Here is a 288,358-nt window from a genome sequence, read left to right as displayed (position 1 = left end):
AGAGAGTCAACCCTATACAGTGACTTTTGTTTTAATCTCAATTGTCTTTAGTATTTTCTCCCTAAAGGCATACAATTCTGCTAAACCAGATGGATCTCTGGAAAATTAAAATTTTAGTTAAAATATAGTATTTCTATACATTACAGATGCTGTCAATGACTGCTTAAACATATTCATTATGATGCACTTTTTTTAATTGCTGCCTTTTCCTATGTTGTGCATTTTTCTTCAAGTATATAGTTTTATCATGTTTGCCAAATTGCCTAATAAACAAGATGTTGGCTTTGGCTGGATTTGTTCATCATTTTATAGCATGATGTGCGCATAATTCACAACATCAAATAACAGTAGGAACAAATGTCTGATGACTGATAATAACATGTGGGACCATAATTACGCATTGACTGCTTGGTAGCATAAAATATTCCTCCTATTCCATGCTCCACCCCATTTTTTTTTTTAGTCCAATTATATTACACGAGATGGCTTTAAACTTTCAATCTTCCTTCCTCTTTCTCCTGAGTGTTGGCATTAAAGATACGCACAACAATGTCTGGCTCTTTCCTACGCCCTTTATATGAGCTTAGAATTTAAGTTAATCTTACTACCTCTGTGTTGGTCATTAATTTCTTCTCTTGTTTGCATCATCTTGTTTATCTTATTTTCTCACTTTCCTACAGGCTTACAATAGAAATTCATAGTAAGAACTGGCATTTTTCAAAGGCTTTGCCCATGAGGAACCGTGCCATTTTCTTTATGGAGCCTGTCCATCCACTTCCCTCAATCCCCTAAGGTAGCTGCTTACTGTTAGTGTCATTCCTATGTAAGATGAGAACATTGATGCTGACTGAAATTTAGCTGCATATTCAAGGTCCTGTAGCCAAGGTATTTAGATGGTTGTTCAGCAAATTCTCTCTTCCCTCCCCATTGTACAAAGTAGACTTCTCTGACTTCTTGGTATTGAACTTGGCCAGAGGATCTACTGATTTTACAGAATGTTAATGTCTATCATGAGCGGCGATCTTATATATGCTCCACCAATTTGGTTTGTTTCTTACATTTTGGTGATCTGTCATGAGAAGAACATATTAAAGTGGATACAAACCCTCCAGCCTGAACCACAGGACAAAAATCCATGGGGTTAAGCCTTGAAGTCGCTGATCCCTGGATGTAGGTTAAACTATAGCTTAGAATCTGGAGCCTAGCCAATACAACCTGTGAACCATAACCATGATCATATTTGGCACTAAATTTGAGGGTATGTTATTGCTATGGATTGAATGTTTGTGCTCCTCCAGACCCCAAATCTATGTGCTGATGTCTTAATCCTCAATGTGATGGTGAGGATGCCTTTGAGAGGTAGTTAGGCCATCAACAATGGACCCTATCAATGGTGTCAGTGCATTTACACGTAGAGATGCAAGAGATTCTTGTCCACACCTCCTCTTTCTGTATACAGCCAAAGAGCATCCACCTGCTAACCTAGAAAGCCCCCTACAGGAGCATAATTGGCCTGTACTTTGAAACTGTGCTTCCTAGCCTTCAGTATTACAAGCAATAAATTTCTGTGCTTTAAACTGCCCAGTCACCGATATCTTATTGTAGCATCCCAAGCTGACCAAAGCATTTTAGTGCATCCTTATTGTGAATATTATTACAATATATAGATAGAATACTGTAGAGATAGAATTCAAACTCATGTCTATTGGGAGTCAGGATAGGAATATTTAATTTTTGTTTTATTTTGTTTTGGTTTTCAAGAAAGAATTTCTCTATGTAGCCCTGGCTTTCCTGAATCTCACTCTGTAAACCACCAGGCTGGCCTCAAATTCAGAGATCTACCTGCTTCTGCCTCCCAAGCACTGGAATTAAAGGCATGTACCACCACAGCCAGCTAGAGATGTTTAATTTTTTTTTAATTTGTTGTTGTTGTTGTTTGAGACAGGTTTTCTTTGTGTAACTGTCCTGGCTGTCCTGGAACTCGCTTTGTAAACCAGGCTGGCCTAGAATCCAGAGGTCAGCCTGCCTCTATTGCCCAAGTGCTGGGATTAAAGGCATGTACAACCACTGCCCAGCAAGTGTTTAATTCTTAATGCCACCTGACTATGAAATGATGGGAAATGGAATAGCTCCAAAGTCTGAAGATGGTACTCTAACTTGCTTCAAAGGCCAAGAGAAGGAAAACCACCAAACAGTATGGAAGGAAGGCTGGCACTCAAGCTCATGTGGAGAAAGGGGGTCATCTACATGACCAGAGGCAGTGGTCTTCTCCACCTCCCCCATGGCTCTCTCACCCCCCTCCCCCACCCCCTCTTCCTCCTGCTCAGCCAAGCACACTTCTCCATCAGCAAGGAGAAGGTAGAGAACCTATGCATGGGGTGGTCCTAAGAAAATATTCTCCATGCTAGAGTAGCTGCTCTACATGTACTTTCCTCGCCTTTAACTCGAAAGACTGGAACACCCCTCTGCAGGCATTTCCACTGCTTAGGAGTCTATGCTTAAATAAATGCAAGTGGGTTCCTTTTGATGGCAGCATCATTTTCTGATGGAAGAGGGAGTCAGAAATTCACAATAGCGGATTTCATTAAAGAACATTCTTGGTGCTTTTTATGGAAAAAGTTATTAACATCTGTCTTTTGGCAAAATTCCAAGGCAAGCAATTAACTCATACCTGTTCCTGCTCCTCCCATGATTTCCAATGTCATTCTTCTTGCTTTCTTCCTTGAAACAATATGAGGTTACTATGAAAGCCTAATTCAATTCCAAAAGTCAGTGAGCCATGGGCTCCCTTTTCTTAGCACCAGAGCTTTCAGAGTTTAATTAGCCAATCATTATAAAGCAATTCTATGAAAGGAAATACAATATTTGTAACATTGGCATCAACTGATACTATAATACTTAAAGTCCACAAGTTCCTTAAAGAACGTAGAGTTGTCGCTCTTCATACAGATTCATACAGATGGTGTTTTGGAGTCTCTCTCTAAGCAGCTCTTATTGCTCACTCTCAATTTCTGGTTCATTTGATAAAAGTACCACTTTAGAGCAAGGATGAGTGTGGTCAGTTTTATTTTGTTCAGATTTTTTAAACTATGCAGATAGATTTATTAGACTATTTTAATCACAGACTCCTTCAGGTTGAAAGTGTTTCTATAATTCATTTTATTAGACAAGATTCTTCAGAAAAGCAGAGATGAGGCTTGGGGAGGGAGAGGCAGGAGTTGGTGCTGGAATCTTCCACCCAAAATTTCTTCACTTCACTTTTTTGCAATATTTAGCTGCAAAAGGATAAAGAGTCCATATTACTGAAATAACATCATATATAACATATATTCAGTTACAGGAGGGGTTGAGATATCACAAAATAACTACTGATCACACCGGTTTTGCCTAGCACATAGCTCCTCTGGTTAGGGGAGCATTGGAAAAGGCAGGTCCCCAGAGATCCAGAAGCCACAAAAATATGAAATGACAACTGTTTCTCCACTGGCACAGAGGCTGCACCTGAATCTACCGCTGTTTCAGTCAGTAACTGTGTCTTAGGCAGTGGCCCACAGGGACTTCTACCTCCTGCTGGGTCCAGCTCCTGCCACTGCCACCAAGTGTAGTTTTTAACTAAATTTCTATCATTCTACTTACCAATAAAGACTGGAGAGTCAGAGGCTGTGGTGAAAACTTGCTAGCTCAGAGAGGCTGAGAAGCAACCAGCTGACCTTTTTCTTCTCTTCACTGGCATCTCAGAAAGAGTGTCTTTTCCATCATTTCAAACCAAAAAGGATTGCCACACTCCAAGTCCCTCCCTACTGCTTCCTGGGTGTCTCTCTTTCTCTTTCCCAGACTTCCTCTGACTCTCGTGATTACTAGCTCTACCTCCTGACCCAAAGCGGATGTTATTTAATTAATGCGCATGCAAACTTGGGGTTCACAGTATGAGCATGTATCCCATAACAGGGAATAATAGGGAGTGAATGCCCAAAGCCAGCTGGTCTGTCTGCACAGTATTTCTGCTCAATCTCCAGATTATTGGTCCTAGGCAAAATGATCCAGGCTTAGCTGTAGATATGGAGAACAGGCCATAAGAAAAGAGAAAACAGAAGGAGCAAATCCCCATCCCTAATTTCCCTAAATACACATTCGTCTGTTAACTTCTTTGCTTGGGTTAAGAATTTCTTGAGCTTGTGTTGCAGCTCAAATGCTCAAGGTTCGGGATTCCACCCTCTGAGCAGAAAAGGGAGCGAAGGGGATGGGAAAGCAAGAAAGAGCGGGAGAGGAAAGGAAAATGAAGCCTGCTGGGTATGGTAGCACATGCCTGTGATCCCAACTCGGTGGAGGGCAGTGGCGTGGGGTTGTGGCTTTGAGATCAGCCTAGACTACACAGAGAAATCTTTTCAAAACAGAAATGGATTTCTTGGTGTAAGTTGGTGTCCAGGACAGGATGCTTATGTTCCTTTAAAAAGCACATACTTTGTTTCTACCCTGGGCAAGGCAATGGCATTAAGAGGTGGGATCTTTGGGAATAAGGCTAAGAGAGCTCCACCCTTGTGGGTGGGATTAGGTCCCCAAGGGAACTGCTCTGCCCCTTCCATCATGTGAGGACCCAGCCAACAGGATCTGCTGGCAGACTGGTAAAATTATAGTCTCCATTTTTACCTCAAAATTCTGACTCAGTAGGTATGACTGGAGTCTGTCATTTCCACAAGTCCTTTGCTGCCTTCAGAACTAGACTCCACTCAGGAAAGAGATTCTGTGGTTTGATCTGTGCTTCGGCCCTTAGCTTCTTTTTAAGATGGAGACGAGCTGGTTTGCTTTTCCATGAAAGCCCCAAACCCACATTTCCCCCCTCTGTTAACCTTCCCTGCTTCAACTTTCAAATGTCATAAGAACATTCGTTCAGAAATGTCCTTCCATAGGCTCAAAAACGTCAGAAAACCTGTCAGAACCAAGTGTTTATTAACCCTAGTGAACGTTCATAATTGTCTCTTCCTTTGCATTCACTGGGAAGCTAGAACTTAGCTTCCTCTTCACCTTGCCAGCATCCTAATCCTTTATTGGCCATTATTCTCCCCTCCCAACACAGTACTACCCTATGAGCCTTCCTTAGAAGCAACTCTAGTTCTAGAAAACATGGATGCCGTTTTCATCAAAGTTAATTCAAACATGTTATTCCTCTGAGACTTTAAAAGCCTTTCCTAGTTTTCACAGATACACATCTCACCAAGTGTCCTAGAGGCAAGCAAGCTACCAAACTTCTGTTCAACCACACGAGTGGGAAATGCACTTCCTGTTTTATGTGTCCACAAACATTGCTCAATTTGTCAATTATTTGTTTATTTTGACTTAAGCTTTTTATTTGCTTGCTTATGGTTTTTGTGGGTCATCTTGGGGTATACTGTCTTGTTTGATACTGTTCCTGTATGTACTTTCTTATACCTCAGATGTAAATTCCTTATGATGATGCTGTCTTCTTTGCAGATTTAACGAGTATTTTAACATATACTTTGTTAGTATTCAGGCATCTGTACTGGCCTGCCTTTGGAGTTCTGACAGGATATGCCTTCAGCTGCAGCCACTAAGAGCACCACCTGTGCACAACATCCACTATGTTCCCTTTTCAAAGGACCCTGCCCACCTCCCATCCTTCTTTCTCTCTTTTTTCTTCCCCTCTCTCTGTCTGTTTTCCTCTCCCGGCTTCTCTCCCTCTCTCCTGCTGCCCCCCCCTCCTCTTTCCCATTGTTCCTGTCCCCAGAGGCTGGTCTCCCCCCCCACCCCACCCCCCGCCCTTTCCCTTTTTTTCCCATCCTTGTCCTCTAATAAAAACCCCTCCACTTGAACGCTGTCACATAGCATCTTTCTCTTTTTGTGCCACTTTTTAAATTGCAACATACTTACTATGAAACCCCAACTTGTTTCATCCACGTGAAGGAGGTCCTACTGCCATTGGATCCTTGAAATTGACTTTAAAAAAAAAAAAAAAAAGCTAATTTATCTGAAGTCACAAAACAGGTCCCCCAACAAGGTCACACAACTATTAATAGGCCATCCTGCTGTAGCCAGGGTTAAGATCCAGGCAGTTTCACCCCAGAGAACTGGCTCAAGGGCACTACCATATTGTGTGTCTTAGGGGTTCTATCACTATGATGAAACATCCAAACCAAAAGTAATTTGGGGGTGTATTTCACTTATGCTTCCACATAAGAGTTCATCATCAAAAGCAATTAGAGCAGACACTCAGACAGGGCAGGAACCTGGAGGCAACCATTGATACAGAGGATGCTGACTGGCGTTGTTCTCATAGTTTTCTCAGCCTGCTTTCTTAGAGAACCCAGGACCATGTGCCCAAAGGTGGCCCCACCCATGGTGGGCTGGGTTCTCCCTTATCACTAATCGAGGAAAGGCCTTACAGCCTTGCATTCAGCCATAGGCCATGTAGGTGCAGATGACTACAGTTTGTATCAAGTTGACATAAAATTGACCAGTGCATTGTGGTACCTTATGTTCAGGAAAATAACAGACACTCACCAAGTGCTTGTTGAATAAGTGTACTTTAGCATACAGGCTAACCGTGCTGGTATTTCTGCACCATGCATGCATTCTTGGTATGCCAAAGGGAAAATTTAAGAAGACACAAGAAACAGCTGGGTAAACACAACAGCAAAACCATCCAAATGGAGAGCTCGCTATTAGGTCCTAGAATGCACAAGTCTTCATGTACCTGGCTAGCCAAAGAGGCCTCCGATGATAAATGAGAGAGAGAGAGAGAGAGAGAGAGAGAGAGAGAGAGAGAGAGAGAGAGAGAGAGGAATCCAAACCAGAGAGAGAGAGAATGGAAACCAAACCAGCGGGCAGTTTTCCACGTCATTATAGCAGTATTTTGTAACAATTTCTTTGGCAACTGACAGCAGGCATTTAAATCAGCTATTTCCTCCCCAGAATTCCTCTCCAAAGAATAATAATGGCCTCTACAAGGCTGAAGGAAATGTAGCCCCGATTTGGATACAATCTTATCTGGGAAATTGCCATGGTATTCGTCACAGCTGTCATCGAGCTGAGCCCATTATAGGTGTGCTGAGTGTAGAGCCATGGGGTTGTGAGCTATGACGCTGCCACTCCACTTTCTTCCCGGGCTTAAGCAGGAGGACCAAAACCATTCATCCAGGCAGGGACAGAGCATTGGAGCTAGATCAGCTGAAGAGACTCACTCGTTTTTTTCATGCCACCTAAAGAAGCCACCTGCAGCGCCACCATGGAGGGCAGGACACCAGTAAGCCCAGATACCTAGGTCTTTAATTGAGGTTCAGGCAGAGACCTCATGCAAGGGGACAGAGCGAGAGGATGTGGCTCAAGGGTGGCGTGCCTGCCTGGTGTGCAGGGAACTCTGAGTTCCACTCCAGCTCTGAAAGAAAAACAGAAAAGGAGAGAGGGGACTGAGCGAGTCAATGTGATAGTGTTGCTTCAGCTGAATCGCGACTTGCTCTCTTCTCTGTAGATGTGTGGAGAACGCTAACTCTGGAACTCTAACCTCATCATGACAAGATCTCTCAGAAACTGGAGCCCCAACACCTAAAGTGACTAACCAGAGCCCCATGTCTCACAAGCAACAGGACTTGGAACCCCTTCTAAAATGTGACTCCACAAGGGAATGTTCCAGAAAATCCAGTGTAATATTCCCTGCAGGCCTCACATTTGTTTTTTTTTTTTTTAAACCCACTTTCCTACTCAAAACAAAACAATAAATAAATAAAAATAAAAGTCTTCTGCCAGTATGTGAAAGAGGAGAATTTACTCAGAAATTCCACCGTCCTGGAAATGTATTTACTATACGGCGTGACTGGGTTATTCCTTGAAAATTGATGACTCGCCTTGATTCCTAACAAAGCACAAAGCTTTCTAAGCTAGAAACCCTAGGAGGGGTTATAACTTCCTTACCCCACACAATCAGCAAGCCCTTAGAGGTCGTTGCAGCCTCCTTCTTGTAGCACCAGAAGACACTCCCTATACTTCTGCAGACTAAGAATTGCTGGCGTGTTCTGGAGTTTTGTTTTCGTTTTGTTGGGCATGAAGTAGCCGGGGAAGAGTGGGAGGGGTGTCATTGAGGCACCAGCATGGCATGGCCAACAGCATACGTTTTTATCAATGATTTTTCCTTTGCCCATTTGCTTATCCTGGTCTCCCCATCTCTTGCACATTCTCAGCTTGCAAGAGGGAGCCACGCCTCTGCTCCCACTACTATTGCCTGGATTGGAGCAAATACCCAAATCCTCATGGACTGCACAAGTGATTGCCCACACTTTATTTTAACCCTTCCCATGTTCTTGCTTGAGCCTGTTTCTCTTCCTCTGCTAGCAGCATACCTTCTAACTTCTGAAAGCCAGCTCTAAGACTAACAGTAACAAAAATAAAAATAAGGGTTTGTTCTAGTCCTCGAGATGGCTCTGCTGGTTAAGGCCCTGGCTGAAGCCTAGTCACCTAATTTCCATCTCCAGAACCTACATAAAGGCATAAGGAGAGCACCAACACACCACACAGCTTTTCTCTGCTCTTGTCTTTGTCACCTGGGCTCAAACTAGAGTTCCCTGGGAAGGAGGAACCTCAGCGGAAGAATTCTCTCCATCTGATTGGCCTGTGGGCTAGCCTATGGGGCATTTCCTTGATTGCTAGTTGACATAGGAGGGCCCAGTTCACTGTGCATGGTGTCATCGCTAAACAAGTATGTCTGGGGTAAAGAAGAAAGGTAGCGGAGGAAGCCAGAGAAAAGAAGCCAGCAAGTAACATCCTCCATGTCTCTGGTTCACTGATGCTTGCTTTGTGTTTCTGCCTCCCCTCCCCTCCCCTCCTTCCCTTCCCTTCCCTTCCCTTGATGATACAAAGTAACCTGTAAGCCAGAATAAAACTCTTACCTCCTCCCTGAAATTGACATGATGCTTATCAAAGTAACTAAAACCGAACTAGAACATCTTCTGACCTCCATGAGTACTCTGTGTGTGTGTGTGTGTGTCCTCTCTCCTCTTTCTTCTCTCTCTCTTTCTCTCTCTCTCTCTGTCCTCTCTCCTCTTTCCTCTCTCTCTCTTTCTCTCTCTGTCCTCTCTCCTCTTTCCCCTCTCTCTCTCTCTCTGTCCTCTCTCCTCTTTCCTCTCTCTCTCTTTCTCTCTCTCTGTCCTCTCTCCTCTTTCCTCTCTCTTTCTCTCTCTCTGTCCTCTCCTCTTTCCTCTCTCTCTCTCTCTCTCTCTCTCTCTCTCTCTCTCTGTGTGTGTCCTCTCTCCTCTTTCTTCTCTCTCTTTCTCTCTCTCTGTCCTCTCTCCTCTTTCCTCTCTCTCTCTTTCTCTCTCTGTCTCTCTCTGTCCTCTCTCCTCTTTCCCCCCTCTCTCTCTCTCTCTCTGTCCTCTCTCCTCTTTCCCCTCTCTCTCTTTCTCTCTCTCTCTGTCCTCTCTCCTCTTTCCCCTCTCTCTCTTTCGCTCTCTCTCTGTCCTCTCTCCTCTTTCTTCTCTCTCTCTCTCTTTCTCTCTCTCTCTCTGTCCTCTCTCCTCTTCCCCCCCCCTCTCTCTGTGTCCTCTCTCCTCTTTCCTCTCTCTTTCTCTGTCTCTCTGTCCTCTCCTTTCCTCTCTCTCTCTCTCTCTGTGTCCTCTCTCCTCTTTCTTCTCTCTCTTTCTCTCTCTCTGTCCTCTCTACTCTTTCCCCCCCCTCTCTGTCCTCTCTCCTCTTTCCTCTCTCTCTCTTTCTCTCTCTGTCTCTCTCTGTCCTCTCTCCTCTTTCCCCTCTCTCTCTTTCTCTCTCTCTGTCCTCTCTCCTCTTTCCCCTCTCTTTCTTTCTCTCTCTGTGTCCTCTCTCCTCTTTCCTCTCTCTTTCTCTGTCTCTCTGTCCTCTCCTCTTTCCCCTCTCTTTCTTTCTCTCTCTGTGTCCTCTCTCCTCTTTCCTCTCTCTTTCTCTGTCTCTCTGTCCTCTCCTCTTTCCTCTCTCTCTCTTTCTCTCTCTGTCTCTCTCTCTGTCCTCTCTCCTCTTTCCTCTCCCCCCCTCTCTGCTAGACATATACAGGGGCTGGTCCTGCAGACACAAAGCTGCAGGATCTCCATGACATAACAGGATATCCAAGAGGAGTCCCAGTGAGGTCCCAGCATTGACAGTATAGCAACAACCAGAGGCCGCCCACAGACCAAAGACTCATTGCAATGAATACTTCCAAGTAAAGATGTATGGAGTAAAAGGTATACTTATACTGTGAGACTCGCCACACTACAGCTCCCACAACGAGACTCTTTTCTTTTTAACTTTATTTTATCTCGGAGGGAGGTTGCAAGGGCAGAGGGCAGATACGAAGGGACAAGGAGATGAATGGGAGCAGAATGCATGATGTGAAATCCACCAAGAATAAAAAAAGTTAAATTAGAAAAAAATTATTATTGATAAGTTACAATTATACAAACATGTGGAATTTAAAATTAGTATTATTAATATAGTAAGAAAAAAACTGTATGCTGCGTTTAATTCTCACATTGCTCAGCAAACATAGTTCTTTAGATTTATTTTACGTATATGAATGCATTGTTTGAATATACCTATTTACTATTTGTGTGTCTGGTTCTCACATTGACTCTCTAGAACTGTTGGGAATAGAACCCAGTTCCTCTGCAACAGCAGCAAATACTCTTACCTGCTAAACCATCTCACCAGCCAGCAAACATAGTTCTTATTTCACTTTTTAAGATTAAAAAAATCTTATTTTGTTTTTATAACCAGTTGTATCATTGCTCTTTAAAAATCAAGCTATTGTTGCCTGTATATATTATTATTGTAGTCACTTATATAACTGTATATCACAATTGAGATTATTTTTATTGTGTATATAATTCTATTCATGTACACTATAAAAACTTCTCAAAATTCATTGAAAATCCCATTTAATTACTAAATTTTATTTAAAGGTCTACATTAAAGAGAACATGACACATTGTTGAAAACCCTTGCATCTCAATTGAGATGTGTGGACACACAGATGCATAAATAAACATAGAGTAATTTAAAGTTTTTCTTTTTAATTTTAAGCTTAATGTGATTAAGTTGGTTAAAGAATAGTAGGTCGTCTCGTAATCATATTCTACTGTTCAAACTGAACTGAAATATACCTTTTGTGATTTAAAAAAAAAAAAGTTTGCAGAGTTGATTAGAGGGCAAAGAAGTCTCTATTACAAGAGCTTTTTCTGCCATCTAGTGGAAAAACGAAATCTAAGGAGATGCATAATTTACATTTTAAAATTCTATTGTGTTTAGGAAAAGCTTGTTTGAAACATCAAGAAAGCATGCTGCTGTCTCCCAGATTTGCTCTGTACATAGACCAGATGTGGATAAACGCAACCATCTCTGAATTGCAAAAGGGAATGACTTCAAGAAAATTACGCAGGTTGCTTCTGGCTTTCTCTAAAATTCCACCTAAGTTCCTGACTCCACAAGTGTGTGCACATGCATGGACATATTGTGCATATATACATATATAAAATAAATCAAGTAATAAATGATTAAAGTGAAAATAAAAGCTCCTCCCAGAAGCCACAGATTATCACACACACACACACAATGCCAAGAAAGGGATACCCCTCTTCAAGTTGTTGGTCATGGGGAGTTGAAGAAATACCCTATTGCTGAAGATATCAACCACTTTCTCAAAAGACATGCAGAAATCAAGTTGTTACTAATACAGAATCCGCCTCCCTAATAGTTAACTCTCATGAATCAAACTTGATAAGAAAGCCACCAGGGGAGAAAAATCATCAACAATCCTTCCCAGCTATAAATCCTATAGACTACAATAATGGCCAAATCAGCAGGATATGTCTAACAGCACATCTGTGACACTATCCTAGGCATTAACCAAGAGCTGTGTGGTTGGACTTAAGTACTTCCCAGTCAGATTTGTAGTGCCCTATCAATAGGATATACTTATGCCTGGTACTATAAACCTAACCAAAGAACTTGTGGCCGGAAAGGAAAAAGACCCTAGAGAAAAATCCATTACCATCATTTCACTGAATTGTTAAGTATCTAACTGCTTCTAAATATTTATCCTCGGGGCTAGAGAGATTGCTTGTTGGTTAATTTTTTGCTCTACTGGGGAACCAAAGTTTAAATTCCAGCACCCATGTCAGGCAGCTTACCTTTAACTCCAACTCAAAGTGATCTGACGCCTTCTTCTGATCTCTGTGGCCACACCTGTACACATGGCATGCCCTCACATGCACATGTACACATAAACAAAAATAAAATTTAAAAAAATAGATGCTTTTCACGTATGTTTGGTACCTGGAGTGATTCGCACTGGTCTTTAGCCTCCTTGTTAACTGACTGTGTACCAGCTGTTTTACCCCTGATCCATTTTCTTTATTGTATACATATCTCTGTAATATGAGACCCTTCGTACCTATTATTGCTACCCAAAATTAATAAACACAAGGTTGCATGGCAAAGAAATAGATGCTTTTCTCTTATACCTACAAATAAGTGAAGCTTTTGCTTATTAAAGAAACTCTGTTTTGCAGCAGACAGAGATCTACAGCTGGTCAAAGCACAGCAAGCAGGTGATGCTGAAGTGACTTTTCTCAAATAGGGACATCTATTATATAACGCCTACACACAAGGGTCACACTGAGGAAGAGCCAGGGACCAGGAGGGCTCCTGAAAAATAGTCTTCTGGTCGTGCAGGGGTGTTGCACCCACAAACTATCAACAATATGGCTACCTTCACAAAACCTGAACAAGACCGCCAGTCAAACTCTCAACAAGAATGGCGCCTTACCCCTAGTTGAAAAGTGATAGGTAGTTGATGGCAGCAGAGGGGGAGTCAGTGTTCCTAAGGCATGAGCCCTCTGATCAGTTGCCTTCACCCTAGTGGTCAGCGTTATACCTATGTGCATGTGCCAACATTAATTGGAGTATGTATATATAACAAAATGTATTTGCCAGGTATGGTGTCACACACTTTTAATCCAAGCACATGGAAGACAAATGCAGGTGGACCTTTGTGAATTCCCAACAAGCCTGGTCTACATATAGAGTTCCAAGCCATTTGGGGATACACAGTAAGACTCTGTCTCAGGAAGATACATAAACATAAATGATATATAACAATAATTATAGAAAAAGAGAATGTGTACAAAAGGACTTTGGGAGCACATTCCCCATGGAGTGATACTCCCTTAACCTAGAGACAGGAGAGAAGTCCAAATCCTTACTCCAAATGACTTGACAGATTTAGATGACCCCTCCTGGAGGGCATCATCCTACATGTGGAGTGGGGGATGGGTGGGAGGAAAGGGTGGTTGGGGTGCATGTGAGGGTGGGAGAGAGGGGAAAAGGAAGGGAGGGAGGGAAGAAGGGAGGGACATTGAATTATGGCAAAAAAAAAAAACCTGCTGAATTTAAACCATTCTATATATTTTAAGAATGTCTTAACTTCAAAATGGGAATCAGGAAATGTGTTGCATTGGAGGAGAGGTATGCCTTTGTTCCCATAGGAAATGAAAAGCTATGGATTCATACAAAATTAATAAAGATCATATTTGATCTATGTAATTAAGATATGTAGTTTAATCATCATCTATAACAGTCAAACTTGTAATCATGTTAAGTATGTTTTCAAGGTAAAACATATATTTTAGATAGATAGTTGGTCTTCAATCATTTCAGAGATATACAGAATGTGGCATTTAAAATGTTTTAATAATATAAGGCTTTTCATGACAGTGAGATCTATCTGCTCCTCACAGCACCAGGTAACTTCAGAGATTATAGGCATAAAAGAACCTTCATATAGAGTTTATTTTCAATGTGGCAAAGCTAGCCACTGGACAAGAAACTGCCTTTGCCCTGACTGTTGACAGCTTGCTGTCCAAATTAGACAAGCAGAGCACAAACTTTGCCAAGACAAGGTAGGACAGTAATTCAAAATTCCTGCTTCACAGGAAAGTTTGTCAGATATTCTAGGTCTATAAGCCAAAGATGGATGCCCCAATGTTGCAGAGGAACCTTGGGTGACTGTCTAGGCAGCCAGCTGTCTCTGTCATTTCTATAGTTTCAGAAGTTGCTTGCTCTGCACTTCCTGTTTACTCAGGTAATATTTCATCCTTCTCGGGTCTCTGACTATAACTATAGATAGTTTTTAAAAACGCACATAAAAAAGATTTTGAATTTATAAGGTTAAGAGACATAAAAACTTAAAGTTATTTACCTAAGAAAATGTTTTAAGGTCTAAAAAGATATTTTGAGGTTGACAATACAAGTTATGATAGAAAGTGGTTTAGGTATAAACTTTGGGTGCACCACGATAGATAGATGACAGAGTACTTTCTCTAAATTTGCCAAATACAAGTAGACTGAACATTACAAATGTAATTAATAACTAATAATTGTTTTATGTATATATATATATCTGTGTTAGAATTTAAACTTTACTTTTTATCTAGACAAAAAGGGGAAAATATTTCAAGATATTTGATTGCATTGTGTGAAGACGTGTTGCTGTTTTACCTCATCTGCCTAAGGCACCTTCTGATTGGTTCAATAAAGATATGAATGGCCAATAGTTACTCAGGAGAGAATAGGTAGTACTTCTGGGAAGAAACAGGAACTCTGGGAAAAATCTGAGAGGTGGGGGATTTGCTAGCAAGATGCAGAGGAAGTCAGACATATGTTGCTGAGGAGAGGTAATGAATTATGAGGCAGAACATAGATTAATATTAATGGATTAATTTAAATTTTAAGAGCTAGTTAGTAACAAGCCTAAGCTAAGGCCAAGCTTTCATAATTAACAAAAAGTCTCTGTGACTTTATTTGGGAGTAAGTGGTCCAAAGAAAGACCTGTTATGGGGGTGGGGGACTTGGAAGATAGCTCAAAGGAACATTTGCTGCTCTTGAAGAGCTGGGATTCAGTTCCTTGCACCACATAGCAGTTCATAATCGCCCATAACTCCAGTTCCAAGTGAACTGGATGCCCTCTTCTGGTGTCTAAAGGCACTTCATGCATGTGATTCACAAACATACATGTAGGCAAAACACTTATACATATTTAAAAAATGATAGTAAGTCTGAAATTATATCACAACAAAAGGTTAAAGTTTGCATTGGAGATTGGCTGCTCATGCAAAGCTGTGAGATATTCTCATCTTAGGGTATTTTATAGTATCTGAAGGCTGTTTGCTGTTATTGTCTGCATCCTCCTCTCTCTACAGAACAGAAGGCTCAGAGTCATTTCACAAACATCACCCATCCACATCCACATCAAAGCAGCCATTCTGTCCAATCTCTTCTAGCCACAGTTCTGAGTTTTGGTCTCCCTTTTCATCTCCATGTCTTTTGTCTCTATCCATATTTTCCCCTGGAGGATCATTGTAGCCTCCATGTTGTTCTCTCTGACTCTACTTTTACCCTTTGGTCTGTCCTTCCCACGGCTGCGAAGAATCCTCCTGTTTCTCACAAGTCTGATTGCATCAGTGATCATAGCCTCTGCTCAACATACAGAGTTCATGCCACTAAGTTGGCATTCAAGATCCTCCTCATTTTGTTCTTCATCAGTGTTTAAAAATTAAATTTTAGCACTTGGAAGGCCAGCCTGGTCTATGTAGTTAATTGCAGGGCAGCAAGATCTACATAGTGAGAGCCTGTTAAAAATGTTGATGATGGTGAAAGTATAGGATCTTGTCCTTGTGAGATGGATTAGCATGTAAAGGTGCTTTCTATTCAATCCTGACAACCTAAGCATCATCCATGGGACTCATATGGTGGAAGGACTCCCACAAATTGTCCTCTGACCTCTACGTGTAATCTGACCATGTAAACACACAACACACACACACACACACACACACACACAGAGAGAGAGAGAGAGAGAGAGAGAGAGAGAGAGAGAGAGAGAGATAATATAAACATAAATTAGAGGCTCTATCTTTTAGGTTATATCCAGTATGCAGAGGTTAGAGGTCAGTGTTAAATACTTTCCTTTATGTATTTCTATCTTTTTTTTTTTTTTTTTTTTTTTTTTTTTTTTTTTAGAGTGGGTCTCTTACTCAACATGAAGCTCACCAACTCAGCTAGACCAGGTTCTAGCTATGGCCAGTTGTCTGGCTTGGGAACCCCAAGAATCCCTTAACTCAGACCCATCAGCTCCAGGATTACAGACTGAAGCTGTCAGGCTCAGCTTTCTAATGTTAGTGTTTTGATGTCAAACTCTGGTCCTCATATTTTGCACAGCAAATGCTTTGCCCCCTGAGCCATCTCCCCACCCCCTACATTGAACACATTTCTAGTCTGTGGTGGGATGAGGACAATACATTCTTCTACTTGGACACACATGTTGGGCATACATTTTTAAACACATAGAATCAGAGCTCAGTAACAATTATTTCTAATACAGAAAGCATAGAAAAATGAGTTTTAGATGGCTGTCTTGGATTATATGCTAGGATCCAACAAACTTTCTAATTTGAATTATCAGTCTTTATCAGTCTACCCTAATCACTTTTTACACTGTGTGTTTCTATGATGCTGAAAATACCAAAATTAAAAAAAAAAAAAAAAGCTGTGTATTGAGGGCCTTGAGAATAGCCATATTCTCCATATTTCTGCGTGGCCAATCTTTCCTTTTTTTTCTATTCTCCCTCCTCCGACGGCATGGCTCTCCTTTCACCAGCTCCTTTTGAGTAGGGAGTCCCTGTTATTCATTTGTATACTCAATAATTAGCATACCATCTGCTTATGGCAGGTGTAAATAAGTATTCGTTGACTCACCTTGAGAAACAATTACAAAGGATCAAAAAAAAGTATTAGATATTATGCCCATGCTTAAGGAGTGTACACAGCATTTAAGGAAGTAATTATATAATACTCCTCTAATGTTTTACACTTAATAGACATTGGAAATACTTTTGTTGAATTAATGAAATTAAAGCCGATTTCTATTTCCAGGAAAAAAAAGTTAAATGTTTATAAAGAAACACAAATAATCTCCTACCCCCTTGGGATGTATAATCAAGTATGAAGCAATAAAAATACTTGGAAATTCTAAAGATTAATCACAGAGCTGTGTTTTCTGCCAAATTCTACACTCATGGAGCTGTTTTCTGCCAAAGGTCTTAGACATACTCCAGTAAAGTGAGGTGGTAAAAAGCTTCCCAAAGGCAGAGAGTCTTTTCAGTGAAGTCTAAGATTTCCCCTCCTTGGATACTGAACACTAACCAGCCACATTTTCATAAGCGAAGAAAACGGAGACTCTTGCATCAGAGGGAAGGCTTGTCATCACCAGAGACAAAGCATGTCATCACAGCCCAGCCAACAGCATGAGCTCCTTGGCTACCTTTTTCTCTTCATCTTCTAGTCTGACAGAAGTGAGCTATAACTTCTAGTCCAACAGAAGTGAGTCTCTACCTAGGGAAACCCCAATTTTCTAAGGGAGGCTATGCTGGGTAGTTTTATGCCAACTTGACAAAAGCTAAGGTCAGACAATGTGTTTGTTTCAGAGAAGACTAGAAGCACAGTGTCAATAACAGCAGCGGGAATATTCCATGTGGACATATTGAACCGTGCATGTGATATTACTGAATATTATTACATATGATGGGTGCAACAGTTTTGAGGATCAAGAGGAAAAATTCCCTTGATTCAAGATTCAAGAGACAGGGCTGATTTTTCAGAAGCCAGTGTTCACATTGATCCACATAAGATTGGAGTGGTGTCATGTAGCCTAGACTGATCTTGAAGTCACCCTGTAGCCAAAGATAACCCTGAACTTCTGATCCTCCTGCCTCCACCTTCCAAATGTTGGGATTACAAATGTACTGCACCATGTCCAGCTCAAAGTTTTCTTTTAGTCTATGAAAGCTATATACACTCACATTTGCTTTATTACTGCTTACATATGTGCTTCGGTTCTAGAAATAAAATAGCTATTTCTCTGAGTGACAAAGTTATAAAAATCATCCCTGATCTGGTGATGGGGGACTTGATAATTTAACCACTCTATTAAATTAGATGCATTAGGATAATATTGGAAAAGACCACTCCAGTTGATTTCCTGGAAGTATTACAGTAATAGCACTTGGTCCCAACCTACCTTATTTCCTGCACAGGGCATTTATCTAGAATCTACTTACCTGGCTAGCTTGTGGAGGATGAGCAGCAGTGTAAGAGCTGCAAGAAGTTGGCTAGCCAAAGAGAGACATGAATTGCATCTTTAGAGGAAAGATAAGACAAGATATGGTGCTCTATCTGGTTTGTATTGTTCATAGACCATGAGCCCGGCTAACGTGAAGAATTGATCTTAGACCAGATGGCTTTAGGAGAGTGCTAGGTCCAGCAGTCCAGTGATAGAAGTGAAGTAAAAGCACCCTCCATGCACCAGCCTGCCTCTCCTATCAGCCTGTGCTGCCTAGCTGGTTGAGCTCAGTTCAGAGGAATCAATCACTAGGAGGTACCTTTTCCCTAGTGAGGAGAAATGTTTGATGAGAAACATCTTAGTATAAACTGCTGGGTGTGGTCTGCATCTGTAAAACAAGGACGCATGGCAAAACAACAGAGTTCAGGAAAGTGTGGTGATATATTACTTATGATTTAATATAAAGATTGCCTGAAGTATCAGAAAGCAAAGCCAGTCACCCTAGTTAGCTCTAGAAGCTAGGCAGTGGTGGCACACACCTTTCAAGCCAGAACTCGGGAGACAGAAAGTTGAAGGCCATGCTGGCCTACAAGAGTGAAGTGTAACAGAGCTCACTCCTTCGATCCCAGCACTTGGGATCACACACCTTTAATCCCAGTGCTAGGGAGGTGGAAACAGGAGGACATGGCTCGGCGGAGAAAGGAATATACGGAGGAGGAGACAGAATTCAGAGCTTTTGTCTCTGAGGATTCTTGAAGATAAGATTGCTATTTCAGCTTGGTAGAGGTAAGATCCAGTGGCTGGCTGCTTTGCTTATCTGACCCTCAGCTTGAACCCCAATATGTCTCTGGGTCTTTTTGTTTTTGTTTGTTTATTTGTTTGTTTTGTTTTGAGACAGGGTTTCTCTGTATAGCAATGTAGCCTGTCCCTGGTCAGTGACAGGTGATGGTCATAAGATCACCTGAAGTCATGGTAGTGGCTGATGTCTGTGTCCATGGCATCTTTGCCTTAGAGCTCCTATTGCAAGAAATCTGGTGTAAATGCACCTCAGTCCCAAGTTATCTGGGAGACTCCTAAGCACTTTTGTGTGTGTGCCCGTAGCTCCTTCCTACCTCTTCTTGCTTTCTGAACTTTGTCTTAGTTGGCAAAACTCCTCCTGTTTCTATTAGGTAAGGCAGAGAAGATGCTTATCCAAGAGTTTAAATGAAACCTTACAGAGCTCTCTCTCCATGGCTGCCCTCCTCCCGCACAACACTCTATACCTAGACTGCCAAGGAAGCTTTCATTTAGCAGCTGTTTGCTTCTCTTTTACATGATGGTTCCCCGTGTTCAACAAGAACAAAGATCACTGATATTCCCGCTGGGTCCATCGGCGGCAACTGAGAACAATGGGTTCTTTTTATGTGGAAAAGAGACTTAAAATTTATTCATAATCGTTATTTTTTCTCTCAACACATCCTCATCCCCACGGGTCCCTTTCTCTAATTAGCTATGCAAGCCTCGACACTAAAATCTAGCTACATATTAATCTCCCATTTTTATTAGTATGGTGTCTCAATCCTCACTGTACAAACACAGCATATGCTTATATTTACATACCTTTTGTTTGTTTCTGAAAAAGATCCTTTAAAATTGGGGCTCCTGGAAACAGGTCTGACAGCACAAGGGGAATGTACACTGGATATGCTATTAAATCACTAGGGCAGTCCTGAAATTGAGGTGCTGCAACAGTTCTATTCACACAAAACCTACAATTTCCTATTCATTTAGTTCCTACAATGTTAGGGGTGGCACGCTATGGGTTTAACATCCACTCATTATCTCCATTTAATTGTCTTAACACCGTCATCCTAGAGATTTGGAAGGAATACCCAGAATCCAGTTTCTGTGACCCTAAAACCAGACCTGTCTCAATGAGACCATCCTTGTGGCTTACAGATGTGTAGAAGGGGCATCAAAGATGGCAGCATGGGAACGCTACACTTCAAATGTAGGAACAAGTCCATAACGGATTTATGTGCAATCCTCTTCTCATTCTTCTGATGGCAAAGTGTGACTTGGTACCGTTTTGCTCTCGTGTTCGTGTGCACTTGCCTGTGTACTTACTTATTTGGAGGCAGAAGACGCTATTCCGTGTCTTCCTCTGTTGTACCTCTTGAGATGTGGTCTCTCACTGAACCTGGGAATTGCTCTTAAGGTTAGACTAGCTGGTCAGCAAGCTCCCAACCCCAGTTCTGCCCATCTCTACCCTTTAGTAACAGGGTTACAGGTGTGTATTACCAACCTGCTTTTTCTCAAGTGCCAGGGATCTGAGTTGTGACTCTCTCTGCCTTTCAAAATGTGCTACAATCGCATCAAAAATGAGTTAGTTACTTTTGTTTCTCCTGGAGATAAAGCAGATCTTTTGATTAACAAATACAGTTTGGAATTAAAGAAATCTGAAATTGTGTCCCACTCCAGAGTAGTCACGTAGCTGTTTCTTGCTGAGTGGTATGATACTCAAGAGGGTGCTATTTTAAACTAGTTTGACTGGGTATTTACGTTAAGTCAGGTTAATTTAAATATTAGATCTTACTGGATTTCTTAGTGCGATGGAATATTAAGGTGTCACTTGTTTATGCATTTCTTTAACTCTGTAAGGCTGTGTTACTGTGCCTGTCTAAAACATCTGGTGGCCCTAATAAAAAGCTGAATTGCCCATAGCGAGGCAGGAGCAAGGATAGGCAGGGCTGGCAGGCAGAGAGGATAAATAGAACTGAGGAAGAATATTCTGAGGGCATCAAGATTTACTAGACTCAACAGTGGTTGCATGAACTTTATTCAGGGAGAAGTCACTTACACAAGAAGCAGGGGACTGCTGCAAGTTCCCTCTCCAAGGATCCACCCAGGCTGTCCTCTGTGACCCGGCCACAAGAAGCCAGAGAGAGCCACCTGTCCCAACCTCAGACCTAAAGCCCATTCCGTCAGGTCCACACCTGTGACCACGCTCAAGCGGGCATGCTCAGTGCTACAGGTGCAGGCAGGGTGGATCTCACTACAATTCCCCTTTTAGTCTAAAGAAAAAGATTTAGGCTTGATACAAAACTAGATGCAAAGATAGCAAGTATCAAGTATGCTCTAGGAGAAGGAAATGTAAGAACATACGCACTTGTATATTCACTGCAGAAAAACAGCAAGAGAATAAGGAAAGGAGGGCATCACCCAGCCACCCAGCTACACAGCAATCCATGGAGTAAGAATAAGACTTAGAGAAAGAACAGGAAAAGCCCAGAGGCAAAAGGTAGTCGGGATAATTTAAGGAAAGTTGGCAAGAAACAAGTTAATCAGGGCAAGGCATTGGTGGCGAATGCCTTTAATCCCAGCACTCGAGAGGCAGAGGCAGGCGGGTCTCTGAGTTCGAGGCCAGCCTGTTCCAGAGCTAGTTCCAGGACAGGCTCCAAAGCAAGGCTGGGTATTCATAAGTAATATAAGACTCTATGTGTGATTTGTGTGCTGGATAGTAGCTCCCCAAAAAGAGAAAAAAAAATAAAACCAGCAAAAACATCAGCAACACCCCCAATGTATTATGTTCAGCAAATTAAAGTGTAAACTACAACTCTGACAATAAAAAGGCCATTTTCTGACAGGAGAGTAGGAGGCAGGCCTCTAGAATATCTAACAGGTGAAAGTTTTCAAGTATTACTCTTTGGAAGTTATAGTTATTATAAAATCCCCTGTAACGACTGATGGAACCCTGCACTGCACATATTGATTTACTGGTACAGGTGATAACCTGAACGCTTTCAACACCTGCATCCCAGACTTCCATTCACAAGATACCTCAATATTCCACTCTGTTCTAATGGACACTGTTTTTAACAGACTGAGGCTGCCATCTGAGGCTGTGACTTTTGAAAATTAATACTTGAAATACTTGGTGTATATATTAGCTTAACACTGACTTTCTGTTTTTGTTTAGTTGTTATCAGAGGTCAATTCATCACCTACATTTATGGCAAACAAATGTTTTAGGCTGTCCTCCCTTGTACTTTTCCTTTTCTCCCTCTTTTGGGGGTCAAGCAGTCCGGGTGATGGAAATTCCCAACACCTCTTTCCTTTTTAAGACTTGAGAAAGGGCCTTGCTAAACTGCTCAGGCAGGTGGAATTGGCCATTGTCTGGTTTCTGTCTCCCAAATGGTGGGTATACTTGCACCACTAGGTGCGGCTTGCATCTTTATTATCCTAATTAAAAGGCAGTAGTTTGATTTTCTGAGATGCTACAGAAATCTGAGGCCATCATCATCCACAGCAGGCTGATTAAGGGAGGCCTTAGAGGCAAGTTTGTCTCTGTGACCATCTTCTTCCAGATCGTTAACTACATTGATGGGCACCGGATCCCCAGTCTCTCCCATAATTTTTTCAACCATATGGTGGATGAATGCAGTTTTAGATGCCCAGTTTATCTATTCAGTCTGACATGTATTTACTGAGAAATGAGAGCCACATTAATGAACAAAATCAAGAAAAACCCCGGCCCTTGTGTGACTTTTCAGATAGAAGTGGACAGCAATTAACAACCACTAATCTCTGATGGGAGATGTCATTCTGTAAATATGTTTCTCATACTGGCTAATGAATAAAGTACTGTTGGCCAATAGGAAAGCAAGAGAGGAAGGACTAGGAGACAAGGAAGAAAGAGGAAGAAGGAGGAGTCAACATGGAGAGGCTGGGGAGACCAGACCCAGGCCCCATTCCCGGGTAAGATGAAAGCACGTGGAAATATTAGATTAACAGAAATGGGTTAATACTTAAGACAGAGCTAGCCGATAAGAAACTAGTACCTGGCCAACAGCATTATATCCAATACAGAGTCTCGATGTGTTAATTGGGGCTGGTCAAGACCAGCAGCGGGAGGAAAAACCTACTCGTTACAAAACTCTACTTGGAAATGGCCATAAATGCTGCATAGTAAAACCAGACATAGCGAGGGGTCTCGGGAGGGCTGGCAAGGATGAAGCTTAATACATATGCTAAGATCTTTGCTTAAAGTAAATTCAAAGGGAATTTGATTTTCCATTTGGTTTCCTACGTTTAGAAACCCAGTCATGTTAGTGCATTTCCCCTGTAACACTCTGTATGTTCCATGTATTTTCTAATGTCACTTAGGCCTATGTTGCTATCACAACATCCTGTCCAGTCCCCTTATTTAACCCATCCTTCCATTGTGGAGCATGCATGTGCTCCAGAGTGCTAAAAGGAAGAGGCTGAATGGATATCTGCACACCATGTTCACAGCACCACTCACAACAGCCCCAGTGGCCTGTGAACAAACAGGAAAACACAGCACAGTCATTACAATGGATGCTGAGACTTAATGAACAGATGTTATGTGATTCAACTTATACAGATGGCTAGAATAACGTTCATGGACAGAGTGCAGAAAATGCATTGGCTGAGTTAGTGAAAGGGATGGGGAATCACTAACTAGCATGTTTCGGTCTGAGAAGATGGATGACAAAGCTCTAAAGATGGCGAGGGTTACAAAGCAATGGCAGGTTCTTCAGGTCACTAAGCTGCTCAGTTTAAATCACCAAAAATCATAAATTTTACATTATCTTTCACAACAATAAAGAATGGTCAAGATGACCAAGGAATCAAGTCTTTAAGTAAATGTTTAAAACATATTTGATTCAATTATTGGGAAATGTTCACATATATTTGAAAAACAAATAACTTTAACACGGATAACATTTACAATAATTTCCACATAAAGATTATCATGTATGAGATATAGGGGAAAAAAAGAAAAGAAAAAAAAAAAGCACAGTATTAAATTTATTTGGATTGTCTATTTAGTTTTGAAACCAAACCAGTAATATGATTATCTCCTCTATCAGGAAAAAATTCCACTCCTACCCAAAGCTTAATTTTAAACACCACTGAACTCATAGAAGCATATATTGTATCAAAAGGACAAGCCAATACCAAAATCATTTTATTTTTGTCACTGACAACATGCATGATACTGCCATTATCATCACTGGTTTCTTAAATATTACTTATGAGCTCATTAAAAATATATGTTTACATTTGGAAATGTAACACAAAGTTCTCTATAAACATGAGACACAATATATTTTCTAAAAACACAATCCTTTGTCAATATATTTCCCTACTTTGTTTCACACATAAATAATCTACAAAATCATAAATAAAACTATCAACTCTATGTCCTAGAAGTAAATACAAATTGTGGAGTCTGAGAAAACTTTTTGATATGCAGTATCTGCATATCAGCAATCAGATTCTTACAAGTACTTACTATCTCCCAACTTGGGAGAGTTGCCTGTAACAGACCTTTCAATTTACTTAATAAAGATGCAATGCTTTTAAAAAGTCAAAATAGCTACAACTCCAGATTTTGTCCGTTGAAGTCCGGTCTTGCTATGTTGCCCTTGCAGCCCAAGGTAGCCTGCAATTAATTCCTCTGCCCCAGTCTTCTGATTGCAGGGAAGAGTTGAGATTAGGGCAGTAGAGAGGCTAGCTACTTAATTACTAAATCTTTTAAAAACCACTTCCGATTGTCTGAACTATAAAAAAGGCTACAGAAGAATGAATGTTTGTAATCATATAAATGTCAGAACTAAAGTTAAAAGTTAAGAAACAAAAAATTCAGATTAAATCCTCATTAAGTTTGTTAAAATTATTCCACTGGGATTCTCTAACAGGAACAGAACCAATGTCTTTATAATTTTTTAAAATTTATTTTTGAACCATCATTTTCATGAGTTTAAGCTTTAAAATAATGACACAAATTTTTTCTGCAAAGTCATACTTAAAATTACTAGTACACATTTCAATAGTTTTTTTTTTAACAAGTGGCAAACCCTACTTCTTCAGAAAATATTATGGATCAATGGGTTGAAATACACACCTATGTACTGATTAAATAGCCAGTCAAGATTAATTAGTATGAATTTCTATTATTTTTATGCACGTTTGCTGTTTTTATTTTATACATTATTTTGTATGCCTTTACTTGGTATAAAATTTGGGAAGAAAAGCATTCTCAAATACTCTAGCTAGATTTAAATAGTTCACTATGAATAAGGCTAAGCCAAGCCCTGGCATTTTACCTTTAAAATCTAAGTTTTTAAAAGTTCTAAATTTTAGTCAGTACAAAAATTGATCTTTATACTTTTAACTGCCAAAAAACCTGCTTAAAAAACTAAATATTCTATTAAGGAGATGATTAGAAGATATGCTTTTTGACCTTTTTTTTTTTTTCTTAAAAAAAAAAAAAATGTGAAACACACACACAAAAGGCAAAACTCACAAATGGCAGTTGAAATCCCATCAACTTCCAGCCCAATGGAACATAGTCAGCTATTATGCATAAACAATTCAAAATTAAGGCTTATAATGGAAATGTCAACAAGTCATAACTACCATTCATCACCTCTGATGTGTTCCACTAACCAGGCACAGCAGCTGTGTACATCTGACAGATACTGTTTAGAAAATTACAGCTAGTAGAGCTATAAATAAGGAATACATAAATAAGAGCCCAGCAATGCCATGGAATTGGGGCCATTAACAACGGAGATGGCTGTGATGTAAACATGCCCGCTAGTTCTGCCTTAACCCACTTCCCACTGACTTATACAGACATGGTTTTATAATTCTTTTTAAAAGGAAACATTTTCTATGCAGCAAGCAGTAATATCACTGTACATCTTGACTACACTGCAATCTTCAAATTTTCTTGCAGAGCTTGATATATCAGCTCAGCGCTTCACTGGAAGTCAGCTTGTATTTTCAGCAGCCTAGAACAAGAGAACAAGACGTGTTTTCAGAAGCCATGGTGAAGACACACCTTGGAGGTAAATCTGTCAGTTCTAGCCTATACTGAACAAACAGCTAGCTGTTCCCTAACATAGCCGAATTACTTTTACTGAAAAAAATACAGTGATTTTTATTTTTATTTTGTTGTATTATCAAGATTATCCTTTGCATTCACTGCTGGATTACAAACAGAAAGTCATCTTAAATAATAAAGAACATGTAAAAATGTACTACTTCAAGAGTTAACACATAATCTTGTTTTCCAAGGTCTTCATTAGTTTGTTTTATTATAGTGAAAAAACAGAAATAAAAATGAGAAAACTTATTAAGCTACAAAGTAGGCAGAGCACCAGCAATAGAAGAACAGTGAACATGTTTTTAACCTCTCTCTCTACTTCATTTTTTTGGTTAAAGGTGTTACTTGTGATAATATTTATGTTAAAAAATCATTTTATTGTAATGAACTCAGAAAAAAAAAAAAAAAAGACATCACACTTGTACTCCCAGTTCCAAGTTAGAATGTCCCTTCATTTAGGGTTTTACACATTCACACACACACGGGTGGGGGGAAAGGCACGACAGAGTTAAAACTAGAAAAACATTGCTTCTTATCTTTCAGGACTCACGACCCTTTCCCTGCATTTTGTCCTTCCTCACCACCTTTTCCTGGTCTCCTCTCTGAAGTATAAAATCATCCTTACAGTCATTACACATGTTTTACAAGTAGGTTCCGCATATGAGAGAGAATAGTCAGTTTCTTTCTAGAAGTGGGTAATTTCACCTCCCAGATGTGTCTGATCATTCACCAAAAAAAAAAAAAAAAAAAAAAAAAAAAAAAACCGATCTGATATGTATTTCTGGAACAACTTGAAAGGATAAGCACTTGCCAGTAACCCAGCACTTGGGAGGCTAAGCCAGGAACAACTTAAACTGAAGGTCAAACTTGAGCGCCATGGGGAACAAACCTTGTTTCTATCACCCAGGAACAAAGCCGGACAAAGACTTTATATAATTTCTTAATGCCAATATGAAAATCACGAGCTTTGCTTTTTGAGACAGGGTTTCTCTGTGTAGTCCTGGCTGTCCTGGAACTAAACTCTGTAGACCAGAATAGACTTGAACTCATAGAGATCCACCTGCCTCTGCCTCACATGCTGAGATTAAAGTGGTATACCACTGCCCAGACCTGAAAATGATGAATTTGATCTTAGCAAAATACATGATGTACTTCTATTTCTACTTACTAATTAAAATTTCTTTTCTAAATATTTCAAGAAAATATGGTAAAATGTTGGGATATTATAAATAATGCAATAATAAATATAAAAGGCCTAACCTTTTTCCTAACAGTCAAAAGAACTGGCCTTGTTCTCCTTAGAATAGCCAGTACACAAATATATAGTCTGAGTTAACGTTTCTCTTCTCAGGACTTCCCACACAAAAGAGTTAGAGCAGAGTTTAAAATGTTTTTTGCCAGGTGTGGTGGCACTCTGGAGGCAGGGGCAGGACGATCTCCATGAGTTTGGGGTCATCTATGGATACATAATGAGACTGTCTCAAAAAAGAAAACAGTTAAAAAGCTGGCTTACATATTCTTTGTCAGACAGTGCATATTATAACTCTGGGTCAACTACTTAACTACCAGTAGCTGGGCTACTTACTATACGCTTCGGTTTCCTGGGCAGCATGTTACTAACCATAGTAGTAGTAGTACCTGTCACTGTATGACCGGAGGAGTAATGCCAGTATAGCCTGAGCCTATGATCTACTCTGGACAAGGAAAGGTGTTTTTCTGCGTAACTCTGTCACACTGCAGCCTCCACGATGAGATTTTCCCTTTCCTTCCTTTTTCCTCTTGCATTTTATTTTGTTTTATTTTGGGGGGACAGTTGCAAGAGCAGGGGGTGGATGGGAGAGGATGGGAGATGGGGATCAAGACATATGAGGTGAGAATTAAGAAAAAAATTAAGAAAAAACTAATATGCAAATCTAACCTTCAGCGCTTCAGTCCCCTTTCGAAGCTCCTTAATAACGGATGACAAAGCCTCTGGATTGATTCCTTGTTCACAAAGCCGAACACAAATAGACAGTGTTTCCATATCTAAACCGGTATTCAAAATCCTTGAAATCTCAAGCAGAACTGAAAAAGATAGAGACACATTAAAAAGCCTGTAACACCAAAAAAAAAAAAAAAAAAAAAAAAAAAAAAAAAAAAAACAACCCACACAGCTCTTCTTTCCTTCTTGATGGACTAAACAGGTTTTCTTTAGGCAGAGTTATGTATATACATACGCATGCAATAGCAATTAGTAAAAAGAGAGACCACAGACTTGAAGAACAGAGAGCAGTATAGAAGGGTATGAAGGAAAGAAATTATAATCTCAGAAGTTAAAAAAATAAGAGTTAAAGAATTTGTAGAAAAGCACTTTAACGTAATAGTTGTCACTTGAAAATGAATTCATTCACACTTTAAATATTTTGTATTCCTTTTCCATACCAACCAGTTCCCCCTTCCCTCCTTTTAACACCCCGCCCCCATCCATCTACACCTCAGAAAGGGTAAGGAGTCAATAAGTCCTGGCACACTCAGCTCAGGCAGGACACCCACCACCCACCCCCGCAGCAATCAAGGCTGAGCAAGGCATCCCACCATATGGAATGGGCTTCAAACCCCAGCTCATGCATTAGGGATAGATCCTGGTTCCACTGCCAGGGGGCCCACTAAACAGACCAGGTTACAAAACTGTCACCCATAAGCAGAGGGCCCAGTTCAGTACCACACAGGCTCTCCAGCTGCCAGTTTAGAGTCTGTGAGCTCCCACTGTCTCTGTGGGTTTCCCTGTCATGACCGTGATCCCCACCCCCCTGAATCCTTCCTCCCGCTCTTTGACTGGATTCTTGTAGCTAAGCCTGGTGCTTGGATATGGGTCTCTGTATCTGGGAAATGCAAATCAAAATGACTCTAAGATACCATTTTACACCTATCAGAACAGCTAAGATAAAAAAATGTTGGAGAGGATGTGGAGTAAGGGGAATACTCTTCCACTGCTGGCGGGAATGCAAACTTACACACTTTGGAAATCAGTATGGCTGTTTCTCAGAAAATTACTCAAGACCCAGCACTAGCACTCTTGGGCATACACCCAAAAGGAGGCTCAATCATACCACAAGGATACTTTCTCAACTATGCTCACAGCAGCATTATTCATAATAACCAGAACTTGGAAACAACCTAGATGCCCCTCAACAGAAGAATGGATAAAGAAAATATGGCACATTTACATAATAGAATATTAATCAGCTGTGAAAAACAATGATATCATGAAATGTATGGAACTAGAAAAAAATTTCATCCCAGTGAGGTAACCAGACCCAAAAAGACAAGCATGGTATTTACTCCCTCATAAGTGGATAGAAATCCATAGCTCCAGAGAAGCTAGGTAACAACGAGAAACCTAAGGGGGATACATGGACCAACCGGTGAAGGGGAAATAAATGCAATCTTCTGGTTAAACTAGAGGGTGGGGTGGGGGATGCGAACATGAGAGAATGGGATTGTTGACTCGGGGAAGGGATGGAATGGGAGAACAATGAAAGATATCTCAACAGAGGGAGCCAATACTGGGCTAGGGAGAAACCAGGAGCCAGGAATCCATAAGGATGACCCCAGCTAAGACCCCTAGGAGAGAAGATGGTGCTTAACTGGCCTTTTCCTGTAATCAGATTGATGACTACCCTGTCACCACAGAACCTTCATCAAGTAAGTGATAGAAGCAGGTGTAGAGACCCACATTAAAAAAAAAAAGTTATATATATTCATATTCTTTTCTCAGATAGTATATCCTGATTAGTCCTCCCTTTACTCCTTCCATTTCCTGTCCCATCTGGACCCTACTTCCCTTCCATCCTCATTAAAAAACAAAAAAGATTCCAAGGGATAATATAATATGGTAAAACAAAAACTAACACATCAGAGTTGGACAAAATAAACAGAAGGAAAAGAGCCCAAGAAAAGGCACAAGAACCAGAGACCCACTCATTTACAAACTAAGGAATCCCATTAAAAAACAAAACAAAACAAAACAAACCCTACTAAACTGGAAGCCATGGTATACACACACAGAGGACCAGGTGCAGACCCGTGCAGGCCCTGTGCATGCTGCTTCAGTCTTGAGTTCATAGTTTTGCTCATGGTGATTTTGAGGGTCTTGTTTTCTTGGTGTCTTCAATCCCCTCTGGCTCTTCACACCCTTTCTGCCCCTTTCTCAGCAGCGTTCCCTGAGCTGGGAGGGGAGGATCTGCAGACATCCCACTTAGGGATGAATAATGTCTGGCTGTGGATGTCTCTATTTGCTCCCATCTCCTGCAAGAAGCAGCTGCTCTGACAATGGCTCAGCAGAGCACTGCTTTATTAAGGAATCAACACTTCAGGATTCAGAGTCCAGCATGTGCTTCTCAGTTGATTTTACACTTACTGATTGACTGACTAATGCATGTGTATGTACTTGTGGGTTCCCATAGGTCACAGTGCACAAGTAGAGTAGTCTGAGGGACAACTTACAGAATTGCTTCTCTACCTCCTCCATGTAGGCCCTGCACATCAGTCAGCTCATCAGTCTTGCTGGCATGGGACCCTTACCTAGTAAACCATCTTGATTTTCCATCCAAGTGTCTCAGTTTTAAAAACTTAGAAATAGTTGCATAACATGCCTTTTCGTGGAAATGCCAAGTTCTTAACCTCCAAACTGTTTTCAGAATTAAGTTGCTCTTACACTTCCACCATTGATAGAATATTGTGGTAACTGCAATATATCTGTATATACTAAATTGTATTTCAAGACAAATTCTAAAAGAACTACTCAGCAACATAGCCATTTATAGCTTTAGACCCTTTCACAATAATTTGACAGAGTAATTGCATCTGTTAACTTTATTAATAAAGGCTGGTGCACTTTACTTTCACTTGTAAACTTTTCTATTTTATGTGCATCAGTGTTGTGCATATAGGTATGTAATAGCATCACATCCTTAACTTCATTTTCTATAGCACAGTATTTTGTGGTAGCTCATTAAAGTATCCCTTTGACGTTCAAAACAGCAGCATTAAGAACCTAGGTCACTTTGCTCTTCCAGGAATCATTCCTAATGGGGGATGTCCTTCTGTACGCTGTGAATATGTTTCTTTGTATTTTTGGCCAATGGAAAGACAGGATATAGCCGAGCAAGAAGTATAGGTAGGGCTACCAGAGTAGGAGAAGGCTGGGAAGAGGAACACTGAGTCGCCAGGGAGATGCCTTGTAGCTGCCGAAGGGGTAATTACACCGCAGTATTACAGGTAAGTCACAGCCTTGTGGCAATACATAGTTTAATAGAAATGGGTTAATAATTAAGAGACAGTTAGCCAATAAGAAGCTCGAGCCATAGTACAAACAGAAGCCTCTGTGTGTTTATTTGTGACCAAACGGTTACGGTACTGTTAAGTACAGAAACCTCCGTCCACACTTTGCCTTACAAGACATACAAGCAATAGTTCCACTGACTTTGTTAAATGGTGGTGGTTTCCCACAATATGCTTAGAATTCAAGTCAAGTGATAACATATCACCCGTTGTATACTTTTCCCTTGCATTATGCTTAGGATAGTATTTCCTATGCAGAGTGAATTTATCATTACTAAGCATAATGCAAGGAAAAGTAAAATCTGTTACAGCAAGATAAAACAAAGACTGATCCCACTAAAACAAATTGCAGGAGCACTGAACAGATTCTGAAAAGACAGTACTTGAGAAAGACTTGCCTGAGGCAGTAACAACCTTAGACGGAAGTGTGACAGGAACTCCAGGCAGGAGGAAGCAAAGCAGTAGAAAGTACACCTGTGCAATGGCTCCTAGATTGGCAGGAACTTCGTCAACTCACTGATGATAACAGCCAGTGTCAGGCAGTTATGAGGGGGCAAATGAGAAGAAAATAGAGGAGCCATGAAAATCTACTAAGACCCTACTAAAGAACTCAAGTTTGAGACACTATTGATAGATATAAAATAGGAATCTGTATCTGACAGTTTTTAAATATGGGTTTGTTTTGTGAACAAGTCATGTATGACATGGAATTTGTCTATATTGCTGTACTTTTGGTAATACTAGTAAATGAGATGGCCTGAAAAGAAATAGTTAAGTTGTCAAATATCAAATTAGTGATGAATTTTAAGGCCGTTGTGATGAGTAGGAGGCAGGAGAGACACAAGAAAATCAGAGTGACCCCAGATATCCTTCTCAAATGCACAAGGGGAAGGATGGCATTATTGTCACTGACTAGTCTGATGGCTCTCAACACCTTTGCTTAGAAAGATTTTGGAAGCTTACTACCTGATACATAAAGTTGCTAGGATACTAAAGCCTCTGGAAAGAAAAATTATCAGAATGCAATCATGAGTAGTAAAATAAAAATTTGAGGAGTTACACTGAAAGGGGGAAGTAGTTGAAAAGTCTGGCTATTTTAAAAAATTTATTCAACTTTGTTTTATGGTGTGAATGTATCAGATCCCCTGGAACTAGAGTTACAGACAGTTGTGAGCTGCCATGTGGGTGCTGGGAATTGAACCAGGGGTCCTCTGAAAGAACAATCAGTGCTCTCAACTGCTGAGCCATCTCTCCAGTCCCAGGTCTGGCTATTTTAAGAAGAAACGTTGGAAGTGTATATTGAGTGTAACATGGATGTGAGCAGAGTATCTTATCTCACAGCTCTTACAGTTCGTCAGGGTTGGGTTCCTTGCAGAGTGTGTAGAAAATTACAAAGCCTATTTGCTTTTTCCCTTGTGTAATCTAGCTTTAACAAAGTTTACTCCCACTACTCCGACAAACCACAGACATCAAAAGCTTAAATCACTGTTAGGTAACACAGAAAGGAGGGAGAAGATGAGAAACACACAAGATCTTGAAGAAAAGCTACTATTGAGGGATGAAACAGGATTCAAAAAGCTTGAAAACTTCATGTTGACTCTCATGCACGGATTTAAATGCAATAAAATATCAAATGTCACACATACTCTCCCTCCATTAAAAGGAAAAACACCTCTGGTCTTCACTTTTACATGTTCTTACTGTCTGTAATTTTTATTTTACATCAAATTCTCTCAGAAAAGACGGTGATGATGTCAGCAGTGCAAAAGCAGTCCCACCAAAGAGTCTTCCTTCGAAGGAAACTGGATGGACAGACGGCCACATCTTCAGATATTATTCAAAATGCACACTGGTGCAAGGGGTATGCACTAGAGACCCAGCACTCCAAGAACACTCCAGAGGCAGAAAGAGAAGTTGATGTCACTCCGGAATACAAAACAAGACTCTGTACAAGACTGTCTCAAAACAACACACCCTCAAACCCACAGTCGCCCAAGGCAAGAAGATAATGTTATTCAGATAATCCTTGGGTACATAAGTTCACTTTATAAAACAGTAAGCCTTGAAACACACAGGATGAAAAACCTGGCTGGATATGGTATTTCTAACCGAATTTTCAGAAAAAGAGCAATGGAACATATACCACTAGGTGGAAAAAATAAATGTAAGCAGTGACCAGAGCAAGACATTCCAAGAATTAGAAGGGGCAAGATAAGATGGCAGGCATTTGGTGAATGAAACACAATGCATGCAGTAAGTAGGGTTGGAAACCATTAAGGCCACTGCCAATAGGGACATGCAGTACCGCATGTACATGGAAACGAGTAAAATGAAGAGAAAGATACAATGCAAATGGGATGCCAGCTAATGCAAAAGAACAAACAAACAAAGCAAGCCTGAACACTTTTGATACACACTTCACCTGGTTGTCCAATTTTAAATGCCCACAACAGCCCTCGCAGCCGTAGTTATATTTTATACACAAGACAGCTACGGCTTGCACATCTAAGTGCTGGGTCCAGGAGGCTGCAGAACCGCAGCCGAGAGGGGGCAACTCCGAGGCACTTATTTCCGAACACGTGCGCACACACCCACATCAACGGCCTCCCGTGTCACCGGGTCTAAGACAGGACAGGGAGATGATGACGGGAAGATCCGCTCATTTGGTGGCGGTGGCGAATAGCTCCTTACTGAAACGCCCGGGCCCGGGGCTGAGCGGTGACTGAAGATCCACGATTGCTCCCGCCTGCTGGGGACTTGGGCCGCCAGCTTCTCGGGCGCCACCGGCACGCGCCCGGGACAGGGGCGGGTCGCGAGGGCCCGGGCTGGGTGTGCGCAACGGGCCGCCGCGGGGCCGGAACGCCGCGCGCGCGCCAAACTACGCCTCCGCGGAGGGCCAGCGCTCCCGGGGAAGGACCGCCAGCCTCGGGATCGCGGCGGGTCCCCTTGCCCGGGCGCCTGAAGGACGGCGCTGGGGTCGACGCCGGGGCCGCCGGGCCCTCCACGACGCCTCCGTGTCTGGGGCTCGGCGCCGGGGAGCGCAGGCCGGGTAAGGCGAGCGCGTCGCGCACTCACCGTCCATGGTCTCCCTCACCGCGTTCAGGTTGGCCGAGGCCGCCGCGCCCGCACCGCCGCCGCCAGCCATGGAGCAGAGAAAGCCGGCGCCCGTGGGAGAGGGCCTGACCCGGAAACGGAGCGCCCGCCCCGCAGGCCCGCCGCGCTCTGCACGGCCAAGCCCCGCCCACGAAGGGCCAGCCCCGCCCACGCCGGCCAAGCCCCGCCTCCGGCCCGCAGGCCCGCCGCGCGGCCGCGCTCTCCACGGCCAGGCCCCGCCCACGCCGGCCCCGCCCCGCCCCCTGGCGCAGGGCGCCGACGCAGGGCGGCGTTGATTTGAATTTGGAGCCTCGTTCGCTAGCGCGGAACTCAGGGCGAGGAGTTAGCGTTCGAATTCGCTCCACGGCCTCGACGCCATTGGCCGGTTCGCGGACGGCGGTGAGACGCCATTGGCCGGCCGCCTCGCCCCGCCCCGCGCCCTGGTTGGCCGGAGACGGCGCGGAGGGAGTTAAAGAGTCGGCGCCTGTGGTGGGCTCTGCAGGACATGCTCGAACCCCCTCGTCCCCCGCGGGTGTAGGCAAGTCCTGCGTGGCCCCGGCCCTGGACCCCTCCGCCGAGCTGGGCACCCCTCTGCTTCCCCGGCGCCCTGCTTTGCCTGCGCGCTCGCCCCGACGCGAAGAAGGGGAGCAGGGAGACGGGGCACCTGGAAACTGAATGGTGGCTGGAAGTGACGTCTCTGCTCTTCGCGAGGGAGCCGGCTCGACTTCGATCTTCCAAAAGTAAATCCTTTTTCCTCTCATCCCCCGCCTGGCTGTAACCCTTCTTTGGAAGGAATGCATTGTGCTTTTTTGTGCCCTGGAGGGGTGGACGTCTTCGGGAAAACTAGTTAAACCCCCACCTGGACCCTGTCAATCAGCCCGCCCTAGTGAGGGCTAACAACGTTCCTGGAGCAGTAACTGTAGTTCTTTATAGAATTGTTGGAGCATCCGAAGGATGTTCTTGCTATTTAGCCTTGGGATCGTGAATACAGAAAACTACAGAGAGAATTCGTTTGGTTGGAAAGGTACTTGTGCTTAGTATGATTTCCTTGCTTCTCATCCGGCCAGAACTTATAGCTGAGTGGTGTGTATTTAACTTCCTCTGAGAAGTGAGAGCACCGTTTCAGCTTCCAAGGTTAGTTTCAGGATCATCTGAGGAAAACGTACAGGATGCTCTCTTGTAAGCTATAAAATAATCCCCAAAGAATCAGGTTTGGAATTAACTCCTTGTGAAATGTTAGATGTATCCTGTCAGGATTATTGTGTATGGTACTTAATAGTTTTAATATATGTACTTCTGATTTCTTTTTTAGTTTGCTTCCTGGGCTATGGGAGATGTGAGAGAATTAAAAATGCAAATAACACCGGAAACTCCAGGAAAGATCCCCGTTTTAAATCCCTTTGAAAGTCCTAGTGATTATTCAAATCTCCATAAACAAACCCTTGCCAGTCCTTCTGTCTTTAAATCCACAAAACTACCAGTAAGTTTTTCTTGCCTAATGTTTACAAGTGATTTTAAATGGAAGTGATTGCAAATGATTTTGAATGTAAATATCTTCCAGAAGAAGCCGGGTCACCTAGTTTTCTAATAGTTCTTCCAGCAAACATAATAGGAATGCCCTTATGCATTGGAATAACAGTGGACTAGTTAGGATCACTTGGTGCAAACTCTCTAGGAACCTCCACGCCAACACAGAAGCAACTAACGTTTCCCCAGGAACTGGACAGGCTTTGCAAGTCACCTGGTCTTGTTTGCACTACTCATATGTACCTCACATCAAAAGAAGCAGCCAAGAACAATGCAGGGACAAATATGGCCATGGTCTAATATGGAATTACAGACGCTGAAATTTGAATTTCATGTTATTTTTCTGTCTGTCATGCAATATCGAAACCTCTATTTTCTTTCTCCCGGACATTTGAAAACACCGAGCCCTATTAAAGCTCAGAGGTTGTTATAAAAGGGAGCTGACTCCTGTGCTATTGGAATAAATTCGACAAAGTGAACACTTTCAAAATAGAGAAATATGTGTGATGATTAACATTTATCAGAAGGTCCAGAAGGAAGTGTGCTCCTTAGGAATTTAGAGAAGGCTCCATGACTTTAGCTGTTTTTACTGTTAACTTGCTAAACTGGGGACGGTCTTTTGATTGGTTAACCACACTGACCTAGATAACCTGTACAGTTAGGTGTGCTGGCATGTCAGCTCGACACAAGCTTGGGTCTCAGAGAGACTCGGTTGAGAAAATGCCTCCATAAGATTGGGCAGCAGCCAAAACCTGTTGGGTGTTTTTAAAATTAGTAATTGATGTGGGAGGGTCCAGTCCATTGTGGGTGGTTCCATCCCTGGGCTTGTAGGCTAGGATTCTCTAAGAAAACAGGCTGAGCAAGCCAGTAAGCAGCAACCCTCAGGTCCTCTGCATGAGCTCCTGCCTCCAGGTTTCTGCCCTGCTTGAGTTCCTGTCCTGACTCCTTTGATGGTGAACAGTGATGTGGGAGTGTGAGCCGAAAAAATGCTTTCCTCCGCAGTTTTCTTTTGGTTGTAGTGTTTCATCATAGCAACAGTAAACATAACCAAGATACCAGGTGACTGTTTCTGCTGCATTTCATATCAGCATGGACAGTGAGAAGGTGTGGGGGACCATATACAATTTATGTGGTGTCATATTGGCCTCTGATTCATGATAAAATTTAGCCATCTTTTAGTGTTAATCAAAAGTAAGTAATGGAGGCTGAGAGGATAGCTCCGTTGATAGCATGCTTGCCATTTGCCATGCAAGCACAAGGGCATGAATTAGATGCCTAGATCAAAATGCTACTTGTGGTGAACATTTATAGTCCTACTCTAGGGGAGGCAGATATAGGCAGATCTTTGGCACTTACTGCCTAGCCAGCCTAGATTATTTGATATGCCAAGGCCAATGACAGACCCTGTCTCAAAACATGAGGCGTAATGTCCCAAATTGATCTCTAGCCCGCTTGTACGTGTATGTACTCAAACACATATTTTGTACCAACACAAACGTGGATGTGTATGTACACACAATAGTACAATAATGATTTCAATGCAATTTCTTGTTTGTTTTTTGTTATTTTGGTTTTCCAAGACAGGACTGGCTGTTCTGGAACTAGCTCTGTAGATAAGGCTGGCCTTGAACTCACAGAGTTCTTCCTCTTCCTCCTAAGTGCTGGAATTAAAGGCATGTACCACCACTTCCCAATATGAATTAAATTTTAATTAAACTTCAAAGCCAGAAAATATAGCATACTCTCCCAGTATGGGTACCATTGTTTATCTTTTTTTTTTTTTTTTTTAAGATTTATTTAATGTGCATTGGTATGTTGCCTGCATGTATGTCTAAGTATGCCAGATGACCTGGAACTGGAGTGACAGACAGTTGTGAGCTGTCATGTGGATGCTGGGAATTTAACCTTGGTTTTCTGGAAGAGCAGCCAGTGCTCTTAACTACTGAGCCATCTCTCCAGCTCTGGGTGCCATTCTTAAATAGTTTGAGGGTCAGTTATTTCATAAACTGCTGGAGCTTCTTCTGTAGCTAAGACTTTAATTCATTCATAGTGACAATAGATAATTAAAGTTTTTGTTTATTCATGATCATGGTTTCTCCCTCATGAGTGCTAACTGTGATATTTCTATACCTTTGTTACTCTGACTTTCAGAGTATTATGTCATTTTTTAAAATTACTCAGGTTTTGATATTTTCAGATTGACCTAGTGCGATTTGGTTACCATTTGCCATTTAATTTAGAGTGATTAAACTCAGATTTGAAAATACTTTTGTTATAGCCATCTACAGTTTTGAAGGTAACATTGGGTAGCATTTTGATGGAGTATTTTAAATATGTGTGTTTGCTTTCATTTATTAGACTCCAGGGGAATTTAGGTGGTCTATCGATCAGCTGGCTATAATGAATCCTGTAGAAATAGACCCAGAGGAGATTCATCGTCAGACCTCCTATTTAAGTCATTCTCGGTAAGTCTGCCTTTCATGTACTTAAGTGTAGTAACATACTGTTATGTAAAGAGAAATAAGAGCTTCTAATTAGCTACATATGTATATGTAACTTACCTATATATGTAAATGTGCCAAGAAAGAAAAAAATTAATGTGGATGTTTTTTCTGAGGGAGTTTAAAGAATTTTTGTCTAGAAAGATACCTTGACTTACAATCCCAGTCTATATCGGAATCCTTTTTGTGTACCACCAGCATGTGAGCGCGCGCACACAAAGACACACCACTGCTCTAAATACTTCTGTCTTCTAACACTTGATTAGATGGAAAAGCCCTTGAACATTTGTACATTTCTCTATAGTTGTGGCTTCTGATGTATTTGTTGTTGTCTCAGGATAACAAAAGACTCTGTTCAGTTGCTGCCTATCTGGGGAAGTCTAGAATCCCCTAACAAGCTAAGAGCTGATGAAATAGCATTTATTGGCAACAGAGAGCTTTCTAGGCATCATTGAGTTTTAACACAGTTCATTGAGGAATCTCAATTGTTTTTAAAAATTATTCTTTATTTACTACAGTGTCTGTGCGTGTGGGTGCACACATGCCATGGTGTGCGTGGGGAGGTCAGAGGGCAGCTTCTGGGAGTTGATTTCTCATTCCACCTTGGAGCCCAGAGCTAGATTTCAGGTGGTGAAGGTTGCCCTGACAAGGGCTTTAACTCATGGAGCCATCTTGTGGGCCTGTGCATTCTATTTCCTTTGAGTCTTCATGTCCCGGGCATAGTGTGCACTTCTCATGTCTAGTTTCCAAACACTGGTGTTTGTGCTGTTCAGTGATGCTCAGTGTGGCAACATGCTATTGACACCTCTGTTAGTGGACCAGAGCTGGGTTTTTAATTAACACATTGCTAGGCAGTATTGCTCATAGTTTAAAGAGCCTTTGTTTTATAGTCTGATTTTTTTCTTTGTCTTTGTCTTTCTCTTCTTTTATTACATAGAATATCCTGATTATGTTTTTCCCTGCCTCTACCCCTCCCAGCTCCCCACTTTTTGCTCCCCCCCCCCCCGATCCCATCCCCGTTCTCTTCTCCTTTAAAGCAGGCCTCTAAGGGTTAATAAAAAAACATACTAATGTGAAACATAACCTAACACACAGGGATTGAACAAAACAGCAGGGAGAGAGCACAAGCAGAGGCACAAGAGTCAGAGACCCACTCATTCCCATGCTCAGGAACCCATTAAAATCCACCGAGCTGGAGCAGTCAAGGAAGTGCAGACCCGCGCAGGCCCTGTGCACGCTGCTTCAGTCCCGCATACAAGCTTTGCTCGTTTTCTGGAGTTCTCCATCCACTCTGGTTCTTAGACTCTTGCTGCTGCCTCCTCTTCTGCAGGGTTCCCTGGCCCTAAGGGGAGGGAGTTGATGGAGACATCCCATTTAGGGCTGAGTGTTCCAAGATCTTTCACTCTGCATAATGTCTGGCTCTGGGTCTCTGTGTATTTGTTCCCATTTCCTTTAGGAGGAAGCTTCTCTGATGATGGCTAAGCGAGGCTTATAGTCTGCTGTGCTTAATATTAGAAAATAATCAAATGCATGGCTTGTCCAGTGTTTAATTTTCTATCATAAGATAGCTGTATTGTTAGTCAAAGGAATGGGATCTATTCCGCTTTGACTTGAGAATTCATTCACAGAGATGCACATGTTGAGATGTTCTTCCAAATGTTTCTACTCCCTTTTTTCTCTGCTTGCTATTCTAATGACCATTTACTCATAATTAATTCCCACCTGAATTCTTGTACAAAGGGAATAGCCTGAAGACAAGGCATATAGGATTTTAAGTTTTAATTCTGTAGAGAAGCTTAAAAAAAAAAAAATCAAGACTCACTTTCCCCCCATAAATACTATGTACTTCACTTTTTTGCTTTATCTCTTCAATATATTGAATTCCAGACAACTATGATATCATCAGAAAAACGCTACTTCCCGAGCTCTGCAATGCACTGAATATTAATTATTCCCACCCTAGAGAGCTAACTGAACAATTAGACCACAGTTGCAATACATTTTACAAAAAATAAGGGGTGTGTTATCTGGTTGAATCTAGAAAGAATTTTGGCGAATTTCAGTAGACAGATAAATTATATGAGGGAAAAATGGGGGTGTATTCTAATGTTAGCTTACTGATGTAATTCATTGAATGTTTATAAGGCTTCTCCTGAAGAAAGTGAAAACACTCATCTGAGTATGTTGACTCATTCTTAGGAAAGCAGTGGCCTCTGCTACTGCTTAACTAACCAGTGCCATCTCAGGCTGTCCTTCATTGTGCTATAGCACACACAGGAACATTGGAATAAACAAACACATCCGGTCAGAGCACTGGCCACCTGTGTACATCACTGGTGTGTAGTACTGTGCTAGTCAAGGTCCTCTGCCCTATCTGTCACCTGTTTTCCATTCCAGCATTTAACTGATTCCAGCAATCAGCTGAGTATTTCAGCTCAAGCTCCTCAGTGAAAGAGCTGGAGGTTTTTGGAATGGGATGAAGCCAGATTGGAACTTCCTGTAAACTAAAATTAATGGATGTACAGCCATTTTGACATGGCTGTGATATGGCCATGATAGTAACGGTCACTGAGTTGTTACACTCAAAATGACGATCATCCAAGCCAGGACTCGTGGATGACTGTCATTGTTTATTTTCTTCTAATTCCCTTACTTGAAAATTTCGTTTAACTTAAATTTCTGAAATTCATAAACCCTCATACTAGCTTCCCTTTTTTCTTTCCTTTAATGCAGGAACAGATATGTACATGAACAGTTACTGAGAAAAATAATATGAAATTGTATTGTCTTTTAAAATTTATTTGCCAATTTTTGGATGGATTGCAATAATTCTTTCCTGGAATGATATAAAGAAGTGGTCTTACAAGGCCAGTTGCCATATCCTTGGCAAGTGTTGCCTTGTGCTTGGGACCCGACATTTTGTATTAAATTTTATAGCAGAGAAACTTGTGTTGTAATTCTGTATTGTAGTAGAACAAAGAAAGCATTTATTTGGGCAAATTTTTATATTGCTACTATGTTTCAGAATTATTTTTACTTGTCTATTCAAAACAGTACATTGTTTAGTTCCTTTCAGAATAAAAGTATATTCTAAAATAACTACTATAATGAAATTGCTATAACTGAAAAAAGAGAATTTGGACAATTGCTAGTTTTCTTTCAAATGAAATACTTTACTTCTATTGCTTAAAACACTTTATTTGAATTATGTTGTTGGTAGTAACTTGATATATTAACATAATCCTTTTAAAAGCAAGTTTTATTCCATTAAACTTTGAGTGAAAGGAAAGTGAGCCTAATAGCTAATGGTGAATTTCAGAATACTGCCGTTAACTAATTGGTGCCAGTTTTTCCTTGAAAATGAGTTTAATATTTATCAGTTTTCAATGAAGAGAAATTACTTCCTTGAAAGGTTATTATTTTTAATGTTCAATAAGCTGAAGTAATGGCCTGGTTATATTTCTCCTTTATCTCTGTATAGAACAGATAAAGATGTGGAAGACAAAAGACAAAAGGCCATTGAAGAGGTAACTTAATACTGTTACAATCATTAAGCCAGCCAACAGTGAATTGTGCATGTGTGCCCTCTCCTTGAGGAAGACTTGAAATCTGTCACTGTCAAAGTGCTCCCCTCTAGTCCTCATCGCTCTCCTCCAGTCCTTAGTGCTCCCTCTTGGTCCTTAGTGCTCCCCTCCAGTTCTAGTGCTCCCCTACAGTCCTCATTGCTCTCCTCCAGTCCTCAGTGCTCCCTCCTGGTCCTCAGTGCTCCCCTCCATTCCTAGTGCTCCCCTCCATTCCTAGTGCTCCCCTCCATTCCTAGTGCTCCCCTCCATTCCTAGTGCTCCCTCCTGGTCTTTAGTGCTCCCCTCCATTCCTAGTGCTCCCCTCCATTCCTAGTGCTCCCCTCCATTCCTAGTGCTCCCCTCCATTCCTAGTGCTCCCTCCTGGTCCTTAGTGCTCCCCTTCATGCAGTGCTCCCCTCCATTCCTTAGTGCTCCCTCCTGGTCCTCAGTACTCCCTCCTGGTCCTTAGTGCTCCCCTCTATTCTTAGTGCTCCCCTCTATTCTTAGTGCTCCCTTCTGGTCCTTAGTGCTCCCCTCCCCACCTGTTTCCACACCATTCTGAGTTCTTTTCAGGACCCTGAGTTTTCCACCCATCGCTGTGTCTCTCTTAGGCTTGGTGCTTCTCTTCCTAGACTGATCTGGTTTTGACCAGTACAGTCCTCTGATCATCATGTCATCCTCTGCCCAGCACAGTTTGTCTCCTTGTGCTTTCAGAATACTGAGTAGCCCAAACTCCTGATTCAACTTGGAGTTTCTATAAAGGAAGCTGAGTGGTTTAATCCTGCACCTTCACAATGACTTTGTCTTTTGTTGTAATATTTAAGCATTTTTAACATTTACTTACTTCCAAGTTCAAAGGTTAGGTCTTTGGTTTCTTTGTTTTTAGTAAAAACAATGAAGCCACATTTTTGCCTGATTTTTTTTTTTTTTTTTTTTTTTTTCCTCAATTAAATACTCTTCCTAGCGTATTAGGATTACCGAGTTCTTTGCTGAGAAAGTTCTTTGCTGTGTGTGGTAGGGACATGCTTTGAGCTCTCCTTTCTTCCCTCTCGTTTCTGCTACCCATCTCTATTCCTTAGCTATTTAAATGTGTTAGTCACCTAGCTTCATTCTCATTGATTTTATACCTTGTTTTTGTTATTTTTTTCTTCTTTCTTAGATTTGTAAAAGTAATCACCTGTACAGAGAGTTTTGTATTTTAGTAAGAATACATAAACACGTCTTGTTGATAGATTTTAAGTTCTCTCTTTACATCGCAGTGTTGTGGTCTGTTCATGTGTTTTATGTACTTGTAGTGGGCCAGTAAGCAGAGGCTTTGTGGATTTCAGTCTGAGTTGGTTTTGCCATATTGCCTTGCTGAGAGTCTGAACCATTTATGCTCCTTGTTTATCATGATGCTTTTTCCTCTCCACAACACTGATTATTCTCAAACTTTACAATGTCTGATGTCATATCTGGGCTCCAGTTCATGTTGACTGTTACTGTTTAAATGTGTGTGATATTTCATAAGCCTACGGGTCCTTTACACTTCTTCTGCAACTCTCCTATAGCATTATATCTTTCCCATTCCTTTTCATTTCACATATTTTCCGTTCAGACTCATCCCTGCTTTAGTTAATGGAATTAACTTCATCCCATCTGTAGCACAATAAAAAGAAAATGATTTACCCTGAAAATAAAGAGGAGGGAAAAGTACTGCATTAGGAGCAAAAGACATAGGTATAGACAGACAGACAGATAGAAGATGGATAGCTAGACGACAGACTTTTACTGTGTTCTATCTGTAGCAGAGTAAAAAGAAAATGTTTTACCCTGAAATAAAGGGAAGGGAAAAGTACTGAGTTAGAATCAAAAGACATAGTTATAGATAGACAGATAGAAGATGGATAGGTAGATAGAGAGATAGATGACAGATGATGGATGGATGGATGGTTAAATGTAGTTGTCTTTTGTTCATTTGGGTAGGATGGATAGTGGCATAGAGGTACATGTGTAACAACTGGCACTCTCTTTGCATACCTCGGATGGTTTCTGTGATTGCTGCTACCCATAATATAAACACTCTAACTGTACTCAACTTCCAGTACTAATACACTATCCCTGAATGGGAAAAGTGTAGTTGTACACACATGTGAGACAAATTCCACCACATATATATACAAAGTGTAATTAACTTCAGGAACATAGATACTGACAAATGTTAAGTATCGCGGTAAATAAGGATCAGGATAAACAAATAGGCCGAATAGATGTTTATTCAGGGAGAAATAACTTACAACCTAGACAGATGAACACCAGGAAATTCAACCCGATCCTCTCCTGTCCGAGTCACGCCAGAAAAAGCGCCTTTCCTGGCCCCCTCCGACCTCCTTTCATAGGTCATTTCTGCCCATGGCTCCACCCCCCAATGGGTGTGGTCAGTGCTATAGAAGGACTATTTCACTACAATTTTCCTTTTAGTCTAAAGAAAAGATTTAGGCTTAATATAAAACTATATACAAAACAGTGAATAACAAGTGTGCTCTAAGAAAAGGAAAATCAAGAACAAAATGACCTACATATCTAGTCCTAGGGTGAGGGCATAATGGAGTTTACAATAGAGTTGTCCTAAGCTGGAAAACGTAAGTCTAGTACCTAATATATCTAACTAGGAAGAGAGAATAATAATTGTGATAGTTTAATCTTTAACCTCATCAAGACCTGAGAAGGAAATTAACAATACTAGAGTAGACAGGAAATGCGGATGGACAACTTCCAAAAGGTGCAGCAAGGACAGAAACAGCAAGCCACCTGAACAGTCACCCTAGGTCTCACAGCAACGTTGGTACACCCAGATTTGGCTAAGGCCAAGAGAACTTGACAGACCACAACAACAGCAGGGAGGTAGAATGGCTGTCTTACCCTGACTTGGCAAGGTCAACAACGTTTTGAATGATTCAGTATAATTTATTTAATTGTAAATTTATACAATTTTATATTTAGTATTGACTTTAACAGAGGGTATCTAAATTCTTGAATATTTGGTAATCAGATCTTGAAAGTCACTACAGGCTAAAGTCTATCACACCATTTTCTTACATGTGTACCTTTATCTCCATTTAATCCTTTCTTCCTAATTTTACATTTGTCACCAACCCCAACACAACTTGGTAGAGAAATGAAAAGTAATTTACCTATGAGTCATACCCTTAGCTTCAAATTTAAATGGTTGATTTAAAATATTAAGATGTCTCCATATGTGTACTTTATATTTTTTCCCTTTAACTTTAGTCAGTTATGTTGAATATGAACATTTAAAAATAAACGTAAGTTAGTACATATGACCCACTTGATGACCGTTTGAAAATAACGAAGGTACTCTTCCATTTGTGGAGTTTATGCGTAATTGTGCAACTTGAATTTTCCCAGTTTTTCACTAAAGATGTCATCGTACCCTCTCCCTGGACTGAGCATGATGGGAAGCAGCCTCTAGAGCTTCATCCCAGTAAATGTGAGTACTCAACATGCCAAAACCAGGGTGTAAGTAAACGTGAGTATTTGGCACGCATCTCTAAGAGCCGTGGCTGCAGACCACTGTAGAGAAGTGTCCGTGTACTGGTTTCTGTGAAGAGCCTCTTAAAATTCAGTTTCCACGTGACAAGATTAACTCCTGGTTGAGTAAAGATCAAACCTTAATTGAAATGTGATTGGGGTTTCTTTGGTTGTTACTGAGATTGTAAAAGTTGTGAAGCCTGGATTAAAACGAGGTACCTCAGATCATCCTGTATATCATCAGCCACTACAAACTAACGTGCCAGGGAGGTCTGGGTACTGTTAACTAGAGGAGTAGTCTTGGCTATTTGGTCTTTTTTTATTCTGGTTTTCTATTGGGAAAATGAAAGGATTAAGCTAGAGAATTATCTTCACAACTTTGAAATTCTGTGTTCATGCTGACATTTTGATAAGTACTAGTCTCTCCCCCACCCCCCATCTTTTAAATCTTAGGTTTTTGCAGATGAGGAAACATCTGTGTAATCTTATTTTTTATTATTTCTATTCTGAGAAACTTTTTTTGCTAAAAATGAGGCAGTGTCAGGAAAACGAAAAAAAAGCATAGTCTTTATAAAGACGACCCAGATGGTTGTAGCATAGTGCAGTGGTTAGCAGGGCTGCACTGTGTAAAATGATGCTGTGTGACAAGCCCTGGGGAGTGTCAGTCCTGAACGTATACAAGAAGTTATATAAAAGGATACTGTTCCCAAGAATCTTTTTTAAAAGTTCTATTCATATTTATGCTTGTGTATAGAGGTGTATGTGTGTGTGCACATTTGTATTTTCAAAGATGTTTTCATGACGGTCACCCTTGGGAAACCTTCCAAAGAGAGTAGATTTATTTCATGTCTATAATAATAAAGAGGTTTCCTTTGTAGCAGATTTGCTTATAACTCATTATAGAAGAGGATTTATTTCCTTCCTTTCTTCTTTTTTTCCTTCCTTCCTTCCTTTCCTTTCTTTTGCTTCTTTCCATCCTCCTCCTCCTCTCCTTTTTCTTTTGAGTGAGGTCTGGTGTCCAAGGCCTGATCTTTTGATCTTCCTGCCCCTACCGTCTGAATGCTGGGTTTACTGTGGTTACTGGTAATAGGCCAGCATACCTAGGGGATGCCATGCTGGGTACTAAACCCAGCTATACATGTTAGGTCCACACAAGGGATGCCATGCTGGGGTCCAGCCCAGGGCCCTCCGTGCTAGGTAAGCATAAGTGTTATTTTTGGCCCCCTTCTGGAGCTTTCAGTGTTAGTTGATTGACGTTTTTGCTTTGGGCCTGTAGCAGCACAGGTAGTCAGTCAGTGAATGGTGCAGGGAACCTGTTTTAACCATGAGCATGTATGGAAGAGAGGAAACAGGGGACTTTGGTCCCAGGTAACCCTTTCAGGGCTATACCTATTGGCTGATAAGTCCTTCAGTGAGGCCCACACCTTAAAATGTATCCTTTTCTAAGTAGCACTAAGCTAAGGATAAGGCCTTTAACACGGGCCACTGCGAGACATTCTAGATCCAAATGATGGCCTCCAGTGTCTGTCAAGCGTGCATTATGTGTGACAAGGCTATTCTGTGTCACCTCCTTGAGGAGTGGCGGTCTGGATGAATGGGAGGACACTGTCGGAATGCTTGGCTAAGGGCAGAGTTTGGAGGTTTTAGGAGGTGGAGCTTGAGAGGAAGTAGGTCACTAGAGCAAGTGCCTGGGAGTATTTTGTGCCCCCCCCCACCCCCGTTTCTGCTGTCCTGCTGTGAAGACATGTGCTCTAGCATAAACCTTCCCTTTAGTAAGTCGATTCACTCCACTGTTTGAGCGCCACAGTGAGAACAGCACTGAAACAGGTGGCAACATTGCTAGAACAAGGGACAAAAATTGTGAGGGTTTGTAAGCCACTAAGGTATTCGGACTTCATTCTGAACCCGCTGTGGTTTTATAGCAGAAGAGCATTAGAGTCCAAAATTGCACTCGCTTCACATTCTGACAGTATAACAGGAGACCTTCTTTGGCCCACACTAATACACCTGGTCTCATTTAGTGTTGGTCTACTCAGTAATTTCTCACTCGAGCTGGTGATTGTTAAGTTATAAAATGGAAGATTTAAAAACCTGAACCGTCTTTTCCGACAGGGTCACTCTTTGTAGCGCTGGCTGTCCTAGAACTCTCTGTAGACCTCTTGATCCTTGAATTCACAGAGACCCTCTTGCCTCTGCCGCCGAAGTTCTAGGATTAAAGGTGTGCACTAGCATTCCCTGCAACTGTATTGTTGACTCTTGATAAAAACTGAGAATCGTCTTATTTATCACCTTATTTGGTCAAAACAATCTAACTTTTTAATTGAATTTATCTAAACCCATTTTGGGAACATTAAATGACAGAATGTGTTTGAGATATTTTGGCCTTACTTGCTCATTCAACAGTATATATACATATCAATATCACATTGTATACCAAGACCACTTGCAGTCATTTGTCACTAAAAACTGCTAATCACATTATCATTTAGTTTTATAGTCTTTTAGTTTTATTCTAACTTTTCCTCATTAGATAATCCAACAGAAACACAGCAAAATTTTAAATGCAGATGTTTATCCTTAAAATGGGAAAGCCTCTGGTGTGAAGAGTTTTACTCTGAATGATGTGATCCTGAATTAAATACATACAAAATGACAATTTTCTGTGTAAAATGTTTTGCAGGCCTTAATAGCAACAGTGACTCTCCGAAACTGCTGCTTCCCTCTGAGAAATGCAATGGTGGGTGTGAGCAGGGTCTGGAAAAGACTTGTTGCATAGTAAGCTACTTTGATTCCAGCATAGTCCACCACACAGTATCGCTTTACTTTCAGATCAGACACTGTTTGCTTTGTGAATGAGCCGTATGCCAGGAAAACTGACTTTGACAGACGGATGCTTTAGAAACAGCAACCATGTGTTGCTTTCCTTTTTGAAGCGTGAGATTTGAGAATTGATTTCAAGCCTGGGAAAAGTTTAAAGAAAACACAAGTGGTTTGCTGGTCTGGGAAACCCCCTAGTGCCTGCTGGTACCCTGTCCGCTTCCGAGTACCGGTCTCAGAGGCAGGAGCTAACTTCTACCATTGGCAGATTTGCGTCAGGAAGGTGGCAAGGGATGTACTAGAGTGCAGCAGCAGATTGACTGTCCTGGAGCATGCTGGGAGGTGGTGGTTGGCTGGCACATGCTGAACTGAACGTCACATGCCTTCACTGATGTGTGCATCCGTGTATCTGTTTGCTTATTTCCAGCTGCTTGTCAAACTCTGCTGTCTCTTCCTGTGGATTTTAATTTGGAAGCCGTGTTGGGTAAATACTGTGACCCCTGTCTTTATTAACACAAACCGAGGCTCTTGGGTTGTTTGGCTGTTTGTAAATGGCAGTGCAGCCATGCCTTTCCTTAAGCAGGAAACTGCCCTACATGGTTCTGTTTCTTGAACACGGTTGGAGTTAGTGTTTTTGTCATAGTGAATGTCACTGTGGACGTGAAAGATGAACTGCATTTTACTACTAATGACCAGTCAGGTGTGGGGGGGCACATTCCTAGCAGTCGGGTTGAGATAGAAGGACTACCACAAGTTCAAGTCCAGCCTGGGTCTGTAGTAAGCACTGACGCACAACACCAGTAACAGCAAATAAACATGCCAAACATAAAGAATAATAAACATCACACATATATGTATTGAAAAAATTCCAACATGTTTCATGACAATTAGGTGATACAAGTGTAGTTCTTGCAGTGATCAGTTTTCTCTGTTAACTGTTAAATGCAGGAGACTATTTTAGAACTGATGATGCTTCGGACCAATCTCCTGGGAACCTCAGTTCCTCATCTCTAAGAAGGAAGCTCTTTTTGGATGTGAATGGGAGTATCTCTGACTCCTTGCCTTCAGCTTCTCCCGGAAGCCCTCCTAGCAGTGCTGGAGACTCTCTTGAGGTGTTTTATCCAATAGATTTGTCTCCATATAGCCTGTGAGCCCTGTGTAGACTGCATGTACCGTAAAAAGTGTGCTAGCAAGTGGCTGGTTAGTGTGTTGTAGATATGCTTGAATGTAGATACTCCATCACACCCAGGAATATCACCCTTGGGTGTTTGTTAGCATTTTTGCAGTTTGTAGATAAGATTTCAGTGAGACTTCAGTTTTGTATTTAAGGTAGACAGGGTGAGCAAATTGATCATTGTCTCAAGGAAACAAAGCAAGGGTTACTTACTGAATTACATAAAGATTAGCGTAACAACTGAGTTAGCATTGATGGAGTAAATAAAATACTTTATTGCTATTTTCACAGACAGCTACTTGGTATGGAATATAATGAATGACTTGTTTAAACCCAATTCATTATTTTTTTTTTTTATTAACTTAACACCTTCCAATGTTTAGACATTTTCTTTTTCAAGATTTTTATAGCAGTCTTAGTTGCCTTTGTTTCAAGATTTCTTTCATGGGTTGGTTCTTGTGAATTCCTAGTTTGTAAGTATGTTGTGAATGAGACAAAGAACATGCAATATAACTGTGACAAAGAGAAATTAACTATATTTACTGATTACTAACATTTTTATTTTCTAATTTATTATTATTTTTAATCACAGGGACAGTTTTCTTCAAGCCCCATTCAAAACAGTGCAAGAAAATACAGTTTGGGGAGCATAACTAGCCCTCCGGCTATTTCCTTACCCACTTTCTCACCAATTGCACTTCAAGTAGGAAAGACACCACTGTCAGGTATGTCTCACAATAACATACACAGAATTTGTAGTGTCCACATTTATTGCTAAGAAAAGGCTCTTTTAGCAGTTAGTAGTGAATACTTTGGTATTAATTTGTAGAAACTATGGAAAGGATTCGAAGGGCTAGGAGTTGCGGTCTTGATGGAGGTTTGAAAAGCCTCTCCTTTTCCTGGGCTGCCAATCAGGATGCAGGTCTGCTGTGCCCAGCACCACGCATGCCACAGAGTGACCCTCCGAAACTCTAAGCAAGCCCCCAGTTAAATGTTTTCTACGAGAGTTGTAGTAGTCGTAGTAGTCGTGGTGTTTCTTCATAGAAATAAAACAAAGACCCCATTTCAAAACAAAACAAACAAACAAAAAACAAAAGAGGAGGCTAGAGGAACACGGAGTTTGCTGTGATGTGAGATTGTGTCTCCCGGAAATGTCAGAAGCTGCATCCATGACATGTCACCATCATGGCTGCCTAAACAGTTTTGACCTGAACAAGGATAACACCAGTAGACATGCTAACGTGGTAAGCCCTGGAAGAAAATGTATAAAAGTAACATGGTTATTGAGCAGGTGGTATGTAGGAACACACATGAATGTAACACAAAGAAATAGTAGCCATGAATTTGAAAGCAGTAGTACAGGGGGCTAGAGAGGAATGTGTGCAAGAAGGCATGGGAAGGGAGAAACTGTGTAATTATAATACCCCAACATTGTACAACGAAAGAAGGAAACTAATGTAAACACCCCAAACATTTAACAACGAAAGAAGAAAACTTAGGTAAAATATAATAGGATGTCAGGTTCCTCCCATAGAATCACTTTTTGCTCTATAGTCTGCATCCTTATCAAATAAAATTGCCATATTTGGGAAAGAAAGGGTGGTGGTATAGTTCAGAGTAGAGTATATGTATATGCTATGTATTGCCTACATTCAGTTCCTTGCACTACGAAAAAGGCTGGAGAGATAATTTATCCTCAAAGTCAAAGTCTAAATTTCTCAGGAAATTTTTCTAATCTAGTTTAGTTTGGGTTTTTTTTTGTTTTTGTTTTGTTTTTTTTGTTTTGTTTTGTTTTGTTTTTTTGAGACTCTGTAGTTTTGTTGTCTACCATCTATCCTGGAACTCTCTCTGTAGACCAGGCTGGCCTTAAACTCACAGAGATCCTCATGCTTCTCCTCTTCCTCTTGAATGCTAGGATTAAAGGCGTGCGCCACCACTGCCAGGATTAGTTATTTTCATAAGCGTATTTATTTCACTCTACCAAAAAAATAAGTTCTAGAGATAAATTGATTCTTACATGCCTTTTTACTTATAGTAATAGATTTTGACAATCAGGTATTCAAATCCTGTAATATATACTTGGTTAAGGTTTTTAAAATAAGTATGTTCAGAAATGTATATACTCTTAGAAAAAACATTTAACAGTATTTTTGGGAAAAACTATGGAAATTTAAAAACTTTGCTTTGCTTTTCTATATAGGGATATAGATGTGTTGATAACAAATTTGTACATTTTTGTCCATGGATCTTTATTTTTCACAAAGCATTTATTTCACAGGTCATTGAAATTATTTTGTTGCTTCAAAACCATGCTTTTGAACCATTGCATACATGCATCATTCTATTTGTCTTATTTTTGTTTTGTTTTTCTTGGTCCTGGTTTCACCCTTAGGTTAATTTCCCAGAAGTAAAAATTCATCAAATGTGGCAGCTGTTTTGAAGGCTCATTCCCTACATTGTACTGGGGATTGAACACAGGTCTTACGCATGCTAAGCAAGGGCTCTACCACTGCTCTGTGTCCCCTGCCCATATTTTTAAGGCTCTCGATGTAATTTACTTACTTTCTTCATAAAAGGTTATATCAATTGAATTTTTCATTATAAACAATGTTAAACTAAAGCATTTATCATTTTGATTATTGTTAGGCTCCTTACTATTATAAATACCATTTTCCAGTTTTTGTTTGCCCTTTAGTATTGTGGCAAGTCTGTTAAATAAAACCAACACATTTACCAAGTACAGTTGTTAAATTGTAGCTTCTAAAAGCCAGCTTGTTAGGGATCTTCATTGTGTATGAACAAGTTTGGTATAATGCAGTAAACTTATGAAGAAATAATTCACAAGAAATAAAGTATTTTAAATAGAATTTGGAGAGAGCCGTAGAAACAGTTTTGGAGGTTGAGTCTGTTGAGGTACATACTGCCTTTCATTTTAGTATATACACAGCTGTTACAGGAATCCTTATTTTTTTAAATGACTTCTGTTTTTGTGTTTTTATGACGTGATTTTTTTCCCCTTCACTCTTTCAGAACAGAGGAAGTTTACATTTCATTCTCCTGAAGCTTCATATGGAGCAAATTCTATGGGGATCACTAATCCAAGCATCAGGAGTCCATACATAGATGGCTGCTCACCAATTAGAAACTGGTCTCCGGGGAGACTGAGAGGTGGTCCTCAGTACTTGTCCTCACTGATTCGGATCCCTTTTACTCTTGAGACCCAAGATGAAGATGAAGAAGACAACATTCCCTCCACAGATGTCTCTCTACCAGGCACAAATGCAGCAGTAGCCCTTCAGCAGCTGGACTGTGAGACTTCGGCATGTGCCAAGCCTGTAGTCACTGCCATGTCTGTTACACAGAGTCAGTCTAGTGCCTCGGAGAAAGAGCTAGCGCTGCTGGAGGATGCTGAAAGCAAGAGGGAAAATGACACCGTGGATATGTTCGATCCTATAGACACAGTGGATGAAAGCACCTGGATAAAGGAGCCAGTGCATATTGGCAATTCACCCATGGCTGATTTTGTGAATGGGATTGCCTTCAGCATCGAAAACTCTCATATGTGCATGTCGCCTCTTGCAGAAAGCAGTATTCTGCCCTGTGAAAGCAGTACTATCCAGGTAAGGCTTTTTAATATTTTAATGTCTCTGACTCTGGGTGGTACAGCGTGAGAAAGGTAATAGGTTAACTGTGAGGTGTTTGCCTTGTTAGAACGATAAAAGGCTAAATGTGAGGGCTGTAGCATTTGATATTTTAAAGTTACCAAGGCTGCTAAGCGTGATAGCGCACACCATTAAGCCTAGTGCTTGGGAGGCAGAGACAGGCAGATTGTTGTAATTTCAAGGCCAGCCTGTTCTACAAAGCCAGTTCCAGGCCAGCTAGGACTCTGTAGCTGCTTTAAAAAAAAAAAAAAAAAAAAAAAAAAAAAATCAACATTACCAAAAGAAACCTGGAGGATTGGTGACATATTTCATATTCCCTATTAACTGTTGGCTGCTGGGAATAGTAGTAATGAGCAGAGAAGAAATGAGCCTGGTGTTTCTGAAGACTCTGTTCAGACCCTCTCTCAGGAGATGCCTGACTCCTGGGAATCTGCTATCAGAAGAATGCAGCTTCCAGCATAGTACTTATAATACTTGTTTTCTAAAAATTGAATGGTTTTGTTTTTCCTTAATGTGAATTCAGGGAGGAAGAACAGTTAGAGCACTTCATGTGTAACTTTATACACATGAAGCAGTAAACACTTTTGCATGTAATTGTACATTTCCAGTTTTCTAAGAAAGCTGAAGTTTATAAAGCAAGTAAAGGACAGAACCAGTATTGCCACCAGCAGCTCTGCATTATGGCATCTTCATACATGTTTGCTGATTTTTATGACTGTAGTACCTCTCCTGGCTTCTGCATTCTTAGTTTTAGAAAATATTACAGTCTCTTTTAGCTTACATATTTTAATTTGGTATCCTAAGCACACTAGTCAAGTTTGACTCTAAAGGTATTGTTAACTTTTTTTCCGCTCATTTTCATTTTTCCTGTAGCAAGCTTTTTATAGAGGAATTTCAAAACGTGTTTTGTTGAAGTGTATATTAGTCATGTAGAACTACCTGTTGGAAGGTTATGTTGTCCTGTAACTGTAGTCAAGAACTCATCACCTAATTTCTGCATGGGTATTGTACTTCCTTCCTTTCCAAGACTGTCATACTTTCCCTCCTTACATTGAGCTAAAATGTAGGTCTCCTTTATCCTTTCGATTGTCTTTTAGTTTGATACGTTTGTATACATTGTATCAAGTGTTCAGATACAACAGTGCTTTCTCCAAGCCTTTTGACTTAGGTCATTGGCTTTGTCCGTGGTGAATGGCTGTCATCCCAGCTCACTTTGTCCTCACCTTGTGAATTTCCTTACCACACCTGTTTTCTGTGTTCTTTTCTGGATTACTTCTCATTTTTCCTGGAACACATTTTCTGGTGGCTAAGGAAGAATGTGTTTTTTCAAGAAGTGTGTTCCTGGTGATGTGATGGCTATTTTAGCTTAGACATAATTACCCTTTAGAACTGAAAGGTATTACTTTGACTATTTTCAGTTATTGGTGAAACTTTTAATGCACAATCTTCTACAAACATTGCCGCTTACCCTTCTTTCTAAGTGGGATCTTTTCCTGGTACACAAGGGTACTCCAATTCCAATGGCTGTGAATTGTCATATGGGTGCAAGGCCATTAATTCTCTTACTATAAGATAGGACAGGTTCTCTGTGCACATTGCTCTCTCCTGTACTATTGGGTTACTTTTGCCTTCATACAGTTGTATTAGAACCAAGTCATGAGCCAGTTATTTGGCAGTTATATCAGAATGAAGAGTAATTGGCAGACTCTTTTAGCAACCTGATATTTACATTTCTTATCGAGTATCTATTGAATGGTAACAGAAAAGTTAAAGGACTAGGCCAGTGCTGTGTGTGTGTGTGTGTGTATGTGCGGTATGAGTATGTGTGTTGTTTGTGTGTGTGGTGTGTGTCTTTGTATGTGTTTTGTGTGTGTGGTATGTGTGTGTGTGTCTATATATGTGTGTACTGTGTGTGTGTATGTGGTGTATGTGTGTCTTTATGTGTATGCTGTGTGTCTGTGTGTGTGTGTGGTGTATGTGTGTGCTGTGTGTGTGTGGTGTATGTGTGTGCTGTGTGTATGTGTGTGTGTGGTGTGTCTGTGTGTGCTGTGTGTGTGGTGTATGTGTGTACTGTGTGTATGTGTGTGTGGTGTATGTGTGTACTGTGTGTGTGTGTGTGGTGTATGTATGTGCTGTGTGTGTGTTGTGTATGGGGGTGTTGGTACTCAGCATTATTGTAAATAAATGGCTCTTGTGAAGTTAAAAAACTTTAACTGGAGCCTCTGATCTTCATCTCATTACTATATGACACTGAGTTGACCTTTCTGAACCTTCACTTCCTTACTTGTACAGAGATGTTGAAAGGACAAAATAAAAATGGCATTACAGTGCCACAGAGGACCAAGCATTTTCATTCAGTAATTGCTTGTTACAGCACATACCTGTGGTCCAAAATTTACATTTAAAAAAAAACGTTTGCTTCAAAATCCATGCTATTTGAGCATCATAGTATCTTTTTGGGTTTTTTTGAGACAGGGTTTCTCTGTATTGTTTTGGAGCCTGTTCTGGAACCCACTCGAACTCACAGAGATCCTCACGCCTCTGCCTCCCGAGTGCTGGGACTAAAGGAGTGTGCCACCAACGCCCTGTTGAATCATAATATCTTGAACTGACCCTCACTAGGATGTCAAAAAACCTTTTTGACTAATGTTCCCACAGTCTATACTATTTCCTATTCACACAGCAGCCATTGCAGTTATCAAGCTGCCCACTAAGTTAACATGTTACTTGTATTCAAAGAGTTTTTAAAAAACTTAATATTGACTAAAAGCAGTAACATAATTTTAGCCATTTGTATATGTAAAAAGCCAGAGAATTCTTAAAAGTGCAAAAAATACAGTAAAGTTTTTGACACCACATTGCATAACTTTTGTAAACATATGTATAGATTAATTGGGCATAGTGGTACATGCCTGTAATCCCAGCACTTGAGTCTGAGACACAGTTGTGAATTTGAAGCAACACTGGGTTAGCCAGTGTTAGAAAACCAAGTAGAACTTTTACTGTGCCTAATTTGTAAGCTAAATCTTACCACAGGTATGTGTAGGTAGGACAAAATAGTAGACATAGGGTTTGGTATCACAAGTAGTTTGAGGCAATACCTGGAATGTCTTGGAAGATATCCTCCATGATAAGAGGGGTTTATCTACCATCTTAAAAGTGTACAAGTCATTTACTCTTTTGGGGCAAGCCAGTATGTTTTATAACAACTTTTTACATATGTACCATAATGAACTGGGTATGAGCATTATGCAGGCTTTATTTTGTATTATTTTTGAATACTCCAAATAGCATTTAGAAACTATACAAGCAAGCAATTTTGAGATAAGGAAACTGATTTTTGTTTTTATTTTCATTTTGGACATGATCCCAGAAGAGCAGAAAAGCACTTGGTGACTTGTCTACTGATGCTAGAGGAATTACAGTTCCTTCCCATGTAATGTATTTTATAAAGTATTACAGTGAGAAGCAATTTTGTGTAGAGCTTTTATGATTATGTATTGAATTTATTCATTATGATTATTCTGTTGTTCAGATGTAGTGAATTATACTATATGCTCTCTTAGCCTTTACATTTCTTACAATATTTCGTGTAAATTAGAAAAATGAAAGAGTTTGCAGTGTTTTTTATTCCTCCCAGATGGACAGTGGCTACAACACACAGACGTGTGGAAGCAATATCACTGATATTGCTGGGACAGAAAGCTACTGCAAAGAAAATGTCACACAGTCCTTTGAAGTGGAAATGAAAGCTCAAGTTTGTAATATAAAGGTATGGAGCAAACAAGTTGATAAGAATATAGACTGTCATCTTTTTGACTTTTTCAACCTGTCTTTCCACCGTTCTCTATAGCTTGTCTTGCTTATGCCCCCGTCTTGTCCTGTTATTAAGTAGATGTTTTAAAAGCAGACACTCAAGAGTTCCTCACGCTCCCATGGGAGAGAATGGTTGGAGAAGGAGAACCAGCTCTTCTCTAACCATGGAAAGTTATGTCCAAAATGGAAACAGCAAAGGCAGAAACTTTTGCCTCTAAAATTGGTTTTTCTGTCTTTGAAAAATTTCAAAGCTAAAGTTCAGAGCTAAATATAAAAATAATTACTATTAGAGAGGAAAATAGTATTACTGATTACATATCAGGTTCAAAGCACTTAAAAGATTTCGTGTATAAGTAAGTAGTCATATAAAATAACGGTCTCAGTATTAGCACTGTTGTTTATCATGCACTTGGAAAGTATTAATCCTCTCCTATTCTTTCCTGAAGGATTTCTTAAAATTTATTAGCCATCAAAGGTTTTCATTATTCTAAGGAAAATAAATGTATTTCTAGTATGTCAAGAATTTGTACTAATATAGCATACTGATAAAAGCATTTTATGAACCTTGATATGATGGTTACAACTACACATTCATATTTGAAACCCATCATCTTAGGAACTAGACAGGACAGTCTCTTACTAGTTTATTATTATACCTATAAGCATTAACTGCAACAAAACCTGTTGCCAAGTTCATTAAGAAATCAACCATATTTTCCCTTATTACATGTAATATCAAAACAAGTCTCTTCTAGTATTAGTATCTTTAACAAAGCTGATTCTGATAATCCAGCTCATTTCTTTTATTCCTCAAAACCTAAGCTAAAAGGCTTCTTTTAAACAATATTAAAATACTAACTTCTGGGCTAAGTCTATTGCTCAGTACAACACTTGATTACTAGCATACCCAATATCCTGGTTCAGTCCCAGCACTACTAAAAAAGGAAAAATGAACACAAGAAACAGAACATCCCAAACAAAAATTCTTATCTTTACTAGCCCTTCTGAACCAGGAAATCAACATTTAGATTTTAAAAAATAGTTCACATCATTGTTGCACTTTTGAATGTCCTAAACTGAAAACAAGGTATTTTCTTCTTTCTCACAGCACGACCACACAGTGCAGAGGTGCTGGGTGAAAACTGCAAAGGCATCTCAGTGCAGCAGCCCATAGTCTCAAGACTGAAGACCAGCATAGCACTCAGTAGCCCCTGGGGTTTACACACGATCTACCACGATGGTGCCTAGCTCCCTCTGTAATGTGAAGTCAGTCCGCAAAGGAAATCACTGACAGGAACAGAAGCTCCACGTTATTAAATTACAACCTTATTTTTTTAACCAATAAATATTTTTGTATTTTCTTTGAGTGGTTTGTTTAACAAAAACTTAGGACCAGCTGATGGTTTTCTCCTACAGTATCATTGAACCACTTGTTAAGACTTGGAATGATAGTTCTGAATTTAGCAAATCTTAGAATTTGATAAAAATGTTAAAAGTGAATGCACTGTTTGCTTTCACATGAAAACTGTGTGAAAGAAATTTTCAACTATAAAACTTAATGAAGAGGTAAAGGAAATGAAATGGACTCTCTAAGATTTATTTCTGTGGGGAAATGACTTAGTTTTTAATACTCTAGTGAGTGTAAACACTAGCACTGTCCTGTACACTGCCATCTGTGAGGGTGAGTATGTGATGCCACAGTAGTATATGTACCACCATTCCTAGGGTGTCCCTTAGGGCTCAGTCTTGGCTAGGGAGAAGAACAGAACACCGGAGAATCAGAATTATCAGGAACACTGGAATTAATTCCTTTTGGGCTTATAACCATGAAGAAACAAAAGCTAAATAAGAATACATTTTTAAAAATCTGTATTAGAAAAAGATATGCATTTGGAAATATCAAAAGACTATTTTTATATTTGCTTATTTCATAAAAACTGATGCATTCAAAATGATTATTAGACCTAGAAAATAAATGTGTAATTATGTCATTTTCATCCTTGTATGCTTGCTTACACACACACGATTGTGTCTGCCTATCCCAACAATAGCCAATGTTGTGAAGTTGACTGGCCAATTTAATGTTTTATCTGAAGACTAGCTATTATCTATAGTTCTGAGTCTTAAGATTATCGCCTCCCTGGCTACCTTCCAGTTTTTAAAATAACCATTAACTAAAATAATTCGTTTCAATGCTTGATCTGAGTTTCATGTTAAATGGGAGTCTTGAAGGGGCTCCTTCCGTTTGAGACAGTTTCACAACGTAGTCTAGGCTGGCCCTGAACTTTCAGTCTTACTTTAGTCTCTAGACTGTGAGGATTAAAGGTGTGTGCTGTTTGGGTTTTATCTGCAATCCATTCATCCTCAGTATCCTGGGGGAACTAGTTCCAGGACCTTCCATGGATTTAAAAAAAAAAAAAGATGCTACTGTCCCTCATTAAATGACATAATCTTTGCATGTAAGGTATGCACATCTTTTTATATACTTAAGATCCTCTCAAATACAATGAAAATAGTTGTATTATCTTGAGAATACTGACCAATAAGAAAATGTCTAACAGTATTAAAGCACAGATGCGTTTTCTCCACGAGTACTTTGATCTTTTATCTGGAGATGCGAAGCCTGGGCACTGGGAGGCCGACCAGGTTCTCTGTTACCTACTTAGCTTCGTAACTAGCACCAGAGAAAACACTTTAAAGCTTCAAAGAAGAGGCCTTGGGAGTTTTTCTTTTAAATCAAATTTGTTCAACTGAGATAAAAGCTTGTACTTACTAAAATCACATTTAGAATGGTAGCAGACAATGGGGGCTGCTCTATAGGTAAACTGCTTGCTGTACACACTTGAAAACCTAAGCTACATGAGTGCTAAGCATGGCAGCATATGGCTGTGACCCCAGATTTGGGGTGGAAACTGGATGATAGCCAGCATAGCTCAAGGTGACAAGCTCCCAAAGTTCAGTGAAAGACCCCGTGGAGAAACAACTGAGAAGACATCCAATGTCCAACTCTGGTCTTAACCAGTGCCCATAGCAAGAACACGCATTGTGCACAAACACAGAGGTAACTGGCTTTCTATTACCAAGTCGACTCCATTTTCCTCTACTGTAGGCAAACTATGGCAAATAGTTTTTAATGTTTTAAACTTTGTTCTTGCATGTACTCAGGTTTGTATGAGTGCTGGAGGCCAGGAGGACCCCCTGGGACTGGAGTTACAGATGGCCAAGAACCACCATGTGGGCACTGAAATCAAACCCAGGTCGTCAGGAAAAGCCGCCAGTGCTTGCTCTTAACTGTCAAGCCATCTTTCCAGAGCCTGGCAGTCTTTGTCTTGTGTTTTGCAGTAGTCTGATCAAATCCAAGGCCTTGTACATACTAGACAATCATTATACCACTGAACTACATACCAAATTCAAAGCAAAAGAACCTGAGTGACTGGTGGGTAATGCTCAAAAGTAATATATATTTATATAATATCTCTTATATGTAGAATGGAAGCTTGTTTCTTTGGAAAATTGCTTTTTTTTTTTTTTTTTTTTTTCCCAAGAGCATAACCATGCCTGTTTACATATTGTTTGGCTGCTTATAAACTACAATTACAGCAGAGCTGTGCTGTAGTTCAGCAAACAGTCTGAAATGCTGTGTCCTTTTACAACCAAGGCTTGCTGTGTTTTGCTCTATCAGTCACTGATCCATTTTATTTGGACCAAATGCTATTTAAGGCTGTCTGCTTTCTGTGCAACCTAGTTCTGCCTGAACATATGTTTTCCGCTGTAATAGGAAATTGGAAAAATCAACAATACTGAACGTCCACATGTTCATAAAGCCTATAGTTGTAAGCCACATCATATGTATACATGGGGACTTGTCAGCCTGTGTTTACCATACAGAAGTAGTTTTCTTGACTGGAAACTGACTAAACAAAGTGAAATGTTAAATTTTCCCCAATGTAATCATTCATCTGGAATTTGCAAGGTAAGTAAGTCAATCTGGTACCACCAAATAAGACTTCATCTGTTCCTTTTAATGTCTTTAATATATGCCCTCCTCCTCTCTTGTATAATTAGATATAACTAAAATTAAAAAGTTATCTGTTTTTTTGTAAGAAAGCAGACATTCCCATTTTTACTCTTCCTGAGCTATAAAATACCATGTTTGGGAGAAACTATGAACAAACATTAAGGATAATGATAATGATGACTAAATTTAGTGCCTGTTAGTAACAAAACTCACAATGTTCCCAATCAGGTCAAGACACCTGAGTTCTTTTTTTTTTTTTTTTTTGCCATAATCCAGAAACATTCACAAGTGTCTGAGGACCACTAGTCAAGCACAGGAGGCTTTCTAAAATGTATGTGAAGTGTTGTAAGTAGACAAATGAGTGATAAAACGACCAAATGACAAACACTCATAGCTTAAGACTTAGAAAGGTAGCTTCTTTGCTTGTAAAAGGTTAATTTTCCTCAGAAATTGACACGTTTTTCCTGTTAAAGTACTTATATAAAAATTAACCTGCTCTTCAATGAGCAGATGAGTACTCCATTTAAATGATCATCACAGATCCCTGAAGTTGCTATTCTGTTACCATTTGAGTGATGGATATTCAAATGAATTTTTCTGTATAATTTTTGTTGTTGCAGAAGCACGGTAAAAGATAGATTCTGGCAGCAACTCAATAAAAATGCACATTTCTTAAAATTATTGAAATGTACTTAAAAGTAACTATCATGCACATGAGCTTGTAAGAATGCTTTCAATTTTGTTGTTGTGCTCAAAGGTAATCAGTCTTTGAAGTCCTCTGTTGCGTGTAGCTACTTGTCAAGTTTCCTCTTCTTCCCCCCTGGCCCATTGAGATCCATGTCTGAAACATCAGGAGGAATATTTATTCCTGGTATCTAAAACAGGACAGATGGGAAAAAGAAAGTGATTAGAAGCATCAGGGAAGAAATTTTTACCTCACCCTTCCCTCTACCACTACCACTTTTAAACAGATTTTCCATGAGGGGCTGCAGACAGAAGGTTGTACCATACACAGTTATTCACACAAACTAACTGTAGTTCTGCAGAATTAAGCCAGTGGTCTCTTTGAGAAGCTTTGCAGAGGGGACAGATGTACAACTGCAATCTCAGCAAATCCAAGGCTAGCCTTGTCTACATAGCAAGGAAACTGAGAAGCTTCATTCAACCTGGGCGGTGTGTCTGTAATGTAACAAGTCTTCCTTGTGTCCAATGTACCCCAGTGGACTTATGTTGCAGCAGACAGCAAGCATCAAAAGCCAAAAAAAGGTTAAAAACCAGGATCTTAGGTGAACTACCTACAGTTAACTTATGTACTATAAAACTAGAGTAAAGAATAAGCAAGAGAACTGAATGGTCTGGCATTAAGGATCTCTAGAATTTCTGATGCCTGAAATCCAATGCCGATACCTGGATACCTAAGATCTTAACAACTAGATGTTAGTTTTCCCACACCATTAAATTAAGCTTTGTCTTTCTTACCTGTGGTTCCACAAGGGCCATGCGGATTTTCTGATGTTGAAGGTTTGATGAATCTAATGTTATTTTCACTTTGACCTTATCAAACACATGGAACACCGTACCTTCTATTCTCAGTGAAGGTATCTTAAAAAAACAAAAACAAACAAACAAACAAAAAAAAAAACAACAAAAAAAGCCAAAAACATTTATCAACATTATTTCACTTCTAGCTTACCTTCCATAGTAATTTAAAAGTTTAAATTTTAACTACTCCCCAGTTAAGGAGGGTATGGAGTTGGGAGGGAGATGTGATGAGTGATGGAGGTAGTTGTAGGGAAGAAGTGAGGGAGTAGATATGATCAAGATATATTTTACTCATATATGAAATCTTCAAAGAACAAAATAGCCCAATATTAGTAAGTATCTAGGTATTGAATTAAAAAACCCACATTAACCTAATAGTCTCAAATATAATTTATTGATATACACACTACATCACTAAAGTAGTCATGACATACATCATCCATCTTAGTGAATTAGCTGTTTGTAGTGAAGGAACACAGCACAACATTTAAATATTCTTGCAAGAAAAGTTTAGGTGATAGATATGGATTTTTCTGGCATGTATTTTAAGACATAAATATGCTGTAGAATAATCCTCTGTGTACTGTGTAAATTATGCTGCAATTGGTTTAATAAAGAATCTGGCTGGCCAATAGCTGGACGGGATAAGGTTAGATGGAAAAACCAGACTAAGGACACTGGGAAGAAGGGTAGAATTGGAGGAGTCACAAGCCAGATGCAGAAGCAACAGGACCGTAGAAAGTGAGGTAACAAACCATGAGCCACGTGGTAGAACTTAGATTAGAAATATGGGTTAATTTGTGAGAGCTAGTTAGCCTAAGCTATCAGCTAAGCATTTAAAATTAATAGAAATATCAGAGTTGTTATTTGGGAGCGGCTGCCTAGACACAGAGAAACTCCACCTACATAAATACAGAAAAGTTTTAACGATTTATAGCTATGGTTTGCCAATTGTCAGAGAAAACATGCCTCTCTTCCCCAAGAAAATAAGTGTCAGCAATACTATACCTCATCGTCATAAGTAAGCTGTGGCTTTGGTTTATCCTTTTCTTCAAAAAAAACTGTGCCTTCTAAGCCATACTTTGGAATTAATACCACAATTGCATTCTTTCTTACAAAGAGAATATAGGCTTCTTCACTTACTATTCCTTTGCTTTTGAAAAACAGCTGTAAAATGCATACAATCTTGTTAGAAGTATTATTTTGAAACTTACAAAAATAATTTAGAAAAATAACAAATGAACAAAATTTCCCACTCCTGGCACTACAAATAAAAGGCAAATACCTGGGTATGAAAAGCTACTGATGCACGCTGAGCATACTGAGCCATTTTATGGCGGAAATTGAGGTTTTTACATATATCTGAAAGCTTGTGTTTATCTGTCAACTCCGGATAAGTACTATCAGCCCCAATAGCCACAGCCAACAACCGATGAACAATTATGTCTGCATATCTACATTTAGAAAGGAAATAAGAACAATGGCAAGTTAGTTTTAAATTTTTAAATTAAAAGTTACCATTTTCTGTCGCCTTTACTTCTGTACAGAAAAAGCAATACCTTCTGATGGGAGAGGTGAAATGTGTATATATTGGGGAGGCTAAGCCATAGTGATGGAAGTCATTATCCATTCCAGAACAGAAATAGACAGCTTGCATCATACAGCGAGTGGCCAATATTCTTAAAAGAGTGTTCAGATACGGGAAATCAGGGCATTCAGCCCGGTCCAAAGAGTCAGCCAAAGATTTGGCTGTATCGGTCTTAATTTCCAAATTCTGTCAATAAAAGAAAGAGAAGCACCAAATGAAACATTTCAAAATGAGTAGTATTGTCCTTCCTCCCTCTCTCTTTCTCCTTCTCCCCCTAGATGGTCTGGAACCCTCAGAGAATGGCCTGCCTCTACCTCCCAACACTGGGATTAAAGGCATGCATTAGCATGCCCAGCCAGAATTGGTATCTTGTCTTTAAAATATAAATAGAACAAATAAACATAGAATTTGTGTTCAGACAGTAAGAGTTCATACATTTTATCTGTTAGCTAGCAGCACTAAAAATAACTTTAAATAATGGTAGTTTTGTAGAGTACTAAAGCTTAAAAATTCTTCAAAGCATCTGAAAGCCCTGAAGTATCAAGAATACTGAAGTTCTCAGGGAGAGGAGGACAGTGGTGGCAATAGTGACATTTCTTTGTCACAGTCCAGTTTATGCTTGCTGATCTTTGAGGAGGTAAAGGAAATAAAGAAGACATGGGCAATTTTCTGTATGTCTTACTATTCTGCAGATGCTTTCCTTCCATTGAAAGTAGACATAAAGGCCAGTAGCAAGCTCATCTATTAAAGTTCAGTACGAATAATGTTCTGGTGCATCAAACTCACTGCTGAATTCTACCTTAGCAAGACATATCCCCCAATATTCAGTAATCCGTGGGGATGGGAGGCTAGAGCAGCTCTGATGAATAAAGACAGTGTAAGTGAACTATAAACCCAGAAACTCATACCATACTATTTGCATAGTGCCATTCTTTACATGCTTGCAACAGGAAAGGGGCCTATACATAATTCAGGGAAAAACAAAGTAAGCTAGAATCATGCCAACCCTAATGAAAATAAAGTCTAGTAGCCAGACAAAGGGGTATAAAGATGGAGAAATGTACCCCTTTCCATATGTCATAAATAGCCTTTTCGTATAGATACAGAGAGAGCTGAATTGGAGTGAATTTGTAAAAACATTTGTAAAATCTCTAAAAGCTATGCATTTCATAGAAGCCATGTGCCTTAGAGTTTCTATAACTATGCTAAAATACCATGACCAAAAACAAGTTGGGGAAGAAAGGATTTATTTCATCTTACAATTCCACATCACAGTCTTATCCAGGGATATCAAGTCAGGAGCCCACGATAGGAACCCGGAGGTAGGAACTTAAGTAGAAGCCATGGAAAGGCACTGCTTCCTGGCTGCTACCCATGGCTTGCTCACCCCGTTTCCTTATACCTGCCTAGTCGTGGCACCATTTACAACAGGCTGAGAACAATCATTAACCAAGAAAACATCCCAAAGGCTTGCCAACAGATCTTACGGAGGCATTTTCTCAGCTGCAGTTCCTTCCTCTCAGGTGACTCTGGCTTGTGTCAAGTTGACAAAAAGCTAGCCAGTACACCATGTATAAGAGAGAGCAATGGAAGGACATACTACGCCCAGGACACTGCAAAGAACAGTTATTTGACATTAGGACTGGGTGTTCCTTATCAGACAAAGGATTTTAGTATGTAGTTTGTGTCAATGGATATGTAGGAAGAGCTATGTTCATATTCCAAATCACATTTTTTGTAATATAAAAAAGAACTACTGGTATATTTTATATCAACTAAACTTTTATAAAAACATGCATATTAATTTTTCAGTGCAATGGACAGATTACTATATGTGACTTTTCAATTTTTACTACTTTACCTTGGACTTGGCTGCCTTAACAAGAATTTCATAGTTGGAGGGAGGTGGAGCTGGATGTTTCCGAAGCAGAGCATGTTCAGAAAATTCTTCATGAATTTTTTTTGCAACAGAAATATTTGCAAGTAACATAAATTCTTCTACCATGGAATTTGTTTCTCTGCCAGTTGGAAAAGCATTAAGTAAGGAAAGAAGCTGAGACAGCCGTCACACATTTATTCACAAGCTAACTTTTCTAGGTCATGGAAATACTTCCCATGTAAAAACATTCACATGTAGTACATAGAACCTTATGTCTCTTTAGTTTCTCAGCTGCTATATTAGCACTCTATTACCTGCGTTTCTCCTGGGTAAATCTAGTATACTAGAGTCATTTTAAATTGTACTCAAGGAAAAAAAGGAAACATCTCTAACTTTAACATAAACACAAACAGAGCTAGGAAAACAAACTTTACTGAAAGAATTAAAAGCTAGGTCACACGGTATTATTTAAACTTCCTACATTTTTTACCAATAAATCACAAATATATTTCAACAGCTGATGTGGGTGCTTACCCCAGGTAAGGCTTTCTGCTGTAAACACAGGAGCACACACAACTGATTTCTAGCTGACAGATGTGCAACACTAGTCTGTTCATAGAAGTTGTTTGATTACCATTGTCAAAACATGAGTTCACAGGTAGACTTGTCCATTCCTAAAACAATCTGACACACCTTTGATTCGCCATAGTACTTCCTTCTAAGTTCTAAGCTGGTTTAGTAAGTGATCTGCATGCTGTATCTACTATTTCTTTCTCTGGAATCACTGTATTAATTTTCAATCATGTTTCAGTTATTAAAATGATCTATTTCTTTAAAACATTTCTAAATGTAGTTTCAAAAACTGTACTTTTTAAAAAAAGATTCTTTAATTTTCAATTATGTGCATGTCTGTGTGCGTGTGTGTATGTGTTTGTGTATATACACAAGATTGTAGGTCTGTGGAGGTCAGAGACTTTGACTCCCCCTGGAGTTGGAGTTACAAGTGGAAGTGAGCAATCAGATGTGGGTGTTGGGAAGTGACATTGGACCCTCCCAAAAGGCAGCAGCCTCTTCACATGCAAACCCTGTGGCTCCGCTCATCTCTGTCTGCTGTATGAAGTCCTTAACAAGTCTATCACTCCTATTCTGTAACTATTACTACTCAAGCCTACATCAAATCAGAGAAAATCTGACATTTTCTACTACCTTATTCCAATTTTATATAAGAAAAGTTAAAAAGATGACATTTACTTTTGCAAATCATTAATAAGCCAAGAAATCTCATGGCTATCCTAATTATAACAATTATTTTGGGTATAAAAGCTCTGGTGATTAGTATATACATACGATATTACATTTAAAATTAATATTTAGTATAAATTTTTAAAAGGTCACATGCCTCAGCTCCTTGGTCTGAAGATCTATTGGATCGTGAGTTTCACTGTCCATGTGGAAGCGAACTTCAGGAGAAGACAGAGTCAAAGCCCTGAGGAAAAATGAGAGAAATCAGTCAGATGATCCAAGGACAGAGAAAACATTCTACAAGTAATCCCCTTAAAACAGGAGATGAAAATATCAAATACGTGAGCATTTTCCTTGATAGGCTTTATGACTGTTACTAAATCTGATGTTCTATTTCATACAAAGCCTAACTTCTTACATTTTTATTAAGCTACATAAGTTTGCAACTACTTTTTATAAGTGGCTAAAAATACAAGCAGACTGGTATTTGATTTTCCATGAAAACAATATACTGCGATGGGTAATGATGGTGAGGACAAGACCAACACCTTTTTTTTACATAAATATCTTAATCACCAAGGCTACACAAGGTTATATCCAGAAATCTCAAGTATTTTCAGATGTTATGTTACTTTCATCAGGTTCCAAATCAAGCTGAAAGTTTGTTTCTTGTCTCCTTCAGTTTTTGAGACATGGCTGTACTTTTAAGCTTTGATAGACTGAGACTAGCTTTTTAGACCAGGCTGGCCTAAGGCATAAGTTATATATAGATCCGTCTGCCTCTACCTCCCACATGCCACTACGCATGGTCTGAAGTAATTTTAATGATATTGGACAATCTTGGACAAGTTAAAACAAAGTAATGTTAACCTTATATTATACTTAAGTGACAAAGTTGAGCAGCAGCTTTACTAAGGCTTAATAATTCTGTTTTCATGTACATACCTAATCTATAAAGTTTTCAATTTCATATTTAATTATTCAAATACAGTAGTCACTGGCCACTCCTGGCTGCTGAGCATAATTATCTGTGGGTGTGAGGCACTCAGGGACATAAATTAGGCACTCTGTACAAACAGAACAGATGCAGCATTTGCATCACAAGCAAAAGCATTTTTCGTTTAACTGCTTGTGGCATTCTTCAAGATGTAGTGAGTACCCAGGGACCAACCTCTAAAAGGCTTTTGTACTTTGTTTACACTTATACCAGTCTTTCAAAACTGAAGCAATTTTTAACTGCTTTCTCTCTACCAAGTTTGAGCTGACATTCCTTCTCTTATACCTGTCATGGTTAGGCAAATGCCATGATATAATGTAATAATACAGTCTACCAGCTAACTAATCACCATTCTAACAAAATACTCTAAAGAAGCCAAATGGTATCTCAGTGCCATGATTGACAGTAATCATAATCATAAACTAAGGCATGTGTTAGTAGTTTTAAAGAACGTACCCCTTTTCAATCCTTCCTTTCTTTAGAATTTTAGCTAGTTTATTTAGTCCACGGAGACTAGTGGTAATTTCATCGTTCATGGATGCTGAGTCAATTCTCATCTGTGCTTCAGCATATGTAAGAGAAGCCTAAGAGAGAAACTTTAGGTTAACACAATTTCCATAGTCTGTACGAGCGTATTTACTATTTGAACCACACTGAGTATGTGTGTATCCAGACATGCACGTATGGTAGGTGGTCAGAGACACGGGTCTCTCTTGTTCCCTAACTGTTAACCAGGATAGTGAGTCTCATGTCTCTGCCCCCTACACTGGGATTACAGACACATACATCACAACGTCCAGCTCTCTGTAACTACTGGGAGCTCTACCTTGGGTCTTTAGGATTGCACAGTAAGCATTTTCCACACAGCCACCTTCCCACCTCTAAACTGTATTATTTTTAACCTCATATTCTATGCTTTCAGGAAGGCTAAAATAAAAAACAAAAGAGATCTAAAGATTCTTAACTTTACACTATGATTTCTAGTTTAACTCAGACATTCATTATATAACATAAGCAAATTTCCATTAAAATAAAGGAAAACGGTAGTTTCCTTAATACTTTCATTTTAGTGTAATTTCAGGTAATACTTGACTAAATCACAGAGCAGGTTCTGGCTACTCTGTGAAATCCTTTGCAATGGTCATTACTCCCCTCCCTACTCACTAGCAAATAAGAGTTTAGATGTACATTATATGACACTAACTAAACAACAAAACGGACCCAAGATGGGGACCGGGGGGGGGGGGAGATAAGTGACGTTTAAAGCAATCTCTAATTAACAGATAATCCAAATATGGAAACAGTTGCTTCTACTTCTATCTCGATCGAAAACTAGTACCTTTTCAGATTAAAAGATAAAAGCCTAAAATTTACAAACAGTGTAAGGGAGTAAGAAAATAAAGGTTAAGTTTCTGGGAGCACCTGTATCTACTAAGGGCTGGTTAATTAATTTTTAATTTCAACCCATAAGATTTTGTTAAAACAAACTAGTCTCAGAGAATTATTGTCTCAATGCACTCTTAAACTGTGACTCTCTGAGATGATCCCATATCACTATTTGCTTGTTAACAGTTCTTTCTCCTACTCATCAGAATAGTGACACATAGGTTCTAAGTTCCTAAATATAGGACATTTGCAACATAAAGTAATTTCTGAATAATATCAATAATTAAGCAAATTTTAAGTTCTGAAACTAACTATGGACCACTACAACACTGAACCTAACTTATTCAAGTGTCTAAGAAATTGTTAAAAGCATCAAAACTTTGAAATGTCAGATATGAATCATAACACTAACCTTTGAATTAATTACACTTTTGGTAAATCTTGTTTTTAAGATTTCAGCATTATGATTCATTTCCCAAATACAGGAAAACGCCAACCTTCAGGGAAAAAAAGATGGTATTTGTTTATGGGTACCAATTAGTATAGCTAACAAGACACTTATTAAAAACAAATGCAGAAGTACCTGTCCACATTGGATCGTAAGGAGCATAAGTTAGAGCTAAGCAACTCTGGAACCATGTCAATCCTCTGAAAAAGATGACAGACAGCAGATCTTAGATTACTCAGTCACATTCACACATCTTAATTTGCATCCACAGCAGCATCAGTGAGCAGGAAAGGGCAGTGAGCTCCTGGCCTTTAGACTAGAGAATGAAGAACATGATCAAGTCTGTAGGAAAGGATACAACTACTGAAGAAGGCAGTAAGGGTGGCATCCCTGCCAATGGACTGAGGTTCAGCCCTCTATCTGAAGCACCTACCTGTCCTCAATATAAAGTTCCTGGTCTTTGTAAGTTGGTATCTAATAACTTACAAGCCCTTACCAACAGAGTTTTTCCCACTGCTAAACCAAACTACCCAGTTCTTTAAATATACTTTAAAATGAGAGGAAAAATAAACTTTTAAGAAAAAGCTTTATGGTATACTTTGAGCATAAATCTATAACAGATCAACCTTCTTCCTCTTCCCACCTTAGCAATGGTCCAAATAAGTTTATGGAAACCATACTTAAAGGACTTTTAGTTTTATGTGTACAAGTTTTGCTTACATTTCTGTGCAGCATGTGCATGCCTGGTGCCTAAAGAGGCCAGAAAAGGACACTGGATCCTCTGGCAGTGGAGCTGTAGACTGCTCTAAGACATCATGTGGTCCAATCCCAGGTGCTCTGGAAGCACAGCCAGTACCTTTAACTTCTGAGCCATCTCCTCAGCCCACCACTGCTCCCAAAATCATAAAGAATGATGCTATATAATGTATATCAACTAACGCAAGTATTATTTGGATCACTGGATAGCAAAACAAACAAAATTAAAATCTCTGTTTTGTGTATGGTGTACGTACATGTTCTTGTATGTAGAAGTCAGACTCACTAAGCTTGGACTGCACTGATTTGGCTATGCTGGCTGGTTAATGGTCTTCAGGGATTTGCTTGTTTGCACCCACCAGGGTTAGGTTACAGATTCTATTTGGCTCATGGGAGCTAAACTCAGGCCATCATGCTTGTGTGGCAGATACTTTACCAACTGAGCCATTGCCCCAGGCCACAAAATGTAGTATTTTCTATGATTTAGGACACCTTCACCCATGCGTTTCTTTCAACTAAATATATCACATACTTAATCCAAACTATGATTGCTCATGAAACCAAAAGTTCCTGGCTCAGTCTTCAAAAAGATGAGGCAGGATAATCAAGAGGTTGAGGCTCATTCTGACCTATACATCAAGACCCTGTGCCCATCAAAACAAAACACAATGCAAAAGTGCTATAATCTGTAGAAGCTTTTACATCTAACACATTTACCTTTTCACAAAGATAAACAGTTGTTCCTCTTCTGGCTGATTCTTGATCCAATGCATTTCCTGGCCTGATAAAATGACTAACATCAGCAATGTGAACACCAACCTTAAAAAATATTAAAAATCAAAGGATGATTTGCATTATTAATAGCACAGACTTAGAACTTAGATGAGAAAAAAATGTAGCGAAACTGAAAATAAGACAGTCACAGTTCATAATTCAACCTCTGATACATTCCCATTAGTTTTTGTAGCTATAATTTTATATTCTGTCCAAATAAAAAACAGAAACAAACCAACAAACAATGGACCCTGGAACTGAACCACATTTAGCTAAGAATATTGAGACAATATAGATACCTCCCAATTTCCATTACTGAGTTCTCTACAATGCAGGGCATCGTCTATATCAGTACATCCAGGAGGGTCTACACTGCAAACACACAGACGTCTCAGGTCTTCACGGTTTTTCATGTCCTAGAAAATACCACGTTACAAAGGAAAAAACAGTAACTTAAGTAACACAACAGAAACATAGGAAATAAGTAACCCCACAAAAATAAGTTAGCTTTTCCTGTTAAGGAGAAAAGGCATATGCCATCTATCAGTGAAAAAAGCAAATGCTTTGTGTTAACACCTAGTTGTCAGAACCTGGTCCAAGGACGAAGTTGACCTGCTCTTGGATTATGCATGCATGCATCTCTCCCAGGTACTGTGGATAGGAGTGACTTTACTTTTGCTTATTCATTACAACTGGCTATTGTCACTTGCTTATACGCCTCCATGGGAAAATGTGTTTTTACCATGTTCAGTTTGTCCTTGTGACTGTACACCTTACTCATGTGACTCTACTCAACCCTCATAGTATAAACTGATGCTTTGAATAAAGTTGCCTGTTGCATTGGAGTTTAGTCTGCTTCATTTTTAGGCTCCGTTCTCCCAGAGCCACCACCTTAGAGCTGTAAACACCTACCAATGTTGCAACTAACTAAACATGAAGAAGCAGGAGCCATGGCTTCTACATACTTAAAAACACATACAGAAATTAAATTAATTACATCCTCATCTGGTGGCTCAGTTCTGTAATCTAGATACTCAGAAACCTGAGGAGAAGAAATGAAATTTTCAAGGTCTACTTGGATTACAGAGTAAGATCCAGGCCAGCCTGGGCAACATAGTAAGACCCAACTGAAAAGAAAAACCAAAATGTAAACAAGGATCAAGGATTTAGTTCAGTGGTAGAGTGCTTGACTAATGTGCAAAACACCCTCACCCTATGTTTAATCACCAATACTAACAACAAAGAAACAAAAACTCCCTAGGAGAACAGATAAATAAAGTCATTATGAATTCTTCTCAACTTACGTTCTCAGTAATGCTCCATGGCATCTTTGGCAGGAAGCTAAGAACAGCCTGGGAAAATGGCTGATGAGGAACATCATGCTCAAGCAACAAAACTTCTGTTTCTGTCTCTTTTTCTCCAACATCACCTAAATTTTTAACGAAGTGTCCCTGAAATCAAAAGGTATTATTAGAAAGGTACACTCTGCAACTAATTCATATTTTATCACATTAAATCTTCCAGCATTTTATGCATCATCTCAGCATTTCTAAATCTTTCTCTAACGACATATTAAAAACAATCCTATGGCTAGGCAGTGGTAATGAACACCTTTAATTAATCCCAGCACTTGGAATGGAAAGAGGCAGATGGATCTCTAATTTTGAGGTCATCCTGGTCTATACAGTTAGTTCTCAGAAGAGCCAGGGCTACACAGAGAAACCCCATCTTAAAACAAACACACATAGACACACAGGCTCTCTCTCTCTCTCTCTGTCTCTCTCTCTCACACACACACCACCCTTTGGGCCTGGAGTGATGGCTCAGAAGTTAAGAAACACTGTTACCCTTGCAGAAGAAGACCCAGGTTCAACTGCCAGCACCCATATGATGACTTATAAATACCAGTAACTGCAGTTCAGTAGATCTGACAGGCCCTGGTAGCCTCCCTGCACACCAGGCATATACTGTGGTACACAGACATACAAGCAGGCAAAATGCCGGTATAGAGAAAAGCAAACAAGAAAGCAAAAAAGCCTGTAGTGATTTAACATGAAAATGACAAGATTTTAACTGCCTTTAATAGCCTGGTTCTCAGACCACACCACTGTTCAGTTCCTGTTAACCTTCAATGTAAAATGTAGTTTAAAAGCAATACTTTCAAAATTTGATTAAAGTTTATTCAGAACACAAATACTTTGTCTATAAAGTTTATCAATTAAGGCTATTTGAGTAAAAGTAGCTACATGAATTACATGAATTAGACATTAGATATCAGAATTCATCTCTGCTACTTATTAGGCAACCATGAAATATATATTACATTGTCTCTAAAAATCAACAGTATTTGTCACAAATTTTAATACACAAAAGTAAAATTAACATTTTAATCTTACATTTGGATATCTTGAATTTCTAGGCCAACCATCTATAGCGACAATAATTCTCCGTCCTTCTAATGTAGAAGCCTGTCTGGTTTCTATACGAATTCGTGGAATTCTCTTATCAGCCGGTGTAAATAGATGTCTTCTTGACTAGAGAAAATTTAAAAAAAAAAAATTTACTTACAGTCCTGGGGATCGTAGTCGTCCTAGCACACACTCCACCAAGTATTGTACCATTGAGTTACTTACACCTCTAACCCAGGGAAAATGACTATATATATACACACACATACACACACACACACACAATCTGGGGAAAAGGCCAAAGGGAGAGTTTGGAGTTCTAGTCAGTGATTTTCATTTTTCAATAACGGTAACAAACGCTTCACTCACCTCCTTAATACCAGATTTGGAAAGCATGCCACAATATGGCCTCCAATTCCTTTTTATTATTCCTACAACTCTACCTGTAGGCCTTAACATTTTTTCACTTACAGCAGTTTTAAGCTGAAATATAAAAACAAAATCTTAAGTTAGTTTTCTTCTAAATGAAATAACTGTTCATCCAAATCAGAATATGCACATGGACACTAATATATTCTGGTAGCATATAATGACATGAAATTCAGAACCTTTATGTCTCAAAGTTCTAGACATGAGCATACCAACTGAGCAATGCTCATTATTCCATAATAAAGCACTCCATGGTTAAGTCAAGAAGACATCTGAATAAATGTCTCAGAATTCAGGAAATCAATGAGGATTTCCTGACAAAACACATGTAAGTCTAGGAATTATGTGACTTAGTACCATTTTAGACTAATTAATTAGATGTAAGTAGCTACTAATTAGCTACTATGTAGTTATTATGATAAAAATGCCATGTTGGATCTAATCCATTACAAAATAAATGCATTTTTGACAGTTCTACCTTATCCTAAATTAAAAGTCAAATAAAGAATGTAAACCACTAGAAATAGAGCCTATAAACTACATTTCTAACAATCCCAAAGGACTGGATTCTGCAAGCATATTATGGAAAGATTTCAGGAAATTAAATGTAAGTAATAAAATGAGGAACTACACATTCTACATTTGATATAAGTGTGTTATTCTTATAAAATGGGTAAATTGGTCATTTCTGGGAGACATTTTAATAATGCATAACTCATTCTCCCTAGTAAATGTATTAACAGAAATAGAATAATTAAGCTTGTCCAAATGCAAAGATCCAGAAGCATATTTTCTACGAAAATTTTAACATTACAAAAAAATTTCTATTTACTTAAACTTTATTAATTCATACTTCATACTCAAACAATTCTATATACTTAAACCCATTTGAGTAAAATGTTATTAAAAGAAGATGAGCCTGTATACTTAGAACAGAAATAAACCATATGCATAACTTGTATGAAAATTAAAGTACAGGAATTGAAACTTGAGAGATGGCTCAGTAGTTAAGAGTACTGGCTACTCTTGAAGAGGACCTGGGTATAACTCCCAATATCCACATGGCACCTTAAACTGTTACTAATCCAGGCTCCAGGGAACCTGACATCCTTTCCTGGCTTCTGCAGGCAATGCACACACATACTGCAGAGACATCCATGCAGGCAAAATACCCACACACATCAAATAAAAATGAATAACCCTTTACAAGAATTCTGAACTGCGATTTCATCTAGTACGCATGAAAACAGCAGCATGTTAAACAGTACAATACAGACGAAAAGGCAAACTTGTGTTCTCTCACACCATCAGTTCTCTCTCCTCGTCTCTCTCCACATCATCTTCATTTTGACCTTCATCATGTAAAACCACGGAGGATGGTGCCACCCACTGACTCTTAGGCAGAAGCTCCACAGCCACAATGTCTTCATGAATAGCTCTGTTTAGATGTTTAAGGCCTTGTATGAGTATCTGTGCAAACCAAAAAAAAAAAAAAGGCAGGTGTTATAAATAAAAAGTTATCTAACAGAAGGCAATATTCTGTCTAACTAGCGTATATAATGTCTAATTCTTTTAATGATTTCCTATTTTAAAATACTTAACACCAGTCAGGATTATTGGATAAAAGTGCACATTACACAAACGATCTGAATTTGGTCCCCAGAACCCATGGTGGAAGGAGACAAGTGACTTCTGAAATGTACTCCCAACTCACAAATCCACATCACAGATGCACAATCGTCATCATTTTAAAAATTAAATAAAAAAGTACTATTCTTCAATATATACTCTTAATTTTTAAACTTCAAGAAGGAAAAAAAAAGCTTCCAGAAATAGGGCTTTTGATTATGACTCCACCATAAACAATGGCAATTAAATAGTTGGGAAAATTAAACAGTGAAATTTCAAGATCTTAGCTGCTAAAAATGAAACACAACTGCTTTCACAGATGGAGGTTGAAGACTAAGTGAAATCCAGCTAGTCAGAAGTTAAATAAATTTATGAACAGCCAAACACTCTAATTCATCACTGCTGAGCAGTGGTGGCCCACACCTTTAATCTCAGCACTCAGGAGGCAGAAGCAAGTGGGAGCTCTGTGAGTTCTAGGCCAGCCTGGTCAATAGAGTGAATTCAAGGACAGCACTGCTATACACAGAAACTCTGTCTCAAAAAAGAAAACCCAAGCTTAAAAAGAAAGGTCCTTTATTGTACTAGTTTTTATTATTCTCCTACCAACTAGAAAGAGAAGGTAAGGTAGAGAAATGGCTCCATCATAAGGTCTTCTTGGAAGCATGCAGATCTGAGAAACCTTACAGACCACAGAAAAAACCTGGGCATGGTAGCCTGTCATCCAGCTCTAAGCAGGCAGAGACAGAGCATCTCTGGAGCTTAGTGGCCAGTCCATCCAGCCTAACTCCAGAGCTCTAGGTCAAAAGAAAGTCTACCTACAAGGAAACAGGCCACACTTCTAAGGATATTATCTATTGCTGTTAGTATCGGTGTTAGTATTCACGCTTCTGTACAGGCCTGTCCTAGAGGTTCTGACAGGATATACGTCCTCAGCTGCAGCCACTAAAGAGCATCACCTGTGCACATTCGCTACCTTCCTTTTAAAAGGGCCCTGCCCACCTCCTTTCTCTCCCTCCCTCCCTCTTTCTCTTCTACCACTCTCATCCTCAGGGACCAATCTCTGCCCCAGTTTCTGCCCCTTCTTCTAATAAGCCTATGTGAGTCATGTTGTATGGTATGACTTCTCTTGGAGGCATTTTAAAATTATAACAGCTGTCCTATGGTCTCCATATTCATAGATAAAGTCATACACACATTAATTAAAAATGAGAAATGAGGCAAATTTAAATTCTTATACAAAAGTTTTAATGAGCACGAAGTATTTCAGTATATAAATAATTTATACATGGGCCAGCAAGATGGTTCAGCAGAAATTTGAGGCTTGCCACTAAGCCTAGTATTTTGAATTCATTATGTGGGACCCAACCCTTGCAAGAAGAGAACTAACTCCTGCCCAAGCTGTTTTCTAACCTCCACGCATATGCACACCCTTATGCATGCACACATACCTACACAAAATAAAATTCTTAAAAATTATTTTTTAAGCCAGCCCTTGGTGGTGCACACCTTAGTCCCAGCACTCGGGAGGCATAGGCAGGCGGATCTCTATGAGTTCAAGGACAGCCCTGTCTATTCCAGGACAGGCTCCAAAGCAATACAGAACCTGTCTTGAAAAACAAAACAAAACAAAAATTTAAAAGGCAAATTTACCCCTGTCTTAGTTAAGATTTCCACTGCTGTGACTGGAGAGCAAAGGGATTATTTGGCTTCCACTTCAGCATTGCTTTTCCTCACTGAAGGAAGTTGGGACAGGAATTCAAACAGGGTGGGAGCCTGGAGACAGGAGCTGATACAGAGAGCATGGAGGATGCTGCTTACTGGCTTCATTCCTATGGCTTGCTCAACCCACCTTTTTACAGAAGCCAGGACCAGCACCACCCACTATGGGCTGGACCCTCCTTCACTGATCATTACTTGAAGAAATGCCTTATAGCTGGATCTCATCAAGACATTTTCTCAACTGAAGCTCCTTCCTCTCTGATGACTCCAGTTTGTGTCAACACAGAAACCAGCCAGGAGACATACTTACCTCTTTTTCTTCTTCTTTGTCTCCATGAATCCACACTGTGGCTTCTAAATAATTTTCCCTGCTGGCTCTAAATGTTCCTTGAAGGTATGAACCAGATTTTATGCCTTGCTGAAGCTTACTTAACGGAAGGTGCTCTGAAAATATGATTTTTCCACTTTCTATTTCATTCTATGAAATAAGTAAAATGTCTGATTATTTAATGTATTGTTTTCAAAAGAGTATCACAAGTTAAAAATCTACTGTATAAAATATACAACTGAATGTAAACTAATAAGAGTAGTATATTTCCCCAGACCCCTGCTATCTGAAACAACTTGCTATAATGAGAGTATCTTTTTAATGATGCTGAATATGGTGACCAGTAAAGACAAATTCTCTCAAATAGTTGACATGCATAAAATATAGCTGAGAAAATAGATTTTAAATTACGTTTAAGTACCTACATGTAACCAGTAATTAGTTATTAGATAGAGTACACCAAAAAAAAAAAAAAAAAAAAATGTATCCCAAAAATCCAGTACAGCTTGCTGCTTTTAGACTTCTTTTAGTTTTATAATGTACTTAGTAGTTTCATAATGAACTTAAAGACAAGTAGAATGGGAGAAAAACTGTTAAAGAAACAGAATGGGTCTATGTATCTTGTCCTACTAGATACAGCTTCTTCAGTAAAACAGCTATCGTTGGTATCAGATAATAAACACTGAGCCAACTGGGTTTTTTTGATAGTGGAAGATTAAGCACTTGTGAATTCAATGTAAATTTCAATGGCTACTAACCATAGAAATTCATTAAGACTTTTGGGTCTTCTTAAAACATTTCATTTTTTTTTTTTTTTTTTTTTTGGTACCGTCTTAAGATAAAATTTTTAATAAATTACAATAGCTACCATTTCCATTTATCATAGCTATGTGCCAAGCAACAAGAGTCACATGAATACTTCCAATTATACTGCATTCAACTTTAATAATGGTATAATTATTGCTATTTACCTTACATAGAAAGTCAATTTATTTAGCAATGTCATCTCAATAAGCCAATCCCAATTGTCTTGTTTACAACCTAACAGTTCATCTTCTAGCCTATTGGCATGTTCTAATTTTTAAAGCCTAAATATCCAAGATGGCTATTTTTATATTTACTTTTTTTCAAAACCAGAACATACTGAAACATACCGTTTCATCAGACAAACAAGCAAGACGATCTATAAGTTCAGGGTTAGCAGTTAGGCTCTTTACATATTCTTCACCTGAAAAATCAGTTAATGTTTTATATTTCATTTTATCTAGGCACAAGAGAACATGATCCTTTTTTTATAGTATATCTGCCATTTTTTATACATGAAACAAAAACTAATCTGCTGATGTGATCAGAACTAAAAAGAAGCAATAGGTCCAGCATACATGAATTTTTACAATGTCAGCTGCAAATAGCAAGGAAAAATTAACAGCCATTATTTACAACTGCTTATTAGCTCACTGAGAAACTTAAAAATGTAAAAAGAATGTAGGGCAGTATTGGTACCCGTCTTTAATCCCAGCATTCAAGAGGCAGGGGTAGGATGATCTCTGTGAGTTCAAGGCCAGCCTGATGTACAGAGTGAGTTCCAGGAACCCTGTCCTGATAAAACAAAATTAAACAAATATAGTAAAAGTAAATCTTTAAATTAAAATAAGATGCAAAAAAGAAAGATGGCTCAGCAATTAAAATACTCCTGCTGCTCTTACAGCTGGTTTCAGTTTCAAGCACTATCAGAGTGGCTCATCACCATCCCTAACTGCAATTCCAGGGTTTTCAACACGGGCTTCTAACTTCCGGTCAATGCATGCATGTGATGCACATACATGCATGCATGCATACATGAAGGCAAAAGATTCACACAAATGAAAAACTGGAAAACATACATTTCAAATGTAAAAAGACCATATGAAATTATAGAGGACAATAATACTGTGAGTCTTGTGCACATCTGGCTTGATACTAATTTTTATACACTGTTGCAAACATGCATAAATGTGTCTACACTCAGACCTACATGTGAAAGCTGGTATTCCTTCTTCTACAGCTTTTTCTTTGTTTTTCTTGTCATTTGTTATAAGGATAACTTGCAGCTGATTTTCTGCTGACAGTTTCTTCAGATGCTCATTGTACCATTTTGCTGCTACTCGAATGGCTCTATCATTTCTGTCATTAGCATTTTCTCCCTGTTCTTGTTCTATGTAGGTTTCTCTAAATGTAAAAAAACAGGGGGAGGGGGCATGAAATAAAAGTTAACCAAAAGAAACAAAGATGTGTAAAAACTTCAGAGACATGTTTGACAGACACTAAAGCGAAGTCGGTGGTACATATACTTAACTTGAATTTATATAGTCAAGACAATTCTGTTAAGCTCCTTTAAAGTTTTCAAGACAACTTTCTTGAGAAGAAATTTATGTTATTAATGGGAAAATACAAAGGCTCAAATAGTGTCACTTCATAAAAAGAAAATGTTAGAGCAGAATTTAGACGTCAAACTGGGATGTTATAACCGTTTACTGGGTGAAAGGAATTAACAGAACTTTGGGGACCAGATACTAAAACTTTACCCAACAGATCATGGATGAACAGCCAACTGCTAAGCTCTACAGTGTGACTCTGACACTATATGGTCATATGACTGAATGGTCAATTAATACATGATCCAGGTAGGTCATCCATGGCAAACACTAAAGACTTATGTAGACACCACAAGGCCACAACTCTCAAATGTGGAAGTACACTTATATACTTCTTTAAGTCAGTTCTTCAAAGCCATATTCCCTACTTCCTAATGCTTCCAGGGTGTCCAACCTTTTGACACTGCAACATAAATCTGTGCATCTACACGTGTTGGGCCACATTCTTAACTACTTTGTACACAGGGTTCCTCTGGTTACAGATTTGATAAACCTAAGTTTATCAATAAAACACATTGTCATACAACTTAAATTTGGTTTTAACTGACAGCAAAATCTACATGACATCTGCATAGTATCCTAAAAGTCTTCCAGTTAGTCCCTGTACTGCTAAGTAAGTCCTACTTAAAGCACTTGAAATAAAAACCCTGCTAAGCACACATTAGGAATGTGATGAACATATTCCGTGCAATCTTGGGTCTCCTGGTACAAGGAAACAAGAGTTATCTGTTTCTGGAGTTTAAGGAGGTGCAATGAATGAGCAGTCCACAGGCACTTTTAGTGTGTGTGTGTATGCGCGTATCTCTAGGTAATACTTGGTTTGAAGAAAGGGGTATACCTGACAAAGTATGGAAACATTTTGGGTTATTAAACTTGTGACTATTAGGGGAATGCTATTTGTACACACAAGGCATAGGTCAAAGATGCAGTCACACACACACACACACACACACACACACACACAAAAAAAAAAAAAAAACTACACAGTTCAGTGGGGGTGTTGGTTGCACACACCTTTAGTCCCAGCTCTCGGGAGGCAGAGGCACACACATCTCTGTGAGCTCAAGGCCAGCCTGGTCTACAGAGAGTTCCAGGACAGACTCCAAAGCTATAGAAAAAAACCTGTCTCAAAAAATAAAATAAACAAACAAAAACTAATCAGTTCAAAATGTCAATAATATAGCCACTGTAAATTATTTATGATTGTAGGGGGAAAGGGCCAGCCAAAGAAACACACTTTGGCCCTGCAACCAGAACCAGAGAAATGCAACCTGACCCTGAGCAGAGCCAAAGAAACATACTTTTGCCCTGAAATCAGAGCCAGTGAAAGAAAATACACTTTGGCCCTAAAATTAGAGCCAAAAGGTTAAAAAAGACCAGTAAAAGAAACACACATTGGCCCTGAAACCAGAGCTGAATCTGACCCCCGAACCTGAGCAGAAAACCAACCAATCCCTGAGCTTGAGATCTAAGCAATCTGAGCTCAGGGGATGAATCTTACAAATCCCCACCCTGGAAAACTCTGCCCCTAAGAAGCCCCATATAAACCCGTGCATATTCAGCTTGTGGCTGTCCTGCTGTCTGGCTGACAGCAGCCACTCTCCTGAATTCTTCCCTCCCAATATATTTCTTGAACAAGGTTTGGGTGAGACCTTCCTTTACTGGCAGAGCAGAAGAGAGAAGTAACTAATTTTCTCCAGAGCAGAGGGGAGCTGGGCTTTAACACTTCCCCTCAATCAGTGGAGTTGTTACTTTACACTCGAGCAAAACTGTAACAACTTCCCTGGGGAAACCCTCCCCTGTTAGAACAGAGCTGTTACACTGGGGAAGCCTTTTCCTGGAGAAGGGCTATAAGGGGCTATGCTTACTGTGTGACCTGTTGTATTCCTTGGCTATCGAGTATACCTTTCCATCCTAGCTGTAACACTTAGTATTCTGTGGCTTCTGAGTGCCAGAATCCCTGTCCATCTGAGCCACCACAATGCTTACAATGATAATATGAAATCCTATATGTTCTGAGAGCACACATTTAGTTCAAAGGTCAGGAGCCTAAATTATAATAAAGAACTGTTTTTACAAATTCAATTTCAATAAATCAGCTGCAAGATGTTAAACTTTAAAGCTCATTAATCATAAATTCATATTTTAAAATTCTTTTTCACAAACTCACGCAATTTTAACTCTACGTATGTTATTCACATACTATGGTATGGCAGGAGTCTAAATGATTCTCATCTCCAAAGACTCTATCACTCAACTCAACAGTATATTCTGACATAAAAGTACCATTACAGCCAGTAGATCCCGACTTAAGGATCTAACACAGTGACCTTTCGTGGGCTCCACTTAGCAATGCCTTTCACACAGCTAAGTAACAACCGAACAGCCCGCGAGACCACAGACTGTCTTTGAGCAATGCCTCCCTGGCACTTCCCTTTAAACTTCGGTAACGGTGGGGTCTTACTTACTTATGGTGCTCATTTGTGAATGTGTAGAAATGCTTCTCCTGGTTATTCGTCACATCCCTAATGCGCTTATAAATGGGGGCGCTCCGGTTTCTCACTTCCTGCAGGACTGTCTGCAGCACAATTACATTCCTGATAGCCGGGTCCTCCAGAACGTCGATCTTAAAAACAAAAGCAAAGAGTTAAATTTCCCCCACGTTCACTCAGAAACTGCTCCCCTCACGCCTAAAATCCTGTCACAGTTTTTAAGGCACCAACTCTCCCTTAGGCCGAAGTGTTACTTCGCCGCAGGGGGTTAAAAAAAAAAAGTGACAGCTGTCACTCGGCGCTATGGGCTTGAGAAGAACACCGGTACGCGGACCACAAGAGTTTGCAGCACCAAAGCAGCTAAATCAGCAAATACGCCGGCCCGCACAGTTTTTGTTGGTAGGCACTTACAAGCTGCCTGGGGGTCGCAATCTGGAGGCGACAGAAGCCCAGGTCCCCGGCTTCCAGGCACTTACAATCTAAAGTAGAAGAGACACCAGGAGTTAGAAAATCTAAAACCTGAAACTACCACTCCAAGGACCGAAAACTGGAAGCAAACAAAGCGGCGCCAGGTAAGGAGGACCTGGGCGGCGTGGGTAACTGGAAGCGAGGGTGGCCCGGGCACCGGCGTCTCCGTCCCCAGGCCCGCCTCTCCCCGCCCCCGCCGGCCACGCCCCGCCGGCCACGCCCCCTCGGCGCCACGCGGCCCGCGGGCCCACGAACCTGGTGCAGCAGCACGTTGGTGTCCGGCAGAAGGTAGTGCGGGCGCGGGCAGAGGCTGCTCGCCTGATCGCGGGGCTGCGACTCCAGGGCCGGGCCCGCGTGCGCCCCGTCGCAGGCGGCGCAGGCCGGAGCGCCGCAGCCGATGTCATCCCGCAGGTAGTGCTCGCGCACGATCTTCACCACGCCGCCCGCGCGGGTCTTCTTTAAGAACGTTTTCGACTTGAGCATCTTGTCTCCCCCGCGTAGAGTCCCGGCCCGCCCCGGGCGGAGTCCCGAACGCTACACAACTCCGGCGGGAAACAAGGCGACGTCGGGAACCGAGGGGCCTCACCGAGCTGCCCGCTCGCATTTCCTCCTCTTCCCGCCGCGCTCGGTATTAGGCGCGTCTCGCGAGAAGTCAATCATCCGGCCTGGCCGGTCACGTTGGCACCCTGGTTGTCGAGAGGATTGGGCGAGAGTAGATCGTCCCTGCCCTCCGGTGGGCGGGGCTATCGCTAGGACTCCAACTCCCAGGCGGCATCGCTTCGGGCTGGCTTCCGGGGGACGGAGCGCCTGGGCACCGGCGCACCCCAGCTCCTTCCGACTCCTTCAGCGCCAGGGAGGGTGGTTGTCTTGGTGACCGCTCCCTAACGGTCTGGTGGCCCCGAGGTAACTTGTTGATCAAGGGTTTGCAACCTGAGCTGCCAACTGAAGACGCCTTCCGTTCCTCCAGGTGTCCGAGGTGAGGCTGGATTTTAGCCTTGTGTGCGGAGTTCCTGACGCCTGAGAGGTAGCTTCCAGGAGTCCGTTTCCCTTTCTTTGACGCCTGCTGCAAAGATGCGACAATGCATCAAGTTTAGAATTTATAAATCTTAGCCAAACAGGGAGAAGCCAGCCTCTGGCCCTTTGTAACCCACGCAACGATGTGCCTTTGATTGATTTCGCCTTTCTTCACCCGGTTCCCTTTAAAAGGGAAAGAGGCGGGTCGTTGTGTAGTTCTTCCTCACAGACCCTTTAAAAAAAACCGAAATATCCAAGCCTGTGCATTTTCGTCTCTTAACCTCTTTAGTTTTTTGAGATATTTTAAAATGGTTTTTGTTTTGTTTTGTTTTTGTTTCAGTGTGCACCCATTTTCATAATTTTCAGGGATACCTTGCCAGTAAAATAAACTTGACATGTAAGCTCTTCTATACCCTCTTCCTTCGTACAAACCTTTTCCCATATGTACACAGATCCTTCCAGATTTAACTACTTCTGTGCAATCTTAACACTTAACAGAAGTCGTTCTCTCCTTGAGTGTGGAGTACTTGGTACTAATGGGCTTTATCCTTTCTCTTCATTTTCTTATTTCGTTCAAGTAATGTTCTTGCTCTTCTGGCATGGCGGAGCTTGCCTGTAATCCCAGGAGGAGGCAGAGGCAGGCGGATCTCTGCGTTCGAAGCCAGCTAGTCTACAAAGCGTGTTTCAGGACAGCCAGGGCTACACAGAAAAACCCTGTCTTGGAAAACAAAAGCAAAACAAACAAAATCTTTGCCCATATATATGTGTATGTGTGCATGCGTGTGTGTACATATATATGTATATATACATACATATATAATATTTAAATACATATATGTGTATGTGTATATATGTATATAATATTTAAATGGTCAAAGGGCTGAGTTCATGATGGGATTTAGTGGATCTACCTTTGATTTGAGCAGTAATTCCCAGCAGTGATCTAGCTTCTATTTGGCGTCTTCCAGTACCTAATGGTCTAAGCAGTCTTTAGTATCTCATTAATGTACTATATGCTTTGTAGTAAGTTTTCAGTATATTTAAGATTATTTCCTTTACTCTGCAGAACATTGACCCAGAACAATAGAATGTCTCGAAAAATTCCAAAGGAGTCAAAAAAAGTAAACATCTCTAGTTCTCTGGAATCTGAAGATATTAGTTTGGAAACAACCATTCATACAGATGATGTTTCCTCCTCAGAAGAACGAGAGGGTAAAGTCAAAATTACCAGGCAGTTAATTGAAAGAAAAGAAATACTTCATAATATTCAGTTACTGAAAATCGAGCTATCCCAAAAAAATATGATGATCGACAATTTGAAAATGGATTATCTTACAAAGGTAAGAAAACATGCAAACTTTGTTATTTTACCTGTCTTGTTGTATGTAAACTGATGATAAATGAGACATTGGTATATAGGCCAGGTGTGGTGGCACCTGCTTTTGATCCCAGCACTCTGGATGCAGAAGCAGGTGGATCTCTGTAAGTTCTAGGCTAGCCTGGTTTACATAATGAAGTCCGGAACAGCCAGGGCCATGTAAAGAGACCCTGTCTCAAACAACAAAAAACATATATTTAATCAGAACTTAAATGATTAAAAGACATTGCTTTTTCCAGTACTACCTTTCTACACTTTGCATATTAACAATCGGGTGTTTTAAATCTGAGTATGGATGAGTTACTTTTGTAGGCTTAATTTTTAAAGTTTAGCATTAATATAATATGTATTCTCATAGGAGTCATTTGTATCCAAGTTTTGTGCTTCACCAAATGTGATGTGACTGATTAGTTTGATAAGAAGAATCAAGATCATAATTGTGAACCTGAATTGTCCTCTCTAGAAATCTGATTTCCTTGTTACCTTCCTCCACCGTTCCTATGTGTGTGAGTGGCTGTGTCATGGAAGTCACACATAGCTGACCACTGTCTTTAGCAAGTGTGTCTCGGAGATAAGGATGGCGTCGTTATTGTATTTCTGCCTGTGTGGTTATTTAGTCCCAGCGTAGTTCATGGAACACCTGGCAGAGATTAAACTAACCCCAAGAAATAATGAGGGATTACAAGGCACATTTATTTAGTGTTACTACTTCTGTTCCCAAGAAAAATATTTCTTCCTGGCAGTGAACTGTCTCACTTATTCTTGGCCTTTCCTGCATGGGCCTCTGTCCAGCAGTATGCTTTGTTTCACTTGTACTTTCTCTTGGTTAACTTGTTCTATTTTAGATCTGTGCTAAGATAAAAAAGTTTCTTTTGGGCCAGTAAGATGATTTGGTGGGTAAGCCATGCAAACCTGGGGACCTGAGCACCATCGCTGCTCTGCATAGTTAGAAGAGAAAACTAACTCCTGAAAGTTGCCCTGACATATAACTGAATAGTGAAAGGGAAGGGCTGGAGAGATGGATAAGCGGTTAACAGCATTTACTCCCCTTACAGATGACCTGAGTTCCAGGGAATCCAATGCTGTTTTCTGGCCAGTGATAGAATGAGACACGAACATGGTACACACACACACACACACACACACACACACACACACACACACACACAGAGGCAAAACATTCAAACACATACAAATTAAGTAAATCATAAAAGATTGATTTGAATTTTTATTATTTATTTATTTATTTTCAAGGTGCTAGGAATCAAACCCAGAGCTTTCAGCTTGCTGCATAAGTGTCCTGCCCACCAGGAAACTAGAGCAATTTCTTAATGGTGCCTCTCAAGAAAAAAAGGAGAAAATGAGGTTAAATTCATCTTAAACAAGAAACAAGAAGGGAAAGGAAGGAATGAATAGCTAAGCAGGAGCAAGTGTGTAGGGGCTTACAGAAAGCATAGCATATTACAGAACTGTAAGATTTCTTTGGGCTAGAGCCATACCTTTTTCAGTTAGTCACAAAGGAAGTTGTTGGCAAAGGTCTCTTTAAGTGTACTCTGCTCTCTGCTACAGGTTAGAAGTTTTTACAAAGACAGTTGACTGGTGAACATTTGTTAGCACATTTTAACAATAAGCTAAAGAGAGATGTGGAGGTTTGTAACATGTCAGGAAAGAAAATTGATGGGGAAACCTATAATGGTCCAGGCAAGCATGCCATGAGAGACTTGTTTTCTTTTTAAAAAATCAGACTACAGAGTTTAACAGTTACTCATTTTGCTTTGGGTGTTTCCTCATATTAACTGATGACTTAGCAGTATGAGCAGAGTGCTTACATGAGTGCTCCTCCGGTCTGAGGAGCTTTACATGTGGATTAGGGGGAAAGCTTCTCGATGATAGCCTGACACAAATGTTTATAAGACAGTAGTTTCAACCCCGAATCTTTGAGGACTCTCCTTGTTTCTTCTAATTGTTTGCTGTTGTGTTAACTGAAAGCTGAGTGTGTAAACTGTATTCTCTCTGGTCAGATTGAAGAGCTGGAGGAAAAACTTAATGATGCCCTTCACCAGAAGCAGCTGCTCACTTTGAGATTAGACAATCAGTTGACTATTCAACAGAAAGATGCCAAGTAAGACTTGCTTTTCACATTTGTCACCTAAGAGTAATTTTACTCTTGTTTGTGCATGTTGTTATAGGCTATAATAGAGAAATTTTAAGTTAGAAATTCTTACTATCCTCACATCAAGACCACCAAAGGACAGGCTGTTTTATAACAGTATACAAATGCACACTTAAAATTCAACATTTATTCACCAAATACTGGCTCTGTAAGCAACCCATGAATTACATAAGGAGCTTTCTGAATTAACCACAACTTGGTATGTAGATAAGTGTTTTCTTCATTCAGGGTACAAAACATTCTGCATTGCCACAGTTATTCGATTTTGCAGGCTTAGTATACAGTTACTACGCCTGTGCATTTTCTCCAGGTACAATACCTAACAGGTGTGAACTGAGCCTGGTATAGCGGCACACACCTCTAACCCCAGCACTTGGGAGGGGGTAGGAGGATGATCAAGAGTTCAAGGTCTCTGGACAAGGTAGTGCTCGCCTTTAATCCACGCACTTGGGAGGCAGAGGCAGGCTGGCCTCTGTGAGTTGGAGATCCAGAGCTGCACAAGGACACCATGTCTTGAAAAACAAACAAACAAAAATAAATAAATAAAAAGGGAGTTCAAAGCCATCCTCTGTAGTGAGATGAAGGCCAACCCTGGCTAATTGAGACCTTATCTCAAATGAACAGGGAAAGAAACAAAAATAAGAATTCATTGTTTACTCTCAAATGTACCTATACCAATCATACCTATGTAATTTAATTTAAAGTGATATAAACTATGATGACATGTTAGTAGAGAAATATGCATTGCTTCTATAAAAAAGAAATAAATTCATCGGAAACACTCAGTAAAAGTGAATGACAAGGGTTGGAAAAATGGTTCAGTAGTTAAGAACTCTTCCAGAAGTTCAGAGTTCAAGTCCCAGCAACTACAGATTAGATTGTGGCAGCTCCCAATCTAATGCCCTCAGAATTCTGGTCTGCAGGCATACATGCAAAGTACCTGTATACATAAAACATAAAGGCATGGTAGCTCATCCTTTAATCTCAGTACTTGAGAGGCAAAGGCAGGCAGATCTCTGTGAGCCAAGTCTGGTGTGAATTCCTGCCAACCACAGCTATATAGCAAGACATGTGTGAAAATAAACAACCAATCAAATAAATAAATAACAAGTCAATAGAGACTAGCAAGATAGGCTTAAAAACAAAGCAAAAACTTCACTTCAATGTGAGTATCTTCTCAGATTCCTGTCAGGGTCTTTTAAGGTCTCCTCTCTAGGCTAGGGAAATTGCTCAGAGGTAAAATGTTTGCTGGAAGACCTGTGTTTGAATTCTCAGTAAAAGCCGAGAATGGTGGTCTGTCAAGAACCCCAGTACAGCAAGGGTGGAGGCAAGCAGATATCAGGAACTCACTGGCCAGCCAGTCTAGCCATGGTGACCTCTAGGTTCAGTGCATGCTCCTGTTTTTTAAAAAGTAAGGTAAAGAAGCAGCAGAGAAAGACATTCTGACATCAGCTTCTGGCCTCCACACCGCCAGGATGGGGCAGTGGTTGGCTTCAAGGGTTGAGTGATTACCTTATAGGGTTCAGTGTTACTGTATTGAAGAGATATGTCTTGCAGTACCAGGATCAAAGAGAATGAAAAGTCCAAACTGACAATACAAGGGTTTAAGACTTTAGCAGATTAAATGCATAATTTGGTGATTTGGATTTTTGGTTACTACTTAAATTCTCTCGGTATAGGAAATATCAAGAACTAATGAAACAGGAAATGGAAACCATTTTATTGAGACAAAAACAACTGGAAGAGACAAATCATCAGCTGAGAGAGAAGGCTGGAGACGTTCGTCGGAACCTTCGTGACTTGGAGCTGACGGAAGAACAGTATGTGAAGCTAAAGTCCTTCTCTGAAGACCAGCTTTCTATTCCCGAATATGTATCTGTAAGTGTGGTGCATCGTCGGTACAAAACTCCAAAGCTGGGGGTGGCGGTACATGCTGTAATCTCAATCCTCAGGACATGGAGACAGGTGGTCAGCTCCTACAGCTGTAGAGTGAGTTGGAGGCCATCTTGTACTATAGGAGTTCCTGTCTCAAAAGCAAAAAGAATACATGCAAAGAAAAAAAAAAACACATAAAACTCCATCCGTTCTCAGACTGAAATTTACACACACACACACACACACACACACACACACACACACACACACTCACTCACTCAAGCTTTAAGTTAGCATACAAAGTCGTGAGCCCCATTTTGATGCACATGTGGCATTATGCATGTTTTCAGTTGTCCTCTCCCTCAGTCTTCCCCTGTGCCCCTGTCCTCCGTGTAGCTGGTAGCTGTCCTCCCCGTGACTAACCCCCTCTACTACTGTCCTTTTACATGTCCTAGTACCCTCTCTATTTCCTCATGACTCCCTTCCTGGGTTTATAGATACACACACTTAACTTTAAATTGGGTTCTACATAGGCGGGAAAACGTAGTAGCGTTTGCCTTCTGAATCTGGCTGGATAAAGAAAGAGGCAGGAGAAGCTTGCATGAAGGATGAGCAAGCTTAGACAAAGGAAAGGAATAAGTGGAGGACTGTTACGGGGAAGAGAAGTAAGAGGTTAGACCAGAAAATAGGGTTCTCAATTATAAAGAAGTTCAAAAACAAAGTTAAGTAAGTTTATTTACTCATTCACTTTTGAGACAGTCTGAATGACTCCCTCCACCTTCCCAGCATGGGATAATAATGGTTTACCGCCATACCCAGCTTTGTTACATGGGTTCTGCATGTTTAGCTCAAGCCCTCCTGCTTCTGGGAGACATTTGACCAACTGCTCTCTCCCCAGCCCCTCACATCCTACCAATCCATGCTCTGCCTTTTTCTCTGCACCTTTCAAGTATCCATTTATTTCCTTTATGGATTTCCAAACCCTTCCTCTCTTTGGGATAGTCTTGCTTGTCTTACTCTGACTGTCCTCCTCTGGGTCATCCAGAGGCAAATTCAGACCTATCTTGCCGCAAAGGTATTGCTTTTGAAACACCCAATTGATAGTATGTTTTGATCTTCTTGATAAATGGAGAGTAGCTTTAAGACCATAGCCCATGAAATGAGTTATTTTATGGTGGTTCTAATATTCTCTAAAGGAAAAATTATGAGGCTGAACCAGATTAGTATTGTCTGGAATTAATTAGGAACAGTGGGAGACAATGAAGCTTTCATGATCATTGAGGGGTAGCAATGGGGCAGTATCTTGGTGATAGAATAGTTCCAAATCTAGTGTTCCTAAACAAACTTATACTTAGGCTGAATCTTTGGTATGAGTCTCAAGTCAGTTTGGTGTCAGCACCTCTTCTAGCCTACAGAGTATTGTTTGTATGGGCATATCCATTAATATTTGCAGTATTTGACATTAACCCTGAAGGAAATGATTTAAGCACAAGAAGGGTTGGGTATGATGTGCTATAACGGTGCTTGTCTGAAGTCCCAGCTTCTTAGAAGGCTGAGGCAGGAGGGTCTCCTGAACCTAAGATGGCTAGCCTGAGCGATGAAGCAGGACTTTATCTAAAACCATAAATAAATATAAACATAAAATTAGATATAATCTATTTCCTTTAAAAGTCACAGTATCATCATCAGAGAGAATGTGAGAGTGAGAATTGAATTGAACAAAACAATTGTTAATGTTAGTAGGGAATTGTAAGGTGTTTGGTTTTTCTGCCTGCCGCCTGATCTTGTCCCGCCGCCGTGCCCACCCCAAATAACACACCAAGACTCTGTATTTAATATTATGCTGTTGGCCAGTTACTAGTTTCTTATCGGCTAGCTCTGTCTTAATTATTAACCCATTTCTATGTATTTCCACGTGGTCTTACCGATAGCGGAGGAATGGCGGTTCTGTTCTCTCCAGGCTCTCCATCCTGGCTCCTCCTTACTCCTTCCTCTTTCCTCCTTGTCTCCTAGTCCCTCCTATCTCCCTTTCCTATTGGCCAACAGTGCTTCATTCATTAACCAGTATGAGAAACATATACAGAATGACATCTCCCATCAGGGAATCCTTTTCATTTTGGGAATTCTCTAAAATTGAGAATAGTGACAAGGCCAGGGCCAAGGGTCCCCAAAGCACACAAAATGTTTTTTACTTGGCTGTTTGGCCAAGTTGGTGAGGATTTTTTTAAGGGATCTGCCACCCAGCTCCCAAGTAAATCACACATGGAGGCTTCTTCTCAGTTACAAATGCCCAGCCTTAGTTTGGCTTGTTTGTAGTCAACCTTTCTTACCGTATTTTAACCCTCTACCTTTTCCCTATGGCCCCTGACATCCTTCTCTACTTGTTCTCTTACCCTCTTCTTCTCTCTCCTCTCTCTTCCTGTTTATTTTCTCAGCCTGCCAGCCCCGCCTACCCTCGCTCCTGCCTCGCTATTGGCCATTCAGCTCTTTATTAGGACCACTAGGTGTTTTAGACAGGCACTGTAACACAGCTTCACAGAATTAAACAAATGCAGCATAAACAAAAGTCACACACCTGAAAATAATATTCTACCGTACACTGACAACTGTTGCTCTTTTTTGTGTTAGGTACGATTTTACCTTAAGACCTTTCTGTTTTCTCGTTTACAAAATAGCTGATACTGTGTCTGTCTGTCCGTTGTAAAGATTAACTGAGGGTATGTAAAGCATGTGAAATGCTTAGCACAGTGCTCATTGCGTCCATGAGAACATGCAGCTCTCCCTGCTGTCTGCTGGAGTGGGGGTTGTTCTTGGGTCTCAGAGGATTAAGCTTTCTGTGGAGATTTTGACTTAAGTGGGTCGTTAGAGTTTTTCTGGCCAACACATACTGTCTAAAACAAACACTGTAAGTGCTGCCATTGAAGCTTCGTCCGCAGTACATATTCAGTATATACGTTTTTGCTTTGTGGTTTTAGTATGGTTTCACACTTTTGATTGATGTAGATTGTACTGCCTTAAGGACCAACCTTCACCCTCAGCCTGTTACAGGGTATTTTTGCAGTACAGTCATCTGCTAAGGACTTTAGATTATATGCCTGTGTAATAAATAATCCCTAATTGCTCTCTCCTGGCTCACTGAGGGCTTCTTGGGTTCTAGAACCATAGGTTGGAGTACTTGGGTTATGACAAGAAAATGAAGAGTGGAAAGAGAGGTCTAAACTGCAGCAGGGAAAGCCACATTGTAGAATGTTGCCAAGAGCCTGGAATGAGAGCAAAGAATAAAATGTATTTCTTCATCAAACTGATAATCAGTTGACAGAGCACTGTATAAAGCAGATAAAAATCCCTGCCCTTACAGAGCATAATTATCTTAGTGTAGAAGTTAACAGACAGCAACTTAAAGTACAGTATGAGGAATGTCTTCCAAGTGCTTCAGAGAGAGCAAGCAGGAATGGAGAATAAGGAATTCAGTTAACTTTGTAGTTTATTTTGTTATTTAAATTCAAGTTGATTTATTATTGAGTCATCTGTGGAAAATACATTCCAAGTCTACTAGTGGATAGTATGAATTCTTGGCAGCATATTATGTTCTTGTATATGAATGTATATAGTGAATTTGATGTATGATATTGGCAACAGAGCTAACAAAAACAATTATAGCAATATACCTTGATAAAATTACTTGACAGATTTCCAAAATTTTCCAGCTAATGTTTTTACCACAATTGAATGAGAGTAAGAAAATGGCAGAAAGTGCCTGCTGCACTGCCAAGTGGCATTGGAATTGCCTGATTGCTGTTTGAATTCCGGATGCTAACTTTGCTTTCTATTTTTTTTAAGATTCGGCTCTATGAGCTAGTACATCCTTTAAGAAAGGAAATCTGTGAACTGCAAGTGAAAAGGAATGAACTGTCTGAAGAACTAAGCACCAATAAAGGCCAACTGAAGCAGCTGACAGAGGTTGGTTTGATTTCTGTTACTCTTGGAAAAACATTGTAACTTTTCCAGGAGCCACTTGCCCGGGTTTGTGGTGAGGAGCGTGGAAGTGATAACAGACGAGCTTTGGAGGCTGACTGCCTCTGCTGCAGCTCTTAGTGAGCCGTGAGCAGTAAGCAGGAGCTGACACCATAAATATGCTTTAACCTGTAACCCACAGTATAGTATTGTCGTCATCAAAAGCTTCTGAGATCATAAAGCCAGCATATCTGAATGCTTCAGTGCAATAAAGACTCACCGAAGTTTATCGGTTCTCTAGCTTTAATACATAAAATGGTGGCGAGGTATGGATGCCGTTAGTAGAAAGAAAAAGAACGTTAGATTTGTTTGTTTGTTTTGTTTTATTAGAGACCCATTCGTTCTGCTTTGGCAGGACAGTTCCCATTATTGCTGACACCCCATGCAGTTTTAGAAGCATCTTGGGCTATCATGATGTTGAGGAGCGTGGTGGCATTCAGGCAGGTGTGATGCTGGAGGAGTTGCTGAGAGTCCTACATATTGCAGGCAATAGGAAGTCTGACTGAGACACTAGGCAGTATTCTGAGCATAGGAAACCTCAAAGCCCACCCCCATAATGACACCGTCCTCTAACAAAGCCATACTCCTCCCAACAAAGCCATATCTCCTAACAGTGCTACTCTCTATGAAGTTATGGGTGACAGTTACATTCAAACTACCACATGTGTCAGTTTGGCAACCAAAATTATCCATCACAATATCCTATTAGCTCGAATTTGGACTATGTGATTTTTAAGCAGAGTTGAAACTTAATATAAAAATCAAGTGAGATTATCAACAAGTACGGACTGGAGAAAATATTCTTTAAGGGAAGTTGTTAAGATTTGGCTTACTGGAGAGTCAGAGATGGTAGATTCCTGGGATTGAATTAATAATGAAAATCGTTGTCTTTAGTACATAGTCACCAACTCCTAGTTTAAAAAAAATACTAAATGAACCAGTCAGTTTTTCTGATTATTTTTCTTCTTGAAATGTTTTCATTTTGGTGCTTTGGTGGCATTTCATATTCTTCTCTTCAGTATGAGGGGAATATACACAGAGTTATGCAATGAAGACACAAACTTGCCCATCAAACACAAATGGAATAGCAAAGACTTTATTTTTCTGATGGGAGATGTCATTCTGTATATGTTTCTCATACTGGTTAATGAATAAAGCACTGTTGGCTAATAGGAAAGGGAGATGGGGACTAGGAGACAAGGAGGAAATAGGAAGTGGTAAGAAGGAGCCAAGATGGAGAGTTGGGAGAAAGCAGTATGCCAGCCGGCTCCCGGGTAAGAGAAATACATAGATCAGCAGAAATGGGTTAATAATTAAGGCAGAGCTAACCGATAAGAAACAAGTAACCGGGCCAACAGCATTTTATCAAATACAGAGTCTCTGTGCATTATTTGGGGCTGGCGGGGACAAGACCAGGCGGCAGGCAGAAAAACCCTACTCTCCCGTTACAATTTTTCTAGAGATGAATCATTTAAAATTTCTTTGCCACTGCAAAAGTAAATATTCCTTTTTACTTTTTTGAGACAAAGTATAGTCTTAAGTAATTCAGGAAAGAAACAAGCTTTTGCTCATCCACTGCGGGGGCTGAGCCTCCTGTAGTGAAAAAGACTAACAAAAGAAGAGCCACGACACGCTTGTTTAACATCAGTTTAGTGGGACACAGGCACCTTCAGAGTGAAGGCCCATAGAAAACTACATTTGCATGGACAGTCAAGAGTCAGTAATAGATGACTAGGGCTGTGATTTAATCTCAGTGACCTCGGCAGGGGAGGTGGGGGACTGTTATGAGTAGATCCCCCCCCACCCCCCCCCCCGCCGGTCTGCCTGGTCCCAGAGCCAGGCCAGTCCCAAATAATACACAGACACTGTATTTGATATTATGCTGTTGGCCAGTTACTAGCATTTCTTATTGACTGTCTCTTTCTTAATGATTAACCCATTAAAAAGAATTGGCTGTGATCATTAACCACTTATAGCCAACCCCATTTAAATGAAAACAAACATTTATAGACAATATTTGGGAATTTGGGCATCGTTCTTTCCAAACTGCTTCCTGCTGGTAGGAGGCACTGTCATGGGGATCCTAAGAATACAAAGACATCCTGACTACAGTGGTCTGAAAGGCTGCCTTGTCCCAGGGACGCTGTTTCAGGCAGTCTTGCTTGATCAAACCATGTTAGTCTGCAAGGAATCCACAGCTTTTCATTTTCTGTGGAAACAAAAATAGAAATCCTTTTCCCCAGTAACCTGTCCTTAGATGTAAATTTTGAAGTCAAAGCATTTTTAAAAAATATAAATTGAATTAATCTAGCAGTATTTCTTTTAAGAATTGTTGTTATTTCCTCAGCAGTCAGACAATACAAAAACAATATAATACCATACAGTATCGAGATTCTCTCTATGCTTTTCATCTTTATGTGGTTTTTTTATTACTGTATTTCTTTAACTCTTATTTTTCCATTTTTTGAGACAGGGCTTCTCTGTATAACTTTTATCTGTCCTGGAATTAACTCTGTATACCAGGTTTACATTGCAATCACAGAGCTCTGTTTGCCTCTATCTCCTGAGTGCTGGAATTAAAGGCATGTGCCACCACAAGCAGCTACTCTCTGTCTTTTTAAAACCATTTTTATTCTTTTTCTCTCCCAAGCCTACGTATATTTTAAAACACACTGTAAACCTTTAGCAGTTTTTCTTAATGTGAATCTGTCTTTACTGTAAATCTATCTTTTTGTGGCCCTGAGTCTTTTATCTAGTAAACAACAACATTGCTAAAATGAAAGTCACAACTGTATTAGTCACGCTCTATCCAAGATGGCAGCGGGTACCTTTCCCACCAGAACAGAGAGCTCACTGCCTTGGTCTATGCTGCCATCCAGCAGCATGTTGCCGGCTTGGAGATGTGGTCACTGCCATTGCTAGTTCTGGTACACACCATTCAGTTGTTAGCAGAGTTCTTTAAAAGTCTTGTGGGTTTTTTTTTTTTTTTTTGCCACTTATGCTGAGTCACGAAACCTCCCTCTTACTACTTCCGGAATCCTCCTCGTCTCTAGTCTCGCTTATCTTGCTTTCCCATTGGCCAACAGTTCTTTATTCATTAACCAATACAAGAAACATATTTACAGAATGATGTCTGCCATCAGGGGACACCTGGCCAGGCCTGTAGGTTCAGATTCTCAGCTGCTCTATAGCTAACCCTGACTTGGGCATCCTCCAAGGAGGAGAGGAAAAAGTCAGAGTGACTTCCTAGGTCCTGTGGCCTGCTCCTAGACTGATGATGCAAGGCAGAGCATAGCTCTTATTGCTTATCTACTGTTCTTGAAAGGTGTTTTTCAGCTTCAAAAAGTTTACATACCTACATATCATACTCCAAGTTGCCATGTTTTGTTTTTTGATCTTGGTTTTTTTTTGTAGCAAACGGGCTCAGTGATGCTAGGCTTTTCTGTTTTCCTGAAATGGCAAGTGTGAGTTAAAGGTAGCACTGCTTTGTTTATAGTGAGATACATTACTCTGCTAAGTCTTGGCACAAGACTGGCTGGTAACTGCTGCAGCCGTAAGAAATTGACTGTGGTGTTGGTAAGATGCAATCCAGACTATTCATATTACATTATTTGAATGATCTCTTCATGCAATAATTTAGTAAATATTTCAGAATACTCATACTTAACGTTGGCTGTTCTAAGGGGAATGATGTGGACCTTATAAATGACTGATTTGAAAGTTCAATAATACATGAACTTTGAGAAGTGTAATGACTACATGACCTAAAAATTTTAAAATATGTCAATGGTGAAGTTAAGTTTCAGAACTTAAGTACATGTGTAATCTCAAAATTAACGGAACGATGAGAGTAGGGCTAACTTGAGAGGGCTAACAAATTGCCTGCCTTACTATAGAGACACCAGGAAGTGTTAAGAATAAAGCAGGTCTTATCTGAGCTTACGTAAAGTATGAGAAATAGGATTAGTAAATAGTGTAAGCCTCTGGGGAATGCCACAAGTTTTTTAAATGATTATATTATGAGATTCACTTAAGCAATATGTGTGTATAAAAAATACAGAATTCAATGTATAAATTTTTCAAAAAGCCAGTGATAAGGTTCCAAATTTTTTACTAAATGTTGACACTTTAAAAAATTGTAGTAAAGATGCATTTCACATTGACCGGGCCATGCTAACCATTTTGAAGTGTTCAAGCATACCTCCAGAATTTTTCCATTCTATAAAACTGAAGCTCCAAACTCCTTAAACAGACACATCTTCCTTCTCTCTCCCTGCCCCTAAGATCCACTTTGCTTCTGTGGTTTTGATTACCTTAGATACAGAATATGAATGGAATTATGCAGTGTTAATATTTATTTCACTTAGCATACAGTTTCATCCATGTTTTAATATATTTTCCTTTTAGAAGATCCTTAATATTATGTTCATGCTCCACATTTTTTTATTCTTCTACGTCTTGATAATATTTGATAGATGTTTGAGGATTTGCTATCTTAATTTCTGGGGGAATTGCTTTTCTCCTTAGCACTTGAAGGATAAGACCAAATTTTTTATGAAAGAAAAGGCTCTCAATGAAAATACAAACATTCTCTAGAGATACCTGTTGTCTAGTGTCATTTAATATTTCATTGTTTAATTTATTATACTGATGAGGAAGAACAATTTACAGTTTCAAGCTTGCTCCTGACAATGTTTGTCTGAACACGGACCACCAAACTAATGAGGGAAGTTGAGGAACTATTTCAGATTGTGACTTCTAAGTTCTCCTATTTTATGTAAGATTTCAGTTCACTTGTCCAAATTAGCATGTGCCACAAGCCCTAGGTAGATTTTCCATTGCTACACTAAATACTTGATGTGTCAAACTATGAAGAAAAATGGGTTATTTTGGCCCACTGTTTCTGGCGGTTTCAGTCCATGATTAGTTGGCCCTGTTTAGGGCCTGGTTTAAGATTACACACTGTGGTTGGGAGTGCATAACAGAGTGAAATGGAGGAAACAGAGTCAGGTCCCACTATGCCTCCTGGAGTCCTCCCATGAGAAAGAATCTTAAAGGTTTCTGTCACCTCCCGGTAGAGCCAAGATTGGACCAGACTGTGCATTGTTCTTTGATGTTCCTGTTAACATTATTTTAAAAAAATAGATTAGAGATTACAATTATGTAAGAACAGGGTGAGGAGACTATGTCTTAAGTGCCTTTTGGGCAGCACTGATGTTTCTATTTTAAGAGACTGGCCTCACTGTGCCCAAACTTTGTTCATTTGGTAGCAGTACACATTGTAGTTCTGATGCCCTGACCTTTGTGGCCTATAGAGAGTCATCCCATACAAGTATTGATCAGGAGATCAATGAACGAAAATACTAGAAACAAAACTTAAAGCACATGATCAGAACTTGAAGAAAATATGAATTTTTAGACTATTACTGGTTGGTTTAGTAGTTTGGACTCCTTACCATTAGTCAGTCTGAATCCCCAAGGAAGAGGCGAAGTTGAGAGCATAGAAACAAAAGTCAGGTCGGTGGGAAGCCCAGCACAGCAAAGACACAGAGGGCTAGTGTTCAGGCATCCTTTCCAGCCTCAGCTGCAGACACTAAGAGCACCACCTATGCATATTCAGTATGATCCCTTTTAACAGGGCCCTGCCCACCTCCGGCCTCACCCCACCCCGCCCCTCCTCTCTCCTCCTCTCTCTTCCTTTTTCATTTTCCCTCTCTTCCCTTCCCTCTCTCCCCCCCCCCTTTTGTTTTCTCTCCTGCTGCTCCTACTTTGGAGGCTGGTCTTGCCCCTTCCCTTTCCCCCTTTTATGATCCCTTTTCAGAAAAAAACAAACAAACAAACAAACAAACAAAAAAAAAAACCACCTCTACTTGAACCCTGTTGCATAGTGTCTTTCCCACTTTTCTTAAATTACAAGGAAGACTGGGGGTACAAATACATATAAAAATTAGGGGAATTGAAAAAATACCAAGAAAGTTATTGACTTGAAAGAGAATGCATTTGATATAAATACAAGTTCAAATAGAAAAACGTTCTTTCAGCAACTGGTAAATACAGGGAAATATGGAAGCAAAGGCAGCAGCTGAAAACCAGAGAGAGCTCAACAACAGCTTGGGAGTGACTGACTAAGAGAAACTCAGACATCTGTTTTCTATGTCTCTGAATTTTGAGACTGGTAATTAAGGAATTAAACTTCTATTGTTGTTTTAAAACTGTTCAACTTGCCAGATCCAAAATTTCAGAGTGTGTGTTTTAACCACATGGTGGCAGTATACACCCACCTATAATTAAAAAAACAAAACAAAAAAAAATGACGTTAGGTTATTTGGAAAATCTTGGTTTTGAACAGCACTGTACTAACTTGCCTTTATTTGTATTTCTTATTTCCAGTCATCTGACTACAGTATCAAATGCTATTTTCCTAGTAAAGTTCAGTAATTCTATAGCTATGAGAAATATGAAAAACAAAAACCTTTCTTCTATAATCTATGCTCTTCAAGTCAAAGATCATTCAATTATTAACATTAATTTCATAACCATGCCTACCAAAACATTGAGAGATATTAAATTCACATAACTGCAGTTAATTTAACCATGCCTATCTTAGATAATCAGTTCATTCATGGCAGATAAAAAGTGAAAAAAGTTCCAGACACTTAATAAACTTCTTGACCTTTAGAAAAGAAACAACTTCCTAAAATGCCAATTTTAGTGGACTTCAGGATTTTCTTATGTATTGGGTTGGAATGTGCAGATACTACAGGGCAAACTGTGATTCCCTTTTTAGTTTAACTCCAGGATTCCTAAATGTAGTAGAATTCTAGCCTACTTTGAGCTGTGCTGCATTTATAAACTTGTCTGTGGTACTTAATGCATAAGGTCTTATAGATATGTTTGTTATAAACTTCCTTTGTGTGTGTACATGTACGGCATATGAACACATGCATGTGTGGCACTCAGAGACTAGAAGGGGATGTTGGGAGTCCTGCTCTATCACTCCATGGATCATGCTTTTCAGCCATAGTCCTTGACTGAACCTAGAACTAGACTGGCAGCCAGCAAGTCCCAGCGATCCTGCTTCTGCCTTTCACACACTGGGTTTAAAGGTATACTCACTGTCAGCTCTTTACTCAGTTGTCTGGGGTTTCGAACTCAAGTCCTCAGTGCTTGCACAGAAAACTCTTTTGTTCAGCGAGCCATATACAGTGCAGCTGGGTGTGTGTAGCTGTTTTGCTATTGTAGAGTAAATCCGACATACTTCTTCATTCCAAAGGAAGCAAGTGAACTGTACTAGGTAAGGCCTTAAGGAGCCTACACTTACTAATGCTTCAAGTTCATGAGATGATGAAACACATTTCATGAGAGCTTTGTAACTAGGAAGTTAAAGTATGTTTTGTTAAACATAGCTTCCCTGTTTAGAACCTTGGTTACATTTCTTGAGAAAAACCCTGCAAGATTACCCAGAGGTTAATCTTCAGTATCTATAGATGATTAAGAAAGCTAATTGAATTTGTATGAAAATGAGGTGTTTCATTAATGACACATACTTGTTGTATTGTGTTTTAGGGATTATAAACTGTTCTCTCAGATTCTTTTTATTCTGTTTGGAAGACAAGGTTGGAGTCGCACTTTACAGTTATCACTAAACCTCATTTCTTACTTATGCATTTAAAATCTATTGGGTTTTTCCCCAAAACCTATTGAAATTTTACATACAGTGCAATAACTTAACAGTTAAAGGTGCCTACATGGGGAAACATCCATGGGAAAGCTAGCACAATGTCAGCTTGAAGTTTGTCGTCAGATTAGAAGCACACTGTTTCATACATGCTATTCGAGGAAACAGGCTTTTAAAGATTAGCATGCCTTTTTCTTTTCCTTACATTTGTTCCTGCTTTACGACTTAAGTAAAACCTCTTTCAGTAGTTACAGAATAATTAATTGAACTCAGCTATCTTTATGCAAATTAACTGTAAGCCCATCTGAGTAATCAGCTTTAGAACCTCGTCAGTGGTAAACCTTCACTTACTTTTGTAACATTTTCCTGGTAACTTTTATTCAAGCTCTGCGTCTGCTCATTTACAGGTGCTACTTTCTTTCACAAGGAAATACTGTGTTTCTTGGCCCAGAATCTGAAAGAATATTTTTAATCACTAAAAGGATATTATTACATTTTTATGGTATGTGTGCATGTATGTACAAGTGTGCATACGTGGGTAGGTCAAAGGACAACTTATAGGAGGAAATTCTCTCCTATCACCTTTTAGGTCCCAGGGATGGAACTCAGGTGTTCAGGCTTGGCAGCAAGCTGCCTCACCCCCTGAGCCATCTCATTGGCCCTTTTTGATTGTTTTCAGTTTTATAACTTAATCTATTGAGCAGTTCAGTTATTATTAGATGTGTATGTTCAATGTTGTGGATGAATAATTTGTATTATCACTATGAGATCAGTGTCCAGACTGAGGCAGGAGTATGGTGAATAACATGATGTAGACAGAACTTTTGTACATAGTGGATAGTCTGAGAGCTGCTGTAACACAGGAAGGCTTGGGAGGCTTAGTTTGCTTCTGTGAGAACTGGTGTAGATATGACAGATAAATAATTGAGGCCTGGAAGAGCTGCTTCTGTCAGTTTGATAGAGCTGCTGTAAAGAAAACCAACCTCCCCAACCAGAGAAAATGTTACTTTAGATGCTGATGGAAAGTTTGCAAGCCTACTGTGTAGACTTGATCAGATAGGAAACAAGTATACATTAGGTACAAGTTTTATAGTTCCTATCTTTATTGTAAATTAGTAAAACAAAGTCAAATGGTGAAGAAAATTAAACTAACTTGACAGTTAAATACATGTTTTGCTTCAGAAAATTTTTTAAAAGAAAGCAGTGAAAACAATAATATTTTATGTCAGATTTCTAAAAGCATATTTACCAGAGGAAAATCTATGGCCTTAAAAAAAAAATCTCTTTATTACTGCTCAGAAAGACAAAAGTAAAGATATGCATTCCTCAACTGGATAAAGCAGAAGAGCAAGGCATGGTGGGACATGCCTACAAGCCAGCACTTTAGAAGCTTAAGCCAGAGACGCCTAGTGTTTGAGGCCAGCTTAGGCTCTCCAGCAAGACAGTCACAAAAGAAGGCTAAAACCAACAAATGACTAGAAATAAAGGTGTGTGTGTGTGTGTGTGTGTGTGTGTGTGTGTGTGTGTGTGTGTAGGCAGGCATGCATGTGTGTGCCACATGTATGTAGGTACCTGCGACGGTCAGACGAGCCATCAGATCATATGGCAGGCACAGTGAGGGCGCTGGGAACCAGACCAGGGTCCTCTGCAACAGCAGTAAGTGCTCTGAAAGGCTGGGCCCTCTCTCCAGCCTGAATTCTACCATTATAGCAAAATAATTAAAGGATGTTTTTTGGCTCAGGACCTCCAAGACCAAGTTCTCAGCACAAGGAGATGTGTTTGCCCCAGAGAGACAAAGAAGACGGAGACAGGAGACAGAGAATGAGAGAGAAGGGAACGGGAACGGGGTGCCGTGGGGGTTCAGGGGAATCTGTCTCTAAAGGGACACAGGACTAACCTCTGGCTAGAGAGGGGCCATATGATGCTTTATAAAGGTAAAAGGGAAAGCCTGTGATAGACTGAGCTGTCTAATTTTAATCGGGCATGTTAGTTAGGGGAGCCAAAGGGGGCTTTTGATTTCTGGGCTTGACTACTCTGATAGCTGGATGTGGTAGTAACCCTCAGGAGGAGGCGGCTGAGTAAGAGACTAGGCCTTGGTGACTACTTTTAGGAATGTGATCTAACTGCTTTTTGTCAAGACAGAGGCATTGGGGAATATTAGTTTCAGGTGGCTTTTGTTTATGGTGCATTTGTTTAACTCTGTGAGGCTGTGGTTCTTTTTCTAGAACGCCTGATGACAAAGAGCTAAAGAGCAAATACTGAGGCAGGAGCAAGAATAGGCGGGAGCGACAGGCAGAGAGGATCATAAATAGGAGAACCAAGGAAGAGGAGGATGCTAGGGGCCAGCCACCCAGACGGCCACTGAGTAAGGGTGAAAGATGAAAGCCCCCGGGAAAAGATAGATGGGATAATTTAGATTACGAAAAGCTGCCAAGAAACAAGCTAAGCTAAGGCCAGGCATCCTAGCTAAGGATAAGTCTCTGAGTGTGATTTATTTGGGAGCTGGGTGGTGGGCACCTCAAGAAACCGAAATAGTAAAAGGTCACACAACAAAATGATGCCCTGTGTTGGGGCCAATTTGTTGTTTTTCTTTTAATTGTTGCTTCCTTTTAAGCTCCAGCCAGCCATCCTATTGAGCACTTGTACCTCCACACCAGCAGTGGCAAGAGCTGAAGTCTGAGGGAATTCTGTTTCCTCAGGCACCGACTCTTTTAAAGCTGCTAAGGAAACTTAAGTCTCTGTCCCACTGAAGAACTCAAGATTCAAAGGTTGAGGTAGAATCCCGCTTCCCACAGAGGCTGAATAGCAAGCAGTTCACCTCTTTCCACCTCCCAGGAAGTCCTCATGCTCATTCTTGCCCCTCCTCATCAACCACCTCCACCTGGCTCCTCCCTTCAACTTCCTGTCAGCTAGTTGCAGACCCAGCCTCCTGAACTCAGGTGAATTTTATTTAATCAAACACATCTTTGCATCATTAAACAAAAGTACATACATAAGAGCATAAACAAAAGTAACACACCTTAAAATAATATTCTATAACACAGGGGTGGGGGAGAAGCCATGTTTGCCATACTCAAGCTGGGTAGAGTCCCTTCAATAACAATTGTCTATACGATTAGTTAAAGTATATTCCACACACGGAGCATACTGTATTATCAGTTTGAAGGAGAATAGCTATGTGAACATATTAGTATCTGTAGCAACTGATGGTAGTGTTTGGCTTTTGTACATGATGGGTTCGGGACTTCTTTTTGAATGCAATATTTTCCCCATGTGCATCTCTAGCAAGGAAGGCAATGGACTCAAGGAAGTAAGTGGAAAATCTGGTAGGACAGTGGCTCAGCTGTTCTCCCACTAGCTGTGCAAGCAAGGAAACCAGAATCCTTATCCTCAGAACCTGGGTAAGTGCCAAGTGGACATAGCAGCTTCTGAAGCATGAGACAGGTAGCCTCAGAAAGCTCAGAATCCATTTGTCCAGCAGTTGTGGTCTTAGGAGATCCCACCTCTATTGCGGTAAATAAGGATCAGGATAAACAAATAGGCCGAATAGATGTTTATTCAGGGAGAAATAACTTACAACCTAGACAGATGAACACCAGGAAATTCAACCCGATCCTCTCCTGTCCGAGTCACGCCAGCAAGAGAGCGCCTTCCTGGCCCCCTCCGACCTCCTTCCTCAGGTCACCTCCGCCCATCTCTCCACCCCCCAATGGGCGTGGTCAGTGCTACAGAAGGACTACCTCACTACACACCTCAAAAGATTAAAATGAAAGATCAGTCAAGAGAGATTCCCAACATCAGCCTGCCCCCTTCTTACCAGTGCACATGCACCCACACACATTCAGACATGCATACCCACATGCATTCTTACACACTGACACATGCAAAGAAGAAGGAACACCATGAAATCACATTGTTAAGCATGGCAGTACCAGATCTTAGACAGCTTCTAAAAATATTGTTCAATGATTAATATATTAAGCAAGAGTAGGTATTCCAGTTTTTTTCTTGGTCATGGGAGATTCAGAGGAAAGAAATCTAATATAGAACTAAGTGTGGGTAACTTAGTTGATGGGTGTGAAAATAAGTACTCTAGGATTTCAAAGAAACGATAGATGTCGTTAGGGGAATGTGGAATGTGGTAGACCAACCAAAAATTCAGTGTAAACCCTAAAACTTACATAGCTAGCCAAGTGTAAACAGATAAATGTCAGTGGAACAAAATTTGTCCTTATATTTTATATGACAGAGCAAAAATTGAATGCATGTAAGTTAAAAATATTAGAAGAATTACTTGAATAGCCTGAGCTTTTTAACTTACAGTCAACATACTTTTAGGAATTCTGAGAAATTGTTTCCGTTTATAACCTGAGTTTAGCATTTCTTTCTTTTTTAAATATAAGAAGGAAATTCAAAAAGCTTTCCAGTTCTTGTGACTGTTACCATTTGGAATTAAATCTGCTAAGTGTTTAGAATTTATGTTCACTATTGCTTGAACAGTACTGTAGTTGTTAGACTTTAGACATCACTGGGTTTTAACTTCAATGCATTTACAAAGAAGACATTCACAGTTAAAATATTTTTATAGCTTTATTTGCTTTGTGATTCTGTGTTTCCACATAAGCTTTTAGAAATAGTACCCTGAAAAGAGGGTCACAGAAGTACTAGAATGCTAGTGGGACCCACATTACCAAACAAGGCAAAGCCTTTAAGCATCCTCATCTTATGCTGTTATTAACAAGCTTTACATGACTGTGAATGTGAGAGCTACAGAGATCTTGTTGACCTGAAACCTGAGGCATGTATTTTAGGGGATCAGAGATGGCTTATCTTTAGCACACTTCAGAATATTGGTGTCCCAGTGTATGCCAGCCCATAGAGCAGTCAATCCCTGGAGCTCTCCCCTGCCACTACCTCCTGCAGCCATGTATATTCAAGCAATTAAATTCAGTGTGTCTGCCTCACTCAACAACCACAGCTGGCTCCTCACCCGTGTACTGAATGTGCCAATATAGGACATTTCTCTCATCTAGGAAGTTTTATTGGGTAGCATATTTGTAGGGGTCAGAGTAAACTTTTTAGCAAGCCATTGGGACCCAAAGGCTTTAAACAGAAGGACCAAAGATTCCACATATAAAGCTTGCAATGTAAAGCATGAACTTGAAGGCTATTTTTAATGCAGACAGTAAAATGTAATGCCATTGAAATGTAAAAAATAAATTAATTTAAAAAACCAAAAAATATAATGCCAGTGCCGTTTTAAAATGCTGCTAAAATGACAACCAGACAAATATGGATAAGGACATAAAGCGCTTCTCAAGAAGTAAACTCCACATGTCCAGATGCTGAAACTTAAAAGCTGTCATAAGCTTTCTGTTGCTGTGACAAAACACTGGCCAAAAACAACTTAGGGAGGAAAGGCATTGTTTGGCTTACACTTGCTCCAGAGCTCAGGGTAGAAACTGAAGTAGGGATCACAGAGGAGTGTACTTACTGGCTTACTCCCCAAGAGTTGCTCAGTTTGCTTTCTTCGTTTTTGTTTGTTTGTTTGTTTTGTTTTTTCTTGAGACAGGCTTTCTCTGTGGCTTTGGTGCCTGTCCTGGAACTCACTCTGTAGAGCAGGCTGGTCTGAAACTCACAGAGATCCACCTGCCTCAGCCTCCCAAGTGCTAGGATTAAAGGCATGTGCCATGACCAACCAGCAAACTCAGTTTCCTGTCTTATACAGCTTGGGGCCATCTGCCCAGGGGTAGCACTGCCCACAGTGGGCTTAGTCCTCCTACACTGAGCAACCATGAAGAAAATACCACGCAGGGGTCCCTAAAGGCAAGTCTGATGGGGGCAGTTTCTCAGCTGAGCCTGCACCTCTTCCCATGACAGCAGCTTTTGCCGAGCTTACAAAAATTGACTATCACACTAACATTTTGATAAATGTAGTTAAAATCACAATGAGAACTGAGACAAAAGACAAAATGTCCACTAATTAATATGAATATAACTAAAAACATAAACCTATTTATTGTGGGTGAGAATGTGAACTGATGCAGGCTATCGCACAGGTAGTCAGCAACACCGATCGAAATGCAAAACAAGCATCCTTCAACAAAGGGTTGCCTCTGCCATGTGTGCCATGAAGCTCTGGTTTGTACCATTATGGGTTTACAAGGTGTACTGAGGCACTATTTCTACAATGTGCAGGAGGAAGAGGCCAAACAAAGCAAAAGCCATCGATACAGTAGCAAGGAAATGGTTTCATAACCTGTGGTACAGGCTACACCATGAAACATTATGCAGTCTCAAACATGAATAAACCAGACAGCATTAGCATTTCCATTTGTGGGGCTAAATGTTTAAAAAACAAACAAACAAACAAACCTGAAACCTGCCTGTTCTATTTTATTATTGTTGTTGTTGTGGTGGTGGTGGTGGTTGTGGTTGTGGTTAAGGGAGGAAATAACCACTTTTGCCTTTGTGAGTTTGAAGGCATGTGTGTGTGTGAGTATCAACACAGAGAGACAACTGTTCACTGTCCTAAGAATGGAGTTCAGAGGAAAGAAGGAGGAAGACCTTATTTCCTTACCTTAAATTCCATGTACATGATAACTCTCATGCATGTGTATATTTATTTATGTACACTGTTAGTGTGTGTTTAAAGATAGTAAATGGAATGTTGAATATATAATTATGACAGTTTATGAGTAAAACAGAAATTACTCCATGTGCCGATGATAAGTCATCTGCCATTGCACCCTATATTTTCATTTGCTTCAAAAAGTTCCAAACAAAATAAAGCAAAAAACATGGTGTCTACTACCATTGATGGAGCAACTTAATTCTTTGATTTTTTTCCTACCTGTGACTTGTTAATACTTGTAGTGCTAATCTCACTGACTCAAAGGCACAGAAGGACTGAAAAGTCATACTGTTGTTGCATTGATATACTCACATTCTTTGATCAATACATGCTATTATATTAAACGTGGTCTCAAATGTGAAGATGAGATTTGAGCTGGGTGTGGTGGTGCATGCCTGTAATTCTAGCGCTCAGGAGGCCAAAGCCAAAGGACAGCAAACTCAAGGCTAACCAGGGTTACATATTTAGACCTTGTCTCAAGGAGGAAAAGAAATTACCTTTGGATCAGTATCTATTGAAAAGCCAATATTCCAGGTTTGTTTCAACTGTATGCAACCTGGTTATAAAGTTTGTCACTCAAGATATCAACATAATCCTTTTGCCATGCAGATCCTGCCATACCTGTGAATCAGAACTTACCCAGTAATGAATGATCTGTTGGTCTGTTCCTATACTTTTTTTTTTCAGGGCTAGTTAAGTGAGGAGAAGTTGACCTAGAGCAGGTCTGAACTCTTATCATAATCTAGTGTCCATATCTGATGAAAGTGTCATCCTTTCATCTGGGTTCTTTTTTCCTCTTTAAAAAAAGAAAAAGTCTTCAACTTTGAACTAATAATCCATTTCTTAAAGAGCTTGACAAGGACAAAGAGGAGACTCTGGCAGCAGAACAGTCCCTTGGTCGAAGGATCTCTAGAGCAGTCAAAGCACAGTTAGACTCCTTGGACGTCTCATGAATTGTTTGCATTAAAGTGAATTCTCACTTGCCTCAAACAGTTAAAATGTATTTTGTCACTCACTAAATGTCTTTCTGGTGTAAACTGCTTCTGATTGGAATCATTGACCTCAAGGCAATTTAGGTGGCATCATCTTCCCAGCCTCCTTAGTTGCTCTGTCTTGCTACAGCCAGGAGAGTGTTGCTTTGTTAACCATTTATTTTGACACATAAGTTGCAACTTGTCTTTCAGTCTGCGTGATGGGAGACTGCAAATTTGCCCAGATGCTTAGAAATTTGTTATATCCAGGCTAATTGCTACTTGGTTGCACAGCTGCTGTTTAAAATGTGCCTGTTGTATTTCAACATTGAGTACTTTTTACTCCTCATAGAAACATTAGACTTGATGTCACTTTACCAAATGATTTGCTTTTACTTAGGTTTGCTTTTGAAACAGGGTCTATCTACATAGTATAGCCTGCCCTGGAATTCAACCCTGCCCCAGCTTCTGTTGGGCTGGGATCTCAGTTGTGTACCACCACAGTAAACTGTCAAACGATTTCTTAAACATGTTCAAGAAATAAGTGTAGTGATTGTTTTAGGGGAGAGATTTCAAAATTAACTTTGATTTATGTACATATGAGTTTTGAAGCCCGAAACCTATAGTTAAAGTTGACCTTGAGCAGTAAATAGCTTGAGCCAAGGAGTGGTGGCTCACAACTTTAATCCTAGCACTTTGGAGGCAGAGATGGCCAGATCTCGTGAGTTCTGGGCCAGCCTAGTCTACTGAGCGAGTTCTAGGGCAACTTCCAACGCTACGGAGAAACTCTGCATTGAAGAAAAAAAGCAAAAAACAAAACAAAGTACTTGGATGACCTCTTTTCTAGCTCTGTGACACACGTCCCCACATATAAATGTAAACACACATACACACAACTCCAATTCTACATATTTAGAAAAAGTGTCTTTCTGAAGGTGACTTTCTTCAATTCACATAATGACTTATGATTGCATTGATCTTCCTGAAATGTGATTTAATTATTCCTTGCCAATTCATGAAATTCCATTGTGTGTATGTATGTATCACATTTTCTCTATCTGTTGATAGACATCTAAACTGCTTCCATTTCCTGACTGTTGTAAATAGAGAAGCAATGAGCATGAATGTACAAGTGTCCCTCTGATGTGTCGTCATGCCCTTATCTTGAAAATGAGACTTTAGTAGATTATCTAGTGTATTTTTCGTCTCTGAAATACTGCGTGTCTAAAACACCTGGTGTTTGGAATCAAGTGAAATGGAGGGTGGGGATGAATCATATTATAATGAAAACTCTAGTAGTTGATAACTTAGAAAACACTGTAGGACAAGACTTTTCTTAGTTTCTTGGGGCAAATAAACAGTAGGGAAATATATAAAGAAAGAGGTATTTCTTCATGACCCCCCTACATGTATCTCCCTGTCTGTCCCTTATACATGTAATTTCTGTCCCATTAATATTTTCCCTACTGAAGCTCTTTTTATAGCATATGATACATAAAGAATTAAAATTACACAACCCAATTTTTTTCTGAAGCAAACCTCACCCATTTAAGAACTGATAAGTAAATAGAAATTTCCTTCATACACACACATACTCACACACACACACACACCCATAATATGTTGCATACAATATTGCTTAAGAGGTGATGTTTAATCCTTAATTTTGGTTGGGAAACTAATATCAGGCACATTAATTTTGAAGTAAATTTGTCTGTTTGAGCTACCTGTTTTAAGTGCTAAGACTGTAGAGTCTTATGTTTTATAATCATTTTACTCTTCAAGTATTTCTAGTGTAGGGACTAGGGCTACTGGGTACACAGAGATAAGACAGGTCTCTAAGGAGCTTGGAGTCATGTGCGGGTATAGGGAAGGGGAGGGTCATAGATAAGACTAAAAAACATGCAGTTATAATTACAGATACACTATTTTCTACATGGAATTAGCAAACAACCTAAGTGAAAAAAATACTTAACATTAACCCTAGCAGTCGGAAATGAGTTTTCCTCCAGCTGTATAAAGCTGTCGAGAAGTGAAAGTTTTGGTGCCTCAGATTGCATTTCCTTTCCCTATGCAATGTTTTTTTTCCTCAGTTCAAAAGAGACATTGATACTTAGCTATTGATTCACTTACTGTTATCTAGAAATTTCCAGTTTGGAAGGGGTGGTAAATGCAAAGTTTGAGTCTGCTTCTTTATGTATGAAAGGATTTACATTTTTCTGCATCTCCTGTCCTGTCTTGCTTCTTCTTGTCCATAAACATTACTTACAAACCTTCTGTGTAAAAGCCATGGTAGTAGGTGCTAGGATTATGAGAAACTTTCTCAATCTTTTGCTTATCTTGTGGGAGGCAAGGAATGGTGGCCAATAACACATACATTCCACTTTCTAACAGTGAAAGAGCATAAAGTAGACATCTTCACTTGAGTTGGGCTCAGTGTCTTCCCACAGGAGACTGGGAAGAAAGCCGTGGGTAATACAAAGTAGTCTACTGCATTTTTTCCTTTATACACAAAATTCTCCAGCCATAAAGTTTGGTTCCCTTTTGAGGCAATGTACTATTTTCCATTTTCCACTGCTATACCTTAATCTTTAATTTAATGTGGAAATGAGTTCTAACTGTATAACCCAGGCTGATCTGAAACGTGAAGTCCAGCTGGGCTTACAATCATACCAACATACAGCTCCTTCCTGTAGTTCTAAGAGTATGCAGCGCAGACCCCTACCATTCATTACACAGGTTACAACTTTAAGGGGAGACTTTTTGAAACTTTTTTATTGGAAAAAATATATACATTATATTGTTCATGTTTTCCTCCTCCCCAATTCCTCCCAGATCCTCTCCAATTCCCTACCCACCCAACTTTGTTCTCTCTCTCCCTAAAAAAAAAAAATCAACAAAAAGCACACACATACACAAAAAACCCACAAAACTGACCTTAAAGTAAACAAACAAAAGGTGTGTGTGTGTGTGTGTGTGTGTGTGTGTGTGTGTGTGTGTGTGTGTGCGCGCGCGCGCGCGCCCAAGCAGGCAAAATGAGATAAAAAGTCTTCAAAAATACCATTGAGTTCATTTTTGTTGGTCAGCTACTCCTAAGTGTGGAGCCTGCCCTGAAGTGTGGTTAGTAGATCTACTGAAACTTCACTGGAATAAAACTGTTACTTCCTTTCCCAGGGGGTAGTAACTGCTGGTAGCTGCTTCTTGAGGGGTGAGAGCCCATGTGCTTCCCCCTTTCACTGCTGGGACTCCACCTGGCTTGAACCTGTCAACTGGCTGCCACAGTCTCTGTGATGTCATATGTGCAAACGTCATGTTGTGTGGGAAGATACTATTTCGTTAAAGTCATCTGTCACCTCTGGTTCTTACAAATCTTTCTGTCTCCTCTTCTACATAGATCGAAGGAAAGAGTTTAGCTTGAAAAGTCTTAAAAGAAATTCTTGATATAAAGTATGTGATTCTACACTGAGCTGCCTTGGTCCAGCCTCTGCCTGGGCTCAGGTCCTGAGATGGGGAAGGGGCATCAGCACAAAGAAATTACTTGTCCATGTCCGACCACCAAATGAGTTTCCCACAAGTGGCCAGCCCCAAATAGCTCCAGCTGTCTTTATTTATATATCAAAAACAAGCATGTTTTTCCATACAAGCTTTTCCCATCATCCAACTTTAACCTCCAGCAAAAACAAATATGTCAAATATGTTTTTCTCCCAACTTTTACATCAAAACATCTTTAAACCAAAAACAACACTTAAATCATTCTGTTACCTTGTCCAAATATGGAGCCAGGTACACCCTTTCTTTACAAAACTAAAAGGTGATTGACATAGGCACACCTTTTCAAGAAAAGGGTCCTATTCAAAACATACTTACAGACATAGGGGTGACCTGCCTCCAATCCTGACAACACAGAGGACAGCTCCTGGTGTCTGAAGTGACAGCTAGAATCCTCAGATCAGAAACCTGAGAAGCATCAGCTCCCAAAAAAGTTTATGGAAAATATTTGAGAAAAAAATAATAGTCATATCTGTCTCATGTATGATTGACAAAATGACACTAAAACGCCGTGAGAACCATCAGTCACTGTGAGAGAGAAGCATGTATGCAGGCTGTGCGGTCACAGAAATTCTGCACCGTCCCCTAAGTCCTTGCCAAGTGAGACAGACCCCGTGGGCTTTTACCCCATCTGGGCACCCGTTGGACAGTCACTCATATACTGGTCCAAAACTAGGCCACACGACTCCCAACACTGAACTTCTGGCTATTTCTGCTATGGCATTTATACTGAAAAAAAGTTGTGTGTGTATACACACGTGTGCAGACTGTTCTCTTTGTGACATCACATATTTGAGGCACATTCAGACGTGACTGTCCAGACACTTATGCTTTTATCTCCCTTCCCACTGTTTAGTTTTAGTTCTTTTTCAGCGTTATGGATGAAACCTGGAGAGCGTTGTAGGTGCTAGGCGCGTGCTGTTTTCCTGGGCTGCGTCCCCATCTCAAGGTCTCTGGATTTTTACACTGTACACATCTACCTTGAGTGTAGCATCTGTGTCTTTCTTTGCATGTGTACTTTATCTGAACACTCACCCAAAGCTCCCAGTGTGTGATTCTAATGGAAACAAAATTCACAGTACATCTGATTTCATCAGTCCTGAGATGTGTGTTCTTGTTCTGCTCTGCCCTATCCATCTCCAACCTCTCTCATGTTGATGGCTTTCAATTTCAATTTTCTTTTCATCAAGCTCCCTGAGGCGGGCACCTCAGTTCTGTTTGTCTAGCTGAGCCTCACTGGGGGGCACTCCACGGGCAGCAGTAGGCACTTCAGAGTCTTTGTTATTAGCCTCCCATGCAGCACCTTTGTGTGTTGCTGCTGCTCCTCCTTCTCCTTTTCCTAGTCTGTCTTTCCGTGGAAGCTGTTTTACCCTTCTTCCCTGTCTACACATCTTCAACTTTCCATCTCTCATTTTAATCAGATCACTGCTGCCTCATCTCACAGTGAAAATGGAAAGCCTCAGATGAGACTTCCTACAGTTCTCTGTCAGGAAGCCTATAAACTCACACCTGTACCCGTTCTGATTTGTTTGTTTTGCTGGTTTTATTGGGAGGGGGCCCATGAGGAGTAGAAAATGCATACCTTTAGGAACTGTCCAGGAAGTCAGGGTTACTATTGCTGTGATGAAAACAGGGTGACCGAAGTTTGGGAGGCAGAGGGTTAATTTTGCTTATGATTCCACATCACTGTTCATCATTGAAGGAAATTAGGGCAGTAACTCACACAGGGTAGGAACCTAGAGGCAGGAGTTGATGCAGAGGCCTTGGAAGGGTGCTACTTACTGGTTTGCTCGGCCTGCTTTTTTATAGAGCCCAGGACAAGCAGCCCAGGGTTGACCTCACCTACAATGTGCTAGGCCCTCCCTCATCAGTCACACTAATAAAAAAAAAAAAAAAATATCCTACAGGCCTGTCTACAACTCAATCTTGTGGAGCCATTTTCTCAAGTGAGGGTTCCTCCTCTCATAGGACTCCAATTTGGGTCAAGTTGACATAAAAACTAGCCAGGAGAGCAACCAAGTGTGTAATAAAACATGAAACATTAGGGTAAGGGTAGACTGTGGCTATAGTAAATGTTTGTAATACACTATAAAAAGAAAAAGACCACCTTGTTGTATATAAAATTGCACAACATGGCTCACTTGATAGAGTACTGGCCTTGTGTGCAGGAGGCCCTGCGTTCAATTCCTAGCACCACATAAACTGGGCATCTTGCTAAATGCCGTTTAATCCAAGTACTCGGAAAGTGGATTCAGGAGTTAGGTTCGTCCTTGCTAAATAGTGAGTTGAAGCGATATACATGAGACCCTATCTTAAAATAATGACAATAATAGTGGGGCATATCTTTAATCCCAGCAGTAGGGAAGCAGAGGCAAGTCTGGTCTATATAGCATATTCCAGGCCAAGCAGAACTATATAATGAGACCCCTGCCTCATTATATACAAAACAAAAATCACAAAGCAAGGATGTAATAGGCACTCAGACATCTTTGTTTCAGTCCCCACTTCTCAGCCTTCTGCTCCTTACAGATTTTGCTGCTTTGTCCTGAGGAGCTCTACACTGACTGCTTCATCCCCCTAAAGTGGTCTTTCCGTCTTCTGACTCACACAGCTGCTGACCCTTTGCTTCTTTGATATTCCTTTAGGTTCCTTGGATGTGTTCTCTTTTGCCCATCCTTGAAATGTTTGTGTTTATACTCTGGATCATGTCACAGTCTTTGTGTAGTTAGTAAACTACCGATCTGTCTGTGAACCTTCAGGACATCAAAGCCAAGAGGAAGTAGTATAAGCATATTAATTTATAGTTAATGAACATTCATTACAGGTTGTGAATTTTGTAAGCATTTTGTATGTATTGTTTGATATAATCATTACCAGAATCCCATGAGGTAAACACTGATGGATGTTTAGACAAATGTCATATTTCAAGTGACTCACTTCTAGAAACTAAATTCTGAAACTTACATTCCTAGGTCACAGAATTGTACCCTCTCCCAGGACAGTCATATGATGAATAGTGTTTTGGAGGATGAAGCATTCTTTGGCAGAACGGAATCTTCTTTTAGGATATAGGTATTAAATGATGTACAGGATGATCCCTGGGAAGTATCAGCGAATCCTCAGCTAAATCCTATAATGAGCTCAGTAGCATTCCATTCTCACAAAGAACCTCAGTGTAGGAGGCTGCAACGTTCAACCAAAGCAGAGCACTGTTCTTGGGGTTCCCACAATTATGTCTTTCAAACAGCTCCTGATAGGAGCTTGTAGCCTACTCTTTCAGGCTTGCATTTTATGTTTTCAAGAGGAAATGAATCGTGTTAATCATCTTTGTACGTTCAGTATCTAAGCCCAAAACAGTCCATAGAAATAATCTAATAGTTTTGGATTTAATTTATAATTAATCTTGCTAATTCAAGATGGCCTGCCTTTGAGTAACTATTACAAATAATTTGAACATGTTTTGGTTTAGTTATAAGGTCATTTCGTAGATGAGCAGAAAAATTCAGTACAGAATTTGGGCTACTATGTTCACTTTGAAATGTGTAATTCTTCCTTTGATTTATAGACATATGAGCAAGATCGAAAGAACAACTCTGAACTTCAAATCCGATGTCAGCGTTTGGCCTTGGAATTGGCAGACACCAAACAGTTGATTCAGCAAGGTGATTACCGTCAAGAGAACTACGACAAAGTCAAGAGGTGAGGGGGCCCTGGAGAGTTCCACTTTTCCTGTTTACCGCAGTCATCTGAATTTGTATCACCCACAGTTATTTATCCATTTCCTTGGTCGTTATGTAAAAGTGTGCAGCTTGGTGGGCATCAGCTGGGGTTTTATATTGGTGTTCTTTAGTGGATGTAGAAGTTGCTATCACCCTTCAAGAAGGAAGAGAAAATAGGACCCCTGTAAAATGCCTTGTGTGAATATTTGCTTAGTGTTGTTTGGTGAATTTCATGTAATGTCAATTTAAGTGTTTTAAATTTTCTCAAGTGATTTTTGTTTTGTTTTGTTTTGTTTTTTTAGCTATTCCTTTTCCAACAAAGGTTTTCACTCTTTAGAAACATCACTTTGTAGGAATATGTAACTGGGGAAAATCTTCCTTTATCTGGAAGGGACTTCTCTATTGTTCTGTATTTAAGGAGCTTCCCTGATGTGTCCCTTGGTAAATCTCACTTAAACCTGAGTGTTGTCAGATAAGATTAACCAAAGGATACCAGGTGGCTTTGGTGCATACCTTTCATCCCAGCAGTCAGAAGACAGAGGCAGGCACATCTGAGTTCAAGGCCAGCCTGGTCTACAGAGTTGAGTTCACAGATAGCCAGGACTAAACAGAGAAACCATCTCAAAAAAACAAAACAAAAAAAACAAAAAAAAAAAAAAAAAAAAAAAAAAAAAAAAAAAAAAAAAAAACAGCAAAAGATTAACCCAAGGACTACTGCCAACATTTTAGAATATATAAGTACTGTATCTGTGCAGATAGGGTGTATTTATCTTACTTGTTCATTTGTTATATCTGCTACAGCTAGAAAGCTTCAAGTCCAGTAGGCAGTCAATGATAGAATATTGTAAGTGAATTTTCAAGCATTTAGCACATATATTGGTATTTTTATTCCCACCTTGGTATGTAATAATACTTATCCTATTTCCTAATATAGTATTTGTTTGATCTTGAAATCTATGAGAGCTATACTCAATGAATTCCTGAAGAAAGCTGACTTTTGAAAGAAACATTTAATTTTTATTAAGTTTTCATTAGTATACATTAACAATACATTATAATGGGTTTCATCATCATTTTCATACATATACATCACATTTTGATCATATTCACCTTACCGCACCTGTTGTCCCCCACCCACTCCCACTGAAAAATCCAAGAAGCATTTAAAATGAAGTCATTTTGAGATGGTAAGATGATACTTACAATTGATACTTTTATGTCATATTTTCCTCTCTAAATCTACAGAAATGGTAAATAAAATGAGGAAAAATATAATCATCAGAATAGTTCAGAGCTTTCTGACATATTTTTCAGTAAATGAAACAAGAGTTTATAATTATAAAGGCTGCTTGATAAAATCATGGGTGCTTATTATAGTCTCTCTTTTTTTATAATGAAAAACTAGGAAGAAAAATATAACCTTTATTAAAAAGTATAAGCACTTCCATATGTTAAAAATAGGCCAATAAAATGGGGGATGGGAATTCCACCTGAATCTTTGGTTCAAATAAGTTTAAAAAAATAAAAAATAGTACCATTTCAACTAGTAAATGTGTATGTCAGGATGGCTGCTGGGTAGCCTTATTAATCATATTTAATCTGAATCATCAATGAATCTGCAGCCTCGGGTCAAATATATCAGAGAATAGGCTATAGCTCTCATCTGTGTGGCATATTGGAAAGCAACAGCTGTCCAGTGCTAGAGTCTGTGGAGTGAGTCCCAAGGCCCTTCTAACTAGGGAGGAGAGTTAGGAGCAACAGCATTTCTCTGCTCAGTTTTAAGCATACCGATTTGGTCCAGTTCTTAGTTTCACCTTTCTGGGAGAGGGCTAGTCTGAAGGAAAAATTTACCATATCTAGCTTAATCATAAACAGCATGTGAATGAAATAGTGGTGCCTTGAATGCCTGCCTATGTGCTGCTGTGTAATATGAGTTAGAAATTAGGATGTATGTTTGCCTGAGGCTGTATTTAAGTTCTTCAGTTTAAAAGCTTTGAGTTCAAAGTAAGATTGAAGACCTGTAAGATGGCTCATGCTTGTAATCACTGCATGGAGAATTGCTATGAGTTCTTGGCTAGTGTGAGCTAAGAGAGACCATGTCTGAAACAACAATAGCTACAACAAAAAACTAAAAGATAGTGTGTGTGTGAATTCTAAGGTGTCTTACATTTGTTTATGCTCTGGAACATTTGTTTAATGATGCAAATTGCTGACAGGAAGTTGTAGGGCGGAGCCAGGTGGTTTATAAGGAGGGGTGAGGAAGCAGGAGGACTTCCTGGGAAGAGGTGAGAGGCTTGCTATTCAGCCTCTCTAGGAAGCGGGATCCTCCCTCAACCTTTGAATCTTGAGTGCTTAAGCAGGACAGAGATTTAAATGTTTCCTTAGTAGCACTGAAAGAGTCGGTGCCTGAAGGAACCGACTTCTCTCAGACTTGGGCTCTAACCACCGCTGGTAGCAGCAGGGTTGCAATTGCTGAATAGAATAGCCCGATAGGATAGCCATAGCTTGACAGGTAGCAACAATTAGAGAAAAACAAGGAAGAAATTGTACCTTACAAAGAATTGTGTCTTTTACTACTTAGCATACTTCATGCATTTATCTAACACTAACACTGTGTTGCTTATCTGAACAAGGTCTTGAACCTTCTGAATTTGAAAAGTAGATACACAAAGGCCCCACTGTTCTGGTCAGCCTCTTGCCACTCAACCCCTTTCAACTGTGAAAGAGGTTTCCATATTTACATGTGGATTTGATTTTATTTTCCTAGTGAGCGTGACGCTCTTGAACAGGAAGTACTCGAGGTTAGAAGAAAACATGAAATACTTGAAGCTTCTCACACAGCACAGGCTAAAGAAAGAAGTGAATTATCAAAAGAGGTAAGCTCCCCAGTCGACTCACTCATGTTTATTATATGTTAACACACGAATAGCCCAGGATGAAGTCCTGGGAGAAATCATATTTTTCTCCTTATGTAGCTACCAGGACGCAAGAGAGACTTAGCGGGCAATTTTGCATTAACAAGGTTGCGTATCAAGGAGAATTTTTATGTAACACACACACAGGGAAAGTCGGTGTTGAGAAGTGACCCCTCCCTCTGGACGTCTCTGAATTTCCATAGGTAACCACCTTGCAGCAGACAGTCACCCTCCTGCAGAAGGATAAAGAGTACCTCAACCGCCAAAACATGGAGCTCAGTGTCCGCTGTGCCCACGAACAGGATCGCCTGGAGAGGCTGCAGGTGCAACTGGAGGAGACCAAAAAGGCCAGAGAAGAGATGTATGAAAAATACGTGTCATCCAGGCAAGACTCCCTGCTCCGTGTACTAGATGTAAATGAGCACGCTGTGTGAGGGTGGGAGCTGGGTTCAGGTCTACATGTCCCTTTCATGTCATCTCCTTTCTAGCATTTCTTTTCTAGTTGATCTTTTAGTGATAGTGTGGCTTTCCAGGAACCACAGTGGCCTATTTTTCTTCTTTTAGTTAAAAAAATTTAATTAGCATGTACTTATTATAAAAATTGAGGGCTATCATAGTATTATGTGTGCATCATGTACTGTGTTCATATTCACCAGTTCCCATTACTCTCTTGTCTCTCCTCCAGATACTTTTGCCTTCACCCATTGTATACTGGGTTGTTCCCCTTGTGCAATAAGTGCCTTTACCTGTTGAGTCACATTGACAGCCCATAACTTATTTTCTAACAATATTCTTAATATCCTATTGCTGGTGGAAGGAAAGCCCTAGGTTTCGTTCTCAGAATGTCAAAGAAAAAAGTTCATGACCCTGTAGCTAAGATTACTTAGTAGTTTTTGAAAGTTTGAAAGTATCTATAGAAATAACCATTTTAAAGGAAATCTAAGTATACTTGGAATTTCTCTGACAAATATGAGAGTCTCAATTACGTACTAATCATGTGGTTTTCAAATCACAGGCCTTGGACTCAGACTGCAGGCATCTCAAGTCTACCTTCTGCCTTCTGATAAATATGCATAAGCTCTAGAGTTGCTTTATACTAAGAGCCCTCATAATTGTTGGGCTATTAATATTTATCAGCATGCCAAAAACTAAAAAAAGTTAAAATTTGGTGTTGGAGAGATGACCCAGCAGTTAAGAGCATTGTTGGGGAATAATTTTAACTAGGTAAAGATGTGTTTCATTTGTTTATGTTGCAGAATATTACTTTTAACTGTATAAATGTGTGTGACATTTTGTTTATGCCACAATTATTTAATGATGCAAAGGTGTGCTACATTTGTTTATATTGCATTTGTTTAATTGTGTAAAGATGTGTTGCATCTGTTTATACTGCATTCGTTTAATTGTGTAAACATGTGCTTCATTTGTTTCACCGTGCTTGCCCGAGGCACCTGATTGGTCCAGTAAAGAGCTGAACAGCCAGCAGTTAGTCAGAGAAAGGATAGGCGGAGCTGGCAGGCTGAGAGAATAAATAGAAGAAGTTTAGGCTCAAAAAGATCCAGAAAAGAAGAGAATAAGGGAGATGCCTAGGGCCAGAAGCCGGGCATCCACCAGCCAGACAGGAGGAGCAGTGAAAGTGAGTTGCAGGAAAAAGGAAAAAGCCCCAAAGCCAAAGGTAAAGAGAAACAGGTTAAGAGTTAGCCAGAAATGAGCTAAGATGAGGCTGAGCATTCATAACATAATGAGCCTCTGTGTCATGATTTGGGAGCTGGTTGGTGGTTCAAAGAGAAAAAGCCTGCTATAGAGCACTGGCTGCTCTCCCAGAGAACCTGTGTTCAGTTCCCAGTACCCTCATTGTGGCTCACACATGAGGTGTCACCATCTGTAAGTCCCTCCAGGAATCTGACACCAGTCTCTGGCCTTCGTGAGTACAAATGCACATGGTGTGCATATATGCAGCAAAACATCCATGCACATGAGCATAAAGGACAAACTTTAAGTTAAAACTTTGCCTTTAATGGTTCAACATTTCTGACTTCTCCCGGCCTGTTTATTGGTTTGTGCTGTGCTTGCTACTAATGACCTATGTAATACTTTGACTTTATCTTTAAAAAATTTTATGTGTGGCTGTTTGCTGAGCTGAGAAAGGAAATGTTTTATAAAGTCAGAACAATCTTGGTATTACATTTTTATTCTTTATGTCTCAACATGCAACATCGTGTACATCAGTCTTCAGGCTTCAGCATTGAAAAGGATGTTGAAGATGAGGGCCCTACCTGAGACTAATATCTGTCATAGTAATTGAGAAAGCCCATGGGACAGTAGTGATATGTTAGTGGGCTGCTACTTTAGAATGGTGTCTTAGGAATTCTTAAACATCTAAAATGGCTAAGTTTCCTAAACATATTATGAAAGCATACTTTATACAAGATATTAAAATCTTACCTGGAAAATGTCTTTTTTTTTTTTTTCATGAAAGAAAACCATGACTATTCTTTTGTTTTTGCAGAGACCATTATAAAACAGAATATGAAAATAAACTACATGATGAACTGGAACAAATCAAATTGAAAACTAATCTGGAAATTGATCAGCTTCGAAGTGCCTCTAGGGAAATGTATGAACGGGAAAACAGGTAATAAACAAAGTGAGCAAGTTATAATATGTTTTTCTTTGATTGGATATTATAAAAATTTCACTGAAATCAAATGCTATTTCTAAGACGTCTTTTTAATAGTTGTAAGTCTAAATGAGAATGTTAATTTTTAAATCTTTGATAGCTAATTAAAACAGTATATTCTTTAGGTCCTTTTTCTTGTATAAAAACATGTCATATTAGACAACATTGAAGGATATTTTGATTTACACATTTGCTTTTGGTTTTTTGAGACAGGGTTTCTCTGTATTGCTTTGGAGCCTGTCCCTGGAACCAGCTCTGTAGACCAGGCTGGCCTCAAACTCACAAAGATCCACCTGCCTCTGCCTCCCGAGTGCTGGGATTAAAGGCATGCTACCAACACCCGGCTATACAGTTACTTTTGAATGGTTGTATGATAGGTTTCTCGAGTAATTGTTGGCATTACAAAAGTAACTGGGAAGAGAGGAGGGAAGGAGGTGTGGTCAGGATGTAAAATAAATTAATGATAGTTAAAAAGAAGATTAAATAGCTGCTACTTATTTCAGTGGAAGTTGTTTTCATCATGTGTTAACTCCTGCCTTCCATCCTCTCCTCCCTCTTTGTTTGGTCCTTTCATCCTCATGCATCCAAGGCACACATTTTACGAACCAAAGTATCATCCCTTGGAAATGTTTAGGAGGTGGTCTCAACAAGACCTGGTGGGTTAAGGGATAAGAAGCTCAGAATACAAATTATAGTTGTTAAAATAGTATAACAACATAAGGCTTTAATAGAAGCACATGATGAATTTAGTTCCGTGGGAAGTATCTGGGATTTACAAATAGAGCAGTGAATTCAAGATCCTTATTAAGAAAAAAAGTCTGCATATGAGAACTGTGGCAGAGTTGTGACTCAGTTCTTTTCTGTTAATGCACTTTGTAGGCTTTTGTTCACCTAACCTTAAAATTTGTGGCATCATTTTATAGTACAGTGCATGTTTATGCCTAAATAATCCACATTACTGCATGTACTTTGCTATGTGTAATTAATTATTGTAACAGTTTCCTGATTTTTCAGGTGTCCACCTTAAAAAAAAAAAAAAAAAAAAAAAAAAAACAAGAACAAAGAGAATTGTTTAAAATACATCCTGTCATAGCATAAGTTTAGATGTGTTGACTCCCTCTCTGAAGTCATATAGGTAGGATGGCAAAGGTGTGTAGGAAAATAGGCAGCAGCCATTTCTGGGCTTCCCACATCAATGAAGGCAATCAGGACAATCCCCCACACTGCCAACCATGTAGACAGCATCTCCTGGAGACTCTTGCCAAGGGACTAGGCTTTGTCGAGTTGACAAAACTAACCCTCATAACACCTAACCAGAAAATTGATGGGAACCAAAAAATTGATGGGATTGGACCTAGATGCTCCATTCAACCCCAGGACTTCAGTTTGATCCATAGATAGTAACACTATGATAGACAGTTGCCACCAGATGGCGCCACACTGCAGCCCAATCCTATGCCAGCAGAGGAACACTTCATAGCCCTTGTACAAGCTTGCTTGTATTTTTCACTTCACAGTCATCTGCCCCTGTATTTATGTGACTGAATCTTTCACTATTGGCAAAACTGAAATGTGGTTATAGCATCTTTCCCCTTTGGTTCTTCACAAGATAAAATAAATAGTAAGTTTTTTTGAAATATTACAACTTTGAATGGGTAAAAAATGGTTTTAATATTCCATGTAAACAAAATTCAGAAAATGTTTACATACTTATCTTGTTTTGAATCTATGTGAGTTACCCTTTGAAGTTAGATACATAATGTTGTCCTGTATATTTTATCAGTATGCTATTAACATTATGACTTGAAATGTATGTATCAAGTATACTTGTGTATTTATAGTTACCTTACCTTTCTCTAATAAACACTTTTAGAAGCTAAGAGTAGAAAAATACTTAGACGGGGGTGGAAAGAGGGAATTGAGGTTGGTGTTGAGAATTATTATATTAATAACTTAGTGGGTCTATGAAAGTTTAAGGTCTGGTCTCTCTTAAGTGTTTAGAAATCAGACATTTTATTCAAAGCGAAGTGCTTAACCTGCAGCACCAGTACTCAAGAGGTTGAGGCAGGAGCATCACAGTTTCCAGGCCAGCCAGAGCTTCTGTATCCAAGCCCTTTCTTTAAAAGGAAAACACAGTATTTCATAAACAAGAGTAGAGATTTTAACAAAGAGACTAAGCTTAAACCCTGTCCCTAACACTTACAACACTTGCTAGCAGGGTGAGGAAGTCACTTCCATATCCCTGAGTTTAGTTTCCACTTATATAAAATGAGCTAATAGTAATGCTTCTGAAAGTGGCCCATGAGGTCTGAATTAGATAGAGCATGGGAAAAGTAAGTTATTATATGCCATTTGTCTTTGTAATAAAATCATTTTACTTATATGATGACAATCTGAATAGAATGTTTATTACATAAAGACTGGTTGATAGCATGGAATTACTACCTTCAAGTCCACCATGTAAAATGTAGAGGGTCTACACATGGCTGACTTACTGGTTCCCTTAGCAGTTCTGAGAGGTAGTAAAGGGGGAATAACGTGACATGACTGAATTTGTCCAGAACACAGAACTACCTTTAATGTAGGATGCTCTCTCTCATAAGCACAGAAGAGAACTGTTGTGGTACGGGGTATGAATTTGTTAGAAGCCTTTATTAGGCTCTTCCTGCTGCACAGAGTCTAGAAGTTCAACAGCTTCAGTTGTTTGAAAGGGAGTGCAGAGTGTTGCACAAAGGAGATTGAAAAATGCTTTTAAGTGTAGCCATTAGTGCTGTGTTGCTTTGGTAATTTTATTTCCTTCCCCGTCAGTGCTATCTTGATCACAATGTACTGTCTCCCAAAAGTACTCAAGAAGCCTTGTGATGAATGGGAAATTTCCGTAGAATATTCGTGATATTAAACAACTTTGAATCTTGAAATTGGATTTACTTATAGGGGTCAGTTGAATCGATTTAATCCATCCCAGTAGATGAACTTGAAGCTAGCTTACAGACAGAGAGGTTCCATTCCACACATTTTCAAAATGAGGGTCCTCACTAATGCTGTAGTTAATAAACCTCTTTGGTTGTATCTTACCAGATAATCTGCCAATTTTAAATTCCTTAGGAAAATATTTAAATCGTCGTCCTTGCTTTCTTATTTTTTGGATTTTTCGCTAGACTTTTCTGAAGGTAGGTGGTTTTACAGGTAACTTGGTATCTTGTGAAGTAGCTGTAGATGGCCTTTGTCACAGCTCTCTTGTTATTACCCTGTAATTCTCTGGATACTTCCTCTGGGTAGATCTTTGCATCATTAATACTTACATACTTTGGGTGTGTAGGCTGTCCCACATATGCTGCAAGTGAATTCCCATTGTGCAAGAGTTTACATATACATGTTTTGTACATGGTTCCGTTTGGGTTGGGGGTATTGTCTGGGGAAAAGCAGGATGAGGCCAGGTTGTTAAAATAAAGCCTGCACAGAGTTTTCTAACTGATCAGGCCTGAGCCTAGAGAATACTACAGGAGTTACTCAGCTGATCATACACCCTGTTTATTCAGTTTCATTTTGATATAACTGCTGCTTCTTTTTAAACCTCAGCATCTTTATGTATTATAACTGAGTATTTTGTTTGGCAAATGTCTCGTGCATATGGACTTCTCTTGTATGTGTGTTTAATTTGATGTGGATTGGATAGTTATCTACTTTGAGTTCATATTCACAGCCAGAAATGAAACATGCCCATGTTGAGTCCTGACTCACCTAGCCTATTTTAACTACTATAAGAGAATACTGGAGACTAGATCATTTGTAATGAACAGGAACCTATAATCTCATTGCTCTGGAAGCTAGGAAGTTCAATGTCAAGGTGCTAGCATTTGGCAAGGGCCTGTTTCCTCCGTGCTCACTTGGCAGAAGGCCAGAGCACATGTGAGAGGACAAGAGACAGGCAGACTTACCTGCTGTGACAGCGTCAGTTCCGCTCAGAGAGGCTTCCCCTCAGACTGCTCATCTCTCGCTCCTACTGTTCAGTAGTAATTAAATCTGAACATTACTTTTGGGAAGAACTAGTTATAGTAGAAGAATAGGAGATTATAGCATTTTTAGTCAACAGTGGTCTCAAAACTTTTCTCCTAAAATACTTAGTTTTTCTTAAGAAAACTGATTAAGCCAGGCAGTGGTGGTGCACACCTTTAATCCCCGCATTCTGGAAGCAGAGGCAGGAGGATTCTGAATTTGAGGTGGGCCTGGCCTACAAAGTGAGTTCCCAGATAGCCAGAACTGTTACACAGAGAAGCTCTGTCTCTAAAACAAAAACAGAAAAAGCAATTTTATTAAATAAGAATTCCTGCTAGGTACAAAATTCCTCCAATACCAAACAAAACTCAAGAAGCTGAGGCAGGATTGTAAGTTATAGGCCAATCCTAGCCTAAAGACTTCCAATTTTCCTAACATTTTTTTGTACCATATTCAGATATAAATTTAGATCCAGCCTGTTGATAGTGAGAATTTTACCTTCTAAGAATGAGACAATATATTCCATTCAGTTTGTTTGCACATTTTGTGTTGTGTTCTTTAAGCTTCAGTTGTGAAAAACTTTTGGATATACTTGCAGTATTAAATTGTTTACTATACAAATGACATTGCTGTTTTTCTTTTGTTTTAGTTACCCCCTATGAAACACAAACATGAGACTCAGTGCCCATGTGGAGTTTATTGGTAGAGGGGAGAGAAAGGAGGAGTAGCTGGTGGCCAACCGAAAGCAGGAGAGAGAGGGAGAAAAGGAGCGAAAGAGGGGAAGAGAAAGCCAGAGAGAGAGAGGGAGAAAGGGAAGGGCAAGAGAGGGGCACGCTTGGCCCACTTGCTTCAAAAGGGAACTTGGGCAAGCATAACTGAGCCCCCTACACAGCCAGGTAACACGTGACTTAGTGTTGACATGGCCATGAGCATCCCGCCCATCCTCAGGGGGCGGGGTCAACAGGCTGCTGGTTTCCAGCATTCCCACCTCTTATTATTATTAAAAAGGTGGGGGTTGGGCGTGGCAGGTTAGTGAATAAGGATGTTCTCAAGACTGCTTCCTGCTGACTTGGGGGCCTTGATCCTCTTTGGGGGAATGAGAAAGCTGGGGTGCTGCCACGTCCTGGGAGCTGGCTGTTTATCGAAATCCTGACAGGATGGAACTCTGGCATCTTTTTGAGACCTGGCAGAGCAGAGGACAAGCTTAAATTTAGAAAACAAGTTTTCTTCTTCTTAGGTCCTGGTACTTGAGGGAAGAATTACAAGATGGGGAGGGGTTCCCTAGGTGAGGGAAGGGAGTCCTGGGACCAGGGAAAGGTTGAGTAAAGTTGGAGTGAATCTGACCTGTGTAAGTGGGTCCAATTCGGTTCCCTGGAACTTACAAGAATCCTTTGAGTTTGTGAAAACATAAATATTAAGCACATTAGCAGCATACTCATATTAGAAACGATTTGGCTGAAATAATAACATTTATACAACTGACAGATCTTTAGCACAATAAAAAGCACCTTAATTTTGAACTTATAGTTACAGTTATGTGCTCTGTCAGAATTGGATTAGTAGCTCATTAAAACGTTATTGATTAATGTTAAGACGATAAACAGTAGCAACCTCAAAATACCGTGTTTCTGAAATCTGCTTATTAACAGTTGGAGCCTTGGCTGCTGCTTTAAGCTGACAAAACTACCAGTCATCAAAAGTATCAGAGTTCTTGAGAAGAATAAAATTTTACCTGAATGATTAGAGAGTAACAGGGACTTACTAGCTGGTTTACAACAATTGCAGTACATGTCTAATATGCCTATTTTGTTATATTAGACCCTTATAGTGTATAGATAAATCATTAGGAACTTAAATTTTGGTGTATTTTGATATTTTTGTTTTGGGCTTTTTTGTTTTCTGGCTTTTTGTTTGTCTTTTTCCTCCAAGACAGGATTGCTCTTTATAACAGTTATGGCTACCTGGAACTCTTTGTAGACAAGGCTGGCTTTGAACTCAGAGATTCCCCTGCCTCTGCTTCCCAAGTGCTGGGATTAAAGGCATGCACCACCACCACCCAGAAAACTTAAACATAAACCAGAAGTTGCTTGGATAAAACATAAAAAATAAGTCATAATACTCAATGAAAATCTCCTAAAAATTATGTTAGATTCTCTGTACTAATTATTACAGTGTCCTCTTTTGCTATGAAAAAGTAATCCAAGATAAATATATTATGCACTGTAGTAGTTACTGTAGTAGAAGTTCTGGGATGCCTACTGTCTTATATATTTTTTTTCCCTTTCTCCATCCCTTTAAATGTACCTTACAACACAAACATGAAGCAGAGGAAATTTTATCTATCTACCTAGGACAGAAGTAGGTAGGCAACAATGTGAAAGAATCATAAAGAACGCTTTGGTAGTGAAAAGTATATAAAAGTGGTTTTTTATACAATTTTTTTTTGAGGATAATTAATCTTCAGTCTTATCTGTGGCTCTCTACTGATTCAACCAACTGCAGATCAAAAATACCTTGAAACGGGTTGTGCTTGTAGTATAGGTGTAGAGTCTTTTCCTTGACATAATTTCTAAAGTGTACAGTACAACCTTCATGTTGTTACATTGTATTGGGCCTTCTGAATACTAGAAAATATACAAGGAGCACCTGTTGTAAGTCATGTGCAAAATGTATGCCATTTTATATTCAAGGTTTTACATTTAGCATTCTTGGGTTTGGGTATCCTCAGGCTGGGTTTGGTGGAGTGTAGCCAGTAGAGGGTGTTCAGGAACCAAACTCCTGGAGATCAGCCAGTTGGGCTGCTCCTGGCATATTTCAGTGTTACTTATTTTATTACATTCAGTTTGGATTTTTAAAATCTCAACCCCATTGGTTTATACATGCCATAGGTAGCCTCTGTTAGTTTTTCAAGTTTCTCTTTTGAGGAACATTTGAATTCCTGCTATTTGTCCTATAATTATATTTATTACATCTTCAAATGTATTTACCATTTAGAAATGGATTATTTATTAATTTTGTGGAAGTTACTGTTTCATCTGTATCAGGGATGCAGTGCAGCTGGTATTTTGTCAAACCAGTCTAATTTTAAAAGAGCACGTACATTGTGGACGATAGAAACAAATACATATGTTCACAGTCCTTTTAAGGATAATTCTGACATGTTTGCACAGTGGTATAGGCATATGATACAAGTCTCATATTGCTGGAGTATCGAGATGCCTGTGAAAGAAGAACCCTGAAAAAGGCAGTATGGTATGATTCAGGGCCTAGGAGGTGATGGACAATAAATAGATTGACACTCAGGCTCCACAGTGTACCTTATGATGTCACCTTGAATTGAGTCTTTGTATTTCAGTCTTGAAATATGTTTGTAAGATGGAATTGATACAACCTATGATTGGTAGAGTTATTGTGACAAGTTACTGTTTTAGTTACTTCTTCATTATGGCCAAATACCTGACAAGAAGCAATTTAAGGGAAGATGCATTTTGGCTTACAGTTCAAAGGGATCATTTTTGTCATGGTCAGGCAACATAGCAGGAGGCAGAAGACATACACTGTAGTTACTTTTCAATGACTGTGATAAGATACCATGACCAAGGCAACTGATAGATGAAAGAACTTTCTTGGGGTTTAGTTTCTGAGGATTAGAGTCCATGGCCACCATGGCAAGGAGCAAAGCAGCAGGCATGGTACTGGAGTATAGAAGCTGAGAAGTTATATCTTGATCTGCAAGTAGGAGGCAGAGACAATTAACTGGGAGTATGTGAAGCTTCTAAAACCTCAAAACCCGCCCCCAGTGACATACCCCTTCCAATAAGGTCACACCTCAGAAGACCAAGTATTCACATATATGAGCCCATGGTGGCCGTTCTAATTCAAAGCACCACAGCATGGCAGCAAGAGCAGAGGCCTGCTGATCACGAGTATCTGCATTCAGGAAGCAGAATGAATAGGAAGTAGGGCCAGCCATAAAACCTCTAGACCGACCCTCATAGCTACCTCTTCTTGTGGCCTTGGGATTTTGCTTAGGCCTTATCAAATGTTCCAGACTGTCTATGGCAAACTTTACTATTATTCTCTAGTAAGACCTCTTTTTATTTGATTCTCTGTGACTTGGCTGTATTTCTAATACTCATTGTGACTAGAAAGGAAGTGTATAGTTAGGGACTAAGGCTTCTCCGTCTACCAACCAAGCATTTGTATTTAATGTGACCTATTTGGAATTTCACCATTTAATCACATTTGAAAATAATGAGGCCATTTTTAGAAAGGAAAATTGGAACTAATTTGTGATTTACTGGCTAAAATTTGTAGGGCATTTTAGAATGAAAATATATAAATGTTCAACATACTCAGAATCGTGTTCTCTAAAATTTATTTTTCATGTTTTATAATAGAATAGTTTAATAATAGAATAGTCTTTAAGGTCATTGCAATCATGATGGCATCAAAAATAATTTTGTAGTAGCTACATAGAAAATAACATGCAAAAATGGTTTCTTGACAAGAATGACATTCACTATTTTTACAACTATTTTATTTGTGGCTCATAAACTTTGGCTGATGAATCAACTCTGTAGTGATTAGCATGTTTTAATTTTGAAGTTGTTAGTCAGTCACTGTGTAGAAAGGCTTCACTGAGTATGGTCGTAGATGGATTCAACGCATCTGAATTTTCCTTGCTTACTACTGATACCTATTAACAATAAAGAAACCAAATTCTAGTATCCAGCCCTGCTCTTTATGAGAAAGTCTGTGATGTGATATGAGAAGCACAGGCTTCAGAGTAAATATTAACTGGATGTAAACTTTGATCCTTTTCAGACTGTGTCCCAAGGCCATTTATACAATCTCTCTATACTTCAGTGTACTGAAGATGCATCATAGGGGTTTGTAGATGTTATGTGAGCAAATCATTTGTGTTCTGCCCTCTGTTTTTCTCTATATTATAACTCTATTTAAGGAGATAGAACGGTTTTTCACATTAAGTGACAATCTGGAAGAAGCTTAGTTGGTATTTTTCTTGACCCCAGGTTTCACCTGTATTAAGACACAAAGAGAATTGAATGTAAGAAGCTCATGCCTGGCTGTGTCATCTCCTAAGTACTCACTGTTGTTTCCTTCTTACACTGGAGTAATCTCTGCAGCTATCACTAAGGGGAACCTTTTAACCGTTTTGATACCTGCTGTCATAAGTGGGTGGCTTATGTAAGCTTGCGGGCTCATACTTGAGCCATACTTGAATGTATTCTATCATCTTAGCAGCTTTACTCCATCCAGCCATCCTAATGGAGACACCCTGACTAATGACAAGCTAAAATTCTGCCACAGAAAATGCCCTTTTTGTCTAAGGCCATAACCACCTTTGACTAATTCTTCCCATCTCTTCTGATCTCAGAAGCAGGGCAGGGGCAGACCGTGTTAGTACTTGGGTGGGAGCAGTCCATGCTGTCCCCAAAATACTGTTCTCCAGTAGCAATCTCTAGTCTACTGTATACATAACTTGCACTTAATTGATGTGACATTCTTTTGGCCCTCTGTCCTTTCTCCCTTGTCCTCCTAATTCATCCGCCTCTCTGTGTTAACTTGCTTTCTTGCACAACTAAGATCCTAGGGCCCAATATGTCCGCTGTTCCTTTGCCAGTATCTCAGACATCGTTCTCACTTTGATTCTTGTGACTTCTGCTCGTATATCTTTTTCATAAAGTGTTATTAACCACCCCCAACCTCAGTATTTTTTTTTATAGCGGTTACAACTACCTTATTGGATTATAGTAAGGATAAAATGAGATAGTATATACACACTGTTTAGCCTGCCCTTGCAGCCCATAAGGGAAAAAACCTATGAAGAAAGTATTCAAACTGTGGGGACAGTTATGTTTCCAACTGGCATTCTCCACAAATAATTAAAAGTAATGAAATTATATTTAACCCAGCTCTGTTTAGAAATTGTTTGCACCTGTATTGCTGCCTACTGTCAGAATACTTGCCCAACCAGGCAGCTTCATGCAATGTACACTTGGCATCACTAGCCTCTAGAAAGTACTTAAAATCTATGCATTGTAAGCAAATTCACGAATCTTTAAAAGACAGACACTTAAGCATTTAAAGTAACTGAGATGCATGTTTGGATTTTAGGAATCTCCGAGAAGCCCGGGATAATGCTCTCGCTGAAAAGAACCGAGCAGTGACAGCCGAAAAGGATGCTCTAGAAAAGCATGAGCAGCTTTTTGAGAGGTAAGAAGGGGATGGAAACACTACAGTTCTTAGTGCTTGTTCCTATTGTGTTTTCCTCTTAGTAAAATTTGCTTTAAAGCCAGCCATAGTCTTTTTAGGCAGGCATTGATGGCACATGCCTTTAATCCCAGCACTTGGGAGGCAGAGGCAGGCGGATCTCTCTGAGTTCGAGGCCAACCTGGTCTACAGGCTCCAAAGCAATACAGAGAAACCCTGTTTTGAAAAACAAAAACAAACCAAAAAAAAAAAAAAAAAAAAACACTCAAAAACAACAACAAAAAAGCCAGCCATAGTAGAGCATGCCTATAATTCCACCACTGAGGCAGGCAGATGGCTGAAAGTTGGAAGCCAGCCTAGGCTGCCTCCTGTCTCAAAAAACCAGTGAGAGGTGTGTGTGTGTGTGTGTGTGTGTGTGTGTGTGTGTGTGTGTGTGTGTGTGTGTGTGTAATAGACCTATGATTTTCATTTCAGTTGTAATACAATTTAAATGCATATTTTATATAATTGTTAACATGCATCAAAACCATGATATAGGACAGTTAAGTCACTTCCAAGGGTTCCCTATATTATATCCTTTCAGTCCATCTTATCTATTACTCTCCTAGAGACGACAGCATTGGTTTCTATCACCGTCATCAGTCTTGTTCTTCCTAGACAAAATGCCAATGGAATTGTACATTATTTACTCTCTTGGATCTAGTTTCCTTGAATCAGCATTTGTGTACTATCCATTTTAATATTAAGCATTCCTTAATTATGTGGCTGAACATACCTGTTTGTTAACGTATTCTCCTGTTGATGAAAAATGGGGTTTTCAGTTTCAGCTATCAAAGTCAAGCTACTGTGAACATTCTTAGTCAAGTTCTGTGTATATGCGTGTGTGAGCATATGTTTGCATATGTGTATGTGTGAGCACCTGTGTTTCTCTTCGGTAGACACCCAGGAGTGGAATTGCCAATCATTAAGGTATAACATATTAGTGTAAAAAGATTCTGTGAAACTTGCTTCACAGTGGTTGTACCATTGTCCACTCCCCAAATCATTTGTCAGAATCCGTATGTTCTAGAATGGTTTTTGTAGGAAAGGCAAGAGAGAATGCTTTGTCTTCAGTTATCTGCCCAGTTATTTTTATTGGTCCAGTGAAGAGGAAATCGTGATAAACATGAAGTTAAGAGTATCACTTAGACTTAGATACTCTGAATTTTAAATGTAGAGCAAGGAATTTTGTTTCCTTTCTTAAATTTTTTATTTTGAAAGTTTAGGCAGAAGTTGATGAAATAGTATAGATTGGGAAAGTTTTCTTCTATGGTTTGTTGAATATTTTTCCTGTGCCCTTTAGTTGGTATTCTTCTCCCTCTATCACTATTATTCTTAGGTTTGCTCTTTTCATGGTGTCCCAGACTTCTTGAACATTTTATGTTATGACCTCATTGGCCTTCTTGTTTCATTTGACCAATGAATCTTATTTCCTCTATCATATGCTCAGTGCCTGAAATTCTCCCTTCCATCTCTTGTATTCTCTTGGTTATGCTTGCACCTGTAGTTAACTGTTTATTTACCCAGATTTTCCATTTCCAAAATTTCCTCCATGTGTATCTTCTTTATACCCTCTGAAATTGGTTCTTTCCATCCTCTGTATGGGTTCCAGGTATCATGCTGTGGATGCCTTTGCCTGCTGAGTCACTCAGTGACCTGTTATCACTGTGTCCTGACATAGAACCCACCCTGGAAGCCTGTACTACTTTGCTGCCTCTTCAGCCTTCTTTATCAAGTTCTTCTGGAATTTGATTCTTTACCTTCCCTGTTTTATGTTCATGACATTTGGCTCCTTTTCTTCTGCTGGGCTCTTGTACACAGCTTTGCTGCCATGAGATACTACCAACCTTGTTAAAACTCAGTGGTACCTTGTCTTGTAACTCTGATTTGTCTGCACTGCAAGCTTCTCTACCTTGAGACAGGTAGAGCTAACTGATTTGTTGGACTATCTGGTTGGTGAGTTCCCGAGATCCTTCTGTATTTATCTCCCCAGCACTGGGATTTTAGTCTATCGCTGTACCCACACTGGCCTGGAATTGGATGTACAACCAAGGAGAAGCTTGAACTCCCGATCCTCCTGCTACACTTCCTGAGTGCTGGAACTCTTAAGTGTGTGCCCTTATAGCCAGCTCAGAAAAACAAAAATTTAAGGGAAATACTAAGTTTATTTCTATGTGTGACCCACATGTGAACACACACATATATTACAGTTTAATAAAGATTAGGATAAACAAATAGGCCGAATAGATGAAAACCAGCAAGTTCCACCGGATGCTCTCCAGTCTGAGTCCTGCCGGCAAGAGAGCGTTCCCAGGCTCCTCCTCAGACCTCCTTCCACAGGTCACTTCCACCCCTGGCTCCACCCCCAATGGGCGTGGTCAGTGCCACAGAAGGAGACAAAGTGAATGTCCCACCACACACATACATATACACAGTGTCACTTGGAGATCAGAGGATAACACTCCCAAACCCTGAATTAGGCACAATCCACACACAAACACCTGTTATCACAGAGAAGTCTCTTTATTAAGTGGGAAGAAAAGTTAAAAGTGGCTGCTTTCTGACTCAAACACAACTGCAATTGGACCTTACAGGTGTAATTCTTAGGAGGAGGAGAGGGAAAGGTCTGTGTTAGTGGGCTAGGATGCAGTGGTGAAGGGGCTAGAGGATGAGGGAGGAGGAGACAAGCGAAGGGGGCAGAGTGATATTTACCCCAAAGGGACAAAGGACTGCCTCGAGACAGATGTGGCATAGCCAAATGGGGAGTTATAAAGGTGTCGGGATGAGGTGTCTAATTTTAATTGGGCGTGTTAATTAGGTGAACCAAAGGGGGCTTTTGATAGCTGGACTGTGGACTAAGCCTCAGGAGGAGGAAGTGGCCAAATAAGGGAACAGACCTTGAGGGCTAGCTTTAGGAATGTGATCTAATGGTTTTCAGCAAGGCAGAGGGAATGGGGGCAAAGAGCAAGGCCTGCCAGAGCCACATGTCCTTCAGGAACTCCAGGGCCTGTTCCCTTTTACCATGTGGCTCCAAACGTGAAATCAAGCCATGAGGTGTGGTGGTAATTGCCTTTATCCACTTAACCATCTCACCAGCCATAGAGGAGACTCTCAGTGCTTGGTGACTAGGCCTGGAGAAACACCTCAGTGTGCTGCTCTTCCAGAGGACCTGAGTTTGGTTCCCAGCACCCACCGCAGACACCTCACAGTTGCTTGTGACTCCAGCTGTCTCTCGTGGCACTCACACGTGTAGCATACACAGACAGTCCAGTGGAACCTTTCACAACTGCTGAGGTGTTCTGTGTTCCTGTCCCAATCATTCCCTCATGCTATCTGGGGACAAGTGTAAACCTAACTAAAACTACCTTCCACTGAGACATTAGTGGATGCTGCTAGATGTGTCAGAGAAAGACAAGTCTAAAAGATTGTGTGTTTGTTTGTTGCTATTTGGTGAATTAGATTTAGAGACTCACACATTAGTCCTTTTTAATGAAGGGAAATAACATGGAAAATATAAAAGCTATAAGAGATGACAAGAAAATTTTAAAAGATTTATTCGGGGAAACAAAATTAGTTATAATCACAACTAAGGGAAGTTCAAGAAAGCGTAAGATTTGTGAAACCAATAACAGGACAGTAGAATAAGACTTTAAAAAACTGATATTAAAATACACGGCGTAGAAGGGAAATCGTGCGATTTGAAAATTAATGAAATTTGGAAAGTAATGAAAGAGAAATAGTGAGGCATGGGGGACGGAGGAAACCAAATTGTTAACATAAAGATGCTGTATCCGTAAAATGGCAACTAAAAGGACAAAGTGAGACAGTCAACTAGAGGGATGGGGCATGTAGGCATGAAACAGCTCTGTCCATGTACAGAAAACTGGGGCGCAGGAGGGGAAACAAGCAGTCAAATGAAAGAGGGAAGATAACTTGTTGCCAGAGGAAAAGCTTTTGTGAAGTGAGAAGTCAAGAACTTGGGTGGGGGGGGGGGTGAAGACAGGAAACAGCAATTTTGTAACTCAAGCGTGAATGTTAAGGAACAGAACTTAAGTGCCCGGCTGTGTAAGTCCTTCACTAAACAAATCTGCATGTGCCTACCCTCCTCCACAGTTCACTTTATTTATTCTCAGCAGCATTTATTAGCCATCCACTTTGAGCCAAGCACTGTTTCTAGGCACTAGGACTTGGGGTTTAACAAAATGAGTCTTTGTCTTCATAAGAACGTTCCTATGACACAAATCAGAAAACATATAAATAAGCACTATAAAAACATAAATATTTCACAAGATGTAAAACAGACTGTAATTTAGGAAAGTTTGTACTGAGTGATGAGACGGGACCAGTTAGTGAGACTTTAAGAAGCCAGTTACCCTGAGAACCCTCGGAGAAGTCATAAATCAAGATGTCAGGGTAGGAAAGAACAGCCAGCAAGCTTTTAGTATGAGATTAAACTCTAATTGTTATTATTTTATTTATAAAACAGTTGCTAAGGGTAATGCATACTATCAGCATATTAATTTACATAGCGACAAAATATAAATTGCACCTAAACTGAGGGAGTCAGTGGCAAGGGCATGATGAACTATTACATGCCAAATAGTTACATGAGTTATGTGTTAGTATATCATAGAGTGTGATGGTTAGTATAGTCAGCTGGATGCAATCTAGAATAACCTAAGAAGAGGGTCTCAATGAATAACCGTCGAGAGGAGGTTGTCCTATGAGCATGCCTGTGGGAAATTGCCATAATTGTGTATGGGAGATTCTGACGGGATAAGCATGGAGAAATGGAGCTGAGGGACCAGCATGCTGCATGCTAATTCATTATCTCTCTGCTCTTGACTGTGACTGCCCTTTCCAGCCTGAGTGGCTTCAACCTTTGACAGTCTGATGGTTCCCCATTCTAAGATGTCACAATATTGGTGCCAGACCTGATCTTTGTAGCTCACTGCAGCCTGAAGTCCTGGACTCAAGTGATAACCCCTGCCTCAGCCTCCCAGGCCTGGGAGTAAAGGCTCGGCTCACCCCTCCTGGCTGCTCTTTACTATGGATGTACTATGAGTAGTGACTTCAAAGGCCTTGACATGGTACACACCTGTCACTCAAAAAGCATTCATAGCACTGAGACAGGAGGATAGTGAGTTCAAGACCAGCATGGGCTATTAGCAAGACCACACTTAAGCCAAAAAAAAAAAAAAAACAAACAAACAAACAAAAACATAAGAATGGCTTGGGGAATGGGAATTACCTGTTATTTATCTAATTATCTATCTGGGTACTGAGTACTTTGACAAACTGTTTTATGACTCTTGGTCAATACAAAATTGATTAAAAAAAAAAAAAAAAAACAAGAAAAACTGGAAACAGCCTGGACTGGTATTGTTAACCAGTATTTATTTATTGAACATAGCTTAAGAGCACATGAAACTTATGATTGTATGTAACGAGTACGGTTTTTCCGCCTGCCGCCGCCCGGTCTTGTCCCGCCACCACGCCAGCCCCAAATAACGCACAGAGACTCTGTATTTGATATTATGTTGTTGGCCAGGTGCTAGTTTCTTATCGGCTAGCTCTGTCTTAATTATTAACCCATTTCTGCTGATCTATGTATTTCCACATGGTCTTTTCTTACCGGGGAGTGGGGCAGGCATCTGGTCTCCCCAGTCTCTCCATCTTGACTCCTCCTTACTACTTCCTCTTTCTCCTTGTCTCCTAGTCCCTCCTATCTTCCTTTCCTATTGGCCAACAGTGCTTTATTATTAACCAGTATGAGAAACGTATACAGAATGACATCTCCCATCAATTGTAGATACATGCCTATGTGTGTCTCACAGTTAGCTTAAGGAAACTCTGGTGGTGAAACCCAGATCTCGGGTCCTTATCTCATAGTCCTCTCTTGGCACATTTTGGCCCTAGTCCAGTCAGGCTCCTGACCATAACTTGTGAATCACAGTGGAGATGCGCTAAGTCAGTATCAATGCATGGGCATGACAAGAGAAGCCGGGCACGTGTTCTCATGGCAGCCTCTTAGCAGCAACCTCGTGCTTCAACTTAAAAGCAGCACACGTCTGTGTCCACACTTTTAGGGTGTTTCTAAGAAATTCAGTCATGGTCCTTGATTATAAATGGGAACTAAACCAGAGAAAAGGAGCACACACTTAAATAGCTCGCCCTAGAAATGCTACTGCTCCATTGCTTTGGAGAAATGTTTGTAGATTTACATTTGATAAATATACCCACTCCCCAAAAAACATTGTATAAAAATTTGAAATGTCAACTAACTAAATCAATTCATAAAAGCTAAAGTTAAAAGTTAGATATTTTCCACGATTACTTTAAAATATGTTATTTACTGGAAGTTAAGTCCAGGGAATTACCACAGATGAAGTGTGAGTGTATTTCTCCCACTTGTAAATGAGCTCTTATTTCCTACAGTGTATATTCTGGTCCACAATGAGTCATTTTCAACATGTTTCAATTTAACTCCTAATACATTTTTAAACTTGGCAGGCATATTTAGAGGAACATTGCTTGCAGTTTTAGAGACTGCTTCTAAATTATACTTGAGTTTTACAGTCACCATGAAGAGTTCTTTCTGTAAGAAGGAAGCAGGGGTTTTGGAGAAGGAAAAATTGCCATTTTTAAATTTCATTATAAACAAACCTAAGCGTTATCTGAAAAAGCTGTAGTTGTGACTTGTGTAGTTTTGCTTAGTGAAAGACGAAATCTAAAAGAAGTTATAATTTACCTTGGATAATATTTATTAAACTCACTATGGTTAGCAGTATTTAACTGTTCTACATGATTAATTTTTTTGTAATACTAACAACATTGGAAGTAATATTTTAGTTTTTGTTCAGGCTCCATTTTGGTTACAAAACATAGAACCTAACAATTGTATACATGTAAAAGCTATGACTGAGACCGGTACTCCATAAGCAGAGGCAGGCAGATCTCTGAGTATAAGGCCGGTCTGGTCTACACAGTGAGGCCCTATCTCCCCACCCCACCCCACCCCTACCAAAAGTATGTGGACGGTTCTTTTTATATTTTTAATTCAGGGTATATTTTACAATTACTATTTATTGGAGCCATATGAATCTTCTAACATATTTCATTTGACTGACATCGCCTATTATTTTTTAATAATATACTCTTTGTTGTAACCTTTATACTGTCTTATTTTTAACATTTCAAGTTCATAAAACTTCCGAGTTAGGAAAAATATATCATTGAAAATAGATCAAAGCTCATGGGAACTAAGTCAGGAGACACAGGCCTACACCAGGTACTCTGCATATATATTTTTTAGCTTCCTGTTTAGTATTTTATGGGATTCCTGAATGGGGGAACAAATGTGTCTGTATCTGTTTCTCATGCCTTCTCTTGGAGTCTTGCTGTTTGTTTAGTCCTATTCAGATAACGTTAGTTTTTTGTTCATGCTATCATAGTATAGTATAATTCCTCAGATGTATATTTCTTTTCTAATGTCAGAAAGGGATAAGTTGGATGGGAGAGGAGGTGGGGAGGAACTGGGAAGAGTAGAGGGAAAGGAAACTGTAAGAAGGATAATTAGGTTAAAAAAATATTTTAAATAAAAGGAGAATATTTTAAGAGAATGTATTTTACTCAGTTTGCAAACAAAGGAAGACATTAAAGAGATTATGTAACTCAACTTACTGTCACTAGAGGCAGAGCTGGGTCAAAGATGTAGTATTTGTTGCCTTTATTGTTTGGTTTTGTTTGCGACAGTTTCACATAGCACAAACTGGCCTCAAACTTGCCAATGCAACCCTTGAATTCCTGATCCCTCTGCTTCAACCTTCCAGGGTTAGGATTAATAGTTCTACATCACTGCCTCCAGTTTAAAGAAATATTCTTGTTTCTAGTTCAGTTGTTCTGTCTGCCACAATATTATGCTATGCTTATATCAATAGTTTGTGAGCATATTATGTATGATGTCATACAACACCAGTAGATACATTTGTACCCTAAAATATACATAATGAAAACAACAAAATTGGAAACCAAGATTTGTGTCAGCTTTCTTCTTCCAGAAGCCCTAGGGCAAGAAGTCCTCTTTTTGCTCCCCACTTCTGGGGTTTCCATATGGCTTGTGGCCACATCTTCATTCCAGTCTCTGCACTAATGATGGCATTTATTGCCTATTCAAATAATGGAGCCCAAGCTTCTTCTCTTCATAAGCTTAATCACATCTGCAAAAATCTCTTTTTCTAATATGTATGGCAGTATGCATGTATTTTGGGAGGCAGAACATGGCCAGATGTAGCACGAATTCTAACTGTTCTTAATAATAAAAAAACCCGTCAGATATAGGGGTAAATGCTGAAAAATCAGAGAAGTAGAGCAGCCAGCCACTAGTTTCTTACCTTTACCAAATCCTCAGTCTGAATGCCCTGAGTTCCTGTCTTCTCCCTCTTTATATTCCTCCCTAGTGCTGGAATTAAAGATGTGAGCTCTGTTTCTTTTAGACAAATTCAATCTCATGTACTTCAGGGTGGCCTTGAACTCACAGAGATTCATCTGCCTCGTCTCCTGAGTGCTGGGATTAAAGGTGTACCACCACTGCCTGGCCTGTATAGCTAACTAATGTGGCTACCTCTGAACTCTAGTCTTCAGGCAAGCTTTGTATGTTATAGTACAAACAAAATATCACCACAGACAGATCCTTGAAGAAGTCTCCTTTCAACTCACACATGAACATTTCAAGACACATGAATTATATTAAGATTGGTCTATTAGTTGTAATGACAATTTTTTATTTTTAAATTTAATCAGCATTTTTATCAGCTGATTTGAGTAGCTATTAAAATTCTGTGTTTCTATAAATTATCTTAACTAGAATATGCTATTTAACAAATTAACCCTTGAACAAAATTGCACCTTAGAAACTTGACTCTAGTTCATGTCATTTATGATGAATTAAAATCAACTCTCTAGGTGGAGTATACCTGTCCCAACAGCTGTTCCAAAATGACCACTCTGAGACTTAATGTTAATTATAAATGCTTATCCAATAGCTCAGGCTTGTTACTAGCTAACTCTTACAACTTAAAGTAACTCATTTATATTAATTAATCTACATTCTGCCACATGATGTGTTACCTCTCTTTCATCTTGCACCTCCTGTTTCCTCTCCGTGTCTCATTGGTAACTCTGACTCCACCCTTACATGAACTTGAAGAGCTGGTTTGACAGGCCATGTACCGTCTGTTTTGTGCAGTGCTTGGCATAGAGCTGAAGACTTTGTGCATGCCTGCCATTCATGCTAGTTACATTCCCAGCCCCATCTTCCATAGCTTTTAGTGCATTTGCTATAGACCTCATGACTGTAATACCAAGAATTCATGAAGCAGAGTCAGACCTTTAGAACAGACAGTACTAAAATAAATGTTGAGGCAAGCTAGATTGACTTCCTTGGCAGCAAGCACCTTAACCCACTGAGCCACCTTAACAGCCAACATGCCATCAAGACTAAAGGTACCTCCAGGGAATACATGTCCTTGACTCCATGAAAGAGTGCACCCAGATCATCTTAATCAAATAGTCTGTTTCTACGTAAGCCTGTGAGGAATTCATACACATGTAACGAAAACGGCATTTGAGCCTTGAATTGGCTTAGAGAAGTACCTGACAGGAAAATCAGAAATAGTAAGTGGCCTCTCACTTGCAAGAATAGAATACTCTGTGTATTAGTGCCACAGAGCATGTTTTTTTTTTCTTATTAGTCATCTTTTGCCATTAGTTAAATTGTGTACTTGATCTACAAGTAAGTAAGTAGAGTTTAAATGAGAAATGGATATTAGAAAAGTCACTGGTTGCATATTGTAAATATAGAATTCCATAAGCCAAAAGAAATGACACTTATAAAACATAAATTAGATTCTTCAACAAGAAACAAAAAAATCTTTAATTTCTGAAAATTGAAGCTATGAAATGAATGTTTTTAAAAGAAAACTGTGTCAGCCACTTTTCCATTTTCTTAGTTGCTGGGTTCTTTGTAGTCCAATTTCGCGAATAATGCCTCTCTTAATTTGTAGAAAACTATTCACCACCTACAGCCCACTGAAACATTAAATGTCTTGGGATTATATTGCTGTGAAGAGACACCATGACCATGACAACTCTTCTGTAAAGGAAACTATTTAATTGGTGCTGACTTACAGTTCAGAGGTTTAGTCCATCGTGGGTAGGTATGGCAGGGAGCACGTCCAGGCGGACAGTGACACTGCAGAGAAAGCTGAGAGTAATGAGATATCCACCGGCCTGCACCTGTAGCACTCACCCTTCCCAAACAGGTGCGGATGCCGGATGCTGGGGGGGGGGGGTGCCAGGCTAGGTCTGAGGTCTGAGACCCAGGGCAGGTCACCGAGAGCTGCTTGGCTGGGGGGGGGGTTCGAGTCGGGAACCTGCGGGTCATCAGTTTCTTGTGTAAGTGACTTCTCCCTGAATAAAATTACATATAATAACTTATATTAAACCTAGTCCCGTGTATCTTAATCCATATATCATCAAGTTAGTTCTACATCTGGATCAGCAGGCATCAGGGACAGAGATACACTGGGCCTGGCTTGAAACTTAAAGCTCACCCGCAGTTGGCACACTTCCTCCAACCGGGCCTCACCTCCAATAGTACCACTCCCAATGAACCTGTGGGGGCAGTTTTCATTCAGATCCCCACATTAAGCACCTACACACATGAAATGTGTTAGCCCTTGTGCTGGTTTGTTTTATGTCAACTTGACATAAGTTGTAGTCTTCAGAGAGTAGGAACCTCAAGTGTGAAATTGCTTCCATAAGATCCAGCTGCAGGCAAGCCTGTGGGCATTTTCTTAATTAGTGATTGACATTGTGGGAGATGGTGGTGCTCCTGAATTCTATAAGAAAGCAGGCTGAGCAGGCCATGAGGGGGCTAGCCAGTAAGCAGCACTTGTCCATGGCCTCTGCATCAGCTCCTGCTTTCAGGTTCCGATTTGAGTTTCTGTCCTAACTTCCTTTGATAATGAACAGTGATGTGGCACGTAAGCCAAATAAACCCTTTGCTCCCCACGTTGCTTTTGACCATGGTGTTTCATCATAGCAGTACAGCACTTACAGATTATCTCTTATACATGGTAGAGCTAAAGGTTATGAGTTCTTACCATACATCTTTAATGATAGAAAACATTAGAGTAGTTTTGAATTTAATGCTTATATTAATTCTTAGAATGTATTTGGATATTATGAAAAAGTTGTTTTGACTTTTTTTTTATTTTTTTGTATTTTGGTTTTTTCAAGACGTGATTTATCTGTGTAACCCCAGCTAACTCACTCTGTAGCCTCTATCCCAAAGATCCACCTGTCTCTGCCTGCCACATACTGGGATTAAAGGTGTATACCACCACCTGACTGACCTTTTTTTTTTTATGAATTTTTATTTGGAAAATTATAATTTATACTTAAAAAAGCATTTTGTTAATGTTGGCAGGTATCACATCACTTGGAATATTCTTTCTAAAATGTTTTATTTGTAATTATATGTACATGTGGGGAAGTTTGCATGTACAAGTCAGGCACCTGTAGAGTGCAGAAGAGGCAGGTGCAGGTTGTTGTAGGCCACCAGACATGTGAGGGGGATCTGAGGGGAACCAAACTTGGGTCCTCTGTAAGAGTAGTGCGTGCTCCTAACCACTGAGCATCTCTATAGCCACACACATTGAAGATTCCTTTGTAGCGTTAAAAGTCTAAGAAATTTGGGGATGGGGAGATGGCTCACTGCATAAAGTTTTTGCTGTGCAAGCATGACAACCTGAGTTCAGAATCGCCACCACCCATATAAAAAAGCAGATTTGATGGTGCACACTTACTACCATGGGCCAGCAGGGCAGAGGCGGGCATGTTGCAGGGCTCCATGGCAGGTGCTGTAGCTGAAATGATGAACTCTGGGTTCACTGAGAGACCCTGTCTCCAAAACATGAGGCAGAGAGTAATAAAGGAGGAAGCTGAAATCAGCCTGTGGCTCCCACATGCACATGGACAGGCAAAGTAAATTCACCTGGACATACATGTATACATGTACCACACGTACATCTAATTATAAATGTTTCCATGTACTTGTACATGAAGTAGAATTCCGTGTCGCTGAACTTGTTTTAATTTTATGAGCTCTCCTTTTCCTTTTTGGTTTGGTTTTGGTGGTGGGACTGGAACTTGGTTTTCTGTAGGCTAGGCAAGTACTTTACAACTCAGCCACATCCCCAGCATCCTTCAACTGTATATCACCACAACACAGTGGGAATTAAGCATTGTGACTGCCTCTTCCCTTGAGAAGTGAGGCTTTGTAGCTTGTCTGTGAACTGTTCTCTGCTGCTTTTATTCATTAATGTGTGATGAACCAAAGGTTACCTTCCTGTCAGTTCCAGATGGCTGACATTGCTTGCCTCATCTCTTTATTTTAAATGAGAGCCAACATTCTGAACTCTACACCTTACTGAGTACATCAAAAGTCAAAAAAGCAACATAAGTCTCCCCATGATTTCAGAGGAGAATGTAGAGAAAAATATGTATGTTATGCTCAGATTTCTTTGTTGGTGTATGGGCAATGGGAAGAACAATAAAGAACTAAAACTGTTCTCTAGACTTTCAGTGATGGAACAGAGACTAAAGAATAGCATACAATATGTTATCAAAGACATGAGATATCATCTATATACATATCAATGTTTTCAATCAAAATCTTTTGTGTGTATCAACATTAAGCATCTTCCTCACTCATTTGCCACCTTGTATTTTGAGACTGACTCTCACTGAATCTGGAACCCACAGATTCACCTAGACTGACTTGCCAGAAAGCCACAAGGATCCTCCCATCTCTACCTTCCTGATGCTGGGATTCCAGACACGCCACTTCAGCTAGTTCTTTTTCTATGGTTAGGTTTGTTTGTGTGTTATTGTTGTTTAAGAAGGGGTTCTCTGTGTAAAAACCCTGGCTGTCCTGGAAGTCACTATGATGCAGTCCAGGTTGGCCTTGAACTCATGTCTGTCTGCCTCTTCCTCCTGAAAGCGTGTGCCACCACATCCAGCTATAGAAAAAGACTTCTACTGTGTAAGGATCATATTTAGCAGTAGGGTTTGGACCATGTTTCTAACTTAGTAACTCAAGGTCAAAAGTCCAAGCATGAGTACATCTTCCTCCTTTCTTTTCTCCTAGGACTCACACTTGAAATGCTAATGCACTGTTTACATGTAGAAATACAGTAGACAAGTGGAAATAAAGATTTCATTTCTGGGAGAAGGGTGTAGAAAGACTCAAGACATGTTAACAGATGGGGCAGTGGTGGTCACACCTTTAATGCCAGCACTCTGGAGGCAGAGGCAGGCAGATCTCTGTATTCAAAGCCATTCTGGTCTACAGAGTAAGTTCCAGGACAGCCAGAACTACACAGGAAAACCATGTCTGGAAAAAAGAAACAACAGAAAAAGACATTTCAACAATCCAGAAGTCAGTAAGTAAGAAAGAGCTCTGAAAGCCCAGAAGGGATTTAAGAAATGCTGAGAATATACAGCTCTCTGTCCCTCTCACACAAACTCTCTCTGTGTCTCTCTTTGTCTCTCTCTTTCTCTCCCTCCCTCCCTCAGAACTCTGCTGCTTTTATGTAAGGAAATTAAGATGCATGGAGATTGTTTCTTAAAGTGCCATGGCTAGAATCTCCAAAAATATACTAAAATTAACTAGACAGCAAGATACAAGGTGATCATGAAAATGTTAGTTGTTTCTCAATATTAACCATAAAGGTTTATAAGGGGATATTAGTTAGGAAAATATTTGAATAAAACATGTGGGTAACATATGTATGCCTTGCATCTAGAATGCTTACTAGGTAGATAGGTAATACACTTTGCCACTTAAAAGTAGTGAAACTCAGCCAGAGGATGTGTGTAGATGCCTCCTTATAAAAGCAACACAAGAGCTGAAGAAAGTAATTAAGATCCCTTGCTCCTCTTTTGGATGACCTGAGTTGTGTTGCCACCATCACCCAGTGCCCTCACTTGGCCTCCACACGCACTGAATGCACATGGTACATACACACGGGCACACAGATCCACATAAAATAGAGATGCAAGTACTCATGGAAATTAGAATGTCAGTCCCAAAACACTGCAACTATAGCTACTAAAGGTAACAAATACAACAGTCTTACTATATTACTTTCCTGTTCTTGGTATTTGTATTTTTAGCGTTTCTTTTCTAGGGCTCTCTCGGGATTGATCCACTCTCTTCTGGTTTCTTAAGTAGGAAACCAGGTGACTGCTTTTCTAATATATACAGCCTCTGCTATAGATATCTATGTATTACTGTGCTATAATCCTGCACATTTTCTTAAGTTATATTCTTATTTCCAGTTTAAATATTTAATAAGTTGCCTTTGAATCTTCTCCTTTGGCCATTGTGTTACATATATTAGGGCTGGAGAGATAACTAAGTGGTTAAGAGCACAGGTTTGCTCGTACGTAGAGACTCACAACCCTTTCTTAACTCCAGTCCCTTAGGAGTCAGTGACCTCTTCTGGCCTCCAGAGGCTCTCCGTGCATGTGGTGCACATGCATACATATAGGCAGAACACACATATACACATAAGATAAAAATGAGAAAACCAATTTTAAAGTATATTGTAGCTCAGAATTTCCCATCCTTCTACTTCTGTTTCGTAGTTTATTTCCATATGATTGAAGAGTATACTGTGTATGATTTCTTTATTACTTTATCATCAAATGGAACTCTTTAATATCTTTCAAAACTGTATTATGAGAGGAAATATTGTCAGTAGTATCCTGACCATGGTTTTTAAAAAGCCATCAAATAAAATGGGTTCACCAAATGAATAGGACTCTGAATACCCTGATGTATTTGTAAAAGAAGTCAGTTTCTCAAAAAGACAAACACTACATGTTTTCTCTCATGTGCTTTGGGGTGTGTGTGTCTGTCTGTGTGTAGTGTGTGTGTGTGTGTGTGTGTGTGTGTGTGTGTGTGTGTGTGTGTGTAAAAGGCATCAGGAGAGGAAAGGAGATCTTAAGTGAGACAAGGTAGGAGAGGAGAGAGGGGTAGAGTTTGTATGGCATGAAATCAATGTGTGTGTGGGGGGGGGGCTGTTTGGAGGAGGAAAGGGACCAGCAAGAGGGAAGCAGGGAAGGTGAGGACCAAGGCAGTGGTAAATGCAGGAATGCAAACCAGGTATAATGACATGTGTACAAATTCCATAATGAAACCCTCATTTTGCATATTAACATCACTGAAACACAAAGCCAAACAAAAGGAAGCTAGAATGAAGCAGGCATGCTGCCTGCCATGCTGCTTTTGTCAGCTTCAGCATGCTGAGGAAAGAAAAGCTAACAGTTGCAAGGAATGTCACACAGAAGGGGCACGTGTGACGACTGACACTCTACACAACAGTCACCAGGGCAGCACCAGGGCAGTCTTAACTAGAAGTGCAAACAGATTGCTGGGTATTTCAAAAAAAAAAGTTAAAATATTTGAGACAATTGAAACATAAAAACAAAAGAGTGATTTGAGAATGGCCACATATGTATAGATTTGAATAAAATTGTTCCAAGTAAGACTGCCATCCTGGGCTTGGTCAGTGTGCTTCAGTGAGTACGCCAGTGACTCTCAACTAAAGTCAGAGAGGACCAACTGTGGTCCCCATGTCAAATCCTGCCCAGCATCTGTTCTTTTACAGCACTCAGGCTGGCAATGGGAAAGCAAAAGAATAACACTTCAGTATACTTTAAAATTATATGAAATGTAAATATCGGAGTTTCTAGATAAAGTTTTATTGGCTCACCCACATTTCTGTGTTATATATGATTGCTTTTCTGCTACATCTGCAGTTGGGATGTCTCATAATTGAGACTTTATGACCTAGGATCCTGGACTGTTTACTCTTGGTCTTCTGCAGATAGTATTACTGTGAGCTTCTCCACAGCACATGTAAGTAGCAGGGATCATTGTCCATCTTGCCACAGAGCAGTCACAAATCTGTAGAGAATATGACTGAGCATGGAGCTCTGTTTCTCATTGAGGAATAGATGTTGCATCACTGGCTTGAAGAAAAACTAAACTCTGTGCTCCCACAGTTCTATAAGTAATCAGACATCATAGGGCTCCTAAGGAAATAGGTGGAATGAAACACGTTGACCAAATTAAAACTTATTATGTGGCCAGAAAAAAAAAACATATAAAGTTGCCTTTTAATTTCCCATTAGAGGGGGTTTGAATTGCCTGATGGTTTCTTATAGTCTCTACTGGTGCTGTGATTGAATTTCCATGTCTATTCACCAGGAGCCATTCTAGTGTGTTTATGACTTCTAAACCGTAACTGCTTAGATTTCTCAGTAAAAATAGCCTTCAAAACTTATTTTCAGTGTAGTTGCAAAGTTTATTTAGATGTAAGTATCAGATGTGTATTACATACCATTGTTTCCATTTTTCGTTTACTTTTTTAATTTTTTGACATTATAGTTGTATTTCCCTTTTCCTCCCTCCAAAACATCTCATATACCCTTCCCTTCTCTCTGTCAAATTCATGGCCTCTTTTTTTATTAAATGTTGGTATATACATGTATATGTATGTACACACACACTCCTAAATACATAAATGCTGCCTGCTCAGTATTATAATGTTACTTGTCTTTATATTTTCAGGAATGACCATTTGGTATTGAATAATCAGATTGTGCATTCTTCCTTAACATTTTTACCAATGCTTTGGTTTTTAAGTGAATTGTGTACACATTCAGAATTTACATCACATGTCATCTTTGCAGTCAGGTGTGCCTGTCCTATATTTTCCCTTTAGAAATAATGAGTAAATGAATACTCAGTGGGAAGGACCAAAAAGACAGCAAAAGGAAGTGGCATGCACCGCTGAAGGGTTATTCCAGGGAAGGAAGGGATGCCTTTCTTCTGCTCATGTACAGACGGGGAATACTGGGAAAGCTATATTCGCAGCAAGGGAACAGTCCTTCTTATACCATACTCCAGTGACCTGAACCTTCAGCCTCCTGACCCCAAGTGAAGCTCTTCATCTTCCTATGGAGAACTTCTGTGTGCCGTGTTCTTTTTCTTTAACCTTTTTGTCCAATATATATTGATCATACTCTTTCCCCTCCCCCACCTCCTAGATCTTCCCCCATCCCTACCCACCCAACTTCATGGTTTTTCTCTCTATAAAAATAGCACAGAAGTGCATGGAGTTCATCTGTATAACCAGCTATTCCTGAGTTTGTGCAGCACCCTCTCCTGTTGTCTCCAGCCTTCGGTTTAGTTGCCTCTGTTCTTACCTACAATTGCTGGAGATTGGATATTTGGTTTCGGTATATGTTGTGTGTACTTATGGTTACATGTTGTAACCACAACTTGGGTTATGTTTACAGTAGCAGGTGAAAGAAAATAATAGTGATTAATACACCAACTTCCCTCCATCCTAAAGAGCAAAAAATAAAAAGCCTGAAAACAGGAAAAGCGTGTGCATATGGAGGCAGACTGGTACAGACCTGTATTCCTAGCACTTGGGGGGGGGGTGGCGTGAGGATCAGGAATTCAACGTCATCCTTGGCTACATAGGAAGTTCGTGAGACTCTACTTAAAAAAAAAAAAAAAAAAAAAAAAACATGAGAGAGCCCCCCCATACTTGCAGTTATTTCTTCGTAATAATGATGTATAGGTTGCTTTAAATGTTTACTTTTAATTCCATATTTTTAGTTCATGTGATTAGGTACTTCACTTTCATTCTCATGTGCCTATAGCCATAAGTAGATGATTAGATACTAGGAACATAAATATTTTCTGGAACATACGTGTTCACTTGACTGCCTAGCTGCCATGGTATATCTACTGTCTCCTTGTTTAAACGTCGCAGGGCAACACTTTACAAAGTAAGTGAGAAGTAGTCGCCTAGTCTATTAACCCTGATACGAGAAATAGAGATGAGGCATGTGACCTACCAAAATAATTACACTCTTCTCTCCGCTGCATTTTTTCTCTTCACTCCTGCTCTCTGGTTTTGTATGTCCTCACGATGGAGTTCATCATGTTCTTGTGAGTAGGCCACCTAGGCTCCTAAAATTTTCTAAATTTTACAAAACTTTTAACACATTACAGAACTTACATGTTATATCATTCTTTCTTTTTTGTTTGCTTTTTAAATGTTTATAGAATGTTGTCATGTCTCTCTCTACCATCATCATCATTATCCAAACTGCACAGTTTTAGAAACTTGAATCTCTGATAGCACAGTCATGCCTAACCTATAATCATTTTTGCTTTCTCTTTTCTTCTTTCCCCATAATCTGTTTTTTATCTTACACTGACACCTAACCATGGACATAATCATCTTAACAAACCTGCTTTGTCCTCCTATAGAGAAAATTATCAGAGCAGCTTCTGAGGCTTTATTTTGCAGCCTGCTGTTAACTTACTTAGCAATTTAAACAACACCAGAAATGGTTAATATCACCATTCTTTCAGTAATGATTCATTATTAATTTCAAGTATAGCCATTAATATACTGTATGCTAAGATCCAAATATGAACAATAGAAGAACTCTGTACTCAAGGAAACAAACATTTTCATTGTTCATTGTACAAGACACCATTGCTTGTCTAGTTCATTTAGTTGCCCCAACTCAAGTAATTTTTTTTTTTTTTTTTGTCCCTAGAGATTTTGATTCATTTGGCCTAAGGCAGAGCTGTGATATTTTGAATTCTTGGAATTCTACAGATAATTCAGGTGGTCTTCCGAGGCTAGGCTAGATAAAACCAAGCTCAGAAGTCCTCGTTTCCATTTGGGAAAAAAAAAAATCTATGGATGATCAGGTTACCAAACCTAAGAAGTTTGAAACCCCATTTCTAAATCATCCTCCATTGAGTATTTTCCTGCAATTCTGAGGAATTTCTTGCAAGTTAAGATTTATAGGGTATGTCTTTTCTTCAGAAATCAATACATCTGTCACATCTTTACTTCCTTTTAAATATTACAATACTTTGTGTTCTGTGATTTGCCTTCATCCTGCTACTGTGATTACTTCATGCTATTTCTCACAAAATCAACTGCCAATATCTTCTCTTGATTAGGGGCATTAAGGACTGAACCTAAGACACAGCATTGTACATGGCAAGTAAGCAGCCAAAAGCTATACGCCCACAAGCTGTGCTTTGTTTCAATGAGAAGGGTTTCACCCAGTCTCCTTGCTGACTTCAAGTCTGTAGTCCTCCTGCCTCCCAAGTAGCTGGAATCTTAGGCCTGTGCTGCCACAAGCAACAAAAGGTGCTTCTTCTAAGGATGCTTTTAGGGGCAGTTCATGTATCTCGTTCTTTGTCATGGTGTGTCGCCCAGTACACACAAACAGTGGAAGGAGCTTGGGATGGAGTTTTGAGTGCAGTGAAGCACAAATTCAATAACTGCTCTTGGCTCAATGGACAGTTGAAACTGAATTTTAAGTGTTATGTTTCCCGAAACAACAAAACAGAAAGCAGCACCATTCAAACAGTTATGAAATGTTTTACTCTAAGAGTTTGTGTCCTTACGCTTCGGTTTATTTTGAGACAGCGTTCCTCTCTTGTATTTCTTCAGTTAAGTAGTTTTATTTTATCAGTAAAGTACATACCTGGGAAACCTATTTTTTGCATTAAAGTTGCCAAATAGTACTACATAGTGTTTATTTTATTAATGGCAGTTTTATTTCATCTTGATATGATAGATGCATTGAATTACTCTAAATGCATGCTTGAAATTCTCATAAATCCATGGTACAGTTGTTAAACATACCCAGCGTTTTTTACTCCGCAAAAAAACATCTCTCACATTCAAGAATTAGTTTGTAAGCCAAAAACGACAGATGTAGTATTACAGCTGAGAGGCAAACCGTTTGAAGAAATTTAAATGACAGAAACGTTTGCACAAATATCCGTCTTAAATTCTTTCTCATGCCCTGTGGTAATCATTGCTGCCACATGGATGGGAGTTTTCCCAGTTTTCCTTACCTGATTGCTCTTCAATTTGGAAAATTCCGTGGTGCAAACAGAAAGACCAACGTGACCAGAGAATTGTGTGTAACTTGATGTAGATATATCTACTTAAGCTCCTAGATTTGCTCCTCCACTTCTCATTGAAAAGAGTTTTGATTTGGTTTCTAGGTATGTATGGGCAAAATTACTCACATAGTGTTTTCTATTTTAACATCAACATGAAGTGGCCCTCTAATAAATAGTAATTATTCTTTTGTTTTGGCTTGGAAGACATTTTGAGACAGTATCTCAAGTAGCCCAGGCTGGACTTGAAGTCGTTGTATAGTTGAAGATGACCCTAAACCCTTGACTCTCCCTCCTGCCTAAGTGTTGTGATCACAGGTGTGTACGTCCGTGACTGATTTCTAATACATAATACGAATGTATTTACATTGACCATTTCCACATGGGTGGCACTTACATTAGTACTTCTCTTGCTACATGTAACAGTAATTCTTACTTGGAGCACAAGAATGTCCCAGTTGAGAATATAGAGCCCTTAGTTTAGGACTCAGGATGCAGTTGAGTGGCACAGCATGTGCTTATGAAGCCTTAGACTTCCTCCCTGACACTCAAAAATTAAATTACATATAAAAATGTGAAGTTAGTATATAATCTGAACAGGAAATCTTTTCTTGCCAACTAATATGTAAATTGTTATCATTTAAGAAAGTAACTATTCTAATATTAAATTTATATAAAAATATTTTAAATCAGCCAATACCTTGTTATATTGGAGTATAAACAAAAATGTTAAATAAAAAGTATTTTTTATTTGCCTTATCAAAATTTGCGTTATCATTAGTGAAATTACTTCTAAGTCAAACCATGCAAGGTAAAACCTTCCCTCTCCCCTCCTTTTTCAAGATAATCGCCCTATAGTCACTGTGTCCTTAGGCTATGTCATAAATTCTTGTGAGGATAGCAACATCCACGGCTAGTATCTAAATACCTGTGAAGATGATGAGCCAGTCTTCTCCTTTGAAAAGAAGTAGATGAGAGCATAAGGGAACAAATAAGAATATTCTTTACCAAAGTTAGAACATTGATGGCCATAAACTCTAAACTGTGCCACTATTGCGCAATAGTCTTTGGAGCAACCTGGTTCCTTAAAACATACTTTGCTTTTAGAAATTCAAATGTGATTTAGAACAAAGCTCTTTATAATGTTAAGCAAATGAACTGGGGCTGTTTGAGGGGGGATTAGGCAAGAAATGGGGGGACTAAATGTCTAATGGTAGAGGAACTGAGTAGAAAATCATGACACAGATGAAATAATGTAAGTGGACTTAATAACACGGAAAGTTTTGTGGTGTGTGTGGTGTGTGTGTGTGTGTGTGTGTGTGTTCCTGAGGATTGAACAAACACTAGGCAAGCCCTCTACTACTAAGTGATATCTTCAGCATACAGAAATATTTTTTTTTTGCAAATTACACCAAAGAGAAATCTAGCAAGTGCTAGTTGAAGTTTTAGTTTATAAAATATACATAACAAATATTTTATGGATAATGAAAATATTTGTGAAGATATGAGAAAGCCATAATATACTTCCAGTATCATCTTAAGTTGATATAGCTACTTAAGGAAAAAATTGGACAGTATACCAAAGGGGGGGTTATTGTTTGATTTGTTGGGTTGTTTTGTTAGGGCGGGGATGTTTGTTCATTTGTTTTCAAGACAGGATTTTTCTGTGTAGCTCCGTCTTGGAACTCATTCTGTAGACCAGGCTCAACTCAAACTCAGAGATCCGCCTGTCTCTCTACCCTACTAGTGCTGGGATTAAAGGTGACCTGTACCATGCCTGGCTAGTATACCAAAGTTTTAAATACGTGGTCCAACAATGCTGCTTTGTGATGGAGACATTCATTTGTGCACAGCAGGCAGTTACTAGGATGTTCTTTGGAGCAGTGTGAATACTCAACAGCATATCCAAGCACCATCTAAATGTTTCTCAGCTTAGAATTAGTAAATAAGATGGAATTAATCATGACTGTTCACATTGTTAACTAATGTGAACCACATAATAAAAGGAATGAGCTACAGACATAAAGCAGTCGAAGAATGTAAAGTGAAGAAAGGGGCTGTAGATAATGTGGTATGATGCCATCTGTTTAACAAAGGAGACTGGAGTCTGTCCTTCTGTATGTGGCACATGCGTGTTCCGGGAGAGTGGGGGTGCTTTAAACGTTACAAAGAAAACTGGGAAGTGGCTGTGTCTACACGGCAAAATGGAGTTGAAAGTAGTGGTGAAGATGGCTGTAATGTTTCAAACTTTTATCCTAAGAATCGGTTTAATTGCTTAACAGAATTTTAAAAAATGATAAATTACTTGCACAGAGGGGAGGGAAATAAATGGAAATATGAGCAGCAATCATCCTATGAGCAAGATGTAATTCTCATTTGATTAGGTCCACTAGCTTCTGCCCTTGTCGGCTCCCATTTCCTGCAGCCAAGTGCACCAGAGGCTGGAGATGAGGGAACATGTCTGTGTTGAAGCATTGCCTTCAACTGCAGAACATTTTCCAGAAGTCTCTGCCCCCAGTCTCATGCAAAATTAGGACTAAAACGCCCTACAGTCAGGACTTCCCAATTCCAGCCTAGACTGGGAGGCCAGAGGATACTTGGTACTGGCCCATCTTAAAGGACTGAAAGCAGCAGAGTTCCTTGTCTGCTGGCACTTTTCCTGCAGCTCATGAGAACCCTCCCTCTGTCCCTCCCTCTTCACTCTGTCCCTCCCTCCTTCCCTCCCTCCCTCCCTCATGCTGCCACTGTGCTTCACTTTTGCCAAACTGCCTGGAGCCAGGAGTGCATCCTCCCCTTATGTCTGCCCGGTTGCCCTGTTGTATACAGACAAGTGCTCTGCCTCATCCATTTCATTGTCCTACTTCCAAACAGGACCAGCTGCGGAATTCTCTAATCTGCCGATCATTTCCTGGTTCTGGTGATTGATGGACATTACATTACAACTGAATACAATACATTTTGGGCACTTGGCCGTACACTGCTTGTCTACAAAATGAGATTAGGTAGTTGTGTTCCGAATAAGCATCCAACTTTAATGTAGTAGGAGCCATAAATATTTTGTAGACTAAATTTAGAAAGCTGTTATTTCTCATTTGAACGAAGAGCTGAGAGGAAATAAAAGTTTCACCATGGGGGAGTGAGGCTTAGCAGCAGAGCATGTGCATCTGTGTTCACGTGCCGACGACGAGGAAGGAAAGGGGGAGGGAGGAGCAAAGGAGGGGAGGCAGAAGGAGCGGAAACTACTGCTTCCTGCCTGGTACAGTGGCACAACCCCACAGTCTCAGCACTGGGGAGCTCGAAGCAGAAGGGTCGTCAGTGCAAGAACATGTTTGTGAGCCCCAGGGCCAGCCTGACCTAAGAGAAGAAGATCTGTCTCAAAAAGCTGGGCTGGGAGGGGCATAAAAAGAAAAATGGAAAAAGGTCTGAAAATGTTACTTAGCCTTGTTGCTAGCGCGCGCGGACACACACGCACGCACGCGCACACACACACACACACACACTTAATTAGTTCTAGGCGTGTGTGTATGCTTGTGAGCCCACTGGTATGAAGGCACTTATGGAGGTTAAGGGACAAATCCAAGTAGTGTTGTGCCTGGGTTTGGTTTGGTTTTCTATGGGGCTTTTTACCTAGCGTGCTGGTTGTGTGAGCCCCAGCGAGCTGCCTGTCTCTGCTGCTCCAGAACTGCGATTCGGAGCTTAGTTAGGCTAACCACCCTGTTCTGTCTTCCTTGGGTTTGAGGAATGAAACTCTGCTTGCAAACACTGCCAACAGGGCTCTCCCCCAGTCCCAACCTGAGAGATTTCTTGAGGTTTAACTTGCTTGTAATTTCCTACGTAATAATAGCAGGTTCCCCCCCCCCCTTCTTGCTTTGTGCTTCTAGAGCTTAAATTTCTGTTGCAGTGAATATTTCTTTAACCAGTTTATTCTACGACTTTCTGTTCTTGTTTTAAAGTTCTTTATTGTCTAGGTGGCTCTTAGGAAAACTAGAGCTGGTTACAAACACACCATTAACAACAAATGTCACCAGATACTAGGCCCAGGACAAGACGGCTGTGAGGACAGGTAGCGATTCTGATTCAGCATCATAGGGAAGTTGACCTCCCAAGGTTGCTCTGCTGAAGTGACTGTCACACGTGAAGTTTTTGTGTGGACAATACTGACTTGGTTCAAGTAAGTGTGCAAATTGAGAGGCTGAGACGAGAGGTCTGAGTCAGCAGTGGAGAAGGCAACAGGTTATGTGAGCAAAACTAGTTCTGTGGGAGGCACCTGAACCTGCAGGCCGAGCGGTGGCTTCGTCATTTCCTCACTGTAAGACCTGCTTTATGTTTGTTCAGCATTTCCCAGTTCAATTTTAGCAAATTAAAATAGTCAAGACTGTTACAAAGACATGATGACTGAAAGCAAGTTCTTTTCCTGGTTAAAGAGCATGAAAATAAATTAGTGTTGAGAATTATCATTTGGTTTGAGAGAAGCCCCCATTTACTGGACTCAGATTTCTTTCTAGGAGACATTTATAGTTTTCTATTGGAGTTACTTACATTCTAAGTGTCCGAATGTGTCTACTCTTTGTGTTTAATACAGGGGAAAAACATGAGTGCCAAGTAGTGAAAACACCTAGTGTTCTAAATCTATAAGAGGCCATTTTTACAGGTTAATCTTTCTGAAACAAATTACCTAAAAGGTCAGCTCCACGTTTCCCATTACTAATTTAAACCTACTTTAGTTACATAGTTCATATATGTCCTGCAGTTTAGTATTCAGAGAAAGTATTGACATTATGCCTTTGGTTTGGGGTTGCTTGTTGTGAATTTGACTTTTTTGAGACAGTCTCAAAAAGAATGTTAGGTTAGCCTTGAACTTGCTGAGTAGGCGAGGATGACCTTCAGTTCCCTATCCTCATGCTTCCACCTCCCAATTAAGGATTGCAGGTGTGTGACATCATGCCAGACGATGTCATGTGTTTCATGCATTTAAATTTACAGTACAACCTGACCTAAAGAGTAAAGAGAGATTGTCATTACAGTAAAATACTAAATTGAGCATGATAATTGTGTATTACTCTACTCCCATTAGAATAGTTGTAATAAAGCAGATATTGATAAGGGTTAAAAGAAATATGGCGAAACTGTCACACTTTGTTGCTGATGGGATGTAAAATGCTACAACTTCATTGGACAATAGTTGGACAATTCCTCAAAATAGTTAATAGCTTCCTTTTGACTACGGGAAATGAAAGCGTTTTTATAAAACCTCAAGTACAGATGTTTATAGTGGCATTACTCATAACAGTACAAAAGCAGAAACAACTGAAATGCTCATCAACTTGTTAATGGATAAACAAAATGGTATATACAGAGAGTGGCATGCTATTCAGCCATGAGAAGAAATGGAGTATTGATTCATGCTACAATATGAGGGGACGTTGAAAACATCAAATGCCACTAAGTATATGAATCCATTTGAGCCATTCAGAGTAAACAAATCCATTAAGGGGGAGGGAAGCTGGATGGTGGTGGTGCATGCCTTTAATCCCAGCGCTCTGTGAGTTCGAGGCCAGCCTGGTCTACAAAGCAAGTTACAGGACAGCCAGGATTATTATATAGAGAAAACCTTGTTCTGGAAAAAAAGAAAAATAGTTGTCAAGGTCAGAAAAAGAATAGGTAAAGAATGACTCAAAAAGGCACATACCAAGAAGCCAGGCATGGAGAGATGTGCATGTCATCCCCAGCACTGGGGAGAAATCAAGACTCCAGAGTTTGGAGCTTGCTGGCCAGCCATCCTAGCCATCAGTGAGCAGGCTCAGGCAGAGACATGATCTCATGACATAAGATGGACAGTTCTCAAGGAATGGCACCCGTGGATTACCTTTGACCTTCATACACATATGTATACATTAATATTGTATCAGATAGCAGTGATGCATAACTTTTGTGAACTTACTACATAACTTTTGAGTTGTTCCTACTTAGTATGGTGAGGTTTGTGGTTTATGATTTATATGTCAACATATAATTTTACCATATAAAATGTATGTGTGTGCTTGTTTGTGTACACATGCATTGGGGGGGCACAGTGTACTCTTGTGTATGGCTGTGGAGGCTAGAGGTCAATATCACATCTTCTTCAGTTGCTCCTGACCTTATTGTTTGAGGCAGGGTCTCACTGAATTTGGAACTAATTTATCTACACTGGGTAGCAAGCTCCAGAGATCTCCATGTCTCTGTCTGCCCAGGGATGAGGTTATGAATGTATGCCATCATGACTCTGTGGATGCTAGGGATGTGAACTCAAGTCCTTGTGCTTACGCAGCCTCGAATCCATGAAACTATTTTAATGAAAATATAAGAAATTTAAAGATATATAGTCTTAGGACTTTCTAAAACAACATAAAAACTAACTTTTTCTTAAAGCCTTGCTATTACAAGATATATCACATGCACTGCCTGGAACTTTGTCTAGCCTGCATGTGAGACACTATTTCCAAAGACAGGTGTGCCATGAGTGAAGTGGCCTTTAGCATGTTCATTAAAGCCCATGTTCTTAGATCATATACAGAGAGAGAGAGTCTGTCTCTTTTCTGTGTGTTCCCATCAAACCTGAAGATTATCAGACTGAATCAGTTAGCACTCTTGGACTTTCATGTTTATTTTCCTATCTTCCCCAGAAAATTATAAGTGCCTTAAAAAAAAAGAACAACAACCTTTTGTCTAGTGTAGTCATATTATCTCTTAGAGTTAGTAACTAAAATTTGAATAAATGAATTTTAATAACAACATTTTACTGGATTCATAAGGGACCTATGGAAAAATATAATGTGTCTGCTTGGCTTTTTCTTAGAACGCAATCAATATGGAATATTTTGTGATTTGTATGTTAATTAGAAATGTTTTAGCTACAGTTTTACTTTCAAAATAAAGAGAATGTTCCTATTTATGTTGTTAAATAGGCCATTTGATAATTGGCACATAATTTTCTTATAGTATCCAAATAGATATTTTAGTATGTATTCTCATACATATGCCTACCTAAATTATAAAAGCTTTTCTGAATAAAGATGCATTATCAATTGTGTAACGAAATAGGGTGGTGTGGGAAAGGATAAGTGAGGCTTGTGCTTCCGTAAAACCTTCCGCCTACCCACAGCCCATCACCTGCTCCTCTTTTAGGTACAGGGAGCTCCAGCTTAGTACAGAAAGCAAAGTGTCTGAATTTCTTCATCAGAGTAAACTGAAGTCCTTTGAAAGTGAACGTGTTCAACTCCTGCAAGAGGAGACTGCAAGAAATCTTACCCAGTGCCAGCTGGAGTGTGAAAAGTATCAGAAGAAATTGGAGGTACCTTTATGTTATTTTCCCTTGCTGTAAGCATACAGAGTAAGCTGCCTAAGTGTGATATTTACATAGAGCCTCGATCTTCCTAGAAGACTTTACCTTGCCCTCACAAGAAAATAAAGCCAGGAGAAGTTGATCACACCTGGAACAGTGGATGCTGAGGCAGATGACAATTCTGGGGCCACATAACCAACCCAAGCTGTATAATAAGACCCTGTTTCAAAAACAAACTAGAAAGAAAAGATACATGAATAGCAGAAATATATGTGCCAAAATTACTAAAATTGTTTTTCAAAAAATTAGTAAAGGTTTCATTAATACTGACAACCAGCCCAGCAGAGGCAGGTGAATCTCTGAGTTTGAGGCCAAAATGATCTACAGAGCAAGTTTGAGGACAGCCAGGGCTATTACACAGAGAAACCCTGTCTTTAGGGGAAGGAAAAAAAAAAAATATGAAAGCATTGGATTACTGGGAATACTGGGAATCCTCACATAGAAAAAATGAAGTTGCTATGAAGAAAACGGCAGAACTAAAATGGTATGTGTAAGAGAAAACGCAGCCCTTCTGAAAGGGATAGTTGGTATTTGTGTGTGTGTACGTGCATGCTTATGTGCATGGCAGGGCATTTGGAAGTCAGGACAACACATGGTAGTGAGTTCTCTCTACCCAAGTGGGACTTGGGAAGCAGGGCCATCCATCCCACTGCCCCAGCTTTCAACGTATTTTCAACCCAGCATAGTACTTCCCTAGTACAAGTCAAAGGATAGAGAACATTCAGTACTTCCAAAGAATTTCCCAAGGAAATGAAAGGAAATGTTTATTTTAAAATAGATGATATTTGAATGCCAGCTAAACCTAAGCATTTTACATTTCTAATTTTTCTCTCTGCATATAAATGTACTTAGTTATGGAAACATACAATTAGTCAATTAAAAGCCTTTCCTGGGGTCTAAAGAGAAAGATTGCTCAAGAGGTAACCATACTGACTACTATTCAAAGGACCCAGGTTCTATTCCCAGCAACCACATGGTGGCTCACAACCATCTATAACTCCAGTTCTAGGGGATCTGGTGCCCTCTTGTGGCCTTCACTGACATAGACATACACTTAGGTAAAACACTGTGCATAAAAATAAAATCTAAATTTTTTTAAAAATTTAAAAAAATGTTTTAAGCCTTTAGGAAAATTAATCATGTATTAAAGCATTTCCCTAAATTATAATGTGAATCAATTACATTGTAATATTTGTTTCTTGTTTAGAAAATATGAGTTTTGTTTGTGTGTATAATACTAAAATACTTTTTAGCCATTTGTTAAGCTGTCATTTCAATACTACTTTAAAAGATCTGTGCATTCCAGATGAGTATATTGTTTTTGGAAAACAATTTGGCACTGTGTATTTGTTAGGCTGTATTTTTAAATATGTAAAATACTTCATGCACAGATGCTCATTGCAGGGTTATTTATAACAGTGAAGAACTTAACACTATAAATCTTACTTTGGTCACATTAAAAACAGTTGTGTGCCATAGTATCAATTGATATTTTAAGGTTTCATAATGTATATGTTTTTAATCATAGATGGATAGAGCCCCTCATAAAAACTATGTACACTGACTCTTTAAATGTTATTATTGGATTGTGAATGTAGCTCAGTGGCAAAGCTGTTGCCTAGCATGCACAAGATCCTAGATTCAATCCCCAACACCATAAAATAAACATAAAAAATTGTAGTTAATTATTGTTGTTGTGTGTAAGTGGTGTGTGCATATGTGTGAACATTTGTGCCACTGCACATATATGAAGGTAAGAGGACAACTGTGTAGAGTTGATACTGACCCACCTTTACATGGGCCACAGAGATTGAACTCGGGTCACCAGACTTAATAACCATAAGTGCCTTTATCTGCCAAGCTGTCTGGCAAGCCCCGTGCTAGCCTTAAAAAAGAAGTCAGTAATGGACTCAGCAGGTTGTATGTGTATTTGTGTAATAATAATCAAAGAATTTGCATCTCTTAATCCCTTAAAGGATTTTTTAAGAACCTTTCCTTTGCAAGGCATTTCTGCTATTGCCCTCTGCAGGACTTACATGTACTTTTGATTTGGACTCAAACCTGTTAGGAAACCAAAAATGCTGAAAGCGTAGCCAGGGCAGGTTAAGTAGCTAATGGAGAGCTGGGGAGCGCCTCACATCGTTTTTATACGGTTTGGCGCTGACTGCCCGCTCACTGACCCCAGGTAGGTCTCACACTGCTACATCTGTTGGAACTCTTAACAAGCAAATGTCAGTCTTGCCCTAAATTCATTTTTATCCAGCATATGTGGCTATTGACAAAGGATTTAATAACTTTTAGTTAAAAGCACCAGAATTATTCACCTTACAAGTGCATGCTCTTCCCTCATTAGCCCCCTCTGTTTAGCTACTTTTACTTCATATTTAGGTAGCTGAAAAGAGAATGGCGTAAACATACCTCTGCGCCCTGTGTCCTTGAGCTCTGTACCTGAGTAATTCTTACTTCTTGAACTTTCCTCGTTCTTTCCTTCCACTACTAGGTTTTAACTAAGGAATTTTATAGTCTCCAAACTTCTTCTGAAAAACGCATTACTGAACTCGAAGCACAGAACTCTGAGCATCAGACAAGGTTAGACATTTACGAGAAACTGGAAAAAGAGCTTGATGAAATAATAATGCAAACAGCAGAAAGTAAGTCTACCCCCACCCCCTTTACTTGTCCATGTAGTTTTTCTTCTGGCGATGATCATTTTTAAAGAATATTTTTTATTTTAAGTATTACTTGGTATAAATTTTCAATAGCTAGACTCAAAAAATAAGTTAAATTTGATTTTATGTGTTTAATTCATGCATAGTATAAGTATTAAGCTTTCTTTTTGTCAGGTGCTAGGAGTACAGTGTTTGCAAAATTTTTGCCTCAGGACTAGACATATAGCTGACTGGTAAAGTGCTGGTGTACACCGTGCCAGCTTTGGATTCAGCCCCTTGCACAGCAGTGGAAACCAAAACAGTAGCAACACTAAAAGGTGTGATGTGGTCTTGGGATCACTCGAGAAACTGAGGCAGGAAGATCCAGCTCTAAGCCAGCCTCGGCTATGTGCATAGTGTGGCCCTCTCCTAAAACAACAAAAATTCTTGTCCTCATAAGCATGGGGGATCTAATCTAGTTGAGAGACAAACATGCTAACTAATGAAATGAGCTAGACACTTGAAGCAGGGATTCAGGGGACTGTTGTAAGTCCAGAAAATATCATGTATTAATTAAACCTTGGAGATGAGAAATAATTAAAGGGGAGGTGATGCTTGAATCCTGAATATATATAATCAGAGAGACAGTCCTGTGTCACCCATGCTGGCCTTCAAACTTGTCTGAAGCATGACCTTGAACTCGTGAACATCCTTCGCCCACCCAGTTGCTGGGGTTATTATAGCATGCAGCACCTTGCTTACGTTATATGAAACTGGCTGTTAGAACTAAGCCTCCTCCTTTCACCACCAGTTTCCAGACTAAATCCAGCCATATTTATTACAATTATTAAAACTATATACTCCACAAGATTATGCCTCTGCAGATAACAATTCTCTGCTGTGCCATCTCTAAATATCAATGTCCACATCTTGCCAATGGACTTGTATAGGACACATAGTGACGCCCACTTGCAGTTGCTGGGCTCTGCTTCTGAGACATGCTCTTTAGTCTTCTTATATCACTTCCCATGTCGTGTAGTACTTGTTTTTCTAATCGAATCCCAGTCATTGAGCAGTAACTCAGATTTAGCCCTTCTATCAATATCTAACTATGCTAACTAAATTTACCTTTCTCTGCACTGAATTTAGAGCCACGTAAGGTAGACACGAATCAGATATATATGCAGTAATAGCTCTACCTGTGGCATTGCGTTACAGATTACCTGCACTCGGGAGTTAGGGAGTAGCTGGGATACTGGCAATGAGATAGCATCTCTTTCCTGTGCCTCTCCTAGCTATAATCCCATGTCTAAAGGCTCGTCCTGGTTTACCATGAAACATATGAACAAAGTAAAGGAAAACAGCTATAAATTTAAACAGGAAAAAACCATTGCCACAAAAGTACTTATCAGAGTTAAGTACAGGACACATTGATAGTCATGCATAGTCAAGCTTCACTCAATGTATATGTGCTTTGTTCTCAATCTGAAGCTCTCCTGAACGTTAGTTTTACCTGTTAACATTAAAATGGTGGTTGCTGCAAGATGATGCTATATACAGAGCTTCATATCCCTTTAAATAGTTTAGTTAGAGGATAAAGAATAAAACTATTTTTTTATGGCCTTGGTCAAGTTTTTTTTTTTTTTTTTTTGGTTGGTTGGATGGATGGTTTGGTTTGGTTTGTTGTTTTTTGTTTTTGTTTTTCTCTATGTAGCTTTGGCTGTCCTGGAAGTAACTCTGTAGACCAGACTGGCCTTGAACTCAGAGATTTGCCCGCCTCTGCCTCCCTAGTGCTGGGAATTAAAGGCATATACCATCACTGCCAGGCTGGTTAAGGATTTTTTTTTTTTTTTTTTTTTTTTTTTTAATTGTGAGCCTAGCCTTTAATGGCTGAGCCCTCTCGCCAGCCTTGGTCAAGATTTTTTTAAGTCCCTGTTTTCAGTGAAGTATCATTACTGGCCCACAGGATGCTCAGTTAATAAGGGCAGTTGGCACAACACCTGATCACATTTGTACAGTCTTCAGAATACAAATCTTTCAAGTTGTCCTGAATTCCTCACATACACTGTAGCACCTTTGTACACGCATACACAAATACATGTGTGCGCACACACACACACACACACACACACACACACACACACACACACACACAGAGTAAAAACTGGCATTGCACTGAAACTTTTACCCATGAAGAAGCTAATCCAAGCTGGGCTTTAGTGGCACATGCCTTGGTCGCAGCACTCAGGAGGCAGGTGGGTCTCTGTGAGTTCAAGGCCAGCCTGGTCTACAGAGCTAGTTCCAGGACAGACTCCATAACTACAGAGAAACCCTGGGTCAAAAAAAAAAAAAAAATTAAAAACCAACCAAACAAACAAACAAAAAGAAGCTAATCCATTAGTTCAAATACCTTATAGGCAGTTCTATAACAATTGCAGTATTTTTTAAATTATCTTCCCTGAAAGTATTTTGCAGTTAAAAAAATGAATGCCAAACATATCTTTGAGGGATTAGAAATGAGCTCTGAGGGTAGATTTTCTGCCAAGCATTTAAGAAGTTCTGGATTCAGTCCTCAGCACCATGTAAAGCCAGCATAGTGTGTAACTCTGTGATCTTAGCACTCAGAAGTGGAGGCTGGAGGATCAGTATCTCAGCACATCCTTGACTTAGCAAGTTCAAGGGAAGCCTAGGTTACATGAGAACTTGTCTCCAAAACAAAACAAAATTCACCTTTATTAAATTGATTATATAATTTTGTTGAATTCTATAATATATAGTTCATGTTGAAAGCCTTTGAATCCTTCAGAATAACTAACATACCTGAGTTATTGTGCTCCATAAAAAACAGCCTGTTAGATGACAGGCTTCAGCATCTTCTAAAAGTAGATCAGCAACTCCAAGCAAGGGTGCTCTTTAATGTTTCACCTCTCTAAATATGCATTAATTAGTCTTTATGAATGTTCTTGAGATTCTTAATTTGTTAATCATGATCTTTTATTGTCACTTCTGGTATCCTTTTTGAAGAAAAATGCTATTCCACATTACGTATTTAATATTTTTCAGTTGAAAATGAAGATGAGGCTGAAAGGATTCTTTATTCCTATGGCTATGGTGCTAATGTTCCCACAACAGCTAAAAGACGACTAAAGCAAAGGTAAAATCGATATAGATTTATCTTATCTACTCATGCTAAGTGTAATTACATAGTACATTTTGATAATGTACTGAGTTTGAATGATAAAGTTATGTGTTCTTAATATTCATAAATATTAAATTGCGCACAAAGTAGGACATGGTAATAACCATGAGCTTCATCTATATTTAAGTGAATTTAATGGTTAGTAGATATGTACATTAGAACTTTCATGGTGTTAGATGCAGTAACTTTTTAAAAGCCATTTTATTTTCTCATTAATTCAGATAAATATAAATGGTTTGTAGCAATATTTTTCAGGTTAGAGCTAATTGATTAGTTGTACCTTTAATTTCTATAGCCCTTATTTTATTATTTATCTACTATATTCCTTTACATGTACATTACATATATATAATATGTTATTTATAACGTTTCATATAGTAAAATATATATATATTAAAGGAGGAAATATAGAGAAAGAATGTGTGTTGCAGCTAAATCTGTACAGAGTTTTGTAGTTACCTTGTCACCTTGTAGTTGTCTTGTCACCTTGACAGAAGAGCTGACAAAGCCACTTAAGGTAGGAGTACTTTGTTTTGGCTCAAGTTTCAAGGGTTCACAGTCCATCATGACGAAGAAGTCATGGCAGCGGGAGCATGAGGTAGCTATTAGCATGGCACCCATAGGAAGGAAGCAGAGTATAAGGGATGCTGTTGATGGCTGTTTTCTTTACATTCATTCTAGGATGCCTGCTCCTGGAATGGGGCCACCACATTTAGGGCGGGTCTTTCCGCCTCAGTTCATCTAATCTAGGTAATCTCCTACATGCTGAAGCTTGTCTTCCTAGATGTTTCTAGATCGTGTGAGATTGCCAGTTCATAGAAAAAATAAACCATGCAAGGCTGTTCACATGAGATGGTGCACACCTGAGTCCTGAGTTCTACCTGAGCCATATAATGAAATCCAGGCCAGTCTATGGTCTACACAGAAAGAAGAAAAAGGAATGAAAGAGTGGGGGGGGGCAAGAAAGGGGGAGGCAGGACAGAGAAAGAGAAAAAGGGCGCTTCCAGCTAAGGCTGTGTGGAGATGGATAGAACTTGCTAGAGTGTGTGCTAAGCACATGTGCAGCTCGGCCTGAGAGCCATCCCCAGTGCACCCACAAGGCCTGTGCCAGCAGGTGTCCCTGCACAGCAGGATGCACCGCAGGAGCAAGGGCTAGGGGCTCTGCTTCTGCCACCTCCAGCCTGAGCCTCCCGCTGGCCTTGCAAGCCCCACCTCACCCTCCACCCCTCCCCACCTCACCCCCCCATAAGACCCTGCCACAGCAGCAACCTTATTTGCCTCTCTCCTCAAAGTGATAGTAATACTGCCTCCCCACTGGTAAACATGTTTTCTCTGCATCACAGTAACATGTTCTGCTTTTTTCAGCCATTATTTCCCATGTAATTTCCTCATCTAGGTAGAAGTTCATCACAGACAGCAACCACATCTTATTCTCTGACTTTCCCTAGCCCAGTGGAGAATACCTAGTTAAAAAAAAATTCTTTACCTAAATGCTCAAGGTTTCAACACTGATTGTTTTATGTGGCTAATTTAGAAATTCAGAAACATACAAAATAAGAAAATCTATCTTATGGTACTTTTGAAGACGTTTTCAATTTTAAAAGATTATGTTTTCATTTTTTTCAAGACAGGGATTCTCTGTAACACTGGCTGTCCTAGAACTCACTCTATAGACCAGGCAGGACTTGAACTCACAGATCTGCCTGCCTCTGTGTCCATAGTGCTGGGATTAAAGGAGTATGCAACCACTGCCTGGCTAAGATTTTTATTTCTTAAAAGTGTGTGTGCCCACACACACATGTCTGTTCATATGTGAGCTCTCTCTCTCTCTCTCTCTCTCTCTCTCTCTCTCTCTCTCTCTCTCTGTGTGTGTGTGTGTGTGTGTGTGTATTACGTATGTGCGCACACGTGTCCTGAAAGAGATGGTTAGATCTCTCTATGTGTGTGTGTGTGTGTGTGTGTGTGTGTGTGTGTGTGTGTATTACGTATGTGCGCACACGTGTCCTGAAAGAGATGGTTAGATCTCCTGAGCTGCTATTGCAGGTGGTTGTCAGCTGCCCGCCGTGGGAGTTGGGAACAAAACATGGGTCTTTACAGAGTAGTACACACTCTGAACCACTGAGTGAGCTGTCCCGCTTCTTTGTAGGTAATTGAAGTGAAGGATGTAACAACTTAAAGAGAATAACTTGTCTGTATGACTATCTAAAGTACTTTGGAATACTACTTGAAAGGAAACAAGAAAGAATGCTTAAGAACTTATGTTGTTTGTGATTAAATATTTGAAGACTACATCACAAATAGATGAACAGAAGGTATCAGTCTGTAGCTGGAACGGTTGCTTCTGTTCAGGTTCAGGTGCTTCTCAGTTATATGTATTCGAAAACGTGTTTTCTGCCCTATCCCTTCCTGGTACTCTCAAAGGTGATGTGACTGACTCAGGGTACTTTGCAATTTTTAAATGTATCTGGGTTTTTTTTTTTTTTTTAATTTCAGTCCATCATTTCCTAGAAAAGAATAGAAATGGGGGTAATTTCATGAGTGAGAGACTTCTCCATTAGCAGAAAAATGTATGGTAAATACTCAAAACTGAAGTGTGACGGGGAAACGCCGGGCCCTTCTTTTAGCATCTTAACCTATAGACTATTCTATGGGGAAAGAGAAATTCACTGTTACAAGCTTCCACAGCCCAAAATGTTGAGTTTTAAAATTAAACTTGATTGATGCTATTGCACCTTATTTTTTAAAGAAGTTTCTAAAACCAGAAGTTGGGTTTTTGTTGTTGTTAATTTTGTTGTTATTGTTACTTTGTGTAATCCCCAAAGATTTTAAAGAACCACAAGTGATTCATAGACCAAATGATCTTAACTGTCCAAATATTTCCAAAGATTCTATCCCTGAGCTATCTGTGAGCCCTGGACAAGTGCCTAATGGGTATGCTATTAATACCCCTGCCAGCTGGTGCCAGGCATTCTTCTCATGGTGAGCCAGAGAGCTATTCTGAGGAAGTGCTTCTCAGGTCATCTAAACTGAGGGAAGTGAGTGTGTAAGTCTAGACATCCAAAGAGGACATGTATGCATCCCTACACCTAGTCATTCAACAACTTTAATGAGTGCCTACTATGTGCAGTTTGAGTATTGGCACCTAATCCATTTTGAAGATTGCAGAATCAACATTTATACAGAAAGCAATAGCCTTGTGCCCTTTTGAAATTGATTTAAGACAAGAGCAATGTAGCCTGTAGAGAATCTACATGTATTGGTCTTTGGCATTCAAAATGAAAGCAGTGTAAATTTAAAGTGAGTTATATAAAATGACTCAGCAGTAAATGGAGTGATTACATAATGTAGTTGACATATATCAGCTTATGCAAAAGTGTATTAAAAATTCAAAGGAACTTATTTCTCAACTGCTACATAATGTATCTCCTTCATATCTAATTTGATTTAAAATTTTATCTATTTAACAGCCAGTAATAAATATTTTGTTAACATTTAACTGACTATAAATATTTATTATAAAAAGTGGCTAAATTGTTGATAATCCCATTATTCAAAATAACCATTCAGAAATTTATACAAACATTAATTTCCTTGCATTTTTTGGACATTATACATTTATAGTAGTTTAGTTTTTAACATTAGCATTCCATCATGAACTTTTTCCTATCAATGAATATTCTTCAGAATGTACTAGCTGAGGGGAATAAGTAATAAATGGTTGAAATGGGGAGAGGGCTTGAGAACAGAGAGATGAACATGAGAGCAAAGTATAGTAGCGTGTATGTGTGACATACCTGCTGAAATCCATTACATTTTTCCTAACGTTAAAACTGAGGTTTGGGGGTTTGTTGTTGTTGTTGTTGTTGTTGTTGTTGTTGTTTTCTTGGTTTTTTGAGACAGGGTTTCTCTGTATAGCCCTGGCTGTCCTGGAACTCACTCTGTAGACCAAGTTGGCCTCAAAATCACAGAGATCCACCTGCCTCTGCTTCCCAAGTGCTGGGAGTTAAAGGTGTGAACCACCATGCCTGGCTAAAAATCATTTTCAATAGCTACCTAAAACTTCGATATTTAGGCTTTTTGTTTTTGAGTATCCTGTTACTGTCAATAAGTGGCAAAGCCCATGAAGAAAATAATTGCCTCTTGTTACCAAAATAATATTTTTAAAATGTTTAAGAAAATCACTACACATTATTTGGCATAGAGTAAGTGTCCAGTAAATACAAGGCACTTGCATCAGGCCAGGGTTCCAAAATTTCCCCGTAGACACCAATTAAAATAATTCTAGTAAACTATTTTTGTTTTAAATTTTTAATGAGCCTTTTGAAATACATGGAGCATGGGCTTGGCTTTCTTTGTTGTGAGCCTGTTTTGAAAGCACTCTCTCTAACGCCAGCTTCCTGGGAAGTGCTAGCCGTAGCTTTGTGTTTCTCATCAACGTGTGCGTATACGATAAGGTAACTCATACTTTGAAGTTTCATATAAGCATAAAGAAATTGCTAAATTTTCTTAAAACTGGAACATAATTATGGAAAGCCAAAGGGGCATATAATTGAAGTAAATTAAAATAAAATTAACTCCTTGACATGACAAAACTTGAAATCTCAAGTAATGTTTTTGTTTGAGTAGCAACTATTTGAAACTATCAAACAAGATTTTCTGGTTGTGAGCACTGCCCCTGCCTCTGCTCGGCCCTACACGGGTGGCACCAAGCACTGCTGTCTTAGTGCCTTGCCTTTGTTTATGCTGACCTGGTTCTACACCGCCTAGTGTAGAACTTTTTTTGTCTTTTCTTATTTTTATGTATGTGAGAGTTTTGCTTGCATGTATGTATATGCCGTATATGTGTGCCTGGTGCCTGTGATCAGAAGAGGTTTGGGACCTCTGGAACTACACTTAGGGCATTTCATACTTCCTTCTTCTTGGAGTTATTGCTCTCTCTCAAAATGCCTTAGTTAAAACCAGTCCTGTTAGGCATCTGCCTCTGTGATAACACTAAAACACTGGTATTGAATTTCTTGATTCAATGTTTATGTCCTATGATATTTTTCATATTGTCACCATATCTGCATCAGAGCATTATGCTCAAAACAAATTACCAAAGCAAATGAGCAGTATAATGTACTTCACTCAACCTCACCAACTCAACATCATCTTCAGGATGTGGTTGCATCTCCTTATTTCTCCCTTATAGTGAAAAGAAAAGAAACACTTGCATAAAAAAAAAAAAAAAAACACATCTCATCTGTACTTCTTTGTAATTTAATTTGACTGTGTTCATTATTTTATAATCAGTATTACACAGATATTGTCTATACCTTCAACATTTGTTGAAAAACTGTTATTTAGAAAAGATGCTAAAGGTTAAGTTCTAGGAGAAACAAAAATATGGAGAACTAAACCCAGCGTATATAAGTAATATATATATATATATAATATATATATTACATATATTATATATATATATATATATGAAAGATGAGAAAGATGAAAGTGATTGATAACAATCAGGGTTTTCTTTTTAATTAAACAAAAGTGGAGCCTAGTAATATTGAGTTTACAGATACAGTTAAAAGCAACATGTAAAAACCAACAGATTTAATACAAAATTTACATTAAGATATTTTATTGGAGCCAGTTGTGATGGCAAATGCCTTTAATCTCAACACGCACCAAGAGGAAGAGGCAGGCAGATCTCTGAGTTCAAGGCCAGCCTGGTCTACATAGTTTTGTATGTTTCAGGACAGCTACAAAGAGAAACTCCATCTCGAAAAACTCCAAACTATACATTTTGTTCTATTGACTCACAAAGAAAATGTTTTTTTTTTTTTTTTCTTTTCCTCTGAAGGGGGAGGTTTTGTAACCTTAATTTTTTTCATCTACAAAACTATGTCAAATTCCATTACAATGTTAATATGAAAATTGTGTTGCTGTACATGAAGTATGGTTTCTAGAGTAAAAAAATTAAAATGTAAACAATAAATCCCTTAAAGTCCATAAAGAATAAAGTGGTTGAATTTCCCTACAATGGAGTGGAGGAATTAAGAGGCATTTAATAGAGTGGAAAAAGATAAAGAATAGCTGTTAACAGAGTAATAGAAATCGTCTCAAATTATGTAGCGATACTTGCACAATGCGACACTTTAAATTGGTGTTTGTTGTGTTAGTTGTATATTATTATGTATTCCGGATATAATAGTTTTTTTTTTTTTTAAAGACTGATTGTCAAAGATGAGGAAATGTAGATACAATGTTGAGATCACTGTATAAACAGTTATTGGAACTTATAGTTTTTACTTGGGTGAACAGTTCTTACACATAAATGTGTTGGGTGATATTCAGCGAAGTCTTACATGAACTTTGGTTGGAAAATACACATACAATAAGGTTCATATTCTGTTCTGTAGTGTTGTTTGGTGGAAATTAAAATAAAAAATTCATGCCATCATTTGAATTCTGTGAATTCTACATTCATAGGTTACATTGATAGCTAAGCTAATATAGAACATGAAAATGCAGAGTAGGTCTTGAGAATATGGTTTCTTGGCATTCTTCAAAGAATTGTATGTGCTTTCTTTAAGTCATTGGAATTATTTAAATAGATGAAATGTTTTTTTTTTTTTTTTTCTTAAAACATTGTTTCTTAAAAATAGAACGTGGGCCGGGTGGTGGTGGCACACATCTTTGATCCCAGCACTCAGGAGGCAAAGGCAGGTAGATCTCTGTGAGTTCGAGGTCAGCCTGGCCTACAAGAGCTAGTTCCAGGACAGCTTCCAAAGCCACAGAGAAACCCTGTCTTGAAAAACCAAAAACATTAAAAAAAAAAAAAAAAAAAAATGGAATGTGGGAGCTGGAGAGGTGGCTCAGCGGTTAAGAGCTCTGGCTCCTCTTCCAAAGATCCTAAGTTCAGTTCCTAGCAACCACATGGTGGCTCACACAGAACACTGCATACATAATAAATGAATAAATCTAGAGAAAAAAAGTGCACTTTTAAAAAATGGAATGTGATGGACTGCAGAGCATGATGGTATATGCCTATAATCCTAACACTTGGGCTAACACAAGGGGATTGTGAATTGAGGATTGCCTAGGCTACAGACTAAGACCCTTCAGGGGGAGGGGAGTAATGCAAACTATTGGAAGGAAGGGAAGTTTTTAGTGTGGACTCTTTGCCTGTACTATGATCATTCTTCATGGTTTACACATCTCTTCCACCTCTACTTGCAATAGGAAACCTAGTTAATTGTTTTGTTTTATAAAATTCATAACATTGGCCTGTGTAAACACTTGGCAAAATGTAAGCTTATTGTACATAATATCCGATTAATTTCTTAGCTGATTTGTAACTGGGAAACTTTTGTTAAAAAGATAAAAGCTGCAAATGGCTCTTTTTTTTCTGTCAAGCTAGTAACATAATGTAAGAGTTGTAAACCATGATCTCAGTAATCAGTATATGACAGTTATCATATGGAATTGTTAGGGTTGTTACGTTCAGAGTTGGGAGTTGAAGATTTGCTCTTCTGCTGCTGTTATTTTTTTTTTCTTTTACTGTCATTTTCTCTGTGTATATATGTGTTTGTGTGTGTGTGTGTGTGTGTTGGAAATAAGTCTATTTTCTAGCATATAAGTATTAATATATTGAGTGTGTGTAGCATTCTACTTTTGTATGCATGAATGCTTTTCATCTTATTCACCTAGTGTCCACTTGGCAAGAAGAGTTCTTCAGTTAGAGAAACAAAACTCGTTAATTTTAAAAGATCTGGAACATCAGAAGGATCAAGTAAGGCAGCTTTCACAAGAGGTGAGTGGCTGGGTCATCAGAAGGCGTGGGAGAATGGCAGTGCTTGCTTGTCTGCATTCTCCTTAGTGCCCATAGTGATTTGCTGAGCATCTGAAAATAAGCTGCTTGCAAAATTAGTTCAGATTTCTGAAAGTCACTGAATGTTGAAACTTTAGGAAACAACTGAGAGTAGATGGCAAAACAGAAGAGAAGAGGGGAGGGGGGACTAAATGCCCAGAATGAGGAAGTATCAATAGGGCTAGACACACAGATCTAATTTCTGAGAATATCAACTGGCAAAACAAGCTTGGCACATTTTATTGACATTAAGTTCCCCACTGACAATTCATTTTTTAAGTTTTTGATTTTGTTATGTTTGTTTGATTAAATAAAAGAACTTTTTTAGTTTTATTTTATTGAAAAAATTTTTCACACACTATATTTTGATCATGTGTTTCCCTCCCATTTTCCCCAGATCCTCTCCACCTCCCTATGAAACAAATGGTCCACAAAATGCCATTGAGCTTGTTTGGTGTGAGTCCTGCAGCACTGAGGTGGTTGGTATACTCAGTGAGACTGCACTAGAACTTACTTTCCCTTTACCAGTGTGTATCAGTTGCAGATAGTGCCTTGGGTGGAACTGGGGTTGGAACCCTTAGTTACTTACTTACTATTGCTGTAATGAAGCTCCATGTCCAAGCAACTTGGGAAGGAAAATTGGCTTACACTTCCACATCATTGGTCATGGAAGGATATCAGAGCAGGAACTCAAACAAGTCAGGAACCTGGAGGCAGAAACAGATGCAGATGCTCATGGCTTGCTTAGTTTGCTTTCTTGTAGAACCCTGGACCACCAGCCCTGGTGGCCAATAGACTGGGTCCTCCCACATCAATCACTAATTAAGAAAATGTTCTAAAGGCTTTACCTACAGCCCATCTTATGGTGGCATTTTCTCAATTGGGGTTCCCTATTCTTAGGTAACTCTAGCTTGTGCCAAACTAACATAAAAACTAGCCAGGACAGACCCCATGTCCACTTTTCCCTCTCGGTGCTGGGACTCTAGCTGGCTTGAACCTGTTCAGGACTGGGGCACGCTGCCAGTCTCTAAGTTGAAAAGTGTGTCAGTCCTGTTGTGTGTGGAACACACTATGTCCTTGGAGTCATCTGTCATGTCTGGTGAACCCAGCTCAGAGTGGCTGGGACTCATACAGGAAGCCTGACGGCTCTTCACGCCTTATCCTCCTGAGTGATTACGGGGTCAGCAGCCAGGCTTGAACCTGCCCCTTTGTCTTTATAGGATCTGCTGTCTGTGAGTGTGAGACCAGTGTGAGTTAGACAGCAAGTGCCAGGGCTCTCCTGCTGTAGTTCCCTCCCTGTTGGGGTGACAAACATCATGATGGAAAAGCAGCGTGAGGGAGGAGAGTGCTTCTTATTTGGCTTACAGGTTCCTTACAGTCTTTCATTGAGGAAAACCAAAGCATAAGCCTGGGGAGACAGAACTAGCGCAGAGCCCAGGGAGGGCTGCACACTGACTTGCTCCTGGCTTATGCTTCTCATACAACCCAGGCCCACTGCTGCCTATACATGCACCACCCACAGTAGGCTGGACCCCCTTCCGTCAGTTTTCAATCAAGAAAACTAGCACAGACTTGCCTGTGGCCAGTTTGATGGAGGCAGCTCCTCGCTTGAGGTTTCCCCTTCCCAGGTGTATCAGATTGACAGCTGTGGTTAACCGTCACAGATTCATACTCTATCTCAGAAAGCCCAGTGCCCCAAGTGGGGGAAAGGAGTTTGTTTGCTTACACATTAGAGCACTATACGATATGAGATCCCTTCAAAATAAAGCATTAAAATATTCATATGGCTGTGCACGTGTACATCTTTATACTATAAAACCACCTTGAGCACTTTAGTTTATATGGTCATCCTTTATCCATTTTTGTATGTGTGCTGTATCTCACTATAGTTTCTTACTTTGCATTTCTAATACCTAGTGATGTTGAGCATTTCTTGAATTGACATTCTTTGTCCTCCATTTATCTTCTTAGGGAAAGTGTTCACATTTTTGTCTCCCTTATCAGATTGTTTTCTTATTGAGTTTTAAGCATCATTTATGCAGTCTAGATGCAGGCCCTTTATCACATACATGGTTTACAAAACTTTCCTGTTTCTGGGTTATCTTTCTGTTCCCTGATAATATCTTCAGAAGATGCTTAGTGTAGAGTTCAATGTATTGCCAGGTTCCTCTAGAGACAGGTTTCCATGTCTTAAATATTTTACATCTAAAATATCTTTACCTAATCTAGTGTCACAAGGATTTGTGTTTTTTTGCTTGTTTGTTGTTGTTGTTGTTGTTGTTTTTAACATGAAACAGAAAGCACAGATTGGAATTCACTGATTTTCATATTGAAAACCCAACTGTTCTAGCACTTTTTCGAGATCAATCATGACAAAGAAGTTTTACCTCTGAACTCTTTTTTGATATAGTTAGCTGTTTTGTCTCCATCTGGGTACCACAGTCATCATTACTAAGCTATGTAGTATCTTGAAATCAGACACAATCGATTCTCCAACTCTATTCATTTTCAAGGCTATTGGCTGCTCTATTCTTTGCACTTCTGTGAATTTTATAATCAGTTTACTAATTCCTGGAAAAAATGGTTGCTATGACTTTGAGATTACATTGAATGTATAAATAAAATGGAGGAAAATGGGCCACTGATGTGGCTCAGGTTGCCAACCATGCGCACTCTCTGCTGTTTAGTTGCATCTTTTGGCTTGATATTGTCATTGTTTACTAGCAGGGGTTTTCTGTGTATTCTGTATTAGCCGACCTTTAGCAGATAAGTGACTGCAAATTCATTTTCCTTGTATGTTGTCTTGCACCCTCTTGTGACTGTTCCTTGATATATGAATTTTTTTTATTTTGATAGTCCAATTTATCATTTTTATGTTTTATGATTCATCATTAGCTTTTAATTCCCAGGTGAAACTCACATGTCATAAAATTAATCATTGTAAAGTGAATCATCTTATATTCATTCAGAGTATGATGCAATCACTTCTATCTAGTTCTGAGACATTTTTATCATTATATAATAAAACCTGTACTAACTATTCCCCCTCGACTTCGCCCCCAGCTCTGACAACCTCACTCTATTTGCGGTCTGTTTGCGTCTATGCATTTACCTATTCAGCATCATCAGATAAATGGAATCATGCAGGAGCTGATGTTTTGTATCTAGTTTCTTTCACTGCATGTATTATTTTCTAGGTCCATCTACATTGTAGCATATGCCTTATACTTTATGCCACCTTATCAGTAAATAATACTCTATTATATGCATTTATATATTTACCATTGGTTGTTGATTCATTCAGTACTAAACATTTGAGCTCTTCTTACTATTCAGCTATTGTAGATTATGCTTTGGGAACAATAAAATGTTTAAATCCATTTTCCGTTCAGTGGAAATGGAGTTTCTGGGTTCAGTTTTGTTTCTAGAAAGATGTTTTACCCAGGTAATATTTGAAGATAGCTGGAACTGACAATTCAAGCCTATAGTTTCATTACTTGGGAGAGCATTGTAAGGTGAAGGCTTACTTGGGTTACAGAGTTTAAGGCCAGGCTCAGCAACTTAGTAATGCTGTGTCTAAAAATTTGAAAGAAATAATACAGTTCAGTGGTAAAGCATATTCCTGACATGTGCAAGGCCCCAACTTCAGTTCCCATCCAGGAAAGTGCAAGAAGGGAGACGGGGGACATCAGGGAGGGTGCCGAAGCCAGAACTATGTCCTCCTGGCCTCTGTCCCTCACTCTGACATGCTCTCCTGACCTCAAGCACCTTAAAATCTCATTCTCTTTAAAATATCCACTCTTCTCAAAGTTCAGGTCTTTCAGCTGTGGGTTTCTTTAAAAGTCAAAAGAGGGAAGAACCCTGTAACTCCAACAGTGTAAATGACTCGATGTTCAATTATCTGGGATTCACTCATGGTCCCCTGGACCCCTGCAGAGGGCTTGGTCACTTCTCCAGCTCTGCCCTCTGCAGCACACACGGTTTGTGTTCCAGGCTCCAACTGGACCCACGCACTTCTGCTGCTGGCGGTGGTGGTCCACGCCATGGTACTGGTGTCTCCAGAATGCTGGGTCCCTTGCTGTAACTGGACTGCTCTTTCGCCGTTAGCCTCTCAAAGGCTCTCTTGGTGGTGCCACGCCTCAACTTCTTTGCATGACACCTGCAGTCCTGGGCCTTCAACTGCCACTGAGGCTGCTGCTCTCCATGACCCCTTCATGCCTTCAAAATGCCCCCAGGTGACTCCTACAAGTCCAGCTGCCAGTACAAGGGTACAACCTCAGCCACCTCTGGAGCACAGCTTCTCTGTGCTCTCAGGACGCACTTCCAGATTTCACCTCAGCGATGCTGGTCTCTTCTTAATCGCCGCTAATTTCTTAGCTCCAGCTGACTGACGAGCATCAAGTATCTCAGCAGAGCAAAATTTTGCTTTAGTAGTTCTGGCATCTTGTTAATCACAACTGATTCGTCAGCTAAACAGAACAGAAACTTGATTCAAACGAGCAAATGGTCCTAATAGAGGCCACCCTCTGCAATTTTGAAAGCCAGGCCTCCATCTTCTGCACTGTTCTTAACATACAAAGGCTTTTCTAGCCCAAAGTTCCAAAGTCTTTCCACAATGCTCCCCAAAACATGGTCAAGTCTGTTACAGCAATAGCCCACCCCTGGTGCTAGTTTTATCCAGGGTTTCTATATGACCAAAAAGCAAGTTGGGGAAGAAAAGGTTTATCTGGCTTAAACTTCAGCATCACTGAAGGAAGTCAGGATAGAAACCCACAAGGGCAGGATCCTGGAGGCAGGAACTGATGCATAAACCATGGAGGATGCTGCTTATTGGTCTGCTTCTCATGGCTTGCTCAACCTATCTTCTTCTAGAACCAAGGACCAGCAGCCCAGGGATGGTACCACCCGCCATGGGCTGGACCCTACCCGATGATCACTAAATGAGAAAATGCCTTACAGCTGGAGGAAATTAGCCATCCATTACCAATAGCTCCTTGGGGGAAGGCACAGGATTTCTGAGTCCCTTGTCCATCCTTGACTAAATGATGTTGGGCCCAGTCCTGTGCAGACTCTACACTGACAGCTGCAGCTGCTGCCAGTTCATCCGTGCAATAGCCATGCCATGCCCAGAACACACACAGCATCCACAGCCCACTTCCTGTGCCCTCACTCTTGGGTTCTTCTGCTCCGTCTCCCTCGGTGTCCCTGGACTTTTGGAGCAGGTGATAGACCTGTCTCATTTAGTGCTAAAGAACTCAATTGCTCCTTTCCGAAGGGAAATGGGGTGGGGTGGGGGAGGAGCTGAGAGACGTCTTTCAATTAAAAAAAAAAAAAAGTCACTTGAAGTCTCAACACCTCGACCAGCCATGACTGTATTAACAACTTCTGTTCATTTCATGAAGAAGCCTCTGACATGTCTTAGAACAGCACCAGTCATGTCTATGGAAACAGTTGTCCAACAGAAAGCTTGACAACCTGTATGTTTAGCAAAGCAAAGGCATATGACTAGCCCAACTGTGCTGGCTAGTTATGTCAACTTAACACAAACTAAAATCATCTGAGAGGAGGGAACCGTAAGAAAATGCCACCATGAGATGGGGATGAAGGCAAGTCTGTAGGCCATTTCTTAACTAGGGATTGGGGGAGGAGGGCCCAGCTGGTTGTGGATGGAGCCATCCCTGGGTCCGTGGTCCTGGAATCTATCAGAAAGCAGGCTGAGCGAGCCAGGGGCAGCAAAGCTTCCTTCATGGTCTGTGCATCAGCTCCTACCTCCAGGTTCCTGCCCTCACTGCTTTTGATGAACTGTTACGTGAAACTATGAGTGAAATGAACTCTTTCCTCTCCCAGTTGCTTTTGGTCATGGTGTTTAGTCACAGCTATAGTATCTCCAACTAAAACACCAGCCATGGGGCTTGGACCTACAAACTTTTTTCCTTTACATGGAGGATGGGCATCCTAGGCTGATTCAGTTTTTGAGCTGTTGTGAACAGAGCAGCATTGACATGGAGTGTAAGCATCTCTGTGAATCATTGTGGACTTGTGTGGGTTGTGCCCAAGAGTGCTCACCTGGGTCAGTAGTGCTATTTTTCCTTTTCTGAGAAAACTCCAGAGCAAGGTCTCCATGTTACCATAATTGTGGATACATACCAAGATCTGTGTGACTCAGTCCAAATATTGTAAGAGTTCTGTGTTGAGGTGTCAATGTAGAAAGATTACTTTCTGTTTAGATTTGATGTCAGTATAAAACTTGTCTAAAAAATAGAGCCAAGCTTAATGAAGGGACGCACGGGCAGTCCTCCCTACTCAGGACATCAAAGAAGGGAATCACTTGAGCCCAGGAATTTGAGTCTAACCTAAAGCAGCATAACCAGGTCCAGTCTTTTATAAGTAGAGAGCTAGACGTGTGGCTCATGCCTATTATCCTAGCCATTGAGAGGTAGAAGCAAGAGATTCATCCTTTGCTGTGTGGCAAGTTTAAGGCTAGCCTGGGCTCCTGAGTGATGCTGCCTTTAAAAAGAGAAACATAAATAATGTAAAATCTGTTAGAAGAAGGGTTTAGGGATAGGTGGCAAATGGAATCTGAAGAACACAGGTGGGGAAAGGTTAGGACTGCCACCAGGAAGGTAGAGGCAGGAGAAGCACAAATTAAAGCAGTGTGGGTAAGACTGTCTAAGAAAGTAACAGGTAAGTAGAGGCGGAGAGAGAAGGAAAGTGAGAGATGGGAAGAGGGCGAAGAGGATGGGGCGGGGTGCAGTGACTCACTCTCTGGGAAAACAGTCATGGCCAATTTCTGTCACTTATGCTTTTGACAATCCTTGCTGACACTTTCTCAGAATGCATATGGAAAGCAACTTTTCCAGAAATTCTAACTGACCATCTTAACAAGATTAGCAGAGCTCCCGCCTTTGTCCTGGGAAGGAACTTAGGAGCTGGTTTTCTCTGTCTGACTGTATCGCATGTGGCATTTCATCCTCGTGGGGCTGGCATTCAGGATACCATGTAACCACATATGAGTGCTCTATTAAATGGGTGACTCATGACAAGTTTTGAAGGAGAATTTGTGAAATAAAGAGGGTGTTAGGACAAACACGGTTCCCAGGAACTGTGACACAGCGCCAGAACCAGCTTTTAACAAGGTTACATAATCATTACCATTGTTACTGTAGTGCTTGTGTTTTGTGGTTCTGCTGTGAAACTTTATAGAAAGTACCACTTGCTCTAATGATGGACAGAGCTAGACATGTGGCTCAGAGAAGTGCATACTTGCTTCACAGGCACCAGTTCCTCCTGTCTTTGATCCTCAGCACCCCATAAGCCAGGCATGGTGGCATCTGCCTGGGTGGCAGCAAGAGGGTGAGGAGTTCAAGACTGTCCTCAGCTACATACTGAGTTTGAGGCCAGCCTGGGCTACCCTGCCTTAAAAGAATCCATAAATGTCAAGGCTACCCTGGGCTACACATAGAGAATATCTCAGAAATAATTAAGAAGCATGACTGATAATCAGTTAGCAGACACTTGCTTTTGATTGCAGAAGCATTGGTGAACAGCTGATGTTCTAAAGCCCACTTGTCTCTTCACTACACACCTGTCTACAATGTCTGACCCCTGAGCCTCTGGACCTACCTACAGTCCTGCAACTAACAGGGCACACCCGACAGAACAGTTTCACCTTTCCACCCAGATCCTAACTAAATCTTTAACTTCTTGGAGATGAGGTCATTAACATACAAAATGGGACTGGGGTAGGGGGTACTCAGTTCAGTGTATAAGATGGCTTACCCATGCAAATAGCTGGCTGAAGTAGCCTAAAGCAAGTCCTAGATTATGGTAACTGTTCATTCTCCAGGTCTGGCTGCTCTTCAGAATCAGAGCCCTGTTGGATTTTGATTCAGTTTGGTCTGGAGAGACTCCTTGTTTTTTGGTAACATTTTCCCAAGTGATTGACAACACAAGATCTTTGCCTAATGTTTCTTTTTACTTAGACCAAAAAGAGATGATGGGAGATGTCATTCTGTAAATATGTTTCTCTTATTGGTTAGTGAATAAAGTACTGTTGGCCAATAGGAAAGCAAGATAGGCGGGACAAGGAGACTGGGAGGAGAGAGGAAGTGGTAGGGAGGAGATTCAAGACAGAAGAATGCCAGAGTCTCTCTCTGTTAAGATGAGATCAGGTGGAAATACTTAGATTAATAGAAATGGGTTAATATTTAAGACAGAGCTAGCCAATAAATGCTAGTAACAGACTAACAGCTTTATATCTAATACAGCATCTCTGTGTGTTATTTGGGGCTGGCACGGCAGAGAGACCAGACCAACAGGAAAAACCTACTCATTAACAACAAAAGGTGTGCAAGTGGCTCAGTGTTACCCACCTCTACATATATCACATGTATGTAAGTCCACTTACTAGAACACAGTACAGTCCCTCCCTGACCAGAAAGGGCCCCATTTCCTCCTGGAAAAAATTCCTGTGAAAAAGAGACTCCACAAGAAAAAAATTCTGCATTTAAGGAGAAAACTCATAGACCAGTTGTCATGGCACAAGCCTTTAACCCAAGCACTTGGGAGGCAGAAGCAGCTGGATCTCTGTGAGTTCCAGGATAGGAAGGGCTATGTAAAGAGGCCTGTGTCAAAATTTAAAAAAAAAAAAAAGAAAAGAAAAAAGAAAGAAAGAAAAAAAAACACAACAAAATGTGGTTACATTTATAATTTGTAAATTTTAAGAGAAAAATATAATTTTGGATTTTAATCCCAATTTGAATTAGTTTTTGAATGTAAAATATAACTATATTTTAAACATGTACTACTTTCCTCTGAATCATATGTACAAGTGTTTGAAACAAAGGAGGAATAACAATCCTATAAACTGTTGTGTCATGGGTTTAATCCTGAGTCATGTGTTGTCTAGTGCCTGAGTCATTAGTTACTAACGCCTTCCTATAAGGAAAAGCTTGCTAACAATAGGCTGTGAGTGATTGTGAAACTTGTTGAGTACTTATTGCTGTAACTAGGAAAAGGCTTTAAAGCACTATTGGGGAATTTGAGTTTTCGAGACAGGGTTTCCCTGTGTAACTTTGGAGCCAGGAATTTTTTATTTTATTTTATTTTTTTTAATCAGAGGAATTAAATTCTGTCAATTAACTTTTTCACAAAAAATAAAACAAAAAACACCCACCACTTTTTATTAACAGTTGTATTCTTATCCCCAGGGAGTAAAAGAAGAAAGGTGTGGGGAGGGAGGGTAAGGTTAAGCCTCAGTGGGAGTGGATGGATCTGCCACTACAACGTAGCATGGACAAATACATATATGAGGCCCTAGACAATGGGGGGGGGGACTTAAAATCCTACGCACATTTCTAAAGAAATATATCCTTAAAACAGTAATGCTGTAGCTTTTTATGAGTGTTGGGGAAGCCCCAGCATGTAAATTTGATGCCTTGGAAGTAAGGCTTGTGACTCATTTTGCTGTTGTAAAATCACATACACGTAGTTGCTGTTGTGAAAAACAATGTGTAGGATGGCTGCTGCTGTTTCTACAATTACAGTTAGAGTTGGTAAGTTTTAGACTGCTCATTCTCCAGCAGAGCTTGCCACTGTGCTTTGTAGATGCTCCGCTGCCCCTCCACCTTTGCCTGTCCACCCCACAGCATGGGTAGAGGACTGTACTTAGAAACACAGCCACTCAACTGGCAGTTGAGTTTATTCAGCCAGGGTCAGTTGGCTGAAAACAAAGTCAAGGCAATTATTTGATATAATTGACTAAGGAAACTGGTTATACAGGTTAGTAGACCTTCACTGGGCTGCATAGTTGAATGTTTCTAAAGTAATTTAGTAGCATAAGATTTCAGTGACATCACAGTGGATTTTAAAGAACAGATACCAGAACGGAAGAAAAGCACACCCAAACCCTAACTAGAAGGGAAGAAGTTGCCCTTCTAAGAAGTCGCCTTCACTGGTAAAGCGTATTATCTTGCTCTGTGCTTCTGTCTCTGCCTGAATTGGCTCATTCTTTCACCTTGCACATTTAACAGTGCACCCCTGTGTCACTGCGCCCTCTCCCCCTTGGTGTCAGGGAGGCTAGTCACTTGACTGCTTTCATGGGTTTTCAGTGTTTCTATGTGTGCGTGTGTACACATGGACAAACATGCCACAGCACAGAGGGAAGCTCTCTTCCTGCACCCAAGTCACAAACCTTTCTCTGCTAGGGTCTTTACTGGCTGATCCCACTTAACTGTTAACGTTTTCTGATTCAGTGGTTGGTTGGTTACTTTTTCCAGGGTCTCGCTATGTAGCTCTGCAATTCTGCCTGTCCTGAACCTCACAGAGATCCACCTGCCTCTGCATCCGCCTCCCAAGTGTGGGATTTAAAGGCGTAGGACACTATGCCCAACTTCTCTTACTGTTTTCATAAAAAGAATGGAATGTCCCCCTCAAAAAAAAAAGAAAAATTGAATACTAAAGTAAATTGCATATAGAGCTTAAAATAGTATGTAGACTTAAAAATAAACTTAAGAAAGAAATTGTAAGTATTGTGGTAGTATATCCCTGTAATCCCCCATTCAAGGGGCTGAAGCAAAACTGTGATTCTGTCTTGAACAACAGATAGTCCAGCCAGTTCTTTGTGCTTGGAACATAGCGTAATAGTTAGGGTGTCTGGTTGACATGTATGTGACCCAGCACTGACATAAAAAAAAAATCAGCATAAAGTTTCTAAGACATTGCGAACATAGTTAATGAATTGTACACTTAAAAATGGTTTAAATGGGCTGGGCATGGTGGTTCATGACTTCAGTCCCAGCACTCAGAAGATAAAGGCAGGCAGATCCCTGAGTTCAAGGCCAACCTGCCCTATAAAGCAACTTCCAGGAGAGCCAGGCCTACACAGAGAAACCTTGCCTTGAGGGAAAAAATGATTTAAATGGTAATTTTTTATGGGTTTGGATTTCTGGTTTGGGCTATTTTTTTATTTTAACCACAATTTAAAATTTTTTTAATTATATAAAATGATTCAGGTACATGAGTTATGTTTTTAAAACTAAAGGGGATATGAAAAATGAAAGTTACTGAATATTATGTATTTTTAGAAATAAAGTCTAAATGAAAGATTGTTTCATCTAATGAATTTTCATTGAAAGGAAATAATGTGTGTGTATATATGTAAGTGTATATGTATATCATGTTGCTCAAATTAATAAATAGAAGATGTGTGTGTAGTATTTTACATTTTTCTTTATTTTTTACAACCATTTTTCCTATTTATAATGACTGTATTGATTAGTCATTTTTTAAACCTCCAAATGTATACAGTTTTATTTAGCATGTCAGAATAGTTCATGTGCAAAAGAGTTTAGTGCGCTCTGCATGTGGTGTGTAGCTCAGTGCAGGCATGTCACTGGGGTATGTGGTATGTAGCTCAGTACAGGCAATTAGGTCCTGGGCGTGTAGCTCAGTGCAGGCATGAGGTCAAGCTCCAGTGCTAGAAAATCATGTCAGGAGGATAGTGCGTTGTAACACTAAAGCATTGGGGATGGTTTCAGTTTAAGTTTTCTCCATTTAATATCATCTGTGTTTCTTTAGCTTGATAGAGCCAATTCACTGTTAAACCAGACTCAGCAACCCTACAGATACCTCATAGAATCTGTTCAGCAAAGAGATTCCAAGATTGATTCACTGATGAAGTGTACAGCTCAACTTGAAAAAGACATCAGGTAAACTATCTACCCATCTTTTATTTAGATACTAAAGACATTGTTAATTTGCTGCTGTAGATGAACTTGAACTGTACATTTTAAATAATGTCATCGTGGGCATAGTCTTAAGTGATATAAGGATTTAAACTTACAGGAAAGGCGCTGTAGGGATGATGACTCTCTGGACAGAGCGCTTGCTGTGTGTGCTAGAGTGAGCACCTGAGTTAAATCTCCAGGACTCGAATAGAGCCAGAGCCAGGAGTGCACATGTGTTGTCCCAGTGCTTATAAAGGAGGGTTTCCTGAATCTAACGGACCAGCTGTCATGACAGAAGCATGGCAACCAAACCAAACCAAACAAACAAACAAACAAACCCCTGTCTTAAACAAGGTGGAAAGCAATGAGGGACTCTTGACCCTCCATTTTCCATAAGCAGCATGGCTCATGTACAGCTTTACTCACATGGTATCACCTTCATATTTCACCTTACAACCAGAAGTCTTAGCATGCTCACTACCAAAAACCATTGTCCATGCTAAGCACAAGAGCCAGCTTGTTCTTGTCCTCCCAGATTCCTTACTGAGCTTTAGGCCAGGAAGGAAGAACTAGAAGCACATGTCATTTGTAGAGTCAAGATGGCCTTTTAAACAGGTCAAGTTTATACATTTACTTAGGTTTATGTTGACTTTGGTTTGTCTGCGTCTGATCCTTTACATGAAGTAAACCAAGAATTACCTCATTTCCAGCACCTTTATTTAAAACTGGATATATGTTAGAAAAAGCGCCTTTATGCTGTTGTGAAAGATTGCTTCCTTTATTAGTCACTCTCTCTCCCTCCCTCTCTCTCTCTCCCTCTCCCCCCCCTCTCTCCCTGCAAAAGGCTTTCTCTGTATCTCTGGCTGTTCTATAAACCAATCTAGCCTTGAACTCAGAAATCTGCCTACCTCTGCCTCCCAAGTATTGGGATTAAAGGCATGCGCCACCACACCAAGATCTGTCATTCATATTTGTTAACCTACTGGTTTATGAATATAAAGTTTTTGTTTTGTATGAAAAAGAGAGAGAGTCGTGCCTGGCAGCAAGCAGCCTTACCTACTGAGCCCTTTTGCCCTCTTGCTGGCACCCATTTTTAATTTTTTAAACAGGAAAAGGATGCTACACATTGAGAACAAGGCTTTCACTCCTTAATAGTTGGTTATTTAGCTTAGTTACTAAATTTAAGACTGATATAAAATTTTAACTTTCTGAGTAATCACTAAACCACCATAAATGTGAAACAAAAGAAAATTTGAAACTGTTTCCTAAGAAGTACTATAGAAATTTGAACTATCACGCTTAATTCTGAAGTATGAGTGTTCTTTAAATACAAATCTTCTTCATCTCTCGCCATTCCTACCACACTAAAATAACTGCCCCAGAACTTTATTCCTGCTCTTAATTTTTTGTTGTTATGATAAAATAAAGTCACCTATTCATATAGTAGACATCACGATAAATAAAAGTTTATTTCTAAAATTACTGTAAAGTTTAAAATATTTCTTACATGTAATTACTAACAAATTGATTCAGTTAATTAATTGATTTCACTATAAGTACATGTTGCAACAGAAAGTATGTATTTCATCATCATCTGCACATGTAGTTAATTTTAGGAGAAAACTTCAGATGGGACTTTTTCTTGTTATATATTTATTATAGTTGAAATTTTTATAATTTTACACTTATAAACTTGGAGAAAGGACATAATATAAACACCTGGAGAAAATACTTCTTTTACATTTGCCTCAAAATAATTCTTAAATACTTAATTCTGTTAAGAATTAAAGTGGCTTTCGGGAACCTGTTCCCCCAGCCTTGATGCAGGGGGAGGAGCTTTGTTCAAGCCCATGGGAGGCCTGCCCCTTTGTGAGTGGAGACAGAGCAGGGGTGGATGTGGGAGGGCAGGGAAGGGCAGGCAGTCAAGGACATGAGAGGAGGGAGGGAGGGAAACTGTAGGTGGTATGTAAAATAAATGAAAAATTGTTAATTAAATAAAAAGAATTAAAGTGGCCAGGATATTTAATATAAAAAGATACTGTGTAGCAGTTAGAAAACATTATATAAATTCATTCCTTGAAAACATAAGCAGCTTGTCCTCTAAAAACATATGGTTTGGCATTAGAACCAAAATTTGATTCTGTATCTCCCTACTTGGTCATTCTGCAGTCTTAGCCATTAGGTTATACTGCCTCCCTATGTTCTGTCCTAGATGAAGGATAATTTCTCTCCAAATAATGAAACAAAGAAAGAGAAATGGGATAGAGTGGAATATTTATTAAATGTAAGGCTTTGAGCTGATAAATATTGAAACTAGGAGACAGATAGATAGGATTATATTTTTTCTCATTTTAAAATACTCCATAATAAATGAAGTAATGAACTTCTTGTTTTACAAAAATAGTCTTAAGGACACACTGGACAGGCTGGAGAGAGGACTTGGAGGCTGCGAGTAAATATTGCTCTTGTGGAGAACACAAACGAATTTAGTTCTCAGCACCCAAGTGAGGTAGCTCCCAGATGCCTGTTGTCCAACTCTAAGGGATCCTATACTCTCCTAGTCTCCACAGGTACCTGCACTCACATACCCCACATAGACCCACTTACACACAGAATTAAAAAGTAATAAAAGTAAGCTGTCTTTTTAAAAGTTGAGGGAGATGGCACGCTGGCTCAATCAATAGACTACCTGAGTTATAATCCAGCCCAGGGCTTCCCTTCAAATTGGGACAAATTAGTAAAGCTCACTATTTTTTTTTTTTTCCCCAAACATCCTGTAACAAAATTTCCAAATCTGCAGTAGCCAGTATGATAGCTGCTTACCACATGTTTTATTCAGGAGCAAATTTCTTAGTTCTGTTTGTAGAAAGAAGTTTCTGTCCTGTCCGATCTCACAACCACTTAGTCCCAAATAAACATACAGAGGCTTATATTAATTATAAACTGTTTGGCAGATGGCTCAGGTTTCTTATTGGCTAGCTCTCTCTTAATTATTAACCTGTTTCCATTAATCTATGTATTTCCTTGTAGTCTTGGTTTACCAGAAAATACCCAGGCATCCTACCTTCCCCGGAGCTACATGGAGTCTCCCTGGCTCTGCCTACTACCTTTCTCTATCTCTGTCTGAATTTCTCTCCTGGCTAAATCCTTCCTGTCCATTGTCTGAAACAGCTTTATTCATCAACCAGTAAAAGAAATATATATTCACAGCATACAAAAGGACATTCCCCCATCATTATTTAAATTAATTTTCATTTTAATTGTCACATCGGCTAATGGTATTGAACTACACAGCCAGCCTCTTTATCCATGAGAGTGGTATTAACATACCTAATTCGCATGGCTGTCTGAGGATAAAGTTACAATTTAATATGTATAGCATAATATCTAAGCGTCATAAGCATTTTCCGTTATTGGTATCCATCTAAATCTTGACAAATTTGTGTGCTGATAATCTTAAAAATCAGAAATAATATTTCTCAGGATGTTGAATTTGGGCAAAAAGTTAAAACTCCTGTAGTTACAGCATAGTAATCTTAAGTCAATGTGGAATTACTGTCAGAATATCTATTTGAAGTGGGCCCTGGCTGTCCTGGAACTTTAAACTAGGTTCCCTTGAGCTCATAGATCCATGTGTCTTTGCTTCCTGGTTCTGGGATTGAAGGTGTGTGCACCCCCCCCCATGCTTAAATTATCAAAATAGTGTTTCATAAGTTCATAATATATTTTAATAGATTCTGAACTATTTGATGGGATGCGATGTCATGCTTCCGGATGAACCGTCATCTGTTGTGAAAAATCAAAGTAATATAATAGTGGCTTTACAAATTCTGCCATGATTTCTGCCTCTGTACATGTATGAATGATAAGGTATGGTGATAGTGTTAAAAAGCCAGTTGCAAGGCTAGAGAAATGGCTCAGAGGGGAAGAATACTTGGTGAGCAAACATGGAGACTTGAGTTCAGATCCCAGCACCCATGTAAAAACAACTGAAAAAGCTAGATGTGGCCACACGCCTGTAATGCACAAACACCTGCAATGCACAAACACCTGCAATGCACAAACACCTGTAATGCACAAACACCTGCAATGCACAAACACCTGTAATGCACGCACACCTGTAATGTACACACACACCTGTAATGCACACACAAAACCATAGAAGAAGAAGCCTTGTGTCTTCTACATAGGCATGTACACTGGCCCACAGAACACACATGTGCCCACACACACAGCAAATTAACAAGTTTAAGTTCATGCTTATCCTCAGCTTTGCAGGAGTTAGTTCGAGGCCAACCTGGGATACACTAGACCTTATCTTAACAATGAAGGTACTGAGGAAAATTATTACCTTCCTTTAAACAATGCCATTGTACTACCATTAACCCTTGCAAGTTTAAGTGTTTATACAGTTTATTCAGTCAAGCATTCTACAGCTGTGCCATATACTGGCAGACCTACCTATGCAGTACACTTAGTAACCAGAAAGGCTAGGATAAATATGTACTGAAAGAAAATCATCAGAAGCTGATGGAGCTCTCACAGTAAGGTGTTGCTAGTAACTGCTTTGAATTCCCCGTCATTAAAGTAGTAATCTAGTCTAAAAGTAATACGTTAACTCTCCACAACGCCACAGGAGACAGTCAGTCTGGAAAATCCAGTGTGATCTCTACTTGGATCTGAGGGGAGCATGAAAAGAGAGTAATTGGTGTAAGTTTTCTTTCCCTGCTGTAGGTTCTCAGTTTATTCTTAACTAGTAGTTAGAAAAGAAAAGACTACATTGTCAACTTCTCTTACATGGTGAAGCCAGAGTATATTGATCCAGGAAGTTAAGGTACAATATATCAGGAATATGTTTTCCTATAGCAGGTGAAATAGAGCCATAAACATGAATTTCTAAGTAATAATTAACAGTGAATTGAACAATTATGGGTGTAATATAACATTCAAGATAGAAGTGCTTAGGGGAAGTTTGTTTTCCAGCTTTATGACTCACACATGGAAGGCTTATATTTTTTAAAAGTAAGTTTGCGTTGTTCTGAACTATGTCTTATGAAGACTGAATTTCTACTGAGAAAGGACATACTATCAGGACAGTGGATTTAATGATCATCATGTGGAGTTTTAGAAATGCCCATGTTATAAGTAGTGTCCCTTATGACTTAGATACGTTACAGCAGAGACTAAGACTTTGAAAGTCTATCCCAGATCTTCCAGTCAAAGAAATATGCTGTCAAGCATCCATGCGGCATGAGATTAACTGCTATGTTTAAGATGCAACATAGTGATGCTGTGTTATCCGCCCAGCTTGGATTCCATAGTGTGGCTGCTTTGCTGTTTAATTGTGGAACACTTGCTTTATTCTTGAAATGTTAAATACTATATACATACAAAGCCTTTCCAGAGAATATCCGGTCAGAATCCTTTAATTACTTCAACATTCTATATTCCCATTGCAGTGTTTTATTTAATGGACTTGCTGGTGTTTGGAACAGAAAGGGAGAGTGAGTGAGTGAGTGTGTGTGTGTGTGTGTGTGTGTGTGTGTGTGTCTGCCTGTATGTATGTATGTATGTATGTATGTGTACTTATATATGAATGTAAACACTCCTTGAAAAGACCTAGTTCTGTTTACAGGACTTTACTTTCATTGTGAGGGGTGTGTATCCCCAGATAAAATACAGGTAGCTTGGAATTTGAGCATTTCAGAAACACCTGATGTTCCATGCCTCAGATCCTGGCAGAACATGGCATTCTGTGCCGGACACCATTTTGTTCAACTGCTCAGTTTAGTAGGATCCCTGGCGCCTACCTCTGCATGTCAGTTTGTTTTTCTACTGAGCTGCTTGCCTTTATTGGCATGTAATTACTGTTTTCCTCTGATGCCTGTTCTTCATCTAAGTTAGTAATAGTGTGCAGCATTTATGTAGAGTTTTATGTGCTGAGCGCTTTATGTAATCATTTACTAGGTAATCCACATATCCCTTTGGCACACATGAGGAGTTTACACTTTTACAGATGTGAAAACCCAGTTCTGCCTTACACTGCACAGTAGAGATCACTCAGAACTTACTCAGCCTGTCCTCAGCTGACGTCATGGGGAGGAGCTGGCAACTGTCCCTTTTAAGTCCTTGGAATTGCCGGTTCTTCCAGAATGGTCATTACATTTAAGGGTTTTTTTTTTTGGGGGGGGGGGAGGAGGGAGGTGTTAAGACAGTGTTTCTCTGTATTGCTTTGGAGACTGTCCTGGTACTCTGTAGACAAGGCTGGTCTCAAACCCACAGAGACCCGCCTGCCTCTGCCTCCTGAGTGCTAGGATTAAAGGTGTGCCACCATTACCGCCTGGCTTCCTCTAGTATTTTTATAATTGGTAACTTTTTGTTAAAAATAACTTAAAGATGTCTTACAATAAAATGCTCTCATTAACTTCACCCTCACAGATTTTCGTCTCAGTGTTTCAGGAACTGTGCTATTTTGATTTGTTTTTGCTTTTCTCAGTTCTTAGAGGTGGTCACATTTTTTTGTTGTTGTTGTTTGTTTGTTTTGGTTTTTTGTCTTTTTTTTAAACAATGATGTTAAATAGAATATTCCACAGTTATTTCTTAGAATATTAATATGACCTGACAGTGGACTCTGTCATAAAGCAGAACTTACCAGTGAGAAAAGTCACAGTGTAGACATAGAAATTTTATACCAAACTAAGAATTTGGAGGCAAAATTATTTTGCAGTTTACAGGAGACTGGTTTATTTAAATTATGTACTAGGTAATTTACTATGTGACAAATTAAAAAATACTGTTGTAAGTTTAAGGATAAATGCTTCAATTTGATTGCTAATATCTTGTGTTTTAATATGTCCATGTATGTATCCTTTCCTTCTACCTGCTTTTAACATTTTAGGAGCAAGCAGTCAGTAAAACACTGATTGTGTGCCCAAAGCAGACATGGTAGTCACATTGTCAGAAATTTCTCCTGTAGAGTAACTAAGCCACTCAGTTCAGTTACTTTGTGTTCAGTTACTGCTGTGTTTACTGACTACAAATCCCATTCATCTTCAGCTCAAACCATCAACTTTGTGTTTATTCTTTTTATTTGCTGTCTCTTAATTAAACTCACACAACATGGTCACGTTTTAAACTTGGGTTTTCAACAGCAATTTAAATAAGGAAAAGTCAGCCCTGCTGCAGATGAAGAACCAAATGGCCTTGGATTTGGAGCAGCTTCTAAATCACCGTGAGGTACTTTCCCGCCTTGTCATAGTTTGTTCCGTCTTGAACATTTTCTAAATCAGTATTTGCATTGAGACGTTTGGTCCTGGTGTCTTGTTCCTGTGCTCATCAGTGACTTCTGTGTGTAGCTCAATCTATCCGTTTTTATAACACTTTGTCTGCGATGTACTTTATTTCTAGAGCTCACTCTCATTTCTGGAATGCCTTTCTTATATCTCAGCCACTGATTTGCACATTACTTAACCACTGCCGGCTTTGTTTCTTTCTGCCATTAGACATTAAGTTTCTTTCGCGTGCCTCTGTCTTAGCTATCACTGTGCTCATGTGCAGTAAGTCTATGGAGCTTTAAAGTTGAAGTGCTCTGTGGGTGAGGCGTCTCATGAGCCTGAGGCTGGTCTCTGTGACCCTCCTACCTTCAACTTCTAAGTGCTAGGATTGTGGGTGTGCACCACCCTGTGCAGATTTGTGAGGTTCTTTCATATTTTTTATTGTTGCTCACCAGGTGTTTACAATTCTTTGAAAATGTAATCTCATAACTTGTAAACTTGTTTATAAAACATTTCCTTTAGTGAATTTTGATCACAGTCATCTCCCTCCCTCAGACCCTCCCCACCTCTCCACCCACCTAATTTGCTGTTTTTTCTCCCTCCCTGCTACCTCTATCCCCTCCTTCCGCCCCTCGTCTCCTTTAATACCCATCCAACCCAGTCTGTGCTAGCTGAGAAAATATAAACAGGGGCAGGTATATAGCTCAGCTGCTACCTGCTTGCCTGGCATGTACAGAGGCCTTGGGTTCTAGCTCAATACCAAATAATACTAAGCACCTCACATTTCAGCACTCAGCCAACCGAAGCAAGGAGGTCAGAAATTCAAGGTTGGCTATATAGCAAGTTTGAGGTTAGCCTGAGATGCATGAGACCCTACCTCAAAAAATATAAATAGTATGATTTAACTTTGGGGAAATTAATCTCTCTTGTTTCTTTTGGCAAATACACATAGTTATTATTACTATCACCATCTATATGTTTAGTAGTCTCACCACCCCGAAAACTCTCTCATGAGCCCTTTAAGGTAGCTTTCCCCCAGTCCTGTTCCTTAATGGCAACTGTCCTATTTTCTTTACCTATGGTTTCACCTTTTATATGCAGTCATATAAATTAAATTAGCAACAAGTAGCCTTTTACACCTGGCTGTTTTCACTTAACTGAGTATTTATGTCACATTATATGGCTGAAGCATGGTTCACTAATTCATAGTCGGTAGCTATTTGGGTCACGCTATGGTACATTTAATTTTTAATTTATTCTTATTAATATTACAATGTAATATACTAGTTATGATTTTGTAGCTCTTTTATAATTTTTATTGTTTGTTTTTTTACTTCACTTGAAAATATATATCAAATCTACAGATAAAACCACTCTAGAAAGTTGTGTGTGAGTATTTGTGCAAAACATGGGCCTCAGTTTCCCTTGGGTACACGCTGGAGCACAGATTCTGAGTTTTAGGGTAAACATACGTTGGTAAGAACCTGCCAGATGTTTCCAGGGTGAGTGTGCGCTTGCCCTTCATATGCAGTGATAAGAGTGCCAGTAGCTGTGGGTCCTCACCAGCAGCTGACATTGCTAAGTGCGATGTGTGGGTCCAAAGCATTTTTCCAGTGTACTGTCTTAATCATTGCTTCTTTCCAGCCATATTTCTATCATTTTACTTTTTAAAATAGGCAGTTGCAAAAGAAATCACTGATTTATGAGAGTACATAGAGTTGTTTCCTGCTCTGGAAAAAGTCTGTCAACTGTTTGGGAAGAATATTGTGGAGAGAGATTAACCTGGGGACTGTTGCTGGAAACAGTTCAAAGGTGCTGGGGCAGTCGGAAGGCTGTCTTCACTAAAATAGGGAAAAGGACTGGAGAGACAGCTCGGTTAAGGACACTTGCTGCTTGGACCTCTGGGCTTGGTTCCCAGCACCCACTGGGCCAGCTCACAGCTACCTAAAAGTCTGCTTCCAAGAGTTTTAACATCCTCTGGCCCTTGTGTGATCGGCTTGTACATGGTACACATACAGTCAAGTAGGCACAGACATACACATTCATGCAAACAAAAAAAAAGAGTAAGTTCTCTTAGAGGTATCTTTTATATCTATCATCTTCTATGATGGGTAGAAGAGTCAAGCAGGGGTGATCACCGCAATGCTGACCTTGAGGCAGCACTTTAGATGCTGAGGCAGGAGGATGGAGAGTTTGAGGCAGGATTTTTATATGATGGATAGAAGAATCAAGTGGGGTGATCATGACAACGCTGGCCTTGATGCAGCACTCTATACACTGAGGTGGAGGTGGCCTACATACTGAAACTAACCGAAAAAGCAAACACAGTAAGAGCAGTGTAGCCCTGAACGGATTTTTATCCCCCTGCTTTTTAATACAGGCTCACATACTCCAGATCAGCCTCAAACTCACCATGTAGCCTGGCTTTGAACTTGAGATCCCCCTGCCTCCACCTACCAAGTGCTAGGATTTCAAGGTGTGTCTCCCATGCCCACTTACTACGCTGCTGAGACCAGACTGGGACCTGAGCTGAGTTAGGTGAGCTTTGAGCTGAGCAGTGTCTCAAGCCATCAGACTGCACTTTAGAGATAACCTGCGGGTAAACAAACCCCTCAGGAGCAGATGGCAGAGCTAGGTCAAGGTTCTGTGCATTCTTCTGCCTGTCACTGTAGACTGTCTCCATCAGTACAGCATCACTTATGTCCTACAAGTGTTTCTTCACTGTGGAAGGCTGACTTAGTCAGTGTATGTCTTTAAATCTGAATGTTTAAGAGATCATAACCAAAGGTTTCCGTCCCATCACAAAGCTGTGTAAGACTTTCTTTTCAGAATGGCAAGTGTCATTTAATTCTAAAGGATTATGCTACACTGAAAATTATAGAAGCAGCTATTCCTACGTTTTATACATCAAACTAAAGCCACATTATTCACAAGTCCAAATAATAACTATAAAGCTGTGAACCAAAATAATCCATCCTCCCTTCAGCTGTTTTCTCAGGTACTTTGTCAGAGTGACAAAAACCTGGCTAAAGGTACCAAAGGCCACTGGCTTACTCCATGCTGTTTCTAAGCCCTGGGCATATCATTTATTGTAAATCACAGGTTTAATCAGCTAATTTCCAAAACCTTAAATTAGTGATTCAGATAGAAAACAAAGAAACACTTTAAAGCTCCTCAGATCCCGTTCTGAGTTATGGCTGCCACTCCACCTTCTAGGCAGACCACTGACTTGTCGTGTGCTTGTACATGTCTGTAACGTGGCTGCTGGTAAATGAAAAGGCACCAAGTGGGCAGTTCCAGATTGTCATTTCTAAAATATTTGGAGTCTGACTGTATGCAGCTTCCATTTTCTGAGTTAGTGTTATAAAAATATATACTGGCCAGGCATAGTGGTACACACCTTGGTCCCAGCACTCGGGAGACAGAGGCAGGCAGGTAGAGAGGGAACTCCAGGACAGCCAAGGCTACACAGAGAAACCCTGTCTGGAAAAACAAACAAACAAACAAAGTGAAGAGATGGTGTGTGTGTGTGTGTGTGTGTGTGTGTGTGTGTGTGTATGTATGTGTGTGTGTGTATGTGTATATATATATATATATATATATATATATATATATATATATATATATATATATATATATATGGGGAGAGAGAGAGAGAGAGAGAAATGAAAATAACAAACTGTAGTTGTCTTTTCAGACTATGAAACTCAACCTGGGTTAAATATGTTGGATTGAAACTGTACAACAAGTATTAATCAAAAGTTTTTACTATAGACATTCATCAGGAGTTGTGTGTATTGTGATTAGCAGTGGTATTGATAGGTAGGTGACTTGTAGTCTCGCCTTCTTTACAGAAACTAAAGGTGTACATTGGGTACCAGACCACACCTTTTCATCCTGTGTTCCCCAAGTTTTTGTTCCTGTATGAAGTATGAAATAGTACGAAGTTTTGTTCCTGTTTGTTAGTGAAACTGAAATGCAGTAAAAGACAAAGTATCTCAGGTAATTTCTTCTACCGAGGCAACATTTGTCATGTTGTGAGCGTTTCTGGTGATGAACGTCGTCCAGGGTCAGCACTGCCATGTGTAATGTATAAATCCTCACTGCAGTCCACAGGTAGCTACCTACCACAGGCCCTCTTAGTGCAGGCGGAACTGATTATGATACAAGTGAGGCAAACCTAGCCTGTCAGATCAATTTAGTCCCATTCAGACGAAAGAAAGAAAACCTCCCTGCGAGTTATAGCTCACATCAGTTCCAGGGAAGGTTTGCCTCTGTAAATGAACATTAACCCCCCCCCCCTTTTTTTTTCCTGTCAGAAAATGAAAGCTGGGTAATTCAGTGTGCTTCATTCTTGTCTTAGTTTCCAAAAGAAAAAACTCATAACTGAATGTCTTATGCAGGTGTTACAGACCTTTTCCCCTTTATTTTCAGTGCCTTACACTAACCTTTTCTAGTTCCTTCCCAGTAGATTATAACCTCTCTTACTCTTAAATGTCTTCACTTGCTCTAAGGTTGACACTTGATGGCAGAAATAAAATAGAAACATTAAACAGGCTTTTCGAAAAGGCAAAAGGAAACTAACTGCAGGATTTGGGAACTGGAGATTGTAAGCGTTGCAGGTGAAGGAATTGTGACCTCTTAGACCAGCTAGTCCCCGCTTGTCGGGGGGGGGGGGGAGGGGGGGCTCAAGATTTGCCGTACTGCCCCCCCCACTTCTTCCGGCTCACTTTTGTCTTAAGTGAAGGACATTTATGATGGAATCTGAAAATTCTAATTCTGCTTGTTTTTGTTATTGGAGTGTGTGTTTGCTGTGCTGGGGGTTAAGCTCAGGGCCTCACGTTAGGCAAATGCTCTACCACAGAGCTAAGCTATGCCCGCAGGCCCTGAACTCTTCTCTGTCTCCCTCCCTCCTTCATTTATTTATTTATTTATTTACCTATTTAGTTATTGAAGAGGGCTGTTACGATAACCCTTTCCCAACAACCTGGTCCCACAGCTGTGTCAGCCCCAAATGAACACCCAGACGCTATATTAATTATAAAACTCTGGCTGTTGGCTTGGGCTTTTTATTGGCTAGCTCTGTCTTAATAACCTATCTCTATTATAATCTTAAGTATTTCCTCATGGTCTTACTGGAGACCCCTCATCCGCATCCTCTCTTCCCTGAGCTCACATAATGAATGCCCATCGTCTCTGCAGAGAAGAGAGCAATTTCCTGTTTGTCCCTGCTTATATCCTGTTCTGCCCAGCTACATTACTTCCTGCCTGTCTGTACAAACCTCCAGACCTCTGTGCTTAGCTAGTGGCAAATTTCTGCCCAGCTACATCACTTCCTGTCTGGCCAATCAGCCAATCAGTGTTTTATTAATTAACCAATAAGATAAACAGAACAACATTCCCCATTAGAGGGCAGATCATAGGTCCTCAGAAATAAATTCTTGAGAGTTGAAGGAATGTCTTTATTTAGTCAAGTGTCTACTTTAATACTAGCCCAAGCTTAAGCCGATAGTGTAAGAGCCCCTTTGGAACACCCTTTGGAATTGTAGTAGGAGGTGGTAAGAACGCCACTTAAGAAGCTATTCCTGTATTTCACTGCAGCTACATTGCTGATGACGACATGAGTGAAAAATAGACCAATTTATAAACAGAAGCACAGAGCTTGGTAATTGGATTTAGGGACTGATGAAGATGAGAAATGAGAACGGATGGCCCAGTGTTTGGTCTGATGATAGATAAGTCTGTGGTAGCAGAAGGGTGAGTAAGCTTGGGGAAGAAAATCAAATGTCTAAGTGGATATTATCTACTGCTGGGTTAAAATGTGAGTTCTTAAGCCCCCAAAAAAGAAGTCATTAGAAATAAAGATTTGAGTCTCATAACATAGCTTTTTGACTTTTTTTTTTTATTTTGTTCTGGGTTGTTTGTTTTTGTTTGTTTCTTGGGTGGTGTTTTGTTTTTGTTCTTGTTTTTTGGTTTTTTGTTTTTCTGTTGTTGGTTGGTTTTTGGTTTTTGAAGACTGGGTTTCTCTGAGTAGCCCTGGCTGGCCTGGAACTCACTTTGTCGACCAGGCTGACTTCAAACTTGAAAGATCTTCCTGTCTCTGCCTCCCAAGTGCTACCACCACTGCCCGGAACAGCATGGTGGTGTTTTGTTTTTCGTTTTGTTTGACTATGGAATAGATGGACTCATGAGAGTGCCTAGATTGAGAACAAAAGAGGGTTGGCAGGGTAATGAGAACCACTAACCTGAAAGGCTATTCACACAATGAAGAGTGGCCCTGTAACAAGAGCATCAGGAACGCTGAAAAAGCACAGGCAAAGCCACTTACACTTGGGGGCGGGGGGGGGGGGGGGGACTGCTGTCAGCATGAGTGCATACTGTCAGGGGGTCAGGCCAGCTCTAGGCTGCTTCCTGTCTGCCATGATGTTAGTCTCCAACACATCCCCCCCCCCACCCACGAGTGGGAATGACAATCCGCTCAGTACTAGTGAAATGCCAGTGTGTTAGCTGTCATGGTTCCTCAGAATCTGAGGCAGAAGGATAGAAGAGTTCAATACCAGCATGGGCTACATACTAAGACTGAGACCAGCCTGAGCTACATAGAAAATCTTGTCTCGGAAAAAAGAAAATGAAGGGGGTAAAAATGCTGGCCCATGCCTTTAATTCCAGCATATAAGAGGCAGAGGAAGGTAGACGGCTATGAGTTCAGGGCCAGCCTGGTCTATGTAGTGAGTCCTACATATTGAGTCTTTATCTCAAACAACAAACAAAACCCAAAAGGAAATTGTCCCTTTCTAGGAGGCAGCTGGGCGAGTGGAAGCAGCGTCCGCACGCGTGTACATTAGAGAGTTATCCCAGTGCAGCAGCAGGTGACAGCTGACTACACCAGACTTGGCATTATAAACTGTGGCTGGGGCACACTGTTAATCCCAGTCCTTGGGAGGCAGAGGCAGGCAGATCGATGACATCCAGGGCTACACAGAGAAGCCCTGTCTGGATGTTAAACTATGGAGGATTCCTGAGTCCATTAGCATCTCCACAATAAAAAAGATGGTGGTTTAAAAAAACAAAAACAAAAACTGCCAAACCAAACCAATGTAAAGCAAGTGACAAGTGATACATACATACCTCTTAACCTCTCAAGACAAAAAAATAAATAAATAAATAAAAGTGATTTGAAACAAAGATTCAAATTTACAACCAAGCAAGAGAGTCTATGAGCCAAGCTACAGCCTGGCTTACAAGTGTTAAGTGTAGGTACTCTGGCCATCTGCACCGCCTACTACTCTAACTTGGTATCCTCAGGCCAAAGGAGGCCTTCACTCAAAGTGTCTCTTCTTTTTTGCTCTCTCTCTCTCTCTCTCTCTCTCTCTCTCTCTCTCTCTCTCTCTCTCTCTCTCCCTCCCTCCCTCTCTCCCCCTCTCTCCCCCTCTCTCCCCCTCTCTCCCTCTCTCTCCCTCTCTCTCCCTCTCCCCCACACACCCTGAGCTTCTCCCATGTGCATGTCCTGACTGGCTGCCTCCTTTCCCAAAGACAACCCTTGAGGAAGAAGCAGGGCTGTTAGCATCTATAAGCTGGGCCAGAGCAGTTTGGTTTGTTTGTTTTCTGTTTTCTATAGCTTAGGCTGACCTCAAATTTGGAGCATTCCTCCTACCCTGGTATCCCAAGGCCTAGAATTGCAGCAACATTTGTTTTTAAGACTTGATCTCAGAATTTCTTGTGCATTGTTAAATTTTTTGAGGTCCATGAGGAGCTGTTGGTATTTAACATAATCAACATTAAAACTGAGAAATGGTTTTAAATTACATCCATTAGCTGGGTGTCTGTGAGGCTCTGAGTTCAATCCCAGCAACACCAAAAGACAACAACAATTTATAATTGGACTTGGTGGTACATTCTTATAATTAGGGGACTGAAGGAAGGTGGTCATAAATTCAAGACCAACCTGTGCTACAGAGTTTTAGGCTTGCTTGGACTGCATAGTGAAACCTGTGTCAAAACAACAGGAAATATATGTGATGGACGTGTACACACATACTTATATTCACTAAGTAATTGAAAGGTAAGATACTAAACTCTTATGTTTATTCACTTTTAAATTTTTTTCTCTGTGTTGCTTTGGAGCCTGTCCTGGAACTGAGTCTGTAGACCAAGCTGGCCTCAAACTCACAGAGATCCACCTGCCTCTGCCTCCCGAGTGCTGGGACTAAAGGCATGTGCCACTAATGCCCAGCATTAAATAATATATTTTTAAGAGAAACCAAGCATAGGTTAAAAAGTATCTTTTAGGGGGCTGGGTATAGTGGCACACAACTTTAATCCTAGCACTTGGGAGACAGAAGCAGGCAGATTGCTGTGAGTTTGAGGCTGACCCGAGCTAGTGAGAGATCCCTGACTCAAGTCTGCCAAAGGGGAAACCTGCATAAGACCCAACTAGACCCCCTTAATATAGGTGACAATGGTGTGGCTGGGACAATAAAGAGGCCACTGGCAGTGGGTCCAAGACCTACCTCTAATGCACAAACTGACTTAGTGGAGCCCATTCTACATGGAGAGACACCATGCCCAGCCTAGACACAGGGGTGTGGGGGTGGGGAGGTGCCTTGGTCCTGCCTCAACTAGATGATGGGGCAGACTTAGTGGACTTCCTAGGGGAGGGAGCCCTTACCTTCTCCGGGGAGTGTGGGAGTGGGAGGAGAGAGAAGGAACTGGGATTGAAATACAAAAGGTAAATGAATGAAAAGAAAAAATGAAATGAGACTTAGGTTCCTGAGTTCTGCCTAACAGCTCTGGAGTCTCCATGTGATGCTGTCCTCTCTCTTCAGCTTCCTCACCTATAAAGAAGATGGTCTGGAGTTATAGGAGGGTTGCATTTTCAAGGCCATTTTAAATGCTGTCCTTTATCCATCAGACCCCCAAAGCTAGACAGAGGAAGGACTTGGATTTTTTTTTTTTTTTTTTTTTTCCTGAAACAAGTTGTCATGTGGTCCCAGTTGACCCTGATCATACTGTCCCTCCTTCCAAGGGCTGTGGTTCCAGGCATGTTCCCACACTCCGCATAGCCTCCTGCCTGCTCGTATTTCTATTAGCACACCTCCATCCCTCTGCCATCACACTTATGCGCCTGGCTTGCCCAGTAGGGTACCACATTCCTCTTCATATCTTTCCTACAGTGTTTAGCACATGGCAAGTATCCATTTGAATTTCTATTAAAGTAATTATGCCTCTTTCCTGTCTTTTAATAGTAATTGTACTATGAGCTACCAAATAGTTTTAGAAAGTGGCATTTAATATGTATCTCATTTCCTCCCCCTCCAAAACTGTTTCTTTCTGATTACTGGAAAAGTACAAACTGATCCTAGAACAATTTCAAAGATCTATCTGCATGCAGCCAATAGAAAGTCAAGTCTGGAAAGTTTGCCTAGCACAGAGCTACTCAGAAAACCCAAGACCTGATAACTAGCAACAGCAATAGCAGCCCTTGCTTATCAAGCCTCCGAGGAATACTCAGCATTTGTAGAGTGTGAGGCATAGGCTTCTAGGACCCAGCATGTCTGCTGTTGCTTCCTTTCCCATGGCCACTTCAGTTAGTATTAATGCGAATTCATCAAGGGCTCTTTACTAAGTCCCTAGACTGTGCAAAGACTCACTGGCTTGAGAACTGGGCTGCCTTCCTGTGCCTTGATAACCCACTTCTTAAGGCTGTGCATGTCACCTAGCAGAAAGAAACCAACCCTGCAGTTAGGCGGCTTTCTGAAAAGTGAAGTCACGGTGTAATTATCATTCTTTGATGGTATGTTTATGTTCCTGGAGTCTAACTCATATGTTCTTTGTGATTTCTCGGAAGATTTCAGGGGCATTTCACATCCCAAGTGCCCCTTAGGCAATCCACTTCATGAAAGGTTCCAACAAATTGCATATTTCTATATGTGTGTCACGCTTTTTGGTTCATACTTAACTATTTAGAAACTTTCTTAAGAATACAATACCTTTGCACATTCTTTTTTCTTATACACCTATTCAGTGACTTTTTACACTTAATGTGACTGGGATGGGGGTGAACGACAACCACTAAGTAGGTAAGCTAATATTTCCTTAAGTAAAAACAATTGTTTTTCAGTGTTACACGTTTCTACTCAACAGTGGTGGTGCTCTTTACAAGTTAAATATGAAGTCAGTGGTAAAGCATATGCAAAACATTAAAAATTAAATACAAATGTACATGAGTATTAAGGAAAAAATTGTTATAGTGAAAACAGTGCACACACATACAGTATTATTATTTGCCTGTAAGGTTACTTTGGTTATATTTTGTTCTGGTTATTTGTTTTTCTGTCACCGCTGTTTTTGTTGTTCATTCTTCTTGTGGGCCTGGGTAGGAGATTGAGCAGGGTACATGCCCTGGCGCTGAGCTACATCCCCAGGCCCAGATACAGATGCATTAGAAGGTTTTTTTCCATGTAGCTCAGCGCCAGGGCATGTATACTGCTCAATCTTTGTGAGTTCATAACTGAGGCTATTCAAGGGATAAATATATCTTGAACTGTTGTAAGTTCTTCTATACTGTTTCAAATGCTTTCAAGTCAACGATATTGTCCGAGCTGTCCTACTCAGGGACAGTTATAGATTGCTTCTAACCAAGTATGCCTGGGGTAAGGAGCCAGCTAAAAACAAGCCTTTTGCTTATTCCTTCTAAAACTCAAAAGAAGATGAGTCTTTTTGTACTTGTAACCCCAGCTGTTTGAGACAATTGACAAGAGGATTGCAAGTTCAAGGCCTACACAGATTGTAGAAAGAATTCGAGGCCAGCCTAAGCTACTTAGTTAAACCTAGCACCACACTGCAAAGTACTTGCCTAGTATGCATGAAATTCTAGGTTTCAACCCCTATCACAACAAAATAATAATAACCTAGCTAAAGATTAACCCCCCCAAAAAAGGGATCTTTTTATAATGACCTTTGATATTTGGGGATTAGTATGTCTTCATCGGTACAGTGCTTACCCCACCCCTACACCCCCAAACTTGAAGAGATGAGTTAGGTCTCTCACTCAATAGAAAGCAGGGTGCCCTGGCACATGTTGTAACCCCAGCACTGAGGACACAGACACGGGTCACTCTTAGGGCTTACTGGCCGGCCAGCCTGGCCTAACTGACACATGTTTAATATTGCCGCCTTACCATGTAGTTCCTTTGCCTTCATTCATGGCACTTAGGCCTCACTAGAGCCGTGTGATGGCTGGTGTCTTGCACATTTTTGCAGAAGCAACAACTTAATTTCATTTTCCCATGCTTTGGAGTTAATTCTCCTTGAATTTGAATTTGAGTTCCATGTCTTGAATTTGTTTGTAACAGGATTTCACTGTGACTTCCAGACAGGCATCAAATGTAGCATCCTCCTGCCTCGTCCTCCTGTCCAAGTGTGCTGGGATTGCAGACATGCATCAGCACGCCCCGCCGATATTTATACTGTAGACAACCTAGTAGAAGGAAGTCTGAACTATTCTGCTCTGGTTTTACTGCCTTTTAGTCCTTTCAACACCACCTTTAAATTGTTAGATAACTTTGTTTTTTCTTGCACATAAACCTCTCTACCCTGTGTGAAGCAATAAAATGTCTCATCATAAAAATATTTTATCGGTGTATAAATACTCTTTTAGCTTTTTCTGTCACACATTCATATTATGTGTTGTAGAGACTTGTCAACTTCTGAATGTCTTTTGTTTCTAAAGGATGAAATACTATTTTTCCCATTGTATTTTAGGAATTTATTGAATATTTTCTTTAAATAGTAAGTATACTTGCCTGAGTTTTCTTTTTTAAGGTTTGTGTTACGGGGGGGGGGGGGTGTGAGGGATACATGACTTGTGCATATATGGAAGTCAACAGACAGTTGTGGAGAGTTGCTTTTGCCTTCCACCTAGTTGTCTTATTTCTGCTGTGCTGTGCACTGCAGTCTAGCTGGCCCTCTGGCTTCCTGACAGTTCGTCTAGAAGTGCCTTGTGCCTCCCATTTTGCCATAGGGATGCTGGGTTTACAGGTGAGCCCTACCATACCAGGCTTTTCCCACGGGTTATGGAAACGAAACACAGGTTGCCAGGCTTGCACAGCAAACACTTGTACACACTGAGGCATTTTGTTAATAAGAAGAGAGTAAATAATGTCTTGCTATCGCTTTTAGCCCTTTATTTTTATGACTCCCTTAGAATAATAGTAGCTTACAACAAATCAAAGAATTCTAGGACATAAAGGCACACAAGCACACACTACACACCTAAAAAGTCTCTTCAGAGACACAGTAGCCAAGAGGAAGTGGTAGCAGAGATGTTAGGTCATGGTCAGAATTAATCACTTTGTGATATTTTTATATAAACTTAACAGCTCATTGATCTTGTTATTCACATATCAAGAAGCTAAAACTAAGAGAAGAATGGAATGTTTGGGATACAACTCAGAGGCAGTATGTGCCCCAACATAAGCTATGCTCTGAAATTCAGTGCTCACAATGGAGAACCAGGTCTAAAGGCTAACCCTGATACTGAATGTGAACCACACAGAAAATACATGTCTATTAGATTATGCCAAAATAGTAGAGACCAGAAAATAGAGAGCAACTAAGCGAATTGTGTTTAGAAGGACAGACCAAGCAAAGTCAGTAATGGCAGCAGATTTTATCAGAAGCTACTTCAGTGAATCCACAATTCTTCAGTGTGCCCATTCTTCCTCCGTGTGTTCACACTTCATTGTGTGCATACTTCCTCCGTGCATTCACACTTCATTGTGCCCATACTTCCTCCATGTGTTCACACTTCATTGTGCCCATTCTTCCTCCTTGTGTTCACACTTCATTGTGTTCATACTTCCTCCATGTGTTCACACTTCAGTGTTTCCATACTTCAGTATGACCATACTTCAGTATGACCATACTTCACTATCTTCAGACTTCAGTGTGTTCAGTTTAGCATCCTCTAGCACCATCTCTAGTGAAAGTGACCCTAAGATCACCCAGGCTCTAGAAAGTTAGTTTCTGGTTAGTTGTGTCCCAAAGGCTGTGACAACATCCCAGTCACTCAGCTGAACACTGGAATTCTCAATGAGCTTTCAGTTGTATACAGAGTATAAGCATACATCATTCTGTCATCTCAAAAACATTAGAATGAGGAGGGGCTAAAGCTTAACTAGCCAGGGCCTGAAACATAGTAATAGCAGATCTAAAGAAAACAAGACAATTAAACATTCTTGCTCTCTCCTAAGACAGATGGACTGTGTGTTTAGAAAAGATAGGACATAAAGAACAACAAACAGTTGAAAGGAAGTGGCTCATCCAAAGCTGGGGACATGCCTTCCATGTTGACTTTGTTTTGCTTTGGGCAGGTCAGGTGGTGGGTGTTGACTTTAGGTTGCTTTAGCAGCTCAGAGAAAAGCTAAATTGATATAATTTGTCTTTGTTTTTCAAGCCTGAGCTAGTGGCCATATGGTGAGAGGAGATGTCCTTTGTATTTTTTGACTCATAATAATTGTCCATATTTGCGGACTACAGTATGATAGCTCAATGCATGTAAACAATGTGTGTAGAGGGAATATTTTAATTGTGTGTGGGTCTGGATTAAATAACCTGAACATACCTTTCAAGCCTAATAGTGTGTATCAAAAGGCATCTGTATTATTGTATACATAATAGACATTTTGAACCGAAACAGACCTGCATTTTAATCTGTTTTACCTCTCCAGCCTACTAATCCTTGTTTTAAAACCTAAGATTGTATCTCCTTCTTTTTATATAAGGGGCAAAATTAAATTTTTTGTAATAGACAGCATGAAGCCTGGCACATTGTAAATATTAAGTGAATGCTAACCTGTCCCCTCTTTCCTGCACCTTCATTCATGTCTACTGCTGGGGCCCAGCCAGTGCTAACATGAAGCTGGCCTACAAGTGAGATCAAGTATATAGGGAGCAGGCTGATGTTTTGTTGTTGTTGTTGTTTTCCCTGAGTTTGCTGTATTAAAGCTATCTTGCCTGTTGTTTCTTTTTGTAATTTAAATTCTTACTGAGCTCTTAGAATATGGGATAAACAACTTTTTTGAGATAGGGTCTGTCTACTATATGGCCACAGCTATCCAGGAATCCACCATCCATGAAAATGAATGTATAACATACCCAAACTTATGGGACACTTTGAAAGCAGTGCTAAGAAAAAAGAAAGTTCATAGCAGTAAGTGCCCACATGAAGAAATCGGAGACTAGTCACACTAGTGACTTAACAGCATACCTGAAAGCTCTAGAACCAAAAGAAGGAAACTCACCCAGGAGGAGTAGGCGCCAGCAAATAGTCAAATTGAGGGCTGAAATCAACAAAGTAGAAACAAGGAAAACAATACAAGGAATAAATGTAACAGAGTTGGTTTTTCAAGAAAATCAAGATAGACAAATCTTTATCTAAACTAACCAAAAGGCAGAGAGAGAACATCCAAGTTCACAAGATCAGAAATGAAAAGGCGGACATAACAACGGGCACTGAGGAAATCCAGAGAATCATCAGGTCATACTCAAAACCTATACCCCACAAAATTGGAAAATTTAAAGCATATGGATAATTTTCTGGATAGGTATCAAATACCAAAATTAAATCAAGAACAGATAAGCACTTTAAATAGACCTATAACCCTAATGAAATAGAAGCGGTCATCAAAAGTCTCCCAACCAAAAAAAAAGCCCAGGGCCAGATGGTTTCAGTGCAGAATTCTGCCAGAAATTCAAAGAAGAGCTAATACCAGTACTCTTCAAAATGTTCCACACAATAGAAACAAAAGTGTCATTGCCAAACTCTTCTTACGAGGCTACAATTAACCTGGTACCCAAACCACACAGAGACACAACTAAGAAAGAGAACCACAGACCAATCTCCCTCGTGAATTGATGCAAAAATACTCAGTAAAATACTCGCAAACCGAATCCAAAAACACATCAGAAAAACCTTAATGATCAAGTAGGCTTCATCCCAGAGATGCAGGGATGGTTCAATATACAGAAATCTGTCAATGTGATCCACCATATAAAAACAAAAACAACTATATGATCATCTCACTAGCTCCTGAAAAAGCCTTTGACAAAATCCAACACTCCTTCATGATAAAGGTCTTAGATCAGGGATAAAAAGAACTACACCTAAACATAATAAAGGCAAAGTACAGCAGGTCAACAGCCAACATCAAACTAAATAGAGAGAAACTCAATACGATTCCTCTAAAGTCAGGAACAAGACAAGGTTGTCCACTTTCTCCATATCTCTTCAATATTGTACTTGAAGTTCTAGCTAGAGCAATAAGATGACAAAAGGAGATCAAGGGGATCCAAATTGGAAAGGAAGAAGTCAAACTTTCACTATTTACAGATGATATGACAGTTTACATAAGTGACCCGAAAAACTCTTACCAGGGAACTCTACAGCTCATAAACACCTTCAGCAAAGTTGGAGGATATAATATTAACACAAAAAAAAAATCAGTAAATCCTTTGCCAAAGTATCAAATATAAAGGTTATGCTATATCAAAGTATTAATCATCTCGTGAGGAGTGTGTGGGAGTCAGTTCTCTCCTTCCACCATGTGGGTCCCAGGATTGAACTGGGGTTGTTAAGCTCCATGACAAGCAGTCACCCACTGAGCTTTCTCACGGGCCCCTCATGGAATTAGTTTAACATGGTACTGAAAGTGCAAAACAGAATGGCTGAGTCCTGTCCACAAACACACATGACTGACAATGTACTATTGGGCCTGAGGAATATGAATCACATAGACAAACTACATAGCTGGCCAAGAGTTGCAGCTCACAGCCTGCATTATCACAAGGCTACGGTGCCTGTCACCAGGCATGCTGCTGCTTGCTATAATCTCAACCCTCACGAGGCAGCAGTGGCAAGAGGATTGTAAATTCTAGGCTAGCCTTGTCTACAGAGAGTGGGGAGAAGGAAGGGTTATGTAAGGTTAAGAATGGAACGTAGTATACCCACAGTCTTATCACTTGCACACCGTTGTGAAGTTGAAAAACCCTAAGTCCAACCATTGCTAGCTAAGGGATTTCTATGTAATAAGAACCGCTGAACACTTTAAATGAAATAATTTTGTAGCATATTAATCTGTTTCAATGAAGCTTTTGCAAAAAACAATATTGGAAACTGGCCTTGAGGGCTTCACATTTGAGAGTCTGAAACAGAATTTCCACAAGCTCCTGGCCAGCATGAACTGTACAGTGAATGGCAAGCCAGTATGATGACAATGTGAAATCCTGTCTTGAAAAAGGGGGCGGGGAGGGGTGAGGCTAGGGAAGACGGCTCAGTTGGTGAGCCTGTGTTGCTGTAGCATGCGGACCATAGTCAAAGCCTGCGAACCTGTGTAAATTCTGTCATCCCAGTGTTCCTCCTGCAAGATGGAAGTAGAGACTGGAAACTCCCCAGAAACTTGGAGGCTGGCTAGCCTGGCACATGCAGGCAATTAAAGAAACCTATCAGGGTGTAAAGCCAAGACCAACACCCCAGATCACCCACAATAAATGAGTAAATTAGTTGATAAATAAGAAAACGATCCTAGTGTAAAAGTAGAGAAACAAGAATTCAGTATGCTACATTAGTTACTATTGGTGTAATAAACCACTATAACCAAAAGTAAGTGTGGATCGCGGAAATCAAAATCAGGTCCTTAGGCTTGGCAGCATGTGGCTTTACCCACAGAGCCATCTTACTGACCTGCTGTTTTCTTTTTGTTACTTGCTTGCTTGCTGGTTGGTTGGTTCGTTCGTTGGTTGGTCTTTTGGTCTTGGGTGTTTGGTCGGTTGTTTGGTTGGTTGGTTGATTTGGTTTCGTTTTGGGTTTGAGACTGGGCCTCACTATGTAGCCCTGGCTGTCCTAGAACTCACTATGTAGACCAGGCTAGCCTAGGACTCACAGGGATCCACCTGCTTCTGCCTCTCAGGTGCTGGGATTAAAGGCATGTGCCACCATGGCCAGATAGCCCACTTTCTTGTCTTTGAAAATTTCTATAGCAAAATGTTTTTAACAGGAGGCATGGTAGTTCACAAGTATAATCCCAGCACTTGGGATACTGAAGCTGAGGCAGAATGACTGCCACAAGTTTAAAGCTAGCCTGGGCAATACTGTGAGTATGAGCTCCTCTAGGGATACATAGAAAGAGCCTTTCACAAAGAAAACAAAGTAATAATTTAAAATATCTCTTGAATTCCAGGCCAGCCTAGTCTACAGTGTATGTTCCAGGGCTACACAGAGAAACCGTCTTTAAAAATAAATAAAACCCTTTAAGTGAAATTTGTGCAAACTATGTTCTTGACTTAAAGCCAGGTTGGTTTCTACCTTTTATAACCTGAGGCCAGAGATGTACAGAATTGTCTGGCCTGTTGGTCCTGGCATGTTGTCCCTCATATATAAAAACACTTCCTTGTACTCCAGGAGAGCACATAGTTTGCATTATACTTGTAAGAGCTATTTTCATCTAGAAATGCTATCTATGTGTCCCCTTGCCAACATCTTTGCAGTTTTCGGCTTCTAGCAATTTATTGGCATCAGTACGCAATGTCTTGAAGCAGCTGCTCGGCAATTGAGCTGTGCTAGCATGCTCTCCCCCACCCCACCCCCCCACCCCGTGTGAATCCTTGGGAATGGATGACCAAGATGTGTGCTTTGGGACTCAAGAGAGTGATTTCTCAGAGAGATCTTGCAATAATGGTCACCAGCATCATAAATGTTGTAAGTAGGTCTTTTGCTTTCACTCTGCCATTCTAGATTCTATACTACAGTGAGAGAGTGTGTCATCATGTGTGTGAGAAAGAGAAGTTTGGGGAGGGGGTCTACAAAGGTAGCTCAGGCTGGCCTGGAACTCTCCTCCTTCCTCTTCCTCTTGAGTGCTTGGGATTGCTGCCATACCAAGCTCACAAGAGTGGCTTTTTTGTTTTGTTTTATCTTTGATTGAGCTTTTGTTTCATTTGTGTAATTAAATAGTTCTTCGTTTGTTAATTTAGTGACTTTTTTTATAATTATCATCATTTTGTATATTTACATACCAGAAAAACAGGATTTTTTTACATTTTGGAAATGATTTTCTAAATGTCAGCCAAGAATAAGCTAGAATTAGACAGAATGAAGGGACACAAACACTTGGGAAGAATTCTGCCTTCTTCTTGATGGCCCTAGAGTGAGACCTGCTAGAAAGGTCATCATACCTACATGTATAGGGACAGATAGATTCAGCTGTGCCATTCAGATGAATGTCATTCTGGCAAATAGCTCCCAACAGCAGAAAGAAACTATGTAAGCTATACTTCATTTATAACCAAAAATCAAAATTAGAAACTAGAATACAAGTAATAGCACAAAGTAAAATTTCACAACTGACAGATATTAACTCCCTCATTTAGAGGAGTGATAAGTAATGAACAGAAAAGAGCATGCAACTATTAAAATTAATTTCTTCAGAAAGATTTTAGAAAATAATCTTTCTATAACATAGTAAATAGCAAAACACTGTGAAGTTTTCCAAAAATGCTAACACCAAGTCCTGAAGCTGGACTGGCTTGCCTGTAATCTCTCCACTTGGGAGGCTGGGGCAGAAGCATCTCTGGTCCCAAGATGGCCTCACTACAAAGTGAGGTCCAGTCTCAGAGATGGGATATTATCTTAAATAAAAACTAACATTAGAAGTATACAGGAAACATGTAGGACTTCTGTTATAACTTAGACAGAATGACAGGAGACTCCAGAAGGAAATAACATTTTCAAGGAAATAGAATCGGCTGTCTCAGAGTCCTCCTAATTTTGGTTTATAAAACACAGAAGTTATACTGTCAAAGCAGAGTACTTTTCTCCATAGAACTGTGAAAATTAATAAAGTAAGCAGGTGGGGCAATACACACCTGTAATTCAAGCATCAGGGAAGCAGAGACAGGGATCAAGAATTCCATACCAGCCCGGTGGTGGTGGCACACACCTTTGGGACAAACCTGGTCTACAGAGCTAGTTCCAGGATAGCCTCCATAGCCATAGAGAAACCCTGTCTCGAAACCATCACCCCCCCACCAAAAAAAAAAAAAAAAAAAAAAAAAGAACTCCATACCAGCCTGGACTACACAGTGACTCCACGTCCAGCCTGAACTATATAATAGAACAAGACTTGAAAGATTGGAAAGTAATAGAAAAAGAAATGGTTTCAAGAAATAATAAAACTGGGTTAATGGAATGGTTCAGTGGGCTAAGCCAATGGCCACTAAGCTCTGGAGACCGTGGTTTGATCCCCGAAGCCTACATGGTAGAGAGAGCTGAATGTTATCCTCCAACCGAGGCACACATACACACCTGTAATCCCAACATTTGGAAAGCTAATGTAAAAGGATCCTGAGGCCAGTCTGGGTTATGTGGAACATTCTACTTTACCCTTGACCACACAGTAAAACCGTGCCTCAAGGAAAAAAAAAAAAGAATCTCAAAGAAGAGCATAATTAAGAAAAAGCATCCGGTCACTGTAGCTTATGCTTTTGGTCCCAGCATTTGTGAGACAGAAGCCAGAGGATCAGAAGTTCAAGGCCAGACTTGGATTCACAGTTTGAGGTAGGCAAACCTGGATTATATTAGACCCTGTGTCAAAACACCAAACAAACAAAAAGATACATCTTTGCACTTTTCCTTCTGTGAGACAAGAAAAGGGCAGATAACTATGAAAAGAAAAACATTAAAAAATAAAATTAAGGTCCAAATGGGTACATACGGCCAGGCATACTGACAGAGGCAGAAGAATCTGTAGACGTTGAAAGCCAAGTTTGTCTACATAGTCCTACGCCAATCGGGGTTAGCCTGAGACACTGAATAGTGAGACCTTGTCTCCAAAAATGAACCCAATAACTAGCATGGCCTTGAGTAATTGATAAAGTGTCAGAGAAAAAATTCAGGAGCCAGTTAAGTGGCTCAGCAGGGAAAGGCGCTTGCTGCCACACCTAAGAACCTAAATTAATGCCCAGGGACCACATAATGAGAGAACAGCTCTGAGCCCCACACAAATCATGATGGCACAAACATGGCCCCCAATACATGCACGCACAAAACAAGTAAGTGTAATTAAAAAATTAAGGGAACTGGACATGGTGGTACATACCTCTAATCCCAGCATTCTTGGAAGACAAAGGCAAATAGGTCCCTATTTGAAATAAACTTTATATGTAGATATAGAAATAATATAAACGTTTGTGTTGCCGTAGTTAACATGTTTATGTTAATGAATTAAAGCAGCAGCTATAAACCAAATATTGCTGCATTTAAAATGCTCTTTGTGGATTTCGGAGAGCATGCTAACATGGTTTGTACTCTCAGATGAATGGAAATGGCTCTGTGATCTTAAGCTTCCCAGTTGAGGTAATTAGTCATAGTCTAGATGAAACAAAGACATTCATCCCTTTCTAATCTCCTGGTGAACGTCACGGAAGACCTGTCTCTGTGTACACCAGCAAAGGCCGAAGAGAAACAACATCTGCTTCCTGTAGAGTCCAGCTTAAACTGAGACATCATGAAACTAAATGAGGTCATGAAAAATTAGCCAATAGTACAAGATTCTCACCCAAAATTGACCAGAAATTCAAAAATCAAACTCAACAGATGGCAGCTTTTTCTGTCAGAATTCACCCATGTTGTCTCTTCTAGCTGCTTCACGCAGCCCCACAGATCACAGCCCTGCACTGCGCATGCCCTTGCATCACTCGGTGCTGACTGACACTGCCTGGAATGCCTCACCTCCTGTGAGCTACGATGTTTTTACCATGCAAACCCCTCTGCCCTTACTGAAACAGAAGAGTATACTCATGGAGAACAACTTTTACTGTTTTCCTACTATCATTCCTCATCATGTGCGCAGTTAATACATCTTTCTGTCGTATTGTGCTGAGATATCTGAAATTTTAGATTGCTGTTTGAGTTCCTGCCTGTGATTCAATTAAAAAAAAAAAAATCAATGAATTTTCGCTTACAATTACGAGAGAATTTTAAGTAATTTGAGAAAGAGACCTAAGTACTGCCATTGTGCACTTCTTGTGTCTCAGCTGCTATGGTTCTAGCACCAAACTGTCAATTACATCACAATTAAGATGCACCGTCCTGAAGCTAAGAGCTAATGTGTCCTTCCCATTAAAATTCTTTATGTAAAGAAGAGCATCTGTCTCACTGGGATTGCAGAGGGTTGCCTGTGCATAAATGTTAAAGAATTGTTTTTTAATAAATATTTGGCTTGTTATTAGCAAAGGTTTGATTGATTATAAACTTCTTACACCCAGGGATCACATTAAAAAAAAATGCTTGGCCGGGCAGTGGTGGTACACACCTTTAATCCCAACACTTGGGAAGCAAAGGTAGGCGGATCTCTGTGAGTCTGATGCTAGCCTGGTCTTCATAGTGAGCTCCGGGTCAGTCAGAGCTAAGACCCTGTCTCGAGAAAAAAAAAAAAAAAAAACAGAAATTGTTTTGATTTGGTTTTGATAGACTATGAAGTCACCATTCTCCCCTTTCCCATTGAGTAGTGCAAGAGCGCAATTATATCACGAAGCTGAGGATGTACTGTCTTGGTAAAATGCTTGCCTGGCTATACAAAGCCCTGAGGCTCTCTTCCCTTCACCACATAACCGGTGGTACAGAACTGTAATTCCAGCATTCGGGAGGATCCAGAGTCAGCCTTGGCTGCAAAGAAAAGTAGAGCAGAAAACTAAGCTACTGGAGTCCTTGTCAAGAAAAAAAAAAATGAAATAAAACCCTTTAGAGCTGAATAAGCTTAGCATTAAATTGGTGGCTGCTTTCTTCACGACAAATTAAATAATGCAATCTTGAAAGCCAAATGAGTCTCATATAGGCCCAAATAACTGTTTGGCTGTATTTGTGCATACTCCGGTGCTTTGGGCTAGACATTGGGAGAAAGGATTCTGTCGCTACAGGTGCCAGCTCCTGCCCTAGCCCTGGAGTCTATAAGGCAGCATGGCTCACACTCCACCGTCTGTTCTAAAATATCTACTCCAGCTAGGTGGTTCTAAATAGAACTAATGACAGCCAGAAAAGAGAGGCCTGTAGGGACTTGCTCTGACACAGAACTGACATCTAAAAACAGATCAGTAGCGGGGAGCAGGGCATCCTTCTGTTGCCCTAAGTTTTGTGTGTTGGCATGAAGATATTAAAATAATAGGAAAGAATTACCCAGTACAGAGTCCACTGTTATCCTACAGATAAATGAGGTAGCACACCATCTCCCTGGGTGTTTGTGTTGGATGTATCAGTTTGGTAAGTAATTAAAGTCCCCACTGATGGAGAGCCAAAAGTTTTTCTGAGGGGGGTTAATAATAGGCTTGAGAAGACAGGGTTGCAAATTTTACTCTAAACTCTTCAAAAAGGTCAGCAGAGTTAAGTTTTCATTCAGAAGGCAAAGTCAATTCCAGGTGACAACACTGTGAAGGCTGAAGGGGCCATCCTGGACTACAAAGTAAACGCCAAGCCAGCCATGACTGCACAGTATAACATGGTCTCCAGTTAAGTAAGGAAATAAATACTTTGGCAAGGCAACTGGACAGGATGGGGTGTAGCTCAGGGTTAAAGTACTTGGCTGGCATGCACAAGGCCCTGGACTCAACCCCCAGGACTGGAAAAATTAAAAATGGCAACTCAGGCCAGCTCCATTTACTATTTGTAAGCGGCTACAGAAATACTACAGCTAAAGAAATGCTGAAGCTACATTAAAGTTACTGTTTGAAGTAAACCATGATCAGTAGTCACAGAAAACCATTCTGTGCTCTGTTTCTCTACCTTCTTCATTTTAGATTCTATAAGGTAAGGGATGGTTTAAGAGGAAAGAAACGCTTACCAGCTAAGATTGCCTGCCATGCACAAGGCCTGCCTTTGATTCCTAGCAATTAAATAATAATGGTTACTAGTACTCTACTTAACAGATGTGCGCAGAGGCCTGCAGTAGAACTCCAGATACATCCCCAACCAGTTGTGTCACAGCCTATAGGTGTGGTGCCCACACATCATCACGGTCTGTTTTTCAAAGTTCCATGTATGACTCCAATATGCAGAAAAACAGCAACTCCTAGCTTATAAAAAGTCTGATGTAATGCTAAAAGTAATGTCATATTTACTATTTTAAAAGTCATGTGTATTTGAAGTAAACCATGATCAGTAGTCACAGAAAACATCACACACAGAAAATGTGTGATGTACATTAATATTTTGTTTTTTGCAACTTTCCCCATACATGTAGTATAATTATTCAGATATTTCATCTGCTTAATTGTTTAAAAAAATGTTTTGTGCCAATCATTATTAGTCTGTTTGCCAAAAACTTTTTTCTTGCTTTCATATATCAACAGGAATTTGCAGCCATGAAACAGATTATCATTAATATGTGTAACAAGCATTCTGAGAACAACTTACTTCTCTCTAAAATGGGATCAAAAGGTGTGACAGAAAATCAAGCATCAAAGATTTTAAACATGCCAAGGGAACATGAAGACAATATATTTATACCTAAGCCAACACTGTTTGTAAGTACAGCCAAATATTTAGAATTTTAGTTCCATTTCTCACTATATTTTTCTTCTCATTCATACTTGTTTTAAATGAATTTGGATAGTCTTGGGTAAAGGTCTTGCAATTTCTATATTAATCCCTTTCCTAAAGGTGTAGTTAGATGAGTATTGGATTTTATGCTTCTAACTAGCATATTGCACTTGTCTAGAAATTATCCTAAGTCCACGCCTTTTTCTTCTCCCATCTACAGGAACTATTTACAAGGGACTCAAAAATTTACTCTGCGTGATTTTTACCTTTCATGTATGCACATGACGTGGGTGTCTGTCCATGTTCTTAGGGACCATGTGAGCCACAGGCACATAGGGGGGGTTAGAGGACATCTTGGGGTCTCTTGTTTGCTGCTCCTGGCCCTCAGCTTCCTGGGAATCTTTGGTGTCCACCTCCCATCTCATCCTTATGATGCTGAGATTCCAGACTTGAGTTACTGCACCCAGCTTTAGTGGACGCTGGGAATCCAAACTCCGGTCCTCATGCTTGCATGGGAAGCACTTTTCCCACTGAGCCGTCTCCCCCCATGTTTCCATTTGCATGAGAGTAAAAGTGATGGAAGGTAGCACCTGCTCCCACTTATTTATAAAATGTTATATTGAGTATTTCTTACAGAATAAAATAACCCATACCCGCTGGAGCCAGATATACCAGTATCAGCCACTTGGGAGGTTTGGGCAGGAGGATTGCAAGTTCTAGACCAGTGTGCTCGACTTGATGAGACCGTATCTGGAAATAACATTTAAAATAACATTAAAGGGGTTGGATAGCACATCTGTATTCCCAGAATGTGGGAGGCAGAGAAAGGAGAATCAGGAATTCCAGGCCAACCTCAGCTACATTGTGAACTGAAGGTCAGCCTGAACTATGTAATAAAACCCTGTCTGAAAGAAAGGGGTGGAGAAAATACTTTAGGAAATATTGAAAATTATGTTCTCAGGCATTGGTGGCACTCACCTTTAATCCCAGCACTCAGGAGGCAGAGGCAGAGGCAGGCGGATCTCTGAGTTCGAGGCCAGCCTGTGAGTTCCAGCACAGCTTCCAAAGCTACAGAAAAACTCTGTCTCAAAAAACCAAAAAAAAAAAAAAAAAGAAGAAGAATAAGAAGAAAGAAAGAAAGAAAATTATGTTTCAACAAATACTGCAAAAAGGAATAAAAAGGCAATAGAAAATGGGTGGCAGGTTTTCCAAAAAGAAACTCGAAACTCGAGGTTTGACTTACAATCTTACAGGACTCAAAATCAGAAAGATTTTAATATTCCAATTCAGTGAGTCCTTGAACTTTATATTTTTAAGTCCTCCAGATGCTTATAAAAATGACTTGAAGCCAGAGGGTAGTTTATGCACTTAATCCCAGCTCTCAAGAGGCAGAAAGGCAAGCAGCTATCTGTGACTTGGAGGACAGCTTTATCTACAAAGCAAGTTCAAGCCAGAATTACAAGAGAAACCCTATCTTAGGGAGGGAGAAAAAACAAGTTGAGTATAGGAACTAACCCCAGCCTTCTCTTTACATACACTGATCAGTGATATAGAAGACATTTATAATCATATAATCAAACCCCATCTCTTTTTCGTCCCATGCTACAGACTGAGCCTCTGTCTTGCACTTGTACATGGCAAGGATTCTACCTCTGAGCTACAGTTCCAGCCCTTGGGAGTTTAGGAAAGTCTCATAGACAGGCTTTGCTAGGCTGGCCTCAAACTCACATTCCTGCCTCTGCCTCCTGAGTGCTGGGATTACAGACCCATGAGAAATGACGGAAAGCCCCAGCATCCATCAAACAAAGGAAACCTCTTGTAAGGGTCCATGTTGCATTAATGTTGGCCAAGCTGACAGCAAGGAAAGCAGTGGGCCTCGTGTGAGCAGCCTCCACACCAGGCAGCTTGGGAGTCTCACTGCGCTGGCCATGGGGCGTCCCTGTGCGCAGAGGCCTCTGCCTCCTCCCCGGTTGTGCTTACTCGTAGTAGGTTCCATCCTTCCTCTCACTTACGACCGTTGGTCTCCACACCTTTCTGTGCATTCTTCCCACATCCAGTGTGCCTATCTTCTTAGCTCTTAAGACCACCCACCCACCCACACACACACACACACACACACACACACACACACACACACACACACACGGGGAGGAAACTGAAACTGGGAAGTGGGCGTCAGTGCGAGCCTAGAGTTAGCGGTACCTTGCGATGCGCAGTGCTGCGTGTTTGCCCCTCACTTGGGAACCCCCAGCTCAGTTCTCAGCATTTGGGAGGCTGAGGCAGGAGGAGAAACATGAGCTTGAGGCCAGCATGGGTTACATAGTGAGTTTTGGGCCAGCCTGAACTACAGAATGAGAGAACTTATCTCCAGGGGAAAAAAAAAAAAGAAAGGAAGGAAGAAAGGTTAAATCTGTATTTCTAAAGTCAGAAATAATATTACAGCCTCTTCCATACATAGTTTAGTAGTAAGCCCTTTTAAATAAGAAATTTCTGGGTGCACATGGAATGAGGAGCGAATGGTCCCAGACAGTCTCATGTTTTGTCCATTATAAGCCCAGAGCAGCTGCCAACTCATTGAAGTTGGGCCCTACCTGTGTAAACTTAGAAATCCATATTTGTGTCCCAGCCTGCAGCGTTCTGAAAAACAGAGTAATTATGTCTCCTAAATACAGCCTTTCCGTCCGTCCCTTAGAAGTTGTGCTGGTTAAACACTACTGGAGCCTTAATCTCCAGCTCTCTTTCTAGATTCCAGGAGCAATCCCCCAGGCTTGTTTTGTCTGCTTTTATCAGCCACTGTTCTTTGTAATTTTAACAAACTTTCTCAGTGTCTTATAATCCCCAAGTTACAGAGTAATGTTTTAGTTGGCCACTTCTGGATGGCACAAAGGTTTTTGTCTTATCAGTGAATCGTCTCCAAAGTCCCCCTGTAACTAATAAATTACTTCTGGTGGATTCCCAGTTAATCCAGTCATTTGTTTCTGCAACAACCTTCTGGGTGCTTCACAAAACCTGGAGTAGTTCGCTTTGAGAGCTGTTAACACTGTGCTACCAATTAAAGTGTTTTTATTAATTTGTACTATTTCTCTATAAAACTATAAGCATAATTAGCTTAAGTGAACACATAATAATTATGGCAGTGTATGGTAATAAAGGGTAATCATTAAGTATGTCTCAGCAATGTTATATACATAAGTAAATGAAAAGTGGATTCATCTGAAAAAAGCCTATGTGAGTTGTGAATTTAAAAGAAGGACTCTGCCAGGCAGTAATGGCTTGTGCCCTTAGTCTCAGCACTTGGGAGGCAGAGGCAGGTGGATCTCTTGAGTTTGAGGCCAGCCTGGTCTACAGAGAGACTCCCAGGACAGCCAGGGCTACACAGAGAAACCCTATTCTGAGGGATGAGGAGAAGGGATGGTTAAGAACTCTCCTTACTTAAAGGTTAATTGTGTTAATAACTAAAGGAGGAATATCAAATTTAGTACACACAGCACCACTGTGTGGTTGGAGAGCCAATAACTGTTAAGGTAATAGGACAAAAGAGATAATACTGTTCAAACACCTAAGGGGGAATTCTCAAAATAAAGGATAGCTAATTGTATATCTGAATTATTGTGCCCAATTGACCCATGGTCTATTTAGAGTTAGAAAAGTCTTTAAAGGGTCAGACAGTGAATAATTTGCCTTTGTGAGCCCCAGTCTACCACATTTGTTTGTTGTTTTATGTCTTTTAAAATATCTAATTCAGTATCGAACCCATGTACAAACAGCTGATGATCTGTGGCCCATGTTATACAAATCAATCCATACTAATTAAGACCGATAATGGATTAGAAATTTCTAGTATTTAGACATTAAAGCTAGACTATCACACTAGTAATAACATATCACCAGCTAAAGTATCTGGAAATGAAGAGTTACTCATTTCATGGGAGTCAGAAGTCAGCCTTTCAAAACCACTGTTACTCACTTGGCATTTGTTCGCATTTTTGTAGTAACGAATGAGACTTAGATACTAGGGTAGTTGAGAAATTACATATTGTTTGAAACCAAGTCTCAGTTTGTAGTCTACACTGACCTAGGATTTCTGCCTCAACCTCCTGAGTGCTAAGGTAAGAGTACACCACTATGTCCCCAGCTACGAACTTTGAATCTTAAGATATGGAGAAAAATAAGGCTATATAGAATCAATTTAAAACTAAATTCCTCCTAATACTAGTTATGATCAAATGTCAACAATACACAAATTATTTTAAGAAATAATCTTTTTTGGTGTTTGGTTGTTTTTTGTTTGTTTGTTTTCTTTTGGTTGAGACAGGATTTCTCTGTAGGTTTTTGGAACCTGTCCTGGAACTAGCTCTTGTAGACCAAGCTGGTCTTGAACTCACAGAGATCCACCTGCCTCTGCCTCCCAAGCGTTGCGAGTAAAGTTGTACGCCACCACCACCTGGCTTTTAAGATGTAATCTTTAAAGCTTAAAGTTCCAAGACAGTCTGTTTCACCTTTAAAAACTAAAGTTTTGTTGTTTTTTTTTTTTTTTTTTTTTTTTTAAGAAATAGTAGATAATATCCAATCTTATCCAATGTCAAAAGTTGGATTTATGTAGGGGCCAACTGCCAGATACTGTCATTAATATAGATTAAAAATTAATCTATAGAGATATGTTTGATCATTAAACCAGCCTTTATTGAACATCTTTATGGCTTCCACAGAGAATGCACGGCTTATTACATAGATGGTTTGAGTAAACAGCTGCAATAACTTAGATAAGTATAGAGGCTTGGCTCTGGCTGTGCAGCTCAGTTAGTAGAGCATTTGCCTGGAATACATGAAACCCCGGAATCAGCCCCAGCACTGCGTAAAACTAGGCATGGTGGCTGTGCCCTTGATCCTCGTATTGAAGAAGTAGGCTTCATGGGATCAGCACCTCAAGATCTTCCTCAGCTTTGTAGCTGATTCTCCATGCACCTCCTTTGGAGGAAGAGGTGGTCTGAGATTGTACAAGCTGGCCTTGAACTCACTACGTCCATGATTTAACTCCTTGTTGCCTACCTCCCTCCCAAGTGCTGGGCTACATCACCAGTCCAACAACATAGCTAATTTGAGGCCCACCTGGGCTGTGTGAACATCTGTCTCAGCAGCAATAATAATCACTCGTGAAGGCTTCTGGGTCTTTAACAGAGTGCCAGAAGAAGCCCTGAGGTTTCAGAGTAGGCCTCCTAGAGTAGCGGTGACTTTTAACTGTTGCCTGAGAAAGGACAGCTACAAATTTGAGACCAGCTCATCTTAACAGCAGACTGTCTGTCTTGAAAAAGCAGAGAAGGGGACAAAGGGGAATGTGTAGCACTTACTTTGAGGTTCAAGTGTTTTAAATGCAGTATGCCATTTCCCCTCCTAACAACCAACCCTCTGGAACCTATTACTGTAACCATCAAGGCCCTTAGAGGAAACACGACACTGTCCGAAGGGACTGCTCACACACACGTGGAAACCAAGCGATAAGACAGGACAGGAACTGTGCAAAACGATAGCCATTCTCAGGACTAAGCAGGTAAGAGATGATAGTCTCTCTGTGGAAACATTGATGGTCACTGCCTTCAGCCACTGCCAAACCATAACCAGACAAAAAGACCAGGAAAATTAATGCCCAACTTTTCCCTCTCTGTACCTGCCAACTCTCTCTGCTTCCTGTTAATGAACCTAATCAGAAACTAGCAGTCATAACCAGCTACCTCCTTACACACACTGGAGGGATAGAAAAGGATGGGTAGATCAGAGGGTGTCCAGAATGTCCTACACAGTTCCTTTCATCCCCTTCTCATGTTACATCATATCTGAGGAGTAGTTTGACCAGGTTTGCCAAGATAGTAGCCATACATGGTGGTGAATGCCTTTAATCTCAACACTTGGGAGAAGCAGAGTAGGCAAATCTCTTGTAAGTCTGATGCCAACCTGGTCTACATAGGGAGCTCCAGCCCACCCAGAGCTATGGAGTGAGACCCTGTCTCAAAAACAAAGAGTAATTTGTTGAACCATGGTGTAAACTGCTCAAAGCACAATGGACAGAGAGGATGGGCCCAAGTACCTACTGCAGACAGTAGGGTGGCCTTAAACTCCATGTGTAGCCCAGGCTGGCCCTGACTCACAGCAGTCTCCTGCCTTGCCCATCCAAGTGCTCAGATTACAGGAGGTCATCAGCATGCAGGGCAGCACACAGACATTCTCCAAGGGAGCTCCATGCTCACTCATTAACAACTGCCAAGTTAGGTGAATCACTTTGGAGAATGCAATCTGCCATAACATACACAAGAAAGAACTCTGGAGCTGGGGAGTTGGATCAGTGGGTAAGAGTGCTTGCCATGAAAGCATAAGGACCCCAAATTTTGAACCTATGTGAAATCCAAGTGCTGAGTTATGAATTTACAGTCCCAATGTTTCTGTGTAAGATGGAAGCCAAAGACAGGAGAATCCATAGAAGCCTTGGGACCGAGAGCCTCGCTTAAGTCCCAGGTAGAAATTAGAGGTTCCACTTCAAATTAAAGTGGAAAGGTGGAGACCCATGCCCATACATGCCCATACACAAAACAATAGGTTATAGATAGAAAATGTTATATGTATATAGCAATGTTATGTGTAGCATATTTTATTATATGTGTATAAATGTATGCACATATATGTATATGTTTTTGATGTGAATTGAGCTGGAGAGATGGCTCAGCATAAGAACCAAGATTGGGTCTCATTACCCAAGTCAGGTGTCTCACACCCGTCTGTAATTCCAGCTCCAGGGCATCCTACACCTCTGACCTCCATAAGCACTCACATGCACATATTCACACAGACTCACATATATAAACTGGGAAATTATAAAAACCTTTTAACATGTGAATTGACTTTTATCTATCAAAACAATACTAGACCCAAATAAAATTACCTTCAAGGATAAAGTTATACCAGTTCTCCATAATTTCCCTCAGAAACAGTCCCCAGTGTGAGGTTGATAGGATGATAGTGTGTGCCTAGCATGCCGGAAGCCTGGTTCCAGCCCCAGCATCCCACAAGTCAGGTATGGGAGAGTTAATCATGTTCTCAGATTTTGGGAAGTAGAGACACAGAAGTTCACGGTCGTTTGGGGCTGTTTGTTAGTTTAAAGCCAATCTGGGATATGTGAGACCTTGGAGAAGAAAATGGGGGAGAGGAGGAGAGTTACCAACCTGTTTTGCAAAGCCAATCATAATAACGCTTACGGCCAAAAATATAAGAAAACTATAGACCCTTCTCCTAGATGAAAAACTACCTAGTTTTTATGGGCAGTGACATTATTCCGTATAATACTGCATATCTTTAGATATTTGCCCAACTCCAGAGAATTTGATATGGTAGTGCCACTGCGGTAAAAGGTATGGATAATGGAGAGGGTAGCTCAGCTGGGAGAATGCTTGCCTAGCATTTAGGAAGTCCTGGGTTTGAGCCCCAGTGTTGGGTAAACAGGGCATTGTGGTGCATGTGTGTAATCTGAACACTTGGAGATGGAGGTAAGACCGGAAGATTAATGTTATCGTTGGCTGCAATTCAGACCGTGTGCTGCACAGGGGCTGTGTGCCTGCCTTTTGGCTTTGCTATGTACTGAGACCTGCCCGAAACAAAGGCTGCAGAACTGAAGTCAGATTGGAAGGACCGTGTTCCCAGTTGTTCCAGCACTCAGGAAATAGATGCAACACTGAGTTCAGGATCATCGTTGTGTACATAGGAGTTCAAGGCCAGCCAGGGCTTGGTGTACCCTGACCATCACCCTCCCATGAGTGGACTAGTAACTGTCCTGTTGAGGCAGGAACTTATTTATACAAGGCCTGTGGACTCCACACTGGCCCAGCCCCATGTGCACTCAGAACTCAGAAATCTCCATAATGATCACCTCCGTCTCCATCCAATTCCAGGGCCAGAAGAGCAGGCAAAGGGCTACACAGTGACAGCCCTCTCTTGGGAGTGTCTCCCAGTCCTAAGTTCGTCCTCACTATCCCAGCCTCAGCTTCTGCTTGAGACAGGGAGCTGGGAAGCCAGTGGCTGGGGTGGCTTTGGTGGCCATAAGTTGCCTGGTGCCCAACTACCCGAAGGTAAAAACATGAAAAGATCCACATCAACCAAGTCATTTCTTACCTAGGACTCAGCAAATCCAAACCTGCAAGTATGTGGCAGGTGCTTGATAGCTGTGTGAATTAAAGAGAAGTGGGTTTGTCTAGCTCACGCAAAATGCCCCAAACATGGGTATGTAGTTCTCGGCATGGCCTCTGCCTTGTGAGCATTTTTTAAAATATACTCCTCTTTTTTTCTTTTCAGACTAAAAAGGATACACAAGAGTGGCCCAAGAATCAAAAGATGAAGGCCTAGTGTTTCATGCTGGAGGAAGCCAGAGCCTCACCCTAACCAGCCAAGCCCCTCTCTCCACGAGGCACCCCTAGCCAGGGTCGCTGTTCTGTTTGGGATGGGTCTTGTGTCATCTTGTACTCCAGAAGTGCTGTCTCTCTTGGGGGAGACAACATTCATTTTAATCATGTACTGGGCGTTTTCAAATATAAGTAATTTAATGTTTATTTTAACTAATGTTAAATTAACGGATGTCAGTATAATCAACATATAAAGTACAAATAGTCCTATGCTTTATATTTTGGTTTTATGAAGTTTGTTATAAAATAAATATCTTCTATCCTCTGACTAGATTGTAGAGTTTTCATAAATAGAGAGTTCTGAGACCACATAATGCAAATACCAAAATACGTGACATGTGACATTCTGTGACACTAAAAAACCATGTGTGGCCAGGTGGTGGTGGTGCATGCCTTTAACCCAGCACTCAAGGCAGAGGTGGGTGGATCTCTGTGAGTTCAAGGACACTGGTCTACAGAGTGAGTTCCAGGACAGGCTCCAAAACTACACAGAGAAATCCTGTCTCGAAAAACAAAAACAAAAAAATCTAAATTCCATGCCAGAAACCCAGACAAAAATGGGCAGCTGACTCCCAAAACCTTCTCTGCTCTCTTCATGTGCACCATGGCACACATGTACCAGAATACATACAGACAACACACTACATGCAACAACACACTAAAGTGTGGAAACTAATTTCTTTTCTTTCTGGGGAAGGGTTGCCATTTGTTTGTTTTTCAGGGTCTGACTGTGTATCTTTGGCTGTTCTGAAACTCAGTGTGTAGACCAGGTCAGCCTCGAACTCACCGAGCTCCAGTGCTGAGATTAAAGGTGTGTGTTATCATAGCACCGGGCTCTTAAAAAAAGAGTGTATTAAAGAATCTTTTGTAGAGTCCACTACAGAGGTGGACAAATACCATGCAGATACTTTGGGTCCACTTTTTGGTGTTCATGGTTTGTATTGTTGTTGTTGTTGTTATTATTATTATTATTATTATTATTTTATATTCATATTAACCAGGAAAAACTGGCAGAAAGTCTGCTGTTGTTGAAGTAACAGTGCTATGGCATGTTAACATTGTTATTCATGGTGCAATGTCCGTCACACATCTGTTCAGTGGGAAAGGAGGCAATAGCATCCGTTTCTGTCTTATACATCTCCCCACGGGTATGTGGGCATGCCTAAGATCCGCGTTTGTGGTTGAAAGCAGAGGTCTGGGGTTGTGTGTAGCTCAGTGGCAGAGTGATGTTGGCCTGTAAGAAGTGTTCAGCTCCAGCACCACAGAGGAGGGCCCGTAGCAGCAAAAGAACAGACTGGGCCCGGAACCGAGGGAGATGAAATGTTAGACAAGTGTTCACCACTGCTACATCCCCAACCTACAACATACAATTCTGGATATAGACAGATCTGTCATAAGGCAAGATTACAACAAAATAAAGACACCCCCACCTCAGGTGCTCGGCACTGAATGCAAGGCCTTGTGTGTGCTAGACAAGCACTCCACTGAATTACCTCCCTGGCTTTGGAGGATGGTCCTTAATTGACTTTACTTTTTACTGTAGAAATAGACCACTTTATTCTATCAAGTAGAGTCAGTGTTCCAATTAACTAAACAGGAAAGGTTGGTTTTATAGAGAGGAAGACTGAAGGAAGCAGAAATGAAAACCAACCTGAGTGATGAGATGCTCCCATAATCCCAACACTTAGGGGACAGGAGGTCTCCAGCCAGACCTGGTCTCAAGAAAACAAAACAAACTAGTAGAAAGACAGACTGGTCCTCTTTCCGGGTTAACTTAGGGGTTGCTAGTGCATCTTGGTGACAGCATGGTGCTCTGCATGTACCCCAGCACCAGAACAGCCAGATGCTTAACCTCAGTTACCTTTTTTTGTCTTGCAAAGATTAAAGCAAAGAGAACAGAAAGCAAAATTCCTGTTGTGGAAATTGTGTTACCTCTCCAGTTTCCTGGAAAGTCAAATAACAACATAACTTTACATGTAATAGAATGTTAGTATGATAAATAGAAGCTAGCATGTGGCAGCATCATGGGAATATTGCCTGTGTGTGTGTGTGTGTGTGTGTGTGAGAGAGAGAGAGAGAGAGAGAGAGAGAGAGGCAGAGACAGAGAGACAGAGACAGAGAAGCAGACAGACAGGATAACACGTAGCCCAGGTTGGCCTCAAACCCAAGGCTGTCTTGGAACTTCTCTTTCCTCCTGGATGCTTTCATGGGTGGGTTACAAGTGTGTCCACCACACCTGGTTTACTCAGACTTGGGGACTGCACACGAGGCTTCAATCACACTGGGGAAGCAGTCCACACATCCCCATGCACCTCCTTTTTTGTTTTGTTTGTTTGTTTTAGAGCCAAGTAAAGAAGCGTGATCTGAAATGACTTTCTACCTCTTGGATGGTGTCATGATCTGTGTGTGACCTTTTAGCCCTCCCCTCCTCCCGTCCTGGTAAATGTTCTATAACATGTGGCCTAAATGTAAGAATTGTCCCTGCCATTCTGAAGCTCGCCTCACCAGCTAGGAACTGTGTTCTGTGCACTCTGCTCTTCTGTGTATTAATACTTGATTTTCACAGAGCTCGCATGATTCTCAACCTTAATACAGTTCCTCATGTTGTGATGACCCCACTCGCAACTGTAATTTCCTACTGTTATGAAAACTAATGTAAATGCCTGACATTCATGGCATCTGATATCCAATGGGAACCCTGTGAAAGGGGTCAGAAGCCCCAGGTGGAGAACTCTTGGATTAGGGCTTTAGTGTCGAGATTTTTGTTTGGTAGGTTTGGGTTTTCATCTCTTCGATGTGTGCCAAGCTGGGCTCCCTTAAACTCTATGGAATGAGAAATGGGAAATGAACTTGGACTTCTGATTGCCCCTGCCTCTACCTCTACCAGTGTTCACCACCAAACACTGTTAACTGGTGGCAGAGCTGGAACCCAAGGCTGCACAGCTGGTTCCAGCTGTATCTCCAGCCCTGTCTTCATTTGTTTGATGTTGGGTTGGTTGGTTTGAGGGTAGTGAAGATATTTCAAGGTAGATTTAAGACTGAGGGCATGAGAACAACAGCGACCCGGAGAGCTGGCCTGGCAGTTAAGAGCTCTTGTTCCTGCAGAGAACCCAGATTTGATTCCCAACCCCCACGTGGCAGCCCACAACCATTAGAAACTCCAGTTCCAGGGCATCCAGTGCCTCCCCGGGCACCCAGCATGCATGCGGTACACAGACAGAGCAAAACATGAGTATAGGAAAACTAAGCAAATCTTAAAGACAGTGAAGGGACACCGGCCCACTCAAGCTTGCGGCTCTTCGGGCCTCACCCTTCTCCCATTCCCTCTGCCTTGCTAAAAATTCATTAGGTTACATTCTCAAAGCTAGCCACCAAAGTCTATTCCCTTCTTTGGCCACTTCCTGCCCCTGAGGCTGACTACCAAAGCCCAGCATGCAAAAGTAAGTTCCCTTTGGTTCACCTAACATGCCCAATTAAAATTAAACATCTCATCCTGACGCAGAGTTCCCTCCTTTTCCTTTGTAAGCCTTTCGCCTATGTGCCACATCTGTCTCCTCTCTACAGATGCAGTCCTTGGTCCCCCTTTCCCTTTTGTCCCCTATTCACCTTTGCCACTGCATCCTAGCCCACGCTAGCAGACTCCCCCTTGCCTCGTCTTAAAATTACAGCTGCAAGGTCATCCGCTGCTGTTTTTCTGCCTACTCAGAGAGCAGCCACTTTTAACTTTCCTTCCCGCTTAATAAAAGATCTCTCTGTGGAAAAAGTGTTTGGGTGTCCAGGAGGAAGGCTCCGCTGAGGGGCGGTGGCGGTGGGACCTCCTTCAAAGGAATGCTCAGAAAGAACAACACTCTTGAGCGTGGCTGTGTGCTTCTCCAGGAGAGGTCCAGCACTATTAATCTCATTTTTTAATTTAAAAACATCAGAGTAAGTTAATGGCCCAAGATCAAAAAGCGGAGTTGAGGTTCAGCGAGTAATGGTTGCTCGCTGCCAAGTCTGATGCGCTGAGTTTGATCCCTGGAGCCCACATGATAGGAGAAAACCTACTCCCACAGGTTGTCATCTTACATGTGTGCTGTGCCATACGCACACACAAATAAATAGATAAATAATTGTGAAGACATAAAAGACTAAAAACTAGAAGGGGGTTTGATCTGAGTGTGGGTCTGCGGCCATGCTCTCCCAGTGCAATGCACTGCTCCCATAGGCTGTCCCTGTGCAGTGCACTGCTCCCATAGGCCGTCCCTTCCTGGCCTCACACTCTCAATGGGCTGGAAACAAAGGTCCTGGTGTTCCGTGAATTGTGTAGTTTTTAAAAATTGTTTAACTTTATGTGCATTGGTATGAAGGTGTCAGATCCCCTGGAGTCAGCACCATGTGGGTGCTGGGATTTGAACCCAGGTCCTCTGGAAGAGCAGTGCTCTTAAGCCCTGAGCCATCTCTCCAGCCGCCTGGTTGTTTACTTTTTGAGACAGGTCTTACTCTAACCCAGGCTGGCCTCCACCTTGTGACCCTCCTGCCTTGTTCCAGGATGCTATAGGCTTGAGTCATCGGGTCCGGATGCTATTGAACTTGTAATACTCCTGTCTCACTCTCCAGGGTGCTAGGATTGTAGGTATACACCACTAAACCCAGCTCAGAAACATCCCTGTCAGCTTTGGTGTGTGTGTGGGAGCGCGGGGAGGAGGTACATACCAGACCAGGCACAATTAGTGTATTAGTTCAAGACAAATTCATGGGTAGCAAGCAGATTCCTGTTCTACAGATTTGAAAGCTGAGCTCCAGTTTCAGCAGATACAGTTCTACAGACTTGATGTAGCATGATTCAGTATCTGCCTAGCATGCAGGACACTCTGCCTTCTATCCCCAGTACCACATAAATCCGGTGTGGTACAGGTTTGTAAGGCAAGTGCTTGGCAGGTGCTGCAGGGATCAGTTTCAAGTCAGCCTTGGCTACATTAGTTCCAGGCCACCCTGGGCTACACTGGAACTCTGAGGCCAGACTGACCTACATGAGAGGAAAATAAAAATTGAACATTGCAGTGATAAAATGTCTGTTCTAAAGAATCTATAATTTCCTGGGCCATGGTGGCACACATGCCTTTAATCTCAGCACTCAGGAAGCAGAGGCAGGTAGATCTCTATGAGCTCAAAGCCAGCCTGGTCTACAGGACAGACTCCAAAGCTACAAAGAAATACTGTCTAAAAAAAGAAAAAAAATCCATAGCTCTTCTGATGGTTCTTCTAGCTTAATAGGGTGTAGTCAGCTCCTACACATACTCTTTGAGCTAGCTAAAGATGTACCTGACCAACATAGCAAGACTCCTACCTCACAAAACAAAGAACAGGGATATCTCAAACCAAGAAGGAGTTTATTCTTAATAATTTCCAAAATGGTAATTTCTTTTTTTTTTTTTTTTTTTTTTATTTTTTATAGACACTGATGTTTTGCCATGAGTGTCAGGTTCCCTGGACTTGGAGTTACAGACAGTTATGAGCTGCCACGTGGGTGCTGGGAATTGAACCTGGGGCCTCTGGAAGAGCAGTCAGTGCTCTTAACCATTGAGCTACCTCTCCAGCCCCCAAAATGGTAATTTCTTAAAAGAAGAACTATCATGTAGTCACACACACACACACACACACACAAAAAAAAATGTTTCAAATTCAGTGTATATACAGGTTGGGTTTTTTTCTTTTTCTTATTTAAAAAAATTATTTTTCATTTTACTTACCAACCTCGGTTACCCCTCCATCCCCCTCTCCTGCCTCCCCTACATCCCCTCCTTCCCACCCCCCTTCATTCCTCTTAGAGGATAAGGCCTTCCTTGGGGGGGGGGAGTCAACAATGTCTGGCTCCCTAGTTGAGGCAGGATCCAGCCTCTCCCTCTGTATCAAGGCTGAGCAAGGTGTCCCACCATAGGGAATGGGCTCCAAAAAAGCCAGCTCATGCTCCTGGGGTACATCCTAGTGTCACTGCCAGGGGCCCAGTTAAAGGTTTTTTTCAATATTTAATGTACATGGGTATTTTATTTGCATATCTGTGTATCACATATGTGCCTGGTGCCCAAAGAGGCCATTCGATTCCCTGGAACTGCAGTTACAGACAGCTGTGAGCTGCCACATGGATGCTGGGAATCAAACCTGGTCCCCTGGAAGAGCAGCTGGTGTTCTTATCGATTGAGCCATCCCTCCGGCTCCTGGTCAATTTTTATTGTCACCTTGACACAAACTACAGTCATCTGGGAAGAGGCAACATCAGTTGAAGAATCTCCTTCATCAGATTGGACTACCCGGGCATGCATGTCTGTGGGGAATCATCTTAATTGATGATTGATGTGGGAGGGCCTAGCCTGAGAAGCAGGCACCAAATCCAGGCAGGTGGATCTAGGCTGTGAAAATCAGCTAGCTGAGCCAGTCAAGGAGAGTAAACCCATAAGCAGAGTCCTCTGCGGATTCTGCGTAAAGCGGCTACCTGGAGTTCCTACCCTCCCTTCCCTCAGTCTCAGCCTGGAGCTCACCAATTGGACTAGACCAGCCCCTGGGCTCCTCCTGTCTTTACCTCTAGCTCTGGAATTACAGATGTTTGTCGCTAAGCCCAGCTGGGTCCTGAGAATGGCACTGAGGAGTTCGTGTGTACACACAAGCACTTGCCAAAGAAGGAATCCCTCAGCCCATGAGGTTTCTGTTTGTTTGTTTTTGCTGTGTTGGGGGTGAAGCCATGATCTTCCCAATGGTGTACTCTCCGCCACTGAGCTACACACCCAGGTCATCCATTGTAATGAAGCAGGTTCCTCTCATGTTGTAACCCTCACACAGAAAACTCCTTCTCACTGTGGCTCAGTGAAGTTTGGTTGTGGTGGTGCATGCCCATAATCCCAGCACTCAGAAGGCAGAGGAATCTCTGAGTTCCAGGCCAGCCAGTGCTACATAGAGAAACCCTGTCTCAGAAAAACAGAACTACTGTGTTAAGGCTAACTTGCCTGGTGTGAATAAGATCATGAACTCAATTCCCAGCACCACATAAGTCAAAATACTGCTGCCCCCCCCCCCCCGAAAAAAAAAAAAAGATTTTGCTGTTGTTGTATTGTTGGTATCTTTAATTCCAGCCAATTAGAAGATCAAGTCAGGATAATTGTTTAAGCCTAGGATTCTCTTGGGAACACAGTAAGACCTTATCTATTTGAAGTATTTTTTTTACCTAATTTTTAACTTTATTTTTTAAGACGCCAAGCCTGGTGATGTACCTCCATAATCCCAGAACATTGTAAATTGGAAACCAGACTGATTTACACAGTGAGTCCCAGACCTCCAGGCCAAAGACTACAAAGGGACCCTGTGTCCAAAAGGAAAACAGCAAACAAACAAAATGAAAAGCTCCTTGTGTCTGATTTTTTTCATTATGATAACATAATGTCATTTGTACAACTTAGGATGCTGAGACAGGCAAACCACCTCAAAAAAACAAAACAAAACAAAAAAAGTGATGTTATAGATTTCTATTATTACTGGATAGGTTAATATTATGCACAAAAGAAAATAGTTGGGTTTTCTTTTTTTGGTTGGTTGGTTGATTTTGTTGTTGTTGTTTGTTTGTTTGTTTGTTTCTCTGTGTAACAGCCCTGGCTGTCCTAAAACCCACTATGCAGACCAGGCTGGCTTCAAACTCAGAGATCCAGCTGCCTCTGCCTCACGAGTGCTGGCATGCACCACTGCCACACAAAAATAGTTGTAATTGTACTCTGTTTTAATTTAATGGATAACTAGACCTTCAAAGAAAAGTATCCTGAGGCTTGTAGATCACTGGACAACACAGCCAGTGCCCACCAGGAGTCCCCAGGGGAGGGGGCAGAGTTTGTGTTTGTTCTGTTTGGGTTCACAGGCCAACCCTGAGCTTTAAAGACTCAGAAATGTAGTACTCTGTGTACCTGTGGATTCTTCATTTCTCTCTTTCTTGGTTTTAAGACAGACTTTATCTGTATGACCCTGCCTGGCCTGGAAATCACTCTGTAGGTAAGGACTGCTAAAACTTAACCACAATCCTCTTCCTTCTGCCTCCGGGATGCTGGGGTTACAGATGTGCACCGCCATGCAAGGCTTCTCTCCCCTTTTGTACCCAACCATGAAACATCAGAAGTTTTGAGCACTCCACCACGCAAGCCTTTTCCTCTTTTCCATTTTGTAATTAACGTGTAGATAGTGTCTTCCCTGTGCCCGGTTACAATATGCCAGTGCTCACAAATAATTGTGCCTGATCCAAACTGCTCCCTTTCACACCTGCCTGTTTAGTAGTTCTGTTCCCGGGTCAACTCAGCATGTACAAAGCTGAACTCCCCAAGTTTGTCTTCTAGTGTTCCTTCTCCTTCTCAGTAAACCATGCAACCTACTTCCAGCTGTGACTCATTCACAACCTGTGGTCACTCCTGACCCTTCCAGTAGCTCCCCCATTAACCCCAGCCCTCAGGATTCAAATCCCAAGTCCTATTGGTCTAACACACACACACACACACACACACACACACACACACACACACACACAATTTTTAAAGATGTATTCATTTTCATTTTGTATGTATTATTAGTGTTTTCCTTGGATGCATGTATGTGTACCACATTCATGCCTTGTGCTCTCTGAGTTCATCAGAAGATGTAGGGTCCCCCTGGAACTGGAATTAATTACAAAAATTGTGAGCAGCCATGGGATTCTGGGACCCAAAACCTAGGCCCTCTGCAAGAGCAACAAATGTTCACAACTGTTTAACAATTGCTCTGGCCCAACCCTGTTTTGTTTTGTTTTAACAATAAACGAATGAATGTTTCCAAACACACAATAGAGTAAAGAGAAATCTTGGTGAGACTGGATCACTGTCTTGATTGTGATGATGGTTTTGTGGGTAAAAAGCCACCAGTGCTCATTAAGTGGTACTTATTTGAGGGGCAACCCTCTGGGATGAATAGGGCTGCACAGGTAGGCAGGCCCTGTACCACTGGGTCACATCCCCTAAAGTGCAACTTTTTTTCCCCCAACAGAGTCTCATATATCCCAGGCTGGCTTAGCTGAGAATAGCCTTGAACCCCTGCCTTCACCTCTCAAGTGCTGGAGTGACAGGCCTGAGCCACCATGGCTTAAACAACACCTTTTAAAAATGTGTACTAACTGCTTTACTCAATGAGGATGTTTTTAAAAAGAGGAGAAAGTACTTGGGGTGATCACAATCTATCAAGGCCTGACAAAGCAAACGGTTTGGGTAACTATTACCAGGAATGCTGAAGCAATTAGATAAAGGATATCAGAGACTGTGTCACCTGACTTCCAATTAATCTTATCGTCACTCCAAAGGAGACAACCAGGAACGACTCATGGGGGGAATACTGGGAACTGTGGACAGCGCCTGTAAGTACCCTTTCAAAATAAAGTTTCAAAGTGGCCCAAAACAAGTCTTCAGGTCAGAAGTAACTTCCAGTCTTCAGGCAGAACAGAAAGCAGAAACGCCACGTGAGTGGTGGTAGCCCAGAGGTAAAGGGGTTGCCTAGCGCTCACAGAGCCCTGACTTCTAGCCCCTCCCTGCGGCAGTTCAGCTTGGTGGTGATGCCTATAATCCCACGCTCTGGAGATGGAGGCAGGAGGATCAGGGTTCAATGTCAGCCTGGGATGTGTGTGTGTGTGTGTGTGTGTGTGTGTGTGTGTGTTCCTAGCTCAGAGATGAAAGGAAGGGAGGGAGGGGGAAAGGAAGGAGAAAAAAAATAAATAAATAAAATCAAGCTAAAAGATACTAAGAGGAGGCAGCTTACTAAATCCAGAAGATGGAGTGCTCTGAGCACTGATAATGCTTATTTTATTTTATTCAGGCTTTTGCAGTAGCCACAAATAGTGAGGCTGTTATTTAGTGGATGGGAGAAAAATCACAAGTTCCTAGAGATGTATGCAGTTCAGTTCTAATTGGGCACGAAAAGATTTCAGCTCTTGGGTTTTATATGTGTGTTTCATTTCCTACGTGTGAGTTTCCATCGCTACCCCAGGCCATGCCGTCACATACTCCTCCCCAAAGCACTCCAGCAGTTTCTGTCCATTTCTTTTTACTGAGACAAAATACCTGAGAAAACTCTGATGGGAGGAAGAAGGGTTCACCTGGGCTCATGGTTTCAGAGCTTTTAGTCCATGGTCAGTTGGTACCAGTGTCTTTGGGCCTGTGCTGAGGCCGAGCACTCTGGTGGGGTCACGTGACCAAGCAAAGCTGATCGCCTCGTCACAGCCAGGAAGCAGAGAGAGAGAGAGAGAGAGAGAGAGAGAGAGAGAGAGAGAGAGAGCATCAGCTTGGCCTCTCCTTTCAAGTCTCTCCCTCAGGGACGTAGTTCACTTCTACCAGGCCCCACTTCCTAAAGGTCCCATTACCCCCCGTGCTGCCACAGGCTGGCAATCAAACGTTACCCCGTGCCATTTGGGGACTTTGATTTGATGATTCTGACATGCTGGTCTACTGTGATCCTGAATGGTGGAAGAAGAGATCTCATTTCTAAATCGCACACTACTGGTTCATTTGTCAGTTTCACACCAGCCAGGGTCACCTGGGAAGAAAGAACTCGAATTGAGAAAGTACCTCCATTGGACTGGCCTGTAGGCAAGTCTCTGGGCTCTCTCTTAATGATCACTGGGGGGTGGGGGGCCCATTGTGGGCAGTGGCACCCTGGGCGTGTGGTTTGGGGTGCTATAATAAAGCAGGCTGCCAAGCCATGGAGAAAGCAAGCCAGGAATCGCATGTACACTGATTCTAGCACTGGGGAAGTTGAGGCCAGGGGATATTAGATACTGGACCAGCCTGGGCTACACACTGAGAGTCTGTCTAAACAAACAAACACACAAACAAATGGGGTGGTGGGGAATCCACTAATATCAAAAATTTTTATTATAACATACATACATATATGTCATGATTTTATCTTGTTTTTAAAAATGCTGTCAGACTGTCTGCCCTCACTTTAAGGCAGTGCATTCCAATCTCTTTGAAGTACTAGCTTTGCAGTCTGCTCACACTCTAAAAGACATGTTCTGTCATATGGAATCAAGAAATGAAGCCGCCAAATAGATTTCGCAGGAACAGAGTCTTGCATTTAGGCCACGCTGGCCTCAAACTTCTAATCCTCCTTCCTGTCTTCTGGGTGTGGAATTAGTAGGTGCTGGGCCATCACACTCTCCAAAGAAATCTATCACCTACCCCAAGCTCCCCTTTGAATTGAAAAAGAACATTAGAAATTACATCACAAAACCGAGTATGTGTTTGGCTGTTATCAGTGGAAGAACACTTGCCTAGCATGTAGGAGGCTCTACTTGCCATCACCTGCCCCATAGACTCCACCAGAAAAAGAGAGGGAGGGAGAGGGAGGGGGCTGAAGGAAGGAAGAGAGAGAGGGAGGGAGGGAAGGAAGGAAAAAAGGAAGGAAGGGAGGGAGGAAGAGAGGGAGGTAGGGAGGGTGGGTAAGCCATAAGCTTTGCCATTTTACCTACATACATTGAACAGTTTTCAGTTCATTCAAGCTGAAGCTAAACACAGGACAGTAAAGAGTTTTTGTCGTCACTTCCAAAACTATCCATAAAACTCTTTTCACATACTTTTTTTGGGGGGAAGAGGGGGACAAGTCCCCATGTTGACCAGGCTGGCCTCAAACTCTACAAAGCCAAGGATGACCTTGAACACCTGAATTCCCTAGCCTCTACCACCCAAACGTGGAGAGTGCAAGCTTGTACCACCAGGCCCAGCAGTGGCCTTGCCCTTGCACTGTAGCCTCCGCTTCCTGAGGGCTAGAATTACTCATGTGTGCTGCCACACACCATCTTTTCTTTTTCCAAACAGCTTTTCACATGTTTATTGGTAAACCGAACTACTAGGCAGAATGTGAGGGAAAAATCATACTCCCAGTAAAACACATCCAACTGTCTAAGATAACGGACATTTTCAGCTCAGTATGGTTGGATGGCAGTGGCTGTGGTATCACCTTTGCGTGGGTGCCCTCTCGCATGCCATGCCTGTGGACGGTGCTTGGTTCTCCAGAGTCTACTCTTGGAACTGTTTCTCATGTGACCTCAGTCTCCATCGTTTCCATCAAGGGAGAGGGTGGTGTTACTTCCTTCCTTCCTTGTGGAGCCCTCAGGCCTGAAAGTCTCCTCAGGAGGAATAGGACAGAAGCTCCACAAGACAGAGGGAAAGGGATGGGCCTTGGGGCCATTCTAAGTCTACAGAGTAAAGTAAGCACTCCACAGTTTACCTTTCTGTTCTTTCTGTTTTTACTCTCTCCTTTCTTGTTAGCCATCATTGTTTGGCTGAGAATCTGATTAAGAAAAATTTTAGGCCAGGAGACACTTTCCTTAGACTCACTGTTTCGGTTTGAAACAAGGCTTAGTGTCCCTAATGAAAAGCCACAATGAACAGGTTTTAAAGGCTTGCCTCTTATAGAAAACAAGGCAGGACACAGTCTTTGTTTGGGAAGGCACTTACTTAGGGATGGCCATTTATAACCCTAACGGAAAAGTGTATGAAACTGAAAGGCATGTGCTTATAAACATTTGGTGGCCACCTCCCAATAGGACAGACAGGTGCTGATTTTCTGACATGGGGAACCCAGGTTGTCATGTAAGATGGAATAAAAGCTTCCACGATTCCAGCATCCAGTCATGCAGGTGAAGCTGGGCATCAATGGGCCCAGGTGCCCTCTGCCCTAGCTCGAAGCTTCTGGACTGCAGGAGACAACCTGCTCTTCAAAACCAAACCCCTATCCAAGTCAGCCACTCTGCATTGTTCATCCCTTATACTTCCCATATCTGTTTTCCCAGGGTTCTTCTGCCCCCTTCTGCAGAGAATGCCACCCCCTGCCTTCCTTCTGATTTCCTGAGGTCCCTGGCTGCCCTGGCACATGCACACTGGGAGAGTAGGAAGGATGTAGAGCATGCTTTACCAAAATGAAGGCTTCAAAGCACCATCTCCAGGATGCACATTCAACGTCACGCTTCATTTCGTAGCGTTCAGATGCCCCTGCCCGCCATCTCTACTACAGCGTTAGTTACTTTTCTTATTGGTCTGTCAAAGGCAGCATCAGCAAGGCTTATTTCAGCTCCAGGTTTGAAGTTGTCCTTCATGGTGATGGAAAGCGTGAAAGCCAGAGCCTGGGGCAACGGTCACGTTGGAGCCACAGTCAGGAAGAATAGGTGTATGCTGGTGCCACGCAGTTGGCTTTCAGTGAAGGTCTTCTCACCTCAAAGAACCCAGTTCATAGACTTCCTCAGAGACAGGCCCAGGGGGTTGTTTCCATGGTGATTCTCAATCCATCAAGCTGGCACTGGAGATGCACCGGCACATCCAGTAAATGATTTACACTTACACCCGCTTCTCCTCATCCTTTTGTTGTTTTGTGTTTTGAAGCAGGGTCTCACAAATCCGACCCTGACCTCCAATTTCTGTGATCAAGGATGACCTTGAATGCAATTCTCCTGCCTCCTGCGTGCTGAGATAACACAAGTTAGATGCCATTCTTGGTTTCTTTTGTTGATGTTGTTAATCATTCTTGCCCAGGTTAACATGGAAATTACCTGTCACATAAGGCCAGCTTCCAACTCCCCTCACACTCTGAGTCCTAGAACTGCAGGCATGAGCCGCCATGCTTCATTTAACGCTAACATTTTTAATTTCCCCCTCTAAGGGACATCATCTCTAATATATTGCTAAGTGTGGCATAACCCACAAGCCTAGTACCTGAGAGGCTGAATCAGTAGGGTCTTAAATTTGAAGCCAGCTTGGACGATAGAGTGAGTTCAAGGCCAACATGAACTGTAGAGTGAGGCCAAATCCCAATCAATAACAGGTATTACCAAAGTCATTTAAATATATGCAAATTAATACAATGTTTGTCCAACATAAAAAAAAAAAACCCTGGTTTTGGTCTCACATGGCAAAATGAATACATACTTTCCTTTTAATTAATTTATTTTTATGTGTGGTTTGTTACTGATGCTGTGGAAATGGAAATGAGGACCTCCAATAGTGTGACTCCCATTAGGCCACAGCCACAGTAACAAAAATAAATTATTACATTTACAATGTAAGCATCACCTTAATAATCACTTTTCACACATTGTCTCTAGGTCTTAGGAGGCAAATGTGTTGTCTCACACCTGCAATTCCAGTATTCAAGAGGTGAAGCCAGAGGACCACTCCAAGATTCCGGTCTGCCCAGTCTACATAGGAAGTTTCAGTCCAGAAAGGACTGGCTACACAATAAAACACTGTCCAAAAAAAAAAAAAAAAAAAAAAACCACAAAAAATAAAACAAAACAAACAAACAAAAACAGAAGAGAAAAAGTAAATTAACTTCATTTTAAAGTAGAATTTTTCCAGTGGTGGCACATGCCTTTAATCCCAGCACTCAGAAGGCAGAGGCAGGTGGGGATCTCCATGAGTTCGAGGCCACCCTGGTCTTCAAAGTGAGTTCCAGGAGAGTCTCCAAAAACCTACAGAGAAACCCTGTCTCGAAAAACAAAAAAAGTAAAGTATAATGTCTTCATTCCACTTCCATTTTCTTCCATTACACCATTTTCAGGAATTCTATGGCATTCTCAAAGCCCAGCATTCTTTGTCTCTCTCAGGTCCTTCTCCAACTCGCCTCCTGTTTTCTCTTTCTCTCTCCTCTCCTCAGCAAGAGCAGCAAATGCTTTCAACTATTGAGCCATCTCTTCAACACCAAATTTGTTTGTTTTTTAAAGACACTTTTAGTCCCAGCACTCGGGAGGCAGAGGCAGGTAGAGCTCTGTGAATTCGAGGCCAGCCTGGATTACAGAAGGACTTATAACACTGGCTGCATAGCTACTGGGAAACCCTGTCTTGAAAAAACAAACAAAAATTTTAAAAATGTTTATTATTATTTTTTTTCTTTTGTTTTGTCTTCTGAGACAGGGTCTCACTGTGCAGGTCTGGCTGTCCTGGAACTCATTTTGTGGACAAGGCTGGCCTTGAACCCACAGAGATTTGCTTCCTCTTCCTCCTTTCCCAGTGCTGGGGTTAAAAGTGTGGACCACCATCCCTGGCCAAGATTGACAGATTTCTATTTTCTGTGTATGGTGTTTTGCCGGCATGTGTTCCTTCGCACCGTATGTGTGGAGTGCCTGTGTAGGCCAGAAGAGAGCGTTAGATCCCTTGGAACTGGAGTTACAGAAGGCTGCTCCTGCCTTGCGAGCGCCTGCACAGGTCCTGCTCTCCACAGAGACAGCAAGCGCTGTTCCCACTGAGTAATCTCTCCAGGCCCTCTCAACTTATCTTCGAATGCCTCTTTTATTTTCTTGACTACACTGCCCCAAATTCTTTCTCTTTATTTGCTCATTGTCTATGCCTCCAAAATAGGATATGTGTTCCGCGAAGGCTACATCCCAAGTGCCAAGGAAATAAAAATTAAAACGTGGCTGCTGCTGTATTGCCCCCGCAGTTACCTTCACTCCTCTCTACCACCACCCCCACCCCCAACCGGTGATCAGTGTTAGGAAGAAAAGAATAAAAATAACAGTCGCTTTCTGATATTTTCATGCTGAATTTTGACCGCAAATGAATTTTAATAGCTAATTAGATAAGCCTTTCTTCCATGTTTCTGAGAATGCGGGGAGGGCCATTTTTCTATCTCTTCATTGACAGGTACACAAACACCTCTGTAACATGACAACGTGCTCCAAAGGGAAAAAGTTATCCTGCTGAGTACAGCACAAGCCTATAATCTCAGCTCTGGAGACAGAAGCAGGGAATTGCTGGAAGTCTGGGGCCAGTCTGGTCTACGTTTCAAGTTTCAGGCCACCCAGGACTGCGAAGAGACACCTGGTCACAAAAGAAAAAAAAAAAAGCAAAGTTTTTCTTTTCCGAGGTTGACTTGACCATGCCTGTGCGTGTATGTGATTTTGTCCTGAGATACACCCAGGGGTCAGTTCTTGCTAGTGTCTACACTGGAGGACAGAAAAAGGCAAGATGGCCAGGTTGCTGAAGGGTCCCATAATTAAAACCATTCTGCCATGGCTAGCCACAGGTACCTCCTTTGTGACTCATCCCTAGCCTTACATTTTGTCCTTGGTGTCCTGTCATGAGCCCCAGGTTTGATTTTTTTTTTTGAGACTGGGTTTCTCTGTAGCTTTGGAGGCTGTCCTGAAACTCACTCTGTAGACAAGGTTGGTCTCGAACTCACAAAGATCCACCTGCCTCTGCCAAATACTGGGACTAAAACCCCAGGTTTGTAGCTTTTTCCCTCCTCCTGATTCATGTTCTGTGTCATGTTTCATGTAAGGAACACTGTGCCTGAGTAGTTCTCTGTCTCCATCTTTCCACCCATTTCTTTTTCCACAAAAGAACCAGCCAAGTGTGTATGTATGCGTGCGTGTGTGCATAGTGGGTAGGTCTAAAAGGAATTAAAGGTAAATATGATAAAAATATATTACTTTTTACATGAAACTCTCAACAGAATTAATCAAAATATCATATTAAAAAACTAAACCCTATATGTGCAGGCCTACAATTCTAGCACTTGGGAAGTTAAGGCTGGAAGATTTCAAGTTTGAGGTCAGCTTCAACTACATGGTGGAATCTTGTCTCAAAATTACTAAATAAACCAAACTGTGTGTGCAATTCAGTTGCTAGAATGCTCACCTAGAGTGCAGAAAGGCCTTGGCACCACATGGCACATAAACTGTCACCTCATTTCAGAAGGCCCACTCGCCTGGGACACTTTAGAGCTCTTCTCAATGATTAATTAATTTAAAATACTGTAAAAAGCTCATATAGCCTGGAATCACAGTGTTTAGGAGGCAGAAGCAAGAGGATAGGCATAATTTTAAGGCAGCTTAGTTTTATGTGTCAAGATGAGAAAGACGGAGGAAGAGAGAGGAGAGAGAGATGAGGGAGAAAGAGAGAGAGAGGGAGGGAGTGAGGAAGAGGAAGGGGAGGGAGGGAGGAAGAGGAAGGGGAGGGAGGAAGAACGGGGGAGGAGGATATTCTATTCCTGGGGAGTCTGGGCCATTGTTACATCTTACTCACCACCTTGTGACTAGATAGGTAAGTCTAGGACACTGGGGGCAGGGAAGGGAATAGGATTAAGGTTCATCTGACCTTCACACAAAACCACGTCCTCCAATGTAGCATTCATTTCTTACTAAGAAAGGTGGTACTTAAACCTGTTCCCTCTTATCTTCCTTATCTGTGTATTCAGACCTGGCTTCTTCGGAAGAGGAAGAGAGAGGAATGAGGGGATGTGTTGATCCCCTCACGTGTGCACCACTGAAAATACTCTGCCTTTTTTTCCTGTGGTAAATGAGATCTCTATGTATCTTGGAATCTTGATACATCGCAAAAGGCGTCCTTTACCTTTCCTGGCTCTGCGATTCCTGTCCAGTCCTTGTTCAAACATAGAGGGCTTGCTTCTCCCAGAAGACTTTGAAGACTAATTTATTTGAGCAGAAAATCCTTGTCACTTTGAGGGCTGGGGAGGCATTGGCAAGCTCCAACAGTGCAACTGTTTATATACTTTTAAGTTCCAAGTATTTTTTTTCTGAACAAATAGATGAAAGAAAGGGCTCCTCCAGTTATTTTCCTCTTTCGTTTGCTTGTTTGTTGCTTGTTTGGCTTTTAGAACAAGAGCTCACACAATTCCATAAAAATTTATCTTGATGTAACTTCTCACTTGACAAAAGGGTGAACGACCCTTGAAAGCAAACTTCACCCTGCCTCTTTGGACGTCAGCGCCAGTCCTGTCGTGTTTTTGTTTCCGTGAGCTTGTAGTGACACTTTACAGATACAATCGCTATTTCTGCTAAAGGTGTCTACTTTTCTAATTTATTAGTGTGGCAGGGGTGGTGATGAGCACATGTCCTGTTGAACTTGTGGAGGTCAGAGAACGACTCCAGGATTCTGTTGTCTCTGGCCACCTTTACCTGGGTCCCGGGGATCTGACTGTGGTCATCAAGCTTGCATCAAGGGGTGACAAAGGCCTTTATCCACCGAGCCATCTCACAAAAGCTGCTGCTGAAGGGTTACAATGAATAGTTCCTAAAAGGGACATTTTCTTACACAAGCACGTAGGCGCTTGACATCAGGAAATTAGCATCCGTACAATACTATTATCTAATCAAGATGTTCTCCAGATTTCACCCATTGTCCTAAGATGCCCTCTGTTGCCCATGAGAACTCCAGATTATTCATGAAACCACCTGCCAAGTCCTCCAATCTCGTCTAATCTAGGACAGTTCCTCGGTCTTCCTTTGTCTTCCGAGCTCGTATCAGTTATTTTGTAAACTTTCCCCCCAGTCAAATGTCCCTTTGATCCCTGTCCCCCAGCATTCACGTGTCCCCTGGAGCTATGCGAATAAAGTGATCCATTTTCTATGCCACCCCACCCTCTTCTAAAGCCACTTCCACATAGACGTGAGCGCATAAGCTCCCCAAGCCTTAGTTCCTCATCCTTGAAGTCGGGATAATTATACCTACATCACAGGCTACCCAGAAGATGAAAGCAAGTGACATATCTAAAGAGAATTCACCCAATGAGTGACGACAAGGTCACGTGACTTTCATGTGCTTTCATTTCTCTGTTCTTTATTACCAGTGGGTCACACTCTCACAAAGGTGTTATCACACATGGCTCTAAAACCCAGAATCTAGAACTGGTGTGACTTGGGTCAGTAATCGGCAACACCATCACTAGGCTGGCTACTGCTAACCCTGTGGTCAGTCAAAGCAGCTGAGACATTTCCTGCTGAACCCTTCTCCCTGCCTAGAGTATTGCCGTCCTTATTATCTGACCCCTCCATATACGGGCACTACTTGTGTTGTTTCAACCCATGTGCATCTCTGGGGTCAGAGTAGTCAAGACTTAAAAAGATAGTTGGAGGGGGCTGGAGAGATACTCAATAGGTAAGAGCTGTGGACCTGGGTTCAATTCCCAGCACCCACATGGCAGCTCACAGCTGTCTGTAACTACAGTTCTGATGTGCCCTATACTGTCACCCAGACGTGCATGTAAGCAAAACAACAACGTGCATAAAATAAAAATAAATAAACCATTAAAAATAGAGAGAGCTGGAGTCAAATCCCAAATTGATTTTATAGAATAATAAAGGTTCCCTTTTCTCTCTTACTAACGTTCATTGCTTGCTGCTCATTGTTTTGGTGGTGGTGTTTGTTTTCTTCAAGACAGGGTTTCTGTGTGAAGCCAGGCTGGCACTGAACTCAGAGATTCACTGCTTCTGCCTCCCAGGTGCTGAGATTAAAGGTGTGCACCCCCTGTGAGCCAGGCTCTGCTCACAGTTTTGAGGGAGCGCTCACTGAGTAGCTCTGGCTGTCCTGGAACTCCCTTGGTAGATCAGGATCCACAGCATACATTGCCATAGCAGGTCTGCCTTCTCACCAAAATTGCTTCTAGACAGAAGTTTGTGTGGAGCTCGACATGGCGGCATGTCCCCGCAATCTGAGAGTGTGGGGGTGGAGTGCTAACATCAGAGATTCAAGGTCAACCTCTTTTATTTAGTCAGTTTGAGAAAAAAAAAATACCCCCAAAAAAGTAATTGACAAAACTACTAAAATGAACAGCTGTGTGGGCCCCGATTCAAATCGTGAGTGAGAATATTCACAGAGAGTGAGCCTATTGTGAGAGAGAAAAATACTTACGATTTCTTGCAGTTCAAACTCAATCACTACCTGAGAATACTTTTCCAGATCGCTATAAATAAACTTTATTGGCTTGTGGGCTAATTAATCTGTTACCATCTTATCCACAAGAGGAATGAAAGACACTCCACCCCTGCCCCCAATACCTCTGGCATTCCCTTGGGCTACAAGTCCAATCGTACCATTACGGGGGCGGGGGGAGGGGGGAGGGAGAGAAGGGCAAAGGTGGGGGGGAGGGGAGATGAGATCTCTTAGCTCAACCCAACTTGATACCAGTGAAATAATGCTGATGGCTGGTGATTGTTGCCTTTCTTCTTCCAAATGAACTCTTGAGGCTGGGAAATAGAGTGGGCACCTAACACCAGCAATTTCCTAGCCCAGGGTCCAATTCCGTGTGTCACACACAAACAGAAAACAACTCTCTAGCCATCTCTTTTAGACTCTTGATACAGGTGGGCTCAATAACCCACAGCTTGCAGAAATGTGCTCTCTTCCAGACACTACCACTGAGCTGCTGCCTAACCTAAGAAGTGCATGCTTTTGACAGAAAGGTTTCCTTTAAAGGAGCCAGAAAATTAAACCTCCCATTTATTAACTGTTGTAGTAGCTATTATTTGACTCTTGCCATACAACCTATACAAAAAGGTTCTCTCTGTCTTCCAGGTGAGAATATTGTGGTTTGGAAACATTTAAGCTTGGAGCAAATCATGGCAGAACAAACCTGTCGATTCCCACTCCTGAAATAGGAGGATGGAGAGTTGAAGGCTCCTCAGTGATTTATAGATTATGTGAGGAAAAGAAACCGGGGTTCTAAGTGGTAAAAGGTATAGTCTCACTCAGAGTGGTTTTTGTTGTTGGTTTTTGCTTTTTGTTTTGTTTTGCAAACTCCTTATGCTATTTTTTTAGGATACTCTACTGTTCTTGGCTGTCCATTTGTACCTAATGTATTGAGGAGAAAGCCAATTGGCTTTTCCATCTGCCCACATGTGCATTGCCTAACCAGATGTGTATTCCCAGAGTGTATTCAAAGCAAACTAATTCCCTCTCCTAACCTCAGGACAAGGAATTTCTCCTGGCAGGTGTTTTATATATGTACATACCGTTCCATGAGTCTCTTGGAGATTTAAAGAGCTTGGACAAAGGGAAAGGTATTTTAACTTTTTTGAACCACAAAATTAGCTCCATTATGCATATTTGTTGTAGGTGACAAAAAGTGTTAAAGGTTTTTGGTGGCGTATTTGTTTTTTGTTTGTTTTTTTCTTGATGGTTTTTGTTTGGTCCTCTTGGGGGTTTAGCAGTTCAGTCACCTTTAAAGATGTGAATCCTTATTTGAACTCACACATTATCATCTGTGCTTCAGGAAATATGAAAGGCCTGCTCCTGTCCTGGGTGTCTTTGGGAGGCGCTGTTAAGCTTGCTGAGATGAGCAGGCAAAGCTCTGAAGTTGTCATGAATCTGCTCTGGGCTTTCTATCTAGAGAACTTCACCAGAAACATGAATTTCGACTCTCCCTAACCAAAACCTATTGTTTCCATGCAATGTGTATTTTTTTTTTTTTTTTTTTTTTTTTTGGTGGTGGTGGTGGGGGGGTTGCCTTTCATTGTTTCAAACAATTGTCAAACAAGCAGCTTTGGGTAAAGGACAGAGCTCTATGAGAAATGTAGGTTGACCCCTCTTGGAACACTTTGATTACTAAAAATCATGTTTGTAAGTTTTCCCCTTCTAACAAAGCTGTTCAGCAGTTTAAGTACAGAGGTTGGGACTGGACAGCAGGCTAGATTTGAGCCCTTTTGGAGCAGCAAATTAGCCTTCAGCTATAGCTGTTTACGTAGTCAAGGTGTGTTTGTTCTGTTTGAAGATACTTCAAAAATAACAATTGTAAAGGAGATTACTGCTTTGATCAGGGAATCTGAATCTTTTGTTTGACCATGCATAATTGGTCTTTGTAATGTTAATGCCTCTTTTAAGGAATGACTATCAGATCTGTAAATGCAACTTAATTACAGGCAAGAAGTCTCCCAGGGAATCTGCAAGGGCATTTTATGGAAGGCCTTCTTTACTTTTTCTTTAAATCTAATTAGAGTAGAAGGATATTTTAGTGCAAGCAGAAAAAACAACTGTAATTATTCCCATTGCCAGGGATGTCCATGGTGGGCAGGAGACATCATATTCAAGGACAGGATTAAAATCTTTAGACTGTTGGGCTTTTCTCATAACACAGGATGGTACATGCTGAACTCTTGGACCATCTGCTTGCTAACCTGCCCACTTTAACTAGGCTTGCAGCTGGTAAGTCTGTCTTCCTAAGTCTTGACGATGTTAAGTTCCATGTGAGAATCCATGATTTAAACCATCATGGGTTCCCATCACGCCTTTTCAAAATCAAAACTTAGTCAAAGAGTCTGATCACAGTGTGTGGGTAGAGCAGAAAGGTTTTGCAAAACGCTCCTCCATGGATTTGGTGTTAGTCTGCGTTTCTTTGTTGTTTCTGTGAGATGTGTGTCAGTACAGGTTAGAGCGATGTTGCTGAGGATGTGAAGAAATGAGATTGCTACACAGCAGATAGGGCAATGCTAGATATGGGGAAGAGTTTCTTAACAACACCAGGGAGGTGCATTTTATGAAATGTTGTGTGGGAAAGCCTAGGTGCAGAGCGAGGCCTCTTCTAAGAGGGCAAAATTTCAGGTGGTCGAATTTGGTCTGTTTCATCACCTGAAGTCACTCCTGAATACCAATCACCCTTCTACTAGGTACGCCCATGCCCTTACACACACACACACACACACACACACACACACACACACACACACACACACACCTGACAGCATTTCTTTCAATACCATGTTAGCATTTAAACTCAGCTACCCCTAGGGAAAATGGGATCTCTGAGATTTAGATTTCAGCTCTACTGAGTAGCTCACTCAGTCATTTCTTTCCCTTTCCTAATTATGGCCACAATTAACTTTACGGCATGGCGTTCCTTCCAATCAGCAGAGAAGTCCTCAGTCACCTTGTTTACTTGAAGCTGGAGGATGTGTGCCTAGCTTTGTTCTCTCCACAGTTTAATCTAAAGGCTCGGCTAGGTGTCACCCCACACACTGGTGTGACTGATCCTGTCTCAAAAGTGTTCCCTCACAGAGTTAATTCAGTTGTCATTGAAAACCCTCTACATTCTACGAGATGAAGGCAAAAGTCGAAATAAGCCATTTTAGACTTAATAAAGGTGGCATATTTCATTCTCCTTTGTTGAGAGGATAAATTCTTTTTATGTATGAATGTTTTTCTTTTAAATCTGTTCATTTATTCTATTAATGTCACAGAAGAAATCTCAAAACTCCTTTGGCTCATCCTTGCCAATTAGTGGGGCAGAGGTGCCTGTTGTAAATGGTTCTTTTGCAGCAACGGAGAAAAGCAAATTATGAAATGGACAAGTTATTTACGTTTGAAAATAAACTGCATCTCACCCTGGGAAATTAGGTTCTGGGCAATTTTGCATTGCAACATGAACATGTCATTAGTTTTAATTTTCCACTACATGGATTTTAGGGTAATTTGCTTTCATTAGAATAAAGCGGTTTCTCCTCTTCCACCACATTATCACTCAATAGAACTCCTCACCATTATAGGGCTTTTATTAAAAAAAAAAAAAAATCTTTAACCTCTTCCCCCCACTTAATTTGTAAGAATAGCCTTGATTTTCCTAAAAATGTAAATATTATGGTAAAATATCTTTGCACCCGACAAGAACTGAAACACAGCTTGACCCATAGCAGGCAAAGGTATTAGAACCATCTTACAGCCCAAACGTCCTACGTCCTAATACCATGGAGACAAACTATACTCTAAAGTAGCGGAGAGTTCGAAGAGTTCATAGTGCATCCCTCTACTGGAAAATGCAGTTACTGTAGAGGAAGAGCAGTGTTCAGTTACACATTAACCATTAGGGTCATCTCTTGTAGCAAATGCAAGGTCTAACTGATCAAGTCCTATTTCTCAGCAGACTCCAGGCTCACTACTCAGGGAAGCTCATGAAGAAAGCCACTGCATCATGGGATGTCCTGAGCTGTCTAAGTCCATATGCTTAGTATGATTTGGACATTGTCAAATGTTTATCTTCGTGTTTTGGGTAATTTACTGACTTTTCAGCAAGTTCTCTACTAACCCCGATGTACATTCAAACTGGAATTAATCAGTTGCTCCATATTTACTACTGGATAGGGAAATTATTAAAAGAAAATGAATGACATGGTCACTTGAGTTACAAAAGTGCCTATAAACTAGGTTCCCAGCATGTCCTGCGGTTTCTTTTCAAACTTAAATAACTTTTCTATGTACCCTTATCTCCTGGGCACTTCCTGTAAGCTTCACGTGTTATGCAATCGAGCCCATAAATATAGGTAGAAGTTAACTTGAGTGGCTCCAGTGAACTTAAACCACACACATGTAGTTAAAGCTTTATTACCATTTCTGCCATAAACCTCTCCCTTTTCTTTAAGAGATTGACCAAGCTACCATAAAAATGCATTATTGCCTGTATCTTTGCGAAACATGGGTTTCTAAGAAGCTACTTGCCTCCTTAAACATACTGGACTTTGGCTCACCATACTGCTACCCGTCGGATGGCGTGTGCTTGTATACTGAGTGTCACAGGGCTCTCCACCCCCCCCCATCCCTGTTCCTGTTGTTTTGTTTTGTTTTCTGAGTTGAGGGTTCCATGTAGCCTGGACTCATAGCTAAAGACGACCTTGATCCATGACCCTCTTGCAGCCACCTCCTGAATGCTGGGATTACTGGCAGGTACCAACACCGGCCTCCTGCTCTCTTTACTTTTAGAAATGATCCTGGATAATTGACACAGTATAGCTCCATTGATGAAGTATGTCTGGAGGCAGATTCAAAAATATTTATAAGACTTTACTAAGTAAACAAGGAAATGGAAAGTAGGTTGTCTGGGGACTGACAGGATGGCTCAGTGGGTAAAGGTGCTTGCCACTAAGCCTGAAGACCTGATTTCCATCTTCACACACACACACACACACACACACACACACACACACACACACACAGGACCCCACACATACGTCTACAAAAATAAATGAATGCAATGATAACTGAAACTTGCCAAGTCTGGTAGTAAAAAATAGCAAGACTCTATTTTCAAGTTCTAAGTAGTATACAGTACCCAGTGTTCACTGTTCTTTACTGGGCTTTTCTGATGTTAACATTTGCATAACTGTTATGTAAGTAACAATTGAAACCTGGAAACTAGGATGCTATAGTTTTACCTAACTTGTGACCTCACTGAGTTTCCCACTTCTTTTGCTGATGGCCTTTTTCTGGCCCAGAGCCCAATTCACAGCCTCATACTGTCCTTAGCTGCTTTATCGCTAGTATTTCTAGACTTACAGCAATTCTTCCATACATTTTCCCCTTTTTTTTTATTTATTTGTTTGGTTCATTGGATTTTCGAGACAGGGTTTCTCTGTGGAATAGCCCTGGCTGTCCTGCAACTCACTCTGTAGACCAGGCTGGCCTGGAACTCAGAGATCCACCAGCCTCTGCCTCCCAAGTGCTGAGGTTAAAGGCATGTACCACCCCTGCCTGGCTTACTTTTGCCCTTTGAAACTTGGCATTTTGGAGGATCTCTGGTGATTTATAGTATCTTATAGAAATCCACTTCCAATAGGGGCGGCAGACATGACTCAGGGCTTAGGAACACTGCTTGTTTTTCTAGAAGACCCAGGTTCAATTCCAAGCACCTATTATGGAGGCTCCCAGCTGCCTGCAACTCTAGTTCCAGGGAATCCAAAGTGCTCTTATGACCTCCAGGGGCACCAGGCACTAGCCCGGTACACAGATGTTCATGTAGGCAAAACCCTCATACACATAAAGAGAGAGAGAGAGAGAGAGAGAGAGAGAGAGATAGAGAGAGAGAGAGAGAGAAGAAAGAAAAAGGAAGACATACAACTCCACCAGTGTGTATATCTCATGTTTTCTCATGATTTGACTGAAATCGTCTCTTAAGATTCATTTTTATTTTTAACATCGTATATGCTTGTTTTGTAGGTCTGGGGGTATATGTGTGTGCAATGAGTACACTTGCCCTTGGATCCAGAGAGGGTATCAGCTCTCCTGGATCAGGAGTTGCCAGTGGTTGTGAACCACCGGACATGGGTGGCTGGAGTCCTTTGCAGGGGTTATGTACCCTCCTAATCACTGAGTCATCCCTCTGCCCCGAGACTATACCTAAGACTTTTTCTACCGTGTGTGTGTGTACACAAGGGCATGCACCCATGGGGAGGTTAGAGAACAGAGAACAACTGTGGGGAGTTGATTCTCTCTTTCCAAGAAGGGAGTCTTGAGACTGAACTCATCATGTGGCTTTGTAGCAAGATTCTCTACACTGAGGCATCTCACCAGCCCTGGGAGTGTACATTTTTGTTAGAAAACAGAAGTGATACTTTATTCTTCTCAGGTGCTATATATTAATGTTTTATTTTGTGCTATTCACCTTATCACTTGGGCTAACGCGATGCCTGCTATTTTTTTTTAATTGAAAATTACTATCTTTCCCTTTGTAGTAAATGGCCTTTGTAGGGGACATGTTGAGTCTATGGGTTGAGTCAGCTTTGGTTTTAGGTGTATGGCAGCTTTCCAACCCAAGCCTAGATAGTTTGCCATTGGCTTATGGAGTGCTGTGTTGGAGGGAAGTAGTTGGTCTAAAACTGGGTGTGTTTCTAAGTTCTTCCATGTTGAAGTCTGGGTTTTAAGTCACCCACAAAGTTTCTGTGTGGAAGGCTCGGTCCCCGAGTCCCAGTGCTCTTTACACGGTGACTAGACCCTGGGGGAGTAGGACACACAGAGTTAGGCCATTGGGGGCCCTGCCCTTGAAGGACATATTGAGGCTCCAACCTCTTCCTCTCTCTGTATGCTTCCTACTGCCCTAAGTGGACTGGCGGCAATCTCTACTACAGGCTGAACGTTCTCACCATACACCCAGAAGAACTGGGGTGAAGCACGGACTGAACCCTCTTTTGGGGTTATAGGGGAGGGTGTGGAGACAATGTCTGTCTTTGAAGCCCTGGCTGTGGCAACTGGTGATCCTCTTGGATCTGTTTCCAGAGTGCTGGCAATTCAGGACTGTGTCACCATGCCTGTGATCTGTTTATCTCAGGGGTTTGGGCTCAAATCCACAGCTATTTTAATTTGTATGTTCCCAGTAGGAGGGATGCTGGGGAGAGTCTCATGTTCATTGAGGACTTGCCTGTCAATCTTCATGAGTATCAATTTAATCACCATTGCCTTCCCCCTATGGCTCCCCCCCCTTCCCCAGTTTTTAAGATGGGAATTTTTGTTTCTTTTTAAATGAACACATAATAATTGTACATTTTTATTAGGCTTCTCCTTTTTCTCCTTATTGTGATGGTTATGAAACCTAAGGCTTCATATATGTGATTCAGGCACTCCATTGATCATAAATGCACCCCCTTTTTTTTATTTAGACAGGGTTAGTTATTATGTCTCATTGAATGGACTGGAACTCACAGAGATCTACCTGCCTCTGGCTCCCACATGCTGGACTTAAAAGCCTGTGCCACCATGCTCTGATAGATTATTTTTGGATGGGTGTGGTGTCTGTGTGTGTGTATGTGCCTGTGTGTGTGTGTGTGCGCGCGCGCGCGCGTGTGTGTGTGTGTGTGTGTGTGTGTGTCATAAGATAACTTCTGAGAGTTAGTTCTGCACCAGAAATTGAACTCAGGTCTCCAGGCTTGCTTGGCAAGCACTTTTACTGCATTATCTGAATGGTCCCCTCTATTGAGTTAAACAAAAAAAAAAAAAAAAAAAAAAAAAAAAACTGAAGTTGACGTTAATGCATCAATTCTTTTTGCAGCCTAAACAAGCCAGGGGTGGATAAGAACTGCACTCAGCAGTTTGCAGTTTGTGTTTTCCCCCAAGTCCGAACCAGTTTCCTGAGTTGGTTCCCTTCAACTGTCCTACGTGCTGTTTTTGAACATTACTTCCTCACAGGGGAATATCTAATCCACCTTCCCTCGCTGTATACACAATATCACAGATTCACGATGCGTTTCTTCAGTCATCTCTGTGTACCTGTCTTTTGTTGGCAGTCTCATTAGGCCCCCAAGCCATTGTGTCTGGGGTTCTAAACGTCAACAATAAAGCTTTGATCGGGCTTAATGATCTGGTTGTTTTGGGTAGACATGGTGACTTGTCCTTGAAATCTGGAAACTGAGGCAAAAGGATTACTATGAGTTACAGACCAGTCTTACAAAGGGTAAGACCCTGTCTTTTACAGAAGGAATAAGTCGGGTTCTCTGAAAATTTCTAGTGATATGGGGATGGCTTTTTCAAATTGGAAAGGCTGCTAAAGCCAGGCTTGCTCCTTGGGGTGTTTTAATTTAAGAAAAGCAGGATGTGACAGAAAGACGCCATGCCACAGACTTCAAACAGAGGTTTTGTTTGTTTGTTTTTAAATTAGGGAAAGGGGTCATAAAAAGAGGAAAGGGAAGGGGGGAGACCAGCCTCTGGAGACAGGAGCAACAGAAGAGGGGGAGAAAGAAGAAATGGGGAGAGAGGGGAACAGAGAAAGGAAGAGAGAGAGATGGGAGGTGGGCAGGGCCCTTTAAAAGGGAACACAGTGAATGTGCACAGGTGGTGCTCTTAGTGGCTGCAGCTGAGGGCATATCCTGTCAGAACCCCAAGGGCAAAGCCAGTACAGACCCCTGAATACTAACATTCCTCTCTTTCTATTAAAAGGTGAGGAGTTAGAAAGAGGTAGCAGTTGAGGAAGGGATGAGGATACTGTGTTCTTAAGACTTCTTCCTGCTGACCTGGAGGGCATCGTTCATCTTTGGGGGACCCAGGAAAGCTGGGGTGCTAGCCACGTCCTGGAGTAGCTGGCTGTTTCACTTCACTGTTCAGGCTCTGTGGAACCGTCAAGGTGTCTCCTGGACCTAGTAAAATGCCATTCATGATGGATCCAAATCAACTCCCTAGGGCTTTAAGCATCCCATCCTTTCCCATCACCACAGCATCACCTGGACATGTTTGTAGCCTTGTGCCTCCAGCTCTGTGGCCAACAGCTGGTAATCAGGAATGGTCAGCGGATCTCCAAAAAACATCCTCATGGGAGAAAGGCGGTTATAGACGATGACACAGCTCCCATGAGTGAGGCAGAGAAGTAAGACCCAAGGGTCTGCAATTCCTAGCATCCCAGGAATTCAGAGATGGTCAATTTCTCAAGAAAGGCACAGGCCACCCAGTGAGTCGTCACTCAAAGGGTGGGGCCAAGGGCTCTGAGCCCAAGAGAGATACAGTTGCCTGGTACCAAGACTTCGCTGTGCTCGAGAAAGGAAGCTTCACATCCAGGGGAATGGTCAGAAGTGGATAACCCCACCAGAGACCCAATTGTTGGTGTTGAATGGAAGGCAAAACCATCAGCAAATGAAAAAGCAGATTTGTTGCAGGTGGAAGACAGCAGATCTATTGAAGGGGAAGCAGGTGGGTGGGGTCCCAGCATGAAATGATTACAAAGTTCTGAGAAGGGGATTTTTGGTAGGGGTGTTCCACATGAGTGAGGCACAACAAGATCCAGGATCCAAAGGCTTTTACCGAGCAAGGATGGAGTGAGAAAGACACAAGCCGCCTCGACGGTTCCTCAGTCAAGGGCCAGAGGGTCCGAGACTGGCATAGGCCACCCCGTAAGTCCTCACGGCAAAGGGTGGGGACCAGTGCTGAGCCCGAGAGAGCCGTGGTTTCCTGAGAGGCCAAAAGGCGAGAAACCATGCTCGAGAAAGAAGAAGAGTCCTCACTCGTGGGAACAGCCTACGGTGGGGAAGGTGGAGTGACTCAGCAATCATGACGATTTCGGATGAAGGACCCAGAGATCTGGGGAAGCCAGGCTGTTGTATGTGAACCGGGTTCCAGGATCCTGGCAGGCCTCAAACTACCTGTGGGCAGGAGGAGATGCCAAGAGAGCCTACCTGGTCAGTGTTGTAATTAAAGAAAAGTGGCCCACGAGAGAAAGACGCCAAGCGACAGGGTTTTTTTTTTTTTTTTTTTTTTTTTTTTTTTTGGTTTGTTTGTTTCTTTGTTTTTTGGAAAAGGGATCATACAAAGGCGAGGGAAGACAGGGATGGCCCAAAGACAGGAGTAGAAGGGGGAAAGGGGAGGGGAGAGAGAAGGATGGGAGTTTGGCAGGGCTCTTTTGGGAGGGAACATAGTGAATGTGCACAGGTGGTGCTCGTAGTGGCTGCAGCCCAGGCGTATCCTGTCAGAACCCTAAGGACAAGCCAGTACAGATGCCTGAATGCTAACAGCTGTACCTTTACTTCACAATCCTTAGTTTGGTCTCTCCAACATAATCGGTTGTAACCGAAGAACCCTGGCCCTACCTTGGCAGGGGTCTGGGATAACTCTCTGCTTGTTTTTCAAAACTGAAATGGTAAACATAAGGAATGCTACATTAAGTCTGGAGATGGTGCACATAATCCCAGCCCTTGAGAGGAAGAAGCATGTCGGCTTTGCAAGTTCGAGAGTAGTCTAGGCTGGCTTTGCAAGTTCGAGAGTAGTCTAGGCTATAAGTAGTGAGCTTCAAAGCCAGCTCAGGCAATGTGCCCCAAATATTTCCTAGTACTTTAAAAAGATAATGCCACCACAATATCCTTCTGCCATTTGATTTAGTTTGTGTGTGTGTGTGTGTGTGTGTGTGTGTGTGTGTGTGTGTGTGTACACATGGTCTTTACTCAGACATGCATTGTATAGCAAACATAGATTCATGAGTTTGCTGTGTACCTCTGCCTGTGGTACCTCAGAGACCAGCACCTGAGCAGCAGAGAAATGAAGGGTCCGGAGGAAAACAATTACTTTAGGCTGAGACTCCAGTGTTTTTGTGGGGTGCTGATGGCTCTCTTCGGCTAGACTGTGAGGAATACAAATCTGTGATGTCAAGTCTTAGACAGCAGGCCCTGATGTCTGAAATAAATCACTCCCTCACTTCTGTGCTTTTTGTTCTTTTCTTTTTGATTCAAAATTATTTCAAACCTATGAAAAAGAATTTCAAGGATACTATTAAAATTCTCTTGTGTTCCCGTCTTCCAAATTCACCAGTTAATACCAATTTGCTGTACTGATTCTATTTCCTTGTCCCAGTCCCTATAATGAACACACACACACACAGAGAGAGAGAGAGAGAGAGAGAGAGAGAGAGAGAGAGAGAGAGAGACTTCTACTTAATTTGCAAGTTAGTTGCAGATCCTGACCCCTTTACCTGTAAATATTTAAGGGTCGTATCCTTAAAATAAAAGAGTACTCTTTTTACATATTCAGTTACATTATCAAGCTCAAACACATAGGATTTCAGAATTATACAGTATACTTAAATTTTCATTACTACCACAATAATAATTTTTGGTCCCCTTCCATCTAAATGAAACTCAGAACTGACTGCTCATTCCTTTAAGAAGGAACATTCCAGAGAAAGGCTCTATCTCTTACCACACTTACGCTTCAGTGGGTGTGGTGTCCACGTTTGTGTGAAATTGCAGTGCACTGGTGTGTACACATACATACATATATTGGAATGGAGTCTCTCACCGTATATGGAGCTCACTGGTTCAGCGAGGCCTGTTTAGTGTCCCCAGACTAGCTTTTCATTTTCCCACTGTGTATTCCTGGTGGTGACATGTGTGCGTGTGTGCATGTGCGTGTGTGTGCGTGTGTGTGTGTGCGCGCGCACGTATGCGTATGCAAAGGCCAAAGGTTGTCATCGTCTCCCCCCCCCCTTACGTATTGGGGGAGGGTCACTAGCTGAACATGCACTTCATGTTCTTTCATCTGGTCAGCTTGCTTGTCCTGACAGTTCTGCCCAACTTGGAGTCTGGAATTACACGTGACTGCCACATCCTCCAGGCTTTTTCTTGGGCTGGGAGGATCTGAACTCCAGTCCTGATGCTGAGGCAGCAAGTGCTTTCTCAGGATGGTATCTCTCTAGCCCCAGAGATGCCAGGCTTTTCACAGAGGTCCTAGGGATCCAATTCAGGTCCTCAAGCGTATGTGACTTTACCAACTACACTGTCCCCTCAACCCTCACGTTAATGCTCTTGACTTCAGCCAGTTCACTGACCTTTGAGCTGTCTGGTTGTGCCTCATGATTAAATCCAGACTGTGCCTTTTTAAAAGATTTATTTACTGTTATGTGCTTTGGTGTTTTGCCTGCTTGTATGTCTGTGTGAGGGTGCCAGTTCCGTGGGAACTGAAGTTACAGACAGTGGCGAGCTGCCATGTGTGTGCTGGGAATTGAACCCAGGTCCTGTGGAAGAACAGCTAGTACTCTTAACTGCTGAGCCCTCTCTCCAGCCCCAAGAGTATGAATTTTTCATCCATAAAATGTAACTGATGCTGAACCCTTGTCAGTTCCTATCAAGATGAGCATGATCTGTTCTTCCTGTTGGTGATAAGGCTGATTTTGATCATGTAAAATAGTTTCTGTCAGGGTTTTTCATTGTTAAATTGTCATTTTCCATTATAGTTACAACCCTAATCTATGTGGAAATACTATGGGATTTGGTAAGTGAGCCTGTTCTGCCTCATAATGTCACTCAGTCATCTATCCACTGTTACTCAAATCCATTAATACTAAGGCTTGCAACATGGTGGCTTTGTAACTCATATCGTCTACGTTCCGCGTAGTGTATTAGTGCATTTTCTATTGCTACAATAAAATACCTGAGCCGGCCTTTTATTCCTATATTGCTACTACCATGGCACCCCTATGGGGGTACGGTGGGGTGGCTTGCTGCAAAGTGGGGCAAAAAGAGAAGCAGACACTGAAGTTTCCCTCTTGACTGCTGCCCGAGCCCTGCTGGAGGCTCCTTCCTGGATTCTGCTCATTTCCAGGCGTTCCTCCAGGAGAGAGTCCAAGGGAATGGAAAAGCCTGAGATCGCTGCACCTTCCTTCCGAGGTGCCCTTTCCCACAATGCACTTGAGATATGTAACCCCAAGAATACTGAACGAAGAATAAGCTACATGGTCGATGACATGTAGTTTGCTGTCATCAAAGAGAGTTGTGACCTTACTACTAATGACCTGAGCACTCCACCTCGTGCAAGTTCATTGATTTGGGGTACATTGTGTGGATTTATGAATAAGACTTGGGAACAGCAACAAAAGTGGCTGAGCTGGGTGTTTTAGGAAGAAAGTCTCGGGAAAGGTGGGAACGTATCTCAGTCGCAAATGTGGTGTTTGTGGAGGCTGTGGTGGTGGTGGTGGGGCAGTTCTTCAGAGATAGTCCCGTATTACACTTGTAAAAATAGAAAGTGTGGCCAACATCCAGTTTCTACAATGCAGCCATCACTACAATCACCTTCAATTGAATTTTTTAAAATAAAAGAATTTTCATTACTGAGAAAGAGACGAGGTACACACCAATAAAAAACGTGACTGAGGATTTCACACAACACCTCTTTCAAGATTAGGTCCACTCTACCTAATTCTAGGAGCCTAAGCATTTTGTTAAAACCCTGATTGGTGCCTTTGGCGGGCCATAGGCTCTCATGTAGCCAACTCTGGTTCAAAATGACCATAGAACTAAGGATAACCTTGAACTCCCCATCTGCTTACCTCCACCTCCCAAGAGTTGAGCTTCCAGGTATAACCTTCATGCCTCTTTTCAAAACATTGTGTGTGTGTGCATGCACATGTTTTGTTCATTTGTTTGTTTGTTTTTCCAGAATGAGTTTCCCTGTGTGTCTCTGGCTATCCTGGAATTATCTGTAAATCAGGCTGGCCTTGAACTCAGAGATCTGCCTGCCTCTGCACCACCACACCCATCTTCACAACACTGATTTAAATGATTAAGACAAAGCAACAAAGTACGATGAGGCATACAAAATAAGTCTTATCAAAAAATTGTCATGCAGGAAGGAAGTCCCGCTGGCTACGTAGGACATGAGTCAAAGCACTAAACGTATTTACATTTAAATATTCCCATGCTATATCTTTCTGACTTCAGATGCTGTTTTGCTGTTTTCCCAGGTCTCTTTATTCTCCAGTCAATTCTTAAAGGGCAGCTACCTGTTAAGACACAGTCTGAGCAACTTTGGTTATACTGGCTGACTTCAAATGGAAAGTCCTTTGCTAGTCATTTCCAGTTTCAACTAAGCGTTGACTAGAAAAAGATAATATATATTCTCACTAAAATGCTTACTCTGACTGCAGGTGATACATATTTGGTGGTGATGTGCACCGTTAATCCCAGCACTTGGGAGGCAGAGGCGGCAGATCTCCGTGTTAGAGACCAGTCTGGCTTACAGAGTGAGTTCCAGAACAGTGGGGAATACATAGAGAAAGAAAAACCCTGTCTTGAAACAAACAAACAAACAAAAGAAGAAAACAAACTAACAAGGTCTGGCCGAATAGCACAGATGGCCTGGAACTCACTCTGTAATCCTTCCCCTGCCTGAGTCTCTCAAGTAGTGGAACTGGAGATACATGCTGTTTGCACGGCTTCAAAATCCATTGCTTGTGTTCTTCTTTCCCCCACTGAGGTGGGTACATGTTTATAAAATGTCTGCCTTTCCATTGCTGGTGGGAGTGCAAACATGTTCAGCCGCTGTGGAAATCAGTATGGCGATTTCTCAGAAAATTAGGCATCAGCCTACCTCAAGACCCTGCAATACCACTGTTGGGCACATACCCAAAGGAGGCGCATTCCCACCACAAGAACATTTGCTCAACTATGTTCATAGCAACATTATTGGTAATAGCCAGGACTTACAAACAACCTTGATGCCCCTCAATTGAAGAACGAATAAAGAAACTGTGGTACATTTACACAATGGAGTACTCAGCAGTAAGAAACAATGGCATCCTGAAATTTGTAGGCAAACAAACAAACAAAATCAAAGCATCCTGAGTGAGGTAACCCAGACCCAGAAAGACAAATACAGTATGTACTTACTCATAAGTGCATACCAGACATAAAGCAAAAGATACCCAGCCTACAGTCTACAACCCAGAGAAGCTAGAACTCTCTTCCAGAAACAGAAGGAAGCAGATGCAGAAATCCACTAACTATTAGGCCAAGCGATAATATGAACAAAGGAGTCAAGACCATGATGGGGAAACCCACAGAATAAGCTGACCCATGCTAGTTCGAGATCACTCACTCAGGTCTGACAAATGGGAAACCTGCATAAGACCGAACCAGACTCCCTTAATATAGGTGACAATGGTGTGGCTGGGACAATAAAGAGGCCACTGGCAGTGGGTCCAAGACCTACCTCTAATGCACAAACTGACTTAGTGGAGCCCATTCTACATGGAGAGAGACCATGCCCAGCCTAGACACAGGGGTGTGGGGGTGGGGAGGTGCCTTGGTCCTGCCTCAACTAGATGATGGGACAGACTTAGTAGACTTCCTAGGGGAGGCCTTACCCTCTTCAAGGAGCAGATGGGAGGAGGGGTGGGGGGAAGTAGGGGGAATGGAAGGAGAGGAGGGAGAGGGAACTGGGATTGGAATGTAAAAAATAAATCAATATTTTTTAAAAACATAATAAAACGCCTTTCATTTCTCCTCCAAACCTCTCTTACTTCCTATGTCAAGGATTTTCCCCCTCTTTTCTTAAAAAAGATTTTTTTATTATCTCAAATTACATGTGTGTATAAGCATGCCTGCACATGCGTGAGCAACACACACACACACACACACACACACACAGAGGTACACAAATCTGTGGAGATGAGAGGCATTGAATTCCCTGGAGATGGAGTTGCAGGTGGTGGTGTGTCACCGGACATGGGTGCTTGGGATCGAACTCCAGTCTTCTGCAAGAGCAGTCTCTGCTCTTAAGCACTAAGTCACCTCTCTACCCTTTTTTTCTTTGTTGAGACAAGAATTTTACTGGGTAGCCTAGGCCAATCTTGAACTCCAAGTCTCTTGCAATAGCTTGATGTGATGAGTAGCATGCTCACCAAAGTCTTACATTATATGTATGTATTACATAGACATGCGCTGTATTTGTGATATATGTGTGTGCCACTGTCGTGTTGTTGGATACCTAAGTTAAATTTCCATATAACTGTATGTTTATATCTTTTCTAGATGGAGCAGTAGCCTTGTTTGAGATGGGGGTCTTGCTGTGTCACTCTGGATGAGCGCAGGTTAGACCTGTACTCTTTCTCCTGGCCCTGCCTCTGGGTGCTGGGGTGATAGTGGGGTACCACCAGGCCTGCCTTGTCTTCTTAAGGTCATTCGAATTCTCTGCCTTCTTCCTACTTGACAAACTGTCCTTCTGGAACGGTGTCCACACGTCTTCCATGATCACAGCAGCACACGGAATTGTGGCATCCATTTCATGGATGAACCAAAGTCTGCAAGGTTGTTGTTTCCCTGTGAGCCATGCACAGACCACGGAGTATCCCGGGCTGCACCCCACAACCTGGTGCCATTACCGCTTTCCTCACAGCATGGCTAGCAATTGGCTCATTGTGATGCTGATGAGGTAGCATCCCTGATGTTCTAAAAGATTGTTTGGTGTAAGTGCTTCAGGGTGGGAATTGTCTCTTCATCTTTCCTATCATATTTTCAGTCAGAATTCAAATACTGTACAGTTGAAGCTGCAGTTTGTCTGGACTATAACTTGGTCTAAGGCATTCGTATTTGTCATTTTCATCTGCTTAGTATATTAACAAGGTGGAAAAAGCAATCCCAGTCCCTTCAAAAGGTAAATCTCTATTTTTTAAAAAAAGTATTACTAGTGTTTTGAAAGTAGGGTGGCTGAATTGCACAATGTCAGTGTACACTGAGAGCCTTGAGGAGCATCACGGAGAATGCATTGAAACCCAAAATTAAATAAAATGCATTTCTTAGGAACAAGGGACAGGAGACCGTGCACAACCAGGATATTAAATTGTTTTCTATTATACAAAAAAATGAAATCTTTAAGATATTTGGGTTATACATCTGTCATCCCAAAAAGGAGAAAGAGCATCTATTCTATTTCTAAACCTCCTGGATCAAAATAATTTGCATTTTGCCTAATCTTAATGGGAACTTCTATTTACTGAGTTACTATCTCAGTAACTTTTTTAAAACGTGTGGCTCCAAGCTGTAATGAAAAACTAAAAAAAAAAAAAAAAAAACATTAAAGGTATAAGGTGATCTAGAGGACAAAATATCTTCTGGGATTCCATTGATCCTGATTCTGACAAGGATACCCGATGAATATAAAAGTCACTTTCAAGTAAATAATCTTATCCTTATCCTAAGGCGCGGTGTGCTCTCTTATCAGGAGTTAGTGTTGCTCTTTCTTATGCATTTTCTGTGGTCTACTGTCACTTGGTAACTCAGCACCAACTGTACAGAAAGGGGATAGCCTGTGGATATTCTCTTGGTGAAAGTCAGTGAAATTTGGGTGACTCCCTGTGATCAATGAACAACGTTTCTCGGGTAGTGTGTTCTTGTGAACACTGCCCTGCCCCTCACTTTCCTCATCTGGTTCAGAAGCTGTTTATCTATTTTTTTTCCACAGCCTCTTGCTAGCCCCCGCCCCCATAGCTGGATGCCGGCTCAGCCCCCACACATTCAGGCGTATTTATTCCCGTAAAGATAGTGACACTTGGAGTTTATTCTAAGACTAAATCCTCACTGCCCAGTGACTAAGGGCCGAGGCATGCACACTGCCCCTGTGCTTGCCCTCCTAGCCAGCCTGGCTACTCCGCATTTTTCTTTCTTTCCCTCAGAATCTCCCGTTTTGGCGCACTTCAGTTCACACGCTACTGCCAGGCCACTAATTGATTTCTGAAACCTGACATTTGTTTTGTGTTTTCTCCCATCTTCCCTAATGGTACAGGGCTACTCAGCAGGGAGGAATGCAAAGAACTAGAAAGTTCAAAGTAATTGAGGATCTGTCCATTCACACTGGCTGGCTGCACGCCAGCCTAGAACCTGGAAAATCTGAAAAATATTTATCAAGTTTTAACCCTTCTTTGGAAGCTGATAGGGCAAGTTGTGAGCAGTCCGGTTTGTCTTGGTTAAACATGTTTTCTATATGTTCAGAGCAGCATGACACATACCTTAGAAAGGGATTACATTTCAATTTCCTTACTATTGCACACAGCTAAGCTAGTTATCTTCTGTGAGATTGCATAGCTGAGCATTTGAGAGAAACCATTACTTACTTAAAAGTGGCAGCCCTGTTTCCCGAATCTCTATGCCAGAAATGAAGTCTAAGTAACTGCTGTCGTATTTAAGCAAAAAGTAGATATTCAAGTATTTTAAAAACTGTAACTGCTTCAGCTACACGAACCAGGCCAAAGCCAGGCTCAAATATACATTCTTCTTTAAAAGTGGGAAAATAAAAAGTGACAAGGCTTCAAAAATATATTCTTAAGAGCTTGTCAAATACTTTCATGGGCTTTTGTTTTGCTGCAATGGAAAGCCTTGAAAGTGGGGGGAAATGTTAAGATGCTAGTGTGAAATTCAGAAGGATTTCCAGTAACATAAAGGGCTTATTGAAATAAAAAGTCACAGCCCACTGAAACTTTGGTGACAAAAATAATAATAATAAAAAAATCTAGGCAGGTTTAAAAGCAAAGTAAAATAAAGACAAATTCCAAGGCGTATTACCTTTAAATTGAATGAAACTTAAAAGGTAAAAGAGAAGAAATGTTCTATTAAGAACTGTGAATTCCACACTGATGGCTTGGTCATATTATGAGCACTAAGTCTTCCAAAGGTCATCTGACTTGAAAAAGTTAAATCCGCCACCAGTTCTATGACCTGTCCCTGAGCTATCTGATGGCACCAGAAAATGAGGCCAGATTTTTAAAGATGAAGGCTGACCATATAAGATTGTTCACTTAGAGAAATAGGTGCAAAGACACTTATTAATAACACCCGGTATCATGAGAGCAGTCATCACCCATCCTCTGAAAGCAGCAACCACAACTATAAAAATGAATCATTACTAACAGGAAGGAAAAGGGAGAAAAGAAATCGAGTTCACAGTATGATTTTATCTTTGCTTAAAAAAAAAAAAAAAACGCACGTGATCCTTTCTGTGCACATTCATTTACCTGTATACTGGAAGGGAGACTCCTGCCTCTGATAAACTCTTTTCTTTTCAGAGTTCCCCCCCCAAAAAAAAAACTGTTCAATCGATGCTTCACTGTGAAGTGTGCTCTCTATAGGTAATATGTGGTGTCAGCATATGTATATATGTAGTAATAGTACAGTTTTTTTTGTCAAAGTTTATTGTTCTGGCTTCGAAACATGACACATAAAAGTCATGCACAAGAACATTAAGGATTAAGGAAAGTAGTTTCCTTCGGAGATTGCTGGCAAAAATTTTTTTTTTAAATTAAAAAAGAACACCCACCCTCTCCATTAAAACAACCTAGCAAATGGGTAGTAGTATACTTGGCTGTTAGTTCCTACAGATTTGGGTTCGCAGTTTGCAGAGTTGTTGAGTGCTTGTTAATGTTTGTGGCTTATTTAGTTCCCGTTTCGTAGGAAATGGAGCCACTGTATTAGGTAGATGGGCTATGCTTCTTATCCCTCTGGAGACTACAGTGGTAGCAAAAATAAGCCAGAGATGTAATGTCTACTTAAATACCCACTTGAGCTGGCTGTTGGTTCTCAAATTAGATTCCATGCTCCGGTTAGAATCAACATGGTTTAAATATTAAAAACTTCATGATTCATAAGGCCAACCCCACCTTTTCCCCACGTAGGGCGACGGAAGGTAGAACTGTCTGTGAAAACTTGTAGCTACTTTTAAATACCAGAGGGGGAAATATGCCTAGGTTGGTATGCAAGGACTTGAAAAAATGCTTGACATTACGCTTTTATCCAGGCCATAAGGGATCTGCTAAAGGATAGATAGATCACTGCTGAAAACACAGAAATGAGGGCTGTTTTACATTTGTTACCGCACCGCCCCTTGTTTTCCTCCAAAGTACATTTTGTATACTTAAAAATACACACTCATTGGACCAGACTGGAAACCTCGGCTTTCCCACCTAGCTGCCTTCTGTGTTCAGCTTTCTGAGTTTCAGGTCCTTGCACAACACCTAAGACGTGCAATACTTTTTTTTTTTTTCCTCGCTCTAATCCTGGCAGAGAACAGTTAGGAGAGATCTCCCTCCGCGTCTCCACCCCGATTCCCCCTCATCCTAGATTCCACCCGCTCTCTCTTTCCCTCCTCCCTGAGCTCCGCCGGCCCAATCTGTCAGAGAAGTTGTGTACAAACTGCGCTGCAGCTCTGCGCGCGAAGCTCATGGCCCGCGAGGGGTGCGGTCGGCCCGTAGGAGGCGGGACCTCGTAGGGCTTCCCTTCCATTGGCTGGATGCTTGCCCTGGGGCCTTGCTATTGGCCACGACGCTGCCAGTCGGGGGAGCTGGTCCTGCCTCTCCGGAGTTGGGTGAAATAGAGGCGGGCGTCAAGTGTCAGTAGTCGCGGGGCAGGTACGCGCGCTCGCAGCTTGCTGGTGGAGCTCGGAGGTGGCGGGAGCAGGTTCCGGCGAGCGAGAGAGCGAGCGCTGGGGCGGGGCGGGAGAAAGTGGCGGCCAGAGGACCTCGGCGGTGACGCGTGGCCGAGCCCAGGAGTCCCGATCTACGTGCCCGCCTTGGTGAGCCGCTGGCCGCCGGCCCAGGGGTCCCCCGCAGCGGCCCCGCGCCGAGTCCGCCGTCCGGCGCCAGCCTGGGCGAGGTGGGAATCGCGATCGTCCCGTGCCCCGCGCCTGTAGTCCCCCGACCGCCCATGGCCACGCGGGTGCTGACCATGGGCGCCCGCCTGGGACCCGTGCCCCAGCCGCCGGCCACGCAAGACGAGCCGGTGTTCGCGCAGCTCAAGCCGGTGCTGGGCGCTGCGAACCCGGCCCGCGACGCGGCGCTCTTCCCCGGCGACGAGCTCAAACACGCGCACCACCACCCGCCTGCGCAGCCCGCGCCGCCGCCAGCCGCCGGCCCGCGGCTGCCCTCGGAGGAGCTGGTCCAGGTAAGCGGAGCGGCCGGCCTCCCTCCCCCGGCTCGGGCGTGTCCCGCCACTGCGAGGCGCGGGCGACAGGGGCCGCTCCAGGCTGGGGCGCGCGGGAGCCGGTGCCCGGGTGGGCAGCCCCGCCCTGCGCTTCCAGACGGGGCGTCGCGGAGTGGATGGGGGGGGGAGTAAGGAGGAGGATCGCCCACCCCGATATGCCCAGAGGAGGCTGAAGATCGCCGCGCGCTCACGCGCACCTTGCCTGTTTTCTTGCGTGGGAATGAAAGCTCATGTCCACGCTCAACTTAAATTGCGTCACCTTGACCACTCTCTCCCGATGGCCCTGGCCTAGGAAGTCCACCTGCCTGCGTCCTTCGGGATGTAGAAATGCAGACTGGAGTTCTGGGGTTCCATATCCCCGCAACTCACCCTAGAAAGGTCTGTAGGGCCCCGTTTGGGAAACTGGGGTCAGGGGATCTAAGGTTGTATTAGAACACTGCTCTTTTCCTTAAAAAGGAACACGCGCACAAAAAGGCCAAGGGTGTTGTTTTTCTTCGCGTGCGCGTAAATTTCCTCCCGGAGTCGCGTTGAAAGCTGGCAGTTGGCTTTTACACTTGTCCAGAAGCCGAATTAGAGCAAGCGCCTGTTCCTTTCGCCCACGCACGGGAGTCATATAGCCCAGAAAAAAACTTCCCGGGACTTTTAGCTAGTCCCAAGGAAAAAAAAAATTGGAAACAGACCCACATGCAAACAGCTGGAAGAGCTAAAATCAGAAACCACTAACCGCCGCGGGAGAGCAGTGCACGAAAGGGTTTAGTTTGGTTTATTTCAAGACGCTTGGTTTAATAGCCTCTTGCTGTATTGTGTATTTGCACCCAGTACCTACTTCGCGGGGTCTGCCAGTGTCGTCGTGCTTTGAGAGGACAGTGGCATTTGTCAGATGTGACTCACATGGCTAGAGCATGAATCTTTATTTTTAAGTCGTGCATATCCGGGAAATCCCGTCCGTCGTCGTCCACCACCAGATCTTAATGATCTGAGGTCAGAGATGAAATTCTTTTGAAATTTAGGAGCAAAAATAGGACTGCTGTTTACCGATTGAGGTGCAGCGGCTTCTTACTCTGTGAACTATTTTATTTGGTTGGGTATTTTTTTTTTTTTTCCTGACTTGCTTTTCAATGTCAAGAGAAATTGAGAGGAAAAATAAGCTTTCATTATGTTGGGAGAGAAGAGGGCTGGGAAGACAGGCAGGTCGGAAGCCTGACTGTGTAAATTCCTAAACAATCAGGGCCTGGGGGATACGTGGTTGTTTCACTTTGGCAGTTTTCTCTGGGGAGATAGCAGGAGGGTAAGGGATGACTGCGCTTTTTACAGAGGAAGGGGGAATGTAGCATTGGCCCACGGAGAGGACGTGATAAATGTTTTGCTGATGACTGTGCTGGCGATGCAGCAGCCTCTCCCCACCCACGGGCGTCTTAGCACCAGTCTACCAAGGGAGTGATTTTCTCCTTGATAATTAAAGATCTGTTTTAGATAGGGATATGAATAGGAACATTTCATTATTACATTAACCAATTACCGAATCTGCTGGTTAAAATCAACATTTACATCAAACGTTGAACCTGTAATTGTTTTGTTTTAGCGGATACAAGGGTTTGCTCCAAACATTGAGCCTTATATTAAAGCACAAGGCACTGAAATGACCAGAGAATATTTATATTAGGCCTGAGATACCTAGCTCTGTCTAAATAAAAGCCCTTCGAGATATTATTTTTAAGATTTGCAAAGATTTTAGTTTTCAAATGAAGCACGTTAAGTGTAACGGACGCAAACAGAATCGAGGCAGTTCAGTCATACTCCGAGCCTGTACTTAAATTGCAGACTTACCCTTCTTGGGGTGAAACTTGATTGCATCAGAAAGGAAGATGTGTCCTTGCCCCCAACCTCGCCTCTTTCACTTTTGTCTGGCGATGATGGGGGGGGGGTGATTTTTACTAAAGACACAGCCGCACAGACTTTCGGCTAACCGATAATTACACAATTGACAAAATAAACTCCTGTGTTCATAAGCAGCTCTTAGGAGTTGGTCCCCGTGCTGGCGTTGTGAGTTTTTAGTAAGTCCTGTTTTTATTTATCCTTCTGGAGCCACTCGGTAGATTCACTGTGCATTTGTGTCTCTTCTCTTTTAGACAAGATGTGAAATGGAGAAGTACCTGACACCTCAGCTCCCTCCAGTTCCAATTGTTCCAGAGCATAAAAAGTATAGACGAGACAGTGCCTCGGTGGTAGACCAGTTCTTCACTGACAGTGAAGGCTTACCTTACAGTATCAACATGAACGTCTTCCTCCCTGACATCACCCACCTGAGAACTGGCCTCTACAAATCCCAGAGACCATGCGTGACGCAGATCAAGACAGAGCCTGTTACCATTTTCAGCCACCAGAGTGAGACGACCGCCCCTCCTCCAGCCCCGACCCAGGCCCTCCCTGAGTTCACCAGTATATTCAGCTCCCACCAGACCTCAGCTCCAGAGGTGAACAATATCTTCATCAAACAAGAACTTCCAACGCCAGATCTTCATCTCTCTGTCCCTTCCCAGCAGGGCCACCTGTACCAGCTATTGAATACACCGGATCTAGACATGCCCAGTTCTACAAACCAGACAGCAATCATGGACACCCTTAACATATCTATGTCCGCTGCCATGGCGGGCCTTAACACACACACTAATGCTGTTCCGCAGACTGCAATGAAACAGTTCCAGAGCATGCCCCCGTGCACATACACCATGCCAAGTCAGTTTCTTCCACAGCAGGCCACTTACTTTCCCCCCTCACCACCGAGCTCAGAGCCTGGAAGTCCCGATAGACAAGCTGAGATGCTCCAGAATTTAACCCCGCCTCCGTCCTATGCTGCTACAATTGCTTCTAAACTGGCAATTAACAATCCAAATTTACCTGCCACTCTGCCAGTTAGTTCACCAAGCATCCAACCTGTCAGATACAATAGAAGGAGTAACCCCGATCTGGAGAAAAGGCGCATCCACTACTGCGATTACCCTGGTATGTGCTCTGAGTGCTTGAAGTGTCAGTAGTGTTTTATGTTGCATGTGTGCAAATGTTTCCAGGTGCATACACACATATCCGCGCTGTTTTCAACCTTAGGCATGAAAATATATAGCAAGGGTGATTTGACAGCTAGAAATAAATCACCTAGTTTCTCTTAGTAGTCTGTTTCTGCATTTTTTATGCTGGTATGTAATTAGATACTAGTCTAGTGCTTGTTTCATGTATTTAAAAAAAAAAAAAAAACCAGCTAGTCAGACATGATGGCTCATGCCTTTAATCCAGCAGTGAGGCTGAGGCAGGAAGATTACTTAGACCATCAATCTAGCCTGGGCTACATAGCGTGACTCTGTCTCTTAAATAACAATTTCCAAACAAATTTTAAAGGCTAGACCATTCTGGGGGCTAAGCTAACTTAAGATTTCTTGCTCTTTAGTAGTAAATAAAACTTGAATTTCACATATGAGAAGCAGGTGTATCTATGTGAGTTCAAGGACAGCCTGGTCTACAGAGTGCCAGCACAGGCTACAAACCTACACAGAGAACCCCTGTCTTGAATAAATAGCAGCAAAAAGTTGTAAAGTCTCCTGGAGATTAAATAGAGTGGGAGACTAATATGGTGATGAATTTGGGGGGGGGGGCAGATTTCTCTTGGCAAACAGAAGGCTGTTTACAGGACTGATTTAAGTAAACAGAAGTGGCTCCTTTAGTGTGTGCTCGTTTTTGAATGAGATACATGACCCAAAATATAATTTGACAGTAATAAATATATCTCCAAGTTGCTGGCATAAGCAAGTTTATGTTTAATATAGGGCATAATTTATTGACTGTGGTGCATGCTGTGGCGTGACATGCTAAATGAAAAAAACAAAGTAGGAGTATAGAAAATTATAGTCATCTTGGATAATGACTTAGCTCTGTCATCTCTACATTCAGTAAGTGTATACATACATACATACATACATACATACATACATACATATACATACATACTAGAATTGCTCTCAAGTCACTGAAGCACATGTCAGAGTAAAAAGTACCCTCTGGAATAAGAAACAAATCTTCCATTTGTTGCTTGACCGGAGTGTTACATAGTTTGGGCCGCCTACACCTTCTAATAAGTGTGAAGGGGGAGATTTCATCCTTAAAGCCAGATTTTAAATACCCGAGTTATCAAATGTAAAGATTTCAAAAGACCCTGGAAATGACAACGTGTTCTTCTCCCTCTGTTCCTTTATTTTAGGTTGCACAAAAGTTTATACAAAGTCTTCTCACTTAAAAGCTCACCTGAGGACTCATACGGGTAGGTAATTTTCTTGTTAATTCCGGGAGTTGTGTAAATAGTAGAAGTGGCATTCATCCTTTTAAAAAGCCAGCACGTGTTTGATCTCTTCTTTCTTCTGTCAACTTTTATTTTTAATGGCCTACCTTTTCATCAAGGGCTTGGCTGGAAACTGGGTTCCCCAAGAAAGCCTCTTCGGTGAGACCTTGCCCTGTCACCTCACAGGGAATTAATGACCCCCAAAACGTAAACAACAGTGTTTACTAATGGATTTTAAAACTTTAATGACAATGCTTATCCCCTGTCTTGAAAGAAGGAAAAAATTCTTGGTAAATCATCTCGCTCTAATAAAGCCCTTTTAACCTAAAAACTTTTCCACTTATCATGTTAAGCGATAGTGCTTAATACCGGTGGCTTCACAGATTGTGTTTAGTGTATCTTGCTGTCTGGAAAGTAGGCCTAAAATCTGCAGGGTATTAAAGTAGGGTGGTCAGAATGAAGGGCAATAGATTAAACGTTACTCCACACCCAACCTCAGCCCTTACTACATAGGTTTGAGAGTCCTCATCTGAAGTCCATCTTCCGTTGCATCCTTACTTGAAGCAGCCTACTTTTAAGTTTAGTCTCTACTTTTATAATGATTTGTTTTGTTAGATTCACAGCAGTCCTTTGTAGGCACTATTAATTTTGAAATTTGGGAGCATGCTTTATTAAAGGGCGCCACATACCCATAATATTTTCAAGTGTCTGGATAATGTTACTAGTGTAATTTTCTTTAAATAATAATAATAATAATAAAAAGAAGCCCCGAAGGAAAAATAGATAAAAGTGACTGCAGTTTTTCCTCAAATACACCTTCCTCACCTAAAGTTCAAAGAATAAGTTTCCTAATAAAAGCAGTGACCTAGCAAAATGTATTATTCCATCATTGCTATGGAAACCAGAGTATTCAGCAGTTCTTTTGAATGGGTTGTTGGAGGTGGATTAGTGTGAGGACTTGGATCTCCCCAGGCTAGATGTTACTATGGAAATTGAGTTTTGATAAATGAAGTAGTTATCTCTAACTGCTACATTAAAAAGTAAAAGCCTTTGAACAAAGGTCGGTGACGAACCAGAGCCCCGAGAGAGAGTGGTTGCAGACATTTTGTATGTGTGTTAGGAAGTAGTGCTTAGATATCCGAAGGCTGAACACTTAGTGAAATCCAAATGGTACTGGCGACAATGTGGCAGATACCTGGGCTTTCCCAGAAAAGCCTGTCTCTTGAATTATCTGTGATAGGAATGGATTGTTTTGGCCTAAGGCTTTTGTTTGTTTGTGTGTTTGCAAGCAATCACAAACAGAATAGTCCAGCATATGATAAAGTCCAATCTTAAATTTCCAAAACACAGTCGATGTGTATAGAAATACTAAAAACAAAAAAAACTTAAAATAGCCATTTCTGGACTAGTGTTGTGTTGGGGGAACACCAAACTATTGCTGTTGCTCTTCCCCGCCCCCCCCCCCCCTTTCTCCTCATCAGAAGTCCTTGAAACTGGAGATAGGAAGGAGGGAATGCATTTTCGAGTTTAAAGTCCCATAATAAAAGAAGTGTGCAATTGCATATAACGATGTAATCAACTGCTTATTGCGGAGATGTCGTCAGGCCATATCTAAATAGCCTTTCCACCCGTCGGGGTTTACTGCCCTGAATGCTTGTACCAGGATCCTGGAACTTGACCTGCTGCTGGCAAAGAAACTTAATAGTGGGTAGTCTGAACAATGCCTGTGTTAATAAAAAAGAAAACTAAGACAGGGTCAGATCTCGGCCTAGTTAGGGGTCCCATGCAGTGACCTTCTCACTTGATTATAAATATTGTGGCCTTAAACATCTAATGAGTAAGACCATGTAATGTAGTTTAATGAAGTTTTGTTTGATAGTCTTTCAAATGCCTTGGGGAGGGTTTGTAACAGACTCGCTCATCTGGCCAAACCCGTTCTTAGGTAATCACAGAGCATGAGGCTTTCTCCTCAATTCTAGTTTTCTAGACAATGCCTCTTAAAATTACCTGCGTGCTCGCTACCATTGTCTCCTCCTCCCTCTGCTCTTGTTCAGTGAGTGCACAGGAAACCAGCATAATGCTTGGTGTGTGTGCTTTCTTTTTATTTTCTAATGCCCAGGTAGAGCAAACTGTTTTGTTTTTTGTTTTTTTGTTTTTGTTTTTGTTTTTTTTTTTTCTGAATAGTATCTTTTATTGAATAGCTTTGTCTTGTTTCTCTTTCTGTCCCATTTCCTCCCCTTGGAAAACTTGTTAGGGGACTTTTGAAACTATATGGCAGTGTTGCATATTTGACAAAGTAAGAGAAATGCTTTCCTAATGGTTGCTGGCAGAATTTGAAGCAGCCCAGCATTTCTGGGCAAAGTAATTGTAGTTGCTTTTAAATGAGTTACCATATGTCTCAGTGCATTTAAGCAATTAAAACAATCCTCGTCTGTGTTGTGTATAATGGCTTATTTCTGGGGTCCCAGGTAGGGAGTGACTCTAACTTAGGTCACAGAGTGACTGACTCTAAGCAAATAGCCTGTCCACTGCACAACTCATTCTTCGTCAACAGGGACAAGAGTAAATGCCAGTCTGCTTTTTGAGTTGCAAGTATCATAGCACTCAAGTTGTCTTAAGTTCGCGGACTGGGATTTCTATATAGAGAAAGCGTACAAGAACTTAAAGCTCTTCTATGTACAGTCAGACAAAAAAATCCCCGAGACAGAACTCTGCACGGCACACTTGTGGGCTCATGTAAGCCTCCCTTAAGTGGGTGAGTAGGGGCTTGTGAATGTTATTTGTGATACATGTGCACACATTAATATGCTTCTGTTTAGAAATAGTTAGGGCTGCTTCTAGGCAACAGTGTCAATAAGTGGTCTATTCCCAAATCAAAATATTTGTACTTTTAATAGCATTTAAAAGAACATTTCATTGAAATTCTTATGCCTTGTGATGTTTACAAGGGAGGGTACACATTGCCATCATTCTAAAATTTCTTCTGACTGCCTTTCAAAGAGCATATAATTCTGCCCTCATAACTCACCATGATTGAGAAACAATCTTCTGTAAACAGCTGTAGTTTCTGTGTTCATAAGCTTAATGCTGTCTTTAAAAGATGGAACTTTCTGCATTGTACTCTGCCTTAGCAATGAGCTACACCCCCGGACTCCTTCCCAGAATTCCATTATGAAGCTGTAGATCACTTTTCAGCCTTTGGCTTCCTGCAACAAGGTAGAATTAGCAGTTAGTTGTATTAAAAATCTGGGAGCAGCAACCCCCGAGTCCAGGCACAGCTGGGCTGGCCAGGGGATGAAAAAGAACAGGGCCAGTTAAGTTAGAAAGACACTCTCCCACAAGCCGACATGGAGTCTTGAGTACTGACTTCAAGATTTACTGGTGGATGTTGCCTGTCCTCCAGTGTGACGGGCAAATCCCTCCCTTGTCCCTTAACATGTTGTGGGAACCAAATTAATCTAGTGACTTTTGTTTGTAAGTTGTTTCCATGTGTATTTCTAAGTACATAATTTTGGTTTCTGCCTGGGTGTCTGTTTGGTGAGGGGTCTAAGGGTCCTACGTATACACGTAGAGTCTTTGCTGGGAACTCATTTTCCATCATCTATATCAGACATAGTTTTGATAATGTTGACAACTGAGATGTTTTTCCCACTAAAAAGGACATCTAGACTACTCTGTGGAAATGGTGCGAAAGGGTTTAAAAGAGAAACAGGGAGGAATTCATGGCAGGCCATAATGGGGGATGGCATGGTGGAGGTCACACGGTTTGGATCTAGACTAGATGGATATTAGATGCATAGCTGTCATGTCAGAATATAATTGTACCAGGAAAATATTTTGTAGATACAGTATCTAGTGATTTTCATATTTAAAAACGGCACATTGAAAAGCATCAGTGTTTGGTGACAGGCATTAGTATATTCTTCCAGGGTTTTATTTCACTCTTAGCATTGAAGTCCATTTTTTACATTGATTTTCAGACATTTTTAAGCAGTGGCTTCTGACATTGTTGCTTTAGACCCCTGGAAAGGTATTTATGAGCATGAACGCTTAGAACCAGTTTCTTTTTAATGACTCACTGGGAAGACTAAACTTTGCTTCGGGGACGAGTGCTCTCATCTGAAAAACATTGACATAGGAAAGTGATCAAACGTTGTTTCTGGATAATACAGCTTATCAAAGGTTACAAAGTATAATTTAATTCAGCAGACATTTCTGACTGGTTTTGTGAAGAATCCAAAGAACTAATTTGATTTTGCCCTTTAGTTTTTAAGCTAGTGGGAGGAGACAGTTTCTACGTAGATGAAATACAATTGTTGAAACTAAGATAGAGGCAGTCAGCCGCGTGATGGTCGGAGGAATGCAGAGAGCGGTATTTAAAAATATATATTTTAATTGCCCAGGAATTTTCCTTTGCCGGATATTTTTAGTTCTACCTGATGTGGCCTACATCTTTTCTGGTGAAGGATTAGAAACAAAAGTCATGCCCTACTTGAGGGGAAGTGATTCTTGTTTGCCTGTGTAATTCATATTCATGGATATCTAACGAGTCTAATTAAGGACAAAACTGGTTTAGAAGCACAAAGTAGCTAGCTTTTTATTTTATTTTGCCTAAAAACATCTTCGAAGAACGATTTTCCCTTTGACTATGTCATAAAGAGGCGGGCAGGCCGCTGGGCAGGGTCGCCAGGTGAGGGAAGCTCAAAGCGCTGCTGTGTGTAGGAAAGGGTGAGAGCATCTCACTGACATTTGAGGTGTTTTTATTTGTCTGTTTGAACTTACAGTCCAGAGTGGCATCTTTGTCAGGAGCTTTGAGAATTGGTACTTCCTTTCAGCTGTTAGTGCTTGCTGAGGCTGAGAAGTAGCCAAACATAGGAACAAAGAACCCACCCCGCCTGCCCCTCAGCCCCCTGCAACAAGATTACCCCTGCTGTCTGGACCTGGATAAGGTCCCTTGGTGCTTGTGACCAGCACTGTGGCCTTTCGGAACTACGGGGACTATTCCAGTTCTATAAAAGGAAATTTGCTTATAGAGAATCTGTGTACCTTCAGGGGAAGGGATTCTAGTATTGTATCCTGAAGCCACTCAAAGCAGAGTGCTCATCTAAAAACGTAGTCGATTGCCCCAGTGGCCCCGGGTCTCCCTCCCACCAGCCTCCTGCCTGCCCTCATCTTCATCATGAAAATAACTGCTCAGACTTGGGTCAAACATTGTTTCCAGAGAGGCAGTAGAGGAGGAATGCAAAACAAAAGGGTAGTCAGGAGCATGCAGAACAGCCCACCGCTAACACACTCGAGTGCATGCGGTCCCAGGACTGAACCCGCCAGCATGTTCATGAAAAGCACCCTCTCTGTACCGCTGAACGGCATCCCTGGCGCAGGCAAAGTCAGCTTTTGTGGTGAGGATACCGAATGCCATGGCCATGCATGGTCTGTCAGGTTTTCTAGAGGGAGGGAGTAGAAGGGATTGGATTTAGAGGAATGGGATAAATTGAGATTATGTAATCAAGAGGAGGGTTCCATAATATCTATACTAATTTCCTCAGATGGGCCATTACTGACGTCCAGGAAGGGTAGCTTTCTCTGTTAGAAGTGTAGGAAGGAGATTGCTACTAACCCTAATAAAGTCTTTTCATGGAAAAGTACTTGCATAGTTTAAAAAAAAAAAAAAGCCAATGAGCTCAAATCACTATCGGTTCTATCAGATATGTAAATACTATTTTTCCACCATGCCTTCAATAGTTTCTATTTTCCCCTTTTGATTATTAAGAAGCAGAGCTGATGGTGAGTCTGTTTTAGAAGTGAACACCCCAAATCTTTTATCAAGCTAGGCATTTAGTGAAGGTGGTATTCCCCTTGAATTAACATTGGTTTCAGTTCTGGTGGTTTGCAGCTTTATTAAATATTGACTAGACTGTCTTTTCATCACTGAGAAGGAAACTTGGAAATTTGCTGTAGTAAACCTTAGAGTTTCCTCATTTCCTTTGTTACAACAGTCTGTGTAGAACTTTCGAGCAAAAGACCTTGGCATGCAACTATTGAATGTGTTCAACAGAGCAGAGAAACCTCCCATTCTATTGTAGGTACAGAAACCTTTTCCCCCCCTTCCCCTGAGACAGGGTTTCTGTGGTCTTGGCTGTTCTGGAACTCCATCTGTATACCAGGCTGGCCTTGAACTCACATAGGTCCACCTGCTTCTGCCTCCTGGGTTCTGGGATTAAAGGCGTGCACCACCACTGCTCATTGACAAGCCATTTCCAAAGTGTGTTTATCATACAAAAACAGATAATATTGTTTCTTACTGAGGATGTTTTTGAATAGTTTGCGAGACAAGCATTCTTGAACCTAGTGGAAGGAACCTCCCTAAGGTTTCTTCTGGAGATTACCTGTGCTAGTACTAACAGTTTCCGGTCGCCTGAAAGATGAAGCTCTGTAAGAGGCTAGTCCAGCCACAGTGAACCTTGCACCTCACACAGCTTTAAGGGCCTCTGTGAGTCCATCCTATTCTCTTCATGAGAAACTGCAGAATCTGAGTAAATTTGAGCAGTATGTATTCATTGCTTGAATCATTCAAAGAGTGTGACGGCGTTACTAATGGAAGACTTAACTGGGACATTAAAGAAAGTGGCAGGCCAGGACTCTTAATGTGGAGCCAAGTGGTCAGCTTCTAACTTCTGGAGTTGCTCGAGTCAAAGGAGAGATTTACCTAGCTCCAGAGCAGGCTTCTGGAGGCCCTGATCACACCTTGTCTCTTACAACAGTAGCTGTTTCTCCTGAGGTTCTATGCTCTGCTACCTTTATTAGCCTGGGGCATATGCGTTTTTACCTTGGACATATTTTCAGAGATGAGGGGTTCTTCAGCCATCCCTGTGGCTTTAAAGGTAGAGAAGAAAATGCACACACCGAGATAAAGCAGAGACGTTTCCAGGCCACACAACCCCGCCACTGTTTTCTCTTTTCCATTGCTTGATGCTAGAAGTAAGAGGACTTAAAAACACAGGGCATGTTGAAAGAGCTTAACTAAGTATTTCAAATCGGTGGCATTGGAAAGAGATTCTTTAAAAATCCAATTACTTTGGAAAGCTCTACCCTGTTGAAATACAACTTGGAGGAAGTCAGTTTGCTTTCCCAGAAGTACTGACCGTAGTGTTTCTGGCTGAGGAAGAAAGGCTTGAGTCTGCTGCTAGGCCAGAAATGGGGTACCAGCTTCCTCTACGATGTTTTCCTTGAACAGTGTTGACACTTGAACAAATCCCATAGAAACTGCCCCAAGTGGAGGATAGTTGTCCTTGCTTTTATAGTAAGCCTTGGTCTTGGTGACTGCCCTCGCAGACAGTGCTGGCATTCTTGGCTGAATAGGCTATAGATGCACATAAACGGAGAGCGAAACCCCAAATGTTTTAGGAACTTTAATGGCTACTGTGTGTCAACCAATCAGTAAAGTCAACTTTACAGAATATCATTGCAGTTTATGGCTTTGCAGCCAATAAAAACAGTGAACAAAAAGAGTCCAGTGTCCCCTGCTTCTAAAGTAAACCCTGAAAGCTTGGTTCCCTGTCTGTAATTATTAAATTCAAAAGGCTTGAATGATCCCTCTTAAACTGGGGCTCCCGAGGAAGTTTTTTCCCCCTTGATTTATACATCAGAATTGGACCTCTCCCCCATGGAATGGCAGGAAAGCCATGCTTGTTACTGTCATTTATTTTCACTTTTCTGTGTGAAGTTCTTCTGTTTGATTGACATCTGTGACCCCGATAGTTACAGTTCTCACTAGTGCTAAAATCTTTCTGTGAATCCAGCATTGTGTGTGAATAGAAGTGGAAGAGAAATGACATTTGTGTTACCTAAAAGCCAAGACTTTCTAGATAGCCTTTACTATGAGGGGACAAAGTACATACTTTTAGATTCACCAGACTGCTGGCTACATGGTGAAATACCCACACAAAAGGTGTGTGTGTGTGTGTGTGCGTGTGTGTGCGTGTGCGTGCGTGTGCACTTGCACACCCCCGTGATGGAGGAGAAATCTAGAATTGAGATGTGTGTTTGACTTGACATTTTGAGGCTGGTGTCAAACTCATAAATCCCACTGCCTCAGCCTCCCCAAGATTACAGGACTTTACCAGCATGCCTAGGTGAGATGTGCATTTGAAAAACTGGAATGGTAGGAACCAAAAAGGGGGTTAGTCATCAGTATGCCTCACGTCAGAGGCAGAAGATGGGGGAAGCAGAGTGAGTCTCCTGTAAGTGAAGGTGTGATGCCATGGGGCCAGCTTCATGCAATCCATTCTGGCCTTTGCTTCTTTGTCCCGTGAGCCTGGGACAGTGGAGGATATATTGGCCACAAGCTGTGGGAGCTGCAGTTAGTGTGGACATTGCTTCATCTTCAATGGGGTCGATTCTAACACAGCAAATTAAAACTATATTCTAAAAATATTAAGCGGTTTTTGAACTTAAGGGCTGGCAAGTTTGGGAGAATATTAGGAATTATACACAAATTGCACAGTGGTATTGGCTCAAATATCAGCTCATTGTTAGATGCGGAGGGCTGGGGAAAAGAGAAAAGGAAATTGGGCCATGTTTGTAGGCGTCAGCTGAGCTCCCAGAGCCTGGCTTTTTTGTTTCATTTCTTGTATTCCACCAAATTCTGTGGCCTAGACAATTGTCAAATTGTCCATGCAGTAAATCTGGGGTGGAGTCTGACTCCTAACCAATGGGAATTTATCAGTAGCAGATCCTAGTTTATTTCAAGAAAGTATTATATATCAAATGCAAAAGTGTTCAGATAAAGCAATGAAGTTTTAAGTGTTTTCTGGTTTGGGCTTCAGTCTATGTGGGGTATGTGCAAACCTGTGTGCTAGTGTGACTATAAAGATGGTGGAATGAGGCTGGGTGTTGGTGGCGCACGTCTTTAATCCCAGCACTAGGGAGGCAGAGGCAGGTGGATCTCTGTGAGTTCGAGCCCAGCCCGGTCTATAAGAGCTAGTTCCAGAACAGGCTCCAAAGCCACAGAGAAACCCTGTCTCCAAAACAAAAAAATGACATCATCCAAAGGCACACGCTCACTTTAAGGATTTATTGGTTTAGGACTGCCCCAGACAGGGAGACTAATTTGTTTTGCATTTGCCTAAAATTTCCATTCTTCAGCCTTCCCTTGATCTCCATGTCAGTATGCATCCCTGAAACTTGCTATGTAGACCATGCTGGCCATGAGTGCCAAGGAAGGCGGTGGCCCACACCCAGCCGATTCTCCAGCGTATGAAAGGCGTCCTTTTTCTTGAGGATTGCGGGTGGCATCCATCCTCCATGGAAGGACTGGGATGCGTGGCAGGGATGCGCTGATTAGTTCACAGTGTGGTGGGCTCCGCACTCAGTCTTGCAGCAGGCCACCTTACCTTGTCTTTTCTTGTCACAGGCGAGAAGCCCTACAAGTGCAACTGGGAGGGCTGCGACTGGAGGTTTGCGCGGTCGGACGAGCTGACCCGCCATTACAGGAAGCACACGGGTGCCAAGCCGTTCCAGTGCGGGGTATGCAACCGCAGCTTCTCCCGCTCCGACCATCTGGCGCTGCACATGAAGCGCCACCAGAGCTGAGCACTGCGCCAACCGCCCGATGCCTCGCAGTCCGCTCCGCCACCCTTTAAACCGCAGACCTAACTTCATATAAAAAAGGAAAAGAAAAAAAAGAAAGAAAAAGAAAAAAAAAACTGGAAATGTATATTTTGTATATTTGAGGCCACAGGGAATACATTGTATTAATACCAAAGTGTTTGGTTGTTTTGAGAACCTGGAACTTGCTGTCGTGCTCACCGCTGGCTTTATTCCAGCAAACTTCATCTCCAGACAGGCAGCCGCATCTCAGCGTGGGGAACTGGTGGGGGCGCACGGGGTGCGTATGCTGTTTCTAGACAGACTGCACACGCCATCATTTGGGACATTGTTTAGTATAAACAAACCAGTTGGCAGGCACCCGGACAGATTGTCAAGATTTTACTTGACGTGGACTCGTTTTGTTTTTTGTTTTTTTTTTTTTTTGTTTTTTGTTTTTTGTTTTTCTCAAGATTAGATTATTTCCATAGCGGAGGTACACAGTGTACCTGGCAATTCACAAATAGCCATTGAACAAATGTGTGTTTTTTTTTTTTAAATATGAGTTGCCTATATTTGCTATACAAAATTTTGTAAATATGCAAATCAGCTTTATAGGTTTATTACAAGTTTTTAAGGATTGTTTGGGGGAATCATACTTCTTTTGAATAACTATGAATACACATAAAGTTAGGATTTGTGGTACCTCTCAAAAGTCACCAAATCCATTTCTTTGGGGAGGGAATAATCATTCGAATGAATAAAATGCAAATTTCACTCTCTGATTGAAATAAGATTGTTTATTTTAAATATAAAAGATTTTTTTATATGAACTTAAAGATAGTTACAAGACACAGACACTAAAGGTCTTATGTTAAACAGTATCACCTGTGAAGGACTGATGTGGCTGTCACATGTGTCATTGCTGAATTTAAGATTCTGTTTGCACTTGTGGAAGCGTTGAGTTTCTGGTGCAGTTTTCTTGGACTGGGATGTTTGCTCATGCCCTACTGTTGGCTAAATGACAATTTATGTGGATTTTTGCATGTAATATCCAGTGAGACACAGTAATTTTATTATTGAAATTACAGTGCAGTGTAGTTAATCTGTTAATACTGACTCCGGTGTCTGCCTTTAATATCAGTGATATGTTGAAAGCTTACCAATATGCAATATCATAGGAATGTGACATTGATGCTGTTAACCAAAGGGCAGAAATCATAAGCAAAATGCCAAAAGCGGTCTTAATTGAAAATTTAATTTTTGTTTTTAAGATATTGTTTATCATTATTTATTTTGTGGTAATATAGTAAGTTTTTTTAGAAAACAATTTTCATAACTTGATAAATTATAGTTTTGTTTGTTAGAAAAGTTGCTTCAATGTGTAAATAGGTGACAAACGGTGTAAATAGTTTTGTAAGAGGCTTCAAGATGTTTATACGTGGACACCTACATCAAAAGTGTAAACCGGCTGCTGTTGGCTTCTTTGTCTCTTATTTTTGTATTGTGGTCATTTCCTATGCAAATATCGGAGCAAACAGCTGTAAAGTTGTAGAATTTTTTGAGAGAATGAGATGTTTATATATTAACGACAATTTTTTTTTTTTTTTTGGAAAATAAAAAAGTGCCTAAAAGATTTCCACGGTGTCTTCTTTCCCTTCTGTGCTGATAATGAGCACAGTGTAATCCTAAAACCAGCTTTTTGCATAGGTCTGCTCAGGGAGGTTAAATGAAAACTCTCAGACTTGGAGAAAGAAAGCCCAGTGACCTGGATTTCCATCAGGTGTTTGCCTGGGATATGGAAGTGCCTGTCTATAATCCCAGCCTCTCAGGGACTGAATTCAAGGACACAGTGAGATCTTGTCTGAAAAAAAAAAAAAACAAAAAACAAAAAACAAAACATGTTATTTAGAAAGTGAAATTCAGGGTGGGTTTTGATTATATTATCAGATCAATAGGAACTGGTTTTTTTTTTTTTGGTAGGTAGTCCAGGCTGACCTTCCTCTGCCTGGTGCTAGGATTAAAGGTGTGTACCATCACACCCAACCAGGAGCGGCTCTTTTTTTAAGTTGTAATTTTTTTTGCCCCCGGTGCTGGGGCTCAAACCCACAGCATTGCACATAGTTACGGGTGTTGACAGCTGGGCTGCAGTCATTCCTCTAACAGACTTTTATCCAACAGCAACACTGGAGTGTTGATGCCTAATGTGACCAATGTGAGCACTTAGGACTTAGGGAAATGATGAATTCTAGGTCTGGCATGGAAAATAGCCCGCTGGGTCTGTAGAGTTTCATAACGCAAGCTACCAATGAAAGAAAGCTCTGCACTATGGGGGTTGTGTCAGAGTAGCACCCCTGCTGCGCAATCTGTTTGCAACCCTACTATGTCCATGTCCAGACCTAGCAGACGGAAGAAGAACATATACAGAATGGCATTGTAGAGTCACTCCATTTTTAAGAAGGGAGCCTAGTGTGCTCAAGTGTAGTTTGCAAGACTTCCTCCTGTAAGGGAAAGAAGGGCATGGGCTGACTACAGTGGAGTAATCTGTTCACACTACCCTGCCAGGTGGCCAAGGTCTACACCAACAGTCGCAAGTCATGCTGACAGTGTCCCCTTCATGACCAAATGGAAAACTTTCCTCCGAGGTCTTAGAATATAGATACATATCCCCGTGTCATGAGAGGCAACAGGCAGCACCTGGGTATCCTATAAAATACTGTTGCGGCCAGGAAATGACTCTGAAGGTATTGGTAAGGCCTGGTAAGGAAAAGTGATGGAGTAAAGGCTGAAGAAACTGGCATGGTGGCTGGGTATCCAACCTAAAGGAGGAGGATGGAAGGACAAAGGAAACTTAGAAAGATGTAATTAGTGTGCCAGTGTTGGTTCATCCATGTGGTAATTGTATCAATGAATGTATACTGTTCATTGTTACTTTTGTGTTACTAATGTATACTTTTACTAATAAATAAGACAAAATGGGGGTAGGATTATAGGAATTTTATTTCCGCTTACCAGGCTGTGGCCTTGAACTCTTGAAGATCCTCCTATCTCTATCTCCCAGCTGGGATTAAAGGCTTGTGCCACTTCTGCCTAACTGGTTATGGGAATTTTATTATCTTTGTTGTAATTTCTTTTCTTTTGAGAAAGGGTCTCACTATATAGCTCTTGGCCATCCTGGAACTCACTATGTAGGCCAGACTGGCCTCATTCACAGAGATCCACCTGCCTCTGCCTCCTAAGTGCTGGGATTAAAGGCCCGCTCCACTATGCCTACTGAATGCTGGATAAAACCCAGGCCTTGTACATTCTAGGGAAGCAATAGACCAACTATGATACATTCCCCAACCCTGACCACCGGCTTCTTAGAACGAAGACATGAGCATTCACTTGTAATTTATAGTTGCATAAATTAGCCACCACCTTACAGCTATGGACCTTCGTTATTTGTTTGCTTCCAAGACCTCACTGGCATTGAAGTGCCTAACACTATAATGCTTTACCCTGAATGACGAAACCAGCTGTTTCTGCTTCTTCCTGTCACTTAACCGTTCCTCTCTCCTCTTCCGCAGGTCCTGGTCCCCCTGGCCCACCTCCATGCTAACATTTCATGTATTGCCTCTGCACTGTCCCTTTCCCTTTCTAGCTACGTGCTTGAATTCTTGTCTGTCATTCTTGGCCACAGTCTGTTGTATTTAGAGTCTGTTGTATTTAGAGACATATAACACTGGCATTTGAATAATTGTTCCAATTTTGATTGGTAGTCTTTCTTGTATGTTTTTCTCCTTCAGCTTTCCAATTTCTTGTCAGGACCATTACCTTCTCATCGGAAGAATTTACCCACTGCTATTACTGGTTAATAAAGGACATTTAAAACATAATTACATTTTGGTGCTGTGTGAATTGGCTTAAACCACTGCAGCAAATGAATAAAATATACTGCTTGCCAATTTCCCTTTTTGTGTTGTGTTGTTGATATAGCCTTTGGTGTTGGGATTTTTGATAAGGTAGAAGAATGTGAAACGAGGGTTAAAATGCAAGCCGGCGTGCAATGGCCTGAGGATTTTTAAGCATTATTTGTCTTTAAGGGAAATAAAACTTGCAAAAGACAACTTGCTCAATGCATTTTCAAAGCGGCTAGGAATTTAATTGCTGGCCACTGTTGGATCCACTAAATGATTATCTGGCTTCTAACATATCCCCAGTGTTTCTTCGTAAACAAAGCACAGTAGTTTGAGACAGTTGGAACAGCACATCAGGTTCCAGTTGGCCAGGATGCAGCTATCTGACTTGATTTCCAATCCATGGACCTCTGAGTTTTAACTGTGTCCCTTCTCCCTCCCTCGATGCAAAGTTGGGCTATGTTATCTCCACTGGCCTTGCATTCTCCCCTCACAGCTTATAAGAAGGCAGCACTTGGTGGCCTCCATTAGAGAACTCAGACAAAGAGGCCCCACCTGCCTGGACAGTAATCGTTCTCTCCAGCTAAGACGTGTCTCCCGTCTCTAGCTAAGCCTGCTACAGCTTTTTGGATTAGTCAGGAGCCGTACCTCCATGAGGGCTTTTCTTTACTATTATTTAGTCTGTTCTCTGCTTTGAAATTAACCAGATCCCATGTTTGGTGAGAGTCACTGCTACAGTGTAAAACTAATCACTGGGAGATGCGTTTCTCCTTCCTTTCAATTGCTCAGGGTTATAGGTGACAAAACGTGGAACTTATTTAATAGACATTTCTACAGTGAGTATTAAAGTTGGGAGGGGAAACCCAGAACACAAAACAAAACAAAAAACCTCTGTACACGGTGGCTGCCTGTGATCCAAACACATAGGAAACAAAGGCAGAAAGATTGTAATGTAAAAATTTCATTCATTCATTCATTCATTCATTCATTCATTCATTCATTCATTATTCGTTCGTTTGTTGGTGTGTGTGCATAGGTTGGGGAGATATGTACCGTGAGGAGGGAATCTTGCTGGAGTTGGTTTTCTCCTGTCAAGGTGGATTCCAGGCATCCAAGTCCATTCTCTCCTTCCACGAGTTCTGGAGCTTGAACTTGACATCAGGCTCCATGCACATTTACCCTCTTAGTCATGTAATTGGTGTTAATTCCTGCATCTCTGAGGCCAGCCTTCTCTATTTAGTGAGTTTCCTGTCATTTGGGCAAACTAGTGAAAGCCTGGTGAAATTTCAAAAAATAGGAGAGATTGTGGGGGGGGGGTGGGGGGAGAAAGAAAGAAAAGAGGGCCGGTTGGCAGGCTCAGCAGGTAAGTCACATGCTGCATGAATTCCAGCATGTGTGGTCAAATCGAAGGAAGGGACAGGTTTCCTCTGCTCTACACACACACACACACACACACACACACACACACACACACACACACACAAAGTATGTGGAAGAAAATTTTAAAAAGCTAGCATTAATGGCTTCAGATATTAGAAAGCTACAAGGCTGGATGGAGGTAGCACACACCTTTATTCCCAGCACAGGAAGGTGGATCTCTGTGGGTTTGAGGCCAGCCTGATCTATAGAGTGATTTGCAGGACAGCCAGGGCTACAGAGAAACCCTGTCGAAAACCAAAACAGAAAAAGAGATATAACTATAAAACAATCAGAATATACATACAAAGGACAAAAAATGTTTGTAGGTAGATAACATCTGAAGGAACCCAAGGTTGACCTCTGTCTCTTACACATATCTGCCTACACATATGTGTGCATCTGTACATACACATGCACATACACACACACACATACACACACACTTATGAATAGAAAACCAACTAAAGCCCAGGGATGCTGAAGTACTTCTTTAATTCCAGCATCGGAGAGGCAGAGAGGCAGGTGGATCTCTACAGAGTGAGCTCTGGGACAGCCTGGGCTAGACAGAGAAACCCTGTCTTGAAAACTAAAACAAGAACAAGAAGAACATCAATGTAAATAGCCCTCTGCCTTCACCACCCTGGTGTAGGATAACAGTTGTGTACCACCTCCTTGGGATGGTCCCAAGGTCAGGTACGTGCTGGGTAATCGTCCTACCAACTGAACCACATGTGTAACTACCAGGATGGTTTTATAAATGGCAGCATCCTTGGAAATAGGCTCAGGATGTCTCCAGTTGTCTTTTGGTTATTGTGAAAAATATTCACCAAGTGAGAATTTTATTAAATAGAAAGCAACAGTGGAGCATTGAAGACGATCTGGTCAGCATTCAAATTACTTCTTTGCTGGAAATGCAGTCTTCTGCCCTGACATTGTGCTGGCTTTGAAATTACTGGCAAAGTGAATAATGTTCTGACCAAAACTAAAATGAATGTTTATGATCCCAGGATGGCATCAGGTAAGTTGAGTCTAAAGAAGTAAACATTAAAAATAATGCAATACAGCTCTTTGTGCCTAATAAGAAGGAACAGTAGTACTATGAGGGTTAGCTGTCTATGGTCAGTATTTTATGAAGAGTGATTTCCTCTGAGAAATGATATTTTAACAATGTTATCTTTTTCTACTAACTTCTTTAGAATTTCTTAGTATCTAAGGAAAAAGAAAAACACGACTGTAGGGGCCTCTATGCATAACAGTAAGCAAAGGATTGGTGGCTGTGGCTGCAGGCTTTCCAAAGTTTACAAGAGGCACAATGAATAGTTGGATATGGTTCAAATGTGACCTCAGGAATCATGTTAAAGTGTTGTTTCCAGTGAGCTATACCAAGAGGATGTGCAGTCTTTGGGATGTATGGCCTATTGGGCAGTGGTTGGCCACTGGAAGTATGGCCTAAGACTTGACTGATGGAGGTTTCTTAGAGTCAGTTTAAGAACATGTTCTTCCCCAGTCTGTGGCTTCCTCTGTTATTGTAATGCCTTCAGCCGTGAATCCCAGAGGACCAAACAGAAGCTTTTGGACTTCCAGGACTGTGAACGAAATAGACATAGGTAGCACCTCATCTAACCCAGGCTAGCCTTGAACTTACTATGAAGCTAAGGACAACCTTGCGTTTTTGATCCTCCTTCTAGAAGTACACCCTTATGCCCAGTGTCATATGGTGCTGAGCATAGAACCCAAGACTGTGTGCTAGGCAAGCAGATACACCCCTTCAACAATTAGGCAGCCTGAAGTGTTTCATTGTAGCAACTGAAAATGGACTAATACTGCAAAAGAAATGACATTATATTAACCGTTGAGTTCCATTTGTAGCACTAGAACAACTATAAAAAAAAAGTAAGAGCCAAAATAGACAAACACAGCTAAAGACCAAGAGACAATTTTAACGTTTTATTATTGCGTATGCTATTGTTATTACTTTTATCATTATCATTTTAGACAGGATCTCTGTGTATAACCCTGGCTGTTCTGGAACTCACTATATCGACTTGGCTGGATTCATACTCAGAAATCATCACATCCGGCTTCAACAGACAAGTTGAAATCGAATTCTGAAGAGGAAAGAAGTTCAAACAACCTGAAAGGAGTCAGGGGAACGGGAACAAAGATAATTGAGGGAAACAAACAGTGGCCTACATCTTCCCAGAGTAATTATTACAGCAAATGTGATAGAGAGACAGGCAGGCTGCAAGTAGACTTCTTTCCTGGTAAGTATTTAAAACTTAATCTTGTGTGCATGCGTGAGTGTGTGTGTGTGTGTGTGTGTGTGTGTGTGTGTGTGCGTGTGCGCGCGCCTGCGTGCCATAGAATACACATAATGGCTGAGGCATGAGTTGCAGGCATTAGCTCCCTCCCACCATGTGATGCTCCCCTCTTCCCATGGTGCAAGTCGGGCTTGACAGTAAGCATCGTCACCTCCTAAACTGTCTCTCTCTGGCCCTACTTTATTGTATATTCTATAGCAGCCCCTCCCTGAGTACCCATTAACCTGCCATAGCTCCTCAGTGAGGAGTAGGACCTCTTCTTCCCACGAGCTCATCCCCCATGCAGGATGAAGTGCTGATAGGCCAGGTCTTGTGAGGTACAGTCTTGTGAGGGTAACCATGACTGAAGTGACTTCATGAGTGCAATGGCTATGTCATGTCCACAGGACGTGGTTTTGCTGCACTCCTCCCCAACTCCTGACTATCTTCTGTTCCTTCTGTGATGCTTGCTGAGCCTCGGAGGGGGTGATGCAGATATCTTGTTTAGGGCCACACACTCCACAGTCGCCTACTGTCTCTACATTGAGCATTTGTGAGTCTGTATTAGCTGCGTCCAACTTGACAAAGAAGCTTCTCTGATGAAGGCTGACAGCATCACTAACCTAGGAATACAAATATAATATCAGTTCATTTTTTGAGGCTGGCGATTCTGTCTTTGTAGGGAAAACCTCCTCTGGAGAGCACATTTAATTGCATGGACATAATGCAAGGATATGACCATGATTCTAGAGAGAAATTGTGGGTGTAGTCATCACTACTAATAAGACCCTAGCATAGGGACAGGGTCTTTGTCATAGCCAGGTACCCATGGGTCAGTGGGTTGGAGGAGCTGGAATGTTGCAGAATCTGGTATCCCTGTCTCAGATCTTGGACTGATGGTTTACAGAGATGACAGTGATGCAAACTCTCCTCTTTGAAAAGTCCAACACTTGCTTCCCTTCACTCTATCCCTACAAGTACTTTATGAAGCATAGCCAACACCTGATTGCCATAGACAATCAAAGATCACACTACAGACTGTGACTCAGAAAAGTAAGATTGCCATGGACAACAGTGTATCAAAGATCATGGTACAGAATGATTCAAAAGAGTAAAGAGTTGTTAAAACTAACAGAGAAGAGACAGTTTTGCCAAAACACTGGTCAGAATGACTCAAACACGGAGCAATGAGATACACTCTTGTCAGTTTGGTGGTCACAGCCAATATATCAGAAACTGAGCAGTTTTTCAGATCTAACAGTAACAGTGCGTGCTCTGAATCTACCTAGTCATTTAGCATGCATTGCCTGCCTTCGTATAATCCTACAATGCACTTAGAGGATGGTGGTAATGATTATTTTATATTTTAGACATTACATCCCACAGGCTGGTCTTGGTCTTGCAGTCCTGCTTTGGCCTCTGGAATGCTGGGATTACAAATGTGTGCCACCATACCTGACTATAATATGTTATGTT

General features: G+C 40.9%; 5 protein-coding genes across 8 annotated transcripts; 3 read left to right on the top strand and 2 right to left on the bottom strand.

The window, feature by feature from the left end:
• Positions 1–24,081: 24,081 nt before the first annotated feature.
• Mzt1 (mitotic spindle organizing protein 1) lies at positions 24,082–34,564 on the bottom strand. Its single transcript, XM_051195299.1, has 3 exons — positions 34,425–34,564; positions 27,946–28,091; positions 24,082–25,932 (listed from the first exon to the last, which is right to left on the bottom strand). The coding sequence occupies exons 1-3, from the start codon at positions 34,492–34,494 to the stop codon at positions 25,912–25,914; spliced, it is 237 nt and encodes a 78-aa protein (XP_051051256.1). The 5' UTR covers positions 34,495–34,564; the 3' UTR covers positions 24,082–25,911.
• A 110-nt stretch (positions 34,565–34,674) lies between these two features.
• Bora (BORA aurora kinase A activator) lies at positions 34,675–58,377 on the top strand. 2 transcript variants are annotated; one of them, XM_051195297.1, is made up of 12 exons: positions 34,675–35,182; positions 35,755–35,922; positions 38,328–38,434; positions 41,952–41,997; positions 45,442–45,523; positions 48,245–48,301; positions 48,809–48,865; positions 49,330–49,493; positions 50,148–50,280; positions 52,586–53,175; positions 56,858–56,989; positions 58,142–58,375. In XM_051195297.1, exons 2-12 carry the CDS (start codon positions 35,770–35,772, stop codon positions 58,205–58,207), a joined length of 1,587 nt encoding a protein of 528 aa, XP_051051254.1. In that variant the 5' UTR covers positions 34,675–35,182; positions 35,755–35,769; the 3' UTR covers positions 58,208–58,375. The 2 variants fall into 2 exon arrangements, with proteins under 2 accessions (XP_051051254.1, XP_051051255.1); XM_051195298.1 differs by lacking the exon at positions 48,245–48,301 and having other exon boundaries at positions 58,142–58,377.
• Positions 58,378–61,451: 3,074 nt separating this feature from the next.
• On the bottom strand, positions 61,452–84,092 carry Dis3 (DIS3 homolog, exosome endoribonuclease and 3'-5' exoribonuclease). The gene is made up of 21 exons (XM_051195295.1): positions 83,806–84,092; positions 83,059–83,216; positions 80,191–80,384; positions 79,331–79,404; positions 78,159–78,326; positions 75,806–75,970; positions 74,441–74,554; positions 74,060–74,197; positions 72,968–73,114; positions 71,963–72,079; positions 71,607–71,708; positions 70,269–70,333; positions 70,098–70,182; positions 68,756–68,883; positions 67,460–67,546; positions 66,043–66,199; positions 64,153–64,367; positions 63,879–64,047; positions 63,602–63,760; positions 62,531–62,653; positions 61,452–61,926 (listed from the first exon to the last, which is right to left on the bottom strand). The coding sequence occupies exons 1-21, from the start codon at positions 84,031–84,033 to the stop codon at positions 61,843–61,845; spliced, it is 2,877 nt and encodes a 958-aa protein (XP_051051252.1). The 5' UTR covers positions 84,034–84,092; the 3' UTR covers positions 61,452–61,842.
• Positions 84,093–84,387: 295 nt separating this feature from the next.
• On the top strand, positions 84,388–224,894 carry Pibf1 (progesterone immunomodulatory binding factor 1). Its single transcript, XM_051195294.1, has 18 exons — positions 84,388–84,526; positions 85,631–85,904; positions 87,964–88,064; positions 89,795–89,993; positions 93,831–93,950; positions 116,403–116,536; positions 119,324–119,432; positions 119,675–119,856; positions 121,981–122,106; positions 132,289–132,387; positions 159,683–159,848; positions 162,400–162,550; positions 165,611–165,701; positions 173,442–173,544; positions 185,179–185,309; positions 192,479–192,563; positions 215,996–216,169; positions 224,520–224,894. The coding sequence occupies exons 2-18, from the start codon at positions 85,653–85,655 to the stop codon at positions 224,568–224,570; spliced, it is 2,274 nt and encodes a 757-aa protein (XP_051051251.1). The 5' UTR covers positions 84,388–84,526; positions 85,631–85,652; the 3' UTR covers positions 224,571–224,894.
• Positions 224,895–260,921: 36,027 nt separating this feature from the next.
• Positions 260,922–280,903, top strand: Klf5 (KLF transcription factor 5). Of its 3 annotated transcripts, none has more exons than XM_051195293.1 (4): positions 260,922–261,039; positions 267,482–268,355; positions 269,602–269,661; positions 279,092–280,903. In XM_051195293.1, the coding sequence occupies exons 2-4, from the start codon at positions 267,494–267,496 to the stop codon at positions 279,268–279,270; spliced, it is 1,101 nt and encodes a 366-aa protein (XP_051051250.1). In that variant the 5' UTR covers positions 260,922–261,039; positions 267,482–267,493; the 3' UTR covers positions 279,271–280,903. The 3 variants fall into 3 exon arrangements, with proteins under 3 accessions (XP_051051250.1, XP_051051249.1, XP_051051248.1); XM_051195292.1 differs by lacking the exon at positions 260,922–261,039 and adding an exon at positions 264,763–264,945; XM_051195291.1 differs by lacking the exon at positions 260,922–261,039 and adding an exon at positions 264,954–265,313.
• The last annotated feature ends 7,455 nt before the right edge of the window (positions 280,904–288,358 follow it).

Source organism: Phodopus roborovskii, unplaced genomic scaffold (assembly GCF_943737965.1).
Source record: "Phodopus roborovskii unplaced genomic scaffold, PHOROB, whole genome shotgun sequence".
NCBI classification, from domain to species: domain Eukaryota; kingdom Metazoa; phylum Chordata; class Mammalia; order Rodentia; family Cricetidae; genus Phodopus; species Phodopus roborovskii.
Note: the sequence above shows the minus strand (reverse complement) of the source record. Positions and strands in the feature narration are given on the sequence as shown.

What these genes read in the sequence shown, in the direction of transcription:
- Mzt1 (XM_051195299.1), bottom strand. Translation starts at nt 34,494, where the DNA reads ATGGCTGGCGGCGGCGGTGCGGGCGCGGCGGCCTCGGCCAACCTGAAC. An exon ending in GGTGAGGGAGACCATGGACG is followed by an intron (nt 28,092 to 34,424) that starts GTGAGTGCGCGA and finishes TATCTTTTTCAG; the next exon opens with TTCTGCTTGAGATTTCAAGG. An exon ending in AGGGGACTGAAGCGCTGAAG is followed by an intron (nt 25,933 to 27,945) that starts GTTAGATTTGCA and finishes CTCTTGTTCTAG; the next exon opens with GCTGCTGAAAATACAAGCTG.
- Bora (XM_051195297.1), top strand. Translation starts at nt 35,770, where the DNA reads ATGGGAGATGTGAGAGAATTAAAAATGCAAATAACACCGGAAACTCCA. An exon ending in GACAAAAGGCCATTGAAGAG is followed by an intron (nt 41,998 to 45,441) that starts GTAACTTAATAC and finishes GAATTTTCCCAG; the next exon opens with TTTTTCACTAAAGATGTCAT. An exon ending in AGAGCTTCATCCCAGTAAAT is followed by an intron (nt 45,524 to 48,244) that starts GTGAGTACTCAA and finishes AATGTTTTGCAG; the next exon opens with GCCTTAATAGCAACAGTGAC.
- Klf5 (XM_051195291.1), top strand. Translation starts at nt 265,077, where the DNA reads ATGGCCACGCGGGTGCTGACCATGGGCGCCCGCCTGGGACCCGTGCCC. An exon ending in CCTCGGAGGAGCTGGTCCAG is followed by an intron (nt 265,314 to 267,481) that starts GTAAGCGGAGCG and finishes CTTCTCTTTTAG; the next exon opens with ACAAGATGTGAAATGGAGAA. An exon ending in CCACTACTGCGATTACCCTG is followed by an intron (nt 268,356 to 269,601) that starts GTATGTGCTCTG and finishes CCTTTATTTTAG; the next exon opens with GTTGCACAAAAGTTTATACA.
- Pibf1 (XM_051195294.1), top strand. Translation starts at nt 85,653, where the DNA reads ATGTCTCGAAAAATTCCAAAGGAGTCAAAAAAAGTAAACATCTCTAGT. An exon ending in GAAAAATACGTGTCATCCAG is followed by an intron (nt 119,857 to 121,980) that starts GCAAGACTCCCT and finishes TTGTTTTTGCAG; the next exon opens with AGACCATTATAAAACAGAAT. An exon ending in TACCTAAGCCAACACTGTTT is followed by an intron (nt 216,170 to 224,519) that starts GTAAGTACAGCC and finishes TTTTCTTTTCAG; the next exon opens with ACTAAAAAGGATACACAAGA.
- Dis3 (XM_051195295.1), bottom strand. Translation starts at nt 84,033, where the DNA reads ATGCTCAAGTCGAAAACGTTCTTAAAGAAGACCCGCGCGGGCGGCGTG. An exon ending in AAAGTGTAATTAATTCAAAG is followed by an intron (nt 68,884 to 70,097) that starts GTTAGTGTTATG and finishes TTTCTCTCTTAG; the next exon opens with GCTTCTCTTACATATGCTGA. An exon ending in TGGCCCTTGTGGAACCACAG is followed by an intron (nt 61,927 to 62,530) that starts GTAAGAAAGACA and finishes GTCCTGTTTTAG; the next exon opens with ATACCAGGAATAAATATTCC.